The following is a 288,358-nucleotide window of genomic DNA, read 5'->3' on the forward strand; positions in this document are numbered from 1 at the left end:
GGAGAGTGGATGAGATGGGAGAGTGTGGAACAACGAAAAATGGGCTGGCAAGACCTTTGGTCAATGGAAGAGAGTAGGATCAGTTTCCTTATTAGGTCAACATATGATGTTCTCCCATCACCGCAGAACCTAAACCTCTGGGTAGGAGAGGATCCCTCTTGTCCTTTGTGTTCATCACCTGCCACATTAAGGCACATTTTGACAGGATGTAAGGTGGCTCTTAGCCAGGGTCGGTTTACTTGGCGCCATGACCAAGTATTGCGATGTTTGGCTTTAGCATTGGAAGGCAAGCGTAGTATGACCAATAAGTTGCCGCCTGTTCTAGCAAAACATTACACGCAGAAGACAATATTCCTCCGCCCAGGCGAGCAACCACCAAGAAAAGGTGCTAACACCAATTCTCGCCCAGGACAACTGGAAGCTGCTAGGGACTGGAAGATGCTGGCTGATCTTGATCAACGGCTTATTTTTCCACCTGAGATTGCCACCACTAACCTACGACCAGATATTGTTTTGTGGTCTGGATCAGCATGCATTGTTCAACTGATAGAGTTAACAGTGCCATGGGAGGATGCGGTAGATGAGGCATATGAGAGGAAGAAATTGCGGTATGCTCATCTGGCCACTGAAGCAGAACAGCGAGGATGGAGAGTCCAGGTTTATCCAGTGGAAATGGGTTGTCGAGGTTTTGTGGCGCACTCTACAACCCGGTTCCTCAGAGACGTCGGATTCAGTGGTCAAGAGTTGCGTCGCACAGTAAAGAACTTATCTGAAGCAGCAGAAAGGAGCAGCAACTGGCTGTGGTTGAGACGGAAAGATTCTAACTGGCTCAGTACAGGCCGCCATGCTACGGTTTCATAGAATTCTTGAAAACTTGAAGGGTGTTGGTTTATTTGTATAGGTTGTATAGTATTTACAGTCATTACGTTCCTGTGTATATTGCGTGAATGACGGGAAGTTGGGTAGATATTGTGTTTTGCGGTAGGTGGTATGCCATACGGAACCGTTGCCACTGAAACTGCATATTAACGCACCAGTGGGGCTCGACAGCCTTAGTCAAACGGGTTGGCGCGTATGGTTGGGTTGCGGAGAGATTGTGAGATTGTGGTTAGGTCTCAGCAGCACTGTTGGTTTATTTGTAGAGGTTGTATAGTATTTACAGTCATTACGTTCCTCTGTATATTGCGTGAATGACGGGTGGTTGGGCAGATATTGTGATTTGCGGTAGGTGGTATGTCATACGGAACCGTTGCCACTGAAACTGCATATTAACGCACCAGTGGGGCTCGACAGCCTTAGTCAAACGGGTTGGCGCGTATGGTTGGGTTGCGGAGAGATTGTGAGATTGTGGTTAGGTCTCAGCAGCACTGTTGGTTTATTTGTAGAGGTTGTATAGTATTTACAGTCATTACGTTGCTGTGTATATTGCGTGAATGACGGGTGGTTGGGCAGATATTGTGTTTTGCGGTAGGTGGTATGCCATATGGAACCGTTGCCACTGAAACTGCATATTAACGCACCAGTGGGGCTCGACAGCCTTAGTCAAACGGGTTGGCGCGTATGGTTGGGTTGCGGAGAGATTGTGAGATTGTGGTTAGGTCTCAGCAGCAAGAGGGAAGTAGAGGTCAGTAAGCTGGGCTGAGTTGAGTGGTGGACGGAGGGGGGTGACTCTGGGACGCCAGAGTCACTGTCGAGCCCTCTTGAGGTGTCGTTGGCTAGTCGACGAAACACTGAGGACGGAAGGTGCCCACTTGAAGACCCTAGAGATGTTCCCTACTCCGCTCAATCCAGAGGGTTGTTATGGGGGGACCGCACTGTGGTTGCAGCCGTTGTGTGTGCTGACGCGCAAATACACTATTAACACCAGACAGAAGGAGATTCACGTCACCAGATGGAAAGAAGCGTAAATGGATGGAGAAGCATAGGTTACTGTAAAGCTACGTCTTAGTTGGTGCTTATCTTGGCGAAAGCCGAGTACAAATAAGCATGAAATTTTAACATCTACTCTCGTGTAATGGAAATCATTATTTTTTATAGATTATTTATTATTGTTGTTTTTTTAGCCCTGTATCTGCCTGGTCTTATATCTTGTTGCCTCTATTTGGGTTTTACATTTAAAAAAAACAGCATGTTGTGTCAATTAGGTACTTTTATTTTTTATTGACATGGCAGATTGTAGCAAAAATGACAGTGCTCTAACAACAGAGGTTAGTTGAATACATTTATAAATGACAATTGGCATTGAACACGATATAGATGTAATGAAGACCAAGTTCCAGTCTAATATCTTCACAGTCATCTATGATGTCTTTACGTCCTTCATTAGCCTATATGTGTATTCTGAGGGGAAGTTTCTCTCTGCAGATGATGAGGTTATGGTATGAAACACATTGTGTCCCTTACATTTGATTATGTAAAAACTGGTACGACACACATTGTGTCTCTTCCATTTGATTATGTAAAAACAATTATGTTCATGAAGGCCAAAATTAGGAAAAATTGATAGTATGAGCCCTTTACCCTGTTAAAAGGGAAAAGTGATACAAATTCATGGTATAGCTTAAATGTTTTTTTTGTGACTGGGTATTTTTAGGCATAAAGCAAAAAAAATAAAAAATATGAATCATAAATTCCACATCTCTGTTACTTACTTTGAGGTGAAGAGAAGATGAGTATCCTTAACTGAACAGAGCTGCTCAGACTTACATGTTCTGTTAAACTAAAAAGAGAAAAAGACATGATTGGTAGGAAATGATTGTTACAATTTTTAAAGGTATAATTTATAGACATTTTAAGAAAGAAATAATTTACATGTTGAGAGTATGTTGACAGTGTGTGTAGTAACTGTAGTTAGCTGAGCTCCAGACAATCAGTAATGAGGACGCTTTAACAGTTACAGTTTTGAAAAACAAAAAGGCGGGAATAAAGACCCCTAAACTCTAACACAAAGAACCATTTCAGCATATAAAGGGTTCTTCAGGATGATACAGTACTAAATAGTTACTGTCATGTGTAAAGAACCTTTAAAGAACCAGAGTGTTGTGACCTACATCATCAGTTACGTCTCTTCACCTCCATTCACAACCCCTCTTGCAGAGCCTCATGGGATAACGTACTCGGTTACTAACGTAACCTCGGTTCTCTCTAGAGAGGGAACGAGTACTGCGTAATATCTTACGCTATGGGGAAAACCTCTTTTCCACGAGATATTGAAGCTAAAAATTATCCTTAATTTTGAATTAATGTAAAACGCTGTGCAGCAGTATGCAGATGTAGGCAGGTTATAGGCAGAGAGTATCTCTCGTACTGCGTAATATCTTACGCTATGGGGAACACAATGCAAAACGCCGTGCGTACTGGGATCCGACACCAAGGTCCCAAGGGCAGTAGCCCGGGGCTCATGTAGTGCATAATCACCATAGACTCACAGAGAGTCGGAGAAGAGAGGCTGCAAGCATCATTCCCCATGAAATAGCATCCTATAGGAGCTAGTTATGTTAAAGGGTCACTCCACCCATTTCAACATTAATCTTTATTGAAAGTGGGTTATATATGTAGTCGAAATGTAAAAGAAATTTTGAATTTGGTGCCCTCTTGACCGAGAAAAGACAGAAAATAACTTTGGGGCGCATTTGTATGTAAGACAACAACTCCCACAATGCAGCTCCGCAAGCCACAGCTCCGCAAGCCACTCCCACTAATCCAGAACAGCGCAAACATCAGAGAAATCACTCTTCCGTCTACAAGAAGGCTAGCTGCCAAATGAGTTTGAAAATCATTTCACAAAAAATGTCTAGTTAGTTGGCTGTGCCGAGCAGGACGAGGGCGAGGGACGTGAGAGGACGACGCGAGTGATAATGAATGACACCTGTGCAGCGGTCTCATATCTCTCACTGAGGAGCGGAAGCACAAAAGGAACAGGCCTGATTTTATGTTTTGTTTCTGTTGTGTGTGGCCAGCTGGCTTATACTTTTGTTTTGTATTTGTTTATTTTACTATTAAAACGTTCAAATGTTCGCCGGTTCCAGCCTCCTTCTTCCCACAACAACGAACCCTGTTACATTGGCAAACTCATTAGTGAATTACTCGTTTGTATTTCTTTCTATATGGTGAATTATTGCATGATACCTGGATGTTCAGTCAGGCGAAACTAGGATGGTTCACATTACAACACAAACGTCCGTGTGGTCGTCTGATTCAGAGATTTCGTCCAGGAGAAATTGCGATCGTTGAAATTCTCTGCAGCAGACGGACTCTATCTGTGTCCGTAGCGCACAGCGAGAGCACACGCACCAGCAGCCCGCCTCAGCTCGACCCAGTCCGGGCTCCTCGTCCGCGACAGGCAGCCGCCTCCTGATCCTCCATCAGCCTCAGCTGCTCTTCACTATATTGCGGCTCGTAAAGATAGCCACGAACAGCGGATTCGAGCAGCAGAATTTCAAAATCCTCTATTCCATATCATGTTTAGTTTCTTCCGTCATTGTCGTAACTTCCTATATCCACAGCGCTTGTTAGCTTAGCTTATAAACAAGATGGCTGATATTGCTTTCAGTATCTGCAAGTGAAGTCCCACCCACTGATCTGTGATAGCTCTGTTAGCGCATTAGGCACAACCCCCTATGGGCGGGTTTGAAAGGGTGGGAATTTGTGCTTGTAGTCTATACGGAAATCGCCCCTTTTTACACTTCCTCCTACAATGACGTCAAATGACGATTTTTGCGTCATTGTAGGAGGAAGTGAAAAAGGTAAATAGTAGATTTCTCTCGTCTCAGGGGAAAATGAATGAATGTTGCACGACCATTCAATAGTATGACTGGTTGTCTAACAATGGACCTCTTAATGCAAATGGGTGGAGTGACCCTTTAATAGTGTTTGACACAGGCAGGGTGAATGTGTTCAGCCTGAACTGGGTAATAGTACGGGTTATTCAACACCCATAGAGCCGTTTTATCGCTCAGTGAGCGATACATAAGCAAAACTCAGCATCTGGGCCGGCACAGCGGGGCAGATAGCACTGAATTCTATACCGACAGAAGCTTGGCTTGTAAGGCGGGAACCTCTAGGTTATAAAACCTTATAAATGTAGACGGCGAGGCCCAGCCCGCAGCCGTACAGATATCCTGCAAGGTAACCCCACTATACCATGCCCACGACGAGGCAACGCCTCTCGTGGAGTGCGCTCTGACACCCAAAGGACACTGCAGGCCCTTAGAAGTGTAAGCCAGTGCTATGGCGTCGACTATCCATCTGGATAGGCTCTGTTTCGATGCGGCCAGTCCCTTGGAGCGTCCGCCGAACAAAACGAAGAGCTGCTCGGTCTGTCTGAAGGCAGACGAGCGGGACACATAAGCTCTCAGTGCCCTGACAGGGCAAAGGAGACTCGCATCCTCCTCCTCATCATGAGGCGAGAGAGAGCACAGGGAAATAACCTGGGCCCTGAACGGTGTGTTGAGGGATTTGGGCACGTACCCGTGCCTTGATTTGAGTATGACTTTTGAGTCATTAGGCCCAAACTCTATACATGACGCGCTTACAGAAAGCGCTTGTAAGTCCCCTATGCGCTTCACTGAAGCGAGAGCCAAAAGAAACACCGTTTTGAAAGACAGATGCTTCATGTCTGACAAATGGATTGGCTTGAACGGGGCACCTTTCATGGCTTCCAAACCCGTAGAAAGGTCCCACACCGGGACTGAAGGAGGTCTAGGAGGGTTCAGCCTCCGAGCTCCCTTGAGGAATCGCACGACTAGGTCGTTCTTCCCCAGTGACTGGCCAGACACAGGTTTTGGGAACGCTGCTATGGCCGCCACATACACTTTGAGCGTGGATGGGGTCCTGCCCTTATCCAGTAGCTCTTGCAGGAAGGAGAGTACTTCCGTGACTACTGGTCTACTGGTGAAAAGCCCTGAGCTTGACACCAGGAAGAGAACACAGACCATTTCGAGGAGTAGAGCCGTCTAGTAGACGGGGCCCTCGCCTGCGTGATCGTGTTTAACACTACCTCCGGGAGGTTAGCGGGTACCCGTTGATGGCCCATGCGTGCAGGGACCATAGTTGCGGGCGAGGATGTCAAATCGAGCCCTTGGCCTGAGAGAGGAGGTCTTTCCTCAGCGGTATTGGCCACGGGGCAGTGCTGGTCAGCCGCATCAGGACCGGAAACCACGTCTGGTTTGTCCAGAGCGGAGCCACAAGCAGCACTGGGCATCCGTTTTCCCTGATTCGCTCCAGCACTTGAGGCAGGAGTGAGACGGCGGGAAAAGCATAGAGGGGACAGCGGGGCCAAGCGTGGGCCAGCGCGTCCTTGCTCTTGGAGAAATATTTCGGACAGTGAGCGTTCTCGTGAGACGCGAACAGGTCCACCTGCGCTCTGCCGAATGTCTCCCACAGCAGTTGGATCGTCTGCGGGTGCAGCGACCATTCCCCTGCTGGGACATTGTTTCTGGACAGTCTGTCTGGTCCCAGATTCAGGCGACCAGGCACATGCGCCGCTTTCAGCGAAAGCAGGTTGTGCTGAGCCCAGACCAGGAGGCGTTCCGTTAGCCTGTAAAGGTTTCGGGACTTGATGCCGCCCTGGCGATTTATGTATGCCACCACTGACATGTTGTCCGACCGGACCAAGACGTGGTGGCCCTTTATCTGGGAACAGAAGCGCCGTAGCGCGTTGTCGACTGCCATCATTTCCAGACAGTTTATGTGTAGGAGCTTTTCCCGTTCTGACCACTGGCCAAAGAACGGTCTGCCCTCGAGCAGCGCTCCCCATCCCGAGGTGGAGGCGTCCGTGGACACCACCGTCACACTCAAGGGAGTCCCCAGACTCACACCTGACTGATACCAGTCGGTTTTCTGCCAAGGTTTCAAAGCTTAGACGCATTTCAGATCGACCCGGAGGCGAAACCGACCAGCGGTCCATGCCCCGGGCGGAACTCGCGCTTTCAGCCACAGCTGCAGTGGGCGCATTCGAAGCAGACCCAGCTGGAGCACTGAAGCTGCTGAGGCCATGAGGCCCAGCATTTTCTGGAACCTTTTGAGCTGGACAATCGAGCCGCGGTGAAAGGATTTCACGGCGTGCTGAATGTCCCGTTCGCGCTCTGGCGACAGACGCGCTGCCATGGATAGCGAGTCCATCACTGTTCCCAGAAAAGAAATTTTCTGGCTGGGAGACAGCGAGCTCTTCGCCCAATTGACTGAGAGACCCAGATTCTCGAGATGTTCGAGTAATGTGGCCCTGTGTTCTATGAGCTCTCATCGTGATCGAGCGAGAATCAGCCAATCGTCCAAGTTGTTCAAAATTCGCATGCCCTGAAGTCTCAGGGGTGCGAGAGCCGCGTCCATGCACTTCGTAAATGTACGGGGTGCCAGGGACAGGCCAAACGGCAGGACTTTGTATTTGTATGCCTGGCCCTCGAAGGGGAATCTCAAGAATTGCCTGTGATGTGACGCTATTTGTATTTGAAAATAGGCGTCTTTCAGATCTATTGACATGAACCAGTCCTCCTGGCGAACTTGCGCGTGGATTTTCCTGGTTGTAATCATTCTGAACTGGCCCTTCATGAACGTTTTGTTCAGCCGTCGCAGATCTAGAATGGGTCTGAGACCCCCGTCTTTTTTCGGTACCAGAAAATACCTGCTGTATAGACCCCCGTCGCTCTGAGCCTGAGATAAAGGTTCTATAGCCCCTTTGCTCAGTAGTTTCGCTATCTCGGTTCGAAGTAGATGAGATACTTCGTTTTTTACCGTCGTTTCGACTCGCGCCGCGCAAAGGCGGGGCGTCGAGTGAACTGCAGCGAATAGCCTCTTTTTATAGTGTTCAGCACCCATTTTGATACCCCGGGAAGCTTTACCCACGCATCTGCGCGAATAGCTAGAGGTAGAATGAAATCTGGGCTCTGGCCACGGCATAGCGGCGGCCGGAGAGCTCCGGTGTGCTGAGAAATAGACACTGTGTTTGCAGTGTGCGAGGCGGGGGGTGCGCTGATCACAGCGGGCAACCCGACCGCGCTCGGCTTCTCTCTGACAGGTTGTGGAGAGAAGGTGAGCGGGACGAGCCCCGTGGTGTTCGGCATGTCTGTGCAGGAATGTGGGCGCGGGATAGCGGGCACACTCACTGCAGTGAGAACACTGTCGGCTCGCGCCGATTGAATATTCAATTCAATTCAATTCAAATTTATTTGTATAGCGCTTTCACAATATACATTGTCTCAAAGCAGCTTTACAGAAATTGCATTTCGGAAATGTACATAGAAAAATACAGTTAGTTAATCAAGTATTCATTTATGGCATAACATATCGCCGGCTTTGAGTCGTCTCTTCACAGGCGTCGAGTAGTCTCTTCACAGGCGTTGGGGAATATGTGTTGGTTTCGTTTTTACAGAAACCGTGGGACATGTTTCGTGTAGTGTTTGTGGGCACTGTATTGTGGGCACGTACACTACATTTATTGCACAATCGAGATGAGTCGATTTTATTTGTGCTAGCCCTGTATTGTGATGGGCTGTGCCTGGTTGTGGGAATGGGCACTGAGACGTGGGCATTCTTACAACACTCATAACACCATCGGCCGTGGCCGGAACACCAGAAAATACACTCTTTATTGGATTTATCTGGGTAGCCGTAAAAACGGCTTTTGTGTGCAGGCAAGCGGGTAAATGGACCGGCTTGTTGACTGCTAAATAAGCTGGAACAGTCACATTGCATGGAACTGGACGAGCGAAAAGTTTCGGTGAAAATCCAGCCGCAGCGGGATTTGAACACCGTCGCTTTCCCAGAGAGGCTAGGAAGGCTTTGAGACCTCGGGCTTGATTTCAATCCTCGGCCGGGGCCCGCGCTGAGGGGGGCGGAGTCCAGCAGAGAGAGAGCGCGGTCTCTGTTCTCGGGCCTGGCGGCGTTGAGAAGCAGCGGCGGCGGGTTGTGTGGGTTGAGGCTCGGAGCTCCGGGCAGGCGGCTGTTTAGAGCGACCTGCTGCGGAACTAGAGCGCTTCGGGAGGAAGTGCTTCATCGCTTGTGATGTCTTTTGAACCTCCTGGAATCTGTCCGCGAAATCTTTGACGGCAGATCCGAAGAGGCCAGCTGACGAAATGGGCGCGTCGAGGAATACAGAGCGCTCCGCTTCAGTCATTTCAGACAGCGTCAACCACAGATGTCTCTCAGCCATGGTGAGAGAGGCCATATTCCGCCCAATGGCCTGTGCAGCTGATTTTGTGGTGCGTAGAGCCAGGTCTGTAGCGCTCCGCAAATCTGCAACGCTGATCGATTCACCGCCTTCCTCGTCCATTTTTCGGAGAAGGTCGGCCTGGAAGATCTCCAAGATGGCCATTGTGTGTAAAGCTGACGCGGCTTGCCCGGCGGCGGTGTAAGCGCAACCGTGCATGGTTCACGTCACTCGGCAGGCTTTAGATGGTAGCGTCGTCTGCGCTCGCTGTCCAGCAGAGGGCGGGCAGAGATGGGAAGCTACCGCTGCTTCCACTGGGGCAAGAGTAAGGTATCCTCTGTCTTTCGCACCGTCCACAGTGGAGAATGCAGCCGAGACAGAGGTACGCACCCTGGCCAAGAGGGGGGCGCCCCAGGACCTCGCGACTTCTTCGTGAAGCTCAGGAAGAAAAGGCGCGGGCCTGGATTGTGACGGCGAGTGGTCCTTTTTGAGGAAGCATCCGTCCAGTCGGTTGCGCGCAAGCTGCGCAGGCGCCTCCCAGTCGATGCCGAGGTTGTTGACGGCTTGACAGAGCAGACGCATCAGCTCTGATTCAATGCCGGCTCGTTTTCCAGAAGGCTCGCGGCTAGCAGGGGGGAGGTCCACAGAGCTCGCCCATTCCTCACTATCTGATGCCAGGAGAGAACAGACCTCGGTTGTTTCGTCGACCTAAATGGCGGAAGCGGCGGCGGACGGCGGCCGCTGTCCGTCGGGGAGGGACTCGAGCGATGCCGGCGAAGCTGGCGGGCGACCCGGCGAGCTTTGGCGGGCAGGAGAAGGCTCGGGGCCGCGCTGGGCACGGCGCTTTTTACGGCGCGGCGCTACGGCGGGCTGAAGTGCAGGCTCTGAGAAGGATGCCAGGCGAGTCCTCAGAGTCACCATAGGCAGTAGCTCACAGTGAGGGCATCCGCCGTCGACGAGAGCGAGAGCCGCATGATCCTCACCCAGGCAGGAAACGCAGATGACATGACGGTCCCCGTCGCTGAGTGTGGCTCGGCACGAGCCGCAGGATCTTTGCATCTTGAAAAAGACGCAGCTCTTTTAGCAGAGAGAGAGACAGTGAAAAAATGTGTGTCGCAGCGGCGAACACACACACACAGTAATGAAAGGATATAAAGCCGGAAAGCGTAGCAGGTACGGCGGCTAAAGGCGGCGGTGCCAGCGACTTCAGACACAAAGGCTCGTCCCTCCGGATCCAGCGATGCGTGATGCTTCGCTGAAGAGATGAAAATCAGTGTACCAGCCTTATCGAGCTATATTTATAGGGCGAGATTGCGCCTTTTCTGGCGGGACGTGACGAAATGGGCGCGAAATGCCCCCATAGGATGGTGTCACGCAGCGCCTCTCTCGAAAGGCTGCTGCTGTTGCCGCAGGGCAGCCAATAGGCACGCGAGCCGTCCTGCCTATATCTTCATACTGCTGCACAGCGTTTTACATTAATTCAAAATTAAGGATAATTTTTAGCTTCAATATCTCGTGGAAAAGAGGTTTTCCCCATAGCGTAAGATATTACGCAGTACGAGAGATACTCTCGTAAGAGAACCAAACATAAACAGTTTTTAGCACTAAGTAGATTTTCATTCACATTTAAGTTTTGTTACTTATGTTTTTATTGTTTAAGTCAGGTATGAGTTGTAGCTGTCCAGAATATTTAATGTGAAAGAATACACAATTCATGCTAAAGAGACCAATTTAAAATGCTTGATTTGTCTTTTAGGTATTATTATTTTATAACTTTTATTTCATTCTGTGAGTTGATTAACAAGAAGATTGTTGGAGTGGTCCTCATTGACTGATGTTTATATGTTTACCTGTCCAAGACCATATAGCATCTCACTAGCACAACTTAACATCCTACCAAAGCTTCAGATAAATACTTACTACACTCTTAAAAATAATGTTTCTTTATCGATGGTTCCATGAAGAACCTTTAAAATTCACAGAACCTTTTTACATTGCACCAAGGTTCTTTGGACTATTAAAATGTTCTTCACACTAAGAAAAAACAGTACTTTTCAGAACTGATCACTGAAAGGATCTTTGGAGAACGTGAAATGGTTTTTAAATGGCGACGCTGAGAAAATCCTTTTTTTTTAAGTGTGTACTTCCTTCACTTTGCTTGTGACATCTGCTCAAGGCTTAGTACTGGTGAGATCAGGTGAGGTATGCAACTACACTAAACGATAAGAATAAAATAAACATTCACCAAGGACTTAATAAACCTTAAGAATATACACTGACAAGTCTTTAATATGATGATCAAAGCAGTGATTGGTTTTATCATGAGGGTGTGCAGGTCAAATATGAGTTTTGCTGCCACCGATGCATGAGTGACCTCCTCTGTAACACCTTCGTCTGTCTCTCGTATGTTCTATCTTCATCATCTCAATATCATTATACTTGCTTCACTTTCTTTCCATAAAGAGATACCTCTCCCCTGCCTCAGCTGGGGTCATGTGGGGTTGTGAGGAGATTAAAACAAACAGGGTTTAATCAGCGGATCCTGCCACAGCACAGGAGCAGTAGATAGAAGGAGCCCTCTCCAGGAGAGCAGCCTGCAATCAAAGACTGCTGCACCCCTCTTCCAGATCCCTATCACAACAACACAAGCAGCAGAAACAATTATTTATTCCTTTTGATGTGGGGTTTTGAAGTTATCCCTCCATCCTCTTTCAGCACCCCCCATCAAACCTCTCACTCGCTCGCTCTTTCTCTATTTCTCTCATCTTCCCCTCCCTTTCCCTCTGTCTGTATTTTTTTTAAACTGGAAACAGGGTCATGCTAGCTTATTTTGAAGAGGGGATTTGTGTTTGAGTGAGCCGAAATCGAGGCGTTGTGTCCCGCCCTGTTGGATCTGTTAGGAAAGATAGACTCTCCTATTCATTCAGCACCAATTAGAGAGAACATGCCTCACTATCAGCTCCTCCGTGCAGTGATCCCGTGCACCTTGTAGTGTGCAGCGTGTCGGATCGGTTTCCTCAAAGAAAGTGGAAAGAAAACCTCTGGAAGTGTATGGCTTTGAAATACGACTGTTTAGACAAATAATAAATGGTTTAGTAGAACCAGACTCATTCATTCTCTACATTATTCACTTCTATAGAATATTCAACCTGTAGCTCCAGTAGATCGGTTCAGTTGCCAGAAGGTCTCTTGGCCTTGACTGTGACCTTTTGATAAAGGAATGTTCCAGGTAAAATTTAAGTTATTGATAGAATTTGTAGTCCCCCAGAAAAAAAAAAACTTTGTGAGTGTAGGGTCTGGACCAATCAGACACACACTAATTATTCATATTCACTATATTTAATGAATATAAAGGTCTATGAAACTCTCCCCCAAAACTAACCTCACAAATGAAGTTACTTTGTCAGCCGGGTGTCCGGTTACAGAACACTTTAAGACTGATAACAGACTTTACGACCTCAAAGGAATGTGGCCACATGCGCCACATGCTTAAGAGAGAGAGACCATCTTTAATTAAATAAACTTTGCGGTGTTACTCTGATCTATGAAGGAACATGCCTCACAGAAACTGTGATGATTTACTGTCTCGTGTACTATTAGGTATAACAACATGGTATGTTTGATTGGGGTGTATGTGGTTGAACAACCACCCAACGGTCAATATAACCTCACCTGTATCATGCTTCCTAGCAAATTAATCCTCATTTAATGACACACACTTTGATGTACATCACCTTCTCTTAGAATGCAATGTGAATTTGTTATGTCTATTTGAGCTGGAATGAACAGTCTAAGCATGCTGGAGACAAAGACCATAAATCAACTAAGAGCCGCTTCCCCTCTCGGACATGTCACCTTACTCATAGGTCCATTCAAACCTTAGGGGTTGGTTCTTTTCTCAGGGTATATCAGAGGAAGGCAACAGTGACCGCCCTCTCTTAGTTTTTTCATCCAGCCGCAACACTGTTCTGGTGAGACTGGGGAGCCCCCTTCCCCTCCACGGGGGCCCCAAGGGCCCAGCAGGCCTCGATTCCAACCAGAGGTGGGCTCAGGCAGGAGAGAGAAGACTCTCTCACAAAGAACCAAGGACAATCTCAGGAGTTTTGGAACAAAGACTCCAACCAACAACGACTCCAATCACCCATCCTTTTGACTTCCTCACTTCCAATCATGCGTTCCTGGAGAAAGAGAACGCTCAACCAACTTCCACTTGACGCTGCCGGAACCATCAACGACTTCAATTTTCAACAACTTCAAGAATTGTTCCCATTACAAATGCAAGTATTCAATTCAATGAAATGTGAAAATGAAATTCTGATGGTTCTTCTCATAGACCCTCTTCCGGTTTCCAATTTCATCCTATCACTAACCTATTTATGTATTCATGTGTGTATGTTGTTTAGTTTATTTATATTCATATAAATATCTATATTTAGTTAATAAAACTTGTACATAATATGTATTTGGTTCTGTTTTGTTTGCAATACAAGTCACTTTACGATCACGGTTTTTGCTACTGGCTCAAAGTACTGTACAGGCGAAGAAATAATTATTCTTCGGTGGCCATGGAAGATACCCTTTATTAGAATAAATTAATAATCAAAATAGTTCGTTGGAAGAACTGATTAATTGATTGTAATATTAATTCAGCCACATCAAGTTAATCCAATTAACTGACCCAAATATTTATAATTAATAATAACAAGATATTATTGATTATTAATATTTCCAAAAAGCTGAGTTCCTTACATAATGGTGGAGAATGCAGGCATCGTATTAAACATTGTATGCAAGCAGACAGTAATCAATCATATGTTGTCCCATAAGTTTTATTAACATCTCATACATGCACGTACAAGTTTCTGAGTAAATCAGCAAAACTATAGCTTGAATATGCCTTCCTACGAATGGCAGAAAGTTCACAAATGCTATAATGCATATTTAAATCGTACGATAAGAAACTCCTGATATTAGCGAAGAAAGCCTAATTTCAGATATAAATCGAGCATAAGCCTTCTCTGACGAAGAAATCTCAGATTAGCCGCGCGCATAAATGGTACCAGAACCAATTAACCTGATATGGACGAAGAAATCTCCATTTTCAGCATTTTTGAATGTGATCTGAGCGATGTTCCTCAATCACCGATTAAGGCCTTATTATGCGTTACGTCATTGTATTCATATTAAACCGCTGAAGCGCTCATATGAAACAATCGCGTCGAATTAGTGGTATAAATTCTAGCTTAGCTAACTAGTAATTTGCCATTGTCTGTGAAAGAACGGTGCTGTTTTGATTTGTTAAAAAGAGTCACTCACACGCAACGTCGTGTCTAAGCGAGAGACTCAGTGCAAACTGTCAGCACAGCTCGATCGCTGCTCCGAACGATCTGTGTTGTTGGTTGGCATTGCGTCCGGAACGCGAGCAGGCGTTCCTATCTAGTTTTTCTGACAACAGCACCAATCTCACAGACCCTCGTGTAAACAAGCGACGGTTGTAGCCAATAGCTCCCTCAATCCTAACTTACACGCATGACTTACAAGTAAAACCCTCTACCTCGAGTGATAGTTTTAGCACCGCCTAAAAACTTAGACACGTTAGAGCGTAAAGTGTAACCTTAAACCAAAGACTATAGATTTTGCGTGATTTGAACTGAGTGATTTGAACACGAGTAATGAGAGTCAAAGCTCTTCGAGGCTTTGAATCAAAGGAGTCAACTGAGTCACAAATGACTCTTTGTTTGAAGCGCCCTCGCTGGCGACCCCTGCTGGTCAAAACAGTGGAAGTGTAGCGGAAACTCAAATCAACGGAACACCTTTTACAAACCAATCGCAAAGGTTTTATCAAAAGGTGTAATCAGGTAATGGCAATCCGCGAGCTACCTAATATCGTTTAATATGAGGTGTCTTTCAAGGCATAATATCTTAGTAAACCGTAGGGCTCGTTTTATGAAAGCTTGACTTGAAAGTCAATCAGACCCTTTATCAAATGCGTCATTAAATGTGTACGAATCTATAAAGTGATACGAGATCACATAGAGACCAGATACACAATGGTTCACGAACCGTTGAAATTTAAAACAATTTCGAAACAGCTATGACGCGTAACGAAGCCCAGTTTAATAAAATCACGTGACCTTAGCAGTGATACACTCCGAATGATTTGAGACGAATGATTCACCCTGGTGTCAGAGCTTCACGAAGCACGTCTCATAAGAGGGTTAAACCACCCTCTTCTCTCTCTCTTTCTCTCTCTCTCTCTCTCGACCCCTTCCTCTTGGTTTCACTTTCAGATTGAAACCCAGATACTTTGGGTTTTGATTTGTGTTTCTGTTATTTTTACTTAAATCTACCCCTATTTTATTTTGTGTATTTACACCTGTTGAGCCTGAATAGTCCTATTCAGTTAAATTGAATTTAATTAAATTGGGAATTTAATTAAATCAATTTGCTTAGTCAAGTTCCCCTCTAGTTACCAGAGCTATGAGAACACACAATGTTTACATACATTTTTTTATTTTATTTTATTTTATTTCAATTTAGTTATTTACGTTTGTTTCAGCCTGAATTCTTATATTCAGCTAAAGAAAAAAGAAGGGCTTAACTAAATTTGAAATTTAATTAAATTACTTGATACGCTTCCCTTTCCTTTTAGTTTTCTTAGAGCTATAAGGACGTTCTAACTTTACCTTTACCTTATTTTAGATCACTAGTCACTATCCTCATCTTCTCTCTCTCTATAGGATTACAATATCTAGCGACTGTTGTTTCCATAGCGAGTTACACAGGTCATTAATATCCTACTTCCTGTCTGTGTTTTACCCATCCTCACTCCTTAGCACCAAGCTAAGTACATGAAGTACGGCTAAACACAAACGCACAGTAGGCCCCAGACAGAACTGGAAACACTTCCCATTGTTTCTTCTTCTTCTTTTGGACCTTGAGATGTCTGATGTGTCCCTGGTAGCTTAGTCTAACAGCAGCATAACCCATAAGTGACTCCTGTTTACCTATGTCTCCTAGCTAAACCTAAATAGGTAAAACACTCCTTTCTTCCTCTTCTTTTCTGGTTTCATCCCATTGTTTTATTTTGGTTTTGCTCTATCTGTTACTCTCGTAGCACAACATGTGAGAAGAACCATCAGCATTTTTGAGTAATAGGTTATGACATGTAAGAGCCCAGTCATCAGTCGATGCTGCTTAAAGCACGTCAACTAAGATACTCAAAACTTTTTTTTTTTTGTTGTGTGCTCACCAACACTAAATTTTAGCTGCTCCACATAACCATTCTCCCACACAGATAGCTCACCACCTCTGTAGAAACTTGCATTTGCCTTTGCCATTTCTCTCTCGTGTTCCCACAAGTGTTCCAGTAGGCCTCAGACACCCAGCCCTGCCACCAGGACCACCTGAAGACCCGGCAGAGCAGTGTCATGGACATCCTTCAGCCTGAAGCAGGCAACGACCTGCCACGGCAGAGGAAGGAACAGTTAGGCAACAATGAAAGCAGACGTCTGACACCCAGCCTGAGCCACCAAGAGCTGACCAGCATTATCTTCTCCTTGGCCATGCTCCCGCAGGCCTCAAACAGGAGGTAAATGAACTAACGCTGCCAGCCACAGGACTCCACAGAGAACGAACCCTGCTCAACGGGAGAAGGCACAGGACAGATGCAAGGACCCTGACAGAGCAGAGCAACTGAAAGAGATCATCAGTTTCCAGGCGGACGACAGCTCTGAGCACCTGCAAACCGACGGGTAAAGAACTGTTTCACTCAAAGAACTTAAAGAAATGGTTGAACTCAAAGAGAGCTAAAGCCATCAATGTGCAGCGGAAGTCCGAACACCGACTTAGCGATGCTGTAACATTATTGACGCACTCAATGTGGTCCAAAGAGAGCTGCAACAGTCCAACCCACTGCAATTGGACCACACAAGAAAGATGGACCCTGCTGACCTTCACATTAGCAGCGTAAGCTTCCCCAGCCCTGCACAAAGGGGGGAGGAGCCAAAGCCCTCGGCTTAACACTTCACCAGACAGTGCCCTGAGAGCCCCTGCAGCTGCAGGAGGAAAAGGTAAATCAGAAAAACCCTGAAATGGCACATGAAGTGACACTCAACAATCTCAAGTGAAAGGTCAGAAACATCCCTGCCAATCTACGAGACATTGATTTTCACCTGCAGTCTCCAACCGGTATGGCACACCGAGACAGACTCCATCTGATCTGGACACATCCAGCCCAGCTGGGCCCTGCCCAAACACCAAGCAGGACAGACCTAGAAGGCCCTGTGCTACCACCACCAACTCCGAACGAGTTGTCTGTGGAACTTACAACGAACCTGTGACGGAGGAGGACACCAGCTTCAAGAAACTTTTCCTCCAAAACCAGTTAGTCACCATATTTTCACCTGCCCCCACGCAATGCCCACTCAACGATGTGTGACCTGATGCGGAAGGCCTCTAACACAGAAGGCCTCCCCAGAAAGAGTTCCTAAGACCCCATTGATCCTGAACTGCAAAACCAGAAGCCACACAGCATGAACACAATGCAAGACTCTGCTAAGAAGTCCCTGGTCAGCATAGGACATAAAACTTTTAAAGTAGATGAAAATGGGTGCTCAAAGAGCAGCAAGACTCTGCATTAGTAAAAATAGAATTTTACTGATATAAAGAAAATCTTGAATGGACGTGTAAGCCTCACCTGCCAACAGACTATGCACAACTCTTTTGAAACAAACATTTGCTACATGCTGGTTGAATTGGCACTGCTACATTAGTTTCCATGACAATGAAGGGTTACAGGAAACACTAGCTCCAAATAGGGCATACCTTGACGCCATTGTGTAGGAAAACCACCTGAGTTTTAAACTACTGTTAACCTACAGGCGTGCATTTGACCATTGCGGTCCAACTGGAACACAACATGCGATACGCATTTTGATCACTGGTTGCTGGCTTGTCTAAATGCAGATAAAACGATAGCGGGAATTGACATCTCTACTGTAAGTGAAAGAGTCTTAGATTTCCAACTGGTATCAGTAAGTTCAGCATTAAAGCGTAAGTCTGTTTGACAAAGGAATCTCATCTCAGCAGCTTGTAAACTGTACCGATATCTATCCTGCTTTGGTTAAAGAAATCCAAATTGCAGTATTGCTAAACCTGTTTCTGAAAAAGAAAGCTCAGGACAGTGTTATATATACGTAGACCTGGGTGATGCTCCCCTTTCTACAATGTAAAGGCCTTACAAATTATTGTTAGATTGATGTAATTCACCTAAATTTTTAGCTGCATCCACAAGCAGAGAGCTACCTGGCGATCAAAACTGTTCACTCGCTGAAAAGTCAGCATTTATGCATGAGAGGGACGTAACCATATAGGCTTTGACAAGCTTTGACTTACAGCAAATCTATTTCCTTACTTTGTAAACGAATAGAATAAGTTGTGTAAAGTAAAGAGAAGAGTTCCATGAGTAAAATTAGCAAATGCCAAAACACATTAGCATTTTACTGAATGTAACATCAAGTTCTTGAAAGACTTAAAGTATAGGCGCCCCCTTTTAACCCGTTTAAACATGCATAACTCAGTAAAATGTGTAGACATTCTTCAGGTACTGTTGAATTGTTCTGACATGCACTGGTTCCCATGACAACGACTTGTCACAGGAAGTGCTAACTCGTGACGTCATTTTGTATTCAAACCAGCCTTGGTGGCTAAGCTAACTTAACCTAGCGTCCATCCAGCTTAGGCTAAGCTAAGCTAACCTAGCATCCATCCAGCTTAGGCTAAGCTACATAGTAACTTCTACAGTTAGCGGATAGCATCATTTACTTGAAGCCTTAATTACAGCTTTTATGTATACAGCGCAAAGTATTCTAAAATACTTTCTTTAACCCCATTTAGGGTTTCTAATTTTTCTCTTTCCTTACTTTCAATTCTTCTCAGCTGAATTTCACCCTCACTAGTTTAGGCATAGTCCTTGCTGAGCGCTGTAGGCTAAATTTGCAGATGCCCTGGCAATTAAACCCAAGTTTAATTACATGTAAACTGTGTAGCTAGAGAAGAATTATTATAGTTATGAGAATTTTCATCAGCATATTGACTAAACCTTTGGAGGGACACACACGGTGTGGTCTTAAACACGCAACAGCTGTGACCCACTAGGGAGTGTTGGTCCAGGCAAATCTAAAGGTAAGTCACTAGTGCTATTGATTATTCTCAATTTCAGATCATTACCGCTGTTTTGATTACTTACTTTATTTTTTTTATTTTATTCTTTTATTTCCACTTTGATAATAATAGCAGTCAGCTATTCCCTTGTCTATTCGGTCATCTATATGATTTAATTCCATTTCCTCTCTTGTTCGAATGTGGTTCTATTTCCCATTGGGCCCAGAAAGGAAACAGAGACACCTTTATTTGTGATTGTGTTTATTTTCAACAAGTGCACTCATATTTATTGACCCTGCGACACAAGTAATTTCACCAATTACTAGGGCATAACTATAGTCCTGAGGATTGATAATAAGCATAATTTGAATTGGAAAGCTGTCCCTTTTCCTCCTATCCTTCACTTCGTCAAGCCGCAGTGAACCACCATTTAAGTCCAGAGAAATAATTTAGTCATAAGAACCATCTTAAGTCATTTATTTCATCTCGGCTATGCCCTTTCCAGGAAATACTCTAGGAACCACACAAGTCTTAGCCTCCTAACATCCACAGCTAAGATGATAAAGATACAAGAGACACATCACTAGCTAGATACACATGAAACACCTAACTTTATGCTACATATCTAGCGAACCCATTAAACAGTGGTTCTGAACTTTTAGGGTCATGAATTTGTCTCTCACCACAAGTGTGCCAAAATGTCACAGAGCCTCTGCTTAACCTGACCCCAACCTTCCAGCTTACCAAAGACTATGACAAACCAATGGACACTATGAGAAACCACCTCTAACCCCTCCAACCACCCACGAACGCCGTCTGCACCCACCGACAACCGGTGCCCCAGACAACTGAAATCAACAAGCACACGCTGCGTGCACAGGACAACACTCTGTGTTATGCACCTGATGACATCGCTGCGCCAAAGCTTGTGGTGCCACAGTGCAAAAGGGGGGTTCATGTCAGTGTATGCCCATGACGCAGCATGTGCTGCACACCGCAGCACCAGAACACCGAAGCAATTGGCATACCGGCGTCCTCGAAGCGGAAAGACTGTCCTAGCCAACAAAGGACGACAGTCGCTGAGATCTTTCCTCCCTTTCTCTCTCCCTCTCCCCTTTGTCTGTTCCAGGATGCTGCTGTGGTTAGTCTTCCTGTGCCTCCAGCCAACCAGAGGACAGCCGCAGTCGGTCATCTCACCAGGTCCGGTATCAGGCAGCGTCCCGAAGGAACAACCGTGACTCCTTATCACCAACTGCAGGACCCACACCCAGAGAGTGTATGTTCGACTCCACTCCCTCGCCCACGCTGAGGCCAATGTCGAACACATGCTCAACCAACTTGAAAAAAAAAATGTCACACAAGCAGAGCCAGATGGACACAACCGCCACTGCCCTCGGAACTCTGTTAACATTGGCATGTCCAGTGTCAACGCACTGAACCTAGCCACCGTGAGACAACGTGTGGCTGAAATTCAAACTGAAATCCCACAGCTAAAAGGGCAACTCACAACACAGAGTGCCTCCCTGCCGTCCATCGGCAAGACATCGAAGGGAACTGTGGTAATTCTCAACACCCACAGCGTTCGGCTGAACCAGACAGTGAACTCCATGAAACAGCTGTTTACTGTCTTCCAGAATGACTTTACTCAAACTCAGCTGGTCTGCAGTCTCTGATCCAAGACACACGCTGCCCTGCTGAGGCCAAACCTGAATCAAAGCTGGAAACCTCATCCTTCTTCAAGAACCACAATTTCACCCTAACTCCAGAATGACAGGTGATACCCAGTCAAGGCACCTTCTGCCCCAACACCTGCTGCAGAGACCTGTACTGGGCTACTGTCCACATCAACCGCCGTGGAACGACCACCACTCCAGAAGACGCGAGCAACCAGAGGCCACCATGGCCTTCCAGCCTTCTATGACAAAGGTGTGTCTGATCTGTCGGCACTTTCAACTTCGATCATGGTTGTCCTTGAGGGGGACAACAACGGTCGAAAGGGGGGGATGTAGGGTCTGGACCAATCAGACACACACTAATTATTCATATTCACTATATTTAATGAATATAAAGGTCTATGAAACTCTCCCCCAAAACTAACCTCACAAATGAAGTTACTTTGTCAGCCGGGTGTCCGGTTACAGAACACTTTAAGACTGATAACAGACTTTACGACCTCAAAGGAATGTGGCCACATGCGCCACATGCTTAAGAGAGAGAGACCATCTTTAATTAAATAAACTTTGCGGTGTTACTCTGATCTATGAAGGAACATGCCTCACAGAAACTGTGATGATTTACTGTCTCGTGTACTATTAGGTATAACAACATGGTATGTTTGATTGGGGTGTATGTGGTTGAACAACCACCCAACGGTCAATATAACCTCACCTGTATCATGCTTCCTAGCAAATTAATCCTCATTTAATGACACACACTTTGATGTACATCACCTTCTCTTAGAATGCAATGTGAATTTGTTATGTCTATTTGAGCTGGAATGAACAGTCTAAGCATGCTGGGGACAAAGACCATAAATCAACTAAGAGCCGCTTCCCCTCTCGGACATGTCACCTTACTCATAGGTCCATTCAAACCTTAGGGGTTGGTTTTTTTCTCAGGGTATATCAGAGGCAGGCAACAGTGACCGCCCTCTCTTAGTATTTTCATCCAGCCGCAACACTGTTCTGGTGAGACTGAGGAGCCCCCTCCCCCTCCACGGGGGCCCCAAGGGCCCAGCAGGCCTCGATTCCAACCAGAGGTGGGCTCAGGCAGGAGAGAGAAGACTCTCTCACAAAGAACCAAGGACAATCTCAGGAGTTATGGAACAAAGACTCCAACCAACAACGACTCCAATCACCCATCCTTTTGACTTCCTCACTTCCAATCATGCGTTCCTGGAGAAAGAGAACGCTCAACCAACTTCCACTTGACGCTGCCGGAACCATCAACGACTTCAATTTTCAACAACTTCAAGAATTGTTCCCATTACAAATGCAAGTATTCAATTCAATGAAATGTGAAAATGAAATTCTGATGGTTCTTCTCATAGACCCTCTTCCGGTTTCCAATTTCATCCTATCACTAACCTATTTATGTATTCATGTGTGTATGTTGTTTAGTTTATTTATATTCATATAAATATCTATATTTAGTTAATAAAACTTGTACATAATATGTATTTGGTTCTGTTTTGTTTGCAATACAAGTCACTTTACGATCACGGTTTTTGCTACTGGCTCAAAGTACTGTACAGGCGAAGAAATAATTATTCTTCGGTGGCCATGGAAGATACCCTTTATTAGAATAAATTAATAATCAAAATAGTTCGTTGGAAGAACTGATTAATTGATTGTAATATTAATTCAGCCACATCAAGTTAATCCAATTAACTGACCCAAATATTTATAATTAATAATAACAAGATATTATTGATTATTAATATTTCCAAAAAGCTGAGTTCCTTACATGAGTTACAATAAGGCACCTAATGGAACCAAATGGGGCCTATGCTAAAATACAAAGAATAATAAACTTAAATGTTATGCCCGTTAACATGAGATTAGTAAGATAGATTCACTCACTGACCTTCTCTGTGTGAAGTTATATCTAATCTCTCAACTTCACTGCCATGAGGACAACTTGTCTTGCTCCAATGATCTCTAAAATGCCTATACTGTTCTCATCTGACATAAAACAGCAAGCTAAACTCTTTCCTTCAAAAGGTTTTCCTCCAATGAACAGGCAATGTGTTGTACTTGGCAGGTAATTTTAATGAACAAAAGGTAAAACTGAAATAACAAACACATAACCAAATGCAGGTAAGTAAACAAAATAAATTCAGCACAACAGAATATTGCTCCTAAATTGGGTCTTAAGTTATTAAATTAAATATACGCACTGACAATGCCCCATGACCGAACAAAGATGGATGGATGGATATTGTTTTTACTACAACATGTGCTTCTTCAACATGACCGCAACTGCAGCACAACAGGAAATGATCCCACCCACAAGAAGTCTAAATTACAAAATAAAACACACACCTTCAAAATCAAGGCATTCTACATTAAACAGTGTCTTGTAACTTTCTTAATTACATCACACTCCCCGCCTGGCACCTGTAGGATGCCATAATCACTTTAACCTAAACAACCTCTGACACCAAGAGTAGAACGACCTCAGAGACCGGTCTCAAGTAAGTCCTGGGGGGTTGGTGGGAGGCCACCTTCACATCCACTATCATAACTAGCCCATCATTACTCTGAAAGGCCTTTGCTATTACTCCAATTGACTACTCATGCCATCTTGCTTGTTTGTCCATTAGCAGCACTATGTCTCTATCCTTGAGATTTTGCCTCTTGGTATGCCACATTTGTCTGCTCTGAAGTGTATTCAAGTACTCTAGCCTCCATCTTGCCCAGAACGTGTCTGCTAACGCCTGAACTTTCCTCCATTCATGTTTCAATAGATTGGCATCCGAGAAGTTCCCAGGAGGAATTGGTGGAGTCCCAATCTTCTGCGTAAGCAACATTGCTGGAGTAAGTATCAGAGGTGCTTCCGGATCTGAGGAGACTGGTATCAACGGCCTAGAATTAATTATGGCCATGACCTAAGCCATCAATGTGCACAGGACTTCATGGGTAATCTTCAACCTCCCTTCTTGGAGCAACATTGAATCCAGGATACGCCGTGGCATTCCTATCATGTGCTCCCAACTGCCTCCCATGTTAGATCCATGCGGGGGGTTAAAGACCCATGTACACTTTTGACTGAGTAGGTATGCATTGACACTGTCCTCTTGAGTGTCTGTGGCAAGCTTTAACTCGTTGGTAGCCCCAACAAAATTTGTCCCGCGATCTGACCTAATCTGCTTTGCTGGTCCCCTAATCGAGAAAAACCTGCAGAGGGCATTTATACAGCTTGAAGCAGTCATAGACTCAATCACCTCTAAATGGACAGCTCTTGTGGACATACAGGTGAACAATATCGCCCACCTCTTGCTGTTGGCACTTCCACCTCTGGTCCGGCAGGTCACGACTTCCCAAGGCCCAAATACGTCCAGCCCTACATAGGTAAATGCAGGCTCTTGCTGCAGGCACTCTGGGGGGAGGTCCGCCATCTGCTGCTGTTCAAACCTGCCACGCAATTTTCTGCACGTCACACATTTCTAGATAAGGCTGCTGATGGCTCGTTTTGCTCCCACTATCCATAGGCCACTTCCAAGCACAGCACCTTCTGTGAAATGCCTTCCCTGGTGTTTAACCTGTTCGTGGTGATGGTGAATAAGTAACACAGCAAGATGATGCTTGCCAGGGATAAGAATGGGATGGGTCTCATCTGCATGTAGGTTTGAATGGATAATGTGTCCGCCTACACATAGGATGCAACTTCTTTAGAGAACTACTCCCAGGTAAGTCTTGTTTCCTTTCAAAGCATGTCATCTCTTCTGCGTAAACCTAGCGTTGCACACTCTTTATGATGACGTGTTCTGCCTTGGTTAACTCTGGCCCTGTTACGCCTTTCTTGCAGTAATGCCATGCAACACATTCTGCGTCATGTTCTGGTTTGTGGAAGCTTTGTGCCACATGTAATAGTAAAGCTACAGCTCTTCTCAGTCGACTGACGAAAAGTGTCCAGTTGTTCTCCTAAGACCTTTGTCGAAATTGCTGTGACCTTTGGACGAAGGTCCACGTCTGAGTCTGGATTAACCAGTTCAAAGGCTATAATGTCCTATGATGACTTCTCAGGTTCCAACAAAAATCTTGGTCCCATCAACCAACTGGTTCCTTGCAACTGACTTGCAGGCACGGATCTTGAGCCGAGAACCGCTGCACGCGGTTACTCACATATACGAGGTGGTGGATTGTGTTTCTACATTAACGAAAATTGGTGTTCAGATATAACAACACTGAACAAGATATGCTCTCCTAACTTAGAGACCCATTTCATTAATTGCAAACCTTTCTACTCGCCACGGGAGTTTTCCTCTTTCATTCTCGTGAATGTTTACATCCCTCCAGACGTGTACGTGAGCGCAGCGCTACAACAGCTGGCTGAACAAATATCTGAAACGGAACAAAGGCACCCGGACTCTCTTCTAATAATTATTGGGGATTTTAACAAAGCAAATCTTTCCCGTGAACTACCAAAATACAGACAGCACGTTACATGTCTCACCAGAGACAGTAATATACTGGACCACTGTTACACCACAATAAGGAATCCGTATCACTCAGTCTCACGGGCAGCTTTTGGGCTCTCTGATCATTGTTTGGTTCATCTTATTCTGACCTACAGGCAGAAACTGAAATCAGCTAAACCTGTGTTAAGGACTGCTAAAAGATTGACCGATGAAGCAGAGCAGGATCCACAGGCCTGCTTTGATTGCACTGATTGGAGTGTTTTTGAAGCTGCTACCACTGATCTGGATGAGCTCACAGATACTGTAACATCATCTATAAGTTTCTGTGAGGATACATGCATTCCTACCTTCTTATCATTGGACATATGGACATTCTTATCATTCACTAATGATAAACCATGGTTTACTGGGAAACTCAAACACCTTCGTCATGCCAAAGAGGATGCTTACAGAAGTGGGGATAAAATCTTGTATAACCAGGCCAGAAACAGACTGACAAAGGAGATCAGAGTTGCTAAAAGAAGCTACTCTGAAAAACTGAAAAACCAGTTTTCATCCAACGACCCATTATCAGTCTGGAATAGCCTGAGGAACATCACCAACTACAAGTCACCATCCCCCCGATCTGTGGACAATCAACACCTGGCTGACGATTTAAATTCATTTTATTGCAGGTTTGAAAAGCCCTCATTCACACCACACACCGGCTCTAACCTGCACTTCACACATTCACCATCACCTCCTGCACCTCCTGTCATCCAACCTGAGCTTAAGGTCTGTGTGGAGGACGTGAGCCGAGTCTTCAAAAAACAGAAGACTAGGAAAGCCTCAGGCCCAGACGGCATCTCATCTGCTTGTTTAAAAGCCTGTGCTGACCAACTGGCCCCGGTCTTCACACAGATCTTCAATAGATCATTGGAGCAGTGTGAAGTTCCCTGCTGCTTCAAACTCTCCACTATCATTCTGGTCCCCAAAAAACCCAAAATCACTGGACTTAATGACTACATACCTGTCGCTCTCACGTCTGTGGTCATGAAGTCGTTTGAAAGACTGGTGTTGGCCCACCTGAAGGACATCACTGGACCCCTGCTGGATCCCTTTCAGTTTGCTTACAGAGCAAACAGGTCTGTGGATGATGCAGTCAACATGGGACTGCATTATATCCTGCAACATCTCGACAGACCTGGGACTTATGCAAGGATCCTCTTTGTGGACTTCAGTTCAGCCTTCAATACCATCATGCCTGATCTTCTCACAGCCAAACTGACCCAGCTCTCCATGCCATCCTCGATCTGTCAGTGGATCTCCAGCTTCCTGACGGACCGGCAGCAGCGAGTGAGACTGGGGAAACACACATCCAGGACTCTCACCACCAGCACTGGCGCCCCTCAAGGGTGCGTTCTCTCCCCACTGCTCTTCTCCCTGTACACTAATGACTTCACTTCTAAAGACCCCTCTGTCAAGCTCCTGAAATTTGCCGACGACACCACTGTCATCGGTCTCATCCGGAACGGTGACGAGTCTGCTTACAGACTGGAGGTTGAACAGCTGGCTGTCTGGTGCAGTTACAACAACCTTGAGCTGAACAAGCTCAAAACAGTGGAGATGATCGTGGACTTCAGGAGGAACAGCTCAGCACTCCCCCCACTCACCATCATGAACAGCACTGTGGAAGCAGTGGAGTCATTCAGGTTCCTGGGCACTACCATCTCTCAGGATCTGAAGTGGGACAATCACATTGACTCCATTGTAAAAAAAGCCCAGCAGAGACTGTACTTCCTTCGCCAGCTGAGGAAGTTCAATTTGCCACAGGAGCTGCTGATTCAGTTCTACTCAGCCGTCATTGAGTCGGTCTTATACACATCCATCACTGTCTGGTTTGGTTCAGCTACCAAATCCGACATCAGGAGACTACAACGGACAGTCCAGACTGCGGAGAGGATCATTGGTGCCCCCCTGCCATCCCTCCAGGACCTGTACTCTTCCAGAGTGAGGAAGAGAGTAGGTAAAATCATCACAGACTCCACTCACCTTGGTCACCACCTGTTTGAACGGTTACCGTCAAGACGGAGACTTAGATCACTGGCCAAAAGAACATCTCGGCACAGGAACAGTTTCTTCCCACAGGCCATTTCCCTTCTGAACAGTTAATACACCTCCCAAGGCATATGCCTTTAAGTGCAATACTCCCATTGTTTAGTGCAATATCCTACAACTCAGGTGATACTTATACTTATATTTAGATTTATTTATTATAATATTCAAAACACTGTAAATATGTTCATAATCTGTAAATCTGTAAATGTCTATTCTGACTAAACCTAACTGTGATACTTTTTATTCTCATATATTTATATTTGTATTCTTTATTCTTATAATTTGTAGTATTATGTTTCATGTTTCTTGTTGTATTTGTATAGTCCACTGGAAGCCTCAGCACCAAAACAAATTCCTTGTGTGTGCAAGCACACTTGGCAATAAAGCTCTTTCTGATTCTGATATACGTAGAACCTTCGAGATTCATTACTTATATGACCCAACACAACCTTACTGTCCGTGAAGAACGTGATCCTGTCCAGCTTAAGCCCTATTTCCTCTCTGATCTGGTCAGCAATTTCTGTGGCCAACACTGCAGCACAGAGTTCTAGTCTCGGGATGGTAAGCTCTGCCAGAGATGCCAGTTTGGCTTTGCCAAGTACGAAACTGACTTCTGTGTGACCTTCGTCAGTTTTAACCTTTAAGTAGGCAACTGCTGCAATTGCCTTCACCGAGGCGTCAGAAAAGACGCATAGCTCTGTACCTTTGGCCCTAATCAGTGAACATGTGGCATAGGTGCGGCAGATATTCAGATAATATAGCTCTTGCAGTGAGTCTTGCCACCGTTGTGACTTCTCAAATTTTCCAGAGGCAGAGGTGTGTACCTTGAGGCAGAGGTGTGTACCCCAATTTGTACCTTGAGAGACTAGTTCTCGTAGAAGGAGCCTGCCCTAAACTGTCAGAGGCGCCAGGAAGCCCAAAGGATCAAACAAGCTATTGATTGTCGAGAGCACCCCTCTGCGCATGAAGGGTTTCTGGGGCTTGGGAATGTTAAAAGTGAATGTATCCCTTGTCATATCCCAAGTTACTCCCAGACTGCGCTGGATGGGTAAGTCGTCAACTGCAAGGTCCAGAGACTTCATACCCTTGGCTCGATCTTCCTTGGGAAAGGCATTTATAACATCGACCTTGTTTGATGTGATCTTGTGGAGCTTTATGTTGTAACCTGCCAACAGATTTTGGGCTCTCTTTAGAACATCAACCGCTTCAACCTCAGTCGGAAAGGAACGCAAGGTGTCATCCACATAGAAGTCTTTCTGAATGAATTCACAGACATCCCTCCCGAAATCCTTCTCTCCTTCCTGTGCTGCTCTCCTCAATCTGTAGGTTGCCACAGCAGGTGATGGGGAATTTCCAAACACGTGGACATCGTCCCAAACATCCGGTAATCCACTACTTCACCTTCAGGGTTGTTATCCTTGAACCACAAAAAGCGCAAAACATCTCGATGCTCTTCCAGGACCAAAAAGCAATAAAACATTTGCCTAACGTCCGCGGTTATAGCAACCAGTTCCTTCCGGAACCTAAGAAGAACACCCAGAAGACTGTTGTTGAGATTGGGCCCCTGAAGCAAGACCTCATTCAGTGAGACACATCCAAAGTGAGCATTTGAGTCGAAAACAACCCTGATTTTACGGGGCTTGTACGGGTGGTAGACTCCAAAAATGGGAAGGTACCACACCTCCCTTCCCTCTAATGGTGGTGCCAACTCTGCATGATTGTTATCCAAAATCCCTTGCATGAACTCCAGGAAGTCTTCCTTCATGCTGGGTCTCTTCTAGAAAGCTTGCTGCAATGACATAAGCCGTTGGTGTGCCTGCTGCCTGTTGTTACCCTGTGTCCTTGGGTTTCAAAAGGGCAAGGGTGCCACCCAGCTGCCACTTTCATCCTTAACAAACTCCTTGTCCATTAACTGTAGGAAGGTCAAATCATCGATTGAGGGTGCTAACTGATTGTCTTTTTCAGTCCTTTGGAAGACTGTTGCACCAAGGAGATCCTCTTGCTGCTCCAGAGAACGAGGCCAAGGTAGAGAGCGGTTCGAGTGAACGGTCTGACTGAAATCCTCCTTAATTTTGACAAGGTTCTAACTTGGACAGCCATTGTCCATAATACATGTTTTAAATGCGTTTACCTCTGTAGAGGTGTGGGCTCCACCCAGGAAGACGTCACCGACAATGACCCACCCAAGATCATGCTTCTGGGCATATGGAGCGTTGACAGGGCCATTATACTGCCGACGCACCTTATGGACCTGGAGAATGTCCCTCCCAAGCAGGAGCAATATGTCAGCAGCGTCATCGAGAGCAGGTATTTGGTCAGCCATAGCTTGCATGTGGCTGTGGTGGTACGCTGCTTCTGGTGTTGGGATTTCTGCTTGGCTGTTTGGCACATTATTACACTCTATTAGAGTTGGAAGGGCGATGCTTAGCTCTCCCGTGAGTGGCTCAACCATGTAGCCATGAGCTCTTCTACAGGTCACCTTGACAACTCCAGCACATGTAGTCAGGATGTATGGTATTCGTGGTCCTTGTATTTGAAAGGCATCAAAGAATTCTGTCCTGGCCAATGAGATGTTACTCTGATCATCTAAGATCACGTACATCATTTTACCCTCCGCTGGACGACCTTCAGGATAAACATTAACCAGACATATTTTCGAGTACGATTTCCCCCTGAAGCCTTTACCACAAACCTGTGTACACAGTGTTTTAGCCGCTAAGATTTGTTCATCATTGTGTGTGGTAACTGGCTCCCCGCCATGAACCTCGGAAGGGCTCTGCTCTTTGGAGCCCTTTTTATCCTGGTAAGAGAACAGCTCCTTTGATTTGGCGTAGGACCAAAGTGCGGCCAATGCCAGTGCAGCCACATGACGTTCACTTCTGCACTCTGTGCATTTGATAGAAGCGCCACAGTCCTTGGCCTGATGGGAGACTGATGCACAGCAGCGAAAACACAATCCCTTATCCCTGCGGAATTTCTTCCTGTCATCCAAGAGCATAGCTCGAAAGCTCTTGCACTTCTTAAGTGCATGTGTTTTTTAATGTATGGGACATAGACTGTTCATGTCTTCTGTTTGGTTCCCCTCTCTATCTGTTGTCATTTCCTTGTTGCTCACACTTGTCTTGTGCACAGACACAGGATTCCTGTAATTAAGATTTCCCATTCTCTCCTTTTTCAGAGTGGGTGTAACTGTTTTGGCCACATAAAAACTTGGATTGTTTCTTGCCCTGGCTTGTCTTCTTACAAATTCAGAGAAGACTGAAAAATGTGGGAAATGTACCCTGTGATCTTCCTAATATTTTAATCCAAATGTCATCCATTTATCCTGTAACTGGAAGGGCAATTTTTCTACAATAGGACTTACGGCCCTTGCCGTGTCCAGATAGGCTAATCCTTGGAGATAACCATCTTCCTTAGCAGCTTCAAGTTCACACAGTAAATCCCCAAGTTCTCGAAGTCTGTGGTTATCGCGGTTGCCTATTCTTGGGAAGTTGTCCAGTTTTGCAAATAAAGCCTTCTCTATGACTTCTGGAGCACCATAAAGTTCATCCAGTCTTTCCCAAATGAGGTTGAGACCCACCAATGGTTGGCGGACGTTGGCAGCTTTCATCCTGCGAGCTTGATGACTCGATTCGGGACATAGCCATTTTTTGATCAAGTCAATGTGTTCGTGGGCAGAGAGATCAAGGCCCTTCATGACGCTTGTAAATGTTGATTTCCAGCCGAGGTTTTCTGGCTGATCATCAAATTTGGTCAAACCACCTGAAACCAGCTGACTTCTTATTAAGAACTTAGCTCATTCTGATGTATTGCTATTTAAATCCTGACCAGGAGATGGATTAGAAGCATAGTAGCTGAACACTTGCTGCTTTTTATGATCTGAAGAATCAACTTGTTGCCTTTCTTCAACCTTGATTTTTTGATTTAGGGTTTGAAATTGCTTACTGGAAAGCTGCTGGCTATCTAGTTTAGCGGTATGATGGTAGCCGTCTGGCTGATATAACTCAGAGTAATGAAGATGTGCCTGACGTGGGCTTGAGTGTTTTGGCATCTCACATTTCTCCATAAGAGTGCTGTGGTTTCGGACTGAGAGACTCAAATTTGTGACAAATAGAGCCGTGCTCTTCATCCACCGTTAGCAGGGCAGATAGCCTCTGTTGACTTATTTTAAGCTGCTCGTCCGGGTGAGAATCATCCCTTTGTGAGTGCCTCTCCACATATTCACTCACTTTGTCTTGTGGGCTTTGTTTTGGTAAAGACTCAAAGTCTCGCTGGCTCTCGTCTGAGCTTAATTCGATAACCGCATTTTCCATGGCGATGGCCTTCGCAATAGCTGCCTCAGCTTCTGCTTCTTGCTTGAGCGCATCTAATTCTTCCTCTAGACGAGCTCTTTCGATTTTAATGTTCATTTCCTTTCTGATGAAGGAGGCTCTGGCTTTCGCAGCTTCCACCTCTACCCGTGCCGTAGCAGCTGCCATGTTGACCATGGATCATTGAGAGCGTGTAGTTCGACGTGCATTAGATGACGTGTGTGATTTTGCATCAGTGGTCTTCATATTGTCTTGTACAACCCCAAATCAGAAAAAGTTGGGACATTTTGTAAAATGCAATAAAATCAAGAATCTGTTATTTGTTTATTCTTTTTAACCTTTTTTTAACTGACAAAAGTACAAAGAAAAGTTTTCCAATGTTTTCACTGACCAACATAATTGTATTTTTTAAATATGAATAAATTTTAATTTTGATGGCTGCAACACACCCCAAAAAAGTTTGGACAGAGGCATGTTTACCACTGTGTCACTTCACCTTTCCTTTTAATTACACTTTTTAATCATTTGGGAGTTGAGGATACTAATTGTTATAGTTTTGCTAGTGGAATATTTGCCTTGGAATATCTTGTCTGATACAAGAGAGCCGCTCAGCAGTCTGTGGTCATCGTTGCCTGATTCTCCTTTTCATGATGGGTCATACATTTCCCATAAGAAACATATCTGGACTGCAGTAAGCAGGCAAGCAAATCCCTTCTATGGTGTAGAGTGTCTAGAAACCACTCAGTTGTAGCATGTGCAGAATGAGTTGTATCATGTGCAGAATGCTTCCTGGCAAGCAAGCATTGGCTTGCTTGCCAGGAAATATGTCATCTTGATGGCAGTTTTTGTCTCTGTACAATCCAAATATATAACTCCATGTCAATGGTACCTTCACAATAATGCAAGTTACCCATACCGTTTGCAATGATGCACCTCAATACCAGGACAGATGTTTGCTTTTGCACCTGTCGCTGGTGAAAGTCTGGTTGGTCCCTTTCTGATTGAGAACTCGGTGTCCATTTTCTCCCAAAAAAAAAGCTGAAACATGGACTCATCTGACCACAGCACACATTTCCACTGTCTTCTAGACCATCTGAGATGAGCTCAGGCCCAGAGAACTCGCCGGCTTCTTCACATAGAACTGATGTAAAGCTTTCTCCTTGCGTAACAGAGATTCAAGGGCCATTTCTTAATTCAGAGTCAGACTGTGTTCAGTGAAAACGGTTTTCCAAATTACTCCTGAGCACATGTGGCTGTATTTAACGGATTGGCATGATGGTATATTGTGCAATGCCATCTGAGGGCTCAAAGGTCACGCACATTCAACAGAGGTCTACTGCCTTACCCAACACAGACTGAGATTTCTCTGGATTCCCTGAATGTTGTGACAATATTATGTATGGAAGATGATAAAAGACATAAATTCTTTGCAATCTTGCATTGAGAAATGTGATTTTTTGAATTGTTTTACAATTCTCTCATGATATTTGGCACAAAGTGATGAGCCATGACCCATCTTGGCTTAAAAAGACAGAGAAGCACTTTTACACCCAAACAGGATACCCTCAACTATTACCAATTCACCTACTCATTGTGGACTGTTTCAAAAGAGTTGGATAATCTAATTTGGATAATCTTTTAACTTTTATTTTGTCTCTGTCCCAACTTTTTTGGGGTGTGTTGCAGCTATCAAAATCAAAATGTGTTCATATTTACAAAATACAATTATGTTGGTCAGTGAAAACATTGGAAAACGTTTCTTTGTGCTTTTGTCAGCTAATAAAAGGTTAAATAGAATGAACAAACCACAGATTCTTGATTCTATTGCATTTTACAAAACGTCCCAACTTTTTCTGATTTGGGGTTGTATTTTGGGGTCTCAGTCATTGCCACTTGAGACTGAGGTTCTTTTTCCGAAACCATCTTCTTCTCAGAGGACGTCATTTTACCATACTGTTCTCATCTGACATGAAACAGGAAGCTAAACTTGTTCCTTCAAAAGGTTTTCCTCCAATGAACAGGCAATGTGTTGTATGTGGCAGGTAATTTGAATGAAGAAAAGGTAAAACTGAAATAACAAACACAAAACCAAATGCATTTAAGTAAACAAAATAAATTCAGCACAACAGATAATATATTGCTCCTAAACTGGGTCTTAAGTTATTAAATTAAATATACTCACTGAAAATAAATGCACTGACCGAACAAAGATGGATGGATATATATCGTTTTTACTACAACATGTGCTTCTTCAACATGACCGCAACTGCAGCACAACAGGAAATGATCCCACCAACAAGAAGTTCAAATTACAAAATAAAACACACACCTTCAAAATAAAGGCATTCTACATTAAACAGTCTCTTGTAACTTTCTTAATTACACCACAATGCCTGATGATGAAAACAGCTCTAAACAAAAGCCGCCTGCTTCGTCATTACTGGAATCCAGGTGTAGCCTATTATTCTCTGCTAATGTATGTCACCCACAGATACTGGAATAACAGTACTAACAAAAATATGAACTTAATATTTTGACCTTTAAACAAAGACACTGGGACCATTTTCTCCATTGTAGGTATAGTACATTAACTAACCATGATTTTTCTTTGCAAAAAAAAAAGAAAAGTGGTAAAAAAACATTCATTATGCTACCAATATTGTCGTTGGGTTTAACTTTACAGCAGTTTACAGTTTTAAACTTTACAGTTTAACCTTTTATAGAAGGTTAATGGGACTATAATGCATTTCCATAGCTTTCCAAAAGAAGAGAGATAGGTATATATTGATTATGGTTATTATTACTTACAGCCAGGTTTATTAGCATGCATTGTTTTCGGATGGATGTATTACTACAGGTTCGTTCTGCTGTCTCTGGCCATTTTGTTTACCTGTTGACACGTTTAAGCCAGAACAATTGGGAAATGGGGAGAGTGAAAGAAAGTAAAAGTTTCTGTCATAATTTTTTTTTAAAGTCGGCATGAAAAAAAAGTATAATTTCCTTGCCTGTTGTTATGTATATCTGAAGAAAACAACAGCTTACACTATAAAAATATATAGGGAGGGAGGACTTGATTTTGTCAATCGGGAAATGATTGGATCATTGGTGTTTGATATTGCTGTGACAGTCTGTGAACACATAAATAAAAAAAATATATATATTATGTGCACGGATAAATCATGTGTAATAAATACTGTAATATGTCATAAAAAATAATAAATACCAAATTTTGAAGTCATGGTGATTTAAGATGATGTGATAAAAAAAAAATCTAACAAAAATAAAATCAATGAAAGAGTCTGTTTTTTATTCTTTCAACACACAAGTGGCCTTGTCTTTCACAGGAAGGTGAAGTAATGTTGAAGTACTAAACAGTACGAATTACTGTATTTGTTACTATGTAGGCAGGAATGAAGCAGAGAGTGAATCCAAATGCAAGCACTTTAATCAAACTAACAGGTAATCCAATGGAACTCAGGACAGGGACAGGAACAAGGAACTGGGAATAACACACCATCAAACAACGACCGACAAACACCAACTGAAGAACAAGGGTAAAAATACACAGGCAAACAAGCTAAACAAGATAACAAGGGGGCGTGGCTAATCAGAAACACATGGGGAGACTAATCAACAGAACGGGGAACAGCTGAACATGTAAAGACAGGGAAACACATGACAGACACGAACAAGGAACAAAACACAACGCCCACACCGTGACAGTATTGAAGTAACAGTCCATTTACTGAACTTATCACTTCTTAAATCATTTTTAAATCTGCATTGACAATAAAAGTAGTGACATATTTCATAGCAACAAAAAATAGCCTTTCAAGCTCCTTTTACAACTCTCAGCCCAAAACATCTGCTGAAGCCATCAAAGCTCTCAGCCCTTCTTCAACAAAAGGCTTAAAGGCAAATCCCTTGAGACAGATGACATTAATCATGTTTTAATCGCTTTTTGTTGGGCTTTGATAATTTCTAGTCATTTAATTAGTCTTGACCAAATTCTACATTAACACTCGTGCCCAGCAGACTCGCCGACTAGTGAATATTACTTGCCCTGGTAAACATAAGGCAGACCGTGATCTTGGCTCATTCATGGACAAAAAAAGTGATTATCTTTCACTAGGGGTCTGCTTCACAAAATTTACCCTTTTACAAACTGACATTATAGAATAACCTAACGGCAACACATACCCTGTTCAACCGGTAACTGAATATAGTGTACCCTTGATCACTTGTGTCCAACAGTAGCTCTTTATAGTGCAATAAAACACATTAAAAGAGCTGTTTCGCATCAAGCCTTCCATTCTCTACTTTTGGCAAGTCACTGAGCAGAGAACACATTTGATCATGCAGTATAATAGGGTTACGTACCAGAAACTGATCTTTTGGCAATAGCCTTTGTAGGTTTAACCACTACCCACGTCTGTAAGTCTGAAATAAATCATACAATATGAGGCTATCCATCATGAAATTATATTTCAGCTGGCACCAGTGTTAACCGCACTCCATATGCAGCGATCCATTCCAAAATAAGTAAACTTGTTGGCACTGGAGTGAGACGGTCCTTAAAATACAGCCTAACCCTAGTCTTTCTGCTAGTTGTGTGATGTGCTGTGGACGCAGCAATGACATCTCACAGGAAACACACAGACTGCAGCCAACTGTTTGAACTCAAGGCTGTAGAAAATATTTCAGAGAAATATTTGACTCACTGTATGCTAAAACTCCCACTTGCCTCGATTTTAGAACGTTTTTAGTCACTTTTTCAATGTAAGCATCATGGGAAATACAGGTTTGTGTAACAATGTTCTAAAAATTCTGAGAAATATAGCCTTTAGATTATGATGGATTAATGCAATTGTCTTACACACATGATAATGTCCCGCTGTTCCTGAGTCTGTTATGATTCCTGAAGCCATGGAGTCAAACTCCACAGACAGAGAGAGAGAGAGAGAGAGAGAGAGAGAGAGAGAGAGAGAGAGAGAGAGAGAGAGAGAGAGAGAGAGAGAGAGAGAGAGCGAGAGAGAGAGAGAGAGAGAGAGAGAGAGAAACCACAGCACCCTTTTTTCAATAAATAAATAATTGCAAAGCTCTTGTGCAAGTGAATTCAAAAGCTACTGTGCTTAATAAGATATTAATTGCCTTACTCAAATTGTCTTAATATAATGACAAACATTTTAAACGATTAAATCACTTGTTTAATTAGCAGTAGCGAGTCTTGGTTAATTGTTTACTTAACTCAAAATCAAATTTAGTGGCAACATTCCGTAATATATTTCATATGTTGTGTGTTTTTTTATAAACGCCTATTTTCTTTTTAATAGAAAACATCGGAGAGACGTTAAGGCCGCAAAGCATAAAACATGAAACCTTTGTGTAAAGTTTCTGCAATTTCAATACAGCCTTGAAGGACAACACACAGCTTGTAAAGCATTTAATTTCTGTTTTATAAGCAGCTTTATTGTTCCTCTCAGCTTCCCTGCTTCAAATCGCTCTTTAATTAAACTCCAGCTAATTACACAACTCTGGAATGGCTGTTTCTGCTCCCCAGGAATGAGGGGAGTTTCAAGAGCGGCTGTTTATAACTGAATGTCAGCTGACACCCAGAGATTCATTGCTTTCTCTGCATTACAGCCAGTGACTGGCTAGTGGCCAGTAAAACACAGATTTAGATCAACAGGAGTCGAGTGAATTCACCCGACTGTAATTATGTTAGATGAGTTTGCTGTAAGGAGTCGATTACTTTGTAATTAACATAAACACACACGCACAGTCTGCAAACTAGATAGGGAAAACTTTTGGACACCTTCAACTTTGATTCATATTTAAAACTGAGGTAAAGTCAGATGAGGTTAAAGTCTGTCTTACAGTTTCAAGATTCGGTTTAAGACCACTATTCAGAAGATCAGCACAAGAAAACAAGTACAGTAGCATAAAATAGCAAAAAGAAAGAAAGAAAGAAATACTGGAATATTGTTTATTACCACAGAAAATTGTTCTGCCTCACAAAGGAAAATGTGCAAAGTATTATACAATTGAAGTCTGGGATGAATATCAGCACAACAAATACCCTCCCCCCAATCATAAATTATAACACTGTTCCAAAGAACATCAATTTTAGTCCAATCCAAAGAACAATCAGATTTAGTTATTTTGCATAATTGTAAGAGAATATGTAGTTAGTAAGATGGCATAAATAAATAGGTAAACAAAGTCTACTTAGCAAAAAGAGAAACTAAACTAATCTAACACTTAACTGGTGTGTTACAATCACTTGTCAATCACTTGACTGCACATAATCCCCTGGGTTTCACAAACAAGGTTTAAGACTAGTCCCAGACTAAAATGGATGTTTGAGCTGTCTTTACTGAAAGCAACTTGCACTGACGTATCTTAAAATATGTCACTGCCATTATTTTGTCTCAAGATGCACACCAGTAATGATTTGTTCTAAGGCATGTTACATATATAAAAGCTACTTAAATGTCCTAATTGAAACAAGGCCTAATCCTGTCTTAATCAATGCCCTGTGAAACCAGGCCAATAAATATCATTATTATTTTAATAAATATTTGTATCGAGATTTAACAAAAATACAAATAAAAAAAAACAGTTTTGTTCAATAGGCTACATAGACTATAAAGTTTTTCATTTGATTACCCAAATTATATCAAAATTATTTTCAGTGGTAATCCAGAGCATGCCAGAAACACTGTCAATAGGGCCTACAGTTTAAATTTAATTTCATTTATTCTACTCTTGGTTTAAATACAAATAGCATTTGTGGAGTCCTAATCTGTTAAATATTTCAAATATCCATAAGCTTAAAAAAAGAGATATTAGTATCTAGTCTTAATTGATCAAGTTCCATATACAAGTTCAAATATGTATTTAAGTATTAAGTTCTATCATAATTTAAAGCCTGTTGGATGAGAGTTTGTTTGTTGCCCGATACTCTCTAAAGCTACATGTCATTGTGGTCTACTGGTTTGTCTCTTCAATATTGTAGTCTTGGTCATAGAGGAAATCTGTACTGAAGAGTCTGGAAAGTCTTTTTACTGTACTTGATGTAGTCCTCTCATGCTATGTCAACAAGAAGAAATGTTCAGTTTAGTGATACCTACATTTTTTATTCTGATATGCAGCAACAATTTTAGAGCTTCTCCAGACATCTTGTGTGGTGTTAACTTATTTAAAGAAGTAGGACTACATGTTCCCTTGTAAGATACTAAAAATCCCAAACCAGAAAGCAGAAGAAATGAAGGTGTTTGACAGGCTGCTGTGGGTCCATTCATCTGTCAGATGCTCAGGGGAAATCAACCCCCCTGTATGCTTCCTGTAGAACGTGGTCCACATGCCGTTAACAAGTCCCCTGACTCCCGTTGACAGACAGCCAGAAGGGAAGGTTTAGTAAAGACTATGCTCAACTGAGTATTCCTCACTAATGCTCTATCTGAAGTTATCAGAGACAATGGATGTCTTTAAATGTGATGAATGATGAACCACAAAGTAGGGTTTAATCTTATATTTAAATTTAAGATCAAATGTCTAGATACACTTCAAATTGCATATAAATGGATAAATAGAACATAAGCAGCATAATCTTAAGGCTAATTCACACTGAACCGACAAATGCTGACCAACACTGACAATCAACAGAGACGTCACTTCTCAGACATCCCATGACCGGACAAATGCAGATCGAACATGAAAACAAGTGCTGACCAATGGCAACAGACGCTGACAGGGGTAACACACTGATCCCATTCTCAAAACCTGACGTGTTTGTTGCCGTCGGTCGCTGTCTGTCAGTGCAGTGTGAATTAGTGGTGCAGTGAGAACCATTCTCAAAACCAATTAAGACACACACGTCTTTTCGCCTTTGTCGCTTGGCGGCGGTTGGCTGCATGGATGAGAAAGTAATGTCTTCTGTCTCGTATGAAACAGGTTAGCTCCTGACAGACCAGTCCGTCCATGTCGTGATATTATCCAACCAGCATATTCTTGGTCTTCCATGACTTCTAAAACCTTCCACTACCCCTGTCATGATGCTGCATTCAATGGTGCCGCCTACTATTCTCATTACATGACAAAAATAACTTGGTCATGTCACACACACACACACACACACTTACACACACACACACACACACACACACACACACACACACACACACACACACACACACACACACACACACACACACACACACACACACACACACACACACAAACACACAAATCTATTTTATAGTACAAATATTATTTTTTTTCTTAGCATGGATGCATTCAATTGATCAAAAGTTTTCAATATTGATAATAAGAAATGTTTCTTACTGCTATTCATCAGCATATTAGAATGATTTCTGAAGGATCAAGTGAAGACTGCCATTATGACTGCTGAAAATTTTGCTATCATAGGAATAAATTACATATATAGCCTAATATATTACAAAATATATGAACATAGAAAACAGTTATTTTAAATTGTAATAATATTTAATATATTATTACGGTTTCATAATTTTTTTTATCAAATTAAAGAGGACCTATTGTGCCCTTTTACATATTCTTGACTTTGTTTTTGGGGTCTACTATATAGGTTTTCATGCTTGAATGTTCAAAAACAAATTATTTTCATATATTTTACATTTTTGCAGCACCTCTCTTCCCAGTCTGTCAGGCTCTTTTTAGTTCCAGTCTCTATGATGCCCCTCCTTCTCAAAAAAAGCAATGTGTTCTGATTGGTTGGCTGGACCAGTGTGTTGTGATTTGTCAAATGGTTCAATCATTTTTCAGAAAGGTGGGCCCTTACCAGACTCCCCTCCCCCCATTATAGTCATAAATGTAAAACAAATATAAAAACCCATTATAGTTCCTTTTTTAATGTAAAATTAAAATAAATGCAACTTTGATGAGCATAAGACACTTCTTGCAAAAATAATAATAATAATGTAACTGTAGTCTAAGCGACCTGTCATAATGAATTTTAGCCCAAAGTGAATCATTATTTTTGTATAAAAACATTGTAATGCAGATTTTATTCACAAATGTGCATACACATTCTTAGCAAATGAGACCCATGTCATCTCTGAATGATCATGTTCATGTCTGTTTAAGAATTAAACATAGTCTTTCACCATAGACATATACAACACACACAAATCAAATCCTGGATACTCAGTTTATCTGCTTGCGAATTCTTCAAGAAATATCATATAATGATAGAAAAGCACAACTCCACTGATTTTCCATTTTCTCTCTGTTTTTATCAGAACAGCCAGTGCTTGCTGTGTGAATGATCCCTTTATCTCAGTTTCATTAGTGTGTATGTGTGCCTGCGCTGCTCTTGGCGGGGACAGAGCGTCGGTTAGACAGTCACTTCCTGGTGTCTGTGATGTTCAGGCAGATTACAGAGATGCTTTGAAGCTTTGGCTCCTCATGTCTCTGGTGACAGAATGAACAGACCCCTGCCTTCTGCTGCCGTACACAGAACTGAGCGGCACACTGACGAAAGGCCCCACGCTGAACCTAAGCCTCTCATCTGCTTTATACGTTTCCTTTCCTTTCGTCTTGTGAACAATAAAGCCACACCTATTCAATCTCAATCCAGGGGGTTCAGAGTGAGGGAAATTACATGCATAATGTGGGATGTCCGACAGAGCTTAAGAGGAAATAATGGCTGGTCAGTAATCTACCTTAACTGCAGCCCTCCAAACTTTGGTGTAGACATTTATCAGAATCTTCCACCTTGTTGTATTGTGTAGGGCTCACCAAGAAACTTAAAAGAAAGAAACAATGACAAAGAGACTCAATAGACCAACTCTGACCTGGACTATAAGATGATATTTGATAATCAAGTATTTGATCATCTGCCTCCTAGGAATTAAAGCAGAGCTTTGAGCTTTGAGCTATAAGAGCAGTAAAATGTCAGTCTGAAAGGTGATGATAACAGCTGAGGGACAAACAGATCTGTCTCCTATTGTAAAAATTCATGAAGCAAGCCGTGTCTTATTTCACACAAAGGAATTTACTCCACACTGGGGTAAGATGACCTGGAGCAAGAAGTCCCACCTGGGGTAAACTGCTATCGGTTTTTGTTGAATATATAAAATGTATCAGACATCATGTTCAATTTTCTTTTGAAGTGTCATATTGTAAAATACTAAAGGGTTCCCACTTTTTTCAGTGATAATTTTCCAGGACATCTAAACTAAAATACTAATACAGGACACTAAAGTGAAAATAAAAGACAAAGGTCAAGTAATATATTCCTCTAGCCGTAAGTCTTTAAAATTCATACAGTTTATAGTCATGACTCTGCCAATAAAGGAGCATTGCCGAGACCACATACTACCCACATACTATGGGGAGGTTGATATGTGAAGAGTATGTCCTATGGACTCACCTAATGGGAGTACTGCACAGGGAAGAAGTCCCTGTGGTGGGCTCCACCTGATATGGGAAAGACTACAGGCCACAGCAACTGGCGACAAAGAATAAAAGTACAACATACTTTGACAATTTTCTATCTGGTTTCCGACCGCATCACAGCACGGAGACAGCACTCATAAAGATAATAAACAATATTCACTTAAATACTGATACAAGCAAATTATCAGTGCTGGTACTACTCAACCTCAGTGCTGCATTTGACACTGTCGATCACAACACACTTCTTGACAAGCTGGAAAACTGGGTGGGGCTTTCTGGGATAGTCCTAAAATGGTTCGGGTCATTGGTATGGAGAGGTTATTATGTGAGTATAGGAGATCATAAGTCTGAGTGGACACCCATGACATGCAGAGTCCCTTAAGGCTCAATTCTTGCGCCACTCCTATTCAATGCTTCCAGTGAGCCAAACAATGAGAAAGAACCAATTCACTTACCACAGCTATGCAGACAATACACAGCTCTACTTAGCCCTATTGCCTAACGACTACAGCCCCATTGACTCCCTTTGCCAATGCATTGAAGAAGTAAACAATTGGATGTGCCAAAACTTTCTTCAGTTAAACAAAGACAAAACTGAAGTCATTGGGTTTGGAAAAAAAGATGAAGTTCTCAAGGTGAACGCATACCTTCACTCTAGAGGTCAAACAACTAAAAATCAAGTCAGGAATCTCGGTGTGTCTCTGGAGTCAGACCTCAGTTTCAGTAGTCATGTCAAAGCAATAACTAAATCAGCATACTATCACCTGAAAAATATTGCAAGAATTAGATGCTTTGTTTCCAGTCAAGACTTAGAGAAACTTGTGCATGCTTTCATCACCAGCAGGGCGGATTATTGTAATGGACTTCTCACTGGCCTTCCCGAAAAGACCATAAGACAGTTGCAGTTCATACAGAACGCTGCTGCTAGGATTCTGACTAGAACCAGAAAATATGAACACATCACACCAGTCCTCAGGTCTTTACACTGGCTGCCAGTTACATACAGGATTGATTTTAAAGTATTATTACTGGTATATAAATCATTCAATGGCCTTGGACCTCAATACATTGCAGATATGCTCACTGAATATAAACCCAACATATCACTCAGATCATTAGCATCACATCAGCTAGAAATACCAAGGGTTCACTCTAAGCATGGCGAGTCCGCTTTTAGCTACTATGCCAGCCACAGCTGGAACCAGCTACCAGAAGAGATCAGATGTACTCCTACAGTAGTCACATTCAAATCCAGACTCAGAACACATCTGTTTAGCTAGCAGCAGTGTGCCACTGTTCGTCCAACTGTTTGTACTGCATTTTATTTTATGTTTTAATTATTCTGATTTCTTTCGATTATTTTAATTTATTCTATGGACAGCACTTTGAATTACCATTGTGACTGTTTGTACTGTATTTTAACTTTTATTCTAAACTGTTTTAATTATTCTGATTTCTTTTGATTATTTTAATTTATTCTATGTAAAGCACTTTGAATTACCATTGTGTATGAAATGTGCTATATAAATAAACTTGCCTTGCCTACAAACGCAAATGGTGCAAAAAAAAAAAAAAAAAAAAATTAAGTTTAAAAAACATTTTGAGTCCTCCCTCCCCTGCCTCACATTGCCTTGGTCACTGCCTGCTTTCAAATGTTGCCAAGCCTGAGGTTTTGCCGTGAGTTTTTTGAAGTTGAAGCGACACCAATAACGTGATATTTACCCATTACCCATAGCACACCCCCCACCTCCACCACAAATACTTGGATTTCACCCCCCAGAAGGTGATTGGGCTACTTTTGAGTAGCAGTTGGGAGGGTTTTGTTGTGAAAACCTGGCAACCCTTACCTCACCTGCACACATAAGTTCGGATCTCTCTGTAGGGTCCGTGAGACCAAGGAGAGATCCCAAGTGGGGATGAGGTGCGTTCTTGGGGGATTTAACCTCTGTGCACCTCTCAGGAGCCTATAATTAGGTTGTGCTTTTCCACAGACCTGCCACTCACAGTTTGGTGGTTTACTGCTATTGCAGCCATGTAAACCTTAAGGGTGGTAGCGGACAAGTGCTTCTCTAGGCCCTCTTGGAAGAAGGAAAGCACTGACCCAACGCCACATCTCCATGGGTCTTCACCAAGAACACCATGTAGCGAAAAGGCAATATCCAAGGCTTATAGCCGTGTAGTAGAGGGGGCTCTTGCCTGAGTTATTGTGTCTAGCCCTCTGAATTCCTCCTTGTCCTATCCAAGGAACAGGTCTCGGTTGCATGTAAGCCCTTAAGTTAAGAAAACCCTTAGTTATAAGGTTCAGGGTACTCTAAGTGAAACAAGTCCTGACATTTATGAAAGAACACATATTACACAGACACTTGATATTTATTCTTATATGATTAGTTAATTGCATTTCATAGATTTTACTTTCAATAAAACATTTGCAATCTATTTGAAAAAGGTGTTTTGATGCATGTGCGGCCTGAATTTTTTGTTGTTTTTGTTGCATTTCCACTGTTCTGACCAGCGTGTGGTGTTTCGAACGCTTTGAAACAGGGAATCATTTTGTGAAGTTGTTTCAATTGATTCAAAGCTTTGAAAGATTTGTTTATCCCATCACTAGCCTACAGCAAGGCAGTAGGAACTGGCAATATGGCAAAGTATTCAGGAAGGAACATAGCTATTTATATATATGTGGCAAACAGGAAATAACCAACAAAGAAGCAGTCCATAATCAAAACTCAGGAGAGGGCTCCCTCTAGTGACTGGCTAAATGAGAATCAATTGTTACAGCTGTGATGTAAAATATGTTTGTAATGCATATCTACTTTGTGGAACTATTAAATAACTCCCTGAATTGTAATAATTAATTTAAATAATAAAGACACTAGCAACCTTCTGCCCTAATTCTGAGGGGGCATCTTACCACAGGGTTCTCAAATAAACCTTCAATATTTAACTCTACAAATTGAAATGTTCTACAAAGTCCAAAAATCCCCTATTATCAAACAGACATACCAACTTAATTCACAAATCATTATCATTCAATCTAATAAAAAAAGCTTCAAAATGAAAAAAAAAATCAACCTATAAACTTATTAGATGGAATAAATCTCACAATTATTCAGCACATTAACAGCATAATTCAATAAATGACAAGAGATTAAATGACATGGTGAAAAGGAAATGTAAGGGTGAGGTATCTAAGCCTATCTGTTTTATTCCTAATCACATTAAAAATGGATTTTGTTGCATACTTTGTTACCTTTGAGGACATTTGTCTAAGCAGAGACTTGCACGTTAAAGGGAATCAGGTGATATGCAACTTTTCCCTTTAAGGGTTCTGATTATTTAAGTCAAAAGAGATTTCAAACAGAATGACAGCAAATGGTCTTTATAGTAAGTGCTGCTGGGGTCACAGTTTGCCTTTTCTTCTAATCTGTCTTTTTCTTCTTTTTCCATTCTCTTTCTTACTCTTCTCTTTCTTGTCCGTCTTACTCCTCCCGCACCTCTTTGCCTCTTTTTCTTCCTCTCCTGCCCTCCTCTTCACGATAAGCACAGCAAGTCACAGTCTGAAGCACACCAGAGTGTTGTGCGTGTTAAAAACGTTTCCCAAAGGCAGCATCACAGTTTGTGTGAACTTTTCAAACGTCTCTGAATCGGGTGGAAGACCATCATGGCGCTCCTTGGCTTTGAACGGTTATTCTCCTGTGAATTCTCCTCTCCAAAGGGCCTCTGCCTTCAGAGGCTCACAGAGAAGAAAGGCCTCGAGCGACAGCTATCAGTACCCCCCACCCTCCTTTTCTTCATCTCTCTCACACACACACACACATACACACACACACACACACACACAAACACAAACACACACACACAGTGCCCCCCCCTCCCCCTCCCCCCCCTGTGTCTCTCAGGCTGTTAAAAAGAAAACTACTTTCATTATAAAAGGACCTTAAAAAACAGAATAATACATTAAAGAAGTTTAAACATCAGATATAGCCTGCTACAAAAACAATAAGTAAGCTAAATAAAATATTCATTCCAGTAATTGGATCAGAGAACAGCAACATGTGAGAGAGTTACTGGAAATGGATGTTGCTGACGATGACAGTGTATCAGATCCATGTGGCAAGGCAAACCTAGAAGTCTATTTGATTTTAGCTTTCATCCTCAATTTCTCCTTCATGTCTAGACTGCTGAAGCCTGTTTACCTCTCATGGAGGAAAAACTTCACCAGAATTTTAGAGGACATGGGATGATGCTTCTAGTTACAGGCATTTATGGTCTGTAAAGATCCAAACTGTAAATTTGAGATTGAAGAAAGCTTTCAGGACAGTTATCATCTTTCTTTGTGGATATTTTTTCTAGAATAATAAAACTCCAAAAGAGATAATTAAAGTAAATAATCTGAAATAAAATTAAAATTGAAACTACTGACTAATTTTTATCTGAAATCTTTCAGGGATAGTTCTGTCATCATTTATTCACCTTCATTTTGTATGAAATGTTTCTGTGGAATGATATTTTAAAGAATGTTGTTAACCAAAGAGTTGTAGTTACTATTGACCTGCATAGACCAAAAAGAGAGAAAGAGAGATAGAGAGAAATTTCTCTAAATATCTTTTGTGTTCCACAGAAAAAAATAGTCGTGTCTCATGTGAAAATAACATTGGTCAGGGTGAGGGGGTCCCCAAATATTACAGCAGGTGGCCTCCATTCATCCCTAATGATTTTGCATTATATATATATATATATATATATATATATATATATATATATATATATATATATATATATATATATATATATATTATGCGGATTGTACAGTTCTACATTAAAATTCCTTACAATTTTCACACTTGGATGCTGAAATATGGAAATAGCAGAAAAAGTCATACAGTATTTTATTGTTGCAATGTTATTGTTGCAAACTGTCCTTCACAATGATAAAAACGAGTCTGTCTTTGAACCCATCCTTGGTGCTCTGGTTTGGTTCACTGTGTGCTGGCCAGATAAAAAGATAATAATTTCCTTTGAGGAGGGCAGAGGATGAGACCAAATATTTCAAACGAACCCAGACTGCAGCAAGAGGAAGCAGTTGCCCACCATTGGAATGGGACTGTCACATAGTGTTTCCGATGTGGATGTCTCAATCTCTTTATCATGGCTGAATTAGGTGAAATCTGACACGAGTTTACAAGAAACTCAGAGGGATAGTTCACCAAAAAATAAAAATTCAGTCATCATTTACTCAGGCTCATGTTGTTTCAAATCCGTATGACTTTCTTTCTTCCTTTGAAACGTGAAGTTTATGAAAGTGAATGTGGGCTGTCTCGCTCCAAAAATATCAAAAAAGCACAATTAAAGTGGTCCATATGACTTGTGTGCTATATTTAATCTCTTCTGAAGTCAAATGATAGTTTCGTGTGAAAAACAGATTAATGTTTAAGTCAATTTTCCAATGGTATCATACACTAGTTCTCAAATAAATTATGTAGATCCACAGAATAAAACATTGGATCAGTGTAGGGGTGACCCCGAACAGTCGAAGATTCGATGCATCGATAGGAGGAGCCTGATTCGACTACCAATCTCACAGTCGAATCTTCGCATAAGGGTGCTGAATGTCTGATTTCACATAGAACTACTGGTTTTCTGTCAATACGTTAATATGGGAGCCTATTATGATAATGCTGTAAATACAAATGTGCAAAGGAAGAAGCTTTAAATAAATATATTTAACGTGCATGAATACATCCAAACACCCCGTGACAGATTTAAGTTTCACTTTCGATACCTGACCGATGAGGAGCGTTTTGGCGGCAGGGATTTAAATCTTTAAAAATGTCTGGGATAAGAAAATCTAAAGAGTGGATGCACACAGGGGCGGATCTACTGGGGTGGCAAGGGGTGGCAGCTGCCACCCCTAGTAAAGGTCTTGCCACCCCAGCTGCCACCCCATTGATGTCAGCCAGGCCGGCTGAAAATAAGAGACATTTACGGTAAAAATCTTTGTTTCCTGGGCGCCCCTAAACGCATCATGTGTAGAGCCTCTCCCGCCGGCGCCTCCCTCTCTCCCTCTCCCTCTCCCTCTCCCTCTGACATGCGCAGTCCAGCCAAGCAGCGACAAGTTTCAAGTGAGGCTCACGTGGGCACACACGACGAAACACGGTAAGAAGAGAACACGCTTTTATACATCATATTTTCAAAAATGTCTTACATGCAACTCTATCAGAAGGGTCGATAATGTTACAATGGGACAGCCCGCCTCGCTAATATTGAACCAAAAAAAGTATTCTTGTTTTTAATGCGAACGCGGTGAATCCAAATGGCGGAGTCATTTGACCCTGCTTGCCTGCAAAGTAATGAGAATATCATAACGGCGTCATCATTTTATTTTCCTTTTAATTGCAAAGGTGGACAGATCAACACAGTACACAGAACATGTAGGATGTTGGAAAATAAAAATGTATTTTCTGTTAACCAAATGCTTTTTATTATTCGCTAGTGCTTCAATGCAAGTGAACAAGCGCGCCGTTATTTGTTGCGCAGTGACGTGTGTGTTCAAGTAAGCCAGAAATGCGCAGATTCCGCGCAATACGCTGTATTTAATATATCATGATGACTCACGAGTTGCGTATTTGCGCTAAATCTGTGCAGATTTGGCTACACGAACTTCCCCAGCAAAGTGAGTAAACATAGAAACACGCCAAATTGGCTCGTGATTTGACAGCGCGATTGGCGGGTGTTAATTTCAATCCCTGAATGTTGCTCTCCTGTTTGTCATTGTGCACGAAACAGAAATATTGCTGACTTGTGTGCGTCTCAAGCGCCCTCTACGCTCGTCCTAATGCATGTTAGTTGTTCGTGGATTTGCCTATATTTGGAGTTGAAAATGGAAACGTCTTCTTTAGACATGGAAAATCGATTTTACAATCGATTCATTGAACACTTATGTCTCACAAATCGAACAGGATTTTTTCACAAAAGTGACAGCCCTATTTGCAGTACGTTTAGTAAGCCATTATTTCAATCTCAGTGTGGTACTTTACTGTCATATAAATAACATGTATATCGTTCAATCATTAAAAAAAAGGAAAACTGAATTATTGACACTTAAGATGTGTTCATGTATCAAAACGAAACAGATCTTAAATCAAATGGATGCATAAAAAATGTCCAGTATGTCAAACATTGTTTACTTGACCCCACAATACTGTTTAATGGCAAAGACTAAGTGTTTCTCTTTCTTTTTTCTTTTTCTATAGATGATGATGACCTAATGAATGGGAGAGGAGAGGGTTGGTCCTGATCTCCCATTGTGGCAGTAAGTAAAGTATTTTTGAGACATTGGATAATATGAAATATTTATTTTAATTGAGTATTATATTACATGAATCCCTTGTAGCCTAAAAATGAAGCGGAAAAGCATAGACCAGTTTTTTCAACCAAAGAAGACGCTTAAAGAACAGGAGAGTGAACATGTGAAGGAACAGACAGACAGACTGAGTGAGGAAGACGTAGAAGTTGACAAAGGGACAGATGAGGACTGTGAAGTTGCAGTGGAAGAAGAGATGAGTGACAGCAACAATAAAGAAACTGAAAGGGAGCTGGGTGATGTTAGGCTATCGTCTCAAGAACAACTTGGTATGATTTATGAATTTCTGTGTCAAATAAGGAATAGCTGCAGTATCAATGCTGAAATATTAGTTGTAACTGATGCCTACGGTATTAATAAGGAATTTATATTTTCTGTCCTTTTAGATACATCAAAATCCTGGCAAGAAGGACCAAAGCAAGAGAAGTTAAATAATTTCCCCAAGACTACACACGGAGGAGCAAAAAGAAGCTTTCACGGTGAATGGTACAAGACTTTCACATGGCTTGAGTACTCTGCAAGAAAAGATGCAGCTTACTGCTTTGCTTGTAGACATTTTTCTTTACCAGATGCTGCTAAAAGTGTGTTCACGTCCACGGAGGGTTACAGAAGGGTTACCTCTCCCTCTTGGCTCTCAACGAAGGCGGTCGCATTTTCTCTCCCTCTCCCTCCCCTCGCCTCTCCTGCTTTGCTTCTCTCGTCACGTCTACTGTCTTGTACTTTGAGAGACCCTCGCTACACTGCTCTCCAAAACCAAGAAATTATGGATTTGATCAACTGGTCTCTCAACGCAATTGACACCATCTTCTCGACGAGAAGCTTGGGTTCGGGGGAACCTGACTGCCCTGCCGGGACGTTCGCAGCTGGCTACACGATGGACGCGTGGGAGAGGTGGCGGGTCGTGTGTCTGGCGGCTCTTTCCGTGGAGGACGTTGAAGATATCTACCTATTCGGCACCATGATAACAGGTCTTCTGCTGATTGGATTAGGCATTGCCCTGGTTTACCGAGGAACTAAGGAGACGGTGACAGCTGTCAAAAGCCCCGCAAGGCTGCCCGTGATGATTGAAGCGGTGGGCAGAGCTGTCTGCACTCAGACTGGGTCTATGAACCACAATATGGATAACATCATGGAGAAGCTCACAGCTTTGCAAAGGCAAATGGATCGTTTCAGAGACCAAAACGGACCAGGAGAATAGCCTGCATAAATTGAATGCGGCTACTCGCCCGAAGACCAAACAATCCCAATCTTATCTGTTTCGGCACCCCCCTACCAGCACTGGCCTTGGCCAAGGCCGCTGTTGGAACAACAACTCTCCCGGAAGAGCACTGCAGTGAGCCGCTCTTGCATTCCTTCCCCGACTCCTCAGACACCTGCTGATTGTTGACTCTGCCTGGGACATGATCAAGGTTGTCTCCATGGCAACTTGCTGTGTATCGCTATGACAATCCTGCGGACTGAGGCTCCTAGATTATGGTGCTGGCTTAGCGACTCTCTCCAGGCCTACACACACATGAACTTACACATACACAGATATGCACCTAACCCACACCCCATCCCACGCCTTCGCCGCTTCGTACCCCCAGTCTGACAGGCGGGTCTGTGACCAGCGCCATAATGGCTGCAGGACCGGATGCTGCTTGCCTGGGCTGGACTACCTCCATCCCCCACTCCCCACCATGTTGCAATGTCTTGTTTGTAGAGTGTACTGTTTATTTGCTAATGTTGCTGAGGTGTTTTTTCCTGTTCCCAGACTGTTCTCCTTACAGGAGCATAGTCTGGGGGTCGCCTTTTTTTTCTCCTCACCTCTCCTCATGTCATGCTGTTTTTTTGTTTTTCTCAAGTTGGCGCTGAATATAGCAGCCTCGGTAACACCTTATTACCAAAGCAAATTCCTTGTATGTGCACAACACTACTTGGCAATAAAAATTCTTGATATATTCTTGATATATACTCTTGAGAAACTGGAAAAAGGCGAGCTTTAAAGACAGTGGCTTTAGCTCACATGCCAAATCTGAGAACCACCAAAATGCAATATTTGCAAGGGCAGAGAACAAAAAAAGACAAGACAGTAACACTTCACTTGTTGCAATAATGGACGAAAAAAATAAGAAACAACTGACTGAAAACCAAAACTTTGTGAAAGCATTAGCTGAAATTTTAATCGTGACTGCAACTGAAAACACTGCTCAGCGTGGTCATAGGGAAACTACAGACTCTGAGAGAAAAGGGATGTTCCTGTCAATGTTGGAATTACTTGCCAAACATGACCCAATGATCAGAAAGAGATTACAAAACCAGCCAAAAAATGCAATGTACACAAGTAAAACGATACAAAATGAAATGCTTCAATGCTTAGCAGGAATGGTAAAAGACAATATTATCAAAGAGGTTAAAGAAAGTCAACAATTCTCCATAATTGTTGATGAGACAAAAGATATTCAGAAAAAGGAACAGATTTCATTTGTTCTGAGATACTTTTATGAGGGTGCTGTTCACGAAAGCTTTATTGAATTTTCTGAGGCAGATCAACTAGATGCAGGTGCTCTCTCTGAAAAGATCATTTGTTTTTTTGAAAAACATGGGTTGGAGTACAAAAAAAATCTGGTTGGTCAGGGTTACGATGGTGCCGCTGTCATGAGTGGAGTACGTGCAGGGGTACAGGCCAAAGTGAGAGAGGTTGCAAAGCATGCATTTTATGTTCACTGCAGTGCTCACTGCTTAAACTTGGTCATTGTGGACAGTGTCAAAAATGTCTCAGATGCAGGAACTTTCTTTTCATTATTAGAGCACTTGTATGTATTTCTTTCAGGATCATATGTACACAACAAATGGCTGAAAGTGCAGCAGGAAATGTTTGATGGTGCCCCTAGAGAGCTCCAGCGTCTTAGTGACACCCGGTGGGCTTGTCGGCAGGTAGCGTGTCGCAATGTTTTAGACCGGTTGCCTGCTATTATACGCGTCTTGGAGGAGATAGCTTCTGAAATGCACCCACAAAGAGCTGTTGAAGCTAGAGGGATACTTGGACAACTTGATCTGAATTTTGTTGGGTGCCTTGTGGTTTTTAAAACGATCTTAAGTGAGTCAAAAAATCTCTCAGATCATCTTCAATCAAAAAACATTGACTTAAGCAAGGCAGTTAATCTGATCAAAGCTTTTAAAGATACTCTGGATGGTTATCGCAGTGAGGACACTTTTGGTGAACTGTGGAATAACATTGTTGACACATGTCACCAGAGCAATATCTCCACAACACAGAACAAATCCAAAAGGGTCAGACAAACAACAAAAGCGCTTCAGGACTCCATCATCGCCTCAACATTGGGACAACACATTTCACCAGACGGAAAGACAAGTTTTCGGGACAAAGTGTTCTATCCCGTCATAGATCACATGAAGGGAGAAGTGGAGCGGCGTTTTTCAAAAACAAATTGTGACATAATGAATGGACTCCAGGCTCTGAATCCTTCCAGTCGTTCCTTCTTGGGTGATGATGTTATGCTGTTGGCAAAGGCATATGGATCAAACGCTGATGACCTAAAACATGAAATTCATCAGTGCAAAAGAGTACTTGAAAGACTTAAAAATGAAGAAAAAGACTCACCAGCTACCTTAATGGATTTACACACAATTTATGGAACAATACAAGGATGTGTTCTATGAGTTGTACAGATTATGCAAAATAGCTGTTGTGATCCCTGTAAGTAGTGCAAGTTGCGAGCGGAGTTTTTCAACTCTGAGAATAATAAAGAACTATTTACGCTCCACTATGACCGAGAGTAGGTTGTCAAACTTAGCATTACTAAGCATTGAAAATAAACGTACTAAAGCTTTAGATCTTGATAGATTTGTAAGGCGATTTGCTGAACAACATGGCAACAGACGCCTTCAGCTCCTGTGAGCTGTTTAATTCATCTGCTTTGTTTGATAAAACTGAGTAGCAGAGTCAAGTTTCAGTTAGTTAGTCTTCTGCGTTTATTTGTAAAAGGTTATCAAAATGTTATTCTAAGACATTTGCTCTTTGCTCCTAACTTGAATATTTTACAAGAGGCAATATAAAATTAAAGTCAGACTTTTGTTTTGTTGGTGGGTGGTGCCATTTATGATCAGACAACCAGATATTTGTTTCTTGCACTTAAATGCACTTCCACTTGCAAATGAAATTATTTGCAAGATATTATTTTGTACTGGAGTGATGGCATTACCTGCTGTATTGTTTTTTATTGTGACTATACTGTATACATACATTTTTGCACTGCTGTTGTTCAGTATGTTCAACAAACATTATTTTACAGATGTAAAATATAGTCTGAAAACCAGATTTGCACTAATTGCACAATGATTTTTTTGTATCTACTTTTTGAAGGATATTGTGCTTGTTCACACTGGATAAAATAAAACAAAGGATAAAAGAAATTTTTTTTGTTGTTGTTTTTTTAAGGAAAAACATGTGAAACAATGTTAAACACATAAATACAGTGCACCAGCAGCATATAACCTTACATTGTCAAAGTGGTTTAACAGTTACAATACACAGGAAAAAGGCAAACCGTGTGGTTATAGACCTATTCACAGGGGATTAGAATTACCTAGGGACCTCAAGTTAAAAGGTGCTTCTAGTCATGTGTGAATCTACATGTCGGAGTTTGGAAAGTGTTTAAACAGCGTAATGAAATGTATTTTTACCGGTATATTTATGTCCGCAATTAAGCTAAATGTCATGCTATCAAAGCATTACTCTGACCAAAATTGTGTTTTTTTTATCCATTTAAAAAGTATAAAAGAGAAAATTACAGCGTTGCAGACATGAACAGATGTACAATCTCGTGCATTCCATTTTTAGTCCTGGTTTGGAAAAGTCTTCCAGGTTTTGTCCTTGTCTGGAACTGTCTAAATTCTAGTGTAGTCATCAACCTGGCACTTTATAAATGCATTGTTTCAAGGACTAGTTGCAATCCAGATCTTCAAAGCCTGATTCATTTAATCTTTTTTTGGTCTGTATAACAAATGTGATGTCTCACATCTGCTCTAGAAGCTAATTGGGTGCTTACAGAGGCTCACTCTCAGTTAGCACTTTTTACAGGACAAAGAATTATAATAACTTTATAGCTAAATAAGGAGCCAGGTACCAACTCCTGTGGCTCCCAAGATGATGATTTAAAAAAAAAATATTATTATTTTTAACAAAAGTTTACATTTTATCTGAGTTAGAAACCCCCTACTTATAATATTGACAATGCTACTATTTCTATATAATTTTGGGAGGCTCAGCCTGCATCTAAACGGAAAAATTGCCTTGCGATCAAGCAAAACTTGCGTACCCCTGCTATAAACATTCGCCACCCCAGAAATTATCCCTGACCCTGCTTGCCACCCCGTGATTTTTTTTCTAGATCCGCCCCTGGATGCACACCATCAGAAAGGATATTTTCCCAGACTGAATTTAGCATCAGGAAAACCATGATCGCACTTCTGCAGGCCAACGTTAACAAGTTGGTTTTCTTTATAATAACGGTTTTCAATGGGAGGAAAATTAGCGTTTAATTAAACGAGTTGCGTTCATATAGGCTACTGGGCTCATCTGCTTTTCTGTAGGCTATACAGTATGCTTTATTAATAAGGTGTGTATAGAATTTGATCTTTTAATATAACTGTCTTAGGACATTAAGCCGTTAAACGTTTTTCCATGTTAAGCGTTTTAGAATGTATTTTATCCGCGCACACAATTTGAAAAGACTCAAATGGACACAGAGACACAGACAGAGTGAAAGACTACATTTTTTTCTCTCTCGATGAGGTAGGGTACAAGTGATTTCAAAACATTTCAGCCGGTTCTAATTTGATTTTTGGATGCTGTGAACATGTTTAGATAAACTGTCACTCGAGTTCAGCGTTTATTGTTGTTTATGCAGTTAAAAAGACAAAGTTGACCATTCTGGCTATACTTTCGATATTTTAATAATATCTTTATTTTTTATTTTATTTATTGACCACTCAGGGTAATCTAATTTGACTATCTGTGGCTTGTGTTTTGAATATATGTTCCCCTGCAATTTAGGCACTTTGCACACATTTGTTCTGCATCTTGTGACTTGATTCAGACTTGTTTCGTTTTTTTTTTTTTTTAGAAAGGTATATTCTGTTCTAATTTAATCCTGTAAATTAATTGTTGATTATTTTTCGGTGCATAGATATTGCGCCCTGTAGGCAATTTAGTCGATTTAATTTGATTTGCATGTGAAATGCAAATCCTGTCTGCAGTGTGGCCTTTCTGCAGTTATTTATGTTATTTCTTAGTTGTATTGATCCGAAATGTTTTTCTACATTTTTTCTATATCTTTGTTTGATGTTCTGTACATCCAGGCTTTAAAATGTTAAAGCCCTGCCCCCTCCCTAACCCCACACACGATTCGACTATTAGTCGACTATAGGGAAGACTTGACGATTCTGATTCGACTATGAAAATCCTTAGTCGGGGACACCCCTAGATCAGTGGTTCTCTCAACCTTTTTGATTTCAAGGGCCCCCATTGTCCACGACATTCAAAAGTTGTTTGTGATTTACTCTAAGAATTAAGGATTTTTTAAATCACAATTTACAAAAAAAGTTTGTAAGAGTTTGCCAAAACTACAAAATGTATAAAAACTAGCCATGAAGTTGCTAATGTTAATGTAAATGTTATTTATTTACTTTTCCAGTTTTAGAAATCAGAATTTTAAAATTAGGCTACCTCATATATTTAACAAGACCATGGGAACATTGGTGTCACGGACCGGTTCATGGATTCACTGCCTCACCCTCGCTCTGTGTGAGTATGTGGTATGTTGTGTTGGTAGGCGTGGCTCGTTATTGCGGCTGATGAGCGGATCAGCACCAGCTGTACATCATTACGGCACCCATTTATTGTGTGTGATTCTGTCCTGTCTTTGTCAGATCGTTTGTTGAGGCTCTCTGGATTAACTCCTTGTCTCCGTTCATCCAGTTCCTGTTTCCCCATTTTCCGGATCTCCTGTTCCTTCCTGGACCTGCCTGGATATTTCTGCCCATTGCGTCCCTGCGTTGCCAGTGTCCCACCTGCAGCTGATCTTCGAGTCTGAACTTTGTTACTTCTCTCATTGTTAATAAACAGCTGTTCTTGCGATTAGATTCTACTCGTTCTTTCTGTGCCTGACTGACAGAACGATCTGACCATTATGGATTCAGCAAGAGCAGCAGAACTTCAGGACTTTCTATCCAGCAGTGCCGCGCGCATAGATCGTCAAGAGGAAAAGATGGCGGCTACTGGTCGAGCCGTGCAGGCACTGCTAACGCAGGTGTCCGAGCTCACCACTCAGTTTCCGGAGTTGGCCAACTCCAGAGGAGGGAACACGGTCAGCCCTTCATTCGATCAAGAACCCATGCAGGTTGGTCGAGCTCGGCTTTCCCGGGAGGAGAAGGAACGTCGGAAAGCTAGAGGACTTTGCATCTACTGTGGCACAGCTGGCCACTTTCTCGTCAACTGCCCAGTAAAAGACCCAGCCCGACAGTAGAACGGAGGTTACTGTCGGGTGGACTCTCGGTAACGAAATCCTCATCAGCGACTCTCCTCCTGGTAAGACTGCAATGGGCTGATCATGCTCACACCTGTCAGGCCTTGGTGGACTCGGGGGGCGGAGGGCAACCTCATGGACTTTTCACTGGCCAGACATCTCCAGATCCCCACCACCACACTCCAGCACCGTATTACTGTCAACGCCCTTAACGGACAGGTACTCCCAGACATCACCGAGTCTGGCGCAGGGTTTTTTTTTGTGGGAAAGAAGGATGGTTCTCTGCAACCATGTATTGATTATCGAGGGTTGAATAACATCACGGTAAAGAATACTTATCCTTTGCCGTTGATGTCTTCAGCTTTTAAGCGGTTGCGGGGAGCGTCTCTTTTCAGAAATTAGACCTGCGTAATGGTTACCATTTGGTCTGGATAAGAAGGGGGATGAGTTGAAGACGGCATTTAATACCCCCAGGGGCCATTTTGAATATTTGGTTATGCCTTTCGGCCTGTCCAACTCCCCCGCCGTCTTCCAAGCACTCGTCAATGACATGTTGAGAGACATGGTTGATCAGTCCAATCGCCCCCCGGATGGGTTGCTCCAACCACTGCCTGTCCCTTCGAGACCCTGGTCCCACATTGCACTTGATTTTGTTACGGGTCTTCCACCTTCCCAGGGTAATATGGTCATTTTGACGGTAGTGGACCGGTTCTCGAAGGCAGCACATTTCGTTCCCTTACCCAAATTACCCTCAGCTAAGGAGACAGCGGTTACCGTGGTTGATCACGTCTTTCGCATTCATCGCCTCCCGACAGACGTGGTTTCCGACAGAGGGCCCCAATTTATATCCAAATTTTGGAGAGACTTTTGTAGATTGCTAGGGGCGAGTGTTAGTTTGTCATCTGGGTTTCATCCCCAGACTAACGGTCAAGCGGAGCGAGCCAACCAAGATCTTGAAAGAGTATTACGATGTTTAGTGTCTCAGAATCCTTCCTCCTGGAGCCAACAGATTTCTTGGGTTGAGTACGCTCACAACTCGTTACCAGTTTCATCCACGGGCCTCTCTCCGTTTAAGTGTAGTATAGGTTACCAGCCACCCATTTTTCCTAGTCTGGAATCCGAAGTCGCGGTCCCCTCTGCTCACGCCTTCGTCCAGAGGTGTCGCCGCACTTGGAGAAGAGCCCGTGAGACTCTCCTCCAGGTGGAAGAGCGCACTAAGGCTCAGGCCGATCGCCACCGGATGAAGCCTCCCGTATACGTCGTTGGTCAAAAAGTGTGGCTTTCTTCTAAGAACATTCCTCTCCGCTCCGTTAGTAATAAACTGGCTCCAAAATTTATTGGCCCGTTCCCTGTCACAAAGATTCTTAGCCCTGTGGCAGTCCGCCTCAAACTCCCTCCGGCGTACAGGACGGTTCATTCCGTTTTCCACGTGTCCAAATTTAAACCCGTATTTCATTCTCGTATTAAAGGGTTAGTTCGCCCATTTAAGACATGACGTTGTATGCAATCCTTACAACCACTATAGTGCATACACACTGACCCACTCTGTTGTCACCTCCCTGGTCAGAGTTCTGGCCACTGGAACTTTTTCAATAAAGTACTCCCGGTTATTTTCCGGGGCCATAAAATTGTGCGTTTTTATGTGAAAAAATGATTTGCGTTACAAAGCTTGATTAATTTACCACACAAAAAACATGCCGGTCAAAATTCATACCCCAGTTTTAATCGGCACTATTTTCTATCCATTTCTATCAATCCGCGCTGCTGTCAATGTCAACAGTGCGCACGTTCCGATCAGCTGTTGATAGCGCAACTCGCTAACAACATGTCTGACTGCGAAACTTCTGATGATGAAACCAATTTTAGCACAATGTCAGACGGATCAGATGATGAAAGTAATTTTAGCACAACGACAAAGGGATACCTTTATGAATCGGAGTATAGAAGATCAAATCAAATGTTACTGATTGCAACACAAAACCTCAATTGTGTGTGTGTTCAATCAAATAGTTTTCTCAGCAAATTGTACCAATATCCCTATATACTGTTTTTATATTAGAGATCTTTTCACATGTTTTATAATGGAATCTAAACATCAGCTTGTTTACTGTACAGTTTAGACATGGGATCATAAAGTTAGTAAATAGAGCTTACCCGTGGTACTGGTACAGCAAAACTCTTTAATTTTCCTTTTCCTCCTTGGTTGGGGATCTAATCGTCTTCGCTGAAGTGAGCACTACACACACGAAAATCCTTTATTCTGGATATTTTAGCTCCCGCAGAGTAGCCGATGGCAACCAGCCAAAGCTGTCTCATGGTTATATTCGAAACAGGAAAACGATGGAATCTGAACTTTGATCCCGGCACATCCTTGTGGTCACAGCCTGGGAATTTACAAGTTCGCACCAATCTTAATTTAATACTTTTTATGTCGTTGTCAATCGATTGTGTAAACACTATGGAACAGCTGATCGGAACGTGCGCACTGTTGACATTGACAGCAGTGCGGATTAATAGAAATGGATAGAAAATAGTGCCGATTAAAACTGAGGTATGAATTTTGACCGGCATGTTTTTTGTGTGGTAGATTAATCAAGCTTTGAAACGCAAATAATTTTTTCACGTAAAAACACACAGTTTTGTGGCCCCCAGAAAATCACTGGGAGTACTTTATTGAAAAACTTCCAGAACTCTGACCAGGGAAGTGACAACAGAGTGGGTCAGTGTGTATGCACTATAGTGCTGGTAAGGATTGCATACAACTTCATGTCTTAAATGGGCGAACTAACCCTTTAATCCGCCTGCCCCGGTGGGAAGGTTACGGTCCGGAGGAGAGAAGTTGGGTTCCAGCTAGGTACATCCTGGATCATTCCCTTATTGATGATTACAATCAACGGGTAGGTTCTCATGGGAGCGCCAGGAGGCGCTCCTAGGAGGAGGGGTACTGCCACGGTTCATGGATTCACTGCCTCGCCCTCGCTCTGTGTGAGTATGTGGTATGTTGTGTTGGTAGGCGTGGCTCGTTATTGCGGCTGATTAGCGGATCAGCGCCAGCTGTACATCATTACGGCACCCTATTTATTGTGTGTGATTCTGTCCTGTCTTTGTCAGATCGTTTGTTGAGGCTCTCTGGATTAACTCCTTGTCTCCGTTCGTCCAGTTCCTGTTTCCCCGTTTTCCGGATCTCCTGTTCCTGCCTGGACCTGCCTGGATATTTCTGCCCATTGCGTCCCTGCATTGCCAGTGTCCCACCTGCAGCTGATCTTCGAGTCTGAACTTTGTTACTTCTCTCATTGTTAATAAACAGCTGTTCTTGCGATTGGATTCTACTCGTTCTTTCTGTGCCTGACTGACAATTGGTACTTAAAAAAATAAGATAATAACAACAACAACAAAAAAAACATAATACAACTGTTTAGGGGTGAATGAAATTAAGAAATAGTTTTGGTTGTTTTAACTTATTTTAATGCCTGTTTTGTCTTATTTTAAATAATTTTAAATCATCTTGAGGGCTTCTCGGAAGTTTGCTGAGGCCCATAGTGGGTATTGCAACACTGCAACAGATGCATTGCATTAGGTCTGATGCCGATGACAACCAATGGCATTTGCCAATAAATGCCATAAGTGCACCATTTATCTTGTCCATAAAACTTCTGTAGTCCATTTTATAATTCTGGTGGAGGGGAAGTTCAGTCAATAGTAATTTAAATTTCCAGTGACTCCTGTGAAAGGGCAGGTGACAGCCAGCAAAACCTGGCGGACAGCTGGGAAAGATCAGTTGACAGCGGGAAAGACTGCAACAGGAGTTGGCGGCTAGTCACCTTACCCACTAGCGACCTGGAAGATTTAGGACGCAACCTCTGTGACTACGAAGCAGCAAAAGAGTATGGACCAAGAGGTAACGACAGGAATGAATAACGACAATGAGAAAAGACTCCGGAAGTGTAGTTGTGGATGGGAGAAGGTGACATCACGCAGGGGCCTACACATCCATCAGGGGAAGATAAAGTGCAGAAGGCTGACAGAGCCGTGACCTTACGCTGCGCAAGCAGGTCAAACAATTGGGACCCAAAGCCGGGATTGCAACCAAAGTGCCACAGGACCGAGTGGCGCTGAGACATCTGAAGTAGTTGAAGGAAACCCCATAAAAGGCAAAGCCATGATCGAGAAGGTACTCAGCGAAAATAAGGATACCAGTCCACCAGAGGTACACCCCACAAAGCCAATGACAAAGCTGCCAGGTCGGCGCAACAAGATCAAGTGGCCTTAGGCAAATGAGCGGGCAGTGTGGGAGAATTTCGAATCTGACCTGAGCCAACTGTTGGAGCTGGTGTTGCGAGGCGGTGTCGAGAACAAGCTTAACACCCTTGGGGAGATAATCTCTTGAAGAATGCAAGGAGAGGTTTGGCGAGGTCAGTAGGAAGGAACCTACAGCCCCAAGGAAAGGAAGGAGAGAAAGGGAGATTGAGCAGCTAGTCAGAGCCAGGCGCCAGCTCCGCCCGAACTGGAGGAAAGCTGCACCTGAGGAGAAAGTTGACCTGAAGGAGTTGTGGGACGAACGTAAATAAAGCCTTGCCAAGCTGTGAAGAGTGGAGAGGATCAGGACGAGAAGGAAGAAAAGAGAGAAAGAAAGAACCAGCTTCTTCAGAGATCCCTACAGGTTCGCCAGAGAGTTGCTAGATGAAAAGAGGAGTGGGACGTTGGACATCAGTAAGGACGAGATGGAAAAATACATCAAGAGTCAGTACAGTGACAACAGACAAGCTACACCGCTCGGCTCCCCAGGGCTTGTACCACGGCCAGCCCTACCAACAGTGCCATTCGATACATCCCCATCTAAGTTGCGAGAAGTGGAGGAGGTCATCAAGAAGGCAAGGTCAGCGTCAGCCCCTGGGCCTAATGGGTTTCCCTACAAGCTGTACAAGAACTGCCCCCAGGTGGTAAAAGTACTCTGGAAGCTCATGAAAACAGCTTGGAAGAAGGAGCAAGTTCCAGCAGAGTGGCAGCAAGCTGTTGGTGTGTTCATTCCCAAAGAGCAGAACTCCCACACAATCAACCAGTTCAGAAATATTGCCTTGTTGAATGTGGAGGGCAAGATTTTCTTCTCGATTCTGGCAAGGATATAATGAGCAATTTCCTTATTGCGAATGGATACATTGATACAAGCTGTCAGAAGCCCGGAAACTCAGGCTTCCCTGGATGCATTGAGCACTTTTCTGTGATTTGGGATCAAATTCAGTGTCCGAAGAGAGAGAAGAGCGACCTGCATTTGGTGTGGCTAGATCTGGCCAACGCATACGGCTCAGTGCCGCACAAGCTGATAGAATTTGCCATGAAATTCTTCTATGTCCCAAGTGGTGTAAAGAACATCATCACAAGATACTTCAGCAACCTGCACATGTGCTTCACTCTGGAGGGCTACATGACAGGATGGCAACAGCTGGAATGTGGGATTGCCATGGGGTGTGCCATCTCCCCCATCCTATTTGTTTTAGCATTCGAGGTAATCTTTAGAGGGGCCAGGCAGGTAGTAAGGGGCATCAAGCTACCACCAGGTGAGAGGCTTCCACCATTGAGGAGCTACATGGATGACGTAACAAGCATCCTTCAGACGGCTCCATGCACGACCAGGCTCCTCTAAGTGCTTTGACGAGCTGCTCAAATGGGCAAGAATGAAGAGCAAGGCTGAAAAATCAAGAAGTCTCTCAATAAGAAAAGGCGTGCTACATGCCAGGACCATCCGGGAGTCCATCCCATGGCTGGATGAGAAACCATTGAGAAGCGTAGGGAGCAGTGGTGGAAAGAGTACTGAAAAAACATACTCAAGTAAAAGTACCATTACATTCCAAAAAATGTAGTGCGAGTAGAGTAAAAAGTACTTGTCCAAAAAACTACTTGAGTAAGAGTAAAAAAGTAGCTTATTTAAAAGTAGCCTACTCATGATTAGTGAGTAGTGAGTACTGAGCTGCGGATTCTACCCCTTATAATAAACACTGTGCACTACAATTTATAAATAAAAAGAATTGCACATACTGTAATTCACATTATATTTTGTTCTTTGTCAGAAAGATTGAAGAATATCAATCATCCATCTTTTTAAAATGCATCAAATCATCACCATTTAAATCATATTATTTGGGGGGGGGAGGCATTTAAAATTAGGCGAAAGCTAGGCCACTGGGCCTGAGCATGCTATTGTTGCACATAAAATATCAATATTCATAACTGTGCAAAGAATTAAAAAAACTTTAGAAACTCATATGATAGTTCAGCATCACACACCATAAGATAGGTTAAATAAAGAGATTAAAAAATACCCAATCTCTCTCCAAAACGGTACCAATGTTAGTGTTTTGATAAATGAGAATCACTAATATTATCAGATTACCTCACCTAATGCACTGAAAAACGCTAAGATAGTGAGCTAACACTTATTACACACTTTAATTCCATGCTATTAAATATGTTACAATTTAAACTTAAATGTATTGTTCTAGAAGGGTGGCATCATCCCTTACATTTTACATGGCTACATTTACTCACATTGTAATGCTGATAATATAATTTGTAAGGAAAATTGTGCATTAAATAGGGAAGTTATATCCAGGTAACTTTTACAAAACAAACAAACAAACACACACACACACACAAATGCATGTCTCTTTGTAGTCTCGGCGAAGCTGTTTTATCAGCAGCATCCACACACACAAAAACAAAAGTTGAACATGAAAAATGTTTTTGCGCAAGTGCACTTGTCAAATGAAGACGGATTGTATAATGGATCAATCAAAAAACGTTGTTTATTAACGAGCTGTAGTCACGCACTGACAGAAATGCAGTTCAAGTTAACGCCATGGTTCATAGAGTGCACTGATTCTGAATCTGTCGGCATGGCGAGCGCGAGATGTGGCAGTACACAGATCGTGACGCAAGTCTCTCTATAATGTGATTGTGAAGTAAATGGGAGCAGGAATTCACCGCATTATGAACTCGTCACGCAATACCCCCAACCTCAGACCAAATGTTAGGCCCTGTAGACAGGCCAGCCTATATATCATATTAAGCAGAAATGTGAAATGTACCTTGCATATTAGAGGAAGACGCTGATATCTGGATTGAATTGATGCGTGAAAGAATGCACTTCCACAGCAGTCACGAGTAACATCCGGAATAGGTGGTTAAAGTTTTCTATGCTTAATTTGATTTGATGACAGTCACGAGACCGATTACTCGATCCAATCACGTTGATGGATAAAAATAAAATAAAATTAAAAATATAGCTTATTTAAAATACAGCGATTACGTGCCCAAGCCAGTGGCACCGCAATCCCGTTACCTTTAGTTACCTAAAGGCACCGGGATGGCGGTGCCGCCGCTTTGGCCCTTCATCGCTGCTCGCAGCTATATATATATATATATATATATATATGTATATATATAGCCGCCACCCCGTCGCCTTTAGGGTTATTGTGCACGACGTGCAAAAACATAACCCCGCTTTGACTGTTGTGTGCTGTAGAGCTTGCATCAGTGTGGGCTCTGCAAAAGTGCGCATCGAGGGCATATATCAACCACAAAGTATGCATGACAAACCTTCTAAAACCTAAAATGAAAAATGAGACACCCTACAGTCTCATGGATTTAACGGACACATGAAATAACTACACAAGACCGAAAATTCATATGAAGTGTGCCATTTGGGACTAGGCCTATGATGGTGAACCACAATAGCAACATATAGGCTATGAGATAATTTAAATATAGAATAATTTTTAATGTCTTAGGATGTCATAGCTCAATATGTTTTGCAGCACTTAAATGTGTAAATATAGAAGCCCAGTATTTATCCGGAGGTCTTTGTACAGGTTTATTAATGTAATTTTATTTTACGATTATGTGTTCTATGATATGCAATGGAAGTAAATTTTAATGTTTAACATGGGTGTATTCACAACACATAGCATACGATATTATATTTTAAGATTATTGTTTTGAAATGGGGTTGGATAAATATGTTTTGCTTATAAAACAGTGTGCGTGTGTGTGGTTTTGGTTGGGTGACAGTTGTAGGTTACAGTTTGACAAGAGTTTAGAGTGTGACAAAAGCACAATGTTGTGTTTTATTGCGAGTGTACACAAATTTAAGTAAAGAATTTGCAGTTGGAATGATGTCCTGTATGAACCAAATGACGGAGTATGTATTTGTTTCCACTGTTCGATCGCGCCCGCGTCCCTCTCTCTCTCTCTCTCACTCACACACCGTTCGATCGCGCCCGTGCCTCTCTCTCTCTCTCTCTCTCTCTCTCTCTCTCACACACACACACACACACAGTTCGATCGCGCCCGCGCCTCTCTCTCTCTCACACACACACACTCAGTTCGATCTCGCCCACGTCTCTCTCTCTCTCTCTCTCTCTCTCTCTCTCTCTCTCTCTCTCTCTCTCTCTCTCACTCTCACACACACACACACACACACACACACACACACACACACAAGGCTGATTTATACTTCTGCGTCGAGCCTACGCCGGAGCCTCTACGCTATACACTAGGCGTTGGTTTTCATTTATACTTCTGCGTCGTTGTCCGCATTGACGCGCAATTACACATGCGGAAGGAGCATGTGAAACCCGAGGGAGGGTTTCTAGCAGACCAATCACAGCGCTTGCGTCCGCGTAGAATTGACGCGTTGTTACATTTTTGGAGAGGTGCACGTCAGGGTACGCCAAAAGTGCCCAAAAGGTAGTAAAATAATAATAATAAAAAGAAGAAGAAGAATCCTTAGGAAAACAATAGGGCTCTGCGCCCTTTCAGGGCTTGGGCCCTAATAAAAAGAAGAAGAAGAAGAAGAATCATTAGGAAAACAATAGGGCCTACAAGCATGTAACAGCAGGTTACAACTTTCCCAGGGCATGGCAAGAATTGAGCGAAGCCACCTGCCTGGGAAACATAAAGTGTGGCTGGTGCCATCAGCACACGCTATACCAATGCGTGCTGTGGCTGCTAAAGGTCTGTGACAAGCATGCCGCACAAGCCCTGAAAAGGGAAGCCAAAGCATCTCGATCACCCCCCAGTGACTGGACCTAGTATAGGTCATAAACCCCGCCTCCCCATGTTATTCAAAGGGACGTGAGACCAACTAAACAATTAAATTACACTTCACATATCTTTTTTCCAAATAGTTTTGTCAGTTACTGTAGTTTTTATAACTCTGATGTAATTTCAAGTTTTTGTTTTTAAAATAAGTTTGTTTTTATTTGATGCTATAAAAACGGTGCTGTGACGTCATGATTGACAGGTTCTCTGAGCGAAGTAACGTTAGTCACTGAAGCACCAACGGACTTCGGGATCTTCGGAGGACTGAGGAGATTGTATTCACTTTATTTTAACAAGCCTCTTGTCATACAGCAATCAACAGACACCAAAATTGGAGCAGAACGGAGCAGACATAGCCCACTTAGAAAAAAGTGCAATGACTGGGAGAGTGCATTTGCGAGAGTGAGGGCGGGGCGTTGACCCACTTATAAGAAGTGCAAAAGTCTCCATCCACACAGGTGGCAAATAGAAGGGGCAAGCATCTCCAGTCTGCAACATCGAGAGGTGATGGGGTTAGTTCAAACCAGTCGGGCTGGCTTAGGCTGGGGAGTACCTCAGCAGCTCTGGTCTAAAGCCACCCAGAGGCAGCAGAAGACCATGGTGGTGGATGAAGTTACTAGGTTGGAGCAGGAGCACTTTCACGTAAAGGCAATATCCCAGGGCAGTCAAGGAGCCTGGATGCGATGGGACATAACTGTGAATAGACGCATCTTCTGGGCAGACATCTGGAGGACGCCACAATCCAGGCTCAGCTTCCTGTTAAGGACAACCTATGACACCCTCCCATGCCCCCGGAACCTCACCCTGTCGGCTGGAGATGAGGTAGGCTGTCCCCTGTGTGGTAACAGCAAAGTAAGCTTCCACCATATTTTATGAGGGTGCAAAGTGGCGGTGGCGCAGGGGCGCTTCCATCAGGTCCTGGCCAAGCTGGCAGAGGTCATGGAGAGCTGTAGGGTAGCAGCAAATCACACAACAGCAGCAGCAAAGCCCTTCCAGTCAGGGTTTGACAAGTCTGGCAGCATGTTCCAACTTCCTGCTCAAAAAAGGTACACCATGCTCACACCCGGCAAAGAGTGGCAGATGTTGGTAGCCCTCAGGAAGCAGTGGGTTTTTCCAAGAGAGATTACGACATCTGCCCTCCGGCCTGACATTATTATGTGGTCCACGGTGGAGAAAATGGTCCTTCTCATTCAACTTACTGTACTATCCCCTGGGAAGAGGGCATGACAGCAGCCCATGAAAGGAAGCATCTCTAGTATTCAGAGTTGGAAGCAGAGTGCCAAGAGTGGCAGGGTCAAACCTGCGGAAAGCTATAAAGGAGTTGGGAGAGGAGGCTGCTACTGGCTGTGGCTCCAGAGGAAACACAACGGTTGGGGGTCAACACCCCAGTAAAGGCAGCTGCAGTGGGTGGTGGGTAGATGTCCCCTATATGCCACTGCCACTGCCTAACGGCTCACCTCTCAGTTTGTCACAACGGTCTGGTAAAGTGAGTGCAATACCGCCCCCCCTGCTCCGATTCTCCAGCCAAACTCCTGCTCCAATCTCCCCTCACTTGTAAACAAGACCCCGAGGTATTTGAACTCCTTCACTTGGGGTAAGGACTCATTCACTACCTGGAGTTGGCACTCCACCGGTCTCCTGCTGAGAACCATGGCCTCAGATTTAGAGGTGCTAATCCTCATCCCAACCGCTTCACACTCTGCTGTGAACCAATCCAGTGAGAGTTGAAGGTCACGGACCGATGATGCCATCAGGACCACATCATCCACAAAAAGCAGTGACGAGATCCCAAGCCCACCCAACCACAACCCCTCCCCACCACGACTACGCCTCGATATCCTGTCCATGAATATCACAAACAGGATTGGTGACAAAGCGCATCCCTGGCGAAGGCCAACCCTCACCGAGAAAGATTCCGACTTACTGTTGAGTTGGGTCACCCCCCTGACCCAACTCACCACCAGATGGTGAACAGTTGACAGCTCCACCCTTCTCTTCACCCGAGTGTCCGAAACATGCGGCCTCAAATCAGATGAAACGATTACAAAATCGATCATCGATCTTCGGCCTAGGGTACTCTGGTACCACATACACTTATGAGCATCCTTATGTTCGAAAATGGTGTTCGTTATAGACAATCAATGACTAGCACAGAAGTCTAACAACAAACACCCACTCGGGTTAAGATCAGGGGGGCCGTTCCTCCCAATCACGCCTCTCCCGAAGGCGTAGGGAGGCGACCCTCTCGTTCACCAGATTAAACTCCAACTTAGCGGCGCTCAGCCGGGGGCTTGTGAGTTGTGAGTATCCCCACACCCGCCCGGCGCCTCACACTATGGGCAACTCCAGAGAAGAATAGAGTCCATCCCCTATCCAGGAGTACGGTTCCAGAACTGAGACTGTGCGTGGAGGTCAGCCCCACCAGAAGCCCCACCATCTCCCGCACAAGTTCCGGCTCCTTACCCAACGGAGAGGTGACGTTCCACGTCCCCAGAGCCAGCCTCTGCTTACCGGGTCTGGTCCGTCTGGTCCCATAGATGGTGGGTCCAAAGGATGGAGAGGGGGGTGCCACGGTGCTGTTTCGGGCTGTGCCCGGCCGGGCTCCGTGGCAAACCCGGCGCTCGTCGGCGAGCCCTCCCTCTGGGCCTGGCTCCAGATGGGGACCCAGGGCTTCCGCCGGGCAGGGTCTCTCCTCCTCTTCCTCGCTACTAAGGGTCTTTATGAACCATTTTTAGTCTGGCCCCACATCCGGAACCCCTTTGACTTGGGAGACCCTACCAGGAGCACTAGGCTGCAGACAACAACAGTCTCTAGGCTCACAGGGGCACACAAACCTCTCCAACACGGTAAGCTGATGGTTCCCGGAGAGGTGTGTTATTTATATATAAAATATTTATATTATATAATATAAATTAGGCCTATGTATAAATATATATACAATTCATACATGCAAATATTTCTTAAATATATACATGCATATGTGTGTATTTATATATATATAAATAATTAATCTTTGCCCATCACTAATTATAATATAATAGAATTAGCCGATCACAGTTTGCTATGGGGGAATACAACACCGGAAGCCTGCATAGCACTGATCAGTGTTATTTTAGCGGCACTGAGATACTACTATATTCTTTATTTTTCTTGATTGATAACACACTATAACTGATTTAGTTGGCCCAATTTTCCAAATCATTAATTCAGTTCTAGAAACAAAGACAGGTTTCTCAAAAAGTTTAACACATTTCACCTGTTTTCATATATGTTCCAAAATTTTTGTGTTTTCTGCAAAACTCTACGCAGAAATGTCCTAATTTAGCACATGAAACCATGCTCTCATTCAGAAAACACAAACACATAATATAATTAACTGACGCATCAATCAGAATCTTAGGATAATATAAATAGGGCCATGGGGGATGAATCCTAGTGGTAGGAGACAAAGAGGAAGAGGAAGAGGAGAGGTAAAGAAAAATTAAGGAGACAGGGTAAAAAGGCATTTGTTCCGGGTGAAATACAAAGCACTACAGTTGACCATGTTCTTGTGCATGGAATGACCATGAGGGAAGGTCTTCACAGGGTCATCTATAGGGTTTTTATACTATTTATACATACATGATACACAGTAGAAATACTTTAGATGAGATAACTTTCACTATTCTATGTACAGTTAATACCGTAGCACATGTTGTGCATCCTCAAACTCATAATTGTCAAACTGACCAAGTACTTCTTACATTTCGTGTTTTTGCAGAACTAAGACACAACTGCTAGGGGAGGGAGAGAAATTATTTTGTCAGAAGACTAAGAAACAGCTCTAGTATGGCAAATGTCATTGCTATCAATGTCATTGATTCAGCTCACTCAACAAACTCTCTCTCTGCTTTTACTCTTGACTACTCCTGTTGGCATACGTGATCTAATTGTGAAGTCTAATTCCACATCCTGCCGGCTTGATCCTACACTTACTGTTTTGGTTAAGATGTGTGTCCTCGAGGTTGCACCCTTCATAACACATATGATAAACTGTAGTTTGGCTTCCGCCATTGTCCCAGCAGAATTAAAAATGTCTGCGGTGACCCCCATTCTTAAAAAAACAGGCCTTGACAATCTAAACATGGACAATTACAGGCCAATATCTAATTTAACATTCTTATTCAAAATCCTTGAAAAGGCTGTGGCTTCGCAATTGCGATCATATTTAGATGTTGATGGTCTTTTTGAATCTTTTCAGTCAGGATTTGGCCCATCTCATAGCACTGAAACTGATCTTCTTCGGGAGGTTAACGACATTCTTTTGTCTGTGGATTCAGGGTTAATAAACATCTTGATGCTTCTTGATCTAAGCACTGCATTTGACACAGTCTGCCATGAAATACTGATCTCTTGGCATTCTGATATCGGCATCACTGGTTCCGCTCTTTCCTGGCTCATTTCTTACATCAGCGACAGAAAGTACTACATCACCATACAAGGGTATAGATCTGCCACTGCTTCGCTTACACAGGGTGTCCCTTAAGGTTCAGTTCTTGGCCCACTATTGTTCATCATCTAGCCTATATATATCCACTTGATGATATCATACGCAGGCATGGACTTCAATTTCATTGCTATGCTGATGACATTCAAATTTATCTTACCACCAACTCCGATAGACCATCCCTGCCTGACTCACTCACTGAATGTATCAGGGACATCAAGAATTTGTTGTCCCTGAATTTCTTCAAATTAAAATTAAGATATTGGTGAATGGCTCTGCTGCCTCAGTAAAAAGGATGGACCTGTCCTTTGATATTGATGGAATTTATGTTAAGCCTTCGTCATCTATTCGTAACCTTGGTGTCTTAATCGACTCAACTCTATATTTTGGATATCATATTTCTTCTCTTGTTAGATTTTTTTTTTTCCATCTTCGTAATATTGCACGTTTTCGATGTTCTCTCATTTTAGCTGATGCATTAATCACACCATGTCTTAGATTACAGTAAGTTCAAAACTCAGCAGCAAGAGTTCTCACCTCCACTAGGCATTCTGCTCACATTACTCCTCTGCTTCATGACCTTCACTGGCTACCCGTGGCGTCACATATTTTCTTACTCCATGTATTACTTCTAGGCTAACGTTTAAGGCATTAAATGGTCTTGCACCTCCATATCTGTCTGATCTACTTTACTCTTACCGCCCTGCCCGGTCCCTTAGATCAGCTGAACTTGGTTTATTTTCCATCGCTCGTTTCCAGTTGTCTACTGTAGGTGGAAGGTCATTTAGTGTTAATGCTCCTAAATTATGGAATTCACTACTCCTTTCACTTCGTAATATCTCATCTATGGCTACATTCAAGACTCAGCTAAAACACATCTATTTAACATGTGTTTTGGATAATGTGACTATATGTGTCCTTATGTGATTGTAATGTTTGTGCGGGGGTGTAAATGTATTGTAATGTACAATGTAAAGCGACCTTTAGCTAATGAAAGGTGCTATATAAATAAAACTTCTTCTTCTACTAGTACTGTAATGCAATTTGGCAGAGGATGCAGAATTTTTTTTTTTACTTAACTGTAATTGACATTATACTCTATTGTATTGCATAACAAGTGTAATAAACCCTTGTGTTATTGCAAAATAATACGATGTCCAGTCTTGATTCTGTTCTTTGAACTTTTACTGAATCTCCTCGTGAACTCGTTAACAACAACTCAGCAGTCCCCCCATACACACACGTCATCAGTCATGTCATACCCCCAGACAACTAATCATCATTCTCCCCCTTTTACAAATCTATTGTTTGCTTCATACAAATGCTTCATTTTTATTTCAAGCATAAGTAACATTTAAGCATAACATTTCCTTCAATGTGTAGAACATACACAGTCTCAAATGAACCAGTATTAACTTGGGTTTACCTTTTTCAGGACAGTAGTGTGAACTGCACTAGTGTGAACTGCATTTAACATCTCCTAACCCCTCAAAGTAACCATACTATGCGTTTCTGTCTCTTGTCTTTCTTTCCTCATTTATAAGTCCAGGACTTGTGGTGGTCTGCTAATCCTGTCAGACCTGGTTCGTATCAGTCCGTCAGGAGACTTTGGATTTGTTCCATATTATTCTGGAGCCTCTGGTGTTTGGACAGCACTCGGTGTTGTAGGTAGTGCGGTCTCATGCTGTGGGGTGTTTACAGATGTTGTCATTGGTGCTTTCCCCACTGGCACTTCCTGTAGGTGGCGTCTGTTTCGGCGTAACATACCCCCTTGCTCTGTCTCCACCAAATAAGATTGTGGTGTGACACTCCCCTTCACTACGGTTGCCTTTGTCAGCCAGGATTTTTGAGTGTCCACTTTGGTGAGGACCTGATTCCCTGGGTATAGGAGGGGTAGGGGTTTCACACCATGACACTGGTTGTAGTAATAAGCTTGTTCCTTATTCTTGGCTGCATAATTTCTCTCAATGACTTTGGTGTTTGGCCATTTAGGTAACAGATTGCTGTCAAGAGTGGGTAAGGTCGTCCGAATTTTCCGACCCATCAGGAGTTCTGCTGGACTGGCACCTGTACTACTGCATGGAGTGGATCTGTAACACATAAGCCCCAGAAGGGAATCTTTTTGCTTTAGAATTCTTTTGGCTATTTGTAATGCTCTTTCAGCATGCCCGTTCCCTTGTGGGTGATCTGGGCTGGAGGTTATGTGTTTGAAATCTAGTTCACAAGGCAATTCTTTGAACTCCGCACTGGTGAACTGTGGCCCATTGTCGCTGACCACATCCTCAGCTATACCATAGCAGGCAAAGGTGGCTTTCACTTTTTTCACTACCTGTGTACTGGTAGTTTTGGGCATGTGTACCTCTAGGAAACTTGAGTAGTAGTCTGAAATGACTAGGTAGGTCTGTTTGTTATGTTATGGCGTGGAGATTAGTGGTTCTCTGGACTGAGCTCTTCTCATTTCTTGGCAGGACTGGCACGACGAGATTTTGAGTTTAATTTGGGATGATATACCGGGCCACCACACCGATGTGTTTGCTCTTTCCCGGCATTTGCTCAGACCCTGGTGTCCTTCGTGTATGCGATCTATGATCTCAGCCCTCAGTTTCCCAGGTATGATCAATCTGTTGCCCCTGGTGACAATTCCATCTAGAGTTGAAAGTTAATTTCTCACAGGGAAAAAGTCTCTGGCCATCAGGTGCACCCTGGCTATGTGTTCATGCCAACCTAACTGAATATATGTGATTACCTTTTGCAGGCTTTCATCTTCGACAGTGCTAGACCTGATGGCGTCCATCTTTTGCTTTGAAGCTGGCATGCTGTCAATAATGGACGCCACATAGCTCTCCACATCTGAGTGGGTGTCACTACAGACCTGTAAATCATCTGAGGGGCTCCTGGACAGAGCGTCGGCCACTACGAGAGTTTTCCCCGGTGCATATTCTGCAGTAGGGTTGAATCTCATCAATCGCATCAGCAGCCTCTGGCAACGAAGTGGAACCACGTCGAGGTCTTTGGCATTTATTAGTGGCACCAATGGCTTGTGGTCACTGATCAGCTTGAACTCATTTAGACCATACAAGTACTTTTCAAATCTTTCATACGATCAGACAGCGGCCAGGCACTCTTTTTCTATTGAAGCAAATCTGGTTTCAGCTTCGCTCAGTCGTCTGGAGCAATAAGCCACAGGTCTCCAGTCCTTGTCATGTTGCTGCATCAGTACGCAACCAATTCCATAGCTGCTTGCATCAGCTGACACCATGGTTGGTTTCTTTACATCATAGAATGCTAATGTAGGTGAGGACATGAGGAGTCCTTTTATCTCTTGCAAAGCTGCTTGTTGGGCTTGACCCCATGTCCATGTTGATTTGACTTTCAGCAGATCGTAGAGCGGCTGCCCCACGTCTGCTAAATTGGGGATGTATTTTCCCAGGTAACTGACCATTCCGAGAACTCTTTTGTAAATGTCCACTCCCTACAGGCCTTCCAGAGTTTCCATAGTTTTCCTTTGGAAATTTTCGGGCGCGCTGGGAATTCGAAAGGGAAGGCGTTTGAAACAGTACCGGGCGAAAGGAGTAATGAAGGTTGTCAGTCTTTGACTGTCTTTATCCAGCGGTTTTTGCCAGAACCCTGCAGCTGCATCCAGTGTAGAGAATACTCTTGCCCCGTTCAGTTTTGCTGTGATCTCCTCTGCAGTAGATAAAACAAACCTTTCCCTCTTGACAGTTTTATTTAACTTCCTGAGGTCAACACATATACGTACCTGTCCGGACTTTTTAGGAGCTGGCACTATCGCTGCACTCCACTCCGTGGGCTCTGTTACTTTCTCTATGATGCCTTCAGCTTCCATCCTGTTCAGTTCCTCCTCCACAGGTTTCATGAGGGGGATTGGGAAACTGGGCTGTGTATTTTCATGTAATGTGATTTTCACTGGCTTTGTTTTTAGTAAGCCAACCTCCATTACAGCACTGTACACTTCCAGAATTCTCTTCACCAGTCCCATCTACTCCACTACTGTTCGGCTAAGTAGGTTGCTAGGAGTCTCTCCTCTGATAACAAATACTTTGAATGAGTACAGGTTATTTTTAAACTCTGTGTGTGCTGTAAACTGACCGATACAGTTCAGACGGCCGCCTGGGCTATTCAGTACAGTCTTAGTAGTGAGCAGTGTTTTCTCAGACTTGAGCATTCTAAATGCTTCTTCAGTCATTATGCACACATCAGCACCAGTGTCTATTTTAAAGCTAACCGGTGTACCCTCAATCTCTAATTTCTTTTCCACAACTGCCGCATTTTTCCCTTTTCTATTGTCTCTGTAATTTTGTTTGAACTTTGGCCCTTTAGCGTGTTGCTTCCGATGTGTGTATTGTTTATGTGCTACCTCCTTGCGCGCTAACTTGTGCTTTCACTTCCTCCAATTGTTGAGTTTCTTGCACCGTCATTTCGAGTGTGAGATTTGAAATTAGCTGCAACTTGCGTGACAGCTCTTTTGTCCTGGATTCCTCCCACGATTCGGTCTCTAATGTGTTCCTCACGAGCGGACCCAAACTCGCAATGCTCTGACAGTTCGTAAAGGGAGCGGATAAAATATTCCGCTCTCTCTCCTGGACGTTGAACGCGCTGATAGAAGCATGCTCTTTCGTGAATTACGTTGCGCTTTGGAATAAAATGTGAATCAAACTTGTCGAGAACCAGTTCGTATTTCATCATCTCCCTCCTCGTTGAAAGTGAATGAGCTGAAAATATTCTTTGCTTCGCCCCCCCCAGGGCATAGATAAGGATGCTTACTTGTACACTGCTGCCCTCTTTATCCAGTTTTTTCGCCGTTCTGTAACCCGTAAACCGCTTTTTCCAGTTATTCCGCTTGTCTCTCGAAGCAAAAGCTTTCAGGTGGGTTAATCTTCGCCATTCCGACGATCGGCACTCTGACACCATGTAATAAACCCTTGTATTATTGCAAAAGAATACGATGTCCAGTCTTGATTCTGTTCTTTGAACTTTTACTGAATCTCCTTGTGAACTCGTTAAAAACAACTCAGTAGTCCCCCCATACACACACGTCATCAGTCACGTCCTACCCCCAGACATAACTAATCATCATTCTATTACACCAAGTTCATATTCAATTCTTTTTCTAGTGCTTTTTATCTACTGTAAGATCTCTTTATAGTACTGTAATGCAAATAAACTTTTCTTAAAGCTTATTGTTAAATTTCACTCTCTTGCATCCCTCTCTTTATGTTGTCTGTAATATACATTAAAGGGCATCTTGCAGGTTAAACACCACTGTCGATTAATGGGTATATAAAGCAGTCAAGATATGTATATAAAGTTAGAAATGTCTCCAAAATGGTGTTAAAGTAATAGTTTTTGGTAAGTGACGGTTATTTTTTACACAACTCGGCGATGACGTCACATGAGGTAGACGTGGTGGATAGCCTCAGACTTTCTCAGCTACTAGAACTAGTTCTACCACTGACTATGGCGTCTAACTGGGATGAGGAAGAGGTGGCAAGACCCACAGTTAACATTTATGATGGCCCACAGCCATATAATTAATAAATAAATGTATGGTCAGAGGAGAATGACTGGAGAACTGGTGGAGTGTCCTGGTGAGTTGCTACCATTTAGAAACACAGCAATGACCGCTGGAGCTAGTAGTCTATGAACAGCAGTGCATACAATAACTTTTTTTTTTACTGTCAGTGAATAGCATCGAGTGAAAGTCAACGTTTTCTTTATATCTAGTGACAGTGATTATGTCGTTGTGCTAGCTATGGGCTAGCTTGACAGTCCCACCTGTGATCCCCTAGTGTTAATTTCTAAGCTTTTACCTTTTTCTCCGGTGAAAATGTTGTTTGCAAATGTAGCCGACGCCGAGTAGGCTGGTCATGTCTTCAGTGTGATTATTGTTGATTGTGCCAACTAGTTTTCCTCGTGATTGATTGTCATTGACACCATCAGGCTTACCGGGAGAGGGAGTGAGTAGTAAGCGTCTGTGTCGCTGTGTTTGGCAGGTGTCTGTGTGGGCGGTGTCGTCCGTGTTGTGTTGTAGGGAGGTGAGAGCGTTTTTTTTTGTCGCTGGTCGAGGACCTCGCCCCGCGGCCAGCAGATGTAACGTGCCTAACGCAGCATCCTGGATTTGAGGCATGCTGCCTGAATCCGTTTGTGCTACACATAGCATACTCACACTTCAGGCAGGAATTTACCATGACGATGATAAATTAAAATACAAAAACTACCGAAAACACTAACTCACGACCGCTCTTACTGAATACCAACCTACTCAGCACTGAGCTGACACAGAGCACACATACAACTCCCTCGTGTGACGTAAAATGCCGCGATGCTGAAAAAAGGCGTTTTTTACGAGCAGTCAAAGAAACGCTCACTTTATCTACTAAATTGGTGCCATTATATTGTTTTAAAACATTTTAAATTCTGCATTAACTTTTCATATGGTATTTTCATACAAGGTTATGTATTAATTTAGATTTTTTTTTTACCTGCAAGATGCCCTTTAAGTATTGTCATAGACATCTGTAATTGATTCATGACTGCTAAAAGGAGGTTTTTGTAACAGCGTTGTGAATTGATCTCACTAGTGTTCTCTGGGCAATGGAGTAGCTAGTCTGTGTATTTGTTGTGTGCCAATGTTTGATTTTGATAAAAGAGAATATGTTTTTGACTAAAATATTTAAATTTGACGTGGAAGTTTGAGGTTTACAAGGTAGTTTTGAGATTGTGTTTATAGTTGTGAGAAATGGTGAATTGTTTCATGAACTGTGTTTTAGCAATCGAGAAATATTTTTTAAAATATTTTTTTTTCATTTCATTTTTATTTAAAGTTTTAGTTTAAGTTTGATTAAATTTTTATTCGTTTTTTAAATCTCTATATAAGTTTAGTTCAGTTCAAGTTTATTTAACAAAATGTTTTTTTTTTTTTGGTTTTAGTTTTAGTTAACTATAATAACACTGGCGGGCACTGAGCTTTTAGCGGAAATAGGAAGATAGCCACTCCATGACAATTCGTTATCACTGTATTAACATTCGACACTATGACGGCCTGATGTAAGGGAGGAAAGCTCATTTTGTTATGTAGTGTTGCTAAAATGAATCAGTTTGAGTGTTTAATCCACTATTATTTGATTGGGAACGAGTTAAAGATAGCTTCTTCTGCTGGAGCAGAAGTCCCATGTTTGGGAGCCAAGGTAAACTAAAACTTTGCAGAGCTCTAAGATTTCAGGTCAGCAGAGACGGATAATGCACCTTGTGTGCACCTGATGCAGGAGTCTGTCTCTGTGCAGGCTTAAGAGTACCAGACACAGACAGTTACCGTCCTAAGCAGAACCAGGACCCTAGCTTTAACCTGCCATGCGAATACAAATCGCTATAAATCTAAAGCTAAGCTAAGCAGAGCAGACCCACAGTCACCTCAGGCTGGACTTCAAGACTTCAAAGAACATCTGGCCAAGAAACCTAGAAATCCATTTGAGGCAAATCCAGATTTTATTTCGTTCACTTATGGAACATGTCCAACATGCAAAATTAGGACTAGTGTCATTCCAAATCACAGAAACGCTATCAGCCGTGTTTACATACATATGTAGAAAATAGAAAGCAAATGCCACACATAGCCTAAAGATACATTCAAGCAATTCAAATTAGTCACATCACCAGATCTTAAGAAACCAGCTGAGTAAACAGTGCAAATGGGATTCACAGTTTAGGGAGTTTTGAGAAATTGCATATATTCTGGTGCGTCAGTGTAACTGATACATAATTGTGGCATCCTTTTGAGTCCCTTTAATGTTCAGAGTTAAGGGAAAAACAAGATCAGCCCTGTGTTAGATATTAACGGTGAAATGAATCACCACAACAAATGTGATGATTGTTCCCAAGGGCGTGTGGCTGCTTTGATGAGAAATCCATCCAAGGCACTGTTTTCAAAAGACACTGAAAGTCATTGACTTGGAGAAAATGAAACTGACCCAACTGAGATGTATATATATATATATATATATATATATATATATATATATATATAGTTTTATTTTTAATTTGGTTTTTCTTTCTAGATATTTCTGTTTTTTGTACTTTAACATTTTATTACTTTTAGTAGCCTACATTTTAGTACTTGTATTTAGTACGTATTTCAGTTAGTTGGCAAGGCTGCGTTCCTAAATTTTTTAAGTTTAAGTTTTTCATCTAATATTTATATTTTATTCCAGCTTTATTTCAATCAGATTTTTTTTTTTTACAGTAATAGATTGGAGAGAGTGATAATGTCTTCACACACATATTTAACAGCCTTTGCCCTTTGGTTTTAAGTTACGCGATGCACATTTTATAGGATGAGTAAAGAGAACATCAATGCCATGTTTTTTAAAATAAGATTTATTAGAATGACGGGATTCATTCATTTCTAATGGTGATTGCTTTAATATTACTAATAATTACTCAAGGGATTCAAAGCAAACCAGAGCCAGTGTGAAATGGCATTACAAAATAATGGATTAAGTCCAACATGTCTATTCAAACAGGGATAGCTTCCCTCAGATTTAAGGCATGTTGCAAATAGATACAGCATAGCTTATATAGCCATTAAATCAGTGTGTGTGTGTGTGTGTGTGTGTGTGTGTGTGTGTGTGTGTGTGTGTGTGTGTGTGTGTGTGTGTGTGTGTGTGTGTGTGTCTTTATATGAGAGATAAGAGCAACGGCTACAGTATCAGACAGGTTGAAATGAGTTAAATCACATCACAGACTGCCTGGAGAAAAGCCTGAGGGAATGGCAGCTTTTGGAAAGCCTAAACCATACCAGAGAAGGACAGATTGAGGGTCATGGGTCATTCTATACACAAAATGCCAATTTAAATGAAGTTAGAGCTTAAATGTTTCAGCTAAATGTGAAAAGAAATGATTCATTATGTAAACAAATTTTTAAAAAAGCATTATTTTTTAAATCATATGACTTTATTGTAATCCCGAAGTTCTGTAGGCCTATGTATTTATGTTTCTTTACTTAGCTACAACCTTATTCAAACGTCAACACAACGTAGCCTACTGGCTTTGGAAATGGAAACTATGAACTATGAAAACATGAGCTCATACAAATATGTTCTAATTGGTAGGATAGGGAAAAGCACAGTATGGTTTATGTGCATTTATTTACATTCCTTGTATGGAAAACTTGAGAGTAACGTTAATAACTTTTAGTTATTTGTGGGCCATACTTTGTTAGTATGGGGACTTTCCCGAAATACATGCATAATCTGCCATATCAAACAAGACAGAGAGATGCAAACAGTGACTTCAGAGTATCCTGGTTTTGGTTGTTGCTTAGCAACGAATAATTAATATATTTTGGAACAATACTATGAAGTATTTATTTTTTTATTTTTATTTTTTTGCTCTTTCGATGTCAAACACAACATTAATAGCTCTTACCTGTTAGGGTTTTGCATTGGAGACGCTGTTTTGAATGTTTAACAATGGCGCCTCTTAGCGGTTGTATTCAGTTGCATATTTACCTCGGGCTGATTTTTTCCTCGTGTTTTACCAATTTTTTATTTTATTTTTTATGTAAACCCATTTTACGCTTTTTATTTATTTATTTGTAACTACTTGTGTATGGAGCTGCACTCAGTTTTGTCAAATTAGGACGCAAACAGGATTTCGTGGCGTTAAGTGTAGATTACACCCCCGAACACTAGACGCCGCTGTTTGAATCCTGTAGCTCCGTGAGAGGCGCTCTGAAGTCTTTTCCGAGTCCGACTACTGACACAAAACAAAGAGCAGACTGGTCAAGCACTGACCTGACTGAACCACCGGCTTTACTTTAAATAATGGGCAAAAAGCATAAGAAACACAAATCAGAGAAGCACACACACGACGGTAGGTCACTTACGATTCATTAAGCAGGCTGGAGAATATTTTTTTTTCCTGTAGGCTGAAAGCTTGTTTTAAGAACATTATAAACTAACAGCATGCACTATGATTAGTATGAAGCATCATACAGACTCTTGATTCTGTCAGTGGATGAGTAGCAGCCTGATATCTGATGTCCACAACGAATATAGAGTAATGTGTGTTTTCTCAGTAGCTTAATTCAAAGGCTACCAGCTGATTGTTTGGTTGTTTTGCTCCGGAATAACGTTACTAGCAGCTGCTGCTTAAAACATCAGATTAACCAAGGAAGTATCAGAATAACAATTTTAGGTTGTTTTCTCCATAAATCTATTAAAGCTAATTCCTCCTAGAACCAGATGAAAGTGCATTGGGCTTCAGTAATTATTGTTTTATGTAGGTTTAAAAGAGATAAAATGTCAGATTTTTTAACAAAAAATAAATAAATAATTGTGTGTTGTTATCACTAATAAATAACTGTCTCTTTTGAGAAGACTTATACTTCTCATAGACATAGTTTGGTATATGAGAAGTATAATTCTTCTTAAAGACACAGCACTTACATATTGTTGTCCTATTTTTAATTGTTTCTATTGCTCTCCTCATTTGAAAGTCACTTTGGATACAAGCGTCTGCTAAATGATTAAATGTAAAAGAGGCAGCTATTTATTAGTGATAACTACAGTGCTTAGTATAAGTGAACACACCCATGCTAAAGTTGACTAAAAAGAGGAACAAAAAAATCATCTTTTGGAAATTGATCTTAATGCCTTAATTAATAAAATGAGGAGAAATCCAACCTTTAAGTACACCAATTTTCTTTGTGAATGAATAATGTATCGTGAATAAATGTAGTATACCTATAATACCTAGAGATTGCCATGGGGTACTTTCCATAAGATCATCTCTCAATGCAAATCAAACCAGCTATTAGGCTAGCTGAAATAAAACCATGCCAATCTCTAGGTATGGTGAAGGGTTTGTGATGATGTGGGGATATTTTAATTCCAAAGGCCAATGGAACTTAAGTAGGATGCATAGTATCCTGGATCCATGAAAAAAACTTCCTTTTAAAAATAAAAATCTGCCTGCCTCTATGGGAATTTAACAGAGGGGTGTCCTGACTTATGCGGTCTGTATTTTAAGGAAGAACATTTATTTATTTACGATACATTATTCATTCACAGTGAAAACTGGTGTCATTAAAGGTTGGATTTTTCCTCTTTTTTTAAATTAAGGCATTAAGATCAATTTCCAACAGATGATTTTTTTTAATCTTTTTAGTCAACTTTAGCATGGGTCTGTTCACTTATACTAAGCACTGTAGTTATCACTAATAAATAGCTGCCTCTTTTACATTTAATCATTTAGCAGACGCCGGTATCCAAAGTGACTTACAAATGAGGAGAGCAATAGAAGCAATTAAAATAACAATAGGACAACAATATGCAAGTGCTGTGTCTTTTAAGAACAATTATACTTCTCATATACCAAACTTTAGTCAACTTTAGCATGGGTGTGTTCACTTATGCTAAGCACTGTGTGACACTAAATAATATATTAAGGTTTTCTGTATTAATTAGGTTAGGTTATTAGTATAGCACTTAAAGAGAGACATTGGATAAATCAGTTGTTCAAAGTCGTTTGTGTTTCTGGCATTGAAGAGTTCACCGAGCGTCCTCTGAAGCTGGTGTTAAAAGTGGCTGGGAATGAAGTCACCACAGGCAGCCCTAGCCTTGAGAGTGTTTATGACGACCAGGTAGATTACGACAAACACAACAAGAAAAAGAAGAAGAAAAAGAAGGACGAGAAGGACAGAGCCAGTCCTCCAGTGTCGCCGGCTGACAAAAAGAAAAAGGTGAGATATGAAAGCTGTTTTTGGCTTGTGATTTTCTTGTGTTGTTTACGTGCTTAATACATGCTAAGCAATGAATGCGTCTCATAGATGACCAAAAAAAGGAAGGGCCCAGACTCTGTGGATCCAGACTGGGATGAACAGAGCAGAACTCCTGCTCGCTCCGATGTTTCCCAAGACAAGCCCCTCACCCTCTCACTTGCCAGAATGGAAGGTAAAGCAGTGCACCCTCTCAGGGTTTAGGATTCATCTATTTTTGATGCTATTGTTTTGAAGGATTGTGTGCTTGTGCTGATTATATGTTGATTTATGGATTTTGTAATTCCTCAGAAAAAGAGCAGACGCCTCTACAGGAGGCCCTGAGTCAGCTCATCCGACAACTCCAGAGGTAGGACTAACATGGTAGTACATGGCTAACTTGAGGACAAGTTGTGGAGTCATATATAACTAATGTACAGTACTGTTGAAAGATTTGGGGGTCGGTAAGATTTTTTTTTTTTTTTTTTGAGTTTTCAAAATAACTTTTTTAAACTGCTCATTTTATCAAAAAATGCAGTAAAAACAGAAATATTGTGAAATAATATTACAAATGAAAATAACTCTTTTCTTTTTTTAAATACTTCTTCCTGTGACAGCACAGCTGAATTGTCAGTATCATTACTCCAGTCTTCAGTGTCACATGATCCTTCAGAAATCTTTCTAATATGCTAATTTGCTGCTCAAAAAACATTAATTATTATTATCAATGTTCAAAACACTTCTGCTTTTTTTTGTTGAAACCGTGATACATTTTGTTAGGATTCTTTGATGAATAGAAAGTTCAAAACAACAGTATTTATTTGATATGGAAGTCTTCTGTAACATTATTTACATTACATTTCTTTACTGTCACTTTTGATTAGTTTAATATGTTCTTGCTGAATAAATGTATTACTATCTTTAAAAGAAAAACTTCAAACTTACCAACTCCAAACTTTTGAACTGTAGTGTATAACTTTATATATAACTACAGTGCTGATCTTAAAAAAAAAAAAACTTACACAAATGACCTCTGATTCTGCATCAATGTTCTCAGTCTGAGTATCCTATTAGATCTGTGTTTTGGGTCTTATTTTCCTGTTGTGAATGGTCAAAATCCTGTCTATAATTACTGTGAATGAGAGCTGAACGCTGCTGTTTACTGCAGGAAGGACCCTAGTGCATTCTTCTCATTCCCTGTGACGGACCTGATCGCCCCAGGATACTCTCTCATTATAAAGAGACCCATGGACTTCAGCACTATGAAGGAGAAAGTGAAGAGGGAACAATACCAGTCACTTGAGGAGCTCAAGGTAATGTGATCATCACAGCCATTACAAGGACACAGACTGGCACCAATGATCCCTCTAATTTTTTTTCTTGCTGAGCAAAACTTTTTTCTATTTGGCTGACATATTTCGCCACCTGAGCAAAAATATTCTTTATACCTGACCTGTACAGCATACGTAGAAACACCATGGTTTCTACATTCAGTTGTAACTTTTAACTTGAATGTGGCATTTCTATTTTATTTGACCCTTTATGTAACTTATTGGTATTAAATCATATTTTTGAAAAAAACAAGCAGTTAATTAAGAAGTCACTAAATGAAGCACATTTTAGGTTACCTGATATTTTTTCACAGTGCTGTTAACTGTACAGTCTTTACCAAGAAATCCTATGAAAAATAATTTACAAAATCTTCTGCAGGACAGTTCAATTCTTTACAATAATAGAATATAGTATGAAAGAAAATTAAGCTGTTACACTGAGATGGTTTGGGAAAAACATAAAGTGTTTTTGTACAGTCAATTAATTGTGTACAGGAAGCATTAAACCATCAAAGTTAAATGATTGTTTATTTCTTATGAATTTCCAATATTTTCGTTAGCAGGGGGTTTCAAAGTTTTTAATGGCAATGAGCCCGTGAGATTCTTTATTTAGGCTTATAATATAATAAAATATAGGCCTAATATAATATCATATTAAAAAAACGAATTGAAGTATTTGAAGTGATATAATATATCAGTTTAAATGCTTCAATTTGTTTACATATTATTATTATAATATATAACAAACTGAAGCATTTAAATAGATCGAATAGCTAAATATGTTCAAGAAAAGTGAATATGTGAACTCTTTTATAGTAATCTAACCATGCCTGAAAAAACCCCACACACACAATAACATGTATAAAAAAAAAACACACACAATAATAACATCATAACTAATGATAGCCTATTTTGAATTTGCACGCAGATGGGTGTGTAATTTTTACCGTTCTGTGTCCATCAACAGTTATTTCTACCACTTTAATCAAACCACTCTTCTTTAAAACATTATGATGTGATTTTATTTCACATGTCTGTGTTTCTCGTTGCCTCTCGTATTGAGCTATTTGGTCCGCACGCAAGACTCACTGCCAATCACACGTGCTCACATCATTCTCTTTCTATGAAACCTGTAAACTGCATTCACCAGTTTTCACTCTATAGCGGTTGACCAGAGCACTGAAATTATTTCTCACTTAAACTACAATCAAATGGATTTCCCCACACATTTCGCGTCAGTCCTCTGCGTGGCATTTTAATCTTTTCTGCGCGGCCGCGGCGTCAGAAGTGCGCGGCCTCAGCATCAGAAGTGCGTGGCCGCGCACGCGCGCAGCTTAGAGGGAACATTGACTGGCACTAAAGCCCAATTTATGCGTGGAACTCACGCCGTAGCTACGTTGTAGGCTGTGTGTAGCTCACATACCCTGATGTGCACCTCTCCAAAAATGTAACAACGCGTCAATTCAATGCGGACTGCAAGCGCTGTGATTGGTCTGCTAGAACCCCTCTCTTGGGTTTCACATGCTCCCTCTGCGCATGTGTAATTGCACGTCAACGCGGACAAGGATGCAGAAGAATAAATGAAAAGCGACGTGTAGCCTACAGCGTAGGTCCGACGCAGAAGTATAAATCAGCCTTTAGGTATGGTAAGCAATTTCTGAGAAACGCACCCAAACAAATTGGTGAAAAATTGCTAGATGTTGGTTCTGTGTAAGTGCTGAAAAAACAAAACATGGGTTTACATAAGCCACTTTTCCACCGTCGTACCGAACAGTTCTTAGAATGGTAAGGAACGGTTTCAGTTGTGTTTCCACTTGAGCCTTCTCGGCCCGGAATTCTCAGCGCGAATGGCTACCCGCGCCGAACCAGCTTGAATCCGTGAAATGATGTCGCCACTCAGGATTGGTCACTACCAGTTTCTCTGTTGCTGGTTAAAGGATTAGTTCACCTCAAAATGAAAATTTCCTAATAATTTACTCACCCCAATGCCATCCAAGATATCCATGTATTTCTTTCCTCAGTCAGTGGAAGAGAAATGAAGTTTTTTGAGGAAAACATTTCTGGATTTTTCTTCGAATAATGGACTTCAATGACAACCACTGTTTTGAAGTCCAAATCAATGCAGTTTCAAAGGTCTTTGAAGTTCTTTAACGGACTGTGCACGATCGCAGCTGAGGAGGGTCTTATCTAGTGAAATGATGGGTCATTTAAAAAAAAAACAAAAAAAACCTTTTAACTACAATTGTTCAGATTGAGCTGATCTGCAACGCGCCGGGAACTACGTAATCACGTTGAAAGGTCAGGCTCGATATCGCCAGTGTCGGCGGAAGTACAATGGGGCGGTACTTCCACTGGCGCTGGCGACATCGAGCCTGACCTTTCAACGTGATGACGTTGTTCCCGGCGCGTTGCAGATCAGCTCAATCCGAACAATTGTAGTTAAAAAGTATACATATATATATATATATATATATATATATATATATATATATATATATATATATATATATATATTTTTTTTTTTTAATAACCCATAGTTTTGCGAGATAAGACCCCCTCCTCAGCTGCGATCGTGCACAGTCCGTTAAAGCACTTCAAAGACCTTTGAAACTGCATTGATTTGGACTTCAAAATCTTGGTTGTCATTGAAGTCCATTATTCGAAGAAAAATCCAAAAATATTTTCCTCAAAAAACTTAATTTCTCTTCCACTTAGGAAAGAAAGTCATGGATATCTTAAATTATTAGTTATTAGGAAATTTTAGTTTAGAGATGAACTAATCCTTTAAGCACGCTATTTGAGGGAAGTAAACAAAGTTAAAATTAAAAGCAATAGCTGACTATTCTCCATAACACGGTCGCTATTTACATCTCATATCATCAGTAAACCATAGTGTTACCAAGGCAACGACTGACGTGTTGGTATTAAATTCCAAAGAGCGGCCGCTATCAGCCCCACAGTGGAAAATGAAGCCATAACCGTATCAGCTGGCCCGGAGCGGCACGGAATGGAACGGTTACGGTAGAAAAGCGGCTATAGTCCCTGCTGTGTAAATAGGAGAAAAACAAAGTAGATCAGACCAGTCAACTGAGCACCAAAGCAATTTATTAGTAGCCATGGTGGGGGAGGAGAGAAAGTGAGCAAATGGGACATTTGTAGAAAGAAAGATAGCTGAGATATTACCAAAAAGGAAAAGGTCAGAGAAATATACTTGGAAAAAGAAGGGTTACTATCAGGAAAGAGCTCGGAGTGGACCCGTGTTAATATTGGATAATGTTTCTAGATGTTAGAGAGCTGGAAGGCCTCACATGGATGCCGAAGTTGCTTTGTTTCTACTGAGTAACATTAGTTTTGCCATGGTTCTGTGAACCAAGATATGCTGCTGTCTTTGTTGAATCAAAGCTGATTAACCCATACTCTCGCAAGCTGTTAGTAGTTGCATAGCATGGTGGAGCAATGAAGAGAGGGGTGTGTTTATTTGGGTTGATTTCAAATATGCACCTTTAAGTAGTCATATATTAATGATTATTCCAGCTGCCTTTATTTGACAAGTGACAGGCAATGATCTCCACAGTCATGTATTGAATATTGATAATGGCCATTTAGACGTGGACAGCTGATGAGGTGATGCTGTGCTGTTGTCCCCACAGCTGGATTTCAGAGTGATGTGTGAGAACGCTATGATTTATAACAAACCAGAGACGATTTACTACAAAGCAGCAAAGAAACTCCTTCACTCTGGCATGAAGATCCTGAGCACAGTGAGTAGAGGAAAAACTGGAAAATTGTGTTGGGGCTTGTATTAGATATAGTTAAATTTTAGAGTTATAGTTGTTGAAACTAAATTTAGCCATTTTAAAAATTTTCTGTTAAAAATCTGTTTTCGCACCAGAGGGCGCTGATGTGCAGTCCACAATATGATCCATTATTAGTGTTGTTGTAGTAGAATGTTTTTCAGTTATACCCATTCAAATCTAACAAACTGGAAAAGTTGAACATGACTTTTTGTGCTTTTAGGAGAGACTGGACAGTTTAAAGCAGAGCATAGAGTTCATGGCTGGCCTGCAGACGTCCAGCAGTCGTTCAGCAGAGGATGGAGACGAGGATGGTGTGACGTCTGACCCTGCCAAAGAGAACTCGTCGGTCATGGACACAAGTGACAACTCACAATCACCCCGTGTAGGCAATAAAGATACTCCAAGGTATGAATCACATATTTCAGTTTTTTTAACTTCTTATCTATTACTAGTTTTTATTTAGATTAAAGGCCGGTTCACACCAAGAATGAAAACTTAAACTATATTAGCCTCTGCACCAGTTGTAATTGCTCACTGCAGGTATGTTAAAGTCAATGGATTGTAATTGCCTGTCAAAAAACCAACAACTGTTGTTCCACTGTGTTGTAATAGTTGTTTGTGGTGTGAACTCCATTATTCTCTTATTAGTATTACAGTTTTTTTTAAATGTATGGGTTTAGTTATTGTTCATAATGTGAATGGGCCTTAATCCTCCATGGTAATCAAATGTCAGTTCAGTTGAGAGTTGGGTGAAACTTCCTTTCAGTTAGTCTGATCCAGATGTTGCTTTGAAAGTGGACAATTCTGTTTCCTCTTTTTTAATTTTTTTTTTTTAATAATTCTTAAAATAATGGTTCATATTAATCACAGGCAGGATATGAAACACTGCCAAATGTGAGTGAAAATACTTGCAGGTTTTCTCGTCAGTTGGCTGGCTACTTCGGCATAACGCATGGTTTAAGACCGAAAGTCTGACCGCTGCTGTGACGTGGCTGATGTGACGTGTAAAAAAATCTGTCTCAACTTGTGCATCTTACGACAGTCTTTACCTCAGTGGAAATAGGCTTTGTAGATAAACCTCTTAGTGTACATTTTCTTCTTCTCCACATTGAGATGTCACATCTAAAATATAAAATTTTAGAAAGTTATGCAAAATACACCTTTATCCATAAAATATTTATGGCTGGAAATAGTTTTCAATTGAGAAAGTTAATACCAGATCTTAATCACGGTGATGAATTGGCTGCCATTAAATTAAAAAAAGATATTTTGTCTGCATGGGAAAAAGAGTGCGTGACTTTACTTAAATGGTGATGTGGTCAGTAAAAAAGCTTCTTTTCTCCAGTTTTCCTAACTGTGCAGCTATTCACATTGGCTTTGTAGCTGGATTCAAGGCTTCTGCTGCTGTACTGAAGCCAGTGAGACATTCCAAGGTGTTGCCGGGGTGTTCACTGTCTTTCTCTATTTACTCTTTCTTTTTGTTGCTTGCCTACGTAAATCGGCTTGGCTGTTACAGTGGGTCGGAGTCTTGGAATGCTTAAACATGTCGTGACTTGTAGGCCATCTGTAGCCAACGAGATACGCACAGACACACACTTTGTATCTTTTCAGGGAGGATGAATCATCTTCCTGCACACTACTCCGCAGGGTCCGGTAGAGGCTTGAGAACAGGCCCACAAAAAACACACACTGATCTATGACATTATTCATAATTTATCCAATCACTGCTCTGACATCAGAGTTCATTAGGAGTTTCAGGAATGATATGCCTCATATGTGGGGATTTATTTACTCTAAAGCGAGAGAATTACTGATAACACAAATACATTCAGAATTGCATCAATGTGTGTGTAACAGGGACAGTAAGGATGATGCTCAGAAGAGCCAAGCAGAGAAAGACCTGGAGGAGATCAAGAAGATCATTGAGGAGTCTGGAGGGAAACTCTCAAACAGACGTCTGCAGTGTGAGGTAGGAGTGTACAACACCAGGGAACATTAACCATGTATTATTGTACAGCATTCACATGTGAGATCATTCACTGAGCATGTCAGATAACAGTTGATGAACGGTTGCTTTTCTTATGAGCAGCTGGAGTTGGAGAGAAGGACGTCTGATGGCTCAACCACTCTGGGAATCCTGAACCCCGCTGACCTGAGCGCTGGAGGTTTGTGACTATGAATGTTAAAGAAAAAGAGCAAATGTTAGACGAGTGTACAAAACGTGTATCTTATGCTTCCATGCCAGATCCAGGATACTGCCCAGTCAAATTGGGAATGATGGGAGGTAGATTGCAGTCTGGAATAAACACCCTTCAGGGATTCAAAGAGGACAAGAGAAACATGGTCACTCCAGGTATTATACATTCACTCTTCACTCTGTCACTAACTTGAATCTCACTTTGTATCAGTCTCAACCACTCTGTTAATACCAGTACTACTCTTATTCGTTTTCCTGGAGAAATGACTTGATGAATAAAATGTCTCAATTAGCAATGGGCTTCGGTCTGTGGCCTTGCCTTCAGTCATGCGGAGAAGATCATGGGAAGGGTGTGTTATAATCTCTGTTCGAATACCTAGTGTTCAACTGCCAGAGGAATGTAATATTATGTACCAGAACAATCTAATTGTTCCTGCTGTCAATTACAAAGAAATCAGTGGGCTGTAGTTTCTACTCATTTGGGTTTTTTGTTTTTTTTTATCTGTCAGTTATCTGTGGTGCTTGCTATATACATTTTTTGCTATTGTTCATATTTGAATCCCTAAATATAAAAATTTAGGACTTCTTGTCCCACACTGTGACATGAATGATACCGCAAATTGTGAGGGTTAGGCAGAAAAATACCATAGCCTTCCATTTTAAGAAGCCAGGGATTTGGTAAGCAGCCACACAGCACTGTTAACCACTCGCAGCATCCAAGTGAGCTTTTTCATGGACATTTCTCACTTGGGGACATGGGGAAAAGGTAAAACGCTATAGTTGTTTGATCGAAATTTGAAGGTTTAGAGTCAAGTTAAAGATGTGTACCATGTAGTTTCAAAACTGACTGTTTTGGAGTAAGCAGTGCATTAGGTTTAGACCGTCTTTTATAAATCTCTCATTGTCTTCTATAGATTTTGTCTGGGGCGCACTTTGGAGCCTCAAGGTGATCTAAAATTATTTAAAGTAAGACAAAACAAGCATTAAAATAACCTGAAACAACTAAAAATCAAGATGTTTATTATATTATTTCACCCCCTCAACAACTGTTTCATTTAAGGGACCAGGCTTTTCAGTGTTGGAAAACCTTGATATATGAGGTAGCCTAATTTTAAAAGACCTGGACATTTCTAGACCAGGAAAACTCATGTAAATCAAGAAAACTTTAAAACAGCATGACCATTTTCTTTTTCTGTAAATGCACTTTTTTTAATGCTAAAATAGATTCCATATCCAGTACCATTCAGCTACTAAAACTTTGGATATTTTAATTGTACTTATTTTAGTTACTTTTAATTTACAGAAATTTAGAGTACCCATAGATTAAAATAAGTTTAGGAAACCAATTCCGGAGAAAGGGGAACTTACAATGGAGTCTAAAAGGTTGAGACTCCGAGTTTTAGACTGCCTGTCCTTCCTCTCAGTCTAACTGCTGGCTTTGGCGGTTACCTATTGAAACATTGTAAAAAATATACCTACTTTTATTGGAATCAGTCTGTGTTCCATAAATTATGCGTAAAAGTCCCCACGCCTCTCTCTTTTTTGCAGTTGCCTATATGAATTACCTATATGGCCCATTCAGCTCATATGCTCCTACATATGACTCCAGTTTTGCCAATATCAGCAAAGAGGACTCCGATCTCATTTACTCCTTCTATGGAGAGGACAACAGTCAGCCAGAATCTGAAAGGTGTGTGTGTGTGTATGCTTGGAATCAGCCATATAAAGAAATATTTCCATGAATTTAGATGACTAAGAAGCAGTCACCTACTCTTTAAAACTGAACCTACATGCATTTGTGTTGTTGTGTGAAGCTGCTCTTCTGCAGGACAAAAGGCCTGATTCACACCCTTCCACCACTCCCCTGCCATTCCACAATTATAATTTGGATGTGTGTGTATGTGTAGCGTTGCAGATTTCCTTGCTAAATCCGAGGAGCATATGAGCAGGTTAGCAGATAATATCTTGGATGCTTTGACCAGTGGGGAGCACTCGAAACAACTGAAAGAGACAGGAACTGTAAGAAATCTCACCACACGCTCATTACTGCAAGTCTTGGGTCAAAATTTACCAGCACATTTAGTCCATAATATATGTATACTGTGTTATATCCATTTAAATTATTTTCAATGGGACAGCTTACTTAAATCTGCTCTTGATGATCAATTCTGGTTTTGATAGGATGATTTTTGTTTTCCTCAGGATAATCTGCCCATGGAAGAACCTGCAGAGAAAGTAGACACAACAGATGATGCTGAGGTAAAACACTATCATATCCTCAGAATGAGATTAAAATGTCTCCTACTAGTGCATACTAGAGTACAGCTCACTTGAGTTGAAGTGAAAACACAAACCAGGTATTTAAAGGCAGCGTCAGGACCGCACACTCTCTGCTCTGCAGCAGCTGTGTCAACAACGCTGACCAACTTTCACACACTAATGGAAAGAATATTTGCCCAGATACACACCAACACACTCGCCCCCCTGTCATTTTTTGACTTCCTCCTTCACTCACACTGATGAATGTGTGTGAGGAAGCTGTGGACGTAGAAGGAAAGGTAAGCATGGGTCCGTCTATGAACATACTGCAGCATTAATCCGTGTGTGACTGCGGTTCTGCTAGCATACCTTAGCAGGGTGGTGCTACTGTTCAACACTGTTTTTAGCAGTCTAAGTATCACACATTATAGCTAGTGGATAATTCATAGTTTTATCCCAAGACCCAACAAGCATTTTACATAGTGATTCCCAACACTGTGTACTTAACCCTGACGGGATATCTAGGCTGGTTCCATGGGGTACATGGAAGGAATTTGATTGTGCTTTGTACCGACAGCCATATTATTTGGCTGTTCATTCCTGTTTTGTCTAATTTACATTCAAATAACAAACTGTATTCAATGCTATTATTTGTTTGTTTTTTTGTCACACTTTTCAAAAATTTGGGTTTGCCGTTATTTTATTTGAAAGAAATGACAGTAAAAATAATGTTCCAAAATCCTGAGAAGAATTCTGAAAAATAATAATAGTTTCATTGTTTCCAAAACAATATTAAGCTGCACAACCATTTTAATAAGAAATGTTTTTGAATTATTTATGAAGGATTGTGTGATTTCTGGAGTAATGATGCTGAAAATTCAAGTATATTAAAAATAGTAAACAGTTATTTTAAATTAGAATAATATTTTACAGTATTACTTTTTTAACTTAATTCTTTATCAAATAAATGCAGCCTTGCTGTGTATAAGAGACTTTTTTCAAAAACATTTGAAAAAATCGTAAACCTTTGAGTGGTAGTGAATACACACAGGCACGCATAGTCCAATAAAAAAGTGACATGATTTGACTTGAGATTTGCACTTGTCTCCAAATTTTGAGCATATTTCTGGCCTGGTGTCAGTCCATGCCCCCCTTTTCACGTCTTTTCGCGCATGTCTCTGTAGGTTGTTGCGTCAGATCCCAGCAGTGGTGATAGTGTGACGGCCCTCAGTTCTGTGCATTTGAATCCTGACCTGCTTCCTGAAAGCTTCAACACAGAAGGTGAGAATCTCCTGTTTCTGAAAGTGTAGTTTGAAATATGGATAAATCCTGTTTAGTCATTTTAGATGTGATCCGACCCCATGAAAATACAGGCCCCATGTTTTTCCAGTTTATAAATGAACCGTGTTTTCATGTCTATTATGCTTGATGAAGTGATTATGATCCTCCTCCCTCAGCAGTGGAATCAGTAACACGCGTGAGCTCATTTTCCATCTATTTAACCGCAAATGGATTTATCTCGGTAAAAAATTCTCTTCCTCCCTTAGAAGCAGAGCATTTCCAACAGAAGCTGGATGAGACGACGGTGTTGCTGAGGGAGCTGCAGAAGGTTCAGAAAGAGAGACTGAGTGCCAAACAGCCGCCAAACATCATCTGCCTACTGGTTCCTACTGCTAAAGAGCTGCAGCTTGGTACGCACAAACACTATACATGACCTTTGATGACTGGTTCACTGCACTCACTCTATCAGATAATACTAGACAAACACTAACGTTTTTCCTGTCCCATGTGTTTTTAGTTTTCCTCACTCAAGGAGTTTTAGTGAGTCAGTGTTGTTGCACATTAACAGACCTGTGGGTTTCAGCAGCTGTTTAAAAGCAGAGATACTTTGCAGTTTTGATCACTTTTAACCCCCACCATTCTTATTGCAGCGGAGAAAGTTACTGGTAACCTGGCCCATTTGACCAGTCAGGTGACCCCTGGTGACGTGTGCAGTGTTTATGGTATCAGAAAGGCCATGGGTGTCTCGCTACCCAACGATACCGCACAGGATACATTCACACACCTGACCACAGGTAACATAAAAACTCAGCACAAACAAGAAATATCCAGCAAGTTAGACTTTGTCTTGTTTGTGAAATGACAATTTCGGTAAATGTGTTTTCTGTTTCAGTGGGAGATATAATTGAACCCATGGAGGGAGTGTGTTGAGATCCTCCATCATTGCAGTCTATCAGTCTGCTTATTCCAGCTCACCCCGCAATGGTGCTGTTTCTGGTTTACTCTCATTCTTCATTAAATAAACATCCTTTTTTTAAGCATTTTGTGTTTCCATTCTTAAGTTGCAAAAATTAAACATTAGCAAGTGACTTGATATAGAAATTGCTCGTTTTTATTTACCAAAAAATGTTCATAATTTACTAAGACCTTTTTTCATCTTCAGAATACAGATGAAGATATTTTTGTCCATCCATTTGAACGTCTGTGCATCAAAAAGATATTGTTAAAGTAATCAAAATGAATCGAGTTGTGTACTCCAAATTTTCTGAAGAGATTTAATTTATTCACATATTAAAGGGATAGTTCACCTAAAAATTTAAATTCTGCCATTTACTCCAATGTTACATCAAATGATGACAATGTCAGTGGATAGCATTTGTAAATGTCTGAATATAATATTAAACAGTTTGAAACTTCTAGCTATAAGCTGAGAGTGGTTCATAGCTCTCTGCTAGATCACAAATCCTATCATGCTTTGGGAGAATTAAGAGTCATCCTTAAAGGAAATGAGTCCAAGACCTATGAATGTTATTACTTGTGTCGTCACTAATGCTTTGATTTGAAGCCAAAATAAAGTTTTTTTTTTACATAGAATCATGGGTAATTCCAATCAGCCTTCATATCATGCAATGCCAGATACAACTTCAATGACAAACATTTGCAAATGAACATTTTAAAATAAGATCTGTCTGAGTTCATCCATTGGGAAATAATGTTGGTTCATGTTTCTAAATGCTCTCTTGAGATTTGCTACTGTGTTAAGGCAACACACATCATGTATCTGTTATAAATGTATTTGCTATTAGAACTATACAGTCTTACTCTGCAGAATGGAGCCCCATGTCCTGTGTGACCTATGACCTACGCGTTCAGGAGTTTTCTCTCAGCAATTTAGCAAAATGCTACACAGGAAGCATATTAAGTGTAAAATTATTATTTATTCTCACAAACACTGGTACAGAAAGGCAGCACATAATCTCAAACCATGTAAATTCAGTCACACGGTAACACTCAATGAGTGCTGAAAACCCAGAGAGGCGCATAGGAATTGCAATCTAAGTTGAATGTTTATGCCTATGGCTTCATTAGACACAAATACTTCCCACTTTCACTAAGCATTCTCATGGAACAGAAACAGACTTTTAGAGCAAATCAATTTACTGCGATGTGAGCTAAGATGCATGAGTACATCCATTTGTGAATATACAACTTCAGATGAGAGAAGCCACAGAGCTTATTTGGTCAGGATCTGAGAAAGACAATGGGAAATCGATGAAAGTACACTTACACTTTAAGATCTTTAATTTTCATTCATTTACATTTATTCCCCTGTTATATGTAAACATTCCTTAATCGTTGAATCTGTAGGATATTATGAAGCTAAGGAAGGCCCATCTCCAAAATCCACAATCTCAACTCAAAGGCAACAGCAAATCAACACTGAATGTCAAAATTTGGCATTCAAAACACTTGGCAGTTTTTAAAAAAAAGAAAACACAAAAAACGCATCCACAGTATGTAGATTCAAGCAAGAATAGGCATCCACTATTGTGTTGGTTCAAAAGTTGACAGAAAAGTTGATAATAAAGGGCACATTATTTCAAATGACTGAAGAAATTCTAGATATTTTCACATCTGTTCATCTGTGATAATGAGTTTGTGTGAGTCAGGTGTTCCCTCTGCCGACAAGATCAGTCATCCCAAATCAGTCTAAATCCAACAAGATCAAGGCCACTATGACAGCAGTACCCAGAAAGTCGGAGAGCAATACTGAGAACTAATATTTTCCTTCAGCAGACTCAGTTACCCACTGTCTGTGGTCTGTGTCCCATAAGAGGATCGCACAGTTCAGCTTGTGTTTGTGTGAGATGTGTGTATGTATACGTTGCTGCATATCTGAGAGTTTCAGGTCTCCAAATGCTGCCAAAACAAACTGTAACATTTCAAATTCAGAAAAATGTGCAGTTCTTTAGACATGCTCTAAATAAACAAATCCAGTAGCAATAAAACATTCTTGAAACCCCCCCCAGAGAGATCACATATAGGTCCGGAGTCTGTGTGTGTGTGTGTGTGTGTGTGTGTGTGTGTCTGTGTCTGTGTGTCTGTGTGTGTGTGTGAAGCTATCAGTCTCAGCTCAGACCGATGCCCTGCTGTTTGCTGGAATCTGTGCACACAAAGAAGGTTTTGAGCTCTCCTTTGCCCTTCACATTGATCAGGCCACGACACTCACATAAGTAGCCCAGCTTCTGCAGGACATCTGACGTCTCCTCAGTCACCTACAACACAAACAGATGTCACAGAAAAACTGATCTTCATTTAATGTTTTAATGAGGGCAAATCACTATCACAGCTATTTTGAAAATCTAGACATGAGAAGAGAATTATCATCCTAGCGGATCTGGAGACGTGAAGTACTGTAAGAGTAATTCAATTCCTACCTGTATTTTTCCCAGCTCTCCAGTGCTTTCCATCCGACTGGCCACATTCACAGTGTTTCCCCAGATATCATACTGTGGCTTCCTGGCTCCAATCACCCCAGCAATCACTGGGCCGTGGTTTATACCTGCACAAACACACGCAATCAATGAAGAAAAGCTCTCGAAATATGACATCTGCATTTGAATTCATGCTAAACCAGCAGTCATTTACTGTGACTGTACTAATGGTGCATGATTTTGGGGTTTGGGGAGAATCTAAATGTGATTTAAAAAAAAGTTTGCTGTGCTTGGTTACAAAATTTGTCCAGAGTTTGAGAGTATACAACAATATGATTATAAAATAATAATAATTATTATTTTGATCACTATTATTACTACATAAAAAATATCCAACAAAATAAGAAATAGTATTATTGTAACATTTCACTGTAAAATAAAAGAGTTTAAGAAAAATATGATATAAACTGTGCAATAATATTAGTACAACTGTTAAATTACAATTTACTTGATTGCACTTGAAGCATAAAACAGATCCAGCGATACAGTGAGTTTCACCCTAAAGTGACAGCTGGAATGTTGTTTTCCTTTTTATAATAAAGTCTTTCAGAAGGGATTTGTGTCTGTTGTTATAGTTTGATCAGATCTCAGACACAGATGGGTGATATGTTCTCATACTCTTAAATGGAGCGTTTATGAAGAATTTCATTGCCAGTTCCCTGAGCGCATCTGTTATCCCTGAGCTGCTGAAGATGCCTGAATTCTCTCTTATGAGCTGCCTTTGTTTTTCAATGAGATTTTCAGCTACATCCTGTATATATTGGTTTCATTTTTAACCCTTACTTCAAAAGTCAGAGTTGTAAAGGCTAAAATGAAATATCTCTTGAAAAACCTGGAGATAAAGTGTCCTCCAAGCAATGACTGAGTAATTAACAGTGATGTAGAATTGAGGGTTTTGTAGCCAGACTTACCGACGCGAAGCCTGAATGTGTTGAAGGAGTGTCTGTTGATGCCGTCCAGCTTGCCGATCAGAGCGATTGCGAACTCCACCATGTTTCCTATCTGTACATTCTGCCTCTCACGGTCCTGAGAGCACACACAACAGAGCTCAGAGATACATAAATGATGCAGCTTGAAGGACACTTTTATCAATGCAGGGTGAGCAGGGGTCAGAGAATAAAATGACTTGCATAGCTGAAAGAAACTTCTTTTATTTGGTTTAAAAATGTGCAGCCTCCAATTTTTATCACCTTATTCATCAAGCGCACCTCAGTCACAAATGCTTAAAAAGACTCTTTCGATATTCCATAACAAAATAGTCAAGGTGAATTGAAATCTTAAATCTCATGTATTATTGAAATTCATAAATACTTTTAGCATGTTAACTTTTCAACTATGTTCACTTGTTCAACAGCGTTCAAGTGCACGAAAAGTGGTTGGTTTTCTGCCTTTATAAAGCGGTACTGAACGCCAATTCCACTGAATCTTTCTTCTTCAGAACCAGACCATTGAGTTCGCACCGTCTGAGCAAACCCGACATAGAAGTTCCTCGCCATAAAAAGCTGTGCCAGTGGACAGCATCACTGCTATTGTGAATGCACCACTACACTGCCATCTTCCAGCGAGAAGATGCAAGAAGCTGGTCCAGATAAGGAGAAAGAAACAACCACGAAGCACACATCCAAGTGGCACTCAAAAAAGAAAGAAAACAAAAGAGAATAAATCCAATACAGAAAGTTTGCCAAAGCTTAAAAAAAATCGAATTCCAATTCTGGAGTCAGATACTTACGTTCAGGAATCGGATATTTGTTGTAAAATGTACATTTTTATTCCACTTATCAATTCCTGTGTGCACATTTTATTGTGATTTTAAATTATTTAAGCACAAGAAGATGCACTCGCCTCTCATATAGTCAAGTCACCTTCATTTATAAAGCGCTTTAAACAATATTGATCGTTTCGGTAACACTTTATATTACGACCCGCAAACAACTGCGTAAGTAAACCGAAATGACGGTGTACGTTTCTGTAATTATAGTGTACTTCCGTGTAGGTATAAGGGAACAATATGTTAAGTTTTGGGTAATAAAGGGGTAACAAGCAGATACACAACCTGCAAAGAACTTCGTAAGTAAACCGAAATTACGGTGTACGTTTCTGTAATTATAGTGTACTTCCGTGTAGGTATAAGGGAACAATATGTTAAGTTTTGGGTAATAAAGGGGTACAGCCAGATATACAAGCAAATTATTTATAATGTAATTATTTTAAAACTAACTGGTACCTATTCTGTTAATATAATCCATGCAAAAATTGTACGTCTGTTGTATATAAAAGTTTTTATCACATTTCTGGCAAAATATGTTCTTGTGCAATGTAGTTACAGGGTAATTTTCACATCTGTGGGTTGTAAATTAAACGTATATATATATATATATATATGTGTATTTTATATATATATATATATATATATATATGTATATATATATATATATATATATGTATATATGTTATATATGTATATATATATATATATATGTACGCAAATAGTGTTTTTGTTTTGTATATATATATATATATATATATATATATATATATATATATGGCTGTATGTAGGCTGATTTTAATTTAGAACGTACCATGTAGTACTTAGTACTTACCTTGTATTGCAATGACACTTAAATGTCAGGGCAAATATACTGTGTAATTAAAACATTTTTTTGTTTTGTTTTCTTAATAAGAGTACCTTTCTCTGTAATTACTGTGCAAATAGTGTTGTTTCGTATTGTTACATAGTAAGTAGTGTTTGTTACCCGTTTCAACTGTGTATTTACAGGGTAAGTGTAACTCCTGCGGGCTGTAAATTAAAGTGGCGCTTGTTATCCCCTTGTTCTGTGTAGTTACAGGGAAAATACAACATTAAACCAGTATGCTGAAACAGACAAACCTAGCTTCACTATAAGCATTATCAACAAATTTCTAAATTAGTACTTGTAAAAGAACAGTAGCACAATTAAACCAAAAACATTTATTAAAACAAGTTTAACAATAAACAATCACAATGTTGAAATGACATTGACACTGTACAAACTGTAAACAAAACAGAAATAATCTTGAAATCACACTGTATATATATATACGTTTAATTTACAACCCACAGATGTGAAAATTACCCTGTAACTACATTGCACAAGAACATATTTTGCCAGAAATGTGATAAAAACTTTTATATACAACAGACGTACAATTTTTGCCTGGAATATACCAACAGAATAGGTACCTGTTAGTTTTAAAATAATTACATTATAAATAATTTGCTTATATATCTGGCTGTACCCCTTTATTACCCAAAACTTAACATATTGTTCCCTTATACCTACACGGAAGTACACTATAATTACAGAAACGTACACCGTAATTTCGGTTTACTTACGAAGTTCTTTGCAGGTTGTGTATCTGCTTGTTACCCCTTTATTACCCAAAACTTAACATATTGTTCCCTTATACCTACACGGAAGTACACTATAATTACAGAAACGTACACCGTAATTTCGGTTTACTTACGCAGTTGTTTGCGGGTCGTAATATAAAGTGTTACCATTGTTTCAAAGCAGCTTTACAGTGATAATAGGAAATTAAAGTAGCAGAGATTGTTTCGGCTTTACAGCAGCTCTAGAATAAAGTTGTCGTCCAGCTAAAGTTAGTTTTGATTGATTGATTCACTTCCGTTGTTAAGATCATTAGTCATTAACTTATGGGCCGCTAACACGACACTGTTCTAACAGAAAACACACAGCGGCGCTCCGGCCGCTCATCCGCACAAAACAGTGCCGGGTGGCTCGAGAACGCAAACCCTGAAATAGATTCCAAGGTGCAAGCCTTGAAAAATGTTGAAAAAAAGGCTATCTCTGCGCAAACCTCAAAAACGCAAACCTGCGAAAACGCAGACGGCATGCACATGCGTCTTCCTTAACTAATTTACCTCAACAAATTACTTGTCTGGCCTTAAATTATTTATCGTTTCCGCGTAGCCAAGTGAACTGGAATTACTTTGACAACATAGTGCGTAATTATGAATTCAATTGAGTTCTCTTTCGCATCTTTTTGCTCTTAAATGGACAAATGCACACAAAATGATGTCAAAATATCTTAGGAAAGTCACTGATCTTGACTAAATAACTTTAATAATCTTTATTTTAGTTATTAAAAGAGCTGTGTTATTTTACATTTGATTATATTTGATTTCTTGGTTCAGTTGTATTCGTTTTGGTGCAATTGATACTTTTTTTATTTGTTCTTATTTTATTACTGACCATTTAATTTGTCTTTAATAATGTTTAAAACATATATGAGTAATTCTAGTTGTTTATACTGCAGTATTTTTGTTAAAACCATAGGCAAAAGTTCCTCATGTAAGTGTTCTTTAGCCTGCTGATTTATGTTCATGGTATTCAGCGGTAACAAAATGTTTTGCAAAGGTATATCTGTCTTTCCTTATTGCAAAAATTCAAACAATAACCAAACCCTAACGGCAGTGGTGATTATAAGGTGTGTATGCAACATGTAACGTGTCTGCTTCTTTTGAAAGCTCTTTGAAAGGGGAAACATATTTTCATTGGTATTTCACTCAAAGCTGTATTATGCATGTCAGACAAGTAATTGTGTATGCCTGTACGCATGTGTATGCCAGCACAGTTTTCAGAGATTCACGTTTTTTAAGTTTTCAGGGAGATGTTAATGGTATCACTTTCAAAACTCGTTTTCAAAAACGTGAATTTTCAAACCTACTTCAAAGTTTGCTTTCTCAAGCTACCAAAATGCCGTTGTCATGTAAATGAACAGCTAGAACACATTACAATGTTTCTGTAAGCGGCACCTAAGTTAATAACTAATGATTTTTTTTACAACGGAAATAAATCAATTAAAAACTTCTTCTAGAGCTGCTGTAAAGCCAAAACAATCTTGTTGCAAACCACTAAACTAAAATACAGTTGTAAAAATACAACTAAACAAACCTTTTATTATTAATAATGAATCATAATAATCCACCAGTTAACTGTAATTAAAAAAAATTGTTTAACACCCTGTCTACATTCCAAACAAGAGGCGTGTAAAACACTAATTTCAATTCGCAATATCACAAAAGTACAGACAGATCTTTTATTCCATATTGTGATCTACACACTACCCTTGCAACTAAAATTTCACATTTGGGTGAAACAGATTATCGGAAAGAAAAAATGCAGGACGGGGACTTGTTTTTATCCATTAGTTGTTGAGTACAGACTAAATTAAGTTCCAAATGTAGGTTTGGGAACTTGAGCTGAGCTTCGGAATCGAGCCCCCTTTATGGACAGACCTCAAATTACATTAGTGGCTTAATCAGAGTTATATAAATTGAATTCACAATGTTTTGCAATTCATTTTTATAAAATGTATATGAGCAAAGCCTCAGGATATGCCAACACAACCACCACCGATTGGTGCATAGAGACATATGGCACATTTAATTGTTACCATATAAACAGGTAACAGTGGGCTCCAATTAGTATGAGAGAGAGAGCATCCATCTCTCTCTCTCTCTCTCTTTTTTTAATTACATGAGAGGTAAAGGCAGTTGAGAATTGAACACACTGACATTTATTAATTTTATGAATGCATTTGTGAGAGTTGTGGTTTAAATGTGCTTTGACTACATGTTTCTAGATTACTGAACGTCGTGCAGTAAGTACCTGGCTGCTCTGCTCTGGAGGTCCACTCAGTCCTGCAGCAGCCATGTACGTGCTGCCGATGGTTTTAATCTTCTCCACACCACTGAACTTGGGCTTAGACAGCAACTGCAGGTAAGGAGAAGAGGGAAGGGAAGAGTGGATGTCAATGTTTCTGAGCAGTAAAAATTCAGAGAGAGAGAAGGGGAGGATAATAAGAACTGAAAGAAGCGGGACAGCAGCCATACCACGCTGAAAATTAACACTAGTGATAAGTGAAGTAAGCCAAGCATGGACCTGTATTTAGATTCTAAACATGAAGTCAGTCAAGCCAGGGATTTGTTTGCAGCTCACAGGAATAAGCAGCTGAAGTGATATGAGTGTACAACAATGGTTGCCTCATTTCATTAAACTACTCGAATGATAGCTTGGGTGACGCCCTTAGAAGCAAAAGCACTTCAGATGTTGGGAGAAAACACTACTCATATACAATGATTCATCCATTCATTCAGGGAATGAGAAGAGGACCATCACATATACTGCGAGACATGAGACGTGACATCACTCTGACCTCGTCAAAGTCGGCGATGATCTCATTGAGGAGCCTCAAACACTCCAGTCCTTCTTTATTGATGTCACACTCAGTGTAGAACTCTTTGAAGTCTGGCACCGAGGCAAACATCACACATACACAGTCATACGACTTATAGTACAGGTCCTGGAGAAGAGGATTGGAAAGACACAGGCAGCAAGAGTTCAATGATTCAGTTTAATAATTATTCACATGGCACAACAGAAACAACAACATGTTTTATGAGAAACTATTCACAGACTCACAGAGGACATGAGGTACGACTGATACAACGCATGACATGAGCGTTTTGAGTAACATGAAGAAAATGTCCACCAAATAAACTCAGGGGATAAATAAAATCAAGGGAGGAACAAGACTAAATGTAACAAAGACATTTGATGAATTGTTTCACGAATGAAAAATCTCCATATTAAAAACTAAGAAAACAATAAAAGTTATACATAAGAAAGTTATATATATATACTTTTAAATTAATGTTTATTTAGCACGGACACATGGTCAAAGGTGACAAGACTTTTCACTGTTACAAAAAAATGCTATTTCAAATAAATGCTGTTTGTTTTATGGCTCGTTTCCACTGAGCGGTACGGTACAGTACAGTACAGGTCGGGTTGGTAAACCATGATCCGGCTAGCATTTCCACCGCCAACAGTAGTTGATCATTTTCGCGCGAAAAAGAAAGCAACATACAGTAGTAAACAACAAGGGATGGCATACAGCAGATCTTGTCCTTGCTTCTCGGCATTTTTATCAAAAGAAGACAAGCGCCAACATTAGGCGTTTCGCAATTCTCCAAATGGAACAGTGCGTTCTTGAAAGCGTCACTCAGCTCGCTCTGCTACTCCAGTTATCTCTGTATGTACATTTTAAGCAACAATAAAACAAAATATGTTATAAAACACCACTCTACCTCTTTTCGTTTTCATTTAAATACATTTTAAACATTATAGGCACACAAATGTGGTTCAGGCAATGCGTAGGCCGTTGTCATTCCCCTTGTAGCACGCGCAAGTGTCGATACTCTGTCAACCAATCAATGTTCTGTAGTGAGTCTAGCTCCACCCTTTAGTACCGTACCACTGTGCAAGGTACCCCAACAAAGGGTACCCAAAAAGTGGTACGGTACGGTTAGGCATTTTGGTACCATTCACAACTTTTGACAGTGGAAACGCAAATAATTGCGTACCATACTGTACTGTAATTTACCGTACCGTACCGCTCAGTGGAAACGAGCCATTAGAATTGTATCACGGTTTTGTATCACAACTTGTTTCAACATTGATAGTGACAAGAAACTTTTCCAGAGCAGCAAATCAGCATATTAGAATGATTTCTGAAGGATCATGTGGCACTGAAGACTGGAGTAATGATACTGAAAATTCAGCTTTTGGCATCACAGGAATAAATTACTTTTTTAAAATATATTAAAATAGAAAACAGTTAATTTAATTTGTAATAATATTTCACAATATAACTGTTTTACCATATTTCAAATAAATTCAGCCTTGGTTAGCAGTAGAGACTTTTTTAAAAAAACATTAAATATTTCTGGCCTTTTTTCCGACCTAAAGTTTTGAATCTTTCTTAAATATGAAAAGGTAAATTATGGACTGTGGTAGAAAATGGTAGAGAGGTTACTATAAAATACAGTGTAGGGTGACCTAATATTCTTTGTATAGTCTACATTGTAATCATACAGTAATGATATTGGAACGGTATGGTGGGGTATTTTATGATATGATCTTGTGTGGTAAATGGCAGTGTTTCCCAACCTTTTTAATCTTATGTACTGCCACAGTCCAATCTGTATAAATGGCTCTTACAAATGTTAATTTTACACACATTATTTTGTTTTCTTTCCTTAAAAAGACCTGCAAAGCCATAACATTATTCATAGATAGTTATTTTAATGTACTGACATCCATTTTCTTTTTGTTTTTAAATATTCAACGAAGCAAAATCGAAATCTTTCCAAGTGCCCTCTGGAACCGGCTCAGGTACCCCTGGTTGGGAATCACTGTTATATGTCTGGTCATGTATGGGAGTCAGAAGCGGATGATATACAGGTTCACCCCACTCACTCGAAGCCGGTTCCTACCTTGTATTTCCGGTTTAGTAAAGAGATAGTGGACAGCAGCCCCACCTCATTCTTTTTGTTCTCGCCCACGAAGAGAGCAGCCACGTGCGCAGGGAGAACATTTTCCAAAAGGAGACGGTTCAGGTTTTCGCACAGCTCGACTTCTTCCTTATCGGCCAGGTTCTTGTTCTTCAACAGGAAGTCTTGACGACAACAGTACTCATTCTGAAGGGAAGAGAGAGGACAGAGCACGGATGGGTGTGACTTTCTCTGCTCTGTATTACTGTATGTGGTATGTGGTGTGTGTGTGTGTGTGTGTGTGTGTGTGTGTGTGTGTGTGTGTGTGTGTGTGTGTGTGTGTGTGTGTGTGTGTGTGTGTGTGTGTGTGTGTGTGTGTGTGTGTGTGTGTGTGTACCTGGCGGGAAATGAGCAGCATGGTAAAGAGGAAGAGTGTGATGTAGATGCAGCTCATGAGTTGTGGGAGCTTCATAATTCCTGCTTTGCACTGCATCAGATTGCCTAGATGCACACTACAACAGACAAACAATGGACATGATTTTAACAGAGATACACATATATTAAAATCTTTGTCAATATAGATTATTATTAGCATGTTATGGCTGATAAATGGCAAATATTAAAATTCTATATTATTTTGTCTAAACAAATGTAAAATAAAAAACTAAAAATCTATTGTTTTAAATGTCCAGTATGAAATAAGTGGATATTTATTTTGAGATTTGCTAATGATAACATGTAACTGTGCTCAAATATTAATAGAATGTAATCTAAATGTAAATACAGGGGTAATATAAGCATCTACAATTAAATATAGATTTATGAAAACGATATGAAAATCAACTGAGTAGAAGTATAAGACACATGCATGTGTTTTTTTGAGAGTGTACCAGCTTTGGTTGGTGTAGAGCAGGCAGCTGTAGCTGTGAAAGAGACTCTCCTGGGAGTAGAAGATGATGATGTAGGAAATAATTGAGACGATGAAGAGAAAGGCCACCTTCACCTCAAAACTCACCCTCAAAAACACGCCACAGGCAATCAACGCCAATATACAATTATATACTGAGTACTGGAAAGACAAACCAAACAGAAACTCAATAAATCATTTTTCTATTGTTTCTTTGGCAACAAGACAGCAGTTATAATACTCTCATAATTTAACATCAAGGCTATGACACATACTAATTTATAAAGATGTTAAATGAGTAAATTAAATAATAAACAATAATGTAAATCATTTTTAGGGTTATGATGTGGGTTTGGGTTAGTTTGTTGTATTTATAATTAGCTGTATACAAAAATAACGGAAGTTTAGGCCATGTCTCCATTTAGATATTTAAATAATCGTGCTTGATACTCACAGGCAAATACGAAAGGTAATCTTTGACAGAATCAGGAATGCTGCTGCTATTTACTAGCCCACATAAATCCTTCGGTTTTTTAAAATACTGTGGAGTGAAAGACATTTTGATAGGGAAAAATGTTAACAGATGGAACTCTTTTTGTAATGCTTCAGTGAACACATATACCAACAATATTGTCTGATGACCTAAGCATAAAAAAGTATATTTTCTGTTGTGTGTTTTTTTAGTGTTACACAGCATGAGACACTAATCTAAATAATGTGTGAGTGACCTTTATTGCAGTGACAGAAAGGCTGAGCATTACCAGGTTGAACATGGCGATGATGACTATGACTGCGGTGGCCACAGTTGCCAATGGTAGGCGCAGAAAAGGTTTCTTAACCACTGCTTCTGAAAGAGCCAAGAGCCACGTGCATGACTTCAACTTCTCTGGAAACATCCTCTGAGCAAAAAAAAGAAAGTAAAAACAGCTGTTAAAAGAGAAAGAAAGCTGGATTTGACCTGCTCAGGGTTACTGAAGCCAGAGTGTGTTGGTAAAAGCAACAGTGTATTTGAATGGGGCAGAGAGGACACTGGGAGTATTTCAGTTTGCAACATTGTAGCAACTGTTTTTAGTCAGTGTCAACAATGGACACAGCATATGACATTCTCCACATTACAGCATTGTATATAGCAAGGAAGGCACTGCATGCTCCAGCATCTACAAAACCACAAAAATACCCCAGAAACCATCAGGCCAACTGAATGTGTGTGCTGAGGCAAAAGAAGGCATTGGTGGTCTAACCTGTATACGACCCGCAAAACAGATGCACAAAATCAAAAGCAGAAAACACCCCAATACTGCAAACGTCAGCCCCAGCTCTTTACGCCTAACAGAGAGAGAGAGAGAGAGAGAGAGACAAAGAAAGATAGTTATATTTACTATCAGGGCAAATGATTGTAGCAAAAGACGACACACGTTCAGCACCAAAGTATTAAATTGAGTCTGCATATGGGGTTTGCTTGTGTTCATGCCACTTACTGTTTGGTAACAAACATCTGGATGATGAAGATGCAGATAAAGATGAACGTGGCACAACCAATGTAATATTTAAAGCTTGGCATCTCTATGGTCCTGTACTGAGAGAACCACATACATGCAATTTAATATTAGTTTATTTAATTTCTTCATTTTTTTTTTTACATGTAGACAACACCAGTGTGCGTAGCGCAAATTCAGTTTAGTTTTAAACAAGTTGTTTTTGAAATGAGGAGTAAGCTAATCTAACTAATCTTTTATTTTCCTTTGCAGTTTGTCGGTGTCAAGATTCCTGTCTGGTGTTCTCCTTGTCTCATGTTGACTTTTGTTATTTCCTGTTCTGTGCCATGTTTTGTAGTCCTTTGTAGTTCTTCTTGTTTATTAGTCTCTCCAGGTGTTTCTAATTAGCCCCGCCCCCTTGTTATCTTGTTTAGCTTGTTTGCCTGTGTATTTAAACCCCTGTGCTTCAGTTGTTGGTCATTGTTTTGATCTTGTTATGTTGCCTATAGCCATCTCCTTGTTCCTGTTCTGAGTTTCTGTCGACTACCCTGGATTACCTGTTTGTTTAATTAAATTTGTGCTTGCATTTGGATTCGCTCTCCGCTTCATTCCTGCTCCCACGTTACAGTCGGTATAGGGTGATGCGCCATAAAATCATTGTGGGGAAATTGAATTGTAGCTAATAGTCTATTAATTTAAACGCTTTGCCACTGGACAACACATGGTGTATGAAACAAGAAAAATTCCACAGTCTAAATAAATAAATAACTGTTTGTCTGTCTGTCTAACACATGCAGAAGTTACAGCCCTCAGGAAAACACTAACCTGCTTTTCAAGGTCTCGTTTGGTAAACCACAGCGTGAGGCCAGAGATCTCTTCAGACTTCACCCACTGCCTGCATACAAACAAAAATTTTCTTCACTCGTTCACTGGACTTAATTCCATTCAAAATTATTTAATGTGCTTGTTTATGTAAGACTAACTTGCTGGAGCTCAGATCATTGATGGTGGTGGTCATCTTGTCGTGAAGCTCTTCATCAAACTTAGTCTTCTGTGATTTATTCCTACAAGGACAGTAGACATAGATCACAGAGACAAAAACTCACTTTGACCCATGAAGTAACACACACACAATGCACATGTCTAAATTTGCATGGGCACTGTGGGATAGAAAAGATGTTTATAGCTGTTGTAAAGCTGTTATTGAGTTATATTTGACTGCAGCCAGTACAAGGGAAGCGTGGGTGAATATGTGTGAAGTTCATAGTTCTAAATGACTTGACTAGTTTTGTAGTTAATACTTTTTTTAGTTAAGGGATCTAAATAGATAATAAGAGAGAGTTTTAATGTAATTTTGTTGAGAATTGAGTAATTTTGTTGAGAATTGAGTGTGTGTGTGTGTGTGCCTGGCATTCCATATACATTATGATGTATAATAATGCATGTGTAATAATGCAGAAAGTTTTCTGTGATGGGTATGTTTAGGGGTAGGTTTAGTAGGTTATTGTAGGTGGATAGAATATACAGTTTATACAGTATAAAAATCATTACGTCGATGGGAAGTCCCAATAAAAGATGGAAACCAGTGTGTGTGTGTTGGGCATGGCAGACAGAATGCCTTGTGTTGGTTTAAACTCTGACAGAGAGTCCCCTTGCAATGTGCCTCAGCACGGCTCAGAAAGGAAAATGCTGTTTCCTTTCTCACTCTTTGCAAGCAGAAACGCACGCTTGTCTAAACCAAAAGTGCACTGTAGGCTGGAAACACACAACTGAGGGAGTGCAGCTATGGTCATGCTAACCATATGACCAGTTAACAGCAGCTCACTGAGCATTTGCATTGTTAGTGTTGAAACTAGGGGCCCTATAGAGCTGGCTGAGTCAGTATGGCTCCACTCACTTATATGTGCACAAGGGAGGGGCAGGTAAAGAGAAGGACTCCTCAAGAGACTCAAAGCTGTCAGAGAGCAACAGTGAGAAAGACAACTTCAACATCGCTGCTTCAGTCAGCAAGACAAAACCAGACTCAAGACATACTAAAGTGGACATTTATGAATAACGTTTGAATGGCCCTTAGGCCATAGACCTTGTTTTTTCCAACTGAGATACACACAAGACAGACCAATATATGACACAAACAACACTCACCTCTCTGTAATTTTGGTTGTTACTGATCTAAGAGGGATGTCCTAAAGAGAGAGACAAACGTGAACATCTGCTTTGCACCTCTCTGTGTGTAAATAATGTTGGAATTGACCTCACGACACCGATTACTTAACCATGGCCACTGCTTTTAAAGGATTAAAGTATGTTTTGAAGCACGTGATTTGAGGATTAATTGCAAAGTTTAACCATCATAGAGTGAAATTTTGTCATTTGCAAGTTTTTTTTTCTTGCCAATTTACACATTCAAGCGATTTTAAACCATTCCAGCACAAAAAGAGACAAAAGAGAGCCGCACACACCCAACGCACGCACACACAGAGGTGTGTTTCAGATAGCTTCCGAACAACAAATTGATTCCTATTTCACATCTCCTTGCGCTTGAACGGATGCATACACAAAAAATTATGTCAAAATGCCCGTCTTGGCTAGTATTCACATAAACACATTTAGTTAAACACATTCGGCACAGTTTTAAGTGTACATTAACAGTTGAGAAAGAAATGGGACGTGTATCATTATATTGGATCTATGCATTCGGTCTTAAAGTGACAGCAGGTTATAAATACCTGCTGCTGTTTGTCATTAATGTTAATCAAACAACAAAAGACAGCTTTAACAAAGATGAATCTATATTTAATAGATTAAATCAGTGACTATGCAGTGTACTTACTTTATTGTAACTTTGTTATATTGTATTCATCTATGCTTGTAATTAGTGTATTTGTTCTTGTTTTTTTTTTAACTGATAACTAACTTTTTGCTGATCCAAAAAATGATCCGATCCGTGAATCAAAAACCATAATATGATCCGAACTGTGAGTTTTGTGATCTGTTGCGCCACAAATAAGTACACTTTCTCTGTCTGTTAAACAAAATTATGTTGAAATTATGTCATTTATGTACCTGATGATTCTGGAATAAATTACTAATTACAATACAGTTTATAACCGTGATAAAAACAATGAAACAAAACAGAAAACAAGTTTTTGTATCAGGTTATGTTGCACTAAATATAATGGTACAAGATGAGAAAATGACGAGGGGAAATCTATCCAAAAGGTAAGATATTTGATCAGTGGGGTTACATTGCTTTAAAAAGTGGGTGGGACAGGTGTGTGTGTGTGTGTGTGTGTTGGGGTGTGTGTGTGGGGGGGGGGGGAGGGGTTGCTAATACAATGCTAAATCATAACTCAGATGTACCTATGGACATTACGATGTCCAGCAATCGAATTAAATAGTACATTGGGTTTAATTTGTCTTTTAATGAGATCTAATATATGTTGTTAGTACCGAATAAATATATAGATCCGACTACAATAAATATGTACATTAATGGTCCAGTGGCATAAATTTTGCCATGCGTGTCAGAGGTTCTGGGTTCTAACTCGCACTCGTATTGTTTTTATTTTTTTCTCATTAAAACCGATTATGTTTATCAGTGGTTGTTTATCAAGCAGGGACACATTTGAGAGCATTTATATTGTGATTTCATCGGAACGAATAGAGAGTCTCTGAAACGGATTCAAGAGCGCGTCCGTGTGAAGACTGTGCGAGTCACGAGAGAACACTGTATCTGCACCACTGATCACAGCGGCAAAGAGCACTTTGATCATTTGATTTCAAAAACAAATTTCAGCGTGCTAGATCACCTCTTATTTAACAAACGAACGAAATACATACTCTGCAAGTTAACTGGAGATATTTTATTTATTTGTATCGGTACATCCGTGCCGCGAGATGTTTCAAAAGTGATGGGGACAATATCGACCCTAGCAAAAAGTGGTGGGGACATGTCCCACCCCTAAATTACGCCCCTGCATTTGATGTCATAAATATTGACATTAACGCACAAGAGTAGTGAGACGCTTTTTGCAGATGCAAACCGGGGTACAGGTTTTTTTTTTCTTTTCCTTGCTGTTGGATGATCATTTAATATAGGCAAGTTTAGTTCTCATTTAGCAATCTACAGCAGAATCTGATACAACACGTATTTTTCAAAATTACTGTATTGTATTGAGAATGGAATGAACAAAACTCTATTCACTAGCCTCTGTGGATAAACTGGCGGATAACAAGGCTTAGCAGCGCAGCGATTTGTTTGGTATTTAGGCTGTCAGTAATTTATCTGTTGTGAGGTCAATTCTCATTTTTGAGTGATCTATTCCTTTAACGTCTATATCTCTGACCTTGGAGCGACCCTTTCCATTGACCATAGCATCTGTGCAGAATTCCTCTCGACTCTGCAGATGGGCAAATGGTTTGACGGCCCCCCATGACTCCAGGAAGCGTGTCATACGCACAGATGCTCTCATCTTCAAACCGTCACTCACACGAGGCTTAGAGACACTGGGGGCCATCAGTGATAGATCTTTTGACTAAACACACAAACATCAACAACAAACCAACATATTCAAATTCATATACAGTGACATATACTGTATGGAAGACATACACTTCTAATGTTTGAGTTAAAGTCTCTACCCGAGGGTCTATGACCAAATAAGTTTTGATGTTGAGCTCTTTAAGGTAGGGGTCTCTCAGGTGACCATTCCCCTCCTCCACCTCATACGCTTTGTTCAAGTGCTTCAGAGTCGCCTCTGTGATGTGAACTCGTCTGATGGAGAAAAAATAAGTAGCATCTTATGAAGAAGGCATGAGGTATGACATTATGATACAGACAGTATTCTGTGTGCACAATACATTTTTAGCAAATATAATTTGATAAGTGATTTTATTTTTCATACCCTGGTAATCCACCTGACTCCATATGATTTGCTAAGGTGACATCGTGTGACCACACATCAAACTGCCATTTTCGTAAGCCAATCACACCACAGAGGACGTTTCCAGAGTGCACACCTACTCGCATGTTTATATCCACACCTGTTGCCTCACGCACCTGCCTGCAAGTGATGATTAGAAAAATAATCAGCCGTTCACACGCCTAATATCTTGGCCAGTGCTAGAAAGAAACACTATAAGGAGAAATGCTGTGTTAATGATGACGTGAATGTATATTTTACATGTTGTGTAAACATATAGACTTACTTGATGGCTTCGCACATGTCCAGGCCCATTTTAACACAGTTTTTGGCATGATTTGGCAGGGAAACGGGGAGGCCAGACACACAGTAATAACAGTCACCAAGAATTTTTATTCGCATGCACTCATTCTCCTAAAGGGGAAAAACACAAGCACACACAAGGGCAACTACTGTAATATGTACAATTCAGAGCACAAGTATCTAAATTTACCAATTGATCAATGAAATTTTGTTTGTTTAGGAACCAAACTGATTGATAATCAGATTGAATTAGATTAAATGATATTATATTATGTTTTATACAGTATATATTAAGTAGTACCATTCTAAAATTTGAGGTCAGTTAAAAAAATTAATACTTTTATTAGTTGCAATTTATTTTACAGTAAGTGCACTTTCAATGTACTTACAGTGTACTTACCAAGAAAGTACTGAATAATATAAGGTAAATGTATGGGTTAAGATTAGGTTTAGGGGTTGATTCAGGACTAGTACCAAGTTATTACCCAGTTTTTGTAATTACTACAATAAGTATACATTATGTACATGCGAAACAGTACAGTAAAATAAAGTGCTACCTTTTTATTTAGCAAGGATGCATAAAATTGATCAAAAGTGACAGTAAAGATATTTATAATGTTACAAAGGATTTCTATTTAAAAAATGCTGTTCTTTTGCACTTAAAGGTGCATTGTGTAATATTTAGGAGGATCTATTGACAGAAATGCAATATCATATACATAACTATGTTTTCAGTGGTGTTAAATTGAAGACCTTACTTAATGGACCGTTATGTTTTTATTACCTTAGAATGAGCCATTTATATCAACATACACCGCGGATCCCCCTACATTGAAATGCGCCGACATGTTTCTACAGTAGCCCTAAACGGACAAACGTGTTTCGTTACTATGTTGTTCTTCGTGCAAAGAAGCTAGCTAAAGTCAGCGAATAAAACACTGACACAATGATGAGCAAGTAACAATAATATTCACAATAACATATCGTTTTACTGAATAATCCAGTAAACCTCATTTCTTAATTTATCTTTGTAAGGAAACTTCATTGCTTAACGGGCTATGCCAGTCTCTGCTGTCTCAGACGACAATATCTTTTCCTGTCGGGCACCGTAACTTCTGTTGGTTGCAATTCGCAACCTCACCACTAGATGCCGCTAAAAATTACACAGTGCACCTTTAAAGAATACTGAAAAAATTTACCATAGTTTTTACAAAAATATTAAGCAGCACAACTGTTTTCAACATTGATAATAATAATAAAAAAAATATGCACCAAATCAGTAGAATAAATTCTGAAGGGTCATGTGACACTGAAGACTATCGACTAAGAGTAATGATGCTGAAAATTCAGCTTTGCCATCACAGGAATAAATTATATTTTAAAATATATTCAAATATAAAACATATTTTAAAACAAATAATATTTCACAGTATTACAGTTGTACTGTATTTTGATCAAATAAATGCAGCATTGGTGAGCATAAGAGCATAATTATATTATATTATACACATATTTAATCATACTTACTTTTGCAATTTGGTCAAATTTCCCAAAAAGTTCATTCAGCATGATCACAAGCTCCTTAGGAGAACAGTCACTGGCCAGACGTGTGAAACCCACAATGTCAGCATATAGGATGCTAACAGAAAATAAAAAAAGACAATCTTATTGTAAGTTTAGATTAAGTTTCATTTTCATGGACTCTTATTATGTTTCTCTGTTGCTGTCTGCCTTTGTTCCTGTTTACATGTCATTCAACAGTTGTCATGGTTATTCTTTATGTTCCTAATTAGAGCACACATGTTTGTATTTGAGTTTGTCACCTTGTGTATTTACGTTTTTCTGTTTGTGCTTGTACGCTGTGTCGCATCTATGTGTATTATCTTAGTTAATGTTGGTTTAATTAAAAAACGCTTCTATTTTAAACTTCTTTGTCGTGTTTTAGTATTTAATTTTGGAAATAAAACAAAGGGAGAAACAAATGTGCTTGCTAGTTTGAATCTCAGGTCATGTCAAATAGGAAGAGAAGACATTTAGAAGTTGATATGACTTGTGCCGAGTCCTTTTTAATGAAGAGAAAAGCAGCAGCTCAGTGTCAGCTGTCTGAACGCCCTGGAAAGAATATAAACTTCATAAACACGGCTCATGGAAATTAATCTTTAAGACCCAGCTGTTCTCAATGCTGAATACAAGACCAAACTGTCACGGAACACACACTGGAGGCAGAAAATCCAAAAGCAGTAGTTTAATAAAAAAGGGCAATCCAAACTCTTAGTCATCCAGGCAGGGGTCAAAAGTCCAATAAGGCAATCCAAAACATAAAATACAAACGAGAACCAGTATGATACAAATAACGGAAGTGTGGGGACATAATACAAGGACTCCGTGACACATACTGAAACAGACAGGGTTATATACACAGGGAATCGACAATGATAATGGGGAATTGGCTGAGTGCAATGATCAGTGATAAGAAACAGCTGAGTGCAATGATGAGACAAAGGATCGTGGGAAATGTAGTTCATAAGTGAAGGACACCGTGGGAAAGGAGGACATCTAGTGGACATCAGGGGAACACAAACCCAACACTGTGACATAACCCCCCCTCTACGGAGCGGCTACCAGACGCTCCATGACAACAACAAGAAACACAGAAAACACAACACAATATAATACAAGAGGTTCAGGAGGGAGGTGGAACGGTGGAGGATCAGGGGGAGGGAAGGTGGGCCAGGTCCATGAAGGGAGACAGGAACAAGGAGTGAGGGTTTAACCGGGGACCGGGGCAAAACAAAAAATCTATCGGGCATCCAGGGGTAAACACAAAGTCTATCGGGAGGCCAGGGCGAGACGCAAAGTCCATCGGGCGGCCAGGGCGGCGAAGACCCCTCGGGCGGCCAGGGCGGCGAAGGCCCCTCGGGCGGCCAGGGCGGCGAAGACCCCTCGGGCGGCCAGGGCGGCGAAGACCCCTCGGGCGGCCAGGGCGGCGAAGACCCCTCGGGCGGCCAGGGCGGCGAAGACCCCTCGGGCGGCCAGGGCGGCGAAGACCCCTCGGGCGGCCAGGGCGGCGAAGACCCCTCGGGCGGCCAGGGCGGAGCAGACACCGGCTCAGGAACAGCAGACACCGGCTCAGGAACAGCAGACACCGGCTCAGGAACAGCAGACACCGGCTCAGGAACAGCAGACACCGGCTCAGGAACAGCAGACACCGGCTCAGGAACAGCAGACACCGGCTCAGGAACAGCAGACACCGGCTCAGGAACAGCAGACACCGGCTCAGGAACAGCAGACACCGGCTCAGGAACAGCAGACACCGGCTCAGGAACAGCAGACACCGGCTCAGGAACAGCAGACACCGGCTCAGGAACAGCAGACACCGGCTCAGGAACAGCAGACACCGGCTCAGGAACAGCAGACACCGGCTCAGGAACAGCAGACACCGGCTCAGGAACAGCAGACACCGGCTCAGGAACAGCAGACACCGGCTCAGGAACAGCAGACACCGGCTCAGGAACAGCAGACACCGGCTCAGGAACAGCAGACACCGGCTCAGGAACAGCAGACACCGGCTCAGGAACAGCAGACACCGGCTCAGGAACAGCAGACACCGGCTCAGGAACAGCAGACACCGGCTCAGGAACAGCAGACACCGGCTCAGGAACAGCAGACACCGGCTCAGGAACAGCAGACACCGGCTCAGGAACAGCAGACACCGGCTCAGGAACAGCAGACACCGGCTCAGGAACAGCAGACACCGGCTCAGGAACAGCCACAAGAACTGTAATAGTCACAAAAACAGACACAAACACAGAAACAGGCACTGGCTCTGGAACAGGCACTGGCTCTGGAACAGGCACTGGCTCTGGAACAGGCACTGGCTCTGGAACAGGCACTGGCTCTGGAACAGGCACTGGCTCTGGAACAGGCACTGGCTCTGGAACAGGCACTGGCTCTGGAACAGGCACTGGCTCTGGAACAGACACTGGCTCTGGAACAGACACTGGCTCTGGAACAGACACTGGCTCTGGAACAGACACTGGCTCTGGAACAGACACTGGCTCTGGAACAGACACTGGCTCTGGAACAGACACTGGCTCTGGAACAGACACTGGCTCTGGAACAGACACTGGCTCTGGAACAGACACTGGCTCTGGAACAGGCATTGGCTCAGCCTCCGGCTCTGGAACAGGCATTGGCTCAGCCTCCGGCTCTGGAACAGGCATTGGCTCAGCCTTCGGCTCTGGAACAGGCATTGGCTCAGTCTCCGGCTCTGGAACAGGCATAGGCTCTGGAACAGGCATTGGCTCTGCCTCCGGCTCTGGAACAGGCATAGGCTCTGGAACAAGCATTGGCTCTGCCTCCGGATCTGGAACGGGCAATGGCTCTGCCTCCAGCTCTGGAACAGCAGACACTAGCTCCGGCTCTGGAACAGCAGACATGGGCATGTCCAGGATCCGAACCAGACGCTCCAGATAGTCCAGATCCAAGAAGGCAGACGGCACTGGCTCTGCCTCCGGCGCTGGAACGGATACTGGCTCTGCCTCCGGCTCTGGAAAAGGCATTGGCTCTGCCTCCGGCTCTGGAACCGGCAATGGCTCTGCCTCCGGCTCTGGAACCGGCAATGGCTCTGCCTCCGGCTCTGGAATGGGCACTGGCTCTGCCTCCGGCTCTGGAACGGCCATTGGCTCTGCCTCCGGCTCCGGCTCTGGAACAGCAGACACTGGTTCCGGCTCTGGAACAGCAGACACGGGCATGTCCAGGATCCGAGCCAGACGCTCCAGATAGTCCCGGCCCAGGAAGGCGGACGGAACGTGAACAGTCTCTCGCTGGGCAGACGTGACGTGAACAGTCTCTCGCTGGGCAGACGTGACGTGAACAGTCTCTCGCTGGGCAGACGTGACGTGAACAGTCTCTCGCTGGGCAGACGTGACGTGAACAGTCTCTCGCTGGGCAGACGTGACGTGAACAGTCTCTCGCTGGGCAGACGTGACGTGAACAGTCTCTCGCTGGGCAGACGTGACGTGAACAGTCTCTCGCTGGGCAGACGTGACGTGAACAGTCTCTCGCTGGGCAGACGTGACGTGAACAGTCTCTCGCTGGGCAGACGTGACGTGAACAGTCTCTCGCTGGGCAGACGTGACGTGAACAGTCTCTCGCTGGGCAGACGTGACGTGAACAGTCTCTCGCTGGGCAGACGGAACGTGAACAGTCTCTCGCTGGGCAGACGGAACGTGAAGATTCTCTGACTGGGCAGACGGGACGTGAACAGTCTCTGACTGGGTAGACGGGACGTGAACAGTCTCTGACTGGGCAGACGGGACGTGAACAGGCTCTCGACCACCTCCTCCACTGCGACCTCCACGGGTTCCACGAAACTTAACTAATCGGGTCCCCTTAAAAAACTCCCTTCTCTCCCGCTCGGTGGCTGGGGAAGAGATATTGAGAAACATACCGCTGGATCTTGTGTGACGGAGTCCTTCTGTCACGGAACACACACTGGAGGCAGAAAATCCAAAAGCAGTAGTTTAATAAAAAAGGGCAATCCAAACTCTTAGTCATCCAGGCAGGGGTCAAAAGTCCAATAAGGCAATCCAAAACATAAAATACAAACGAGAACCAGTATGATACAAATAACGGAAGTGTGGGGACATAATACAAGGACTCCGTGACACATACTGAAACAGACAGGGTTATATACACAGGGAATCGACAATGATAATGGGGAATTGGCTGAGTGCAATGATCAGTGATAAGAAACAGCTGAGTGCAATGATGAGACAAAGGATCGTGGGAAATGTAGTTCATAAGTGAAGGACACCGTGGGAAAGGAGGACATCTAGTGGACATCAGGGGAACACAAACCCAACACTGTGACACAAACACACACACACACACACACACACACACGATCCATGTCATCACACTCCTAATGAACAAGTTCAAAAAGAGAGCGGACCCCATAAATCTCGGCAGGTGAACAGCTCTCTATTGTTTGCTCACACACACAGGTGAGTCAATCTGTGTTTTATCTGAGCAGATGTAAGCTGTCCGTCTATCTAAATATAAACGGCTGCCTGAGAACCAAGCATTGTGAGCTTGGACAAAAACATATTAATAGATGCACCCCACCCCCCTGTCCACTCTTGGGGTTGATGGGAAATAAAACTAATTAAATGAGTGGCCTCATGATGAGCACTCTGAGAGTTAGGTCTAACAGACTGACCATTCATTCACTATCAGGACTTGATTAATGAGGAATTGCAAAATTAGAGAATGGAAAACAAAACAACACACAAATGCCTCTTGTATGAATTGTATGACAGCATTATTGAGTAAAAGCACATGATGTGTTACCTGACATTCTCATGTCTCTTCACATAGAGACTGTGGAAGTTGTTGTCCCGGACCATACGCTGCTGTTCCTCTTTATCTTTACACTTGCAGCGCTCCATTATGGCCAACTTCATCTTCATGGAGATGTACACAGGAAGGACTGACTGTAAAAGGTTTTCCTACAGCACAAACACACACACAAACACACACATTTAAAGATAACACCTGTAATATAACATACATTGAGTTTACTGTTAAAGTCGGTTTAATTTCTATTTTTAATCTCAAGCGTCCTAATCTTTTTCAGCGGTTTGACTGTAACGGATTAAGTGTCACCAGGCTGAGATCTGGACTATGGGAAGGTAATGGGAAACTGTATCATTCAGAAGAAGAAAGCATTGTCTTCATTGTGTATTGTAAGGTCACTATTACCCGTGTTCTATGTTGTCTTTAGGGTTCACCATTAGGACATTGTTTCTGAGCTTTACTATAATGTCCATGTACTGACCAGGGAGGTTAACAGCCTGCCATTAAACTCTACCCTATTTTTCAGTGTTCTCTTTATGTGATGTCACTTCCTCAACAACAGTCATAACAAACTGAGAAACAACAATTCCTTGGATTGTAAAAGGACACAAGAAGTTTAATTAAGAACAGGATAAACTTATTCCAGGATAAACTTATACCTCATTGATTACATTTTTAATGATGAACAGATTGAATTTAGGCCTTTATTCACATATAAACATTCATCAGTGAGAACCTGCTAGACGCACGAGAACAAACCTCATTGGTTTTACGGAATCTCAAAAGTGCTGTGTAACACACGAGAATGAACATTGATTCTCGCACGTCAAGCGAACATGCTTGAGCTTCTGTTTATAACAACTGATGTGTCAAATGATGAATGTTTGTGAATAGAATGTGAATAAAAGCCTAAATTAAATATGTATATATATATATATATATATTAGTGCAGTCAAACGATTAAAATATTTAATCGCGATTAATCGCATTAATGTCATAGTTAACTCGCGATTAATCGCATTTAATCGCACATTTTTATCTATTTTAAATGTCTCTTGATTTCTTTTTGTCCCATTATTTTTTCTCATTTTAATGCTCTTATCAACATGGAAAAGTGGATCGGCTTGCTTTGTGCAAATGTTTTTTATTGAAAACAACATTGGCATATATTGTGTTCAATTTCACACTAAAACATTCTTACTTGGAGCAAATAATCTCTCACACAATTTAACACTGTCCATCAATAAAAGGGTGAAAGAAATACTGACGAGGTCCTGATATTGACGAGGGGGCGGAGAATTCGCATCAGCTGTGTGTGTGTGTGTGTGTGTGTGTGTGTGTGTGTGTGTGTGTGTGTGTGTGTGTGTGTGTGTGTGTTTGGCCATCATCAAGTGGTATTTCAGACTGGACGTGCTGCGATGATGATAGCTCAGTTCACAACGACAAAACACACAGATCACTTTGGTCTCGTCAATGGAACCATTTGGCAACTTTTTAAAAGTAAACGTTCCATTCAGAATCTTATTGGCATCCATTTCGGTGTCTCGCGCTCGTCATCCACTCAAAACTGGACGTTTTGAACGTTCCTATAACATTCAGAAATAACGTTTTTATAACTTAATGGGAACGTTATGAAAACGTTCTTATAACCTAAAATTGTTAGCTGGGGAAGAGGAGAGATTCGCGATTGCACTGAACACGTTTTAAGTGCAGGCACATATTGTCTGAGCGAGCCCAGAGAAAATTCTAACAAGAGCAGCGTGTATCTGAGAGCGCGCGACTCGAGCAGAGAGATTCGTGCTCGGCACATTATATTCCACGCGCGAGCAGAGAGATTCGCGCTCGCGCATCCGGCTCGCAAGCCCAAACAAGTGTGTGCGGCGTGCCTGTTGTTTTGTTTCCGGTCTAGCTAGATCCGCTTGCGCTTTCAAAACGTCCAAGCCGCGTCCTATTGCAAAAGCATGTGAAAAAAAACTACAAAGTTTGCTAGGCCAAAAAGACCATTAATCGCGCGATAAAAAAATTAACGCCGTTAAAATGGGTTTGCGTTAACGCCGTTAATAACGCGTTTAACTGACAGCCCTAATATATATATAACCATCATATAAAGCGAGTGAGTCTCTTCAGAAAATTTGGACTAAACCGCTCGATTCATATGGATTAGTTTTACGATCTATTTATTAACTTTTTGAAGGGTCAAAGTGGTAGTTGTGTATCTGTCAATGGAGGCACAGAAAGCTCTCAGATTTAATTAAAAATATCTTCTTTTGTGTTCTGAAGATGAACGAATGTCTTATGGGTTTGGAACGACATGAGGGTGATTAAATAATGACAGAATTTTCCTTTTTGGGTGAACGAACCCTGTAAGTTTAAAGGGCATTCGTACAGTGTGTGTGACGTAAGCATAGTTCGTACATACTTTACATGTGCAGCCATTTTTATAACCACGCATACTTTGTGCGCTCAGCTCACACAAAGGCCTCGATTTTTTTTTTTTGCACTTATTATTTGGTCTACAAGCTGGCAACACTGGCTGGCCCGTTGTTTCACAGATAAACAGCTGAGATGGAACAACATATGGACAAGTCAATAACAACAGACACCAATGTTGATGACCGTTTGGCTGAGGGGGTTAATAAGAGATACCAGCAACTCTATTGTAAATAAGTACAAAAACATTTTTATCGCCCATAACTTCTGGAGAAAAATAACGCTAACACTGGGCAAAGATTAAACTTTCTCGCAAGCATATGTAGACCGCCTGTAAAAACGAGGTATACATTGTATCAAGATATCATGGTACAACATAATTTGTATTTGCTTCTTCTATGTATTTGCTCTGGCTGTGATGATGAAGTAAAGTTATATAAGCACCTGCTGTCTCTTCTCAATCTCCAGTTTCATGCGAATGCCGAGGCAGCGAAGAGTGTCCAGAAATGTCTGCCTGAGAGCTTTCTCCATCAGAAACTTATGAAAAGCCCCAACCATACTTCCACAAACAAACAACACAGAATTTGACAGCAACTAGAGAGAGAGAGAGAGAGAGAGAGAGAGAGAGAGAGAGAGAGAGAGAGAGAGAGAGAGAGAGAGGCTGACTTTGAGGTGTTACATCCTTTTCAGCTTCTTTACATTCAGATTTGCTGAAGGTTTCCTTTCAACCAATTCTAATGTGGATTTCCTTTTACCTGATTAGTGATGAGGTGTTTGGGATGGGAACTGGACACAGAGAGGTGCACCGAAAGAACAATAATGTGAGACAGAGAGGAGATGATACTCAGGGTTACAGCATAGCTCATCTGAAATGTCAGCATGGTGTAGACTGTAATGATGATGAAGAGGAAGAAGGGGACCTGGAGAGAACAAGATGAAGAGTGCAACATCAACATTTATTTAAGACTGACCAGTATTAAATTATTGATTTAATACATGACAGTGAACACATAAGAAAGTTCTTGCTGTGAAAAGTACTCTTGTCATGTAAAGTCTCTGTAAAATATTAAAAAGTGTGTTACCTGGTCCCATGGTTGTATTTTCCCTATGTTTTCTGTGCTGAAAATAAAGGTGAAGCCCATTGTGAGGTGTGTGGCCCACACAGCGAGACCAAGCAAAGTTCTCCATCTTTGAGAGAGGGTGTCTGTACACACTAATGTAAACACAGCCAAGAACAAACACAATGCTCCTCCCACAACTCCCACAAATACACCATGGTCCTGTGCATCCTGAAACACATACACATATGGAGAGAGCAAGGTGTTAAGGGCAAACACACATATCACATAAGACAGCTCATTCAAAGGGTTAGGAAAAAGCAGTGTGTTTGTGGGAGTGGGTGTATGAGCTGCTGTGCATAAGCTTCCAAAGAAATAAAGAAATCTGTTCAAAATACATTTGTAATGCTCTCTAGAAAAAAATAAAACTTTGTGAATGTGTGTATGTATGCAGTTTTTCTTAGAAACATTAGTTTTGCAAATGGAAAATCATGGAGTCATTAAGGGACTATTGCTTCCCCCTCTATTCCTTCTTTCTTATCCACTAAAGGCAGAAAAACACAAACATAAATACACAGGAGCCAAAAATCACTTAAATCCATCTATCACAGAGCTAACACCAGTTCAAAACCAGACACCATCTGAGTGAGCAATAATAGCTGCTCCACAATTATGACGAAAAATTAAAGTTAATTCCAGTCCTCAAATTTGATATTTGCATATTCCAGACAGGCTGTGCATTTGTGGTGGGGATGTTTTAGTTAGTCTTTCGGCAGATTACATGATTACTTCAGTAGATAGCGGCAAGTGACTGTCTAAATCATTTGAATCCTGCAATCAACCAATTCATTCAAACACATTGATTCATTCAGGAATGAAACAAGTGACTTATGAGTATGACTGAGGCATTTAATCATTCACTTAGCAAAATCATTCTAAAACACTTAGGCCCTGTTTACACGAGTGTGTTTTCGTTTTAAAATGCATAACTTTTGCTACTATTTTTTTTTTTTTTTTTTACTAAAGTTCTTACTGAATTTTTGATTAAATAAATGCAGCCTTTGAGAGAATTTTTAAAAACTCTTACAAACTCCAAACAGTGGTATAATCAATGAACACATAATTACATATATAGAGTTGGATTATTAAAATGATTAAATGACACTATCAGACTACAAGTCACTACCTGTGTGGGCAAATCACAGTGCTAGGTCGACCCATCCACTTACCCGCCCACCAATACACACACTCACTGCAGTGAGTCCTCCACTCATGTTCACCCATTTAATTCAACCACTCTGAATTACCACTGAGATACTTAACTTTCAAACAGAGCAGAAATACATACCTCAGTCCACAAGCATTCAGAAACTTACACACCCACACATACTGCCATCTTCCTATGGGCTTTGTGAAGGTTTAAATAAATAGTAAAAGAAAATACACACACATGCCCACACACACAGAGAGCAACACTGGTTGTAATTCTGTTCCTCCCACGGCCGGTTGGTTTAGAGGGATGAGGTAACAGAAGTTCGCACAGATGGTATAGTACTAATCTGCTAAAGATGAACAGCAGCAGTGCAAAAGGAGCGTTCACGGCCCCTCTTCACATCCAGCTGACTCCAGAGAAAGTATATGTGATAATGTGCCAAAAGAACCATAGAGAGAGAGACCATCATACAATGTGCTACATATTCCCCAAATAAAAGCAATTCTAAAGGACTTGGCATAAACTGGCAATTATTACAATTAAAACACTCAATTTCCTGTCACGGATAATGCCAGTTCACATCTTCATTGTGATAATCAGGCCTCAAATTACGCAACTAATGAGAATCAGCACCTCAGTCGCCGCAGGATTATATAAGCGAGGCTGCTTCAATCATCAGATACCGTCTGAACAACAAGGACAAACCTGATCGAGAAAGAAGAGCAATGTATGTTGAATACTGACTTAGCTGTGTCTTTCCTAAATGTAAGCGAGTGGGCATTTGACTTTAGAGAAGGGATCGAGGGCTACCATCCTGAAGAGTTTAGCTCCAACCCTAATTAAACACGCCTGATCCAGCTAATCAAGGTGTTCATGGTATAACAAGGTAAGTGTGTTGGAGCAGGGTTGGAACTTAAGTCTGCAGGAAGATAGCCCTCCAGGAGCAGGGTTGGCTACTCCTACTTAAGAGCGTGGAAGCATGTACCCCAGGGGTAGGCAAGTTCGGTCCTAGAGAGCCGCTGTCCTACAGAGTTTAGCTCTAACCCTGTTCAAACGCACTAAACAAGCTAATCAATGTCTTCAGGATTACAAAGGCCTTTTCCACACTTACACGTTTTCTTTGAAAACGGATCTTTTTCTCTCCGGTTCCACATTCACATTCAGTTTTATTAATGAAAACAAAACTTTTTGAAAACGCTCTCCAAAGTGGATAAATTAGTGTGGACTGTCAAAACGGAATTTTAAAAATGATGACGTAAGTTTAGTCATGTCACGCATGTAGTATTGTTACTTTGCACACTCTTCATATCACAGTCCAGCAAAGATGACAGAAAATGTACTCACATTTGCTGTCCAGTGGCAAGACATGAGAGAAGTTGCGTTTTAGATCAAACATATGGTGACTGATTGCGACCTGGTCGTATCAGTGAATAGTGAGAAATTTTGTTAAATAAAATGATCTTGTCAGAAGAATTGTGCGATAACTTTATTATTTATTTTTCCATCTGTATCATAGCAGGTTTTACGAATGCACAGTAAGGTAAATAAAAATGTTCAGGTGTTTTCCAAAATTAACGCCTGAAAACGCTAGTGTGGACAGAGAGTGTATTTAAACGAAAACGGCATTTTCAAATGTATCCGGATTAAAGTAGACATAGCCTAAGCCTATACACATGTTTCTTGTATGCAAACAATACCGGATGCGCGCGCATCCAAGAGGCAAGACCGCTATATGTTAGGCCGAGTTCTGTGAAAGAACATTGCAATCAACGAAGATTTTGCATTGTTGGTAAATTCTTGTTGACTCAATAATAAACTGCAATTTCAGAGTTGGATCTGTTTGTTTGATTCATTTGCATATTAATATAACATCATGTAAAATGTTAGTTAGTTGACTAGTAAGCTAAGTTATAATGTTAGTCACCATGTCTTTAAATGAAATTTTCCAACTACGTTTGCGAATCATAAAAACCTGACATATTCTATGCATTTAGGTTAGTTTACAGCACAACTGCTCCGTGCCATCTCTGCTTCTGCTAGAATAGACGTAAAGAGTGTTGTTTTCTGCCTCTTAGATGTGCGCACATCTATGTGATGACGTTGCACAGAAACCCGTGTATAGGCAGGTGAGGTTTTTTTCAGGGTTGGAGCCAAACTCTGCAGGACAATGCCTACCTCTGGTATATACTGTATGAGTGCATTTGCATGAATGTGGCATCTCACCAGTTTCAGGCTGAAGAACAGCACTAGCAGTGTGGCACAAGTGAGCATGCTCAGTCCCAGCAACAGAACGAATGGCTGGTATTGGCTAATGCCAGAAAATTTCCTGTACAGTGCTTCCTGTTTCAACTTCTGCTCATTCAGCAAGTACTTCCCTTTTGCTGGCATACTGACCAATGGCAGTGCAGAGGCTGAATAATACTGGCCAATCAGAGCAGAGCGATGAGATGCCACAGAAATACACCTCCTCCCATCCAGCAGAGTGCGGCTATGCTGAAATTCCCATAGAAACCACGTGAGAGTGTGTGGGAGGTCATTCCAGTGCAGAACACTTCAGCTCTACCCTCCACAGCACCATTCTGTGCATGTCCTTTATGATCCTTCTTTTTGTACTTTTCCCGTCACTCTGGTGCCTCCTGGTCCTGTTGGAGAGGCCTTCAGGGGACCACTGTGTGTGTAAGTTGGATGATAGGCGATGCAATGCAATTACGGATACTTCCAGAGTCCAAAAATTCCTGTCACACACAGAAAATAGAGAGAGTAATTTGTTAGATATACTACAATGATTACACTAATATGACACCTAATATAGTCATTCTGACTAACCTGAAAGCAAAGAAACATTGAAATGAAGGAGCTTTTCATTTGAAAACTAATTAGGGTTTGTTTCAAAAGCTGTCAAATCATGCATCAAGTTTAGAGAGCACACTTTCAGGTCAACACCTTTGATCTCTGTAAATACTGCTCTGTTCAGTCATTCCCACACTGGCGACTCTCGGCGCCTGTGAAAAGGCTTTTGGGTAGAGTTCAACATTTGTGTGGATTCAGTGTGTGTGGATTCTCTCTTCATTACTGAGCCTAATGCAGATGGCTGCTGTCCATGGCATCCTCTGCCAAACCTCAGCTACACTTATACTGAGACGAGCCGAGCTTTACAAAGAAAAACACTGGACACAGATTATGTGAACTCTGTCCTCAGTGCAGGCAGTTGTTTAATGCTTTTAAATGGTACACTATTTTATGCTGACAATAAAAAAATTATATCTTAACATAAAAATAATAAAGCAACAAGACGCTGTCAGCACAGCACAACAATTAGTTAAAATACATACTGTACATACACTACATTTGTTTTAAAGTAAATAATACTTTTATTTAGCAAGTGTGAATTAAATTAATAAAAAGTGACAGCAAAGAAACGTGTAATGTTACAAAAGATTTCCATTTCAAATAATTGCTATTTTTTGTTAACTTTATATTAATAAAAGAATCCTAACAAAAATCATTCCAGTTTCCATAAAAATATAGCAACTGTTTTCAACAAAATAAGAAATAATAAGAAATGTACCTTGAGCAGCAAATTATCATATTAGAATGATTTCTGAAGGAACATGTGACACTGAAAACTGGAGTAATGATGCTGAAAATTCAGCTTTCATCACAGGAATAGATTACATTTTAGAATATATATAAATATAAAACAGTTATTTTAAATTGTATTTATATTTCACAATATTACAGTTTATACTGTAATTATTATCAAATAAGCCTTGGTGAGCATAAGAGACTAGTGAAAAATAGATACAGTTGACTCCTTTATCGACTATTTGGTTGTTGGACATATAGTTGATCAGTTTATCGCCGTCATCGTGACCCATCCCTGATCTGAATGTGCCGGAAAACAATCTGCATCACTACATCCTCATTCAGGTGGAGGAAACAGTCCGTAGAGGAAGAAGAGCAGAAGAGTCTCTGTAAATAAGCTGCATCCAAAGGTCATGATTTCTCATTGCAGGTTATTATTGTTTGAGGAGGGCAACCAAACGATCATGGAAGCGTAAGCAACAGCTTCACATCTGAATGCACACACAAAATGAAACACACTAAGCCATCAAGAGTGTTTCAAATGATGCTAAACCCAGCGGTGCTGACGTATTGCTGACAACATTGATCATTGATAATAGCACTGAAAAATAAATACATTCTCATTTCCTGTAAATTCATTGGATTACCAAAGAAGTATTAGAAATATCCTCTAACACTATTAAAAACAAGAGAGAGAGAGAGAGAGAGAGAGAGAGAGAGAGAGAGAGAGAGAGAGAGAGAGAGAGAAGAGTGAGAGAGAGAGAGAGAAAGAGTGAGAGAGAGAGAGAGAGAGAGAGAGAGAGAGAGAGAGAGAGAGAGAAAGAGTGAGAGAGAGAGAGAGAGAGAGAGAGAGAGAGAGAGAGAGAGAGAGAGAGAGAGAGAGAGAACTGGGATGCTCCATGATTTTCTCTTTGCTGAGGGTCATTAAAGACCTGAATGACAGCACCGTGTCACTCTCTCACTTTCCCAGACAAATGCACCCAAGCCAACAAGTGGCCTTTATATTCCCAAACTAAAGTTACCATGGCAAAGGAACAATCCAACTGGGCAATAACCGAAAGAAAGACAGAGAGAGGGTGGGAGAGACAGAAGGAATGAGAGTGAATAGTCTCTCCATGTGGAAACAGGGAGGGTCAAATCCTCCTGGCTGCTGCTGTAGATCCTGCAGAGCACAGCGAAGAGTGGTGAAGCTCTGAACCTACACAATGATCTGACGCTTAACATGACGCAAGACCAGCGCAGGGTTCATACAGATACTGTCAAATTAAATTCCAGGACTTTCAAGTACTTTTCAAGCACTACTTGTTTGGTTTTCAAGGACTAAAATCAGAGATCGCACTTATCAAACAATATCTTAATCTTACAAATTAAAATAAAAAAGGTAAATAGATAAATAAGGGTATACTAATAAAACACAATGGAACAAAAAAGTGCAGCACATGCAAACTATGCAATGACTGTGTCACGTTTCAGTGTTTGTTTGTATTATCATTAGTCACATGTCTTCATTTGTCCTGTTTTCCCGCCACTCAGTTGTTTCCATGGTAACCCTCGTTAATTCATCTGTCTCACCTGTTACCTCATCTAAGTCACCTGTGTTCTGTTACTCAGTGTTCATCAGTGTTTGTATTAGTTTCATTATATTCAGTAATGCTTTCTGTACACCTAAAGACTTTGAAAAGATTTAGAAAAGACTTTATAAGATTATCAGCTCACATCTAAAGACTTGGGTTCACAGTTTTTAGTCTCAGACTAAAGACTTGCGATAATATCAAACATGTTTGATATGAAAGACTAGAGAAAATCTGGCATAAATCGTGTCGCCGACTGCAGATTATCACCTCACATTTAACGATCGAGACGACGGGAGGGCGCCGAGACTCCAGTAAGATTCCTAAAGACTGCCGGTCTTTAGTCTGGGACTGTGAAAATCCTTTGGTGTACGCCCGGCATAAGTCTTTGTCCGATCGTTGTATTAAGTGTGTGTGTACCTTCTTCCATGTACCTGTTTGAGTTATATTGTTAGTAAAAGTTTGCATTGGAACTTTTGATTCTTGCTCGTCTTATTCTGCCTGCACCACACCGTGACAGACTGTGGGAATATTAACAAATCCTTGAAATTTCATTGCATAGAAGAGCAAATAGAAATTGGGCATAAACTCATTGTATGATTCTTATTAAAAAATTAAATAACAGAAGAAAACTAACTATTTCATTTGTAAAAATGTAAAGCATTTCATTGTAAATAATTACAAAATAGTTGCATTGCAATCTAATCTAACTGCAATCCAATCTTTTAAAGAATAGTTTGTTGTTGTTGTTTTACTCAAATTGCAGATATATGGTATACAAAAACTTACGGACATTCATTAAAAACGCTGATTCGTTCTGGAACAAAGCAAAGTTATAAAAAAAGTAAATTATTTGAACACCGTAGAAGGCGCAACCGACGAGCAAAGCGGCCCCTGGTTAAAGCCGAATCTGACGCTTGACTTCATCGAGATCAATCCATTGTCCAGCACTAAATCACCTTAACCATTGAAAGGATACTATGACAGAGATATTTCCTTCATTCAAACTGACCCCTTATGAATTTGATTGACCTGAAGAATAAAAGCTGTATTATATACTTGGACATATATGAGCAATATCACACGCATAGCCATGTAAATGGCTCTATATCTATATTGAAAATACTGTATTGTGTTTTATCAAAAAAATTAAACACTAATTTCATATATATTGTCTTTCAATAATTCAAACACTTTCCATAAATTTAGCTGTTTTCAAGGGTTTTCCATGACTCAAATTCAAGTAATTCATAGATTACGCACTTTGTATGAGCCCTGACAGCACTATAATCAGCCTGTCTCCTCGGGGTCGGGGGTCACACTTTATGTAGCTGCATATGAACAGCACAGATCAGTGACACAGTAAGATTTCACGACACTAATGCATGCTACTCAACACTATTAACAATACAGAAATTAATTTCATCAAGGAAGCAATTACATTCACCTCACCTAAACGTGATTGGTTGATAAACTTTTTTTTTTTACTTGTCCATTATGTGATACATAGATTGCACGTGGGAAAAAATATTTACAAACTCTTATTGTTAATAGACTGATGCATATTGCATTATTAGAGAATACTGAGATTTCAATCACTTCTCATACTTTCCAATCAAATATCATTGCAATGATGAATTATCTCGCCCGTCACTCACTCCCGTGTCTTTCCAAACCTCGACAAAACATATGACAAAACATATTTTGAATAATGTTAACAGATACTGTTTTGCTGGTGGACTGGAGATCGTGACACTCTCACACTCATCTTTCATTTGCGCTTCTGTGGAAAAACATGTGATGGAGCAAAGAGAAGACGGTAAGGGGGAAGTGCATGCGTGACCAAATCTGAGCAATCTAAATGTGAATTTTCAAGAGCTCCATGTGATGTGAGAGATGGTGTTGTCCAGTGTTGTGCCTGAACGCGTTCATTGAACGATAGTTCATGAACTCGTTCATATTTTGGGCGAAAGTGAACTGAACGTACTGTATTACTGCCTGGTGGACGTTACTGTGAACTCGTTCATTCTGGTGTCTATGAACGGCAGCACTCTCAGTCTAACTTTGTTCAATAGGGTGCCAGATTTCTATAGAGCCTTCCAGGCGAAAACCCGGATAAAACACACCGTAAACAGGCCTTAATATGTAGCGGAAAAAACACCCAATCTGGCAACACCTGCCAGCAGTGTCGCAACCCCGCATGCGTCATCAAAACAACAAGCAGCAAGTTAGGCGTCATATGATTATTTAAACGGCTTTTATGACAAGGTCGGTGAGGATGGGAAAAATCTTACATTTCTGTGCAAACTTTGCCCGCCAATAAAATAATTGCTGTCTGTGGTTCTATATGGGCTGTGGCAATAATTTTGAAAAATAATAGCTCGCAGCAACATGACTATGACAGAACTATGAACTAGTTCAAAATTGTAAAGAATGAACTATGAACTGAACTAGTTCATGTAGAAAGTGAACTTTCCCACCACTGGTGTTGTCCATGGTCAAACTTAGGACAGTGGCCTTCCAACAAATAAAAGCCCTGTTCTCTGCCTTAATTCAGCAAAGCCAGTTAGAAAATGTACTATTTACTCTAGTCATTCTCTATTTTTCATTTCCTTTTTTGTTGTCCATTCCATCACCGACTGTAGGGCTGCACCATCCACTGATATTTTTTTTTAATAATGCTGAAATTATGAGAATATGCTAATTATTAGGGTTACAATGACTGTGATATGATTTTAATGCATTCATCTGTAATGTTTATGGAAATGCAAAGAGCAAACGCTAGGCCCATGATTATCTTCTGGTAGGTGCATGCACCAATGACATCATATGCATAGGATGAGCAAAGCAAACAAGACTTTTAAGGTTTCCATTTGATTTCCATTAATTCTGGAAAATACTTTTTAAACAAAGTCACTTAGTGTGTTCACACAAACGAAGATCTGTTGCAAGGAGATGACATTTCTGATGCCGGTACCGAACTGTAATAGGCAATGTAGCTCCTATGACAAGATAAACAGGTATGATTCAGCATTCTTACCTTTTTAGGGTCAATTCAAGTAGATCAGTCATTTAAGCGGACCGAGACCCATCTTTTCAGCGGTCTTGGTCTGCTTGTTTGTTGCGCACCAGGGTTCAGATGGCAGCATTCACATTTAAAACCAACCGCACTAACGCACCAGAGTTTGTTTTAATTGAACCAGACCTGCCAAGTGTGAACACACCCCTAGTAAAAGAAATGCTGTTCACTTTGAATACTTTTTTCTTTACCTAGAAAGAGCAGAAGACATGCATATTGCCATTTTTTATGGCTTGAAATTCACTTGAAAAGAACTAAAATTGAAATAATACATAAATCCTAGGTTTATCACACCACATATTGTCATTATTATAGTAATGATTATTTAAAATAAATGTTTTCTACTCTATTCTAAAAAAAAAAAATATCTATTTCAAATGTAATTTCTATCTGTGCTACCAAAGATAAATATTGTATATGTATGCATATAAACATTGTGTAAGCATTGAGCACAGAGTAGATCACTGTCTACACACAGCACAAAACCATCTGAACCGGCTAGTTTTGTTGTGAGGAATCATACACTGTGGCTATTGCAATAGACTAATTAAATAGATTTCATAGATTCTTATCTGCTTCTTCACACATGATAACTGATTTTACAGCAAGGTACCTCCATAAGGATTTCATCTGTTTACCTTTGCAATCTGTCATTTATTGTCATAGCTGTGCAACTATTTACTTTTATCTTATACTACCTGCTTAAGTAATTATTTAATCAATTTTGTAAGTACATATCTGTCAAGAACAACAATATAAATGTAGGTCAGACCATGAGTTCATCACACTGACAAACGAGTGACTAAAATTGAGGGCAACAATGTATGTAATAATAACAACAACAACAATATTAATAATAATGAGTGTTGTATTGAGAAAAGCAAGTCCACCTAAACAATTGTGTCTTGGTGCCACAGGTACTAGTCGCCCTCAAAGTGAATATATCCCCACATATGAAGCATATTGAATTAGCACTGATGAGGAAGACTTAGATGACATTGGGTTGGGGGTGATTTGATTAGTCAGATGCTATCCGAGACTGGTTTGGCTAATCACTGCTGCTGTTTGTAGTGTACACAGGAAGTGGAGACAGTTAAAGGTACATCCTCAAATCGGGCACTGTAAATGAATTCTGTCTCACGCTGTTGTTGAAATTCCTCTCTGTTCTTCTCCATCAGATCCATCTTAACAGTATGACAATCCAGTGTTCCGCTACAAAGTGGAGCTGGGCAGTACAGTATATTAAGAGCCTCAACTAACACAAGCATGCCGTTTAAAGCGGCTTGCCCTCCTATCAGATGTGTGGGGTTTAATGCATTTGAGACCTGTTTTCCTCAGCACATAGCTTACATCACAGGGGTATATCTTTATATGTAAATGTTTGAAATTCACACATTTCCATTTTGCATAAAGGCCTGTCTTGCCAACAAGCGCATGTCCATTAAATATTAATAATAAAGTATTTGCCTTAAATTAGAAAAGTATCTAAAAATACTGAGGTATGATTTTAGTTTCAGATCACACAGGACTACTACAATGTCATGGGGACAATATGGTCAATAGAGCAGAAACTATATTAAGCAACATCTATCCGACATCAGTCTTAACTCGTGTTCCTGACTCTTAGTGAAAGGTCAACAAATCTGTTGTGCACCTGACAGTAAATACACATGCATAATAATAGTTCATTTTCATTTGTACTAAAGCAATAATTTGACTCATTAAAAATCTCATGTAAACACTTCTGAATTCTGAACTCATTTACACTTCTCATGTAAACACGGTCTGACTGAAACCGTAAATCTTACGCTCGGATACTGCAATAATATAAAAACGTCAAACAGTAGAGATTTGTTTATCCAGCTTATTTTCAACCTAAGAGCAGACACGGCCATGTATAACTTGAATGTGCAAAACTTCCAGTGTCATCTGCTTCCAGCTACTTTAGCTGTGCAAAGACAGTTGTTCATTTGTGCTCTCAGACAGCCATCAGACCCACCTGGTGCTACAGCGGCGTTTGCCAAAAGCCCTTTTTCTTCCTCGTTTCTCTACCCATGATGCACTGAGGTCTGAGACGCCTGTTAATGCAAGCGTGCTCAGCAGGTGATGATCCATGTTAGTCAATGTCGTTCCAAGCAGGAAAATTACAGTACTCAAATGCTGCCTGATATCACAGACTGCTTATCATATTATTTTAATTCAATCATTAACACATTGGTTTGTAACACAAATAGTTTTAACGTAAACAGCACTTTGTTATTCTTATTACTTGCCTAGTGGCTATTGAATCGGAAGTCTCGCACAGTCACAGAAAATAGCTTACTTCCACGTTGCTAAATAAGGTGGATACTGCGACTTGCAAAACTACAAGCAAAATCCTTCCTGATCTGCAAATAAAGTGAATGTCTGGTGTGGGTTATATAACTGGACTGCAGGGTCAGCTAGTTAATAAATCTAAGGATTCAAACTCTTTTTTCACCCTGCACTGTGAATGTTTACACAGTGTGTTCAATAAAAACATGGAAATCTATTATTGTTTATGTGCTATTTGTTTCAACAGACTGTGTCTATAACATCACAAATGCCAAGCAATATTCAGCTTATTACACTCATAACTTACATAAATGCACTAGTCTGACAAATCTGACTGAAATATGTAGAGTGTGTTCTGGAAAGTAACAGTATACTTGCAGGTCCCTTTATTACTGTTTACACAATAATAAAGTGCGTCACACAAACCACACAAGGGGCAGTAGGGTCTACATAATTTTATGATGACTTTGCAGAATGTACTGTATACTAATTTTTATGAAGAGATCAACTCTGCCTCATCTCTCTTTGTGTTCTCTCTCTCTCTGGACCCACAGATTAGGTGTGGTAAATGGCTCCCTGCAGAGTGAAATGGTCTTTTTGAAGAAAAGATATTCCATCATCACTCTCATAAAGAGACATCACTGTTATCTTTCGGAAACACAGACAATAGTAACCCTGCCGTGAGACGACAAGGTCAAGCTACAAAGGAATCCTGGTAGTGTTGCTGTGGGTGGAAACGTAGTGTGTGTGAGTGTGAGTTTTTATAATGAACCCACCTTTTCTTTCACCTACAGCAGTGGTTCCCAAACTGGGGTACGTAAGGTGACAGAAGGGGTACACAAACAAAATGTTTTGCCACTCATTTGATTCCATCCCACCTTAAAATAACATTTCGAGCACGTATTTCTGACTGCATCCACAAGCAGCGTGAATGATAGGTTGTGTACAGACTATGCTGCCTTAGCAAATTGCGCTATGTTACTGCACACACTTTGTTCTAATTCGCCAAATGGCAACAAAAAAAACCCCTTTCTGCCCCTTTCCGCTAACTGGTCAACCAAACATAAAACCGTGCCTGGATCAGTTGAGCCTCAGTTCCGCGCAACAAAATAATAGTCATCCACTGCTCCAGTTGCACGGATTATTAAAGCATTTATTGCAACTACATTTAATCCCTTTCTCATCAAACAACCAGACTAACTAATGGCTTGACACAAACCGTACCGGGGTATACATAGGTTAATTAATATTAATTTACTTCACATCTACAACTACCCCTAGCCTATATATTTGGAACTCTGCCTGTTTTATTTAACTAACCGTTAAATAAACAGTTTGATAAGACAGTTTGTCTGTGTGGCAAAGCTGCGTGATGGACTATGAATATTAACCATGATTTACTACAAATAAAACCAAAAAACATGGTTAATATAGTTAAACCATGGTAAGCACAAATTAACCATGGTTCTGCTACACTACCTATAGTTTAACCATGGTATCTGTAGTAAAACTGGTTATACAAATGGTAATCAATCCGCCCCCCAAAAAATGGTTAGGCTACTACACTTTCACTATAATAAAACTATAGCCTACATGGTTAATTTTCGTAAAGGCTACATTGATGTGAAGTGCAGACTAGTATTGATTAAAGTGTATATAACACCGTGAACAATGAAGCCAGAGATGAAGAGTATTTTTTCTATCTATCTATACCTGAAATTAAATTTCTCATAAGAAGTTGCCCCCTTAAATTGATTTTCAGGGGTATTATTTCCTATGTTTTTTTTCTAACCTTATTGTGTCTATATGTCATCTTTAATGTTAAGTTCTTAAATTTAGTCAAATTAGAATTAAATCAGTATGAACCCATCTTTGCACTGAGGTGGCAAAGAAGCTGCAACTGAAGTTGCTTTTAGATGTAGGCCTATTTACATAGTTTAATGTTGCTCAAAGGGCAGTAAATGCATACACAGGAATTCCATAATGTAATGAGATTAATGTCTTAAACAACATATTGAATGCAGAAATATGAAATGAATGACAAAATGAAACAATACTAATGAAATATCGCCAGCAAGTCACTGTGTTAATGAACGAGTCATTTATTCAACCAATTCCCTCAAACCACTGATTCATTCAGGAATAAAAATCAAGGCTAAATCCGAAATCACCCCCTATACCCTCAAATAGGTCTGTTATTCTATTGCGCCAAACTGAGGATCAACTGATGACGGCACTGTGAATATTCAAGCTGTTTATCTATTTTGGTTTTATTGTGTTTCCAATTGGTTAATTAGAACAAAGTACAATGAAATCGAAAATAAAAATAAGAAAAAACCCAAATGAGATTATTTTTTATGTTCATGAGAAGGGTCGAATATGTGATAAATAAGCGGTTTCTTCGTTTTTACGTTTTGAAGACAAAATGAGAAAACCAGGTATCCAAAGGTACAAGGACCTTTTAAACATGGTATTGCCTGTATTGTCTGCTCAAAATACTGCTGAAAAAGTTAACAAGAGGTTTATTTAAATGCACTCTGGGACAGATACGGCAGGTGAGTAGCAGGTTTGAAGTCAGATGATTATATGGATGGTAGTGTTATGGTTGATTAAGTCTCTTATCTGATGCAGGGTGTAGAAGATGTGGTCGAAGGCTGATGGAGGACTGGCTGAAGACGGACCGGACTGGAGAGGAAGGCGGGATCGAGGTAGCAGACGGGTAAGTAGCACAGCAGGTAGGTAAACCACAGGTTGGTAGAGTTTCTTGGTGAGAGTCAGGTTGTCGTGTGGAATGACGAGATCAGACAACTGTGAATGTGAACTGATGTGGCTTTTAAGCTGTGGGTGAAGTGAATGGGGATTGCAGACAGGTGGTGATGACAGGTGCAGGTGATTAGAATTCGGGTGAGGCTGAACGAGTGGGCGGAGTGAAGATGTCTGGCGCAGAAACTGGTGTATCTGTGACAGTACCCCCCCCCCCCTCCACGGCCAGCTCCTGATGGCGAAATGGTCCGACGACGGGGACGACCACGACCTCTTGGCGCTGGATGATTGGGATGTTCAGAGTGGAACTCCTGTAGGAGAGCGGGGTCCAGAATATCCTCTCGGTGAACCCAGCACCTTTCTTCAAGACCGAATCCCTCCCAATCAACGAGGTATTCCAGGTGGCCGCCCCGTCGTCGGGAGTCTAGGATGTCGTGGACCCGGTAGATGTTTTCGTCCTTGGAGTCCACGGGAGGAGGAGGAGGCACGTTCTCAGCACCAGACCCTGGGGAGTGAGAGGATTAGTGTAGGGTTCAGCGGTTTCGAAGGCAGTGGGTAGACCAGGTAGAGGGATGAGTTTACAGGCTTTAGAGAATCGATCAATTACAACCAGGATGCATGTATGGGAATCTGAAAAAGGTAAGTCGGTTATGAAGTCCACGCCGAGATGAGACCAAGGCCTTGTGGGCACTGGAAGTGGTACTAGTTTTCCCTCTGGTAGGTGACGAGGAATCTTGGCCATGGCACAGACTGAGCAGCCCCTCACGTACCGGGAGACATCCTGGGTCATATCAGGCCACCAGTAGCGTTGTGGGATGAGCGAGAGGGTTTGTTGGCTGCCTGGGTGTCCAGAGCCCAGAGATGTGAGGACTGAGTCCATGAGGGACAGACGCAGATGAGTGGGAAAGTAGGTTCGTCCCTCAGGACCTCCCAGCGGAGCAGGTTCTGATCGTGTGGCATCGGCGATGTGGTCATCTAGGCTCCACTGTATGGGCTGACAACCAAGGCTGGAGGGAGTATGGGTTCCGGGTTGGAGGTGATGGTATCAGGTTGGTATAGACGGGAAAGAGAGTCGGCCTTGATGTTCTTGTCTCCTGGGCGGTAGGTCTCCTGTCTCCTTATAGTTTATGAAGTTATAAATATGAATATTTTTCTAACAAAAACGAATCGCTTCGCTTCAGAAGGCCTTTATTAACCCCCCTGGAGCCATAAGGATTACTTTTATGATGGATGGATGCGCTTTTTTGGGCTTCAAAATCTCAGGCGCTATTCACTCCCATTATAAATCTTGGAAGAGCCAGGATATTTTTTAATATAACTCAGATTTTGTTTGGCTGAAAGAAGAAAGTCATATACACCTAGGATGGCTTTAGGGTGAGTAAATTGTCGGTGAACTAACCCTTTAAGAGCTGCACAGATGCAATATACTGTTACTAGAGCCTACTAGAGTAATCTTACACTGTGTCTGAAGAGACCTCATTACTGAAGTGTTGGCTGGTGTCACCACAATGACCTGGGTCGCCAGTAGCAAACAATGGAGCGTACTCTGCTGGACAAACTACGTAGTTACACAATTTACAAGCATTTTATCACAAGCATTTTATCTAAAAAAAAAGAAGTTCATAACGGCGGCATATCTGCAACAGGCTCATATCGGCCGATAATATTGGCAGACCGATATATCGGTCAGGCTCTAACTATTACACATGCATTTTCTTTCTCAACTATTTATGTTCACTTAAGACAAAACTGACAGTTTAGAAAGATATTTTTTAATAATTTTGTGTATATTTGTCCATTCAGGTGCAAGATGACAAGAAAGAGAACTCAATTTATTATTCGCACACTATATGGGTTTGTTTACACCTGGTCACTTCATGCGTTTTCTCTGATCGGATAGCTATTCGATCGTGAAAAGACTAGGTGCAAATGCTCTACGAAACACATTCGAGACATATTTAATTCCGATCGCTCAAACCCCATCAGGAGGTGGTCTGGGCCGCATTCCAGACGAAACTGAACAACTCTAAATGCATCTGGTTGTTGAAACCACATATGTATATTTTACTCCTCCCAAAATGTTAGAAAATAAACATGTGAGATCGTGTTATAGGCCATATGACATATTATAGTCAGATATTATGGCGCTACCGCAAAACGCATGCGGTATGAATCTGTGTATCTCTTCAGCAAGCCAACGTGCAAACTGCCGCAAATAAAACAGACAGTAAGTCGCAGACACTCAAAACACAATCACCTACATTAAAAGTAGGGTGACTAAATTGTCTTACAGGTGATGCTGCTGCTCTCTCTCAATCTTGCGGTCTTCGATCTTGAAATTACCTGATGATAGATAAAATGCAGCTCATATCTGTTGCTTTCGCTGAGAGAGCTCGTGAAACTTGCATATAGCGCAGGAACTGAAGATCGAATTTATATCCCTTTTGCGGAGACACATTTATGTGGGCAAGTGTAAATGGAACCGTTTTAACAAATCAGATAGCTATCCGATCAGTTAAAACGCATGAAATGACCAGGTGTAAATGAGAGGCGGCTCTCCATACTCAAACACCCAAACAGCACGTGAGTGTAATTGTGTTCTCTTTCGACTCCTCTTGCACTTGATTGGAATAAATTTTTGATTCCCAACCCTCCATTCAATGCATAATTTTTAAAGATCAAGGCCCATTAATAGAAGCTGTCTTAGTGGATAGAAAAGCAAATTAGCCTCAGCTTGAATTTGTACCTAAATCCATTTCCTGTAGCTGTGGATGAGTCTACAAAACAGACCTAGGCTAAATGAAACTATTATATTCAATGACAACGCCTGATGTCAAAGAAAGATAAGACTGTATTTCCTGGGAGCACACATGAGTGAAATGTTTGATGTTGCAGTAGCTGGCAAAATAGTCGATTTCAGCATATTGCCTTATCAGGATGGAGTGTTGTAACTCTCACATTAAGTGTTGCCAATCTTTTCACAGCATCACATTTCTTCCCACGAGTTAAATTAGTTTAGCAATACAGAAACACTAGAGCAGCCATAAATGCTATAAACATAGAAACATATGATACTAACTGAACATAAATGGGAAACAACAGACTATAACGTTTAAAATTACTTCATGTGGCTTAACCTCAAGCAAATCTGTTTATTCTGCTGTAAGATTTACACAAATCTGCTCAGTATCAAGCAATCATCTAATGCAGTGGTTCTCAACCCTGGTCCTGGGGACCCACAGCTCTGCACAGTTTGTATGTCTCCCTCATTTAACACACCTGATTCGGATAATCAGCTCGTTAGGAAAGAGCTCTATGAACTGAACTGGCTGTGTCAGATAAAGGAGACATATAAAATGTGCAGAGCAGTGGGTCCCCAGGACCAGGATTGAGAACCACTGATCTAATGTTCACTTAAATTTAATCTTTACAAACAGTAATAATTTAACAACACTGTTAAATGTAATACTTGGCATACCTCAAAATGAATAAAACTATTTCTATTTATTCATTTATTTAACAATTATCAAAAATACAAGTTTCCTAGTTGGAAATTTTTACATGTATCCAAAACCGCCTCTCAAGTCATATTTACGAGTAAAAAACTCTGAATTTTAGGTGATGCACAACACACGTTATCGAGTTGTGACATTGGAATGGGTGTGTCGATGCGATAAATGTTGGAAACACTGATCTATTATATTGATAATATAATATATCTATGATCTATAAATAAAAATCAGTGAGAAAAAAACAAGTCTGTAGCTACTGGTGTTAATCGCACAACTTTCACGATTTGTTTTACATTTAGTTGTGTGATAGGCTACCATTTATAAGTTGTAGAAATAAATACTTTTTCAATTTTAATTGAGCTGTAGTTATCTGGGTTTATTGTTCATATTCAGAACATAATTCTTTTTTTTTGTTTAGACTACCTCCATGACATGTTATGTTTCCGACTTGAATGCGTGATGAGAGACTGCTGAAAGTATCTGCACACCCAACCAGGTCAGACTAGTGAATTACAAATAAACATTCACTCTCTGCAGAATATCATTAGCTGGGGCGATGTGATGTTTAGTTCAGGTAAATGTTGCACAGGAGGGCATTATTATCCTCCATCTGAGGTTAGAGTCAGTGCACCCAACCATTCCACACCTCCAATATCTGATTACTGCGCATGTAATTACATGTGATGTAACTACCGGCGATCTGGTCTTTCTCTTTCATTAGTAGCCGCCATCAGGACTAAATGGCTGACTCATCTCACTGTCTGTCTTTCTACATGTTGATTCTCATTTCTGCTTCCTAAATATCCTCAGATAGATTCTCAAGGTCTGAGCCTAATGATTTTTTTTATGTTCGATTAACAGGGCTCATAATACTAGGGATGAGCAAAATAAATGAAAAATAAATGTTTTCAAAATAGACTACTCTGTGGGTTGCCTGCATACTTGTCAACTATTATAAGTTAGCTGGTTTAAGATACATGGTAACAGTTAATTTTAAGGTGACATAGTAACTCATTACTTCATGTACAACTATAGTAATAACAGTAAATTATGCATAGTTACAAGTAACTAAACCTACCCCTAACTGTAAACTAACTATCGTAAGTACATGTAGTTAATTGATATTACTTTGTACTTATTTGAGTAAGTACAATGTAACTACGTCACCAAAAAATGTATCATTATCAATGTTGAAAACAGTTGTCCTGCTCAATATTTTTTGGGAAACTTAAATTATTTTTTTCAGGATTCTTTAAGGAATAGAATAGCATTTATTTTAAAATGTAAAATGTAATGTATCCTTGCTAAATAAAATCAAAAACATACTGATCCCAACCGGTACTCTAAGGAAAAATTGATAAACATCACTAATCAAATAGTTGGCTAGTAGTTTTCCATCTAGACATATCCATACCGACTGTTTGGTAGAAAAAAACAACAACAGGATATTCTGTTTCAGCATGAACTCAGTGCTGTTGAGAATAAAGCTCATTCTCTGTCTCACTACATGCATCATTCGTTTTCATTCACTCCTTTTTCTCTTTCACAACAATGAAAGCCGTTGTATCAGAAACTGGTGCCCTGGTGTTTTATTACACTGTTTCAACTAAACGTGTGTGTGTGTTTTTTCAGGTGTGTGCATCTGTTCGGAGCTATGCAGGAACATTTGCGCAGAGTGCGTATGTCTGTGTAGCTCCCTGCACGATATTGTGATTCACTCCCCTTTTCCATGGTGGAAGGACACTGGAACACACACAGAAATCAGATTGTAACCAGGAATATGCTGCTCAATAATTCATCTAAACACGTCACACACAGACATTCTGCACTTCTCAAGTAGTTCATTCACAAACATACTGTATCAGCTCAGCCTTTAGGAAAAAAAATCTTTGATTGTTATGAATGTATGACTGGGAAGGAAGTTGAAAGGTTGATTATTAGCTAAGTGAAAATAGCTATCTTGTACATTAATCACCTCCCTTTAACACCCTTTTTCTGGTCACTCTCTCTCATTCCCACACACACACACATACACATACATACATGACCTCTACCAGTAAGATCTCAATTTAAAATGTTAATTAAAACGTCTATTCCATTAAGAGCAACGGGTCTTTAACGACAGCTGCTGTAAAACCACTGGAGAAACATCACCATGACACAATCTCCAAACTCACGTTATGAAAAACATGTTCAGACCATACTCTTTTACAAAGAAAATACACTTGTTACACACCTGCATGTTTAGTCATAATGATGATGACGTGACAGATGTTGCATAAAGACAGAGCTGATTTTGTGCTGATAAATACAGAGTGAGTGGGCAGTAGATTAATAAGTCAAAGAAACACACAGCACACACAAAAGCAGAAGACAGAATCCACCATTTTCTGAGCAGAGAAACTCTCATCAAAGACAACCTTAGATGTCTACGCAATCTAACCACACACCAACCCATTTCCTTAGCAACCGTGACTCATTTCCCTAACTACAGGGCTGAAGGCAGAGCAGTACAGGCTGCAGAGCAGTGAGGTACATCGCTTCAAACATCAATTAACCTTTTCTGAGAGATTTCAATGAAGAAGGACTGTCGTTTTCTCGAGCTCCGCAATTCACTTGTCACAGTACAAAGATAAGTGTGTCTCAGACGTGTCATGTGACATTAGACATGAAGACCTGGACTCTTACAGAGCACAAACACACAGACTCTATCACTCTTTCTGGCCTTCAGGTGCTTTCAAACTTGCATAGGCTGCCCCACCAAGGAGCGTAATTCTTCGTTTCTGTTCTCCATCTCTATACTTGATGTCTCCAGTCGCCTATATCGGTGATTTAAAGGGATAGTTCACACAAAATTTTAATTATGTCATCATTTAATCCTTTTTTCTTCTTCTGTGGAGCACAAGAGAAGAAATTCTAAATATGTTTCAACCGTTTTTGTCCATACTATGGAAGTCAATGGGGTCCAAAACAAGTGAGTAAATGATGACATAATTTTCATTTTGGGTGAACTATCCCTTTAACAAAGACAGGATGAGTTTAGCACAAAAAAAGGATGATTTAAAGGGATAATTCACCCAACAACAGACATTAGTCTGGGCAGACACCATATTGAATTTTATGCAGATGAAAACAACTCTCTGAGGGATAGACAATAGTCTTACCTATATGAAGGTATAAAGGACCTGATCACAAAATTTTCAACACTAACAACTTTCAAAACAGTTTTATTGAGGTTTTTTTGTTGTTGACATTTTGTCATCTGAACAACTGAAATGCTATGAAACTACATAACGATCTATTGAACAAACTGTACTTCTACCCCTCTCAGCCTCGATTTCATACCTGTCAAACTTTAAACATGGCGCTATACCCTGACTAAGGACTATTGTTATCATTTACTCACTCTAATGTCATTCACAAATGTATGTTTTTCTTTCTTCTGCGGAGCACAAGAGAAGATGTTTGAAGACCATTTCAACCGTTTTTTCCCCTTACAATGGAAGTCAATGGGCATACAAAACAGTGAATAAAAGATGGCAGATTTTTCCTTTTTAGAGTTAACCATCCCTTTAAAAAAAGAAAGGAAAAATATGCATTGTGGACAACAGGTTTAGTTTGTCTCTTCACAACACACCATTTAGGAAAGAGGATCCCATCTCAAAACCCATTCACAAACACTGTCACTAATACACCCAAATCTGGCATGCTCAATCCTATATATACATAATAACAAATGCAAAATATAGCAAAATCATACAATAATCGGTGTTTAATAAGGGATTAAGATGAACGGAATCCATACAAAAAACACAGCGGCGACACACACTATACAATGCTTCACATAAGCACCTGAAATACCTTTCAACGGCAAATGATCTTCAGAAAGAGCTTCGAGTGTCACATCTTTTAGGACAAAGACACAAGAGTGTCAAAAGGGTCAAGAGCGGGAGAACTTCCACACAGTCCACACTGCACAGGGATAATGTCCACACCTCTGCATCTCAGGATGAGAGCGCGTGTGAAGGAGAGACGGTGGAAAAAAACGAGAAGACAAGGCTAGACACAATATTACATCAGTGCTACGAGCAATCACACACTGCGAAAGAATGTTCAGAATGCATGTGACACACGGATGCCGCTCCTCCGCTTTATATTATAATCATAATATTTTTGCTGTTATCAACTACTGTTTGCTTAAATACAAGCTTTTGTGCCTGTGGGAGAAAAGGTTTTTTGAGGGGTTGAGGATATATGGAACAATTAATCAGACTGGTGCGGTCCAGCAGATGAGGGTAAAGAGGGAGGGAGGAAAAACAAAATGAGAGAATAAGAAAGGGATTACAGGAAAGACACCATAACAAAGACGACAGATATGCTTTTTTTTATCAGCTCAAGTATGCTTTATATGAGAGGATCAGACGGTAAGATGTGGCAAATGAAATAACCTTTTCATCTCTCACAGGCCAAAGAAGATCTGCCATGACCTTGTGTAATCTCAAAACCTGATGAACTCTTTGAAGTATTCGGCTTCATATTAAAATCTCTTACGTAGTGTATTTTTAAGAGGATAGCATTACATAAACGCCATAAACCTTTTACGTAGTAAACCGTTACTGAGAATTTCAGGCATTTAAAATAAAACTGCAGTAGCATGTGGTCATCACATCAGAGAAAATACGGTAGAATCCTTGAGAAGGTTTACCAAAACATGGATTCCACAATAAAACTTCAATGTTTTGCTAAATCTAGTGCAGCATCCTTGTTTGTAGTACAGCTGAACAAATGGGCGATCAGTACACGATCTAACCCTTGGTGCTGAACTCCTATCCAATCTTACTGAAATACAGTTCTCTTTCTTTGTCAGACATTACTGAAGAAGGATATCCCAAAAGAGCCACAGAAGACTTCAAACCAATTATTGAACTTCTTTTGTTTCAAAAACATGTTAAGCAGCACAACTGTTTTCAACATTGATAAAATATAAGAATGGTTTTTGAGCAGCAAATCATCATATTAGAATGATTTCTGAAGGATCATGAGGAAAAACTAAGACTATTCAGCTTTGCCATCACAGGAATAAATTAAATTTCAAAATATATTAAAATTGTAAACAGTTTATTTAAATTGTAATAATATTGCACAAAATTAATCTTCTATATCAAATTTTATTTTATGTACCTTTACTTTACCAGGAAGTCTCATTGAGATTAAAATCTATTTTACAAGAGAGAAATAGATGCAGCTTTGGAAAAAAGAAAAATAGACTTCTTTCAAAAACATTAAAAATCTTACAGACTGCAAATGTTTGAAGGCTAGTGTATACCATGACTTCTACTGTAAATAATGCCAATAATAATTACTACAGACTAAACATAATCTAAAACAAATACTTAAAATTACTTAAAAATGTAATATATTTTAAATAAATAAAAGTATATTTATATATACTATTTATAACATAATTAATAATTTATAACATAATATGCTTTTTAATAATTTATTTTTAAAGTTATTATAGTGTTATAGCATTATAGTACAAAATATGATATACATTTGATATTTGACTATCTTGGAAAGTTTAAGTAAAACACATGCATGCACGCACGCACGCACGCACGCACGCACGCACGCACGCACACACACACACACACACACACACACACACACACACACACACACACACACACACAGGAGACCCTATTAATTACCTGATGACACTGAAGTGTTTAGAATTGGACTCCAGCTTAGCTGACCGCCTTTTCAAGAGATGGCTGCTAACTCTACAACTCCTCCACACAGCTTGCACACAGAAGTGTGAGATCTTGTCTTAACACAGAACTGTTAAGCAACTCAAATAGACAAAATCTAAAATAGATCAAACCGCACATGCTTCACTGCCCACAAAGCCAGAACAGCAGCAGACTGCACTAAGGGGAAGCAGTTTTGACCTTCCGAGTGACAGTCAGTAACCTTTTGTGGTAGCTGTGATCACACTACACGGACTGTTTGCTTAACATTTAATACAACAGATGTCTGTGATGCTGTCACTGTACTACAATCGCCAGATCTCTCTCTCTCTCTCTCTCTCTCCCTCTATAAAGAGTGTGTGTTTGTCATATGTGTGGTATGGTCAGATTTCTGCAGATGGACCCAGGCTATCTGTCAAGGCCACAGCACTCAAAAATGAAAGGCAATAATGATCTACCATACCATATTAAATATCCCACTAAGGCCTTTAAAGAGCAGCGTGGCACCACTTCGTCTGTTATTGGTTTGGTGATTACATTACTGGACAGATTGATTTTGTGTAATTGCCAATAAAAACATCAATGTGATGAAGGGATTCAGTGGTCATCAATCATTAAAGGTAGGGTAGGCAATTAAAAAAAACAGTTTTTGTTATACTGGTTGAAACTCTCTTCACATCCTGATAGCAATCTATAATAGAAGTGGTCTAAATATTTAAAAAAACATGTTACATATATCTTCTGTGGAAGTCTCAGGACCAAAACATGTTTGTCTAACGATGTCCTACCTCCTTGTCAGCAATGTATTTCCATGTCTCCGCGCACCCAGTTCGCACAGATATGTCTCGTCATCAGCTTGGACTAGGATTTATGTGTTTCATTCTATATCGACACTATCAACACCGAAATGAATCTGCAGCAGTCGGGTGGTACAAATAAGAGCTCTGTAAGTTGTTTACGTTCATTATTATTGTAATGCTATGTGCTTTGAGACATGAGGTCATTTAACATCATCTCTTTTCTTTGCTCTGGGTGTGTGTGTGTGCAAGGGGTGGCACGGTACATGAAAAAACATCCGAACCGTTTGGTTCGCTTGTCTCGGTTCGGTGCGTGCGTGCGTCGCACGGTTCGACGCGTGCGCAATGTAACCTCGTGCCTGTGACCTCAGACAGTGTGTTTACTTTTCGCGCGAAATAAGAGATGTGTGGACAATGGACATACATATTAGGCTTGTTCGACTTGAACCGGTGCTGCACAGACCGATCGATGAATAACATCAAAGTACCACGAGAGCAACGGCTCCGTATGCTTTTCAATCACTCTTGCGGTACTTTGATGTCATAAACCGATCGGTCTGTGCAGCGCCGGTTCAAGTCGAACAAGCCTATATACAGTCAAAGTGGAGTATGGAGTGCTGCAGGTCTCGTCACGTATAGAAATGGCAAGTGGGAGAGATAAGGAAGGCTAACCGGAGTTGGAGGATGCGCCAGCGTCGTATAGCTAAGTCCGGTGTGTGGGAACATTTTGGATTTCATGTTACCTATGATATTTAAATATATACAGTGACACTAAGTTTAGATACAAACTCCAGTCATATGTTTCCAAATACTGCACTTTAATTTCAAGTGAAAAAAATGTATCCTCACTCTCAGGGAATAGAAGCATTGTTGATACTGTTTTTGTGTTGAGGTTGAACTTACGTTATGTTTCACTTTATGGTTATGGCCTTAGCTATTGTTACAGCCTCATTATAGGCAATTATGTGTAACATATTTTGACTTATTTAAAAGATAGTGCTTTAAGAGTTCTTCTCTTTTTCTTTTAAAAGATAAACATTTTGTAAGAGCTACACTGAAGTTAACAGTTTGATAAATGCAAGTTAATTTTAATCTCTGTGTGCTAAAAATGCACATAAGTCCCTGTAGAGATAGCAATACACATTCTCCTTTTTTGCCAAATAAACAAAAGCATTTCATCAATGTTTTCTCTCTTGCTGTATCAAAATGTCACCTAGCTTTCCTCAGAGATGATCTCAATAATGTGCTTAAAGTCAAGTCAAATTCAAGTCAAGTTTGTGCATGATTTCATGATATAATTTTTTTTAATATTGTATCCTAAATTTTGGATAATTAAGCTACAGTATAGCCTATATCATATGGTGAAGTACATTTCTGGAGTGTTAAAGATTAAAAGAAAAAATAACAACAAGAACCGTACAGAACCGAAAACCGTGACCCTAAAACCGTGATACGAACCGAACCGTGGGTTTTGTGAACCGTGCCACTCCTAGTGTGTGCCCATGTGTTTTGGAGGAGGCGTGGCTTTGGAGATGTTCTGAAGGGAGAGTGGGATCTCATGCTTTCAAAGCTAGCTCGCTATTGCTAGCTTCTCCAAAATGGCCTACCCTACCTTTAGAGTACAGGGGGCATATTACAGAAACTTTCTATCTTAAGGCTTAAGTTAAGATCTGGCACGTTCATTTTTCACAAATTCGTTTTACAGAAGCAAATCTTAAGTTGATTTAGGATTCTTATCTTATCTTATAAAATCTCATCTTATCTGTAGTTAGGAAATCTTAAACCCCTCCATCGAGTTCAGGAATCAACTCTCAGGTCTGTTACCAAGCAACCAACAACACGCAAACAGCTGCTGTGAAGTAAAATGGAAAAACTGGAGAATGGAGAAACTTTTCTTTAAAGTACCTGTAAAGTCAAAATGAAGTATGTGTTCTGAGTTTGTCATATCACAGAAAAATGTGTTATAGACACCCAGCCAAATTTGAATGATAAAAAAAGCCGGCAAGTACATAAAATAAGCTATCAATATCTTGAAAAAATGAACAGTAATCTCTGCTTTCAAACGCTGGGGGCGTGTCCGCTGGCTGCGCTGAAACCACGCCCACTCGTGGTAAAGCTGCCGTCGCCACAATCAACTGTCACCCGCTACAGCCGGAATGGATGCTCCTAGCAGCTTATTAGGTTAATTATAACATAAGCGCACAAGGCAACTTACACTCATTGGTGGGCACACACTGCCGATGATGTCACCAGTTGTCGGCGCGACGGGAGGATGAAGGCCGAGGCGGGAGATGGTCGTTCGGCCCCATTCACCAGTAGCAGCGGATTATCAATGAATCCCAGTTGTCTCCGACGATAGTTTATAAAACTATCCCGTGTAAAATGATCACTACAGAGGCGGGTTTTGGTGGTGATCCTCAGCTCTCCATCAAGGTGGCTCTTCACAAAATGAATCCACCTCATCTTGATGTGATCGTTTTTAGGACATTTAAATAAGGACACCGATCTGTTTTGTATGTGATCGCATCCAGGTAGTATGCAATTCCGTGACGAAGACATAGCTAACTAGCAAACTGTAAGCTGTAGTAACTAATAACACTGACAGTAACTCGCGATTGAGCGGCAAACTGATGCGAATGTGCTCTATTTGTTAGTGGAGCGGCCAGCCTCAGGGGCTCCAGTGCGTCATCGGGTAGGGGCGGGGCCAGGAGCTCAGGGGCTCCAGTGCGTCATCGGGTAGGGGCGGGGCCAGGAGCTCAGGGGCTCCAGTGCGTCATCGGGTAGGGGCGGGGCCAGGAGCTCAGGGGCTCCAGTGCGTCATCGGGTAGGGGCGGGGCAAGGAGCTCAGGGGCTCCAGTGCGTCATCGAGTACCCTTTTAACCCCGCCCAAAAAATCCGTAAAATATCAATGGTGAAAAACTGTTTAACGGTCTAACTCCACAATTCAGTAATTCACAGTTCACAGTCTTTGTAATGTGTTTTAGCAATACATTTCTAACATTTATAATGTGTTTAGAAATTTTTTTTTTAAATTGCCTTTACAGGGACTTTAAGTGAACTTTTGATAAGCTTGGTAGAAAAGGCAAAGCCTAATGCTTTTATTTCATAGAAGTCTGTAATTATTTGTCGGTTTTGTCGTCAAAGTGCAGCACATCATTTGGGTGCTCACAAAGTCTTTCCACCATCAAACATAGCTGTTCTTGATCTTGTATTATTAATAATTGTCACATCATTCTTAGATAGGGCTATTATTATGTGATTTTTACAGTAATAATTAATGTCAAGTTAGGACACCAGTGGGGTTGTCCTAAAGTTAAGTTTTTAGGATTTTTTGTGGAGTTAAGGTGCTTCTGTAATACCCTTTTCCAATCCGTAGTTAAGATAAGATTATTTACTTAAGAAATGTCATTTTATTTTTTATTTTGTCATAATAGTTTTTGTCCTAAATGAGGTCCTAACTGAAATTGCTACGGTTACCAAACAGATAAGATAGGATTCTAAAGTTAGGATCTTTCTGTAATGCGCCCCCAGAGCATCTTCATAGTAGAGGTCGGTCTGTCCAGCACTAAACGTCACAGAACACATTATGAAAGGAAAACTGTGAAATGCCCTTGTTATGACACTGGAACTTTAAGTAAAAAATGAAATAGTTTGATAAAGTAAAAATTGTATTCTTTTTAGCAATCGAGTAACTTCACAATTTGCAGACAACTGTGTGTAAGACAAAAAACAAAAGTAAGCTCAGGAAGTCACTCCCTGAAAGTGCACCAAATTCCATTCAGTGGAAAAGACATCGCCTGTGCTGTGTGGATATTAGGATGGTACACTCCAGAAAATCTCCACAGGAGGAAGGGAGTGTGCAACACAAGGGTCCGGCGTGGGAAAAACTCAGGGAATATCAGAGAAGAACATCCTAGACACACACACACACACGTTGAACGTTTAACCTCTCTAGCCTCTACCTTATATAGATATCCGGCATTAGCGAGAGAGAAGGGTGGGGAACAAGTCAAGGGTCAGAGAGGGTCCACGTGCTTCTCAAATTACTCAAATTAAGCATAAGTGATCTAGCAGTTCTCCATTGTCTTATGGAGCGATTGTGCATTTCTTTGAAAGTAGGAGAGAAGAAAATATTGGCTGTCACAATAATAGGAACATTGATGATGTCATTACTTAAATTACACAGACACACAGTATGCATACACTTATCCATACATGTTCAGTAAAACAATCAGATTTACATTTAGCCTCTGTGGCCAATGCAACTTACAAAATGTAATATTGAGTCTATTATTGAGATTTTAATCATATAATAATAATAGGCCTATTTAATAACATTAAAAGTGTCAGAGTTGTAGATCAAAGAGGCAAACTACAAAATGATCTTGACAAGACAAATAAAGTTATATTTGATAAACATTCAATAATCATTGAAATTGAATGGCAACCTTCTCAGGAATCAACAAGCAGAGCTTTAGCTTTGAAATATATTTTAAGACACTGTAAAGTCTAAAATGGAAATGCACACTAATCCTTGCACATACGCTTTTACTCATGCATGTACACATTACCAGTAGTCTGACCACAATGCTTTAGCACATTTAATGTGAGGTTATAATTAACCTCATGTCTGTAAGTAAGGCTGTCTCCTTGACACTTGCTTTCAGGCACGGTCAGGCTCTCAGTGAACTCAATCAACACTCTGTTCAACACATAGCCAACACAAACTCGTACAGAAAACACAACAATGCACTTTCACCTTCAGTTTGGGAGTTGTATTAATCCACTTGTATGTATGTGCATAATATAATATGTTTAAGGCTCAAAACAGGGACATTTCTCAACTAGAAAGCAAGACTAGACTAGCTTGACTAGCTTGACAACGTGTCCTGCATCAGGCATCTCATGTCATAATGAAACCCATACATCACACTCTCATAGATTTTTATAGATTGTTCCCTCTCAACATGAAAGCACAATCCAATCTGCCATTGAGTAAGAATGAATGTCCCATTAGCCCATAAAGGGAGACATAAAGTGGCTAATTTATTACTTCCTTGCATATTATATGAGTCGGCTTTCAAGAAGTCTAAAACTCCATTCAATGGACATTAGAAGTGGTGACAGAACATTAGATAGTATGTATTACATAATAATAATAACAACAATTGTAAGATTTACAATTTGAATTAGGGTTAGGTTTTAAAATGTACTTTTACTCAAATTTACCAAAAACAAACAAAATCCCTTTCAGTTGAGTAAAAATCTTTTTTTTTTAATACCGGGAAAAGGTTAATAACTTAAAAGTTATGCTCCAGTAGCTGACTGTTAAGAACACCAAAAAGCAAAGATTTTTATTTCAGTAAACTTCAGAATCGCTTCCTGTCTCCTAAATTCTTTCATCAGCCATGAACTTTTATGAGTGGAAGAGTTTATCTGTACAGTACTGATTCTGAATGCGGCTGTCATGCCAGATTCTGTACCACAATGACTCTGCTGTGGTAAGATGTGTAATCCATCAAATGTCAGTCATCATTATTCTTGACATTTCGTCATAAATACTCAAAATGTTTAGTTTACAAGACCTGTTTCTGAACGAATCAAGCAGTGATTGATTTAATGTCAATGTTATTTAGTCTCTACTTGCAATAATGCGGACAGCTTTTTAACAATAGCAATTGCACCAATGACAAATTAGAAAATGCACATATTTGCATACAATTAAACTTTGATATTTCAAAACTATTAATTTCTGTCAAACACTTGCAGCAGTTTACAAAAGATTAGATTGGACACTAAGCTTCCTCTGTGAGGTTTCCTCTTCAGTCATGGCTTTTTTAAGGGTTTCCACCCTTTATTACCAGTGATTTTCCATTACTTTTCCAGTCGTGCACCCATGCATGATTACTAGACTTTTTTTTTATTCTTAATAAAGACATAAAGATTGTTGGAGAGGATATTCCAAAACAATAAATATATAATATAGAAACTTTGATTTCTAAGTCTAAGTGAAAAGCAATTTATGTAGAAGACAGAAATGCCCATTGTTTTTCCAGGACTAGAGAATTCAACTCTAAACTTTTAAAAATCCAAAGAATTGAGTTTAATCAATTGCCTTTTGTTTTATCTCTGTCTTTCTCCTCTGTTCTCTTTCAGATGGTAAGTTCAGTGGCTTTGTTTGCTCATAGTACACTGCATACGATAAGCCTCCACTGCACTTAGATTCATGCACACTAACATATTCATTTCCTGTACAGAGACCATTTATGTCGAGTTACTTCCACTATCTAGCAGATATTGCCCAAGGATTGCAGCTTCAGCTGTGTCGAGTGTATTTGGAATTTACTTTTATAAGGAAACAGCATATTATCTGTATTCAGAAAGATTCGGGACATCAACACTAGTCCCAACATACACTCGGTGACGCTATAGGCTACACATGTCCCCTGTTTCACGGGACAAGAAGATGTGTTTGGGCTCTACACTGATACTTCAAACAAATGAGACAAAGACATTAGTCCCAACTATTTCAGGGTATTTTAACTCTTTCTGTAAGGCTGGACAACATTCCTTTCACGTGTATCAATAATACGTGAATAATATAGATGTTCCGTCAGGAATGTTTACGCTTTCTCTCTGAGCCGAACTGACGATGCACTGCAGACACGAAAAGAGACCTGTGATGATGATCTCAGGCAGAAGAAGCACTCGTTTAACCGAAAACGTAAATTAACCGCCTAAAATTACATTTAAAAAAAACTAAAAAAACAAAGAACATCTTTGTTCCCGTATTTCCCTTAGGGAGTCCATGGGTAACTGTCTCTACAGGTATCTAATTCACTTTAATTCAGAAACTTCACTCACCTGGCCTCTACTGTCGAGTGTTAAACTCAGTTTTTCTGTTGCCGAATCCCACAGCGATTAGATAAATTAGATTATGTCCTTCGGTTCCGTGTTTGACAGTGTAAAATCTTGTCTGTCTCTCTCGCAGATGCTCGAGCTCCAGAGGCTCGATTACAGACTGTGCACGCGCTACCGAAACTACCTAGTATCATGTCTGCTTTGCGCGCGCCTCCCCGCGTGCAGCAAAAACACGACTGTTTCTGTGGAGTCTGAACTGTGTGAGACTTTGTGATTGCATTCTGAAACGAATCTAATCAACAAAGAAAAAAGGGGAAAAAGAGAAGAAATTGTTTCTCTTCTGCACATCCACACTGGTGTCCAGTACATTTTGTATGTTTAATGAATAACTGTGATCACACATGTCTTCTTTGAATTTTGTTGTTGCGTTGGATTGTAACTTGTAATCCACATAAAACACAGCTAACACTGCTGATTTTAAAGTGCATTTTTATTGTAGAATACAGATCTTTTGATCGAGTTAAAAAATTGAGCTTTATTGCCTTTTCGTTCTCACAAAAATGTACAAAACATATTGGTCTTAATAGTAGTTATAAGAGCTAATAATATGAATGACAGCCTCCAAACAATGACTTAAAACAATTTCATTTAAAAATAAAGATCAATCATGAAATATATATAAAAATAATAAAAAGAACTGTTTATGCATATTCAATATTCGTTCCTTTTTGGGATTACCAGTTTTTAACATAGACGTGACTATTGAGAAGTCAATAGAAACAATGCAAAAGCTGCAGTTCGTCTGTGCTTTGTACATATCAGTGAACCAGCTGGAATAGCCTACACTTCACAGAGAGGCACTACAAGTAGGAAATATACAAAAAGTATAATTAAACAGTATATCTGCCTTTTTTAAAATTATTATTATTTGGTGACTCTGCTTTTGGAAAGTGATATGACTCAAGCAGCAACAATTGTCCCCAAAATACTGCCATATTATCTAATATATATATACACACAAATTGCAAAATATGAATGTATTGGCATGTCAAAGACAATTAAGATGAGGATGAAGTAAATATCCGAGTCTGTCTAGGGCAAAGCGTCCCACCTGGACAAATGATGTAGCTCAATTCTTCTGCAATTGTGAGGAGTCTCCAACATTCAAAAAACACACTTAAGAGTTGGGATTTTAACTATTTTAAGATTATAAGTGCTTTCAGTGTCATGTTAAACCTTGTGCACTTCAAAATTTGTTACACACAAGATGTTCTGTAATACATAAAATGGAGCTGCTTGAGCTCAACCTGATGGTACACTTTTAAAAATAATTCCTCTGAAATCAAGATAAAAGTATTTTCTATTGGAAAAAGAGTTTGTATGTCCAGTAAATGTGCTAGCAGCAAATTTTAAATCTCCTCAACCAATACAGAAACAAGCAAAAATCGGTGAATATATATATCAAAGCATACCTGAATCTTGGAGACCGCACATAATGTCAGGTTTGCATTTTGTCAAGTTACGTTTTGCTGCTCCCAGTGACTATAGAACAACATACATTATCAGGCATTTAGCTAAACAGCCTATACCAAGCCAAAGAACAAGATAAAAAAAAATCAAAAAATTCCAGACAACAATTGGTACACTTAACATTAGGACAGGAACACAATCTACTGCAACTTTAAAACAAAAAAAGTGTTTAGCAGAAATAGTAAATGTACCACTTTGATGTTTGATAGTTGTGCTGTAATTTTTTTTTATTGCATGGATGTTCATAGATACATGTGTAGTAAACCTGTCTGGAGCACTGGCTGTGGCACTAATGATCCTCTAATTGCTGTCTCTGCATCTCTCAATCTATTACAGTGGCATCCATCTGGTTTTAAGACATACTAATGGCTTGGATACTCCATATTAGCATCAAATACACTCACTACAGTATCACCTTATCAAAAGCCATCATCTCTTTAACTTACACCAGAGATCTGTATTTCACCAAGTAAAAAAATCAAGTCACAGGGTAATTACAGTGTATGAAATAACCTTAGGTTACACCACCACCTACTGTTTTTCTGAAGAACTGCAATAATATTAATTTTGAGAGAACAGTCATTCTTACACAATACATCAAGATCCAGTGGAATGGAGAAAAAAATAAAATAAACAAAACAAAATAAAAATCACAAATTGTTTTACCTTATCTCCCTTTAAGTAGACCAGCCACAAATAAAAATGTTTAAACCACCTTTTCTATACCTCTGTTAAAAAGTACTTTCAGAAATATACTTGGTCACTCAATTGTTATCGGAAAATTGGTACTTGACAAAAAATATATAGCACACTACATTACAAGCAACAATCATGTTTTGCCACAAGACAGAACACAAAACATATCTGGACACTATGGTCAGCATATAGAAAACTGCTGTCACTGATAAAAATAAATACATGAACAAATACGACTTATGTTGTGATGGGTAGATCATTCAGAGAAGCAGATTGAAAACCACAGCTGTAGTGTTCGTCAAATTTCCAGATCATCAAACTTTTCATTCTCTAGCAGACAGACAGCAAGGATCCTGTTAGCGCAATCTCTCCCTCAGACAGATCGCTCGCTCGCTCGCTCGCTCGCTCACTCACTCACTCACTCGCTCACTCACTCACTCGCTCACTCACTCACTCACTCGCTCACTCACTCACCTCACTCACTCACTCACTCGCTCGCTCACTCACTCGCTCACTCGCTCACTCACTCACCTCACTCACTCGCTCGCTCACTCACTCACTCGCTCGCTCACTCACTCACTCGCTCGCTCGCTCGCTCACTCACTCGCTCACTCGCTCACTCACTCGCTCACTCACTCACTCACTCGCCCACTCACTCACTCACTCACTCACTCACTCGCTCGCTCACTCACTCACTCACTCGCTCACTCGCTCACTCACTCACTCGCTCACTCACTCACCTCACTTAACTCACTCACTCACTCAACTCACTCAACTCACTCACTCACTCAACTCACTCAACTGCTAAACAACATTACACAAACAATATAACAGCAAAAGAGGCTGATGATAGGGATTGGCAATTGAACCCAAACCCATACATAGCTGTGAGGAGCTGTTTTTCTATTAATGTGTGTACATCTATAGCATGGCCAAATTTGAACAATACTATAAAAGTATTATGAAACCATTTTCATGTTTGATAATATTTTTGGGGTAATTTTATGTTTTTTGTCTTTTTTTTCCCTTTTTGTATCATTTTCGGTTTTCTTGTACAAATATTTGTATAATCTGTGTACATGACAAAAAAGAACCACTCTTCAAAAAAGAACACATGCATAATTCCTCTTGTACTAATTACATTTTCATGTTTTTTTTTTTAGACATTTAAAAATCTTTGCACTTTCAATATAACATTTTTATGTAATTTGAGTCTGTTTTTTTGTTTATTTCAGTTTTCCTCAGCGAGGCAAAAGTCCAGGGCTTCAGGTATTGCTCAAGTTGAATTCTCTCTCTCCTACATTCTCTGGTCCTCCACTTCTCCAGTAGAGCAGTGAGCTCCCCTATGGGCAGTGAGCAGAAGCTGTGCAGAAGCCAGTGGAGTTCAGGCTTAAACTCTCCCACATGATTTCAGTCCCATGGCATATGCCCCACTTGACTTATTCTTTTTTGTGTGTGTTTTGTTCTTTTCCTTTTGACACGCATCCCTTGAACAGTGGGACAGGAGAGAAAAATGATACCACCAGCACCCTTCAGTGGTCAGAAAATTTAAGAGCAGGTGTGAGTCTGCAGTAACAGCTCCCCCTATCTACACAGGTCCCCATGCGCTACCTCACGCTGAGGTTTCCTCTTCTTTGTGAGGAGTTTTTGAGACTTGTTGTTTTGTTGCATCTTGTTGGGGTTGCTGTGTGACCCATGAGCACTTTTGTTAGCAAGCTGTCGGCTCTGAATAAAACAGGAAAAAAAGAAACACATGTGACATTAATTTCAAAGTAATTAAAGAGTAATGTACGGATGTAATGTCAGTTAATGCATTAGGTATCATTAAATAAGTGAAAATTTTAAAGCATTTATTAATGTGTTAATTTTTTGTCAAGGTTTATTCATAATATATTAGTTAATTTACATATTCATAGTATACAATGCCAGGTTTATTAGACAGCTGGATTAGGAAACAAGCTAAAACAGGAGGAAGAGGAAGAAGAAGAAGAGGAATAAGAAGAGGAATAATAAAAAGAAGGTGAAAAAGAAGGTCTCAATTATATATATATATATATATATATATATATATATATATATATATATATATATATATATAGGAATGTAGGAAGCATATATATATATATATATATATATATATATATATAGGAATGTAGGAAGCATATATATATATATATATATATATATGAAGCATATATATATATATATATAGAGAGAGAGATATATATATATATATAGAGAGAGAGAGAGATATATATATATATAGAGAGAGATATATATATAGATATATAGTCACTTCAAACAAGTTCTTACCTTATTTCCCTTATTAGTGGGGGTGGACATTGTTGCTGAATGATTTTGAGATCTGTGATTGGACAGATTCCTTTCTGTATTCTCACTATAAGAGCCTCGCCCACCCAAAGCTTTCGCTGTCTTATAGGGTGTTCCATCAGAATCCTGCAGAAAAAAAAAATCATGTTTTTTTTCCTTCTTTTTTTCTTTGTATTTCACCAATACAGACAAAGTAAAATCATTTATTTGGTTGTTTTATGCCAAAAGTATTAAGTACTTACCGCATCACTTGAACTAGAGGCCGTTGAAGATGGCGATGACGATGATGATGGTGATGAAGGAGAAGAGGGGGAAGGAGAGGAGGAGTTGGATGACACTTTGCTCCGGGGGGCAGGAGGAAGCCCAACACCATCCTCTGAAAGGTTATTATTACACTCATCAAGTTCCTCAGGCTTAACTAGCAGTGTGACATCATTTGCTAAAGAGAAACAAAAAATTTATATTCAGCTTTCTAGAGTGAGAGATGGATCAAAATAAGCTCGGAAATAATGTCTTACCATTACAGTTGAGGACCGGCTCTTTGTTGCTCTTCTGACCCCACTGCGCACTGATCCAGTTACGGTACTCTGCTACTTCCTGTGTGACACGGATTATTCTACCTAGAATACTGTGGGGGAAAGATAAAACCAATCAAGAGTCAGATCCTGATTTTATCACAGAATATTTTTTTCCACCTCCTTTCCACGTCTTTTTCTCCACATATCATTGTATGGCATGAGCTGATATATTAGAAGTATCTAGCTTTTTGCGGGAATCATTTGGTGTCATTCATCTTACGTACACATTTGTGCACAAAATCTGCATTTAAACGTTTTCACAAAAAAATCATGATTTTTCAAGGACTTTCGTATTAAAGTTTATGAAAAAATGTAGGAACAACTGAAACCACACTTACACAAAAAAAAAAAAGCTTCGTTTACAGTCTGAGGGAGACAAAACAACCTTTGCAAACATGTCTAAGGATTTCGACACAGGGGAAGACTTGCTTTTTTTTTTTTTTTACCAGACATATTTATTTGAACCCGAATACACGGACGCACCAGATAACACGTCACCAGTGTCTTACGTCAGCAGCGTGACTGGCCTCGTGAACGCGGATTGACAACAGAACCGGAAGAGAATACAATGCTGAATAAAGTCATCGTTTTTGTTATTTTTGGAACAAAATGTATTTTCGATGCTTCAAAAAATTCTAACTAACCCACTGAGGTCACGTGGACTACTTTGATGATGTCTTTATTGCCTTTCTGGACAAGGACAGTATACCGTACATAGATTTTCATTGGAGGGACAGAAAACTCTCGGACTGAATCTAAAATATATTAAACTGTGTACCGAAGATGAACGGAGGTCTTACGGGCTTGGAACGACATGAGGGTGAGTCATTAATGACATAATTTTCATTTTTGGGTGAACTAACCCTTTAATACCAAATATATTTGACATATTGTCCAGCCCTAACAGCTGAGAAAATGAAACGCACACATCTCTTACAGTTATCTTTGTCTCACCTCTCTGACTTGTTGTTGGGGTAGTACTTGGCAATTGGGGATACAGCGTGACTTAAGACAACATAAGCGTAATCAAAAGCCTCTTTCACCTGCATCGCCCCATATGAACTTCGTCCTACATCATTTCCTGTGGCACACAAACACACAGAAACAAATTATAAGAAATAGAACATCTTCCAAACAATCTATGATGCTATTTTCATATCAGTTGAACGATTTAAAATGCTAAGCCATTGACCCTTCAGTGTGTGCATAAGGGTTTGTATGTGTACCTGGCTGCAATGGATCTTCAATGTAAAGCATAGAGGGTCTGTACCCATCTAGCATGCCTTTCTGCACTTCATCTTTGGCCACGTATGAGCCACCGTCTTTGATCCTGATCCCCGTCTTCAGGTAGTTAAAATGTCGTCCGTACAGCTCAAAAAACTCAATCAGCAGCACACCCAGGTTTGCGTTTGAACTACACACGTCCTCCCTATAGTGCAGCTGGAAAATAAAACCGCAATTAGAATTGTGAAATCGCTATTTTAGCGATAAGCCTATAAACAATTTCCATTAAACGGGTGATTTTCACTTCAAAGGTAAATCTGCCTAGGCATATACCTCTGATAACAAAAGCAAGCTTTAGCAAGCTGATATGCACAAAGAGAAGCATTACATCATTTTCAGGTGTTGAGATGCATTAAGTTGTATTCTAATGTACACTGCTGTTCAAAAGTTTGGGTCAATAAGATTTAAGTATCTTAAGCTCATCAAGGAATAAGTATCAAAAATACAGTAAAAATAGTAATAGTGTGAAATATTATTAAAATTTTCTATTTTCAAAGGTTTTCCAGCATTTAAAATATTTTTGCAGCTAAAATGAATCTTTGTCCCGCCAAAGGTTTATTTGGTTTATTTAATGTGATGATACCCGCTGCTAGCCGGCTGCTTTAATACGCTCCTGTGAGTGTTTGTCTAAGCGCTCTGTGAAGAGCGTCAAAGCTTTCCATTTACAATGTGTTTTCCAGCATTGAGCAAAGTAGCCAATCACAGACATATCTGTTGAGCGCGTGAACGCAATTGCCAATCAGACGTGTTTAAGTTAGTCAGAATCCTTCAACACCACTCAAAAAGGCTGAGTTTTTGTTCAGCGAGAGTTCTGCATGCTGGCGAATCCTTTCATTATAACCGACAATGTGTAAGCATGATGTAAATAAAAGATTCATTGCGCAGTGTAGACAGTTTAAATGATAATATCAGCAAAGATCTTCGCTTGCTTTCTGTACATAATATCTATATTTTCATGCTGCTAACTACACAATGCAATGCAAAGTTTCTGGATAGCAATGACAGAACAAAATCCCAAACTGTATGTCAAATGATTTTTATTTAATGTCATTGAGTATAAATGCAAAACAATAAACCTGACACTTTTTCTATGTAATGTGTTACTTTGCTGTTAATTGTATTACAAACTTTTCAAATCAGTCATTGACTTTGTCTGTACAAATCTGCAGATTTTTTCATCTAAAATAATCTAAGCACCGTTTTATGATCCGTCCTGAAAGTGATTTTTTATTTAATGAATAAATAGGGCAAGTTAATATTACAAACTGTTTCTTAGCATTTATTTTGGATTTATTGCCAGTACTTATTCATTTATATATATACACTCTCAATAGTACCCTAAAATAAGTATGTAGAAGAATGTTACCTGTAAGAAGCTGACAGCCATGAGGAACAGACTGTATGATCCGATTCCTCCTGTGAAAACTTCATTCAACTCTCTTTGCAGTAAAAACTGCTTCAAAACCAGCACCAGGTACGGTAACACAGGGTATTGCTGAAACACACACACACACACTCAAGTCAGAACATGAATCTGTTTAAAGTCAAGAATAGGGGAGAGCCAATAGAGTGGTGGAGGATATGACATCACTTTGTAGGCCTGGTTCCATTGTCCCAAAGTCAATGGGTTTTTGGGTAAATGGCTGAAATAAGGTCTGCAGTGAACACAAGCTCAAGACACTTTCACGTTTTATTCAACGATATAAAATACATCAATATTACCCCACTTAAGGCGGGCGTACACGCAGGGCTTGACATTAACTTTTTGAGGCACTTGTCCTTCGGACAAGTAAATTTATGTTTCACTTGTCCATGCACAAAAGTCACTTGTCCGGGTAAAGATTTATAATTTTATCTAGGGCTGCACGATTTGGGGAAAATGTCATATTCCTATTATTGAGATCAATATTGCGGTTGTGATATGCGATTGCGATATAATAAACAAATGGTTTCATGAGTCAACTTGTTTGGTTCTAAACCAAATGCACACACAGATTAGTGATAATTCTGAAATTAGCAATAACAACTAAATGATTGATAACACCTATAATGATCAATAAGCCATTGATGTTTGGATAAAAATGAACTGTCTAACAGGTAGGACATATACAGAAATTGAATAAAGTTATCAAACAGTCTGCGCAGCATAAATTATAAAATATATATAGACTACTCCTTATTAAAGCTACACAAGTTCTTTAGTCAAGAGCAGTGAGTAATTTTCTCTGTTCCCTTTGTTCTTTCATTAACTTTACTGACAGAACACTTTATTGGTAGCTGGCCCTTTAAGAGCAGCCGCTGTGGACAGAGACGCGGATCTCACACGCGCCTCATTCTCTCATGAGTCACAACTCTTTATGTCCATCATAAGACTGCTCTTGTGTTATGAAGATACTCAACAAATGACATTTTGGCTTAATTGTGTGTGTTGATGTTCGTTCAAGCGCGAAAGAGAACTGTATTCTGGCGCGCGGTCTGTGCATGCGCATCATACTGGTGCGCGTCTTTCTGCGAGTCACATTCAGGACATTCACAGGCCATTCACATTCAGGACATGTCTTCGTTTCAAATCTGTAAAATTAAATCTGTAAAATAGACGTAACGAGTGGCACATAACGTGAAGTAACATGGCATTTTATTTTGTTTGAAATTTAACTTGTCCGGTCGGACAACTAATTTTCTCTTCTACTTGTCCTACAAAAAATCCACTTGTCCCGGACAAGCGGACAAGCCTTAATGTCGAGCACTGACGGTGCGATTTTTGCTGTTTTACAAGCTCGCAGATGATCGCGTGGACATCGGTGATGCTCGCATGGTCGCGGCTCGCAGCGTGTGAGAGGAATTACAAGGCGAGCTGAGCACGTTACGAGCACCTCCCGACCTCCCGATAATTTTTAAAAATGTTTAAAAAATTCGGGGAGTCGGCCCGATTTTCACCAGCGTATAGGCTGTCCCCTATTGCCAAATCATGCACAACCACGTCACAGGCTAGATCAGGGGTCTCCAACACGTCGCTCGCGAGCTACCAGTAGCTCGTAGCCTGTTTGGAGGTAGCTCGCCAAGGGGCCGTTCATATATCGCGTCTTTTGCACGCTCAAGTTCGTTATTTCAAATGTAGGAAGCTGATAATTGAAGTGACGCGCTTATCTTTTCCAGGTGCAGCAAGGTTAAAAAAATCTCAACTTTTCAGAATGCCGCCAACGCACCGCAGGTCATGTGACCAACCAATCAGCTTAACCATTTCCGTAACAACATTGAAAGCTCAGTCAACATGAAGGATGGGGGTGCAGCCAAACACTTTGTGTGTTTTTCTCTTCTCCGTGAATAAATCTTGTAGCAGAGCTACAGCAAGCGTTTTACAGTGGTGGAAATCCATTAGAGCCACTAAAACTTCTCTGTCATTGTGGAGAGCGCAGTGCATGGTTGCATAGCAACGACAGACGCCGCGGGAAAATCGGACCGAATTTTACTATTAATAATAAAAGATAAGCTAATGTGCATTGTAAACGTCAGTAATGTATCTTTTTTGACTCATTCTTTTTATAAAAATGATTTAAAGGCTGAAATGTGCGAGGTTTCTTTTAATAAAACCTTTTTTGTCAAATCTTTATTTTAACTTGTACATGTTAATTTTGCTACTAATTAGTAGATGACGTTGCAAGACATTCCTTTAAAATCTGGCAATCATTTTTAATGTTATTATTTTAATGTTTATGTAAACAAAAAGTGCATATTAATGCTAATTATATTTGTTATTTGCTGGTTTTCGACATAAAACTTGGTGAATTGTTTTTAATGTGTAGTATTAGTACTCTTTGAAGAGGATTCTGTGATAACCGTGATCATTTTGGTCACTATAATCATGAAATTAAATTTTCATGCCATTTCATCTCTAGTTAAGATGCACTATAAAATCAACAATAATTATGTGTTTTTACAGTATAATATGCAAAGTACAATTTTCTATAAAAAAAATCTCTAATTCTGTTCTTTTCTCTGTCATTTAAGGGTGACATATTTTGTACATACATGTAAAGCGACCTTGAGCTTTGGAAAGGCGCTATATAAATAAAACTTCTTCTTCTTCTTCTTCTTCTACATATTTAGGCCTTCAAAAACCCTTTTAGGTCTAAAACAGTTTAGATAGTTGTTAATATGAGAGTTATGAGACATTACTTAAGAGATGTAAGTGTTGTATTACATGAGTAGCTTTCGGCCACTATTTTTTTTTAAAAAGTAGCTCTCAAATGAAAAAAGGTTGGAGACCCCTGGGCTAGATCGATGGGGCTATCTCTCTCTCTCTCTCTCTCTCTCTGCTTTTCAACAAATCATTTGCACACACATTTCTGTCATTTTTCTGAAGCTACAGTTGCTTGCAACATTGAAAGCTCCGGTCTCAGTGTTTAGCGCGAAAGCTCACGTGATTGCCGCCGGCTCGGGATAAAATTCGTGCAGGACAGTCGTGCCGTGTACCAGCTGCTTTGAAGCGATTATCAAGTTAACTGACTCGTAACGTGTGCAATATCTCACAACCTCCCGAGTGTCCGAACTCGCACCGTGTACACCCGCCTTTAGTGGTGGTGATGTTAAATTTGTGGGACCATGGTGTAAAAAAAAAACAACAACACACGCACGCACGAGATGTGACCTCTGGTGACAATACAGTGTAGTTGGCTCAAATTAGTTTCTAAAACCTAAACAGCTCCATTCAAAATCAGCATTCCCTATTAATTAATCACTTGAGTGGAAAGAAGTTAGAAAACCTCCACACTCACCCGTTTGAAGTCCTTAATGAGGTTTGCAGCTTTCACACCACTCTGCACATTAAAGCTGATGTCCACTTTTACCTCTGTGTGTGCATCTGTCAGTTTAATGATGGGGACCTACAGAGACAGAGCATTAAAGACAAGCAGGGACGTCTGACAGATGCCAAAAAACACCCAACACACATGTACGACACACAGCAGTGCTCGTACCGTTGCTTTATCCAAGACTTTGACAGAGTTTTCATCTGCCACTTGTCTCTTGCGTAGCGCCTCTTCCAGAGTCCAAAGAGGTAAAGTCTCCCAATGACCAAAAACCACCAAGTCTATATCACTGATATAAAGAGAGAGGACGCAGAGGAGAGAAAGTTTTAAATAAAGCAAACAGAAATCATTATCCTCTTAAGAAATAAATAATCCAGTAAATGATGAGTCTGTGTATTGATGTTCTGGGAAAAGTTTGATGGCTTTTAATAAATTAAAAAAAATGATCCTAAAAGTGCTTCTAAGTATGTTAAGAATTTACTGACGTCACATAACTGAGTGCTAAATTCAACTGCTACTGCAACTAGAACACGTGTGTGTTGGCACAGACAGATTTATTCTACTAAGCCACAGTTCAGTAATCCAGGTGTCGTATAAATGCAGTACTGGTGTGACGAGATTGGCTCTCACAAAAAATGCACACAAATACAGGATAAGCAGAGCTAAAATTACAAATCTTAATCCCTCCATGCAAACACAAAAAGTTCAAATACACGTCATAATACTTGTATAATACACAATTACAAAAATTCACAAAAAATCACAAAACAGTTCTACGTACAAAACCATGTAAGATACCATAAGAATATTGTGTTCAGTTAAAAAATGTAGCAAGAGAAAAAAAAATTATCATAACATTACCTTGTAGGTAAATACAAGCCTGTGCTGAAGCTGCCAAACACTTCAACCTGCAATCAGAAAATAGGAGAAGAGGTTCAACTCAGTCTTCCCCTACAAGAACCCAACAAACATCCTGTGTTCATTTTTAAAACTAAAAAAAAAGAAAAAAAGAAAATCTAAACATGCAAATCAGAGTTTCTGTCTGAGTGCACAAATGTAATTATTTGCAAAGAACACACAAGGACTGAAATGGGTGAGAAATATGTGAACTCAAATGCATGAATATAGGTTGACAGTTACATGCTATGCAAGCCTATGGTACAATGTACTCCACACCTTAAAAGGTGCAGTATGTAATATTGACAGCTGGCGGTTGAAATGGGTACTGCAGTCCAAATTCAAAATATTGGAGAGTTGTTTCCCCCACCCCCTCCTCCTCAGACTCGATGCTCACGCTGGGTTGTCAGATTGAGGACGCAACAGGAACGAGCGCAATTAAAAATGGAAAGCAAAAAGCCTTACACTAAGTTGAAGAGTTGATTTATCAGCGTTTTAATAAGCCTCTGCTCATAGAGTTTTTTTAGATTGATGCAGAGGCTGTTTAGGTCGGGTGGAATCTGCGATCAGTGACCCAGTTTGTTCGCTGGCTTCCATGGCTGCAATATGCTGCGTTTTCCACCAACTGGCCACTTGGGGTATCGAAATACTATTAGGTAAATAGGCAGTGGGCGGGATCACACAGACCAAAACAAAAACAGATATTCCGACACAGAATGCACATTTCAAAGTGGAATAACTTGCTGTAGAACTGTATTTTGGAATGTTTCCTAAATATCAGGAAACATATGGTATTTTTCTGCTTTAGGTCAGTCAAAAAAAAAATTATATACATCACCATTAATAAGTGCAAAATGAATACAAAAATACAAACAAACAAAGAAAAAAACCCATTTGAGCTAAGCATAAATAATTAACCCTAAACCAGGCAAGTGTGGAAAATGCTCATCAAAAAAAATAATTTCATGTCACTTTTTATATTATCTGGACTAAATAAAGCATATCCAAAATAAATATTTGCTGTAGTTTGGATTTTACGAGTTGTATTTCCCAGGATATGTTGCCTTATTAGGGTATACAAAAAGGCCAAAGTCATCAATTCTCCTATGACTTATTTTACACAAAAAAAAAAAAAAAAAAAAAATTATATATATATATATATATATATATATAAATGTGCAAAATACACTGCATGTATGACAGTACAGTGTCCTAAAATTGAGTCATACACATTACTTGTACTTTTTCACTGCTGAACTGTTTAGTTTTCAACCTCAAGAGTGGGCAACTCTAGCCCATGAGGTCCACTGTCTTGCAGGGTTTAGCTCCATCCCTAATCAGTCATATAATGTAGTTGATGATACAACATATCATTTTCACCCCTGTTCTACCCTAAAATGAGCTGCGTGAAACCCTGCAAGAAAATATCTAGTTAAAAATGCAAAGATGTAGTCAACTAAATGCAATAATATCAGTTTTACATGTGAATATTAACATTTTCACAATTTTTTAACATAACATGGACCTAGATTGAGAAGGGGGACTGTGTACAGGGGGCCCAGAGGCCAGAAGGACGAGTTTTCTACTAGACCCCATTACCCACCCCTCACCCCGGAATGCACAAAACAGAAGAGAATTACACTCCTACAAGAGAATTAAGAGTATGTATCATGTTGTGCACGATGCCTGTTTATACGAACAGAAATTCAACAACCTGTTTCATACACACAGGGACCTAATGACATGTATGTGGTTCAAAAATAGCCGGGTTAAGCCTCTCCTTGCACAGTTAAATACTCAATCTTCTTACACAGACTTTTCACATCCTTTATGTAATATTGAGAGGGTGATTGAGAATAATTGATCTTTAGTACTAACCATTAGCAGCTGTTAACCTGTGCACTTATTTAGCTCATAGGAGAAATTCACTTTTTATAAGATAGGATGTCTAACAATAAATATGCATTCCCAAATTACACAAGCAACAAAACACTGGCACTGAGGAAGAGATGGTAAGAGATGTTTCCTTAATCCAGTGGTTCTCAAAGTGTGGGCCGCGCCACCCAGGGAAACTGCAGGGGGGGCGCGGGAGATCAGCAGGAAAAAAAAAACAGCCGTACACAGAATCGTTCTTCTTCAGACTGCTGACTTGTCACCGCTGGAACAAGCCCAACATAGAAGTTGCTCGCTGTAGAAAAGCACCTCTTCAGCGGACCGAAACTCAAGCTGCTATTGTGAACTCACAAATCCGCTGCTTTGCGTGTTCCAGTGAAAAGACAAACAAGAAGCTGAGCTCGTGACGTGAGGCGCTGTCAAAAGCACTCATATATTTGCACTTTTATATATTGCTCATCCAGAGCATCACTGAAAATATTATTATTATATTATTATAAGACTGTATTATTATTCTCTCTTACTGTTATATGAAATAATGACATTACAAAGTGAAACAATCGCAGGTTTTTCATTGCACGTTTTTTTTTATTTTATTTAAAAGATCTTTCCGTTTTTATTTATAAAATTTTGGGGGTGGGGGTGGTAAAAAAAATATAAGGGGGGCGCGACAAAAAACGTTGAGAACCACTGCCTTAATCTGTGCATGAAAACAACACCACTGTGAAATCCAATATAAACATGCCCCTGAAGAACTCAGTCATACTTTGATCAAATGCATGTAGCTACAAGTGCTTTGATTACTTTTCTACCAATTTGCCCTCATACGGCTAAAAAAAACATGCAATCATATGTTATTATACAGATTATGTTGCCATGAAATATTCCTCTACACTCTAAGCTAAATATATAAAAACAGTTACAACCAGAAACAAAACTGGGTTTTTGTTCACAACACAAAGGTCAAATCAGACCGTTGAAAAGCTATGGATTATTTTTGAGCGAGCAAAAAACTTCTTCATATAGATACATTAATTTTTCAGTCCATTATTCATGCATTTTAGCAACAGAGGCTCCTGCCACTTCTGGAATGTGCTAAAGGCTCACTGTTGGCCCTTGTATAATGTATATAAAAATGTATATAAAGCAAAAATCACTATATATATATATATATATATATATATCAGAGATGGGGGGCTCGAGTCACATGACTTGACTCGAGTCTGACTCGAGTCGCAAATTTAAGGACTTGAGACTTGCTTGACTAAATTAAGAAAATGACTTGACTTTAACTTGAGATCCAATTACTCGAGACTTGACTTGACTTGAACTGTATGACTCGAAAATGACTTCATATACATTTTTATATAAATCATCGCAACATAGCCTATATTGATGAACAAAATGAAAGCAACGGAACCATTGACGCCAGTCATCAGAATCTGTGCGATTACGTGACGCACAGAGCACAGAAAAAACAGACCCCTCAGTGAGTGCGCTAAATACAAAAACATCTCCCAGCATCGTTTCTTTTTGGATATAAACACTAGAAATTGACCATATTCATACAAGACGATTTGCTCTACGCATAATAACTGGCAAGGGATATCAGACACGACCATCACAACCTCGAACTTCATTCACCACGTCTAAAAGTAAGCTATATGGCTTGTTTAACCTGTTTGTTATAGTTAATTTGACTAACGTTAAATCTAGAGAGAATAGTAGTTAAAACAGCATGCCTCTTTATACAATATTATGTTTTCAAATATAGCTTAAGGCTGTCAAAATGATAATTAATGGTGGCATATGTTTTGTATAATGTGCATAAATTCCCGCAGACATTTGCCACAGTTTCTTTCAAATCATGCTTTAAAGCCAAATATGTCGCTCTTTCCAATGACGGAAAACAGCATAGAAAACTGTTAAAGGGTAATTAAACACTAAAACATTTTTTTTGTAGTTAATTATCTGTAAGAATGGAGCTTCCTAAATGCTGTTAATTGATTCGAGTACATTTTTTGACATTTGGGTATAAAGTGTAGGGCTGCAACTAACGATTATTTTGATAATCGATTAATCGGACGATTATTTTTTCGATTAATCGATTAATCGGATAGAAATTAAATTACATTTTTTTTTATTATAACTAAATAAAACCGTAAATCAGGGTATTTATGTGTAAAAGTGTACTTTAAAAAGTGCAAAAGCCACACATTGAGTTTTACTAATATCAATATTTGCATTGTTTTTAATGATAATTGCTGATGGCAAGTTGACAAACATGATTATTGTTAAAAAAATGATATCCAACATATTATGTTTTAACACAATTTTTGTTAAAACAAATTTACACAGACATGTTGTTCAGATGTGAATATCTGAACTAAAAACAAACTAAAAACATCTAAAATATATAATTCATTTAATTTTTATTTAAAATTAATTATAAGGAATATAAGGATAAAGAATATAATATATATTATATATAATATATAAAAGAATAATATAAGGATAAATTGATTAAATAAATATAGAAAGACTGAAAACAATTGTGTGAATGTAGAGCCGCAGTAGATCGCGTTTGAAAAACAATTAAAACTTAGTAGACAAATGCTATAAAAAGAGAACGGAATGGAGGTAACGTTACCCAGCAAGCTAACAGGCTTGAGTAAAGGACAGGAGAAATTATGCATTAGTGCACAAGCATTCGCTGAAAACCACTGAGTACAGTGACTAAAAAACAATATTTTACTGCTGCTGTTATTAACTGCCTTTGTATTTAATGCTTCACTTTGTAAAGACCGTTTTAATTTAACCTATTTCTGCGGTAGCGCTATTTTAATCCATCACTTACGTTGCGAGCGAACTGATTGCGCAACCTGATGCTCGAGACAAAATACAGACATCCCGGAAGTCCCGGGAGTCTCCCGCATATTGATTGCGGCTCCCTGATGCCCGCGAATTAGTTCAAACTCCCGAAATCTAGAGCGCGCAAGCAAGAGCGCGCATGCGAGACAGAAGAGACTGCTCCAAACCGTGTAGCGCGCGTGCTCGGCAGAGCGCCTGAGGGAGAGAGACCTTGCGTGTGTGTGCGTACCAGTAAACGCTCCCCGTGACGTAAGCAGACCAACTAATCGATAATGACATTCGTTGACAACGATTTTCATAATCGATTATAATCGATTTTATCGATTAGTTGTTGCAGCCCTAATAAAGTGTTTTAATTTTCAAATATATCCTCTTCAGGTTAAACGGAAAGCTCCTGCAGTAGGGATACTCTCTGACGTCACTCGGTCACGCCCTTGGTGCGAGCTCACCACGCCCTTGGCAGCCCCTGGTATAAAAGCATTTGGTTCCGTCAAAACTACTGTAGCGAGTCAGGAGTTGGAATTACAAGTATTGAAAACGATCAGGATAGATATATATTAGCATCTAGTTAGCATAGCATTTATATAGTTATTTAGATTATTTCGTGTAGCCTAGGTAGTTAATCTCGCCTATTGCTCCAGTGTGCAACCTGCATTTTACGTGGGATTGCTTCTCCAACGAAATGGAGGTGGAAATGGGCTTCTCCACACAGCTCGCGCCGCCAAACGCTGCTCTTCCTGCTTGAACTCCACCACCGCAGTGGCGTCATGATGTGAGTGAGCATATATTTTTAATCACAATTTATGTTCCTTCTTATTAGGCTAAAGTTAATCCTCTGGTGTCGACAAACGCGCCGGCGCGATTTGCTGATTATTTTTTCACATAGCAGCAAAATATAATTAACGTAATAGTAATAATAGTCCTGGAAAAAATTACCTCAAAATGACTGAATATAGCAGTAATCGGATGCCGAACGCTACGCGGGAGTTAAGACCGCAGTTTGAGCTGGTGTCCACAGACAATTCACCCTCCTCCACTTAAGGTGAAGGTGGGGGAGAAAAGTTCTCGACTTCAAATGACCGCTCTGTTGCAAAGCTACTTGCGTCACTCCAATTTAGCTAGTTTGACAGCAGCTGTCACTGCGGGTCTCAGGTGCACGTCTCCCCGCTCAGCCCTGCCCTCGGTTCATCCCCTCTATATCCGCTGGGATCTGCCCACTTTTCCAGCATTTTTCAAATATTGCCAGTGGGTGGAGTCAGGCTTTGACCGGGGGTTTAGTTACCCTTTAATGATGTTTTGTCGTGTTTTATGTTTCCCTTGAAGCAGGGTCAGATCTTATAAGGGGGTTGGGGGGCAATGTGAGCAGAATTAATATGCACCCAAAATTCAAGATGTGGAAAAAAAATGTCCCTATATGAGTTATTTTTATATTTATAACATATGATTTAGAACATATGATCAGTTGAATGAATGCTTCTATGACTCGTACAGTAAGACGTCAATTTGGCGCCACCTATTGGCGGTTTTAATTTAATAATTTCCCAATATTTTTTAGCATCTAATTTTTTCTATATTAAAATTATTATATTTAAATGATTAATCTCATAACATTATTTATGGGATTGTAATTGCAGTGTAATGCATGGATAGAAAAAAAATGGTTAGAACATAGTTGGAAAAAAATGCCCCTGGAAATCAATTTAAGGGGTCAAATATGGGCTATTAATGGGAAAGTTAATGTCTGGGTGATATTGCATAAAAAAATATATAAGCAAAGTTAAACATATGACATTTACTATAAAACCAATATAATTAATGCATCACACTTGTGAATTTGCCTTCAAATGTTTTATCTTCAACATTTTTCATATAATTGTTATTATAATCATAATAATTCCAAATTTTGATAATCATAAATACATGCTGTAATAAATTATAAAAATATTATTAATATTACGATATAAATGTATAAGAAAGGTAATCAAGGTAATCAAAAATAAATAAGGTTGAGGCCAATATAAACTTTTTTCTGTTTGGTATTGTAACTTGACTTGGACTTGACTTGACCCTTAGCAGGACTTGACTTGCATGAAGTGAACCATTGACTTGACTTGACTTGGTTGCGTGTACATGCGACTTAGACTTACTTGAGACTTGATGGTATGGGACTTGAGACTTACTTGTGACTTGAAAATGTGTGACTTACTCCCACTTCTGTTCTGATATATATATATATATATATATATATATATATATATATATATATATATATACATATATATATACACACAGACACAGACAGACACAGACACACACAGACACACACACAGACACACACACACACACACAGACACACACACAGACACACACACACACAGACACACACACAGACACACACACAGACACACACACAGACACACACAGACACAGACACACACAGACACACACACAGACACACAGACAGACACACACACAGACAGACACACGTGAACTGAGAAGAGTATTTCTTATATATCTGATGGGTTCCAGTCACAACTTAGAAATGGAGTCCCCCAGGGATATATATTAAGACCTCTGCATGTCCATGACAGCGGTGTAACGGTGAACTATCGCAAGAATAAATCCACACATGGTGTTTGATAAGTAAAAAGTAAACTGGAAACTTGAAAGTAGGCAAGTGTTTAATATTTATGTTCGTATTAATGCATCCATGGCAGATACCATATTGATTGTGCCTCATTGTCCAAATATCCATTACATAAACCTCAAGAAAACAATCAGTTTAACTAAAAGGTGTGTGTGAGTAACACAAACCTCTGCATTTGGCCACAAGTCCTTGATGACCCTCTGGATCCTGGCCACCACCTCCAGCCTCATGTGCTCCTCCTCTGGACGAGGAGAAATGTAATCATAAAAGTCCTTTATCTCTTCATGCAGGCTGGAGAGAAAGAGAAATAAAGTATTACATAAACTAGTTCCTCAAAGACTGATTGCATTATTAGCAATAAAGTTATTTAATGTGTAACACAAATACTATATTAAAGTGATTTAGCAGCACAGTACCAGGAGATGATAAATTATAAACCTGTTGTTTAATAATAAACCTGGTTTCTGATGACCTGAGCTGTTGTTTGTCATTCAATAACAATAAAGAAAGAATATTACATTACACAACCAATAGTATGCATACAAAGGTGTTTTGTTTCACTAGGTTAAATACAACTAGGCTAAACTACTTAGGTGCCTTATGCTCATCGTGAAGTAAATTTACAATTTAAATTATAAATTTTCAATTTTCATATATTTTAAAATGTAATTTATTCATGTGATGGCAAAGCTGAATTTTCAGTAGCTATGTCACATGACCCTACAGATATCATTCTAAGGGTATGACCAGACTGCCAGCAAAAATCAGATTGTTTGCATATCCAGATTTTATCCAGATTGGGGTTTTAAAAAGTCTGGACAGCAAAAAAAAAAAAAAAACATTAAAAACATGAAATCAGATTTTTAAAAATCGAATTCAAAACACATTTAAAGGTAGTTTGAAATACAATTCCAATCGGATTTTTAAAGGTGTCTCAGTGTGGATGCTCTGGCTGCTCAAATCATATTTTAAATTGCCTTTTGCTTCACTCTTAACTTGACACATAACGGCATTGTCAAAACTGGACGGAAATATTACTACGATGTTCAAACGGCATGTCCAAAATTGTTGGCCTTTTCTTGTGCGACAGAGGAGTTCTGCACCAAGTCTCAACAGGGTGCTTATTTGAAGAGCGAAATGATGTGCCTACATTTTTCCTGCATCCATTTTAAAAGCCTCATCATATATGTGGGTACACCTGCATCATTACCAAAGAAACCCATGCAGATAAGACTGGACACACAAATCTAATTTGATCACTTGTAGAGCTGCACGATTATGACAAAAATCATAATTGCCGATTATTCCCTTGAAATTGTAATTGTGATTATTAATTACGATTATCACAATTTACATTGAATATATATACACCGGTAGGCATATTATAATACGTTTACACAAAAATTGTTAACCCACACAAGTACTGTCCCCCTTTACTTAACATACACATAAATTGTATGACTCATAGTAAAGACTAGAAAAACAGTAGTACTATGCTAAAGCAATTAAATAGCAGTCCCAAACTAGTTTTTGTTAATACAATGTTGATATGAGCCACCACAGTCATTTAATAATATAAAAAATAACACAAAGTGAAATTAAAGTTGCATTTTTGGGTTATGGAAATGACAGTTACCATGGTGAATACACAATACTAACAAGAACTGTTAATGAAACAGCTCCTGGTGAATAGAATGAAAATCATACCTGCAAGCAAATCATTCTCAGCTAACACGTGATTTATTGGTATTTTACTTTTATTTCATGACTTAATAATTTACATTGTAACGACATTGTTCGTAGTTTCTTTTGCACTTTATACAGTGAAGCGATACACAGCGCGCGCCGCCGCATTTGCGCGTGCAATTGAAGAGTGCGCGCTACGAGCACAGTATAATGGGACAGGACAGTAAAGTCCGTTTTTCTGAGGTGAAAGACTATTTCAGCGTACACTTACGTCACTGCCTGGTATGTCATATTGTGCTGGGTTTTCTGAAGTAATCGTGATTCGCCTCTCATAACATAATTATGCTCTAAACACACACACGCAGAGTGGATTTTCTTTGTAATCGCGGTTTTGAACGATTACGTAATCGTGGCATCCGTAATCGTAATCGCAATTAGAAATTCGATTAATTGTGTAGCCCTAATCACTTGCCATTAATAGTGCGGACAATCTGCCTGAAAAATCTGATTTGAGAAAAAAGAAATTGCCTGCAGTCTGAACACAGCCTAACATGATGTGGCGCTCAAGAAACATTTCTAATTGTTATCAATGTTGAGAAAATTTGTGCCGTTTAATCTTTTACTGTTATTATTTTATCCATTTAATGCATCCTTTCTGAATAAAATAATCAATTACTTAAAAAAAAAATCTTATAAACAGAGTACTGTATGCTGTCAGGTAAGTGATGAGAATATTGGTTGACATAACTCAGGGTGACAGAAGAACAAAGAAACAAATTCACACCCTAGTTTCAGGTAAGTAAATATTCAAAGGCAGGTTATTACAGCAGGGAGAGCTAGTGAGGCTTCTAAGTCAGGAAGAGGGAGAGTATAGCTACTATCTAGGTGACGCCTCTTTATTACACATCTCTAAAAATCTGATCCAAGTTCATTTCAAACTGAATGCTTAAATTTAGTATTCTGACACAGAAACTACCCTGGAACGTTACCAAGATGACAGTGTGAATTGACTTTCATTAAGTGACTTGCTCTATGTGCGGCTTCTCCTAAGAACTGAAGTCTTTCCTCCTGAGGTTGAACACAGAATCTGTGTGGTCACTGCAATTACACCTACACTAAATTAACGTTCTTCATTGGTTGTTTCTATATTTGCTAACTGCTAGAGTGGCCTAACATTAAATATACTGTTCTTTCACAATCCAGTGGGGCTGGGCGATATGACAAAAAACAACAACTATTTTTCAGAACGATTGACCGATTCACGATTTTAGTATTTTTTATGTTTAACTAACTCAAAAACTTAACTACAATATTCAAGTAACATTCTTTATTAACAATCTGGTTACAAACAAGTTAAAAGAAAGAAAAAGAAAAAAAACGACCAGCCCTACAATCCAGTCCCTCTTCCACATTTGACACCAAGGGAATGTTAGTGGGCCACATTTAGTTTGTTACATCTTTAGTGCAGAACAAGGTGTTCAGATAACCTTTTAATCCCAGCATCCCTTACGTTTGACTAGAGCTGCAAAACACAAGTTTACCCAAGTCATCTGCCCAGACATTTTAGAAATGGACAGGACAGGTGAGAAACCATCATGCCCTGAAGAACAATTTGCACTCTGGGAATCCTAGGCATCTTATTACTTAAGAATGAGACTCACTCAGTAAAAATGCTGGGAATTGTTCAAAAACTATGCACTGATTTCCATTTCAAAAGAAAAAATCTGTTACATGTAAGTAAAGGTGCACTCAACTGGCATTTGCTTATCTGAGTGGAAACACTGAATGAAAGCTTTCAGTTTTTATGTCAAGGAAGGTCTCAGTACCACCGGTCACCCAAGTTGCACAACCAAACAAGTCATGCAAAGCTTTGAGCATAAACACCAACACAGACACACACAAGTCTCTCGGGGTCCGATCGGTGTCTAAACGCATTTGTCTGACCATGATGGTGAAACAAAACTGCATGAGAAAGTTCTGCCCTTGGCATGACGCTCTGCAGAGGCAGTCTGACAGCATTCATCAGAACTGGCCACCACTGCAACACGAACACACCCAATGCAGACACACGCTGATGACTCCACAGACACAGCTGCCTCTCATACAGTACGTAAAAACTGAATCGAGTTCTCTTTCGCGTCTTCTTGCACTTGAACGGACAAATTGTAATAAATTGTAAAAAAATTGGGGGGTGGGTCGGGGTTGTTAATGTAACTTTGCTTTTTATTTATTATAGGAGGGGGTTTACTAAACCATAATGAGCCTTTAATATAGGCGCAATATAAGTAGCCTTTTCCGCGCCAAGACATTTTAATAATTTATTAAAGGATTAGTTCACTTTTTAAAAAACTTTTGCTGATAATTTACTCACCCCCATGTCATCCAAGATGTCCATGTCTTTCTTTCTTCAGTCGAAAAGAAATTAAGGTTTTTGATGAAAACATTCTAGGATTTTTTTCCATATAATGGACTTCATTGGGTACCAAACGGTCCAAGGTCCAAATGACAGTTTCAGTGCAGCTTAAAATGGCTTTAAACGACACCAGACGTCGCATAAGGGTCTTATCTTGCGAAACGATCGGTCATTTCAAAAATAAATAAAAGTTTAAGTTTTATAAGCACAAATGCTCGCCTTGCTCTGTTGTGTGATGCACGTTCGTGACTCTCCTGTTCGAACTCGTTCATCAAAATGAACGAATCTTTTTCCGAGTCATTTCGTTCATTGAATGAACGAAATGACTCGAAAAAAGATTTGTTAATTTTGAACGAGTCTTTTTTCGAGTCATTTCGTTCATTCAAGGCATTCAACGAACGGAATGACTCAAAAAAAGATTTGTTCATTTTCACCTCCATGTACTTATTATATTGTCTGCTTTGCTTCTTATTCAGTCCCTCCAGAAAAACGTGATTATGCGATCGCATGATTTAGTGCATAATCAGCCAAAGACCGCATATTCATGCGGGGGCCGCATTTTTTCAAATAAACCGCACTTTCGCCGCATAAATTGCCGATTTCCGCGCAAAATATGCGGGGCTTGCATGATTTCATAATCCCCGCATTTTCGTTGCAAAAAAGACACATATCTTAGCAGAAAGTTGAAAGATGTTGCGTTTACTTCACACAATAGCAGCTATTTCCCCCTGTTGCCATGGGAACGTTATGAAGTGACGTAATAACGCGACGTGAACATCATCGAAAAGCTGCAAACCCCGCGACGATGCAATGATGAAGCCCGCAAATCATTTTTGTAAGTTTTGTAAGTTTTGTAAGTTTGTGTTTAACACCATGTGTTTATTAAGGTCTGAAATAAAAAAAGATGAGAACTTAAATATTCCCAGCACTTTCTGTGATGTAGTATTAGGGGTGGGAATTGGCAAAAATGTGACGATTCGATAGTATTGCGATATTTGGGCCATGATTCAATATTATTGTGATTCTCAATATATTGCGATACAGCAAGTATTGCGATTCGATTCTGCGATATTGCGATTCACGTCCCCCATATTAATCAAAGGCATTAGAAAAAAATTAGGAAAATAAGACCGCTCACCTCACTTTAAATGTCACATTTAATTATGTAAACATTATCTTCTACACATTAACTGAAGTGCAAAAACTGAAAAACTTGTTCTTGAACATTCGGGACACATTGCAACACTGGTTTCATCACTTGCCCACGGTGGCACCGCAACAAAAACAAAAAAAAAGTTTAAAGCGTTAAAAATGTTTAACGCAATTACGCAGTATCCGTTAAATCCTGCCTGTATTACACACACACACACACACACACACACACACACACACACACACACACACACACACACACACGACCCACAGAAAAGACGCGCGTCAGTATCAAGTTCTCTTTCGGGCTTGAACAAACCATAACACACACAAATTATGCCAAAATGTCAGTTTTGTCGAGTGTTCTCATAAGAGCAATCTTGAATTATTTAAATAAACGTAGAGATTTGTGAGAAAATGGGACGCGTATCAGATCGACGTCTCTGTCCCACATTGCACTGCATTAACGAATGTACAGCCTATGTACGCTCAACGCCTGTCACTCACTCGTTTTCATTCACTCCTTCAAGTGAACAGTATTAGTGGACTAACGTTAACTTAGGGAATAGGCCTAACTTAGTGAATGAGGGTTTAGAGGGCGATTTCAACCCATGTTCTCAAGCAGTGAAAAATAGAGGACAATGACAACGCGCTGACAGACAAGACCGAGCAGGTAATATTTAATATGAAACAAACAAAACTCACTGAGCTCTCAGCACATAACTTAAAATTATTTAAATACAATAGAGTAACATAAACCTGAGAATAATCATAAAACCGAAATGTACCCACACTTTCGATTTGAAAGATGCGGAGCGTCGTGTACAACCGTAATACTGAAGCCATTTTCATTTGAATTTGCTGTCGAATGTACGACAACAAAGCACCGCAACAAGCGCCACCTTGTGGATGTAATACGCAAATGTAAATGATCAGAGTAAACTCTGAGAAAACCGGAAAGTAAAACAGATAATTTTATAATTAAATATCGCAATACTTTGCGCTACTGTATCGATATAATTGCGTGCGCAAAATATCGCGATACTGAACAGAATCGATTTTTTCCCCCACCACTATGTAGTATGCTTGCTTATCATAGGAAGTAATAAGAAATGACCCTTATAATTAAGGTAGTAGCCTAGTGAGAACAGGGTGTTGTGGAATCACTTTTTTTTTTTCTCCATCAAACAGTTTTTGCAAGTTCCCGCAGTTTCATCGCATAATATTGCATAAATACCCCACGTATTCCATCTCATTTTTTAAGAAAACGTGCCGCATAATCAAGGATTTTTGCCCGCAACAATCACAAAAAAACTCTGCGTTTTTCTGGAGGGACTGCTTATTGCTTAAATCCAGGCAATTGGTTGATGAAACTGATTAAAATTAAGATACAATTTATAAAAAACGAAATTCACTTTAAAGAAAGGCTTTATACAAAACAAAACTTAATGAAGTGGTCAAAATGATGTCTCTCGACATATTGCGTATCTTATAATTACTCATGCTGTCCACTTTTCATATAATCAACATAGATGAAATGAAAAAATAACATTTAAACATAAATAAGAAACTAACTTAGAAATTTAACGTCGTTTTACCGGTGAGCATGTTTTTTTGAATAATAATCAATTAATTTCCAGTGATCGTCGAATATTATTTTTGCTTGAAATGCCCATCTCTACAAAATGTCTTAATCAGACAAAATACAAGCAGCATAGCATAAGAAAGAAATATAAATAGTAGTAAAGTAGTAAAATAAATAGATAAAATAAAAATACATTCAAGTAGGCCTAAATAATAAATAAAGAAATAAAAGAGGCTCAGTAGCTTCTGAAGCACGAACACAAGCATGTAGTCGGCAGTTGTTGTTGCTGTTAAGTCACTTTGTGGTGTCTGACTAGTTGACACGTGGGTTGATGACATCGTTTCACAAAATATATGGTACACACGAAAACGCAAAGTTGTCGTTTTCAGATTTATCCACTCTCGCACCCGGTTTCAAAAGATAGCGGTTTCAGTCGTCCAAAGTGCCGGATACGACTGGACGAAACGATGATACCATACAAAAATGTTACGTATACAGCTAAACGAGTCTCCGTGTGGTCAGGGCCTAAGCCTCTTCTCATCGACTATTAGGGGGCAGACCTACAGGTTACCAAGACAAAAAGGTTCATACATGCAAACAAACACACACAGACAAAATAAATCACATTGTTTTTATGCAACAAACTAGGGGTGGGAGATATTGACAAAAATGAATATCTCGATATTTTTTTTCAATATCGATATTCAGATGGGTTTTTTTTCTAATCCTTCAAAGAAATGTGTGCAAACTGGAAGAAGGTCCAGTTGGTCTTTTGACTTGCTGGATTTGACCCATTATTGTATAGAATTACTAGTACATAAAAGATATGAGACATTATTGATTTAAAGACTCCTAAACTTTTTAAAATAATAAAATATTATTCAATAGTCATTTATTATTCAAAGTCTTTATTGTTCTTTTATATTTTTAATAGGGGTGTAACGGTTCACAAAATTCACGGTTTGTTTTGATACGATACAGTGGTGTCACGGTTCGGTACGTTTTCGATACAGCAAAAATAAAGAAATGCCATAGAAATTTCCTATTTATTAAAAGAAAAATTATTTTTAAATAATTGTGAGTTTTCAGGGCTCGAATTTCGGTGCGGGATTGCGGGTATTGCCCATCATTTTAATCATTCCCGCAGGTCTTGTGTTTATAATGCGGGAAATTCCCGCAAACATTCATTCAATCTAGCATGTAGGCCTATGAGTGAATTTAACCTAACAGATTATAAGATCAAATCAGTCATTTTAAAACATTCTGCGAGACGCAATTTCACAAACCGCGTGAGTGATTCTGCCAATGCCACGTCTTCTCTGTCTCTCAAAATGTGTTGCATTTTGCACAAGGCAAGTCAATCGCGCTGCAGCTGCAGGCGGTGACTCTAGACTCTCGCGTTTCAGGAGTCGGGACATATGATGGAAATGTCACTTGCACAACGGGCCATTGCATCGTCACTAATGTTTATAATTTGTGCGTCTTTTTAAGTCTTACCTATTTAAACATTCAAGCGATTTTAAACCGCATAACTAACAGCTCGTGAGTAACAAAACTGAGTTATTTTTTGCGAATTATAGCGCTTTAACGGTCAAAAGAATACAACATTGTCTTAATTTGGGTCTTTGGGAGTATCCTCTCAATCACAATCGGTTATGTCTTAAAAAAATAATACAAAAAGAAAATGCATGTGACACTATAATGAAAACAGTATGGGCCGTTCACATTAGGTCTTTTGCGCGCTCATCCTTTACTGAAACGTCTTCGTCTTCATGGAGAACATGGCTCATGATTGCTAAGCAACAGGGAGCCCTTTTTAAAATAAGAGAAAGTGGCGCGGACTGCGCTTTACACGCAACATGTGAACGTGGATCCGTGCACTAGCTCTTAAAGTTAGAGTAGCCTAAAATGTGTCTGTCATTATTGTATATAAAACAACAAAAGATAGCATTAATTGTAAGGAATCAGGATTAATAGCCTATGTATTCAAATTATACAGGACTAAAAGACTATTCCGTGTTATTTTACATTTGATTACTTTTTTCCCTTTCTGTAGTATTTCTGAATACTAGTGTTATTAGACCTAAACTTTTCTCTTTATTTCATGTATTTATTTGTGCTACTTTTTTCAATTTAATTCAAAGATTGAAATCAAGCTTTCTTTTGTTGTGTAAACTAAAAAAAAATGACCCCATTGTAAAAACACAAATACAATGAGTGAGCAAGCATTTAGCTGAACGCATTTTTAAAAATTGTCTAATTTTTTCAGAAAACTAAAATCTAAAAACCAAATTTGAAAGGTGAGACTTTGTTTAATAGGTTTAATATCAAAAGTAACCGAAAAGTAACCTGGTCTGTCCTGTCGGTCAACGTATTATCAGTCTCCTCTCTGATCCGCGATGTATTTTTCACTGCGTGAGAACATGGTGTGTGTGTGAGAGCGGTGTAGCCTTGTCGGACATAGCGACAGTAACTAAGGGGGGCGGGTCTTTGCGAAGGGTCAATTGCACAGCTGAACATAAAATATTGCAATCCTCAAAACATATAGGAAATATATGAGAGTTCAAAAGATGACAAATTGTAGATGGGTGTCTCGCTGGCTCATCTGTGACCAGGACAGCAAGTCTTTGTGGTCTATCGAAAGCTATGGTATCCAGAGTAATGTTGGCATACCACCACCACGTAGGACGAACCACATACAACAGGAGTAACTGTCGACGCAAGAGGGTCTGAAAGTGATGTCCAGGTATTCAAACTACAATTGACAGCATATACAACAAAACTCTACTTTTCTTCAATGCTACATTTTATTTTCCATTTAAAAAAAAAAAAAAAAAACATGAAAAGTAGTAAAAAAGAAAGTAGTAAAATAAGAACAAAAATTTCAAACAGCAGCACAATAAAAGAGAGACAAAAAACCACAGCTTTAAGTTTTTCAGGTGGGTAAATTCAGGTAAGAAATACTACAGAAATTAAAGTAATCAAATGTAAAATAACACTGGATAGTCTTCATTGTAATAATTAAATACAGATTCATACTTACAATTAGTTACTAATGTTATTCAGTAAAGAGCAGAGAGTGATTTTCTTTGTCATTTGTTCTTTGATTAACATGACAGACAGCAGCAGGATTATTAAGACTGCTTACACTTTAAGAGTGTATGCACAGATCCAATATAATTTTACACAACTTGCGTTATCTTTCTCAACTTATTAGGTTTCAAACTGACTGTGTTTAACTGAAGCCACTCATTTTGGTACTTGCGACTCACAAGCTGCTTGAGACTGAGAGGTGGCTTGTGCGCTCCACTTATATAGATAAGTGGTGTGCAAGCTTTTGGTGTGAGCGCGAAACCAGTGGGAATTACTAAAATAATGCGCAATACAAGCACTATTTAATCCAGGGCTCCAGACTAACTTTTCCACTGGTTGCACTGGTGCTACCAACTTTATTATCATTGCCAAATTTCAGGATTTTCGTGGATTTTGGACAGTAATTTTAATCTGTAATTTTAAGCATTTTACATTTGAATTATATACAATCTATCTATTTACATTTGAATCATATTCTATCTATCTATCTGTCTATTATCATCTTTCTATCTTTTAAAAATCATTAAACATTCAAATGTATGCATTACATTTTAAAAGATTAGAGTATTATAATAAACTGATACAGATTTTTCGTTATCAAAGTTTATACTGTAGTTGTAACAAAAAGCTGAAATCTCATACTCCTTACCTTCTGCATTTTATAATAATTTCCTTTTCCTCTGTCGAGCGATCATGAGAGTAATCGCTCGACAGAGGAAAATATAACCGCTGAAAAGACGTAGGAGGAAGGGTCTCTGTGTTTCGTGAGACCATTTTTATCAAATTAATCTGCCTTAATTCGTGAATTCGTAATTGCCGCGTTTCACCATCAGTGTGCAATGCGCGTGACGTCTACGTTCGTCAATAAATAAACTGCATGTGTCTTGCGGAATAACATTGTAGACGAAACTTCTCTCCGTTAATGTCTATGGCGAGTCACGCAGGCACTGGGCTACTCCGCAGCCGAGACGACCCTGGGATAAAATAGTCCGAATATAAACACTTATTATAGGCGTACCGTAGTGATTCAGAATAAGTCAAAAACACGGTTTGGAAAATGGATTCATGATGTAGCTTACTCGTTCATTTTTAACATAAGTTACGGACTGGAGCAGCTGATACTACGGCGTTCTGTTGCTCAAGCGTCCACTCGCACAAATGCGACCACATAAAATTTTAACTCGCACATTCACAAAAAATGGTCGGAAATGCCACCAATTTGGTCGCAGTCTGGAACCCTGATTTAATCTGAGCGAATGAGATGAGTGAGTGAGAGGAGGCGGGGGGGGGGGGGGGGGTCACTGGAGCCTTTTCACATTTCCAGGTTTCTCGGAAGCAGAAGTCATAGTTGGATAAACATTTATAGTGGTGAATGAGAGACTAGGCTACATTAAATATTTTTTGTGTTCACAAAGCAAAAAAGACAAACTCCATTATAGTGTTTTAACAAATTTCAACAAAAATAAAAAATAGAGGGATTGATTGACAGAACAGAAGAGAGAACTTTTTTGTCACTCCCACAGCCGCTGTGTTAAATACACCCTCACAACAGCGTTTACAATTTTTTTGTAATTTGATGCAATGGTAATATATTACAAAATATAGTGTTATAAATGTACATACATTTTTTTAATTAAAATATAAAAAAGAATTTATGATTCTGATGACCGTTAAAATGTGTCTGTCAAAAAGGTCCCTTTGATTTGTCAGGCATAATTGCACACTTTTTAGTTTTGGATTGTTGATATTAAAATATGAGCTTATGCGGTAGTCAAAAATAGCAATAATTACACATTATTTGACTGTTTATTTTGTTAAATATCAACAATCTAAAAGGTGTGCATTATGCCTGACACCTGAAAACTTTACAGTTGGTTTTATGATTAAGGGCGTTTTCACACCTGAAAGTCCACACCAAGGTGCGAACCAAAGTTCACATTTTGATACATTTTATACTTTCAGAAAGTTTTGGTTTCACACTGCAATTATGCGAGCGCAATAAAGAACTTTACGTGACATACTTGCGTCCTGTCGTCATCTATGTGGGCTGCATCTTGACATTGATTGGTTTGTAAATGGACGTGCGTCTGACGTCAGCGTGTTGTCAATTCGGCGGGTAACTTTGACAACATGAATGAACAGACGCATATCATTGCAACTATATTTGGAAAGTGTCTGCATTTTTGTGCGTTTTTTCCAGTTAACTTATTATGTCATCAGACCATTCTTCAATTAAAAACCTCGTCTTCTCCTCTCCACATGTGCTACTGGTCATTTTTCCTGCCACCTTCTGTTTTTTCGGCTATGCGGGAACCACCGGAACTTCCTGTAAAAGGTCTGAAAGTCCGAACCATAGAGAAATGCTTTCACACTAGAAACGAGCCAAACCTTTGTTCAGTTTGATCCGCACCGAGACTACCTCTTTTCGGCGGACCAAATTTCATCCGTTTGGTCTGGACCGTGGTCCGGGGGAGGTTTCACACCTGTAATTTTGATTCGGACCAAAACTGAAAAGTCCGAAAGTCCGGACCAAAAAAGGTAGGTGTGAAAGGGCCCCAAGTCATTCTCTTCAAATGCTATTGAAATTAGAAACCTGTATACCAATGTGGTATGTAACTTCAGAGACGGTCCCTTAAAGGTGGGGTATGTGATTTGGAAAACGAATTGCAGATTTTGAAAATACACAATTCAAATGGTCCTACCTTCTTTCCTCCAACGCTGGCCCTGACTCCTCCCATTCGAAGAACATGGACGCGCAATCATGCACGAGCTAAAACTCAGATGAGCGAGAGATTGTAATGGCGATTTACTACTAATCATGGAACCAGCTTTCCTGACGAGATGCGCATGCGTCACAAGCTTTGAGTATGCACACGAAGGGGGTCACGCACACTGGGGGGAGGGGGGTGTGGTACGACCGTTTGATTGACGAACTTGCTGTCCAATGATTCTAGGTGGTCTTGGAAATGATTGGCTGGAGTTTTTCGAGTCCTGCCCGTTCCACAGATGACTAAATTGCATAATTTTCATTTCAGTGCTTCTAACTCAGTGGCTGTAAGTGGATTAGGAATAGGATTTCAAGTTATTTTGAAAAAATGGACAAAAAAGAGAATCACATACCCCACCTTTAACTTGCAAATATCAAACGTTCAATGTCAAGCCTGCCAGTATTTCACTGGGAAACACTCAGCGTGAAACTTTGCGCATTACGTTCATATTCTGAGTCTGCTTGCCTGTAGCCTATAGGTGCGTTTGGTCTGTAGCCTATTGGTGCCTATAGTTTGGTCTTTTATATCACCGTAGGCTATTTTACTTTACGCATCCTGATGGCAGTGGAATCCTGGAGAATGACATATTGAGGGAACCCCCAGTTCTGAAGTACAGCTCTGCCATATAAAGTTAAGGAAACTAAACAACCAAGAAAAATATATGTTTAATACCTCAGATTTAACGTTTGATCTGTACGTCAGCATCGTTATAATCTTGTTCATGGTAGAGAAAGCTGCTAACATGTGCAAAACTAACTGTGAAGACTTAAATGTAAACACAGCTTTTATGTCTTTATCAGCTTTTCCATAAATAGCTACTATTGGCTTTGAAAAACATCACACACTGACCACTTGCTCCATTTCAGTAAATCCATTTTTATGAATGAATGACTCTCACCCGTTGCTCTGGTCTTCATCAACACCACTTCAGCAACCCCTGCTGGTGAGGTTGACTAACAGCTATGGAGATTATTAATCTGTAATCTACTGCTATTCCTGCCAGTCCCAGATGTCAAATGTCGAATTTGAACCACTCAATTTGTGGAAGCAAATTTGTAAGGCAAAATAAAATCGACTAAAAATTGTCTGTCGAATATTATAGGTTGTATTTTAAACAGAATTAACATTTTGGAAGTGAAATCTGAAAGGTGAATATGAATTATTGAATTTTTAATAATAAAAGCATGTGTGAAATGTTTTGAATTGAAATATTCACAGCTTAAATATTCAACCATGTTGAATTTCAGCCCATACGAATGCAAGCCCTAAAAATACAATCCATTAAAATGCAAGCACGGTTAATGCAATGCCTATTATTTTCAAATTAGTGAAATTCAACAAGCTTTTGTCATTATTTTACTTCCATAGGTGGGTCAGCCATAGCTTGGGCTGCAATATCATGGCATTCCCTACTATGCTACACTGCCAAGGACCACCAAACCATTCTGGAGGACCATGTGCACCTAATGGTTCAAACATTGTACTCTGAAGGGGTTGTCGTGTATCAGCATGATAACGCACCAATACACAGAGCTAGACTTGTGACAGAATGGTTTGATGAACATGAAAGTGAAGTTGAACATGTTCCATGGCCTGCACAGTCACCAGATCTAAATATTTTTTAGACACTGTGGGGTATTTTGGTAGAGCAATTCAAAAAAATGTTTTCCTTCACCAGCATCACATAGTGACCTGTCCACTGTTCTGGAAGAGGAATGGCTCAAAATCCCTCCGGCCAAAAGCCCTTCTCTGGCCATTCCCAAGAAGATTTTTTTGATTGCATTCACACGAGAGCAGGAGTGTCGTGTGGACAGCAGTGAAGCAGGGTCCAGTGAAGCGCCAAGTCTAATGTTGCTGCGCTGCTCAAGCTCAATTAAAGTGAAAGCAGACTTTTGTTTGACAAAATAAATATGATTTCCCACAAAAAGTGTTCAAAATGCACAGAAAAAGCATGTCTAGAGTGTTTTAACAAGAACTGGAGTATGTCAGAAAAGAAAATTAAAATTAAAAAAGAAAAGAAAAGAATTAAAAATATTCATAGAAGATTTTCCCATTCAAACTTGTTTTTAAATGTTCAGTTTGGGTGAAAATGATGGTGTATTATAAAAAAAACTAAAGTAAACTAGCCAGAAAATATGATATATAACCTTTCTTTTAGTAATTATGTAATACACAGACAGGTAGCCTATCTTGCTGCTGCCACAGGACGCTGTACAAAACGCTTCCAGTGCGAATATTTGCTCTGAGACTACAGCTTCATTGACGATGTAGTGGTGAAAAGAAAAAAATCAGACAATATTACAAAGTTATCCCAATAAACACATACAAACTTTCATAGAATCATTAAAATATAACACACATTTCCATTTATAACAAATTAGTAGCCTAGATTTAGAATTCAAGTAGTGTGTGTGTGTGTGTGTGCGTGTGTGTGCGTGTGTGTGCGCGTGTGTGCGCGTGTGTGCGCGTGTGTGCGCGTGTGTGCGCGTGTGTGTGTGTGCGTGTGTGTGTGTGCGTGTGTGTGTGTGCGTGTGTGTGTGCGTGTGTGTGTGTGTGTGCGTGTGTGTTCACATGCATTTCAGGCTTAGGCCTATTTCAAAGTTAATTTAAGTATATATTTGCATATGGGGGTGTGCTTGCAAAGCATGTGTTGTTTCATCGTGGCTAGATAGAAGTGTGAGTTTCACTTCTGTGAAACAAAAAAACACTAGTACAGTCTAACAACAGAACTGAGAGCAAGATTGGAAACACAGGGCCTGAATGACCTCTTCATCTCACCATATCAGCTTTAAAAACAGTTACAAAACACAAATGGACAAGAGTTAGCAGAAGCTGACAAACCAAGACTGATCAAATGTAAAAAAAGGAAGAGTTGAACATTTTTAAAACACTCAATGCAACTGCAGTAAAATCATTTTCAGCAGGCTGTTTCACAGTTCGAAAAGCACATTTGACCACAGAGTCGTCCACCCTGGTTGTGGGAAGCAGATTACAGTCTGAGTTTCGTTTCACAGAATAAGCTGTTCAGATCAGTTTCAATTCTCCAGTGTAGCCTGTTGTGTCCTCCAATAGAGCACAAGCAGCGTGTAGTTTACTCTTGGTACTGTCAGCCAATCAGAGAGCAGACTCTGTCGCTATAGGAAACCCATCAACATGAGCCCATGCAACACAAAGCACAATTTTCACTGCTGCTGTTGTGGGCTGACTGACTCGCACGACACATATACTGAGATCACACAATCATACTCATTTACTTTTAAGAGGAAATATATTTAAAAAGTCCAAATAAAATCTCTTTGCTGACAGCAAAAACCTTAAACAGGTTCATTTAAAAATTAACGGATCCAAATGTTTGCATAGTTGGCATGGCATAATTTTCTAAATGCATGTTTATTGACCTAAATGTGAACAATTCTGTGCAGAGGTTTCGTTTCTTTAAAATAAAAAAACTGTTTGTGTGTACCCCATAACTGGACCTTCCAATGAAAACGACAGACTTCTGTCCACTAACGTATGCCAGAATTCAATTATTTAGTCTGCTTTAACTCCACCCCTTTAAGCTCACATTCATCTCCTTCAATTTTAAGTCCAAAGCCCACATCTCAACATTCAATCAACAACCTGTGCTAAGAACCAAATGGCTGGACTACATTGTTTTCCATTAATCCATTACACTATGGTGTAGGTTTCAATTTGGAACAAAAGATCCGTCTCTACTTCTGTTTTATTGCGATTTCAATAAACAATGAAAAGTGTTAATTTATACATATTTCACCATGAAAGGAAGTTGTATCCATATGTTTTTGGAGTGACAATAACTCTCTGTGGTAAAATAAGACTTGTCAGTGTCATGTTGGTGATGATTGAAATCACTTTTTTTGTCATCTGTGGGCTTAGATCAAGCCTGCTGTTATTAGTCTTTCCTTTCTGGACGTCACCTCCAGAAGCTCTCAGGGCCTGAAATTCATGTCTAAAAATGGGGGAATTCCCCGGTTAGGATGGGGGTAGCACACGTGGCAAAAACGCATGACAAAATCAGATGCAATACTATTGGCAAATGATTTATTACAAAACTGACCTTTGAAAATTACTTAAACAGGTAGTTAAGGGCACAGATAATCATAGTTACAAATACTGTTCAAAAGTTTGTGGGAAGCAATTAGGCCTAGGGATGTGCAATATAGCTAAAAAAAATTATCACAATAATGTTTCATATCGTTCGGTATCGATAATTATTTACTTTTTTATAATCTTTTATTTTAAAGACAAGTAGAAAAGTTTGAATTTAAACCACAGTTTTTTTATTTATCCACATTATTAAGGTAAACAACAAATGATGTTAGTTTTAGCAGTGAAAAACTAAAAATGTAAAAAAAATTATATTAAGATAAAAACGTAAGTGTTAAAGAAACTCTTGAACTTAAATAAAATGTTACAAAATGCGTGGAAAATAAAATGTTACAAAATGTGTGGAATGTAAAAGTGTAAAAGTAGAACAATCAAGGCCAACTTTGAGGTAGATCAACATCTGTAATAAATTTTTTTATTATTATTATTTATTGAAAGAAACACTTATTTAGAATATGTTGAGTTTTCCTACATCTTGAAACTTTTAGTTTTATAAATGGGTTTCAATTCGAACCCAACACGACAGCAAGGTGAAGAAGATTGCTCACCGTAGTAGCATAGGAGATATTGCTTTATTAAAGCTAATAAGCTCAGCAGCTTCTGCAGCACGATCACAAGCATATAGTCCGCCATTGTGGTTGCTGTTACGTGTGACGTAGCGGTGTGAGACTAATGCTGACACGTGGTGTGATGACATCATCGTTTCACAAAATGTACGGATTGGCCGTACACATGAAACGCAGGGGTGTCGGTTTCAGTTTTATCCACTCTGGGACCCAGTTTAAAAAAAAATAAAAAATAGCGGTTTCAGTGTCCCTAAACACCGGATCCGTCTGGACGAAACGCCAATACGATACAAAATTTGTACGTATACAGTTAAACGCGTCCCCGTGTGGACAGGGCCTTATTTTTACTACATTAAATCCATGGTGAATGTTGCTGGTCTGTGGAGTGGACTATAACTAGTTCATTCATGGCACAATGTTTATCCTGGTTTCCACGTCAGCGCCGTTTGATCTAATAGAGATCTACCGTTAATAACAGAGAAATTTGAATACTTCTCACTATATCTCAAACTGATAAACGGTCCGTGAAGCACAAAATAATGAGTAGCGCAGTTTCGTTCCGCTTTCATTACGTTTTCCATTTGATGCAGCGTTGTGGTGGTCGAGCCATCTTTAACTTCGTAGTCCACTTATGGTCGAATGGAACGCACCTTCAGTCAACATGATGTGTAGAGCGCAGACGCCACAGGAGCGCAAGTGCTTTGGAAAGGAGGAGACAGCGGCACAGCCGCGATCAGAGGTCGCACACCTCTGGAGCAACTAGGGGTTGAGTGTCTTGCTCAGGGACACATTGGTGTCTCACAGTGGATTCGAACCCGGGTCTCTCACACCAAAGGCATGCGTCTTATCCACTGTGCCATCACCACCCCCCACAATATGTGAACCTTAAATCTTAATCGCGTATAATCAGGGTTCGTAAAGATTCTGTAAAATGAAATTTCAGGATTTTCAAGGACTTTTCAAGCACCACTTTTTTAGATTTCAAGGACTTCAATAACCGATCCCTGAATTGTCACTGCATTTGTAGTTTTTAAATGTATTAGTAGATGAACCAAAAGAATATAAATCATATTAGTTGGCTTAATTTGTTCATCTAATATATATTTCCTTCAGATATTTTCATGCTTAATTAATCCTGCTAAAAAGCATGCTTCTGTTTCGGTTACTGTCACTGTTCATTCTATTACTCTATCATATTTTATCTTTCATTGAATAGCACAGCACATATTTAGAGCAGCTCCAGCAGGGCTCAGTGCTGTGGATTGGGTCAGTGGTACAAATGTTTAGACACCAGGGAAATACCAGTTATTTAATCCAATTTTGATACTACAACATAAACTGCCAGCCTAATTAATGTGAATTTAAAACATTATTAAAGAAAAGGAACCAGTCAGTAACAAAATAAGAACAAATAATCAAATTACAAATAGGACAAATAAATACAAAAATAGAACAAAGAAAAGCTACAAATGAAATAAACAGTGTTTTTAGAGTAGATTGGTATACATTTGAATAAAGTAATCAAATGTGAAAAAATTGCATATTCATTACTGTATAAATTAAATATAGATGGATATTTTTGTAAAGTTGAAAAGGGTAGACTATTTAGTCTAGAGCAGTGAGTAATTTCTTTGTCCTTTGATTAATATGAAAACAGTAGCAGGTTTGTAAACTCCTGCCTGTTTAAGACCGAACGCACGGGCCCCATTTGAACATGGCTAACTTAGGTTCACTTGAGATATAACCGACTTTGTTTACTAGTAAACTTTGTTTGCTATAACCGACTTTATTTGTACATAATTTTGTGTAAATTCGTCCATACAAGCGCAAGACGTGAAAGACAATTTAATTCAGTATTCGCGCACTGAGACGCTGGTTTGCGGTGCGCGCGCTTTGGATGTTTGCGTTCATTGAACTTCTTGACCTGCAAACATCCAGTAATAATGTAGGGAATCACTCGTTATACATAAATCAGGTAACAGGTCATGTTTTACTTTACTTATACAATTTAGTTTTCATCCAAATAACACGTGAACTATCAGGAGCGTTCAAAAGAAGTGCGCTTTCTCTCTCGTCTGTGCCGCTGCGCGCTCAATCCACTGCGCGTTTCTAGTGACCGTGCACCACAGTGTTACTATATTGCGTTTAATTTTCCACTAATAAGACACATTTACTTCATAGACAGCCTTCTTTTTTATCCCCATTCTACTTTCTGTTATGAGTGTTTCTTTGTTTGGACACACACACTGTGTAGGCTATACACCCTTCAAAATAAAGGCCGATTTTTTTTTTTTTTTTATCGAAGTCATTTAAAAATTTAATCGTGAACAGGGTGAATCGAGATCGCGATTTTATAACGATTTATCGTTCAGGCCTAGCCCAGGGACAACTTTTGAACACTAGTGTCTAAAAATGAGTAGCTTAAAATTGCCTGAATGCATTGTGAGGTATAATGAGGGTAGATTAAAATCCATACAATATGCTCATGACCATGTAACAGAACTAGAGATCGACCAATGCTAATTATATTTAAATGCAGAAAAAAATAAGCAAAATATTTTTTCTCCTTTTTAACACAAACTAAAAATTATACAACAATAAAAAAAGACCACAGGCATTTTTGTAGTCTTATCAACACTGTACACTGCGAACAAGGCACATCCCATGTTTTGGACTGTAATGTAAGCATTCTAGTTGTGAAGCTCATTTGATGTAAACATGTTTTGAACAAAGGCCTAAAATGAACAAATGCGAGTCATAGGCTAATACTAATTAAGTGCATGAATAATAAGCTGACTTCTCTTTCACGTCTTCTTGCACCTGAACAGACAAATTTACACAAAATGTCAAAAAATAGTGAGTATCCTAGTAAACAGTCATGTCTTAAGTCAGGGTTCTACGCTAAGGTTTTTCCCAAGCAGCACATGTGCTCCTAAATGAAAAAATCTAGGAGCACACAAAGACATTTTGGAAGGCAGTGAAAAATGTTCAAGTAACAGAGTTTAACAGACTGTTTATTATATATATATAAACAAAACGTGTGTGCTCCTTCTCTTTCTGTTCAACTATGGTGTGAAACCGTCGTTTTGATGCAGAACTATAAATCACACTTTACAATCACTTTAGTCAAACACAACAAGGGGAACGTGTTGCTCTCAGGAGGAGGAGCACATCGGCACACCTGTGAATCTGCATCTTTGACTGCAGAGGCTTTTTCCACAACATGGAGGAGAAACTAGTTTAAATGAGTGTATTAGTATTTACTAGTATAAGTCGACTAAAACTAGACTAAAAATAAAACAATTCAGATGACTAAAATATAATGGGTTTAGTTCAATTGTAATGCATTCATTTAGAATTTCTCTAAAATGTCCAAACCCATATACTCCCGGAGAAAACATCTATTAACCTGTTAATATGAATAATTTTAAAGTTTGAACATGCAATACATATACAGACTTAACTACTGTGACTTAACAAATATCTTAAAATTAAATAAACCCCTTTTCCTAAAGTAGAATAGTCTTCTTTCAATGAATGATATATGCATTCTTTATAACTACTTGTATACATCATTCTTTATTATTTCAAGCAGCAGACATATTTATTTGTATGAATTAAATATAATGAATCCTTATTTAAGCTATTAACGAGCAGTGAATGCTTTTCTCTTTTTCTTTTGTTGCTTGATCAAGAACACAAGGTTTATTACTCACTGTCACTTTAAGACATCGTATCATGTCCGATGACATGCGGATCCAATTGCACTGATGCACATCCGATACACTCAAAACTGTTTAAGACTTAACCGACACAGTTTACGTGAATACTCTCCAAAACGGACATTGACATAATGTTGTGTATTTGTCCATTCAGACACGAAAGAAAGCTAAATTCATTCCTCGCGTGCTGTGTGTGTGTGTGTGTGTGTGTGTGTGTGTGTGTGTGTGTGTGTGTGTTTGTGTTTGTGTGTGGCTGCACACTTCGAGTCGGGTGAGTGCGCACAGAAAACTATGCGTCGTCGTCACTCTTATTCAGATCTATATGACTGCTCTACTCATACTCCCAGACGTTTACATTTTTTAATATTTTATGAGACATGCAGCGCATGTGAACCAGTGTACCGCTGGTAGATCAGCACGTCCCTACTACAGGACAAATATGCGCATCTACAAACGCACATAAGTTCTGACTGGATCGCTTCACAAATCGTAACTATCTAACATTTTATCTAGTTTTTTATTCGTTGACGAAAATGAAAAAATAGATATTCGTCATAGTTTTTGTCATTCAAAACTAGTTTTTATTTAGTTATCGTCTCGTTTTCGATTATGGTAGTTACTCGCACATTGTGCTCGAAAATCATTTTTCCGGTTCGCACGGATCGATTTTTAGGGGCATATGCGAGCAAAATGGTCGCACTGTAGAGCCCTGTAAGTGTTTGTAAAAAGTTGAGAAAGTAAATGCATACAGTATTAGTATATTAGTGCACTCGCTCTTAAAGTGATAGCAGCCTAATAATCCTGCTAGGGTTTGTGTTTTTAATGTTAATCAAACAACAAAATACAGAGAAAAAAAATCACTGCTCTTGACTGAATAACTTTTGTAACTTTAATAAGGATTAAATTAATAAGCAGGTTTAATTCATGCAGTGAAGAGTAAGACTATGCAGTGTTATTTTACATTTGCTTGTTTTCATACATTTCTGTACCTGACAACTATTGTAAACCTACCCTGAAAAACCTAAAAAGCATCTTGTATCTTTGTTCTATTGTGTTTATTTGTGCTTTTGCTTGGAATTTGATTATTTTGTTCTTATTTTATTACTGACTGTTTACTTGTCTTTGATAATGTTTTAAATTTATATTAGGCTGGTAGTTTTAGCTGTGGTATCAAAATTGGAATAGAGAATTGTTAATTTTCACTTTGCAAAAAATTAGTTTTAGACCCTGTTTTGAACCCTTAATAGTTAAATACACAGTGCTGTACATATGCTGTACAAACCAGACCAAAAGACCCACTCATTATTTCGAGCCAAGGAGATATTTTTAACCAACAAGTTTATTTTTAATTCAGCAGTCTACCTTTAACAGAAGTTCAACAAACGTGGAAGGAGAGCACACATCTTGCGACCAACCTGACCCACTTTTAGAAATGACTAAATTCACCCACCCTTAACAAACCTTTGAAGAGTTTTATTTTGCTGCTGCATTGCATTATGAAGGAAAACAATTTACTTGGTCATGTAATAGCGCGCAGAATCCTCTGGCAAATAAATGTTAAAGCAGTAAGCGGTAATCCCACTTATGACTAGTGTTCACTAGGGGTAGGTGATATACAGGTATATATATCGGGCACCATATCCGTATCTGGTATTTTTAATTTATCGTTATTGGCCCAGTAAGAACATTTGGCCGATATATTACAGCCGATAAATAATGGATTATTTTCTCCAGTTGAGACACTTCAGATGGGCACTGTTCGCCATGATGGGTTTGAATTAGTGATCGACCGATGTATCGGTTTTCCGATATTTTCCCGATATTTAAGCATTTTCCCATAATCGGGAATCGGTTTTGTAATATCGGATTTTCCGATAAACGGCGCCATCTTGTGGCCGTTTTGAGAATTCCGCCATTGCAGCCCGCGTCTGAGGAGATCAGTCAATAACAACTCTGTGCACAGGTAAAGTATATGTTGTACTTGCTTTGCTTTAATTATTCAACTTTATTTAACATAACAGACATGCATGCAGAAATGAGATTTGTGACATAAATGCCTGATATAGTTTATTTATGCAGCTTGGTTCTAAAAAATTGAGACGAACTCATTGAGCCATGTAGCGTAATCCGTCATGTCCTTCCCCAATAAAGACATAACTTTACATGAATTAAATAAAACAGACATGAATGAGTGCATGTTGAAAATAAAAGCGCTGAATTTAATTCTCTATCTGTTGTATTTGCTCACCATTAGTCTCGAAAAAAAAGTTCGTTCATATTGCTGAGCACTCACTGGGTTGATGATCAGGAATGCTCAAGCACGGCCACTGAATGAAACTTTTGACAAGATTATCTAGTTTAAACACCCTAGATTATATTATCATTTACTACATAGCAATGATTTCGCTAATACACATCTAAATATACCGCTTTGTGGAAATTAATTATTTATTATCTGCACGCGCGGTCGCGGTTGAGTAACGTATAGCCTAATGTTATAGTTATGTGTAAATGCATAGATAAACAGCACTTTGTCATAAAGCATTTCATGATCTAGACCGACAAAAATATTAATAATAATTAATAGCATAGTTGGAAAATGCAATGATGTATATGCTGTTTTGTTTGTTACTTTCCTGATGTTATAGGCTATTCCAGCTAATATTATGCAGTGAATTAATATTACCCAGTGAATTATTCCTCACTCTTAGTTTAAACCTATTAAACCGCACATAAACCCTCTTAAACTGTTTAAAATGAATTACATTTCTGCAAAGGTGATATGACTCCCCTGTCAATTATTTTCTCCATATGAAAACATTAGACTTTTAACATTTATTTTGCCTATTGTTAACATTGTTGCTGCTGATGCTTATAAATGATATGTATAATTTAGATATAAATTAGATAATGTAATAATATAAATGTTTTTATTGTAATTTGATTAGTTTACCATTTATGAAAACAAATAAACATATCCAAATATGTTAGAATAGTTTTTGTGCTTTATTTTTTACCTCATCAAAGCTTTTATTTTTAAACAAAGACACTTAGTAACAGTGCACTTTATTTTTTGGACTCAGACCCCTCTATTTATTTGTGTATAAATATAAAGGTTTTTTTTTTTTGTATGCAAGGAGGGAGTGATTGTTATAAATAAAATGGTTTGTTCAGTTAATTTGTGTTGTAATAATTGTGCCAAAAACAGAAGTATAACAGTAAATAAATATCGGTTCTGCATATCGGTTATCGGGCACATACACATGCAAATAATCTGTATCGGTATCGGTTATAAAAAATCAATATCGGTCGATCACTAGTTTGAATTGCTTGAAATATGATTGGAATTACTTTAAAAAAGGAAAATACAGTTAAGTGCAACTTGCTGTCATATAGGCGATATAATATAATGAGATAACATATAACTGTGTGCTTGTTTTTGTAATCAGGGGCTCAATTTATATAAAAATTTGGATTGAGATTTATCTGCCAATATATCGGTTATCAGCTTTCAAATTTTACGAATTATCGCATCAGCCAAGATTTTCATAACGGTGCATCCCTACGGGTCAAACTAAGAGCGGTTAATAAACCCTTTATGCTAGAATTAAGTAACAGCATCCAATGCTGTCATTATTAATGTTCATCAGTAGGGAAGGCGAAAACTAAAAATGTTCTTGACCGACCACCGAGCCTCATTAGCCAGTTGAAACTGGTTAACCGAATAGTTTAAAATATGCTACGCTATTTGAAATAACAGCTATTTCGAGCCGCACCTGCAATTTTGCAACTCTGCCGCTCACACACACACACTGCCCCGGTGCCGCCCTTCCACTCACGTCACTTTTTTAAAATCCCCTACAGCGCAAAACATGAGTCCAGCAAACGTGGCGCAGAAGAGCTTGTATGTAATCGGAGGACAAATGGCTCCTTGGTTTCGAAATGGTTTGGGTACAAGGTGATCGCGTTGCAAATAAAGGCATTAGTCTAGCATTAGAAGCTCATTTGAAACATTGCCACGGCTCATTTAAGAAAATGACAGCTCCGAAGAGACGCTGCTTTAGTTTGAGGTAGTGCTAACAATAATAAAGAGAGATGATGATCATCATCACCTTATCTGTTACCACTGAAATGTAGATGTAATGTATTTCCAAATCTAAGCCCAGCAACTTACATCTGTGTAATTATTTTCGGTGAAATGGTCCCACACACTACTTTTCTTTGCATGCTTCATCCTGTCGTCTGCCCTGTCTCTAACCTCGAGTGTTTTAGCCTGTAGCCTTTGCTTTTCGCAAACCCTGTGAGCGCGCAAACCCAAACGCTGTGACCTCGCACCAAAAGTTCTTATTGGTTTATTAAGTACAAACAGGCGAGTTATGAAAAATTGAGTGAGAGGGATTTGTTCACTTCACATAAAAATATCTTGGAATGAGATGGCTAACAGTAGTAGCGTTTAGTCGACTAATTTAGAGATCACTTTTTTTTAACCGACTACCGACAACTTTGATCGGTTGACGTTGATACGGACAACCATCGGTCAAACGGTCATCGGTTAACATCCCTATTCATCAGACAACGAAAAAGAGAAAATCTCTCACTGCTCTTGACTGAATCACTTTTGTAGCTTTAATAAGAAAAAATTATAATTTACACAGTGAAAACTCACCTTCTTGAACTGACACCTTACCGTGGTGGAGGGGTTTGAGTACCCAAACGATCCTAGGAGCTATGTTGTCCGGGCCTATATGCCGGTATAAGAGCGGTTAATAAACCCTTTATGCTAGAATTAAAAAACGAGAACTGTGAGATTGTGCGTGAGGTTGAGAGGTACCGACTAGAGATAGTCGGGATCACCACCACGCACGGCTTGGGCTCTGGAACCACACTCCTTGAGAGAGGCCCATGGTGAGAGGCGGCGGGCTGGTGTGGATTTGCTTTATAGCCCCCCAGCTCAGCAGTCATGTGTTGGAGTTCACCCCGGGTAACGAGAGGGTCGCTTCCCTGCGCCATAGGTCTCTCAATGTCATTTGTGCCTACGTGGCCGAACGGCAGTGCAGTGTACCTGGCCTGCATGGAGTCTCTGGGAGGGATGCTGGAAAGTTCTCCGACTGGGGACTCCGTCGTTCTACTGGGGGACTTCAACATCCCACGTGGGCAGCAACAGTAACACCTGGGGTGGGGGCGTGAATGGGAGGAACGGCCCACCTGATCTGAACCTGAGTGGTGTTCTGTTATTGGACTTCTGTGCTAGTTACAGCTTGTCAATAACAAACCCCATGCTCAAGCATAAGGGTGTTCATCAGTGTACGTGGAACCAGGACACCCTAGCCCGGAGGTCGATGATCGACTTATGTATGTCCGTATGTCTTGGAAACTCGGGTGAAGAGCGGGGCGGAGCTGTCAACTGATCACCGCCTGGTGGTGAGTTGGATCCAATGGAGGGGGACGAACCTGGACAGACTCTGCAGACCCAAACATACTGTGAGGGTCTGTTGGGAACGTTTGGCCGAGTCCCCTGTCAGAGAGATCTTTAACTTCCATCTCCGACGGAGCTTAAACCAGATCCCGAGGGAGTCTGGAGATATTGAGTCAGAATAGGCCATGTTCTCCACCTCCATTGTCGACACGGCCGCTCGGAGCTGTGGCTGTACGGTCTCCGGTGCCTGTCGAGGCGGCAATCCCCGAACCCCGTGGTGGACACCGAAAGTAAGGGATGCCGTCAAGCTGAAGGAGGAGTCCTATCGGGCCTGGCTGGCTTGTTGGACTACTGAGGCAGCTGACGGGTACCGCAGGCCAAGTGGACTACAGCCCGGGTGTTTGTGGAGGCAAAAAAAAAAATCGGGCCTGGGAGGAGTTCGGTGAGGCCATGGAGATTCTGGCAAACTGTCCGGCGCAGGAGAGGGAAGCAGTGCCCTACCAACACGGTTTACAGTGGATGTGTAACTCAACACAGGCCCGAGCAGCCTGTTGAACTCAACTGGAGATGTTGTCGGACGGTGGAAGGAATACTTCAAGGATCTCATCAATCCCACCAATGAGGAAGCAGAGGCTGAGGGCTTGGACTCGTCCATCACCTAAGCTGAAGTCAACAAGGTAGTCAAGAAGCTCCTCGGTGGCAAGGCACTGGGGGTGGATGAGATGCGTCCTGAGTACCACAAGTCTCTGGATGTTGTGGGGCTGTCTTGGCTTACATGTCTCTGCAACATTGCGTGGCGGTCGGGGACAGTACCTTTGAGCTGGCAGATTGGGGTGGTGGTCCCTCTTTTTAAGAATGGGGACTGGAGGGTGTGTTCCAACTACAGGGGGTAATCACACTTCTCAGCCTTCCCGGGGAAGTCAATGCCAGGGAAGGCATTGACTTCCCCGGATAGGAGAATTCGGCCGATAGTAGAACCTCTGAATCAGGAGGAACGGTGCGGTTTTCTTCCTGGTCGGGGAACATTGGACCAGCTCTATACCCTCTCCAGGGTGCTGGAGGTTTCATGGGAGTTTGCCCAACCAATCCACGTGTGCTTTGTGGATTTGGAGAAGACATTCGACTGTGTCCCTCACGGTGTCCTGTTGAGGGTGCTCTGGGAGTATGGGGTCCGGGGCCCTTTGCAAAGGGCTGTCCGGTCCTTGTACGACCGGAGCAGGAGCTTGGTTTGCATTGCCGGCAGTAAGTAAGACTTGTTCCCGGTGCATGTTGGACTCCAGCAGTGCTGCCCTTTGTCACTGGTTCTGTTAATCATTTTATAGACAGAATTTTTTAGACGCAGCCAGGGGCCGGAGGGTGTCTGGTTGGGAACCACAGGATTTCATCCCTGCTTTTTGCGATGATGTTGTCGTGCTGGCCCCATTAGACCAGAACCTTCAGCATGCACTGGGACAGCTTGCAGCCGAGTGTGAAGTGGCTGGGATGGAGATCAGCACCTCCAAATTCGAGGCCATGGTTCTCAATCGGAAAAGGGTGGCTTGCCCACTTCAGGTTGGTGGAGAGTTCCTGCCTCAAGTGGAGGAGTTCAAGTATCTTGGGGTCTTGTTCACGAGTGAGTGAGGGAAGGATGGAATGGGAGATTGACAGACAGATCGGTGCAGCTTCTGCAGTAATGCGGTCGATGTACCGGTCTGTCGTGGTAAAGAAGGAGCTGAGCTGCAAGCCGAAGCTCTCGATTTACCGGTCAATCTACGTTCCTACTCTCACCTATGGTCATGAGCTGTGGGTCATGACCGAAAGGACAAGATCCCGGATACAGGCAGCCGAAATGAGCTTTCTCCGCAGGGTGACTGAGCGATCCCTTAGAGATTGAGGAGCTCGGTCACTCGGGAGGAGCTCAGAGTTTCTCAGAGGTTCTCTGTTCCGGATGCCTCCTGGACGCCTTCCCGGGAAGGTATTCCGGGTGTGTCCCAACGGGAGGAGAACCCGGGGAAGACCTAGGACACGCTGGAGGGATTATGTCTCCCGGCTGGCCTGGGACCGTCTCGGTAGGCTTGGGTATCGAGAATCGAGTATCGATTGGAACCGGGACTAGCTTTGCGATTTTCCCGGTATCGTTCAAAAGTTCGAATTCCTAGTTTCGATTCACAGTCCGCCGACCGGAAGAAGAAACGCTGAACACCAACAAAGAAGCATCCACTGGAAGTGTTGGCATAACCGAGCGAAGCAACTCGAGAGTCGTCCTAATGCTGCTAATAGCGCGTCAAATTTGCGCCTACCGCGCACCTACCGCGTCTAGTTATACGCTTGAACACTTTGAATCCATTTGCACGTCAAGAGCGAAATTGACGCACGTAAAAAAGGAATATTCGCGTCAATATAAACATAGACATTATAAACTTAAAAGCGGCCTGTCCCCATTCGCGCCGCAGGAATTTTTTACGCGCGTAATGCGCCTTTGCATGGAAATCACTAGTGCCAGACGCTCTATTCGCGTCTGGTGTGAACGCAGCATCAAACCAAGGCATTGATATGTTCCAAAAGTGCTCTCGACGCCGTTCGGAGCACAGGTTATTTCGCTGGTTGCTCTCTCCTCGCCAGATGACAAAGGTTTTACAAGTTGTTTCTTATTGTTTATTTGCTATTCTGCACTAGCCCATCAGTGGGAGCACGGTAACATGTTTAAGTACCTGCAGCATCATACACTCATGTGTAAATGTGTTTTCATGAGGTTTTCAAAAATAAAGCTCTCTTGAGGAAAGTGTACCCCTGTGAAAATATATTCATAATTTATAATATTTATATTCAAGTTCATAGATTTGATATTTATATTGTAGTTGAAAACAACCCTGTGAGAAATTCATAAAAAGTTCATAGAATTAAAATTGATGGAGAAGGTTAGACTATTTCCTTCAGAAAGATCGTTGGTTAGCTAGCTCATTTAAAATATCCTAAACTTTTTTGACCCTGTCTCTTAAAAGAATCGGAATCGAGAATCTTTAGGAACCGGAATCGAAACAAGGAATTGAAATCGAAATTCAAACGATACCCAACCCTACGCCTCGGTGTCCCCCCCGGAAGAGCTGGAGGAAGTGTCTGGGGAGAGGGAAGTCTGGGCATCTCTGCTTAGACTGCTGCCCCCGCGACCCGGCCCCGGATAAGCGGAAGATGATGATGATGATGATGATGATGATGATGACAGACTCCGCTGTGTTTTTTTATACATTTTTATACATTCAGTGGTCTTTTTTACATTTTGTAAATTGATATCATAAAAACCTAATTTAGAGTATATAGGCTATAGTTATAATTAAATAAAATAACTTGTATCGATATTGTGATTTCGGTCATATCACCCACCCCTAGAGCTCACCTTACAACAAATGTCAATCAGTCAGGGCCAAAATTACATTGTAATTAATATTCATGACACAGTTAGTGAACTGGAGAAAAACTTTCTTTGGTCATGTAGTGCATATCGTGAGTGTTTCAGTGGGAGCGAGGCATTACAAACAGTGTCATACTAGTAAAGAGAGGCTGATAAGATTTACAATCTGCCCTCTTCAACCCAGATTGTTTGTATGGCCCTGCAAAAACTCTACAAGTTATACTGGATAAGTACCTCACCAAAATGTGCTACCTTTCACATTTCTATTTTAAGGTCATGTCAACTTGACCAATTTGAGACTGAGAACCAAACAAACAGCGCTTACTTCTGTGTGAAACGTACAGATGGTCAATGGGTTCATTGAGCTTGCAGTTCTTTAGCTTGCAGATGGCCAAACATTGCCTTATTTTGACTGAACCTCCATGTTGAACTCTCATCTAGATGTGTATTTGACACTGTTCTGTGATAAATCAGTAACATTCAAGCTATTACATAAATTCAAAGTGTACCCACCCAACTATGACTCAAGACTGACCAAAACCTCCCTGGTACATTCAATGGGGCAAAGCATAAACAAGTTTCCATTTCATGTTGCTAGGCAGAGCATGGCCCGCTGTCAGTTGAGCAAGTAAAGTCAGTCTGTTGCTTTGCAGCCTCAATGCTCAGCAGACCATGACAAACCACATTCAACTAAACCTGATCACACACACTAAACGTAATCAGTCATTTGATATGTGCTAACAGCTCAGTTCCTCGCTCATTTCAAACCTCTACATCTGGTGTAAAAAGACCACTGACTTCCATTGTATGGACAAAAAAAAACACTGATGCATTTCTTAAAATATCTTCTACAGAAGAAAAAGTCATAGCCTACAGGTTTGAAATGACCCGATTTGAAAGGGTGCGTAAATGACGATAGAATTTAAATTTTTGAGTGAACTACCCCTTTAAGCGGACTGCAGTAGGTAGCATTTGATCTGGCATGATTAAAACCAATAAAAGTTTACCAACAGCCAATCATTTAAGTTTCAAATTCAATCAATTGCAGATTCCAAACATTCTGCCACTCGTCTAAAAACAAGAGCAACACATTCTGGCATCATCCCGTTCATTTCGACCACCCTGTGAAAGTGCCCTTGTGATGAGGGTAAATTCTTGCTGACTGGTCTAATCGTGTGTGAGGGTGTCTGGGACAGTCATTCCTCGTCTAGCACATGACACTATAAAAAGATGGTGCATTCTTATTACTTTTGAATGGGACAAACTGCAACGCGCAAAATGGCGGAATACGGTCTTCTAAATAAAAGAGCCAATCGCTGATTGGTAAAGTCATTGCGTCAATGCAGTTGCTTAAGACTGCACATGTGCATTGGTTTGTCTGGCCTGAAAAATAAGCTTTGTAAAGCTATTTGAGCATCAGAAACAACATTTATGGGCCAGTTTGTGTCAGATTTTGTTGTGGATTTAAAATTGTATTTAATCGTGATTTCGGTAAGCAGTTTTGAGATCTCAGGATAACCCCATTCAAAAAGATGAGACTGAAAATAGATGACAGGAGGCGTTGTAAATAAGGCAGCCGAGTGAACAGACTTTCCTTGAAAGGGACTTTGATGACTCTCTCACAACTCCAAATCCTCCTGCTAGTGACAGAATCAGTAAAAGGCTGAAAGCCTCTCAGGGAAACCCCATGTTCTGGCATCAGTGCACTGAATTCATCCTTCACTTATAAAAAAAAACATTCAGAAGACCCAACATAAGTTCAGCTGCAGCACAACTGAGCTTGGAGAGAGGATTTCCCCTCTCCTCTCACTGCAGCATAGCTGTCAGGCAGATGAAGGGATTGCAGCTCACTCTGATTGGCCAGAAGCACTGTGACATCACAACGACGGGGATCATGTGTCAGCTGGGAGGGGGAGCATTTGTTTTGGGTAGAGGAGGGAAGGAACTTACTCAACACACAGAGAATATAAACACAGAAAAATCTCTCCACACACAGATTCAGACACCCATAAACCATCTGTCTCTCTTTTCACACCTCCGAAAAGAACAGCGAATAGGATTATAGTGGGACAATAGCCTCCAACTAAGACATACACAAAATATTTCTATGATGTAGGTTAGAAATAACCTAGGAAGGAAGGACATTTCACATTCTGATTCTCTAAAAACCACAACAAATGATCCCTCTACAGAACAAAATTAAAATCTTTAAGGCATCTCAGGCCACGTTTACACTGTCAGTGACATTTGACCCAATTCCAATTTTTTGTTAATGTGACACAGATAAGATGTGTTCGATGACAGTGTAAACAGGAAAAAAAACGTATGCATTCGGATATTTCGAGATCTAAACATGGAGGAGCTCTAAACATGTTGATATGACGCATGCCGTCTGTCGACATTGCCACACTAAACTGAAGTACTGCGGCAATACGAGCAACTTGAGGGCCCACATTTCCCGCTTTCATCCAGAAGAGGCAGGGTGGGTTAAAGACGACCGCCTGAAGCCTGTCATCCCACCGAATCAACGCACTCTCCACGATATGACAAAATTGGCCCCGGGCTCAGAGAGAGCAAAGAAAATCACAACGTCGATATCTTATTTTATAGCTAAAGATATGAGGCCATACAGTGTGGTTGAAAATCAAGGCTTCCGCTACATGGTCCACAGTATGGAGCCAAGTAGGCTTGGGCGGTATCCAAATTTTTATACCGTCAAACCTCCTCTCTATTTTACCGGGGTATACGGTATTACCGTGACTAATTAAAAATTATGACATAAGGCTCAGACAGCGTCACCAAACTGTTGGCTTGTGTCTACACCGTTCAGAAACTGAATACCAGATCGGGCATAAAAAAACACACAAAAAAAAAATCAAGGCCAACCCATGCACGTTGTGTCTGATCCCTGTTGACGGCATTAAATGTAATATGAGCCGTAGCCCTATTTAGACTCGACTATTTTTAATACGTGGGCCGTTATAATATGGTGGCGCCAAATAATTGTTTAACCCAGGTGCTGAGGGGGTGGTAGATATAAATACTATTTATAAATGAGCAAAAATGGGAAAATTAATAATATATAATTATTTTAATTATGACAATTGTATTCATTTTATTAATTCATTTAAATTAAATTAACAAGCAACAAGCAAGAAGTGCATTTGTAAATCCGGTGACACACGTCCATTGATTTTTATTAATACAACTTTTCTGTCAGTGCTGCAAAGATTAAGTTGACGATCGCCATCTCCGTAGTGAACGCGCATATATAGAGAGAAATGCACATCATGGATTACATAATCAGAAGGTATAGGCTGGCCTTTTTCTTTTCGTTTTGAATTGTTTCGTTTAAAGAAATTGACGATTGATATCTCCGTAGTGAACGCGCCTATAGAGAGAAATGCACATCCTGGATTAATCAGAGAGTATGCTGCCTATATTTCTTTTCCTTTTGAATTGTTTCGTTTAAAGAAATTGACGAATCGCCATCTCCATAGTGAACGATAGAGAGAAATTCACATCATGGATTAAATAATCAGAGAGTAGGCTAGCCGATTTCTTTTCGTTTGGAATAGTTTCGTTTAATTTGATGATCGCCATTTCCGTATAGAACGCGCATAGAGAGAAATGCACATCATGGATTAAATAATCAGCGAGTGGCCTATTTCTTTTCATTTTGAATTGTTTCGTTTAATGAAATTTCAAGCTTTATTTAGATATCTGTCATGTCTGTGAGACATACATGTGAGTTTCGGTTAATTTATGATGAGATTTCAATACAAGTGACCGCGGCGCGCCAGCGAACGATCATGTCATGATTATGTTGTCTGCTATATTTGATTCTTATTTATTATTGGTTGGTAAAAAAAAAAAAAATTAGGATACAATTTATACAAAACGAAATTCACTTTAAAGAAAGGCCTTTTACAAAATGAAACTTAATTAAGTGGTCAATGTCTGACTCCCGATGCATCCCATCTTACTCGTGCTGTTCAGTTTTCATTATCAACGTAAAAAAAAATAACATTATAATATTTTAACAAATATAAACGAATGCGCTTATTTAATGAACTCGGGGCAAAATGCATCCTCGCAGCACTGAGTGGGTGGTTGTTTCGGAGATGCGACATTAGGTTAGAGGTGTTTCCATCTCTCGCGGTCACCTTTTTTATTGCAACATTTACAAATTGCCTAGTCAGTATTTACCGCCTCTCCCTTCTCTCTCTCTCTCCTCCACACCGTCACTTGATGACAACTACATAAGCATTTTTAGGCATTGAATAAATTATATTTATTTATTATATATATGTGCCGGTAATGCCGGTATTGAAACTGATACCGTTGCTATTTTAAGACCCCGCGGTATACGATATTACCGAAATACCGCCCAACCCTAGAGCCAAGGTATGTGATACCATCCCGTAGCTTTTTATTTTTGTCTTTTTTGTCTTTTTGAAATTGTCCAATTTCTACAGTATGTTGGTTCTGATCTACTTCATAAAGGAAATAAGCCTTTCATTTATTTGTTATCGTTTAGTTCAACTTGACGAGTCACAACACAATGTGATGTTTTCATTTCGTTGTTCTACAGAACATAAGCTACATACAAATAATTCTGAAGTATACGAATAAAAGAGTTAAGTAATTCAGCTGCTGACTTTTTTTAATACTGCAATCACTTTGTAGTGTATTTTCGTTTACTGTTGTGAAATGGAAAAATCAATAATCGCTAATCGAGAATCGTTAATAATCGAAAATCGACTGTAATCGAATCGGGACTTCAATAATCGTAATCGAATCGAACCGGGAAATCAGACAGATTAACCACCCCTAGTATCTATAGCACAAATTTTATTTCTCGTGCCATTTACGCCAAAAATTGTTTTTGCGTGCATATGATATGCCGTTTTCACGTGCATATGATACGCTTTATGGCGTGTAATACGCACGCACTCCTCACCCCTAATCCTACCCAAGGGGTTTACAGAGCGTATCATGCACGCAAAAACTATTTTTGGCATATAAATGGCACGAGAAATCATAAGACTCATCATCCGTCCGCCATCCATCCGCACCAACGTTTTTGACCAATTTTCCAACCGCCATCCACTGATACAAGGCACTGCTGATGACAGCCGCGAGACTAGAAACCGCCCACCACCCGCCGGAATTTAATTAAAATATTTTTTTCCCTCCCGTCATCCACCCGATCCGCGGTTTATCCGCTGAGTCCACGGCTATAACCGCCAACCGTGCATCTCTACTGTAAATCTGTACGACACACGTCTATAAGACGGAGCTGACAGGAGTTCATTCATCTGAGAAATGGAAAAACAGTGAAGAAGGAATCAGGTGAGAAGGTCTAGAAGTTGAACTCTAATATTAATCACAAAGGAATGCACATGCGAACACCATATAAATGTGGATAAGGCTTGTCAGCTGCACTTTGCTCTGGGCTCCACAAGCTGCTGCACATATCACAAAGCAGGGCCATCAGCACTTTAAAAAAACCAACCAAACCACCACCACACCTAGCTAATTCTAACACCACACCACTACACAAATCAGAAAACACAATCCAGCACTACTTCCACATGCTTCGTTCATACAGTTTGACAATTGACCTCTCTGGCACTCTGGAAAATTTGCTTATGGACATTTAATGCCCTTAATAAAGTACTGCCATTAAAACCTAATTTAATGTTTTTTTGGTTCAGGGAAAATGTGGTTTGAGAGCATGATGCTGATTTTCTTTTAATCAGTGCAGGGATAGTTCACCAAAATAGTTCTATCATCATTGACTTTCATTCATCTATAGAGCACAAAAGATGATATTTTACATTCTCACATCATTATTGCCCATCCATTCAAAGTACAAAATTTGAAAAGTAAATCCATATGTTAAGCAATCCACCATGCTTGCCTGATACACGAGAACAACCTCATTAGTGTTCTATGTAGTGTGCTGATCAATGTTTATATATGAATAAAGCCTAAATGAAATGTTCATCAAAGTGATCGTGTTGTGTTCAATTCATATAGATTACTTTTATGATGCCTTTTCCCACTTTTTGAAGAGTGAAAAATGTGGTAGCATGAATTATTGTGGATGGACAAAAACAATGAGAGAATATAAAAAATGTGTTAATTTGTGTTCCAGCGATGAACACATGACTAACAGGTTTGAAACGAAAATATGAACATGGTTAAAAACATGGAAAGAAGTCTGTCATCATAATGATCGTTGAGTAACCAGAGTGTGAAGTGCAGGCAAGGTGTAGATTATTGACCGACTGAGTGACTGGGAGGAAGATAACAATTAATAGAGGCGGTACATACAGCAACTCTATCTAATTCATTACACATACAGTAATTCACAGTACAGTACTGGAGTTTTCCATCTGGGATTGGTCTCATTGAATAAAGTCCTGCAAAGCAAGGGAAAAGATCCACCGAGATATAACAGTCCATATATAATTCTTCAACTTCTAGTTTAGACATTTTAGTTCTATTCTTCTAGAATCATTCAATTATCATTTATTCCCACAAAAATTTACCATGGCAACAATTGTTTCCAAAACACCAAATGTTACAGCTGAAAAACGTATCTAATCATGGGATCTCCTTCAAACTGTGTACGATGTAAAACTGACACAAAGCAACCCGATTTATATTTTAGCAACAACTGTAGTAACGATGGCATTATGACAGAAACCATGCATTTGTGTAGGCTTGTGACAAACCGTCGAGCAGCATATTAAGGGGATAGTTCATCCAAAAATGAAAATTCTGGGATCATTTAATCATCCTCATGTATGTCACTTTTCAGCGGAACATAAGAGAAGATATTTTGAGAACTGCCTCAGTGTTTGTTACACAGAAGAAATAACCTACAGATGTTTAAAACGACCCAAAAATGTAATTAAATAATGACAGAAGTTTCGTTTTTGGGTGAACTCTCTCTTTAAGACTAAGTTGACTTTGAGAGAGTTTGTGCTTCTCGTAATTTTACAAGTATTCGGGCACCAGAGGACCGTCAAGGGAGCAGCTGACAAGCCAGCGCAGGTCATTTAAATGGAAGGGTTGCAAGGATACTCTAGACATGCCAAATATGGAGAAGAAACGGCTCGGATGTCAAACCACTGGTAAACCTGCGAGAACCTGACAGTTATTTTTGTAAATGAGCGGTCGCAGGTCCATCATCGAGCTGTTATAGCCTTTTAAATTAGGCCATGACATGTTTAACGTGTACTGAACACCCCTGAGTTTACTGTCAAACGTGTAGGCCAGCTCCTGAATCCGAGCAAACAAACGGGCCCTGCACCGAGGTTATCCTACAACACCCACACATATAAAGTTCATGTCTGCACTCACCCCACGATGCCGTCCGAGTAGTTTCTGCTCTTCCACGGTGTGCCCGTGTAGATGTCCTGCGCCCCATCCGTCAGCAGCAGACTCTTGTTAAAGCCAAAGGTGCTCGCCTTGTTGTCTCTCTTCCTTTTGCTTGGCAACTCGGTTCCCACTCCTGCGACCCCACTGCCACCCACTTGCCCCCCTCCGCCGACACCCCTGCCCGCCCTACTGCTGCTGTTATTATTGTTATTGGTTTCCAGCGGGATAAAGTCTCGTTGTTGGGACACCTCACTGTCGGGTTTGGATCCAGACATCCCCTGATGATCCTTGGTCTTTCCGCTGCTGTCCACCGCGTTGCTCGACGCCCCGTCCCCGCCGCTGCTCGTCAGTTTGGCGCTGGCTGTGTTGCAGTTGTTGTTAAAGTAAAGGTTTCCCAGCGTCTGTGTCGTTTCCCAGATGTGCATCCACAGGTTGTTGGCTGGTCCGCGCTGTTCTGGCTGAAACCAGGCGATTCTAGGATCCATCAAACGCTGAGCTGCTGCAAGCACACTTGCCCCCAGAGCAGAGCCAGGCTCGGTTCGCTTCACCCACTGACGGGAACACACTCGCCCTGGACAGCAACTAAAATATCATGTGCGGATCCATCAACGTCTCTCGGGAAAGGAAAACACCAGTGTAAACGAACTGTAAAATACGTTCTGCTTTGAAAAAAAGCCAACCGTCAAACTTCAGGGCACGAGGAATGGAAAAACGTGAGTGTCGTCTGTGTCACTGCCTCTGACCCGTTTCTATCTGAGATCGTGTGTCTCAATGGCGGACAGACCAAGTCGCGACTGCGCATGCTCAGCCAGGCGTGAGCGAGCGCGCAGCGGGGACGCGCTGACTCTGAGTGTTACGCAAGAGCGCAGTTTCTGTTACGTAACAGCAGTAGGTTTGATACATTGTAGTAACACGAACCTCTCACTTGTGTCATGTTTCAAACGAACCTCGTCAAGGGTGGCGCTAATCCAATGAGCCCTATATCTAGTGCATGGGGTCTCACTGATGTCTTATAAATTGGGTTATTTTGAAATGCATTAACAGAAATTAGATTACTAGGAACAGAATCCGCAAATAGAATATCAACAACAGGATTATTACTGTGGAACAGGTCCAAACAGTTTATTTTTTACCACAAAAAAATACAATTTCCGTTGTTCCAAATATATATGACCTTTCGTTCGTTCTTCTTCAGTGAAACACAAAAGATGTTAGGCAAAATATTATGAGACCGCCTTATTCACTATTCACTTTCATTCCATCATTTTCAATAAAATGAAAGTGAATGGTATACAGTATCCTAATTCTTTTTTCACATCCACCTGAACTGCTACATTTTAAATGTATGCAAAACTATAACTAAGCATGCTAATAATATGAAGTTATCAAAATAACCAAACATCTAAGACAATGTTTCTTTTTATGTAGACAGGTTTATGAGGGATCCAATGCAACTCATAAACATCAGATAATCTACTGTTGCTGTGGGCCATAAAAAAATACAAAGGGTTGTTGTTCTCACATGACGACGGACTAGGTGAGAGGGAAAGCTGAGCAACATAGTGTTTATAAAGTAACCCCAGGGCACTGATCCGTTATCATTTACAGATGCTCTCGCTGTGGACAGGTCTTATCAGAAGCCAGAAAATAAACACGGGGTATAATGGGGCATCTGATATAAAACAGGATGACATTGCTTCACTCACACTTTTCAGTTTAGTATAAATGCAGAGATTTGATGGTCAAGGGAGTGTACATTATAAGTCAAAAAAACAGACATCACTGATTCATAATTCCTCTTCTTAATTGTCAACAACACAACAAGAGACCATTGTGATATGTGATTATTTAATTAAAGCACTTATATTTTTGGTTTTACAAATATCATTTTGTATTTTAATTTCCTCACATAAACACTCACAAAAAAATAAAACCAAAATAAAGCCATAGAGTACAGACAGGAAATGCTAAATAAAATTAGGCGAACAGTTTACAGAGAATTTGTATTCCTGGTCTCTGAAACCTCATTTTCTCTGCAGGTTCTCCAAGTAGCCGATGAATCTCTTAAGGTTGGTCCTTATGTTGTCCAGAACACAAAGCTGATCAGGGCTATATTGTCCTCTGCCTTCTTTTCGCAGCTGTGAGGGAACAAAAAGCCAAACTTTGAAAAGCCTGCCATCTAAAGGCCTAAGAACATACTAGAATACAGAGATCCAGCAATGGCCATGTTGCGAATGGTCAGACTGTGAATTGATAAAAGCAGCTGAAAAAAAGTACTTTACAGTTTTAAAGTGGAACTTTTAGGATCTGCCAACCAAGACAGATCCTTTCAGTTGGATTTCAGTGCTCCTTTCTGTGGACAGTCTTATGACAGTGCTTATGCAACAGATCTCAATCTCAGAGAACAGACAAAATGTTGCTCTTGAAACTTAAGCTCAAGCCTGTATTTAGAGGTGTCACAGCTCAAGTGTGCGAACATGAATGCATTTGTATCTTTGTGCTAATATTTCTTGTTGGCTTTAAACAAACCTTGGCCCTAAACCCTGGCTGAAGAGCTTTGAGCGATGAAAGCAGGTTAATATTTTTTCCAGCAGTCTCTGCTTCATCGCCATCAGCAAACACATCGAAGAGGGCATCCAGCGCTTCTCCGCTCACCACCAGGTTTGTGTCCTTCGTTGCAACATTCAGTAATGCATTTCCAATCAGCTGCAAAAAAGAAAAGAAAAGGCTGGCTGTACAACTGGCCAAAGCTAATGCAGAATAAACTGCAAAAACTTAGCTCAGTGATTAACTTATGAAAGGGCAGGCAAACAGGTATATTTTATCATGCAATTAATTTGTAAATCAAAATATATTTATGTCCTAAGATACTGTAGAATGTGGTAAATGTAGCCATCTGTAATTTAGTAAAATGAGACTGCATTCCATGTTATTTACTCTATGAATAATCTATTATTCATCTATAGTATTTTATTATCCAAAATCAATATTTTTAATCATAAATATGTCCTCAATAGTGTACAAATACCTATGCCAATGAGCTGACTTATCCTCGTAATCGAAGAATTTATTATTTACATCTTACAATTATTCATTTAGCTGACGCTTTTATCCAAAGCGACTTACAATTGCTATATTGTCAGAGGTCGCACGCCTCTGGAGCAACTAGGGGTTAAGTGTCTTGCTCAGGGACACATTGGTGTCTCACAGTGGATTCGAACCCGGGTCTCTCACACCAAAGGCATGTGTCTTATCCACTGCGCCCTCACCACCCCTTATGTATATTATCTTTATATACTTGTGACGGGTAGGTCCACGGAGGCTTCCATGTCGTTCCGCCACATTGAAAAACTATAATAGCAGAGAGGGTCAAAAAGTACTAGGCCAACGCGTTTCCACAACGCGTTTCGTTCAGAGTCAGCTGAAGACAGCTAGTAACTGAAAGCAGCAGAAACGGAGGAGCAGAGCAAAGCAGTGAGAGGCGCTTGTCACTGCCCCGGCAAGTCAGTCAGTAATTCATACTGTAACATTCGTTTATTCGTTGTCAAGTTGCAGTTTGTTTGAAATAACAAACCTGTTCACCCGAAGGAAAACTCAACGAAGTGCTATTAGAAGACACCCTGTCATAGCTTTTTGTACATAACAGCTACCGTAGATGCATCACGCATTTGAAAATGCAAAATACAAGTTGACCGCTAGATGGGAGAATTTCCTACACAAATATATTTTAATTAAAATTTTATAAAATGAACATTTGACCAATATTTATAACCGAAAATAAGGTAATAATTTCTGAATGTTATATTTATTGTGGGCATAATAAAGGCAATATAAACAAGACTAATGTTATTCTAATAATTCTACCAGTATCAGAATTACCCGTAGAGTGTCTTCTGTGTTTTTCTCTTTGGCAAGAGAACTTCCTGTGATACCGAGAATGGCCAGAGCGTTAACTCTCACACTGACCAGCTCACAGCTGGTGGCAGCCTCACAAAAACTCATTAGCTGGTGTGGAGTCATACACTGCAGGATACAGCACATAAAACACACACAGTTACATACAAATACAGGGTAAAGCTTGAAATTATGTTCCACTAAAGCATAAAAATGATGAATGTGGTTTTGACCTGAGGGATGTTTTTGGTAGCCATGATCTGTAGAAGAGAGCGAAGAGCACTGGTCACAGCCTCCAGGAACTCCTCATCCTTTAATACCTCTAGAAATTAATTCAGAATTGAAGAAATCATGATTCAACGATCACAATCATTTTGGTCAATACTGAAATCACAATTATTTAATACCGAAAATCTGACTTTATCTGTGTTTAAGTGCTATAATCGGGTCCCCGGTGCATCTATCAACCCCTTTTCACTGTTGCACTGTGGTGATGCACAGCTGTATGGGTTACTAAGCGTGATGGTGAAAACGGCTAAACTAAAATTGATAGCTGTCAAATTATATTACAGTTTCCCATACATTGGTTCACAATATCAACACTGTCCGCCACAAATAGATATTCCAAAAGGCTTTGACATCGTTGAATGAAAAGATCCGATGTTACAGCGCCTCCTGCTGGCACCTCTTTATAAACAGCATCATTTTGTGAGGCCCTGCAAACCTGTATTACTACTAGTGTGGAATTTTTCTAAAATATTCATTCATTACAGCAAAATAAGGCATTCTAAGTCAATTCGAAGCAGTATTTCCTCTCTCAATCGGGAGAAAATGTGGTTAACACCCAGTCATGCTAAAAAAAAACGTCATATACCGTGAAACCGGTATAATTTTGAAAAATACTGTGATATAAATTTTTGGTCATACTGCAAAGCACTACATATATATATATATATATATATATATATATACACACACACACATATATTATGTAAACAAAAACGTATGTTAGATTTTTGACAGTACTAATTAATATATATACACATTAAAGGGATAGTTTGCCCAAAAATGAAAATACTGTCATCATTTACTTACTCTCAACTTTACGAATTTCTTTCTTCTTCTGAACACAAAAGTATATATTTCAAAGAATATGTGTAACTTAACAGTTGATGTCGACATTTTTCGAGAATAAAGTTTCAACTTTGTTCTCGAAATATTTCAATTTTTTTTATTTTACGGATTTTTTTTTAACGTTGCGGTTCAGGGCTTCCATACTTGGGTGAACAAACCCTTTATATAAATATAAAAATAAAAAATGGTAATGAATAAGATCAACTATATTGCTCTTTCACAGTGCACTACAAAATATTTATTCTAATTTATTTTTACTTATTAATTTAATATATTGATGTAATGTGTGACAAAAAAGTTACAGTTCTGCTGTTAAGGAAAAATATGAGCTGGATTTATAATAAGACAAATTGGAAGAATCACTGCAAAAAGGATTGTGGCACAAATAAGCGTTATAACTTATTTTAGATTATCCAAAATTGTAATTGAAAAAAAAATTGAATTAATCTCCCAGCAATTAATCACCTGCTGAGCTGAAGACCAATGTGGAGAGTTGCAGAGCCACTGCCTGTAGCCCTGAAACACCACCAAGAGACTCTGTATCCATAGAGGAAAGGATATTATGGAGACACGTCAGTGCCCGACACTGCACCCGGTGCATCCTAGAAGAAACAAAGCTCGAGAGAATAAGATTAGGGTTCTCATAGCTTTGCATGATACTGAAACCATCATGCATACGTTTTTTACTTTTTCAAGAGGCATTTCCAGGCAGGATATTTGTTACAGAGCTCAAGGACCGCAGCACTGGGGAACTCTGCCTTCTTTAAGACCTGAAAACAATCAGACAGTGAATTGAATACAGAACACACAGCTATGACACATGAACAGTATGTTATACAAATAATACCCAAGAATGTATTAAGTATATTATACAAATGTATTACAAATACAAACAGTTGCCTTTTGAGTGTTCTTTGAGTATTTCTTAAATGTTTTATGAATTTCCCCCAAGTCCACTTTTAACATTAAGTGACATTAAGTGGATTCTTGTCCGTGCAATGCGACACTTTCAGTATTTTGCCGGTTACTCAACATGGGTAAATTTCAATCAAGGAATTTTTAAAATGGAGTACTCAAATTTTATCGAGGAATCGTGACAGCCCTAATTATAAATGCCTTTCCTGTCAAGTTTGATACATTTAATCTGTCCTCGCTCATTAAAAGTAATCTTTCATAAGGACTAAACGATATCCTCATTTCACTATTAAGCCAAAATATGCCCATAGTGCTCCCAATTTGGCTTGTTTTACAAATATCCCAAAGCAGCCTGGAGTAAAGCATGTGAGGTTTGTTTTCCCAACTGGATCATAAGAGTCTGTAACACCAGAGTTACACAAAAACACCATGTCATTGTATGTGTTACCTGTTGAGGTATGCTGTGGTTGAGCAGGATTGTGTGAAGTTCAGCAGACAGACAGAGAGGAGAGAACAGGCTGGAATTAGTGTCCGGCATCCCATCAGCACACACCTCACTCTCATCACTGCTGGACATCTCCTCCCACTCATCATCTGAGGGCTCTACAAACAAACACTCACACAGATAGATAGACAGACAGACAGACAGATAGAGAGAGAGAGACAGATAGAGACAGACAGACAGATAGAGAGAGACAGATAGAGAGAGAGAGACAGACAGAGAGAGAGAGACAGACAGAGAGAGAGAGACAGACAGAGAGAGAGACAGATAGAGAGAGAGAGACAGACAGAGAGAGAGACAGATAGAGAGAGAGAGACAGACAGAGAGAGAGACAGACAGAGAGACAGACAGAGAGAGAGACAGACAGAGAGAGAGACAGACAGAGAGAGAGTGTTAATGTCCCATCACATAATTCTCTGCCTCGTCTTCTATGATACAAACACAGAAATCATTACTCTAATCCAGTACAGGGTTTAGAACATTCAACTGCTCGCCTATAAACAACACAAACTCACCATCAGAGCAGCACATGTTGACGATGATTTCCAGGGACGTCTGCTGTGCTGACAACAGTGCTTTGGCCTCTCGCAACTCCAGTCTGTCTCTCTTAAAACCACAACATACACACACAACAAAACTGGGTCATCTGTACACGTATAATGATGGTTACTATAAGATAGTTTAACTGATTACTAATAACAGGGTTCGTACAGACTCTGTCAAATGAAAATGAAAATCCAGGACTTTCAAGGACTTTTCAAGCACTACTTTGTTGGATTTCAAGGACTTCAATCAGCACTTATCAAACAATATCTTTAATATTATTTTTATTTATTTCATTTTATTTTTTTACTCAAATTAAATATATATGGTATCTTATGTTTCACTTCATAGAGGTCAAATCCATTGACCAGCGCTGTCAGGCATGGGATATCCCCTTAACCATTGAAAGCATATTGAAACTGATTTTTTTCCCATTATGATTGACCTGAAGAATGAAATTGTATTATATGCTTATATACTTAATATCATCCTCATAGCCATGAGAAAAAAACTCTATATCTCAGATGGGCTGCAGTGTTGATTTAGCGTGAAACAATTGTATTTTTTCAATAACAAAAAAAATCACAATATTTTGAATTAGCGTTGCACGATACCACTTTTTGCAGAACAAGATACCGACACCGTAACCGATCCCTGAATTTTCACTGCATTTGTAATTTTTACATGTATTAGTAGATAAACCAAAAGAATATAAATCATATTAGTTGGCTTAATTTGTTCATCAAATATATATTTCTTTCAATTATTTTCATGGTTAATTTAGCCTGCTAAAATGCATTGTATGAGCTTCTGTTACTGTACATTCTATTGCTCTATCATATTTTATCTTTTATTGAATAGCACAGCACATATTTAGAGCAGCTCCAGCAGGGCTCAGTGCTGTGGATTGGGTCAGTGCTACAAATGTTTAGACACCAGTGAAATACCAGTTATTTAATCCAATTTTGATACTATAACAAAAACTGCCAGCCTAATTAATATGAATTTTAAACATTATTAAAGGTAAGCAGTCAGCAACAAGATAAGAACGAATAATCAACTTACAAATGAAATAAACAGTGTTTTTAGAGTTTTTCGGGTAGATCTAACAGGAACAGAAATTTACAGAAACAGAAACATCAGAAGTCATCAAATGTGAAAAAATTGCATATTCATAACAGGATAAATTAAATATAGATGGATATTTTTGTAAAGTTGATAAGGGTAGCCTATTTAGTCAAGAGCAGCGAGTAATTTATTTGTCCATTGTTTGATTAACATTAAAACAGCAGTGGGTTTGTTAAACTGCTGCCCCTTTAAGACTGAACGCACGGACCCCATTTGAACACTGTCTACATTCACTTGAGATATAACTGGCTTTGTTTACTATAGGATACTCGCCAAGATGGGCGTTTTTAAAAAATTTTGTAAAATTTTTATTTTTAAATCGCGGTTATAAATATATTTATATGAAAAAAAATGATATCGCGGTTTTCTCTGATCAGCTCGCGCACCACAGCTGTTACTATACACACGCTGCCTGGTAGGCCTATCGGTTGTTGGTATCGGAGCATTTTTACGAGTACATGAGCTCGGTATCGGTGCATCCCTATTTTTAATAATTCAAGCACTTTTCAAGTACCTCTTCAAAAATATGGCTGTTTTCAAGGGTTATAATTATTTTAAAAAATAAGGGTAATAATTGACTCGATGAAGCTGAAATAGAAAATGAAAGAATTAAGGCCATTCATGGCAACACGGAAAGGACAGATACAGTAAAAATGCTTTGCTTTGGTTCAAGATGAAAACTAGGCCACAAATGAGGATCTGGATCAAATCTCACCATGAACTTTCAAAGAGGACAATGTTCAGGACACCCTATGGGCAGGTTACACTTGCCAACAGGAGTTCAGAGAGGTTACTGTAGCCCTGCACACTCATATGTAAATAAGGACAGTCACTCTGTGTTTAGAGAGAGCGAGAACCATCTTGCTCTGAGGGACAGATATGCCATCACTTGCGTTTACATGGCTTGAAGGGGAAAGAGAGAGCGCAGAAGGTATTCCGTTCTCACAATGGCCTTATTTGAGTCATGTTACACATTCAGCCAGTCAATAAGACATAGTCCTCATGTTGAGGAAAATAGTGAAGATGTTCTTAAAGAGTGTGCCTGTGACCTCCATCTGCACTCTAACCGATCATAATAAAAGGCTAATTTTTGTAGTCAATTTTTTTTTTTTTTTTTTTAAACAAGACAGAGCAGCTTCAAACTTACAGGCAACAGATCTGAAATGTCACTTTTTGTTTTTGACATTTGTCCCTTGGGCTTTCTTCCATTTATCTTCTCATCTCTCACATCCACCTCCATCTCTTCAGCTTTGTGCCCTGCAGGCCGTTCGTCTGTATGATCTGACTCAGTGGCAGATGTTGTCTCTTTAGACAAGCGGGCAGATTCAGCTTGCCACAGCTCTGGGATGAGCACTCCAGCATCCAAAATGAGACAGTGTGAGAGAGTGGCGGCCAGCGCTGTCAGTGTCTGAGACTGCTGAGCAGAAGACAGACTGCTTTTTAGATTCCATAAAGAGCCTGAAGAACAGATGAAAGACAAACAACTATTAAACATAAAACTAGCTTTATAAAAATTAGCTTTATTTCAACTATACATTCAGTCTCCACTACCCATTCAGAAAGCAGCATTTCAGTCTTAAATTTCCTCACCAATTATTAGCACTATCAACTCTTTGGAAGACAAGGATCAATTAGTTAACATTAGTTAATACTAGGGCTGGGCAAGTTAACGCGTTATTATTGCGTTAACCCATTTATTAAATAATGCCGGCAATTTTTTTATCGCACGTTAACGCAGTTTTTTTTTATTATTATTTTGAAAGTCCGTTGCTCACTGGCTCTGAATACACATAGGCCTACAGTCAAACCATGATCACAGGAGGGGTGGGATGTTGGTCAGCCAGCAAATAACCCACCCAAACAAGCAGTGGAGAGAGGCAGGTTCTCTCTGGTGAACAGTTAAAGGTTTGCGCTCCGCGAGTGAATAACAGGCGCTCTATGGATAGTACTATAACACCTATAGATAATAACTATTTAGATTCTGGAAACTCACTAACAGCGAGCCGACGATCAGTCTCTCTTCTAATGATTTGTGCTGCGCGCCCTTTATAAAAAGTTATAGACAATTCAACTTCGGCACGAACGGGCGCGGGCGCGTGCGTGAGACGAGCATGACCGCAACAGTTTCACAGGAACGCACCCGCTTGTCGCTGCACCTTGTGCTCGACCACTTCACCTCACTCTTGGCTGATTTATACTTCTGCGTTGGACTTACGCCGAAGACTATATGCTATAGACTACGCGTTGGTTTGCATTTATATCTCTGCGTCGTTGTCCGCGTTGACGCGCAATTACACATGCAGAGGGAGCATGTGAAACCCAGGGAGCGGTTCTAGCAATCACAGCGCTTGCGGTACGCGTAGAATTGACGTTACATTTTTGGAGAGGTGCACGTCAGGGTACGCCGAAGTGTACGCGCGCTACACAGCTACGGCGTGAGTACACGCGCTACACAGCTACGGACATTGCTCAGAGTTGCATAAGCTAGAATAGATAGGGATTAAAGGAAAAGTGAAAGCATAGATTATTAATATTTTACATCATAAGAATGAGGTTAAGTGCTAAAAACAAACTAAAAAGCAATACTATTTTGTTAGTTTTTTTTTGTTGTAACTTTAGTCAACAAAAATGTTTAGTCTTTTTAAAGCTATAATAAACATATTCAGCTGGTTTGTTTAATGAACAGATCTGTTTTGAAATTTGTTGTTTTTCTTCCGTCGCTTTGGTTATCAGTATCACTGTCAGTCATCTCAATTTCATCTCACTTTTTCAAGTGATTCACAAAAACAAATGCTGGACCATAATAATCTGCTGTTTCTTATTTCTAAACCTCACGGTAAAACAAACGCTGTCAGCCAATATAGTTTAAGAGAAAATATTTAAGAGAGAATAGCCTGAAGCGCAGTTGCAGCATGTTGTAGCCTACAACACACAAGGCTATTGTCTTATCATTCTTAATACTCCCTTGCAAATGTGTAGCCTAATTAGGGCTGGGTATCGAGTTCGTACCCGAATTGTCTCGGTACTACCGAGTATCGAAACATGTCTTGTTTTTCGGTACCAAAATGGTTAATCTCGTCAACATCAGTGAAACAATAAGCATGCAGCATGATTGGCTATAGCGGAAAAACACTAGTTTACGTGGTTGCCCAGAGACGTGGCTCGTCGCACGTGATGCTGTAGTGTGTGTGTGTGTGTGTGTGTATGCCCCAAAGGCTGTAGTGTGTGTGTGCCCCAAACCAGATTGATAGAAAATATGTGGAAATTATCAAAAGTGTACCTACCTATATACCAGACTCTATGCCAGAAGCACGCGATGCAATATTTTCGACAAAATAATTGCTGCCAAGACCGGCAACACGGTAAATCTGATAAGGCACTTAAAAGCGCACAGAATAAACTTGAGAGTAGAAAGTTTATCCGTCTTCGACTGCAAGAACTGGAGTACGTCACAAATGAACCGAAACTCAACGTATAGGATACTTGCCTCACAGACATGAGAAATAAGACTATAGACAGTCAAAATATGTCTACTATTAAATGAAACAATTAGAAATAAATAGTTTATGTAATCCATATAGGCGCGCCCGCGTTCACTATTGCAGGAATGACGAGTCAGCATCGCCATATTCAAATTTGCAGCCAACACACTCAGTAAACACTTGTTTATTAATAAACAATTAAAATATGTCTTTGCTATCGTTTCCCGACACATCCATAATCATTAGGGTACTTTTGCCAGTGCTTTGCGGCATGCTTTGTGTGTGCTGAGCGAGAGGCATATATCCTGCACCCCAGTAGCCTATATTTAATTCAATTCACATTTATTTGTGTAGCATTTTACTAGGGCTGCAACAACTAATCGATAAAATCGATTATAATCGATTATGAAAATCGTTGTCAACGAATGTCATTATCGATTAGTTGGTCTGCTTACGTCACGGGGAGCGTTTACTGGTACGCACACACACGCAAGGTCTCTCTCCCTCAGGCGCTCTGCCGAGCGCGCGCGCTACACGGTTTGGAGCAGTCTCTGTCTCGCATGCGCGCTCTTGCTTGCGCGCTCTAGATTTCGGGAGTTTGAACTAATTCGCGGGCATCAGGGAGCCGCAATCAATATGCGGTAGACTCCCGGGACTTCCGGGATCTTGGGATGTCTGTATTTTTGTCTCGAGCATCAGGTTGCGCAATCAGTTCGCTCGCAACGTAAGTGATGGATTAAAATAGCGCTACCGCAGAAATAGGTTAAATTAAAACGGTCTTTACAAAGCGAAGCACTAAATATAAAGGCAGTTAATAACAGCAGCAGTAAAATATTGTTTTTTAGTCACTGTACTCAGTGGTTTTCAGCGAATGCTTGTGCACTAATGCATAATTTCTCCTGTCCTTTACTCAAGCCTGTTAGCTTGCTGGGTAACGTTACCTCCATTCCGTTCTCTTTTTATAGCATTTGTCTACTAAGTTTTAATTGTTTTTCAAACGCGATCTACTGCGGCTCTACATTCACACAATTGTTTTCAGTCTTTCTATATTTATTTAATCAATTTATCCTTATATTATTCTTTTATATATTATATATAATATACATTATATTCTTTATCCTTATATTCCTTATATATAATTAATTTTAAATAAAAATTAAATGAATTATATATTTTAGATGTTTTTAGTTTGTTTTTAGTTCAGATATTCACATCTGAACAACATGTCTGTGTAAATTTGTTTTAACAAAAATTGTGTTAAAACATAATATGTTGGATATCATTTTTTTAACAATAATCATGTTTGTCAACTTGCCATCAGCAATTATCATTAAAAACAATGCAAATATTGATATTAGTAAAACTCAATGTGTGGCTTTTGCACTTTTTAAAGTACACTTTTACACATAAATACCCTGATTTACGGTTTTATTTAGTTATTATTAAAAAAAAATCTAATTTAATTTCTATCCGATTAATCGATTAATTGAAAAAATAATCGTCCGATTAATCGATTATCAAAATAATCGTTAGTTGCAGCCCTACATTTTACACAAAACATATCGTTTCAAAGCAGCTTTACAGAAAATGCATGTGTCTAAATTACAATTTAGAGTGATCTGTTATCAGAGGTGACTGTGTGTAATGCATTTCAATTAATTTTCATTCAGTTTCATTGTTAAATGATAATAATAAACGGAGCAATTCCAATAGGGTGTTCTCACCATCGGTGCTCAGGCCCTAACAATGCATTAAGTTAAGGCAGAAACAATGAGCTCACTGAAGTAAAGAATACATGTTGTTACATAGAAAACTTTAGCATTGGTGCTTTTTACAGACTCAAAATATGAGTGTAAAAAAGTCAAACTGAAAAAATAAAAGTGTTTTTTTAGGTAGTGCTATATTGTTAAAACTGGTTTCATAAAATTGGTATCGAAAAAAGTATTGTGCAGAAACCGGTATCGAAGTCAAGGTATCGGTATCGATATAGAAAATTGTATTGCGATACCCAGCCCTAAGCCTAATAGTACACATTTCTATAGTTTTTTTTTTAATATCATTAGAAGGAGATTATATCATAATACTTAAGCTTATTAAGATTTGTTTAATGGAACAAATTAAACACACTACCGGTGTTGGTAGAGCATTATAAAGTGCACTCCATGAAAAAGTAGACCAATTTGGACATGTCCTGCTCTGTTTGAATTCATTAACAGCAAATGCTTACATTGGCTTTAGATTACTACAATTGGTATTCACACATTGTGAATGTGATTTTAAAAAATCTTATTGATAGTATTTTTTGTAATCTCCACATGGCGCGAAAATGAGCTGTGATAAATCAACTCCATAATAACGGACATAATTAACATTTATAACATCTATGGTTATATGCGCCACTTAGTGGTCAAGAGAAGAAATGCTTTTCCTGCCACAAAAAAAAAAAAAAAGCATGATGGTTGAGTACCATCTGTGTGTTGTAAAAAAGGTTGGATGTAGTAAATGTATTTAGTACAAATATTTATTAAACGTCCAGTGTCGTGTTATTTTACCTGCAGCCAGTGTGCGCAGGAGAGTGTATTCCATACTGGTGTGTGTGGTGGACAGAATGTTGTCCAAGATGCCAAATACCCCTGCATTCACACTGCGCACCAATTCGGAGTTCTCTTCTGTTACTGTGTGCAAGCAGTGAGCTACACAGAAAAAAAAAAAAAACATACACAAACAACAGCAATTACCTCTAAATAGTCACAAATAAATGTATTTAACTGTCTTCAGTGGCACATGATCCTTCAAAATGACTTCTAACATGCTGATTTGATGCTCAAGAATCTTTTATAATTATTATCAATGTTAAAATCAGCTGTGCTGCTTAATATTTTTGTGTAGACCATGATACAAATATTTCAGGATTCTTTGAAGAATAAAAAGTTTAAAAGAACAGCATTTATTTGAAACAAATCTTTTGTATCATTACAAATGTCTACTGTCAATTTAAGACATCCATGTTGAATAAAAGTATTAATTTCTTTAAAAAAAAAACTTTTGAAGAGTGATATATAGGGATGGGAATTGATAAGATTTTATCAATATCAATGCCACTAACGATTCTGCTTATCGATCCGATTCTTTAACGATTCTCTTATCGATTCCTGATAGCAGTGTGTGGGAAAAAGTAGTCTTTTTCGGGGGGAAAAACAAGTCGTTTTAATGCTTACACTTGACTAAGCAAACTGTACTTTTTATGTAATTTCTGTAATAAATGGAACCTTATTGTAAAGTGTTACCGATTAGTTATACACCGATTAAACGTCCCGTGAGTTCAGTGTTGGAAAGATCAGTTGTTTTAACCATTCATTAAAACGAATCGGTTCAAATGAGTCATTAGTTCGCGAATTGGACGTGTCATTATCGGACGTGTGCGCGTTGTGTGATTATCCCGTCAGTTGGGACATCCCACAAGATGTGTGTCATCACAGAAAACATTTCATCACTGGATCGTTTTTTTTCGTTTATTTGAAGTGTGATTATGTCAGCTGAATGTGCGGAAGACTTTTCAGAGAAGATAAGACAACGTATTTTAGCACAATTCACACCCAGCGGCAATTCAGGAAAAACAAATCTCCGAATGCTCCACATAAAACTTTAGTCTCCCTACCTTACCATCGTGTCGTTTATTTTGATTAATATGTGCGAGGGAGAGAGGAAGACAGCGCTTAGTTTTGAGACGGTGAAGCCTACTTTCGCCTTGCTCCGAAGAGAGAGAGTGCGTGCGCGCGACCGGGGCTCTCTCTCTCTCTCTCTCTCTCTCTCTCTCTCTCTCTCTCTCTCTCTCTCTCTCTCTCTCTCTCTCTCTGCTCGATCAGTTTAACATGCGCCCTGTCACAAGCGCAGCGGTTCATCTACATTACCAGAGAGAGACAATTTTACTCACTGATCAAATAAGACTTTGCAGGACAAAGATTATCTTTGGACGCGGTGCTATGGTGCTTGATAAAGGACAAAAGGGACAGTTGTGAGTTCACGGTCTGTACATACTATGGCTGACTCAGAGCAGGAGCATCGATAAGAGGACTCGTTAACGTCGAGGGCATACAATATCGATGGATCGTAAAATTTAGAACCGGTTCTCGAGTGGAACCGGTTTTCGATTCCCATCCCTAGTGATATATGTGTGTGTGTGTGTGTGTGTGTGTGTGTGTGTGTGTGTGTGTGTGTGTGTGTGTGTGTGTGTGTGTGTGTGTGTGTGTGTGTGTACCTGCTGATATTGCCAGCTCCATATTCTGAGGGTGCCTCTGTAGACAGCGTAGAAGAATATCTAGAAGTCCAGACTTGTTGAACACTGACACTGCTGTGCTACTGCTCTCACTACACAGCAGAAGCAGTTACAGCACAACTCTTCATGCTTTGTTTTAATTTAAGTAAATGCTAAGTAATACTCTAAATGCCATCACTTAATGTTTTGCTAAATTACTTTTCTTTTTAATATAACTGATTAATCTAGGCCCTGTTTACACCTGGTATTAGGATGTGTTTTGGTTGATCGGATCACATGCAGACGATGGGAAACACAGGTGTAAACAGGGTCTAAAACATTTTGAGCTTGTCCATTTTCAACCACTTCCAGAGGTAGTCAAAAACGAATGCATTCGAACAGCCACAAAAGACCGCCTATTCTTCACCTACTGACCTAATGCGTAAACATTATGTGAAGAGCGCTAGCTGCTGCTCTCTGTACGTTTTTCCATCATCTCCGTCGCATTCATGTGTAAATTGTGCAAGCAAAATTATTTTGTCTATTAAATCGAAAGATCTGAAAAAGCCCATACATTTAACCGCACAAAGACCCTCCCCTCAAAGAAATCAAGACGGAAGTGGTAGAAAAAGGACAAAAAAGAATCATCAGGAGTAACCGGGAATGTGTCTCCCTTGTCTATATATACCAGATGTAAACAGTGCCCTAAGGACAATATAAATCATGCTGATGCACTGTCAAGCGGTCACATGAAACACTCAAGGGCATTTCTAAGACATTTGTTAAAGGGGTGGTTGATTTCGATTTCACTTTTTTCATTTTAAATAGTGTGTAATGTTGCATGAACAGTATCTGCAAAGTTGCTGCACTGAAAGTTCAACGTAAACAGAGATATCGTCTTTTAAAAATCAGGAAGTTTAATGCCTACAAAAACGACTCGAATGGGACTACAACGAGATACTTCCCGGGTTTTATACGTAACTAACCCATAATCAACCCTCCCTCCGTAATATGCAAAAAATTGGGCATGGCCATATTTCTGCGGCTTTGTCGAAGAGGAAGAGTTATAGTGGAGAGCAGTAGCCATGCCGTCGAAAGTGTGCTATTTTCAACCAGCTGTCAGGTCTTCTGTGTTCGGGCTTCCTACGGACGCTGTAGTTCGTCAACAATGGCTACAATTTATGTTTGATTATGTTCCAGAAAATTACAATCATAATTTAGCTCTCTGTGCTGCACATTTTATGGAAGACAGTTTCCAGAATCTCCACAAATTAAATGCCGGATTCAACAACAAACTGTTGCTAAAGCATGAAGCAGTTCCAACTTTAAAACCAGAGGCAGCAGTTGTTGGGCCACAACCTGTAAGTAAGACTTAATCATTTTAAATGTATTTGCATGTATACTTTTAGACGTAGCTAATGTTTTAGTTTTTATCAAGGACGTAAACAAATGCCAGTGCTGGCTTTAGTAGCCACTTAGTTATGCTATTTCGTGTGTCTATGACAAACGCGTACAAACATTTTGGACATGAATTTGTAATTATGTACTAATTTTTGTAAATGTATTTTCCATGTATACTTTGACGTAATTTTTCGGTTTGATCAAGAACGTAAACCAACGCCAATGCTGTTTGTTTATAGTAGCCAGTTAGTTTGATGCTATTTTGTGTGTATAAGACAAACGCGTATAAAGTTAAAAAAATTATATGTAATTGCAACAGCAAACTTCAGCTGCTGTTATCAGATGTTTTCACGTTCTGTTGGCACTTTAACAGTTGCCACATGTACACCTAAAGAAAAAGATTCACAGAGTAAACTAAGTTTTGCGAATAGATAAACGGTTGTTCATTATATCGATACAAAAATTACTTTAATAAACGGTATTACTCAGTCATTTATTCAGTTATATTAAATATTTAATCAGGAGAGAACCGTATCTCAAAAGCTAACAAGCAGCAGTAGCATTTTCAAGTAACAGCATATCGATATTCTTATCTAATAATAGTAGAATAGAATAATGATAATACAAAAATGTACCATTCAGAAACGTTTTGTAAGAGCTTTGTTTGGGGAGGTTCTGCTTGACTCTCTTCATTGCTGCATTTTGGGTCTGATTCTGGCTCAAACTGATATTGACACCATTATTTACATTTGACCGGAGCACATGCAACTTTCGCATGTAAAGGTAATGGGCGTTAAGTTTCCAGACAACGTGCGCTACGCAGTTTAGCCAATTGCAACACACCGGCCCAACTAACCAATCTGAGCCCATTGCCTGTTTCTGAGGGAGTGATTTCATAGAATCAGGAAGTCAACCGGTCGTTCAAATGACAGAGGAGAAAGCGGCTTACAATAAAGGTGAAATTAATGAAAAATTAGGCTATAAAAAAAAAAAAACACGAAGACATGTTATATTGCACCCCATAAACACAATCATGCAAAGAAAAAAAGCAGTAAAGCACCCCTTTAATACTCTTGTTAGGTATAAACGTCAATCTGTCATGACCACAAAAAAGACCTTGGCGTTAGTCTTACCAGAGGTTCCAAAGTAAATTTACTGCCTCATTGGTGATGTCTTCCACCGTGTGTTTCTGTCCTTTCATAACAGGAGAGGTCATCACGTCAAAGCCAGCACAGCACTGTTCTCCACAAACACACACAACAGTCATGAATAAAAAAATGTTCTCCTCACTAGGGGTGGGCGAACAAATATCACAATTTTTCAGGCAGGATAATTATCCACAATCTTATCAATTCTTTTTTATGTTGGTTTAAGCATATTTTGAAGGTTACTGGCCAGTACAGTACACCTAACTCATTTCCCATTTAAAGGTACACTATGCAACTTTTTTTGTTCAATATTAACAAAATTTGACAATAGTCAATACATCATCAATCCTTCTTCCAAAATGTTTTTTGTCTTACCCTCATTCAGGATGGTAAGCCTAAGCGTTTATATTTTAGATCTGTGGTTTTCGAAGGAATTTGCAAACATGCGTCACTAGCCCGTGCGTGTTTCATCAAAAACGTAAATAGAGAAAAGTTTAAAGTGAATTGATCCAGGATTCATACCTCCCTCAGGACAGCAGACAGAGATGTCAACACATCCTGTCTCACCATGTCCTCACATACTTCAGGGCCTCCACAGGCACTAAGATTCCTGTAAAACAGAAGGTCATTTTTACAATTTATACACCAAATATTCCAGAGAGAAATAATGACATTAAAACATACATATTTACCATTTTTCTTTTCTACACAATAAATGCTGAAGCAGTGTTTTTAGACGACTTCACGCAGTCTGTGTGACAGTTTCTATAGGGCTTTTCACACTACGCTTGTCCTCAGGTTATTGCTATTCTAAAACCCTTCTGACCCCGGGTAGAAGAGCATTTCACATTTGTAATTTAAAAGCAGGGTTTGCATCACTTTTTATAGCACCGCTTTTACGGATTTAACCCTACATTGCAGTGGTAAATTTGTACAGTGTGAATGAATGCAGTACAGCTAGATGCAGGGGTGATAGTAGAAAAAAATCCTGAGCCTGAACTTTTTTCCCTGGGACAGATGCGTAATGGCGAGTTTATCCTCCGCTAATTTCTGGCACAAAGTGGTGAGCGATTGTTTTTCTAGTCTTCTTATATTGTTGTCATATATTTTTTCATTATTTTTTGAGAATGCAAGACACACACAAACACATGCCTATCTTCATAATTCTTGACTTCTAAAGTTTTTTGAATTTGACCCAAATCCTAAATGTCACTTGCACTGCACTGCAATGTATTTTTTTTCATGATTAATATTGCATTGCAAAATAATGTGTGCTGGTCAACTAGTCTAAAATTAAGAAACCCCTAGAAAACAGTAAAAAAAACATTTGTACATTTAAGATAGTTCTACTTAATTTGTTATTCCAATATCCAAATATGATAGCCTACTTGATAAAAAAAAGGGCTTTTATTTGAGCCGTGCTGTCTTTGCATTTGAACATTGCACGTTTTAAACAGGACACGCATTAGCTGAATAAAAGCCAATACAAACATACTTATAGAAAATAGTTGACAATGAATAGACAGGAGTCCTGTCACATGACCAATAATAGCAAAACGAATCACTTATTCTAAAAAGAATATCAAGTAGCCTATATGTTAGAAGAATCTGACATAGGGCTGTGTTAATAGTAAAACGTCCGTCATTTAACGAATTTTAAAAACACAGGATGGATAATAAAAAATGCTTTCTGGCATTTTGACAGGAAAAAAAACACAACCAAGAACAAAACAGTTCGTCAATTTTCATTTTACAATTATCATCTCTCTCTGTGCGTCCGGTCTGTGTTTGTGTGTGTGTGTGTGTGTGTGTGTGTGTGTGTGTGTGTGTGTGTGTGTGTGTGTGTGTGTGTGTGTGTGTGTGTGTGTGTGTGTGTGTGTGTGTGTGTGTGTGTGTGTGTGTGTGTGTGTGTGTGTGTGAGAGAGAGAGAGAGAGAGAGAGAGAGAGAGAGAGAGAGCAGCACTGATACAACGGTTTCTTATCCACAAGTAACGCGCTAGTTTTCATACAAAATTATTATGTAACATAATTAGGTACTTTAGTTATTATAACACAATAACGTAACACATGCAGGCTACGTTTCTCAACACTGAGAATGAATAAATATTTTTATAATTTGCATGGCTGTATGATGTCTTCATCTTATCTGAGTGACATGCATGACGGAGTATTTTAAGACAACTCATGCGATTGCGATCAGTCCGTGTGATGATAGAATCCAGATTAAGTTAACTCAATAAAATATTTAAACTTTCCACATCCACCTCAGCCCGTTTACCTCCAGGAGTCAGAAGTACTGTGACTACTGTAGCCTACTGTCCTCGCTCATGAACTCAGTCAGAGGCGGCCGCGGGAGTGGAAGAGGATCGAGCGGGATTCTTTATTGCTGTCGATTTTCAGTCTCTGTTTAATGATAGACCTTACGCATCTGTCAATCATACCCGCTTGCTATTTGGGGAATGAACCCAGCGCTATGATTGGTCGAACTCTGCTTCTTTTGCTGTTTTTTTTTTTTTTTCAGACACGTCTGTACGCCGGAAATCCGGCGTGGCGCCGGAGCGCTATCAGGCCTGTAGATGCTTAGCAAGAGACAGCAAATTGCTTGCCTTATATTCATGTGTTTTGTTTAGTCAAAGAAACACAGTTTGTCATATAGACAGTAGTTTCAGCATTTGAGAGGAAAAAGGTGTCAAATGGTCATGTCCTCACATATTAGACAATTTGAGTGAAGATGCATATCTTATAGTCCAAAAAAGTCCATTCAGGAAAAAGTACAGTCAGCAATATAATATGAGGATGTTCAAAGCTAGACCCTTTATGTACAGGTCACACATGCAAACCTATGTTAGTCCAATCAGTGACACGGACACCACAATCAGGGGTGGACTGGCCATCTTGCAGACTGGGTACTTTCCCGGTGGGCATTCGTGCTTTTTGGGCCTATACATCTCATACTTAAAAAAAAATATATATATATATATATATATTAACCAAGCATTCACTTAATGCTTAACCTTTAATACTACTGCTGAATCAGTTCGAATGCATTAACATTATGAACATCAGCTATGCTAATTATTTCCCATCTGCATTTCTGCTGTTATCTCGGGACGCTAGTCCCGAGGTAAATAGCGTTCGTCAGCTCCAGTTTGTATCCAGCCTCTCACGGAGACTTCAGATGCCCCAACGCCTGTGAAGAGACGACTCGACGCCTGTGAAGAGACGACTCAAAGCCGGCGATATGTTATGCCATAAATTAATACATGATTAACTACCTGTATTTTTCTATGTACATTTCCGAAATGCACTTTCTGTAAAGCTGCTTTGAGACAATGTGTATTGTGAAAAGCGCTATACAAATAAATTTGAATTGAATTGAATATACACATTTAATTCTTTTGTCTTAACAGCCCATAAAACTCGTACATCGGCGGCCCATTCGATTTGTTTTGCCTAATTGGCGGCGCTGGGTTTGTGCCGGTGTAATGCATTGGTCAAAAAAAAGTCAGAGTTCGTTATTTTTTTTCTGACAGGCCCATGAAACGCGTAGATCAGCGGCCCATTGGTTCTTTTCTTGATTGATGTTGGGCTGGCCCAATCACATCTTTCAACCCCTCCCCCTTTGGGCTCTGAGCGAGGGTGCATGTCAGTGTGTATATGTCAAAATAGTCAGAGAGATGGAGAAGAAACGCAAGGAATGTGCAGAGAAATAGCGTGAAAAATAGAAACAGGCCCTTCAAGCAGACACTGTAAAATGTGTCTAAATATATGTTTTCTGCAGCAGCAGAAATAGTGAGGAGGATGAGGAGAGAGATGAAAAAGTGTAGAGCTTGCGTTAAGCAGAACTACTTTAAAACCACTTAGGCTGTCTCATGAATGTAGGAAACCATTGCCCAGTTATGCATCATTTCCACATCTGCATAGTTGACGATTACGGCAATTTACTAGAAATTTAATAAGACGCGTTTGTAAACCATGTTTTCCGCCAAAATAAAAGCTTGATGCAGTTTCCGTCATAATAAAAGATCATGTGCTTATCTCTTTCAAGTATAGAAATTAGTACAAAACTAATTATGAAAGTTTCCTTTATTTTTCAGTGCATTTGTTTTACAATATATGGCTATTACAGTCATGGGATTAATATTATAACTTATTATGTAGTAGTGTAATGTAGACAGGCACTTTAACTAAAAGAGATTTGAATTTTTCTTTGTTTCATTTGCACACTGAATATGGTTTGGAGCTTTTAATTTTGAACTCTCAAAGTGCACCAGTTTGATGAATTTAACATTAAAATGCACAAAATGTTCATGTCCCCGAACCCCCCAAGACGGCCCGAGGTCAACCCACCAGTTTTACCAAAAGTCCTGCGAGAAACACTGGTATTGCTATGCCAATGCAGTTAATAGATTGTTTTAGGATTCATCACTGTCTGGATTAGAGTTCAATTGTATTAATAAATGACAATTTTGTACTTATTTCATCTGTTAACTCTCACTCGTTCCTACTCACTCATTACAAGGCATTAGTGGTTTTAAGGAATAGGAGTTGGTATACATATTCAAGGACGTGCAAACATTGTCAGAATTACGGGGGGTATTGGGGGGGTCCGACCCCCCCTAGATGAGACTTGGACCCTCCCAAAAGGGATGAAAAAAATAATATGGGGGGTGCTGATTTTTTTTTTTTTTTTTAAATATAATGTTAGCCTATCCAAAATTGTTTGTATTTAAATGCAGTATTACCATCACATACCAACAATTCAGGAAATAATCTAATGAAATACGATTTTCAAATCCTCACTCCCCATTGGGCTGTACCAATTCTCTGGTACGTTCAGACTGTGTCCTTTGCTATGGTTCTTTGATATCACTACACTAGCTGTCAACACATACGTACCTGATGTGTCAGCAAAAAATTAAAAGTAAGTGGCTGAATCAACTTTAATCTCTGCCTATAGATATATACTGCCAGACTGCCATATATATCATCATGCGTTGTGCTTTGTGGTAAATGTTATGAGCAGCTTGTCATCTAAACAGGTTTTCAGAACTGTCTTAATTTGGTTGTTCATAGCGTTTCTCTCATCTATAATGAAGTCATAGTCTAGCTAGCTAAAAGTTCACGCAGCTCCTGAAGCTCTCTGTACCAAGCAAATATTGTCCGTATCTTGGTGAAACTGCATTAATGCAAGCAGTTGTTTATCATCTCACGGATAAGGTTGTCGGATGGAAAAGTGTTCAAATGTGTGTGTTTGAACTGTTGTAGAAGCTTTCGCAGAATTTCGCATATAGATTAATGGTTCTCATGTATAAGCCTATAAAAAATGGAGAGTGACGTCACCAGTCGAAATAGCTGTACCCCCCCGAAGGTCACGGTATAATTTGAACACGGCGTGCAAAGATGGGTGGTGTTTATGATCATATGTAATAATAAATAATACATTTTATTTCTAAATGCGCTTTTCTTAAACCCAAAGTGCTACAGTAAAAGACACAAAAACAGCAAAGCAATACAACAATTAAAAAACAGTCTAAAATAAATGTGTCAATCAACTTTTTAAAATGTTCCAACGTTGGTGCATTTCTGAGGCTAAGAGGAAGCACATTCCATATCTTCGGGGCTTTATATGAAAAGGCTCGTTCCCCCATAGTCTTGAGTTTACATGAAGGCTGATGTAGCAAAAGAGAATTGGCAGAACGGAGAGAACGTGATGGAGTATAAGGGCTAATGAGTTCACAAAGATACTCTGGAGCAGTCCCATGTAGTGCCTTGTAAGTTAAAATAAGAATTTTAAAATCAATTCTCATGTTTATAGGAAGCCAGTGCAACTGTGTAATGTGTTCACGAGGAGAAGTAAGAGTGAGCACGCGGGCGGCAGAATTTTGAATATACTGTAGCCTTCTGAGAGATTTAGCTGGAAGGCCAGAGAACAAGGCATTTCAATAATCTAACCTGGTTGTAATAAAGGCATGTATAAGCTTTTCTGTGTCTGCAAAAGAGAGAAAAGGTCTAAGTCGAGCAACATTTCTCAGACGGTAAAAAGCAGTTTTTGAGATGCTTTTTATATGTGCTTCAAAAGTTAGCTCTGAATCAAAAAGTACTCCAAGATTCCGCACCTGTGAAGTGGGAATTACCATGATAGAATCAACAATTAAACTAATCTGCTCTGCCTTACGAGTAGCCGCCACTGTACCAATCTGCATCAATTCAGTTTTTGAGCCATTCAGCTTCAGGAGGTTATTCTGCATCCATACACTGATCTCTGCTAGACAACTATGTAAGGCTATTAATTTGCAGTGAACATCAGGACTAGTGGTAATGTAAATCTGTGTATCATCAGCGTAGCAATGATATCCAAGATCGTATTTCTTGATGATCTGCCCAAGTGGAAGCATGTAGATGTTAAATAAAATTGGACCCAACACTGAGCCCTGGGGAACTCCATGTCGAACAGGCATGGTATCAGATTTGTAATTCCCCAATCTTCAAATCAAAAAAAGCACGGTTTGTTAAATAAGACCTAAACCAACTGAATACTGCACCAGAAAGACCCAGCCAATTTTCCAGACGATCTAGCAAAATAAAAATGTAGAGGACCAGCCTGGGCCAAAATTTCATTTTTGTCCCAGGCCAGCCCTGACCGCAATTATGCAAATAAGAACACTTACCTGGGTAATGTGAAATGTGAAGCAAGATAACCCAGGCTTCCATTTAACCAGGGTTTAGAATGAAACAATTAATATTTCACGTGAAAAAAGCCCTTATGTGTTTTTCACTGTACACATGTGAAAATGTGTAGTTCAGCACCATAGCGGGTGAATGGTTCACGTTTAAAGTCTGTTTAGAGAGAACGGTGTCGTCTTAGCGGCCCCTAATTTAATAACAAATGATCATTTAGACGGAAGTGAATCAATCAAAACTACCTTTAGCTGGAAAAAACATTTTTCAAGAGCCACTATAAAACCAAACCAATCTCTGTTACCTTAAATTATATGTTTATCTCTGTAAAGCTGCTTTGAAACAATCTACATTGTTAAAAGCGCTATATAAATGAGGATGACTTGACTTGGTACTACAGCTCAGGTGTAGAATGTCAGTCTCACCTGCTAGAGAGTGTGTGTGTGTGTGTGTGTGTGTGTGTGTGTGTGTATGTGTGTGTGTGTGTGTGTGTGTGTGTGTGTGTGTGTGTGTGTGTGTGTGTACCTGAGAGCTCCAGCAGCAGTCTCTCTGACCACCAGGCTGCGATCCAGCAGTAATGGTCCGATTTTCCTGACTGCATCTCTCTGGAGGAACCCTGGGATCGCCTGACTCTGCTGTACAACACGAGATATACTGGCACAGGCGTACTCCCGCACATCTGCTGATGGACTCTGTAACTGTGCATACATAGATACAGAGCGAGAGGGTTACAAACAGAGATATATTTGAACCCACCTATGTAAGTTAAGAAAGACTAGCTGGTTCAGAGTTGAAGAGCTGAATTTCACTTGCTTGACAGCTGCATCAGTCAGTTCAGCAAAGAAGGTTTGCTGACTCGCTTTATCTATTCAATGTCAACATGCCATCAGAGAAAGAGCTGACACAGTCGTTAACGTACAATCCATATTAACCTGATACACTAATACTGTTTTTATCTCAGTGTTTTGGGGTATTCTGATTCCTAGACATAATTTACTGCAACTCTGTAGAGTTGTCAGAGTACTGGAAGCTTACTTTATCGAGTAGCTCCACTGCCGTAGAGTCTTCATCTTCTGATTCTTCAACACCCTGTTTAACAGGAGTCGCTGCAAGACCATCAGGAGAAAACGGTGGTCGTTTGAATTTGGTGTTCTTAGTCTTCCCCATGCTTTTAATGTGTTTGGAATACACTTGAAATGTAAAATCAATTCCAAACTGTTTTAAAACTCGGGAAAGCTCACAACACGAGCGACCATGTGGACATTAGCAGCTGTCGTAAAGCGCACGAGATAGTCGTAAAGTAAAGTGTCGTCGAAAAGACTGGCGCCTGGCGCGACACCCCTTGAGTCAAAACCACACTGCAGTTGAAAGTGGGTCTGAAAGAAATCTTATTACTCGGCAAGGGAGATATTGAATGTCAAATGGTCAGCATCCAGTCATCTGTTTTCTCTATCTGAAGCTCCACCACAGAATAATACATAAATTTAAAATAAAAAAGCGCATTTGATCTTCTTACAGATAAGCTCCTCCAGGAGAGCCCATGTCTAATCTTTAACAGTTAGTGAATATTCATATGTCTGTACTGTAGCCTACGACCTCTGCATGCTCTCTCAGGAACCTGGGAATCTAACCTTGGGTGGGGGGTGGGGGGGGTCTATTTCGCTATAATTCACTCTCATTTACTGCCTAAACAGGATCTTAAATAATATGGATTCAATCAGTCATTCAAAAATTTTGACGTTTTCTTTTTTTTAATTATTTTTTATAATTGGAATAGGCCTATGTTTATTTTTATTTTTTTGTGCTTGTTAAAAAATTAAGAATGCAAATGTACATCTAGGCCTATATCATTTTAATCGGCACGATCTCTTATGCTCACCAAGGCAGAATTTATTTAAATGCATTTAAAAAATACAGTATATAGGCTAATATTATTACAATTTAAAATGACTGTTTCCTATTTTAATATGTTCAAAAATGTAATTTAATCCTGTGATGGCAAAGCAGAATCAGCAGTCTTCAGTGTCACATGATCATTCAGAAATCATCAATAATTTGCTACTCAAGAAACATTTCTTATTATTATGTTGAAAAAAATTGTGCTGCTGAATATTTCTGTGGAAACTGCAATACAGTTTTCACAGGATTCTTTAATGAATAGAAAGTTGAAAATTTGCATTTATTTGAAATGTCTTTAATTTGATGCATTTTTGCTGAATACATTTACCAAAATGATAATACCAAACATTTGAACAACAGTGTATAAAAAAAACAACCAAGAATCAGCAATTTAGCTTGGATAAAGAAAATAGCAATTCCACCACATACATAAAATAACTTTATAAGTTCTCAGTTTTAACATTTTAATTCCACTTTTTTTCTTTCTTTCTTTCTTTCTTTCTTTCTTTCTTTCTTTCTTTCTTTCTTAAGTAAGTTTTGGCTGTAGCACAGGTTTGACCTCTCCTAACCCTGTGCAGTGTGTCGAATGAGAGCTAGAGACCCTGGGTCTTCCTTTCCAAATCCCCTACTGCAAGTCAGCACGTGGCAAACCTCCCCAACAACTGTCCTGAGAGGACCCATAATTCATCCCAAATCAGGATGTTTCAAAATCACATACAGCTGATCAGAGAGGATTTCAACATTATGGGTCTGAAACACTTTATGAAAAAAAACCCTGTCAGCGCACACACATTTCTCCCTCTCTCTGTCCGCAATATATTGAATAAACTGAATAATTAGAGTGTGTAAAGGTTGATTCCTGATCCAGCAGGTTTCCTCTAGCACGTCCTTGTATCATTTCACTGATAACGGCTCCCAATGATAACGACTGAGGAACTCATGAACTCATTTATCTATCATTCATACACATCCTGCTTTATATGTTCTAAATTGCAAGAAAGTCAAAGTTTTTGCACAGTACGAACATAAAAGCACCATCAATCGATTCATCATACACAGGTCTTGAAGGTATTGACTTTCACAAATCCCCTCAAAGTACACAAGGGTGAACACAAACTCCATCTCACCACTAGATGGAAGTATTGTTCTATGTTACTACGCCAGCAACGTCTTAAATCTCTCCACAGCAATTTCACACTTTTTCAGATCATGTTTGTGTGTATAAACAGTGCAGCATGATGACGAAATACATCTGTTTGGTGAAATATCCATCAGTGCCTGGGCCAGAGGAGAGCTGAACCGCACTGAGAGGCTGTCGGATGAGCATTTGTAAGGTGAATGATCTACGAGCTTTTCTTTTGAGTAAAGAAAATAGGCCAAACTTTCCTCCAGCAAGCACGCTCAGTTATATGGTTTACCATTGTTCAGTCACCTTTAAAACATTAGCCATTTGGACATGAAGTAAAACTCACTCTTCAATGTAGATTTACATGTTGCAGAATGTTCCGAGACTTATCAAATCTCTTTTAATTTCAGAATATCAATGCCAGAAGACATAACACATTGCAGATGTTTGTTTGTTGCGTGTTAGATGATATCTACAAGTCCCCACCATGTGAGTAACCCAAGCACAAGACAGCAGAAGATTATTTCTGCTTTTTCTAACGGATGTTCAGAATCCCACAGAGCAAAATTAAGAGAAGAATCCTGCAAAAAAAAAAAAAAAAAAACTCTTGACTTCATGTGATTGTTTGTCTAGTTCTGGTCCCGGAGTCCTTTCAACTGGTTTCAGACTTCTAAATGTAGTCCAAACCAAAAAGAAAAAATAATTTTCTTTACACCAATGTTTTGTTTTTTTATTATTATTTAGGCCTATTAATGTTTTATCGAAATATTAATTTATACTCAATGTTTCTGTTCTGAGATTTGGGGCAAGAGACAAGTCGCTGTGAATTTTTATAGAGAGAACGGCGAGTTTGTACCTCATGACAAGCTCAGCTTTCTGCCTTATGAGACGGTGACCTCTAGACTAGCCATCTTCACCCACACAAGCACTATAACAGAGTCAGAAATACAGAATCGGCCCCATGTTGCCTTAAAATGCTGCAATAGAGCATTTCCATCCGAGAGAGAGAATGAGAGAGGCAGAAGGAAGGCTGGTGTTTTGTAAAATGGGGAAAGACGGCTCTTTAGGTCAAAATAAATGGGTGATGTTTGTCGCTGATGTCAGGAAAACCACATAATGAAATTCAATTACAGTATATAGACATAATCTGCCCCCCGTAGTCCTCCTCCACTGGGTGACACTGAGGAACAACATGCAGGAACACTAACCATTTTCCTCATATTACAGACAAACTTATTTACTAAATGCATAAAAGAGAATCAGTATATTCATTTTCCATGGAATAAAGAGGAGAAAAAGAGGCCATAAGAGCAGATGAGGTATAATTGTTATGATTTTTCGTGTGATCTTTATCCATCAGCTGTTGCCCTGAAGGCTTCAATCTGACCTCTTAAGCAAAGCAACAAAACTCACACAATCCAGCTGCAGAAACAATGAGAGAAGAATAACTTCAGTACAGATCTTGACGTAGAGAGTGGGTCCAAATACTTTTCTTCACCTCTCTTCGCTCTGAATTGGGACCACAGTGTAGGAGGGAACTGTGATGTCATGCTACAAATGTAGATCACTCATGCAAGAACAACCTGATCAGACAGGTTTAACTCTTGGTTTACGGAAAATGACTGCATTGATTCATATGACTGGCTTTCCAGTGAAAAAAATTGTTAGTTCCCTCAATTGTCAGGCATTTTGCTTTGACATAGAAAACTCTTCACAGTTATTCGCATAAATTAAGTGCATGGGGGTAAATGCGTTATTATACAACTAGATTCCAGCCATTAGCAAAACATCTACTGCTGTCATCAAACTTTGATGATGCCACAACACTTACATTTTTTAAAGTAGTACCTTGTAGCACCATGTAAGTACCATAATATATCAAAATACCATAGTAGCATTACTGTTGTAACAGTAAAGAACAGTTTTGTTCAGGATGGCGTTGTCTCCTTGTCTAATAGTGAGCATTTCCCATTCAGTGCATGATTGAGGGGATTTCTGACTCTGGCCACATGATAGCACACCTTTAACCAGATTAGCATTAACTGCGTTTTTCATGGAAAGTCGATTTTAAAAGCCTAAAGTCCTAAATGTGCTAAAAGTGTTGGCATTAGCACTGAGATCAGTTTCTTTCATGTTTTATTTAAGAATAACATGATAATAACATAACACTTGGTATTTTAACGTGACATGTTATAACAAGAATATCTATGGCAAGAGCTCTTTTCAGTTACTGCATTCTTTTCCCTATTGATTCTTTAATTTTTTCCTTTTGCATTTTGCTATAATAGTATGAAAACGGTCAACATATACTGCACATTTGTGGTCTGTTCTCCCGATTTAATTAAAGATATATGCCATTAATAATTCACTGGAATGCACGAATAATTTTTCTTTTTTTTCTCCCCAAATCCTCACGTCTCTTTCCAGGTCCAACGTATGTTACATAATACAAATTACCAGTGATATTTAACCGTCCGATTTTGCTGTGGAAAGATTCACACTTTTGGGGTTATTCGTGGTCTGTTGAAAGTAGCCTATCTTGTTGATGCTTTTACACTTTTACATGTCATTTTAATGTTCAATGGTTGAAGAGTGAGTAATATTTTATGAATAATGTAATGTTATTGTACACCGTTAAAAAAAAAATTGCGTCCATAGAGCTAGTCTTTCACTGATTGTTTACAGCTTAACGTAAGTTACACCCATAATTCGCGCAAAAGCGTCATGGGGCATAGGAATAATATTTTATAGTCAGCTAACGTTACATGTAGAGTAATTCTACAAGTGGAGAGCATGATAAGCCCCCAAGGAATGGTTTTATGTTTCACAGTGAATTTGTATTTGTAAGTGTAGTAGGCCTATGTCTTAGCGTTTTGAAATCTGTAAAAAAAAAATATATATATTGACCCTCTCTGAAGTCATTTAGAGGGTGAATAATCAATAATTAATGACATAAACGTATAAAAGTGCATGCAATGCAGTGTGTGTCTGTTTAAAAAAGAGAAAAGGAAGTTTGGTGGCTGTAATTTTATGTTTGTATGCGTCACTGAATAGCTTGAGAAAGTCACTGAATCAAGTGAACATGGAACTCCATTTCTGGTTTGCTAATCCTGACGTCTCTTCTGAGTCCAGTTTACATATGTTAGCCAGTTAAAACTATTTTAACTGATTTTATGGACCCGTATTTTTTCTTTATATCTGAACATCCAAAACTTTGAACAGAAGGTTCTGAACATCTTTACTACTGTGCCCACACTAACAAATTCAAAGCAAATTCAAAACTCATTAATATTCATAGATATTAAAATATACATATTTTCTAATAATATTGGATACTCGTTTTTACCTGTTTGGATATTACTGGATAGCTGGAATAAACAATATGGAGTTTTATAGTGCATCTAATTATATATACAGTATATAGTTTCATTTTACTATCAGTTTTTCTCAGTCGCTTTGGCTAAGTTCTTGAATGAGATACAATCTGAACAATTAGTTTCTTGCACACACATTTTAATTTCTTTTTACATTTAAGTGTATGCATGCAATTATTGTCTACAATTTGCACATTAGCTAAATGCACATAGAATGAAATTGTCATACTCTTCGCAACTTGTAAATAAATTCAACGTGTGGGCCATCACATGGAAAATGAGCCATTTAATTATCAAAATCTGTCAGACACATGTATGCATAAATAGCTAGGACATGGAGTGTCATAGAAATGTGACTCTTTTTTGTGTACAGTACCTATTGACTTTCCCCAGTAAACTTTTACTGTTGAAATCTTTTTTTTAAAAAGCGTCTAAACAGTTTGACCAGTAGGGCTCATATGATGATAGAAACCTTTTTAATTTTGGTGGCATTTATGAAAACAACAACTAGGTTTTGAAGCATGAATTTAATGTTTTGGTTGAGTTACTACATTTTACAGACATGCAATAGAGTTGTAATGTCCCATAAAACAGTTGACAATTCCCCTTATAGTTTAAAGAAGACTTTCTAAAAATGAGCCAAAGAGAAAACTGTAAGCCCCTAACCCCACCTCTAAACATTTGTCAACGATAGATAGATAGTTAGATAGATAGGTAGATAGGTAGATAGATAGATAGATAGATAGATAGATAGATAGATAGATAGATAGATAGATAGATAGATAGATAGATAGATAGATAGATAGATAGATAGATAGATCGATAGATTTAGAAGGGCTGTCACATAACAATATGCATTACAGTAATGCATAAAATATAAATGGAAAGGGTTTTTTTTTTTAATCAATAGTAAATGCCACATGATGAACCTGATGAACCTACACCTTAGAATGACAGCATATTTCATGCAATGAGTTCACTCAGCATATGATTATCCATGCTGTTCAAGGTTGATCCCTGATCACTTCACAGAAATCAGCATTAGACTTTAAACACACAAAATTTCTTCAGACACATCGGTCATGATGTGACATCACGCAATGCTGTATCTTTTTTAAAACATGAAATAAAAATATAACAAATAATTCATTAGTAAAATAATTGTACAATATACTCCACTTTAATGCAACGCTACAAACCTGCAGCTTAAAGTTTTAAGTCAGCTGAGAGCTCGTGCCGGGACGTATTGGTCTTCTATTGGTCACACGTCATCACGTAATATAAATTTACAACACAAGAGTATGCAGAACTGGAACTTTGGAACGGAGCAAAATGTGAAAGTTCGTATTCCGTTTTCAGTCTTTGGTATTCGTATGAGTATGAATGGAAGTCAAAGGATCTAAAGTGTAGTGTAGGAAAGTGACCACCCCTTTACATCAGAATGATGTGTTTTTGTATTCACTGCCAATACTTCACCCCAATGATGGTCATAAATATGGTGGATGAGCGAAAAAGTCAAAATGTACTGCATTTCAGACACTGATTTACTGCAGTAAATCTCTGGCCTTTGCCATTGACGCCGCATGCAAGATACTATATTTGCACACAAGTTCATGAAATAACACTGTTTTGGTCTCTGTACTCTTTAGGGCTAAGGAAACTATTCCTCAAATCTTGTCACACCTAGTTAAGAAATTCTTGCACGGTGTGACGCGTAAAGGTATTGACCGTAGTAGCAGTACCAGCTTATGTTACTGGGATGATACTTTAATAGATATGAAGGGGTCAGTGATAGGGGACAGAGCCATCTCTTTATCTAAACGAATAAAGAAAACTGTGCATAGAGAACATAAGTTGAAACTAATTGGGTGAAAGGCTGAAATATGATGGATGAATTCCACCAGGGCAAAAAGCGTGGCCTGATATTTAACTCCCAGAAGATGAGTCTCTGACAATGTGAAGGGGTATAAATTATAGATCAGAGTGTGCGTCAATGCCACAGCAAAAGACTATGTTAGACCTTGCAACCCAGAGACCTCCTGATCTCTTCCCGGGTGCCCAGTGAGTGGGGGGTTAAGGGAGGGTGGGGTGTTAGCCACACAAGTGTAATCATTGGCTGAAATGGCTGCAGTCAGCTGGCCTATCGTGTGAGCTCTCTGGGCGGTTTTCCAGTGTTTGGCTCGGAGGGCGTGGGCTTGACATTCTCTGGCAGAAACTCAGCTGGACTTTAAACACTCAGAATTGGTGCACAAAGCTTATTTAGACATGAGCGCACAGCATTGTATCTGTTTGTCCTCATAATGTAAATTTTAGGTGGGCACACTATAACCAGTTTTTAGCTTTAGACACTAATGGTCGGATTTACTAAACCGCAAATTAGCGTGAAAGCGTAATCCCAAAAAGCGCAGATGGTAGTGCAAAGTTCTGTGCGTGATCTATTGACGACTTGCAAATTAAAGAACACAGATGCAGCCGGATCATTTCTGTAATGATCAGCGCAATCTACCAAGAGCAGCGCAAATTAGCATCTGGTTTAAGAATTTTTGGGGGGGGCGTTAAATAATGGTGCGAATACCAGTCAATTGACTAGCGCAAACCTAAGTAAATAACCTTGCATGATTAATTTAAATACTCTCCTGTATTTGCGTCTGAAAGGGAAACTCCTTCAAATGCATTTGCAGTAAGATCAGCCACAAAAATAACTGTCCATGCCTTTTCAGCACTCATTTTTCACTGCGTCACTTTAGTAAATCCTGATAATAGTTTTTTTAACGCCAAAAGTGGGTTTGTGCTGGCCCTTATTCTACCTGTTCTGACCCTTAAATTTGTAACATAATGAATTTACATTGATTCAGTGATGTCAATAGGATATATTTTGATTTGAATAAAATCAATTCATTTAAATGTTTCCACATGAAGCACATTTTTCCTCAATTTTGCCTCCACAAAACAGTACTTTGGACCATATGTATCTGAGCTGTTATCGGAGCCAGATCTGATCTGAAAAAAAACTCTCTCAGACCCCATCTAGTTTTTTACAGCTTAAGAGATTCAAGGCATCATTCTGTAAATATTATCACTTATAAAAGTCTGCATATATACGCATTATGGTCTCAATGATTTTTATTAGGATTCCTTATTCCTCAATGCTTCATTCTCTACAACAACTAAATCATGCAGTAATTCAGAGGGAGACATTTTTACAGGGTCCTTTGTTTTCTGAAAGCTAGTTTGGGTTGTTAGAGGAATATTCCAAATGCTGCTTTCCAAAATCACTCTGCAGATGACACTGATTTATATCCCTTTACTGCAGCGAAGACCTCTGCTGAATTAAGGCAAAAACCTAAAGGGCAAAATCAGGTCACTGACATTAGTGCTCTTTTAACATTTAAAGGAAAATTCACAATGTTATTGAACATATTAGTCAAAATTTCTTATTTTGAAGAATTAATAAAAAAAATTTTATGATTCGTTTTTACTCTATTGCATACAGATTTTTTCCATTTGTCTTTTTGTTTTTTTAAAGTTTGTATGTTGGGAATTTATCACAATTACTAATGTTCTCTGGATTGGTCCTTCAATGAACTTCAAAGGATTAACATGAGCAAACAAAGCCAGATGACCTGTGCTGGCCCTGATGGCTATTTTGGATATGTGGTGAGGAGATAAACCAGCACGATGATCAGAGAATGTTGAAGTATTTTCCTCATTCATTATTTTCTTTTTCAAGTTGACAAAAAAAAAAAAAAACTTAACACTGAACAGATACAAAACATTATCAGTCTTTTTTTAACAACTTCACAGAGCTGAGCATCAAATATACTCAAAGAAATCATATAGAACAGGACTTCCTGTAGATCAGTAAAGATCCTCTCCAGAATGTACTTACTATTAATGAATGAGTGCATCTATATATAAAGAGCTTGAGTGTATGGCATGTTTGCTGAATCAGCTCTGTGTGTTAATGTCCTATGCCAAAAGTAGAGCCTGGTTCTCACATGCTCTGGTTCATAAGGCCATTCCGCACATCCCACACTGAGCTCGCTATTGTAGGAGGATCCCATCATAAGTTCCTAATGGATGTTATCTCTTCTCCGATGTGGGACGGGAAAGGGGATTAGGGATATGGAATCCTCCCTTCATTGCTGTCATAGTAACAGATATTACAGCTGCTTGTTGTGGTTATTTGAGGAATGGATACAGTGGATGTGGGATGAATGAATAAACTCTACATTTACACCTGATACACATTGTCGTGATCACCTGTCACCTCAGAACTTCACTTCCCATAATCCTTCCTGGCTCCCACCTGCACATACTCCACCATCATCTACACCTGCAGTCATTCACCCCCATCAACTCCACACCCTAAAAGCCAGCACAATACTCTTCATGGATGTCTGGTTGTGTTTTGAGTGAATACTCTTACCTGCCTTTCAAGTACTTGTATGTTTATCTCCAGCTATGTCCCTGTGTTTATCTACTGCCATATTTCTGCATTACTTACCTGTTTGTCATCTGGTGTAATAAAACTCTCTCAATATTTTTCATATCAATCTTTCTTGAGTCTACTACTCCGTAACAGAAGACCCTAAACAGAAAGCAACATGAGCATTCTCATCAGCCCTATTGATTCCACTGATCTGCTTCTCTCCCATCTCAAAATGGCTGCCCGTTCGAGGAATATGTTGGATATGTTGAGCTCTCATGTCAGGTACCCTGGAACAAAATACCTTTTTTTTTTGGAGTGGATTGGACAATTGTCTTTTCCAGCAAATTCCAGCGGTTGGAACATGTTCCTTAAAAAAAGTATATTGATTATGTTCTGTGGCAGAGTGGATCCTCCTTTACAGTAGAAGAGGTCTGTGAGGTGAAGAACAACCGCTAAGCAGCTATTCCCTGGAAGTATCAATTCTCATCATCCAGCATCAACTCAGTCACCACAATCAGAACCAAACTACCATCTTATCTGGACAGTCCAGCAAAGCACAGTTTTGAGAAATCATTTCCGGTGAGTGAAATCCCAGAGTCCATTCCTGAGTGTAAAATTCCTGAGTCCGTTCCAGTGAAGGAAATTCCATAGCTCAACCCAGAGGATGCACTATCCATAATGGTCTGGGACAGTGGTTCTCAACTCCAGTCCTCGGGACCCACTGCTCTGCACATTTCACATCTTATCTGACACACTCTGTTCAGATCAAGAAGTCTCTCCTAACGAGCTGGTGATCTGAATCAGGTGTGTTAAATAAGGAGACATAAAAAATGTGCAGAGCAGTGGGTCGCGAGGACTGGAGTTAAGGACTGGTCTGGGACACACACAGGTTGAGTCCAGCCCCTGAGTCAGCTCCCGTGTTGCCTCCAGCACATGAGCCCGCTCAAGCCCCAGAGTCATAGCCTGGTGTTAATTAAAATTCAATGCTAGCAGCATCAAATAGCTATGTTTATATCCAAGTTGTTTTGTTTTTTGGTGTATAATACAATTTTTGTTTTATATATATATATATATATATATATATATATATATATATATATTTATATATTAATAGATGGTAAAATTTGAAATTACAAACAAAAAACAATTTGAAAAAAAAAGCGAGTTTCCATTCAACATGTGTAACTGTTGAATTCTGTTTTGGTTTTGTTTTCCTTCTGTTCCCTGTGCTGCTTTTCTTGAGTAAAAGCAAAAGCGTTTCTGTTTGCTAGTTGTTGTTTAAAAAAAAAAAAAAATTCTAGTTTCTGATTTGATTACATTCCCATGTTCATTTACTTACCTTGTTATGTCTGTGTATTTCAGCCCTTAATTTCCTCATTGTTCCGTCTCGATTATGTTGGAAGTGATTTTGTTTGATTCTTGTATTCTCCAGCATATTTTCCAAGTAAAGACTTTGTTATTGTTTCTCCTGTGCCGTGCGATTTTTATTATAGTAACAAGACTGAACCCAGAAAGTTTTATTAGACTGATTAAATATGGATTTAGCTGCCATCTAGTTGCTCTGTCTACCAGAGCAAGAAGATCTTAGCCTCAAGGACCACACAAGGATACTTTTAGACCTGGTGTGCCTTACCAACTTCCCCGACTGCTTGCCTTTTTTTTTTTTTTTTTCAAGGCACACAGCATGGATGATCCTCAGGAGAATGATGTCACTAGCCCAATTCTGGACCCAGAGCCCAGCCAGCCGCCTCCCACACCCTGCACAGAGCATATGCCAAAGCCCACCTCAGACACGAGCCCAAGCCTGCTGCATGTCAGCACCAGAAAGAATGACTTAGCCCACCATCGTCCCGAAGCTCAAGCCCGACGAGAGGTCTGACAAGGTGCACAAGCCAGCAATATCATCTGTGCCAGTGAGAGTCCTCATGGAGTTCGAGGGAATGGAAATGGAGCCTCCATTGCTACAGCTGGTCTCTACATACTTTTGGGAGGATTTGGAGCAGCCTACTTTCGATGATTCTTCTGTCCCTGCTGGTTCTGCCCAGTTCCAAGTCTCCCGTGTCTTCAAAGATCTTTCACCCACCTCCTCTGCCTATAACACATCTGCTGTTTCCTTCTGTCCCTCGGCTCTTCTGTTGCTGCGTGAATCTGCCCCGTGTATTCTGGTCTTCAACTCCACCTTGGCAAGAGGATCCCCTGGCTCTGCCTCCAGCCGTCAAGCCCATCACTCCACCTCGGCTCACCGATCAGTTGGCTCCACCGGGCTCCCTTGTCCTTCCAGCTCCACCTTGATTAGATATCACTCTGCCTGTGCCACGAACTTCTGGGCTTTCAGCTGTGCTTTCTCCCTCCACCTCTTCGGCTCCTCCTTGGTCCTCGGTCTCCATCTCCATTTGTCGTCCACCGGCCAAGTCGCCACCATGTCTCCTCTCTCCTTCGACTATGCCAGGGGCATTTGTCCTGGCTGTACCCTTGGTTCCCACCTGGAACCTCCTGCTCTCCTCCCTGGCTCTTCCCACTGTCATCGCTGCCCTGGTTTCTCAAGCCATCATCTCCTCTTGTTTCCTGCCTTTCATTAGCCCCTTGTTCTCCTCCAAATCCTCCGCCCTTCCTCCTCAGTTGTACTCATTTTGGGAGGGGGTGCTATTGTAAAGATCTCATGCTTTTGTTTTGTTTTCCTTCTGTTCCCTTTGGTGCTTTTCTGGAGTTCTGTTTGTTTCTATGGTTACTGATTGGATTGTGTTCACCTGTTGTTCATTTAGTTACCTTGTTATCACTGTTCATTTAAGCCCTTAGTTTCCTCTGATCATTGTTCAGTCGCGTTCATGTTGGAAAATACAGGAATAAAACCACATTCCAAGTAACAACTTTGTTATTGAATTTTATTTTGTCATGCGGTTTACAGCAGCCACCATCAACTCAGAACAACATGTAGGTTTTTATGTGTATTTTGGGCAATTTATTTGCGTCTTCCATAGAACTTTTTTTTGTGCAAAATTCACATAAAATATACATCAATGTAAACCAGGCTTATGAAGATATTCTTTGCACATTTAAATACTAGAACGCATGAACTGTTTAAATGTTTCAATCAACATGTACCAGCTGTAAAAATAAGGATTTTTTCTCTCTAGGAGGAATGAAAGACATTCAAAGCAGTTAAAAAAGGCTAGTTATAAGTACAAGTAAGCTAACCTTTGCACAGCATTCTTAATGTTTCTCATGTCACCTTTCACCCTGATGAGCAGCTGCCCCATGTGGGCCAGACAGAAACAGCAGAAATGCCACACTGAGACTGAAGGAGTGATTATATGGAGCTGTTCTCTGAAGGTTTATATAACTGTGACTGTAATAAGATCGGCACCAAATGGTACACATAACGGTGTAATGATGCAGGAGCACATGCTTCGTAAGAGGATCTACTTCCTGTAACGACAAATAAATGCATGCACACAATGTCCAGCAACGTGTGTGGAAAAAGTCTTTTGTTATGTGTGTGTCTGTGCAAGAAAGGAGTAGTCCCCCCTACAAACAATTACTCCACCCCTGAATCATGAGACTAGCCATACTGTCTGTCTCTTTTTCTCCTGTCTTTCTCTGACTGAAAGAGGAAGTGCGGACCACTTCCCAGTGTAGCAGGCAGGGTTGTGCTGATTCACGAGTCCACTGAACGACCAAAAAAACTTTCCATCACCAGACTCTGATGGCATATCCAAAATATGCAAATAAAAAATTAGAAATAATTTATTACAAATCACTACTGTTACCATACGTTTTAATGTAGTACAGTGGTTCTTAAAATGTTTTGGGCCAGAAGCCCCTATCCATTTCCCAGTTCCCTTACCGCTCCCATTAAATAAAATAAAAGATAATTGTCTTCCCTGAATAATAATGATGATTGGATTTGACTGGACAGTATCATTGTCATTATTTTCCCAGAAAGCCAAAAAAAAAAAAGCCATGTGAAATATATACTATTGTAACGGATTATCAAAAAAAAAGAATATAGGATGGGGACCTGGTTTTATTTGGCTGTTGAGATTCAGGTGAACGTGAGCTTGCAGGGGAGAAGTTTAAGCTAAATTGACTAAATGATTAGAGAAATCCTGCATATTTCACCAGAAAAGTTTATTTTCAGTGGAAGATACAGTAAGGACAGTTTGATAAAAAAATTTGGTCAATTAAAAAAACAGACTAATTTACAATAATATCTATAACATGCATTTACAAAATAAATAACGTGAATTTTCATTTAATGCTGACTTTAAGTTAAGAGTCATTGCTATGGAAATTGTACACTATCTTATCTAGCATTCTGACTTTTGACAACTGGGAAGTCATTTGTTTTACTGATCATTCTGACCAGCAGCATTGGCTCAACCAATGGTTTGAGTTTGGGGGTGGGACTATCAGTTAGACAAAGATAATCTTCTGGAAACTTATTTGAAAACTATTGTTGATGCAAATAACTATGTTTTACACAGTGCAGATCATGCTTCAAGTGTTTGTATTTATGTATTTGTGTATTTATACATCTAAAACAAATAATTTTATTACTTTTCATCAATGGCAGGAAAGAGCTAAAGACGATATTTACAACGTTGCAAAACCAGTGTGAAATCGTATAGTGTAAGCCATCATGACTAGTCTTTGGTTTTCAACCTCTGATAAGAAGTTTAATGGATGGCCGTGTGGGTTTTTTTGTATTCCCACAAGTTTAAAAGCTGATAGCACCATTTCACCAACTTGGCCCTGATGGAGTCCAGAGTTTTACTTCTCTTCATTGCTGCTAAGAGACTGACATAAAATACAGTAAAATTCCCAAAGCGCTCACAACCTGAAGCATGTATGTGTCCAGAGCTGTTGCTGCAACTCTTTGACAAAAATTACAGCTACCGACATATTATAAAGTTTTAGCTTTGAAATGTATATGAAGTTTGAAGGCTGTCACTAAACCACTACTGTTCATTTAATGTCAAACATGTTTTCCTACTGCTACGTGTTGTAGTTAATAAACCATCACATCACAGATCTGTGGTTTGGTTTGTAATATTGTCTTGGTTTACATGATGTGCATAACAAAAATACTTTGGTTCAACCATAATTATCCATTTGAGTCTGTTTGAAAACAAATAACTCCAGAGCATGCCTCACTGCTCAAATCAAAATGTTTAATATCTTCTGGAGTGACATAATTAATAAAAACAGAGCATACTGTATGTTCCACCACACTTATAAAGAAACCAGAAGCACATTGATGTTAGACACCAATACTCTTATTATGCTGTCAAGATATAAAGATGAATGGTAGTTAATGGGTGATGCTTTGCTATATTAATTAAAAGCTTGGTCTGAGCACTCAAACTAAGGTATCAAAGTTTATGCACCATTCACACGAAAGCAGAACCTGCTTACAGAACTTGTGGCGTCACTACAGGCATATTCTTTCTTTCTTTACTTTATCTCATCTTCATGTTGTCTTGAAGATGCTTCTGTTTTTATGGACAGGCGGCCTCACAGTCAAATGAACAAAACACAGGCACATAACATGCATTCCAATTAAAAGTAATTATTGGTAGCTAATTTTAATACAATATGAGTTCTGATGGTTATATAATATAATAGAAATGTTCCTTTATTTTTAACTGCAGTTTAGAGTTTTCCCTAGATGTAACATACTGTACATTTATTTGGCCTCACGTTAAACTATAATCCACTCTCTGATTCAGTTAAACTATTAATGATAAATGGAAATGTAATATATGTTAGTGATTGTCTTGGTTAACTGCCAAACCTGAGCAATAATGCATTGCAACATTCAGCCCAGGAACATATACAACTGTCTTGGGTTTTGAAACATTGGCATGTTGTCACTGAGCCTGTGTAAGGTGATTTTGAAAGCTTTTCAGTGTAGTAACTGTCCCTCAATTATCAATACTTAGGCAACTTATAATTTACAGGAATCATAAACAGACAGGAATATTAGACTACACCTGGCTCTTATTTTTCTAAAGCATTCCTTTGAAATCCCTGAATTTTTTCTTCCATGTTGTAATTGTTCAGCAAAAATATTGAATAAAAATATACGTCTCTGCTAACACCAGCACTCTAAAAGTCCTAAACAAATGGGAGATTGTGATGCATTAGAGTTAGACAGTCTGGTAAACTAGGGCTTGTTACGTCACTGTGTTATAGTGGACTGAGATGCCCTTCAAATCTTCATCAAAGTATCACCAAGTCCATAAGACTCTTAGCATCTGTGCGTACCTACTGTACAACCCCTACTTTGTGCCATGTGCAAGCTCAAGAATGCCTGGCACCGGATCGGGTCAGCACATACTGTAAGCGGGCCGAGGCGCTGTCGAGGAAAGAACTTTGCCCTTTCCCTCCCCTTCTCGTCAACTGATGGAAAAATCCAGTCCAATCCAAATCCGATTGTTTGCAGTGATCAAAAGCCTCTGTCATGGAATAAAATTCACAAGCTTTCCTTGAGGACAAATGACATGAGAGAGAATGTGTTCTGACAGGCTGATACAATGTCAAACTTGGCAGCGAGAGGTTGCCATTCATTTTATAGTGGTCATATATCAAAAGTGTGTGTGTGTGTGTGTGTGTGTGTGTGTGTAGTAATGCAGACGTGATTAAGGCAGATTGTTAACATGCCTTTGCCTCACTTAAATTAACTCTTCAATTCAAATCAAGTGAATCACATATAATGAGCACTAAGAAAGATATTAAACCAGCGTATCTAGAGGAAATACTTCGGCTTTGAATTTTTGTTATTAGAAAGCAGCTGCATCTGTACAGACAAGCTCTTGATTATAGAGGAGTGCACCAGAAATGCTGACACACAAAAACACAGACACATTAATACTCACAGTCACACACTGGATACCTTGCAGTGCAGATCCCAGTGGGGTCAATAAACATGTTCACATGCCTTAAAGTTATTGTTCACCAAAAAATGTATATTCTGTTATCATTGTCACTCATGTTGTTCCAAACCGGTATAGGCCTATGACTTTTTTTCTTCTGTGGAACACAAAAGAAGATATTTTAACATTGTACATTTATATAGAATAATACACTAGTATATTACAAGTAAATATAAATATTTTAGCGTTCCTCTCTACCTTATCTAATAGTAATTCTAAATATCTCTCTTTTTGTATTTATGTTTTCGTCGAAGATGAAGTCCAGAACCATTAGGGAGGAGTTCTATATCTTAACCATCAACATTCATCAGGGAAAGATAAGATGTATAAGTTAGAAAACAGAAGGATGGGGATTAGGTTTGTTCCAGGGACGTGGCCAGAAATGTTCAAGTGGGTGGGCCTCCATAAAACAGGATGGGCGGATGAGTATGAAAACTGCACGCCAAATTACCAATAAAAAAACTAACACAGCTTCAAAGTAGCCGACTGCGTGGTCAGAGTGCTGCTATTGGAAATCCCTCTGCATCTTCAGCAGGTTTCTCAGGGTCATGAGCGTTTCCACCCTAAACCTGTAGCTATGCTTCACCTGAGCGGGGCAGCGAAGACCAAGTCAGCCTTCACCTGCAGAAGGATTCAAGCTGCGATCTCTCTTTAACCAAAACCACCTTGAGCTAGTCTTTGCTGCTGCTGCCATCACCCTAATAGCCTTCCTCAGTAATTTAGGTTCCAGCCCAAGCTTCAGTAAGAACTAGTGCACAGATGTAGCTGGGAAGTTGCGGCAGCCAACTTCGATAGGAAACAAGGCTGCATTCCATCCTTTAATAGAAGCCTCATCAATCAGATATTTATCTTCAACTCATGAGAGATGGCTAGCCTGTCCTCTCAGAGTACAGTCAGCTCAACCAAGATGGGTTTTGTCTCCAACCAAGATGGTTCTTCCTGGACAGAAGAACCATGTCTGGTTGAAGTGTAATCACCACCACCTCTTCTGGGAAGACAAGCTTCTTTTTAAGGTCAACTTGAATCATGCATCATAAAAAACTATGCACATGTCAAGTCAAGTCACCTTCATTTATATACCGCTTTTAACAATATAGATTGTTTCAAAGCAGCTTTACAGTGATAAATTACAGTAGCAGAGATTGTTTTGGCTTTACAGCAGCTCTAGAATAAAGTTGTTGTCCAGCTTAAGTTAGTTTTGATTGATTCACTTCCGTTGCTAAGATCAGTAGTTCTTTTTCATTAGTTAACTTATGGGCCGCTAACACGACACCGTTCTAACAGAAAACACTCAATGCGCTCCGGCCACTCATCCGCACAAAACAGTGCCGGGTGGCTCGAGAACGCAAACCCTGAAATAGATTCCAAGGTGCAAGCCTTGAAAAATTTTGGAAAAAAAGGCTATCTCTGCGCAAACCTCAAAAACGCAAACCCGTGAAGCAGACGGTGTGCACATGTGCATCACGTGTTTAGTCTATAGGAATGCACGTTTGAATATATATGTACGCAGGCGTGTAGTCCTTCTTTACAAATGTCCACTTATTTCAACTTGCTATGACTTATTGATCATATAATTTTTTAGTAATTGCATGAAAAACACAATAAAATGGCTCTTCCTTTTTATAAACATATTCCTTAGGATATATGAATTAATGTTTAGATTTTTTTAACTATAAACATTAAGAAAATGTTTGTACTTACCTTTACATGTCCTCCTTAAATATTAGTATGAGACGACAGGACTTCTGGTTAAAAACAGAGTTATAGGAATTGCCTGAATTCATATAGCCAATTGGGATAACCAATTTAGGCTTTTTTATCAACTGACTGATATTTGCGTTGCCATTTTCAAATTCAATCCCACAAAAGCAGAAATCACTATTACAACTTTTACAACCTTGTATCATAAAGAGAAGATTGTGGATGGGACTAAAAAAATCCAACGAATCACATTTAGTTTTATTTTGACAAGTGTATATATATGCACCTATAGGGAGAGGGAGAACTAGGAAATCGCCTGCAATTAACTATGGAAACTTGCATTTAATCATTATTTTAGCTTTAAAAAAGTTATAGTGTGATAAGACGTGCATTATAGTTATTATTGTTTATTAAATGTCATATACTGTATCTGGTTTGTTTGAATGTAATAAGTGATTATTAGGAAGAGGTACAGTTATTTTGTAGAACAAGCAACAGCTGAGGTTCTTCACATGGCTGTTGACGACAGCCTCATGATCATGACACATTCTGTCCTGATGACATCAGCAGGTCACCCCCTCCACAATTCTGCTGTTTATTTACTGAAGCTCAGTGTCTGATGTTATTACTGCGGGGCCATCATATCAGTTATGAGCTTATCCGCTATTCTTAATTTTAAAGCTACAAGAATTCAAAAACAAATAAAACACTTACCTGAAGCCCTACGGCTGGGTGCTGGTTATAGGACGAAGGAAGGAAGGAAAGAAAGAAAGAAAGAAAGAAAGAAAGAAAGAAAGAAAGAAAGAAAGAAAGAAAGAAAGAAAGAAAGAAAGAAAGAAAGAAAGAAAGAAAGAAAGAAAGAAAGAAAGAAAGAAAGAAAGAAAGAAAGAAAGAAAGAAAGAAAGAAAGAAAGAAAGAAAGAAAGAAAGAAAGAAAGAAAGAAAGAAAGAAAGAAAGAAAGAAAGAAAGAAAGAAAGAAAGAACGAAAACTGTGGAGAAGGAGGGAAATTGGTTGATTAGTTTTGTCACGTTTGCTGATAAGAACCCAAGTGCAGACAGTACTTTCAAAAAACACGTTTTTTTTTTACAAACGGAAAACAAGGACCCACGATGGGGCGAACCAAAATAAATAAACGAAACTAGAAACTTGATGATGACAAACAGTAACTCAGACAATAACTAGACTTGACAATAAATAGGAACTGGAAATCACAGACATTACAAAGCTCACAGAACCGGATGATAACAAAACGAACAAGCACTGAGAAACAACCACAGGGATCTTACATTCTCACATAATCACAAGGGTACAGTTGACACTGATGAACAGCAATACTAACGAGGGAACAAGGGGTGTGGTAAGGACACATAATCACAAGTCACAGGTGACACTGATAAAACATTAACTGACAAGGAAACGAGGAAAAGACACAAGACAATGCAAACACATAGCCCAAAACAACCGGCCATATGCTTGCACACAAAACAAGAGACAAGTACATGACAAGTTTGATAAGATAATTCAGGGTGTACTTCTTTTTAACTTTGCACACTTTTATGTCCCAGGGTGATTTTATAGTATTTTTTTTTTTTTTAAAGAGTGAGAACGTTTTTTTTTCAGAACTATAATTATCTAAAAGTTCTAACACAATGCATTCTGCAATTGGTGGTGTGGTGAAAATGACAAACATTCAGCAGTGGTGGATGTACTGTTGGACATTGTTAGTGGAGGAACTGATATAGTGAGAGTGTGAAAAGTGATACTTTCTAAAAGTCAACAGGGCCAAAAGTGCTTGTTTCTGTATATTTGAAACGTTAATGAAATCATACAGATGCTATAAAATTGTTCCAGCTGTCAATCATTATGAATCTGCATATTTACTGACATCTCTACTCCTGGCAAACACTGTAAAGAAGACGGGGTGTGATGACCACATGAGTATCTGTGTCAGAGGATATTTTGGTATCAGATGACTTCATCTCACACGTATGGTGTTTGGTCATACCCACACGCCATGAAGCCTGAGTGTGTTTGTTTCCATTGTGACACAGCATGTTCTCACTTGGGTATCAGGAGACTCTAGAGTGGAAGCTCCTCTACTCCATAGCATGACTGCACTCGATGAGCCGTGACTGGACTGTAAATGGTCTCCATGAGATGTTGGAAGGGTTGTTCTTCAGCCATTTGGTTTTCAGTCTGCAGATGAAACAGTGGTGTGTAAGTGTTCTGAAATGAGGAAGCATAGTCCCCTCTCTGTTTAATTTTTAGTCCTGTGTAAATTCATGTTAACAGTTTCTATCTTCTTACAATATCAATTAGAATAGTTTTGTCTATAATATAATTTAAGACATGTTTTATGTGTATATATATATATATATATATATATATCAATTCAGGTGTGATGTCTGAGTTGGTGAGATTTGACTCTGTAATTAATTTCCACGGCATCATCAGCCAATCAAAGTGCTCAAAGTTCAGTTTTTCCTTATATTTTCTCTAAACTTTACGAGCTCAAAACATAAGATATACTGTGTCCTTCTGAACCTCTGTCCACTGCTGGACAGTTTAACTTCACAATTTTTTTTATAATGTTATAAAAAATTTATGTTATAATGTTTTATAATGTTTTTTCATCCTAATTGTTTAATAAGGCACTGCTTCCTTAAAGAAAATGGCCTTGATTGAATTGCTGCTTTTGTGTGAATAAATAACAAGAGAAGTGTGTTTTAGTTTTGGTGTCCCCACAAAGATGGCAATATTTGAAATCCATGTCCTATTGGGGATTTTTTTTGGGTTTGTTTTCCATAAGGAAAACACCTTATAAATAATTCAGAATGAGGTTTTTCTTTTTTCTTTTAAAAATGTAAAAATGCAGAAAGTTTTTGTGATGGGTAGGTTTGGGGGGTTAAGGGTAGGGCACATAGACTATATCTACAGTTTTTACAGTATAAAAGATACAAATAATTGTCTAATGTCTATGGAATCAGCACCCACCACGCCTATATCATACTCACACCAGGCATCAAAACGCACAGACAGGCATGTCTCAAACACAAAGAAGAACACACTGCTTACTCTCATACATCCCCACACACTGTTCAGATTATAAGGCAATATGTTTATAAAATTACAAAACATAAAACAAATCAGCTGGACGTGTGCACTATGATGCACTAATAGCATTATAAAGCAATGATGTCAGAACAAAGTAACTATTATAAAACTTGAATGTGCCTCTGTTATGCTTTTTCAGATACAGTATTACCTTTCATGCATGCTGTTTGTGAATGCAAATGTCTGCAAAGTTTTAAAGATCAAAGCGCATGACAAATAAATGATTTAATTAATCCATTATTCAATAAAGTTATTGTCTCCAAAAAGAAAAAACTGATTCTGAACTGCCTAAAATAGTCATCAGTAATTCCATTCTTACTTCCATAACATTCATATGTAACAATGTGACACATTTGCATTGTCAGCTGGGTCTTCATTGGCTGCCCGCGCCGACCAGCCCTCAAACACTGTAGCTGGACCAACTTGCTCCTCTGAATCACAATCTGTAAGTATATTGTGTATAAACACTTATTCAATATTCGCACAGATGCAGGTACAAGGGAATTCTTGTCAGCATATCTGTTTAATTTGTACATTGGGACTCTGTATCTTCTCTACCAGAGGGAAGCAGTTCATAAACTGTGGATACAAGAAGTGAGTTTGATTACCTAAATTCTTCTTTACCTTATTGAGAATGCATTTCTCATATAAATCTCGAAGATTAAGATGTTCTTAATGCATTTTTAATGCTGTCAGTACCAGGTGCACAAATTTAGATTTAAGCTGTACAGTTAGGTTACCATACCATAATACCATGCCTAACAATACTTTCATTGTAAGCTTGGCATTGATAAAGGTCACATGTGACCGAAACGTTTGCCCTTTCTTCAGTAAAGCATTGATTTTATCTCGCTTTTTTGATGACTCCTGTCTTTGACGGAGTGTGCAGACTCTCTTGAAGTTTTTGTCTACGCACCTCATATGGACTAATTTTAAGGCACAGTGAGTTCCTAGCTATTCTAACAATACTTTCTAAAAACATAATCGTCTTGTTAACCCCATAAAGATGTAATCTGCGTAAGATATACAATCCCATTACCATACGTCTTTACAGTGTTTACAATCGCTGAGCTTTAGGAAGCCTCCGGAGCTGAAATTCATGGTAATGGACGTTTCGTTTCCGACAAGCTCTGTAAGCAGTCAACCAATCACAACAGTTTGGACCATCTGACCAATTAGAGCGGAGTAGCTCTCGGAAAGGCGGGTCTTATAGAGAATGAATCGTCGGACGAGTCGTTTTCAGACTCTTTGAGAAATTATGTGATTTGCGATTTATATTATGAGAAAATTAACGTTTTTTGACCTTTGATGCATGTAAACCTGTTGGAGACTAAACAAAATTAGGAACCTTCAAAATAGCATAATAGGGGCACTTTAAATGATGTAAAATCATTCACTTTGATAAAGAAATGTGCTAAAGTTTCATTATAGATGAATTAATGCTTTAATAGAGGAATTAATACTTAATTGATTATTTAGTTTTCCTCAAATTAGAGTAAACATTGCCTACATTGTCCACTGTGTTAAAATTATAGCAGGCCAATGTATCACAAAGACCAACAGGCCATCTCAGGATGAGATATCTGTCAGGTTTCATGGTAGTAGGAATCACGATGAGATGAGGATATCCAGGCAACAGGAGCTCTAATGAACAAAACACAGGAATCAAAGAAACCACGCAAACATTAACGAGAACCGACAAACACTCACTGGACAGCAGGAAACTAAATACAGATATCAATGAACACTGACGAGGTGAAAACAGGTGACAGATGATCATAACGAGAAACAGGTGGCTAATGAGGAAGTGAGTTCAGGTGAGGAGACAAGCGGGATCCTGGGAAGTGTAGTGATGACAGAGACAGACTGGTGCAGACTAACATCGTGACAATATCAGTTTGTTAATGATAAAAAAGATTAAAGATAAATAACAATGATCGGAACGAAAGCATTTATGCAAAACAGGAAATTATTTCTTACACCTTTTAGAGAAAGTATAACAATGACAAATACACATTTTCAAAACTTTAAATTATCACTAGTATGTTTAAAAAGTCATATAATATACATAATATATCTAAACATGCAGGAAATGTTTTTTTTTTTTAAAGAAATGAAGACATCTTTTCAGCAAGGACACATCAAATTTACCAAAAGTGCCACTAAAGACATTTCCAATGTCACGAAATAAATACACTTATTTCAAACATTATGTTTATCAAAGAATACAGAAAAAAGCATCATGGTTTACACAAAAATATTAAGAAGAAGAAGTGTTTTTTGAGCACCAAATCAGCATATTAGAATGATTTCTGCAGGATCATGTGACACAGAAGACTGGAGTAATGATTCAGAAAAATTCAGTGTTGCTATTACAGGATTAAATTTCATCTTAAAATATAGCAAACCAGAAAACTTATTTTAAATTGTAATAATATTGCATAATACTATTACTGTTTTTACTGTGTTTTTGGTCAAAGTATTTTAGCCTTGGTAAGCAGAAGAGACTTTTTTTCAAAAAAATTAAAACATCTTACCAACCCCAAACATTTGTATATGAAATTGTATAAGACAAAGAAACAAATAATAATCAATTTTATAAAATCAGTTTATAGATTAGATCATATAATGAGGAATCAAATTTCCTAGTTTTTAAAATTGACACAACCTTACATGCTGAGAACTTTTTAAAAAAGGAAAAAGATTTAAACTGAGCTGTAAAAACTGCTCATTTAGTGCTCTTTCTGTTCTAAGATGATAACTGGATTAAACATGCAATATGATGAGGTCATGTGACAAATGTTATGATGTCAAAATCATTACTGTAATCGTTTGCTAATGTTATCACTGAATCCTGGGAGGAAGACAATGTGATATTACCCTCGTCCAGTTTGATCAAATGTGTTAAATAAATAACGAATCCTTAAAACTCTCCAGCGCTACTTGCAAACATCACTTCTTCTCTAAGAACATTTGCTTGAATCATACTGTTCTGCACCATGACATATATTGTGTTGTTAAAGTTCTCCTTTTGAGAGACCATCATAAAATGAAATTAGGACACAGGTCTGATGTATGGTCTGAAATCTATAAATCTTTAAACTCAGTTTGGCAATTCTGTGACTAGAAACCATGAGGGATTCACAGGTGCCAAACCCCCTGTTTCTCAATAAAACAAAGATTGAAATTGTGTTGCAAGTACAGTTTCATGAAATGAAACTCTTTGTTTCAGTGCAAATAATAACAGTTTAGCCTATTCAAATAAACATATTGGAACACCGGATGAAAACTGAATCCCCCAAGTCAAATGTGCTAACTTTGTGCCTTACCGAATCATTTGGATGATTAAATTATGTTGTCGTTCCAAAAACATTATTCATGTAGCAATACACTGAACCTGCAGCCATAGTGTTGATTGCTGAATGCCAATTCACAGGTGCTGCTATTGACAAACTGTTTGTGACAGAAGAAAATAAAAGTGCATAAAGACTACTACTACTCTACTTCTACTTTTGCAATAAAAATCACAAGCACAAATAATCAATTCTGATTGAAATCCCTCCATGATAGCATACATACTAAAGATTGTGAAATTGCACTGAAAACGTCCATTCTATTTCATCAAGCTCTGCATTAATTCTACATTAACTGTTTAAAACAATGATCAAATTAAGTCTTCACATCGAAAATGACAACATGGCAAATCAACATGACAAAGTGGCTTCAACCAAATAATTATATAACCATTATACAAATACTATACATTTTTAAAACTCTTGGAAGTCAGTTTAAAAAAGTTTACAGTTTTTTTTTTGATTGCTAAACGACAGTGAGCACAACTGGAGCTACGTGTGCATAACTCTTAACTACAGTCTGCACAGCAGCAGTTCATGTGGACCAAACTCTAGTTCGTTTTTCATTGCTTGAACACAGTTTTCAAAACTCTACACACTTATCCCATGACTTTAACCACAACCTACACAACACTGTGGATTTACAGCACTTTGTTCAAATGCTAACACACTGCTGTCAAAACTGTGAACCACACATTCAAAACAGAATAGATTTCAGCCTTGTGCCTTTCAAACACTGCTGATTGCAGTTTCAGCTGAAAGGCTTAGCATGTGTCTTGTTTGTTATTTGTTCGAATTACAGTATGCACTTTTAGTTTCTACCATTTTTTTCTCATTACTGTAATTCCGTAAATTACTACAGACTATTGAAGCAAACTGCTATTTTTCATTTACCTTAAAGAATTGTTATGTTCTAAAAATGTAAATAAATCATGTGAAAGAATGTCAATCTTTTCTTTAAAGAAAATATTACTTTGTATGAAGTCACTGAAATTGTTCAAACTGTAAAGATGAAAAGTTTGCATTTTCTGTATTGTTGTTTGATGCTAGTGTTTTTACTCTCAGTGTGTTCTGAGGGACAGTGTGTGTTATCTCAGTGAGGGTTGTGTAGTGTTTGGCTCACTGGGCCTGTTTTGAGCCGTGTGTTACTGTAAGAGTTGTGTTGCTTGGAATCAGTTTTGCAGTTGATGTGAACTGTTTAGCTCAGGTGACTGTTGGTAGTGCAGACTGTAGTTAGAGTTTTGCACATGTAGCTCCAATTGTGCTCACTGTCGTTTAGCAATCGAAAAAAACTGTAATAGAGTTTAATAGAGTAATTTGTATAACAAGTGAGAAAATATTGTTAAAGGATTAGATTGATGGCTACCTTTGTGACAATGATCATGTCTGAGATGCAGTATCCGCCTTGCTAATTCAAACAGTGTATAGCAGTTGTCTTAAACTCAATTCCTGGAGGGCCAGAGCTCTGCACAGTTTTGCTCCAACCCTAATCAAACACACTTGATCCAGCTAATCAAGGTTCTGTTTCATTCCTACTGACCGCCAGAGGCAGTGCAAGGCACTAGTGGATAATCGCTGCGCCAGCTAGATAGATCGAGAATAATATAACAACAAAGTCACGTCATGACGCAGACCGAGATGCGAGGATATAACCACAGCGACTCGGTGCCCAGCCTCTTTCGCTTTCTCGCTTTTGATAAGTCGTTTGTTTTTCACGCTGTCCCGTGCAGCTTACCTGAGTTGCGAGAATTCGCCCTCCCAAGCTGTGACAGCGCACTCTACACTATCATCAGGACGGATATCTTGGATTATTTTTCTTCACTACGTGAGTACATACGATTGTGTTGTTGTTTCGGTGATACTCTTTGCTTCACGGTACTATCCGGTGGCTGGTTTCAACCGCGCTTAGGTTGCGTTCACCGCAAACCTATTACGTTATATCTGTTTATATAATATATATATATATATATATATATATATATATATATATATATATATATATATCTTAGATTGATTGCATAACGTTACTCGCCTTTGTGCTAGTCAATGAATGCCTCGCGGGTCTATCCGAAGGCACACTTGACTTAAGTTACTTGTGAGCGTTTCATGTTTTAAAATTTTCAGTTCTATCCGAAGATTTTTTTCGAACTGCTCAGTGGGTGTTATTACAGTTTTAAGTGCCTGCGGTGCTAACCGAGGACGTGTTATTGACGGAGTCACGGATCATAGCTCTCTCATCTCCGTTTCAAGTTGCAAGTTGTGTCCGAATTCGCTTCTTCCCGAAGACTGACACGATCGATGCCCTTCATGTTTAGGCGCTCAACATCTGAAGGAGGCCCTGACTGCTCCGTGTTTGCATTGTAGTATGCTACCGATGTCAGAGAGACAGCTTGCCTCACTGAGTTAGACATTAACTCGCCTGTTAGCCTCACAACAGCCGCGACGCGCTCAAAAGCGTTGCGCGTCAGCAGCTGCTGGCGCTCCGCCGAGCAAGAAGAAATGTGAACTACAGAAAGACACTTCAGAACACTTGTTATCGAAGACTGTAGCTTCTCTCTCTTCAGAAATGATGGAGATGAAACGTCTTCTTCAGTCTTTTCAACCTCCAGTGTCGGCCCCACATACTGAGAACACACCAGTGGATGAGAGTGATTTCCAACCCCCACATGCTATAGATTTTGACGCTCTCTCCATGAGAGCGTCTAATTCACATTTTCTTGATGGAGAATCGGTGGAACCTGCCGTACAACCCACCCTCCCAAACGATGTTTTTTCTAGCCTATATGCTACAGGTGGTTCGAGCGGTGGGGCTGTATTCATCGGGCTGTATTCACGATGTATTATCTGTTCTGCAGATGGCGGTGGCTCGTTTGGGTCTTGACAAATCACCTGTCCAACCCATTCAAACCAATGTGTTCTTCAGACAAGCTGCTGATAGTAATGTGTTCACGATGCCGCCATGTTAGGATTTTGTGACAGAATTCTCTAGTGCACTTACCAGTGCCAATGTGCCTAGGAGGAGGTCAAAGACAGCCCGCACTCTTGCCGCAATGGCTGAGGCTGACTCCATTGAGGTAGGACGGGCACCTGAAATTGAACAGCCGGTTGCAGCTTTGTTTGTATCACCAGATCAGGCTCTAAGAGGCAATGTACGCTGCCGGAGTGCACAATGTGGACATACTGACACTTTATTGAAGAAGGCATACGAGCCGGTAGCCTATATAACTCGAGCTGAGAATACTATCTGCCAGCTGCTTCTTGCCTGCATTAACACATTAGAGTCAGCGAGCATTGACGCTTCTACATTTCAGTTCTTACAGACGGCTCTGTTGACTATGGGTCATGTGACTCGGGAACTTGGGACACTTTCAGCGACCCATCTAACAGCCCGGCGTCAGGTATGGTTTGCTCATGCAACGTTACCTGAAGATTGTAAGAAGACACTGAGAGAACTGCCAATTGTACCAGGACATCTTTTTGGCCCCAATGTTTCTGAGGTATTGGAGAAGAGAATGAAGTTGTCAGAAGCCACACGACAACTGACTCAGGTTTCACGAGCACCACCTTTTAGAATGCCTCTGACTCCGGCTCACTCACGCTATCCGGGCTCAGAGCATCGAGTGCACATTTCTCAGCTTCAAGCTCCACAGCGACATAGAGGGGCCGAGGAGGCCCAGGGACGCCGCCCTTTTCACCGTCACCAGCAGGGGAGACCACGTCAGCGTCTGACCCCCCCCCCCCCCCACGGGTTCTAAAGGCCGAGGCCAAAAACCCTGAAGCTATGGGGCCGGCGGTCGGTCGTTTCACTGTGCAGCATCTCCATTACTGGGAAAATTCAGTGTCCAACCCCTGGGTTCTGGCGACTTTGAGCAGGGGATACACTCTGCAGTTCCGACGCCGGCCTCCCAAGTTTTCAGGAATCTTTCCGACAGTCGTCAAAGATGTAACCAGTTCAATGGCCCTTTCCTTAGAAATTCATTCACTGTTACTGAAAGGAGCCATAGAAAAAGTTCTTCCCCTCAGTCAGAGGGACGGGTTTTACTCCACATACTTCCTTGTTCCAAAGAAAGATAGCGGTTTTCGTCCAGTTCTGGACCTGAGATGCCTAAACATGTTCTTGAAGTCTCTTCTTTTCCGAATGTTACGCACAGTCGACGTTCTTCGATCTGTGACGAAAGGAGACTGGTTCGTGAGTGTGGACTTGAAGAATGCTTACATCCATGTTCCTGTTGCTCCTCACCACAGGAAGTTCCTAAGATTCAGCTTTCAGAATCAAGCCTATCAGTTCAGAGTTCTACCATTCGGTCTATCTCTGGCTCCTCGTGTTTTCACAAGATGCATGAGTGCGGCCCTGTCTCCTCTTTGGTCCAAGGGCATGAGGATTCTGTCCTATTTAGACGATTGGCTGCTCTGTGCCCCAACAAGACGACATGCGTTACACAACATCAGGATTGTGCTGGAACATATCCAGAGGTTGGGCCTTACTGTGAACGACACAAAGAGTCATCTGGTCCCAGAACAGACCATAACCTTCATAGGAATAACACTCAATTCAATCACAATATCTGCCACATTGTCTCACGCACGGACAGACAATATTTGTCAGTTACTGCCTCTTTTCGGTCAAGGGGAAAAAAATTCCTTATGGCATCCTTCTGCAACTAATGAGGATGTTAGCCGCCGCCACATCCGTGATCCCCTTGGGCTTGCTTCACCTCAGGCCTCTTCAGAGGTGGAGCAACATCTTAGGGCTAGATTCAGCGAGACATTGCCATTGCATGATTGTCGTTTCGCCTGCCTGTGTCCGTGCATTGAAACCTTGGAAAAAGGTAACATTTCTGAAAGCCGGTGTGCCTTTAGGGGTGGTGCCCTCCCGTCGGGAAGTGATCACGACAGATGCTTCACTAACAGGATGGGGGGGGGGAACGTGGAACCAGAGGGGAATTGGTGGTCACTGGTCAACCAGGGAGGCCTTAGAACATATCAACGTCCTGGAGTTGAAGGCAGTGTACTTAGCTCTACAACACTTCTTACCAAACCTGATGGGTCGTCATGTGCTTGGCCGGTCCGACAACACGTCGACGGTCTTTCATTTGAATCATCAGGGCGGCACCAGGTCTCTTGCGTCTTTACTGCTAACTCGCAAGATCCTCACATGGTCTCAGGGCCGGCTGGCCTCATTAAGGGCAGTTCATCTTCCGGGATTGGACAATCAAGTGGCGGATACTCTGTCCAGGGATCTGCTGCTTCCGGGGGAATGGAGACTTCACCCGGATGTAGTACAGTTGATTTGGCGACGGTTTGGCAAGGCAGAGGTCGACCTGTTTGCATCGGAAATGACCACTTATTGCCGCTGGTGGTTCGCGAGAACCGAGACGTCCAGCCCATTGGGACAGGATGTATTAGCCCACAAGTGGCCAAGTTGCTTGTTGTATGCGTTCCCTCCATTTCCACTTCTGTGGGAAACGTTACATCGTATTATCCTATACAAGCACAGGGTGCTTTTAGTGGCACCTCGATGGCCATCCAGGCTATGGTTTCCTCTCCTTCTGAGTCTGTTACAAGGCGAACCATGGCAGCTTCCCACCAGACGGGACCTTCTTTCTCAGATGCACGGCCGTGTTTGGCACCCAGATCCAACTCGTCTTGAGCTCTGGGTTTGGCCCTTGGGTCCAGATCACAGTTTATGGATTGTGAACCAGCAGTAGTGAACACTATCGGCAACGCTAGGGCTCCTTCGACCCGACAACTTCATGCTGCTCATTGGGGGATATTTTCTTCTTGGTGTGGGGATCAAGGAATTGACCCAGTTCACTGTACTCTGCCGACAGTTTTGAGTTTCTTGCAGCATCTATTAGATGACAACAGGGCGGCCTCCACTTTAAAAGTTTATGTTGCTGCCATATCTGCTTATCATGACACGGTTGCTGGTGCTTCCCTTGGGTCTCATAACCTTGTTTGTAGTTTTCTGAAGGGAGCGAGTCCCTTTGTGCACCACCATATGAGCCGGTAGCTGTTGCAGATATTAAGTGGTTGTCCTTAAAAGTGTCTTTTTTGTTGACCGTTGCTTCCACTAAACGCGTTGGTGAACTTCATGCCTTGTCAGTGAGTGAATTGTGTTTACGCTGGTTACCAGAGGAGTCTGGGGTCATTCTTCGGCCTAATCCAGCCTTTCTTCCTAAAGTTTTGTTACCACAATTTGTGAATCAGTCTATTCATCTGGCTGCTTTTCAGCCACCTTTCAATCACTCAGATACAGATGGGGGGAGGTCTCATCTTCTGTGTCCTGTACGAGCAAGTGCTATGTTAAGTCTACCGCTTCTTTTAGACAGACGGATCAGTTATTTGTCTGTTATGGTGAAGTACGCAACGGTGCACCTTTGTCCAAACAGAGATTATCACGCTGGATTGTTGAGACGATAAAGTTGGCGTATAATAAATCTCATCAGCCCTTACCAGGGGGTGTTACTTGTCACTCCACTAGGGCCGTGTCTTCGTCTTTGGACACTTTACGGGGAGTTTCCTTGGCGGATGTCTGCGAAGCTGCTACCTGGTCTTCTCCATGTACCTTCGCGCGGTTCTACAAGGTTAACGTGGCTGCTTCCCATGATGTGAGCTCTGCAGTCCTACTGGAACAACCCTGATGTTTGCAGGTGGGTGGCATTCCTCATGACCGTGTTGATATGCGTCATCCACTAGTGCTTTGCACTGCCTCTGGCGGTCAGTAGGAATGAAACAGAACGCTAGTTACGTATGTAACTGTGGTTCCAGAGTCCCTCGTCACTCGGAATGCGCGAGAAAGCATTCTGAGGCTGGGCACAGAGTCGCTGCAGGTTATATCCTCGCGTCTCGGTCTGCGTCATGACGTGACTTTGTTGTTATATTCTTCTCGATCTATCTAGCTGGCGCAGCGATTATCCACTAGTGCTTTGCACTGCCTCTGGCGGTCATCAGGAATTCACAGAACCACAGTTAAATATATAACTAGCGTTTTCAGGATGCGATTTTTTTTTTTTTGCAGGGTGGTAGGGGAAGACTCATTAATATTCATTGGGGAACTCGCCCCTGATTGGCTCGCTGTGACGCATCTCTAATAAGATGTGATAGAGAAAACAGACATAGTCTCCTTCGTGACAACAGACACTTTCACGAAGGTAAGGCATACCTACCAACATTTGGTTATCCAAATCCGGGAGATTTTTGCGGAGACCGCTCACGATCTTCGCGAACTTCTGTATCTTTGCGGGGACACCGTCTTGACCTGCTATGTTAATCTGAGTGACGTGTGACAGTGAACCAATTGCGGAGGAGTTCCCAATGAATACTAATGATTCTTCCCCTACCAACCTGCAAAAAAAAAAATTCGCTTTCAGGATTGCTAGAAACTTCCTTGCAGGTGTAAGTTTGAGCTGGTTGGAGCTAAACTGTGCAGAGCTGTGGCCCTCCAGGAATTGAGTTCGAGACCACTGGTGTATAGACTGTACCTTTTTACCTCCTAATTATGATTAATTAATTTGTACCGCTTTCAAGGAGACAATAGGACAGGAAAAGAAAAAAGTGTTGATAGACTGGGGGGCTGAATGAGCTTTATTGTTGATTCTCTCAAGGCTCAAAACTCAACATTAAGAAACTGTGTTGAAAGAAAACTCCCTTTGGCTAACATACTCCTCCACTTCCCCACTTCCGCTTCTCTCTATGTACATATTTTTCACTGTTTCTATCTTTTTTCCTCCGTCTTTTTCTTTACCTCTTTCTGTCCCCATGCACCCCACTTATAGTTTGAGTTATGTTTTTTGGACAGAATTATTATCTGAGCTCCAGAATGCAGAAAAGCAACAAATCACTCAGGGACTATTCTGTTCCCTCTGCATCTCTGGGGAATGTGCTGGTAGCAATCAAATTAGTGCAATCCATTAAGAGATTTCACAGCTGTCAATGATGTATAGTGCAAAAAGTTCATTCTTTTCTCTCTGGACTCTTTCAGAAGAGTTATTGAGTGAGTTCAGTGTTATATTGGACTCAATGAGTGTGTGTGTGTGTGTGTGTGTGTGTGTGTGTGTGTGTGTGTGTGTGTGTGTGTGTGTGTGTGTGTGTGTGTGTGTGTGTGTGTGTGTGTGTGTGTGTGTGTGTGTGTGTGTGTGTGTGTGTGTGTGTTAGAGTGTGTGTTAGAGTGTATATGTTTAGCTGTCTTTGGAGACGGTGTATCTTTATTTAGGGCTTACAAATCAAATATGTCAAATGTCCGCACCACGTAGAATACTGTATACTAAATACTATATGAAAAACAGGCTAGTCTCATCAAAACTGAGGTGCACATTTGGACGAAGTATATAAGCTACAGTATGGCTGGAACAAGAAGGTAGATGGAATGATAAAAACGATGGGTTTGCTAGAGGGCTTAAAGGCAGCTCTCCTTGAGGAATTTGAGGTTTACAATTTATTTTTTTCCCCTAAGCTCCACTATTTAATTTTTTTTTTTTGCCATTAGTTGTTTTGGTTTTTTTACAACTGTTTATCATACTATTTCTGATCCTTAGATTTAAACAGGCTGCTTTTGTCTTCTTTACTTTAAATACTCGCACACCCAAGTTACAAATCTTTGCTAATAATTGGTAATAGTCTAAAAAGTCACTGCCACATGTGCTACTAAATACTGGCTTCTAGAAAATATTTCTCATCCATTGTTAAGAGCCATTTCAGTTTCAAATATAATCAAGCTCTGTTCATCTGTTAAACCTAGCCATCATTCACTGACATGAAAAATAAATAAACTACTTAGAATTATTTAATATGAAAAGCAGTAAATAAATTAGTTTAAAATGTACAGTGTTTGTGTGGTGGGAGGAGTGCCTGTCTGCATGCATGGGTGCACTTTAACTTCGACCTGTTAGACTGGTTAAGAATGGAAAGAGCATGAATTGATGTAGAAGGTTGGCAGATATTTGGGGTGTTTGAGGGTGTTCTGTTTTCATGTCATCACTTCAGAGGGAGAATAACAGAAAGGAGAATAACGGCTCCTATTTCATCATTCCGAATTCAAGAAAAGAAAAAAATATTTCTCTGTTACTCTGCTCTGACTTGTTTCTCTATTGTTTCTGTTACATCACTAGCCTTTCTACGGTTTAGTGTTCCACTGAACCCATTCTACTCATAGTTGATAAACACTTCCCAAGACCACACACTCATCCACACCAGTTTACATCACTGATCACTGAACTTAATCCATCATCTGACTGTTCAGTTCAACATTTGTGACTCAACAGTATTTTCATATAAAGGTAAAAAAAAAAAAAAGGTTTGTAGCTTGTGCAACATCATCCATTAAGTTCTTCAAGGAACATTTGTCTTGGAATCACCAGCTGTAGCCCTTTTTTACCACCAGAATAAACAGAGGAAAGTGCTTTTTTTAAAACACAAAAACGCATAAAGAAGAGAAATTATTACAATTGAAATTTGCTGTTTTGCTAGGCTGGAAATGACTGTTCATAGAGCAAAACCACCAAAATAAGTACGCATAGACAAAATCTATGTTCACACCACACGTATACACAAAACGTTTACAGTATACAAACATTTTCTAATAATTTTAATATGTTTTGAAATGCAAATTATTCCTGTGATGGCAAAGCTGAATTACTCCAATCTTCAGTGTCAATATGCTGATTTGCTGCTCAAGAAACATGTCCTATTATTATCCGTGCTAAATATTTTTTGTGGAACCCATGATAAAAATAAAAATAAATCCAGGATTCTTTGATGAAAATGAAATTTAAAAGAACTATTAAAATAAAGAAGCATTTATATTTGAAATATAAATCTTTTGTAACATAATAAATGTCTTTTGAACAATTTAATGCATCCTTGATAAATAAATTTATTATTTTTTTAAAAGTATGTAAATATGCTTTTTTTACACAGGGAAAAGAAGACTGATAAAACGATCATTTTGAAGTGTCATGCTTATCCGTCCAATATTTCATTATTTGTAATCAACTTCTGACAAACAGTTCTGTGCTGCAACCGAATGATAAAGAAATCTAGTCCTAAATTCTGAGCATGTCTCCACAGGGGGAAACAGAATAAAACCTGGAGAAGGTTGTTGGCTCAGCTGGCTATTCTACACGTAAATTAGACATTTAACTGATAGAATTCAGTGTGTGTGTAAAATTAAAGATACATCTGAAAGATTTGTGCTGACAGGTACATAGAGAGGAGTGATAGATGAAATATTAGTGTTGGCAGGTTAGAGCATGGGTGCTGTGTACTGAACATCTCTCTTTCTATCTTTCTTAAAGAAAATAACAATGCATAGTTCTCTTACGAGAGTATCTCTCGTACTGCGTAATATCTTACGCTATGGGGAAAACCTCTTTTCCACGAGATATTGAAGCCAAAAATTATCCTTAATTTTGAATTAATGTAAAACGCTGTGCGGCAGCATGCAGGCATAGGCAAGACGGCTCGCGTGCCTATTGGCTGCCCTCTGCCTCTATCGAGAGAGGCCCTGGGTGACGTGATATCCAATGGGGTCGCGTTGCACCCATTTCGTCACGTCCCGCCAGAATAGGCGTGGCCTTGGCCTATAAATACGCTCGACAGGCTGATACAAACTGATTTTCATCTCTTCAGCGAAGCACTACTGCATCGCTGGATCCGGAGTGAGAAGCCGTGCCGTTGACAGAAAGCCTTCTGCGGGACGAGCCTTCGAGCCTGAAGCCGCTGACCTTCACCTCGCCGCCTTCAGCCGCTGTACCTGCTACGCTTTCCGGCGTCTATATCCTTTCACTGCTAAGAGTGTGTGTTCGCCGCTGCGACTCACACTCTCACTGTATCTCTCTCTCTCTCCTAAAAGAGCTGCGTCTTTTTAAAGATGCAAAGATCCTGCGGTTCGTGCCGAGCCACACTCAGCGATGGGGACCGTCATCTGCGCTTCCTGCCTGGGTGAGGATAACGCGGCTCTCGCGCTTGCTGACGGCGAATGCCCTCATGACGAGCTGATGCCCATGGTGACTCTGAGGACTCGCCTGGCATCCTTCTCAGAGCCTGCTCTTCCGCCCGCTGTAGTGCCGCGCCGTAAAAGCGCCGTACTAAGTGGGTCCCCGAGCCTTCTCCAGCCCGTGAAAGCTCGCCGTTTCGCCCGCCAGCTTCACCAGCTTCACTCGAGTCGCTCGCTGACGGACAACGGCCGCCGCTTCCGCCGTTAATGACGACGAGATAGCTGCATCTGTAGAGAAGGCCAGCTGCTCTATCCTGGCGCCGGACAGTGAGGATTGGGCGAGCTCTGTGGACCTCCCCCCCTCTGCCTGCGAGTCGTCAGGGAAACGGGCCAGGATCAAAACCGCGGCGCGGCTAGCTTTCTTTACGTTACAAGAAAGCTACCCCGCCCCCCGTGGACATGCGTCACCGGCGAAATGAGGAAAGAGTGTGTTTTGGTCCCGCCGAGGCCGGATCAATCTCCATTTCTCAAACATTTCTCAGCTCCTCATAGTCTGAGCGGCTGAAAATGTCAATATTGCGGCAATGAGCTTGTTGTATAACACGCACGCCTGCAAACAAACTGCAACACACACACAAAACTGTGATGACGCTCTCAACTCGGGGGCACGCGTCACCGGCGAAATGAGGAAAGAGTGTGTTTTTGTCCCGCCGAGGCCGGACCAATCTCCATTTCTCAAACATTTCTCAGCTCCTCGTAGTCTGAGCGGCTGAAAATGTCAATATTGCAGTAATGAGCCTGTTGTATAACACGCACGCCTGCAAACAAACGGCAACACACACACAAAACTGTGATGACTCTCTCTTATCTGCACGAGAGACCCGTATTCAATCCCAGCTCTCGCAGCAGATAAAACAATTTTTTTTTAAAAGTCTCGCCGCGGCCAGACTTCCACCGAACTTTCGCTCGTTCGGTTCCAGAAAATGCGACTGTTCCAGTGTATTTTGCAGTAAACATGCCGGTACCATGGCCCGCTTGCCTGCACACAAATCATATAAGCAGTGTATTTTCTGGTATTCCGGCCACAGCCGATGGTGTTATAAGTGTAATAAAAATGCCCACAGCCCAGTGTTCATTTCTACACACAAACACAGCCCGCCATAGTGCAGGGCTTGTACAAATGAGGTCGACTCATGTCAATTGTGCATTAAATGTAGTGAATGTGCCCACAACCCAGTGCCCACAAACACTACACACTGCATGTACCACGGTTTCTGTAAAACGAAACCAACACACATACAGTCAGCTAAGACCCACAGTGTTTAAGTCTCGCCACGGCCAGACTCCACCGAAACTTCTCGCTCGTTCAGTTCCAAACAATGTGACTGTTCCAGTGTATTTCGCAGTAAACAAGCCGGTACCACAGCCCGCTTGCCTGCACAAAAACGCCATTTTTACGGCGACCCAGATAAATCCCCAAAAAGAGTTTATTTTCTGGTATTCCGGCCATGGCCGATGGTGTTATGAGTGTTGTAAGAATGCCCACGCCTCAGTACCCATTCCCACACACAGACCCCTCCCGCCACAGTTCAGGGCTAGCACAAATAAAATCGACTCAAGTCGATTGTCAAAAACACAGTGCCCACAAACACTACACGATACGTGTCCCTCGGTTTCTGTAAAAACGAAACCGACACACATTCAGTCAGTACAAGCCGACGGTGTTTTCAGTGCAGTGAGTGTGCCCGCTGTCCCGCGCCCACATTCCCTCACAGACACGCTCAACCCCATGGGGTTGTTCCCGCTCGCTCTCTCTCCAAAATCTGTCATAGAGAATTCTGTCAGTCAGGCGTGAGTCTGGGGACTCCCTTGAGTGTGACGGTGGTGTCCACGGACGCCTCCACCTCGGGATGGGGAGCGCTGCTCGAGGGCAGACTGTTCTTTGGCCAGTGGTCAGAACGGGAAAAGCTCCTACACATAAACTGTCTGGAAATGCAGTGGTGGCATACATAAATCGCCAGGGTGGCGTCAGGTCCCGAAACGTTTACAGGCTGACGGAACGCCTCCTGGTCTGGGCTCAGCACAACCTGCTTTCACTGAAAGCAGCGCATGTGCCTGGTCGCCTGAATCTGGGACCAGACTGTCTGTCCAGAAACAATGTCCCAGCAGGGGAATGGTCGCTGCACCCGCAGACGATCCAACTGCTGTGGGAGACATTCGGCAGAGCGCAGGTGGACTTGTTCGCGTCCCAAGAAAACTTTTTCTCCAAGAGCAGGGATGCCCTGGCCCACGTATGGCCCCGCTGCCCCCTCTATGCTTTTCCCCCGTCTCGCTCTTGCCTCAAGTGCTGGAACGAATCAGGGAAAACGGATGCCCAGTGCTGCTCGTGGCTCCGCTCTGGACGAACCAGAATTGGTTCCCAGTCCTGATGCGGCTGACTAGCACTGCCCCGTGGCCGATACAGGTGAGGAGAGAAATCCTCTCTCAGGCAAAGGCCTCGATTTGGCATCCTTGACATGCATGTGCCATCAACGGGTACCCGCTAACCTCCCAGAGGGAGTGTTAAACACAATCACGCAGGCTAGAGCCCCGTCTACTAGACGGCTCTATTCCTCAAAGTGGTCGGTGTTCTCTGCCTAGTGTCAAGCTCAGGGCTTTTAACCCGCAGACTGCGGGGTTACGGAAGTGCTCTCCTTCCTTCAGGAGCTGCTGGATAAGGGCAGAACCCCATCCACGCTCAAAGTATACGTGGCGGCCATAGCGGCGTTTGCAAAACCGACGTCTGGCCAGTCACTGGGGAAAAACGACCTGGTCGTGCGATTCCTCAGGGGAACTCGGAGACTGAATCCTCCCAGACCCCCCCTCAGTCCCTGTGTGGGACCTTTCTACGTTTTTTGAAGCCATGAAAGGTGCCCCATTCGAGCCAATCCATTTGTCAGACATGAAACATCTGTCTCTGAAAACGGTATTCCTCATGGCTCTCGCTTCAGTGAAGCGCGTAGGGGACTTGCAAGCGTTTTCAGTAAACGCATCATGCATGGAGTTTGGGCCTAATGACTCAAAAGTCATACTCAAACCAAGGCATGGGTACGTGCCGAAATCCCTCAACACACCTTTTAGGGCCCAGGTTATTTCCCTGTGCGCCCTCCCGGTTCATGATGAGGAGGAGGATGCGAGTCTCCTCTGCCCTGTCAGGGCACTGAGAGCTTATGTGTCCCGCTCGTCTGTCTTCAGACAGACTGAGCAGCTCTTCGTTTTGTTTGGCGGACGCTCCAAGGGACTGGCTGCATCAAAACAGAGGCTATCCAGATGGATAGTCGATACCATAGCGCTGGCTTACACTTCTAAGGGCCTGCAGTGTCCTTTGGGTGTCAGAGCGCTCTCCACGAGGGGCGTGGCCTCGTCGTGGCCGTGGTCTAGCGGGATTTCCTTGCAAGATATCTGTATGGCGGCAGGCTGGGCATTAGGTTTATAAAGCAATACATTTAATAACCAAATAACCATGTTTTTACAGTGTAAACAGATTTGTGCAATAACCTGTTTAGAACTTTTAGATTTTTTTACTTGAACTAAATATGCGCCACATTTAAACTAGTCCTGAGCAATTCAAATCAGTTTTACTCAGTTTTATTCTTATTTTCATAGCACTTAAATTCATATTGCTTTACAAGAATAGAGCTTTACAACCCTCCTGTTTTCTTTCATGTGACAGTAGCAAGGAAAAAGTCCTTAAGATGTTTAAGTAGATGAGGAAGAGGAACCGAGACTGCTGGAAAAGCCCACCTAAACTGTCACATATTTACAAGCATAGGCCTACACAAATGTTCATTTTGAACTGATGTGATCCAGCTATAGTCCTGATTATTTGTTGTTCAATTAAATGACTGAATAGAAAAAAATAAAAATCTTTTTGCATATTTTTCTGCTAAAACTCTTTCCTGAGGCCCTTGACCTTATTCTTACAGCTTCAAAATATATGTTCACACTACACGTATACATTAAAAGTGTACAGTATACAGTATCAATATCCAAATTACTATTTTTGGGGTGTGAAATGCAAATTATTTCTGTGATGGCAAAGCTGAATTACTCCAGTCTTCAGTGTCAATATGCTGATTTGATGTTCAAGAAACATTTCTTGTTATTGTCAGTTCTCAATGTTTTTATGGAATCCATGATTGAACTTTTTTTTACCAGGATTCTTTCTGTTGTTAGGTTTTGTAAACTTAATAAATGTAAATAAATGCAATATTTATAAATGCAATGAATATTTATTTATTTATAAATAAATGCAAAATAAATGTATTACTTTCTTTCATAAAAATCTTAAAACAGTATGTGAATTTACTTTTTTTTACAGTGAAAAGAAGACAGATAAAACAAATATCATTTTGAAGTGTCATGCTTATTCGTCCAATATTTGTAATCAACTTCTGCCAAAGCATACAATGACTAAAATCAAACAGTTCATTCTGTGCTGCAACCGAATGATAAGGAAATATAGTCCTAAATCCTGAGCATGTCTAAAAATAAATATTTTCCCAGAGAGCAGCGTTTATGTCATACCTATTAACACCAAAAAAGTAGAAAAGAGCACCCAGATTTCCACACGTTGACATTTTTCTCCCCCTAAAGCACAATGCTTAATGGCTCTTTACATTTGTGCATTTAACGTCTACATTGTTAAAGAGATTGATGTGAAATAATAATGACATTGAATAAATTTACAGTAGTAAGCAGCATACAGTGCAACAAGGTGGCCATTCCTACATCTGTGATCCTTTTCAAATAACATACGAGGTATAAACACGTCAGTCTATAGCAGACGATTCAAACGTCTTCTTTTTTGACATGCATGTGGAATGACCAATTCTCAGACCACGCAGTCAATCAAAAAACAAGCTCTTGATCAATAGCAAGCCGGTAGTATCACTTCAATCCAGAATAGAGAGAGGCAGAGAGAGATACTAAATGAGTGTGTGTGTGTGTGTGTGTGTGTGTGTGTGTGTGTGTGTGTGTGTGTGTGTGTGTGTGTGTGTGTGTGTGTGTGTGTGTGTGTGTGTGTGTGTGTGTGTGTGTGTGTGTGTGTGTGTGTGTGTGTGTGTGTGTGTGTGGAGAGAGAAAGATGACTGTGAATGCAGATATGGGCTTCAACAAACAGGACGCAGTGACACTAGGTGCAAAGGTAGAGCTGAGTAAGATAAGGCCTGCTCTTAACATGCTGTTGAGATACTTTTTGTCAGACAGAGGGCATTTTGATAAGCCCAGAGCACACACACACTTTGATAAGTCGGGTCATACACATAAAGACCCATATTGATTGGTAAGGTCACACACACATACACAGACAGCATTCAATAATTAACATCCCTGATAGGTGAGGTTGGCTTGTGAACTATTTAACTTATACTGAAATAATACCATAACTACTCACAGGTGACTCATTTAATTATTGAGTTTTGACTTAAGAACTACATATTTTCAATGTTAGAAAGTTATACACATTATACATTCTGGCCCAGCAAATTGAAACGATAGTAAACGACATAATGTAAAGTCTTATCATTAAAAGTTTAAAAACAAACTAAAACTCTACTTATACAGCTCCTGTACTTTGTTTCTTCTCTGGAACACAAAAGAAAATGTTTTTGTCCATACAAGTCATTTTCAATATATGGATCTTATTTTGTGTTCCATAAAGATTTTGAACAACATGAGGGTGAGTAAATGATGACCCCTTTAAGGAATGGAAATAAATACTGTACCAAGAACACAGAACAATGCATTTGAATCTGAAAGTTACAGTATTGCATCATTCCTATTTTCAATCAAGCCAAAAGGAGAATTTATGATACATTGATAAAAAAAAAATTCTGTGCCTGTGGTGAACTACAGTTAATTCAGACAAGAATTTAATAAACAAAGTATTAGTACTCTATTAAGCTTGTAGAAATTAAAGCGTAAATATCAAAGTTATAAAATTAAGTAAAACCTACTCAACTTTGTTGGCATGAATAATTAATAAAGGTTGCATTATTCACCATTTTACAGCTGTATTTACACTGTTTTATCATTGTTTCTGTTGTTAGGTGTAGTAACTTGCTGTTTTGTGACAACTGGAGTACATTTTCTACTCAAAATGACACATTCATACTCAAAAAATAATCCAACGAAGACGGATAAAAATTATCCTGTGGTGAAGTAATTACTACAGAAAAAATCAATGTAATTGCTACACAAATAAGTTAGTTTCTGGCAAGAATTCAAAAAACATAGTAAATTATATATTAGTACTCAGTTCAAATTTGTAAAAATTAAATGTAAATATCAACGTTATAAAATTAAGTTAAACTACTCAATTTTTCCGATACCGGTGTTCCCATCATGCACTGTGGCTTGAATATTTAATAAGGTTGATTTTTTAAAATGTTTTCCAGCTTTACTTACACTGTTTTATCATTGCTTTTCTTGTTAGGTTTAGTAACTTGACAATTGTGACATTTGTAGTTTATTTTCTACTCAAAATGCCACATTCATGCTCAAAAATCATCCATCGAATGTTACTATCATTGTATGTTGAGTATTCAGGTATCTGTGTTCAGGTGCCGCTATACTCAAAAAAATGGTTTTGTGGCACTGTCCTTTTTACCCAAATATGTTTCGTTAAAGTAACACACATATAGGCCTATTTATTTTACCATTCACGAAAACACTATTGTATCGCATTTACTTAACCTGTATATCTTTGCACTATACTTAATTATCAATCGTTAAAATAATGTAAAGGGTTTAATTTCGCGATAAAAAAAAAATGGATGTGACGATTTCCAACGTATTGGATGAAGACGGCGAGCGAAGAAGGTGGTAAGGTGCATGGTGTCAGAGCTAGAATATCAGCCAGGTAAGAAAATATAAAGTTAATCTAAAGGCAAAGTCTTTCATTTCTGTGAGTATTTTGGAAAGTCTGTTCTGGGATGCTTTTAATATATTGTACTGACACATTTTTATTTTGGCTGCTTGTTCAAATTGCTTCATTAAAATGAGCTTAAGCAACACAATTGCTATACATTTTGTCCAGACTTAATTTGATTGTGTTCAACCTGCTTAAATATATGTACAATTTAAGTTTACGTAATCCGTTTGTGTTGGATTACATGAATGATTTGTGTTGCATTAACTGAAACTGGGCGGTGCTTGTTAGTTCCCAGCATGCTTTGCATATAGCTGAATTAAACCTCCAGTAGGTAATTTTTGTAAACAAATATTTGTTAAAACTGTCATTATGTCCTGACAGTAGAATATGAGACAGATAATCTGTGAAAAAATCAAGCTCCTCTGGCTCCTCCCTGTGGTCCTATTGCCATTTGCAGAAATACACCGCTCCCGGTCAGAAACAACCAATCAGAGCCAGGAGGAATGTCTTAGCAGTGTCAATCACGCTCGTGTACGCGCTGATCACCCCTCTCTTGCACAGCGCGAGCGCGTACCGTCGTTCGTGACTCTCCTGTTCGAACTCGTTCATCCAAATGAACAAATCTTTTTTCGAGTCATTTCGTTCATTCAACGAATGAAATGACTCGAAAAAAGATTTGTTCATTTTGAACGAGTCTTTTTCGGAGTCATTTCGTTCATTCAACGAACGAAATGACTCGAAAAAAGATTTGTTCATTTTGATGAACAAGTTCGAACAGGATCACGAACGTGCATCACAGAACAGAGCAAGGCGAGCATTTGTGCTTATAAAACTTAAAGTTTTTTATTTATTTTTGAAATGACCGATCGTTTCGCAATATAATACCCTTATTCATCGTCTGGTATCGTTTAAAGCCCTTTGAAGCTGCACTGAAACTGTCATTTGGTCCTTGAAACGTTTGTGTCCTATTGAAGTCCATTATATGGAGAAAAAGCCTGGAATGTTTTCATCAAAAACCTTAATTTCTTTTCGACTGAAGAAAGAAAGACATGGACATCTTGGATGACATGGGGGTGAGTAAATTATCAGCAAAAGTTTTTTTTTAAAGTGAACTAATCCTTTAACGTTATCTTACTAGCTATTTATAACTTATAGAAAGAGTGCAACGTTATAAAGTTACATGTATTGCAAAATACATAATGATTTGAGGACCAAGTTTGTAGTCAAAGTATGGGCAGGCCATAGTCAATGCAAAGCATATTGTTGATGTTTCGCCTCTATTAGTGAATGTTCCATAACATTTATAATCCGCCATCATCGGGGGTCCTGCTTACTAGCCTGCACGTTCACGGCAGGCTCCGCTGTGGAGGGAGGAGCTGTAGCGCAGTAAAGAGCAAGGGGGTTGGACCTGTAATTTGTGCTTGTTCAAATTTTCAGGCAGAGCCGGTCCGAGCCTTTTGGGGGCCCTAAGCTGAATTTGATTTGGGGGCCCCTCCCACTACGCGAAGTCACATGTGCTTGACGATTATTTACACAAATGTCACGCAATAATGATACATTATAAATGAATACAGAGAGGTTATGTATTAATACAAAATAAATAAAAAATAAAAAATAGATGCCTACTTAAATAAAAAAGTTTTAATTTTTACTTTACTCTTTTCTAACTCTTTGAAACTTCTTAAAACAAACGGCCTCAAAACGTATATAAAATAAATTATTTGCCAAAAATAATGAAAAAACTGAGAAATCAGAAACATAATAAGAACAAGGGTTCAACAATGACAATTATTGTTGAAAACTGTAAAAATATTATTATTATTTCTCAACTGTCTCAATACAGTGTAACTGTCCTCAAAATATTTTTTATTATTATTATTGTAACAGACTTTGTTGGATTGTACATGACAGAATCCAACAAAGTCTGTTACTATAATACCGGTAATGATGTACTGGAACTCGTTGTATGTGTGTATGCAATCTATTTTTCCCCTCGGGGCTTACCGTAGATTGGGTCGTGCGCACTTGGTACTGGAGTGTCGCGGGGTTTTGGAGTTAGTGATCTGATGTGTGGTATAATAAAGTGGAGAAGTTCAAACTGCTATGTTTATTATTTATTCAAAATGCTAACCTTACACCTAGAAGGTTAAGTTCCCCTGCGGCTATTTTCTCCAACTTAAACGATACCCTGACTATGCGCAGTTGCGCACGAATTGTCTATGCACTCGGGAGGTGTCTAGATTATGCGCATGACTTAAACGCTGGCAGACACAGCAGCAGTTGTTGGCAGGTATATTGATCATAAAATCAGAATTTTCTTGTCTTGAATTATTCATTCATTCATTCATTCATTCATTCATTCATATTCATTCATTCATTTATGTCACTTGTTTAAGTCATCTAAAAAAAACAAAAAAATTTAAACTCGATTGGCAGGGGGCCCCAAGCAGCCGCTTAGTTCGCTTATGCCTCGGGCCGGCCCTGTTTTCAGGCTAAGTCAACATTTTCTCAAAACTCCCTACTGCAGCTTTAAGAGAGAATGAATGTGGAAAGGTGTTATTTTATGTGTTTTTGAGAAAATGACAAAAAAAAGGGGAAGACTTGATAGTGTGTAATTGTGTTTAATGTTCAATTACATTGGAATTATTAGAACCATTTAAATTACAGTGGATTACTATTGTGGAGAAGAGTTGATCATTTGGTTAGTCTGTGGACTGATTCAAAAAAGCTTAACCCCTGTGGCTGAAGGAGCATATAAATATTAGCATTTAAGATGTTAATAAGTGCTATTATTAGCTAATAGATAGCTATAGTCCAGACATTGAATAGAGTGACCTAAAATGACCAATGTACATTACCAAATCATGTAAATCCAACACACATTTTTATCAGTGCAGTTTTAAATAGACTAAAGCATGTTCACTAAACTTAACTGGTTTAAGTTACAGGGAAGCAATTACAATGATTTGGTTGGACATTACTATTTCACATAAATTCTTTCTCATCAGTTGTGGTGTCACAACACAAGGAGCTCACACAGATTAAAAAAATCCATTCTTGTTAATAAAAAACTATTTGCTTGTGTGGAACCACTGTCCATAATTGAATTAAGTTAGTTTAAATAAAAAAATTTTTGAGTGATTTTGTTTACACAATATTTATTGTATTATTTACTTAGATGTTTATAAGTAAAGCATACACTTTAAAAGCATGGCTTAATTCAGTGTTATATTATTTGAGTAAAAAGCATTTGCAAAGGAAACGTCTCGGTTACGTATGTAACCCTAGTTCCCTGATAGGGAACGAAACGCTGCGTCAAACGCTGTGGGAACGCCCCTGAGTTGTGCGTCATGAAGCACGTATGGAATCAGCCCAATGGAGAGATGGAACGTCATAGGCGGGTGACGTCATCGATCAGGAAACTATAAAGCACCCCATAAACACAAGCGCAACAGCTTCTGATAGGCCTGAAGGAAGCGCTAGCGGGAATACCGGGAGTATGGTGGAATGACGCAGCGTCTCGTTCCCTATCAGGGAACTAGGGTTACATACGTAACCGAGACGTTCCCTTTCAAGGGAACTCGAGCTGCGTCAAACGCTGTGGGAACGCTAATACCCACGTCGCCATAGGACCAAGTGACCGCCATGTGAGAACAGAGGACGAGAGCACCTGTGCCCCAGGGGTAGAACTTAAGTCTAGGTCGTAGAACTTAATGAAAGTATGCGGTGAAGACCATCCAGCCGCATCACAAACGTCACTGAGGGAAACACCTCTTACAGTAAGGCTTTAGAAGCCGCCATACTCCTGGTAGAGTGGGCTCGTACAGCCAAAGGTGAAGGCTGACCAGCCGACTCATAGGCAAGTGAGATAGCCTCGACCACCCACTTGCTCATTCTCTGTTTAGACGCGGGACACCCCTTCTTGGGTGGCCCAAAGCACACAAATAGTTGTTCTGACTTCCTCCACAGGGCAGTCCTGTGGACATAGGCGTCTAACGCCCTAACAGGGCCTTCTAATACGATGGCCAGATCCCAGGCCGGCATCCTCGTACGAACTGCTGGCCTCAGCCTCAGTGTGCCACGAAGGAAACGAGTTATAAGCGGGTGTCTCCCAAGAGAGACTCCACTGAAAGGGACGTGGTAAGCAGCCAGTGCCGCCACATACACCTTTAGTGTGGAGGGGGATAGCCCTGTGGAGAAGCGCTCCTGCAGGAATTCCAGCACTGCACCCACTGGGCAGTTAACTGGGTCCTGCAGGTGCTCTCCACACCAAGAAGTGAAGAGTTTGGCTGGATGAGGGGCTGGATGGCTGATGGAAAACCACAGATGACCATGCGTGGTCTCCTTGGAAGCGAATAGGTCCACCTCGGCGCGACCGAAACTCAACCAAAGGAGCTCCACCACCTCGGGATGGAGTCTCCAATCCTCTGGCCTCGGCCCCTGTCTCGACAGGGAATCTGCTACCACATTCAAATACCCAGGAAGATACATTGCTCTCAGAAATAGTAACCTCCCTTGGGACCACAGGAGGATCTGACGGGCCAACTTGTAAAGCCGGCGAAAACCGCAGGCCCCCCTGATGATTTATATAAGAGACCACCGACGTGTTGTCTGACTGAACTAACACATGATGACCTCTCAGGTCTGCTAGGAAGTGTTTCAGAGCCTGGAACACCGCCAACATCTCTAGACAATTTATAAGCCGTGATAGATGATGGTCCTGCGACAGCCCTTGGGCTGGACGACCACTCGTGACCGCCCCCCACCCTGTGAGGGAAGCATCCGTCGTTAGCGTTACGCGACGACAAAGAGCCCCCAACACAGGCCCTTTGAATAGGAACCAAGTTTCTTTCCACATGACCAGAGCACGAAGGCATCGCCGCGTGACTTTGACCGTGCGGAGCGGATTTCCCCTCGGGGAGAATCCCTTGGTCCTGAGCCACCACTGTAGCGATCTCATGTAGAGGTCTGCACTCCCGCGGGAGTGAGACGCAAAACAGTGCGGCGCGGGACAAATTTTTAAAGGTCATTGCGGGAGCGGGCGGGATGATGAGGTGCACTTGCGGGTACGGGCGGGAGGGATGATACGCTGCACTCCCGCAAATTAAATATGAGTATAAAGTAAAATATATAAATGATTAAAGTAGCGTACATAATTTGTAGTTGTGAGGGAGATTCTGATTGGCAGCAATAAAAACGTTTTAAGCAGCCTAAACTTGTGAATGTTGTCGGGTAGGGCGGGGCCTAATCTCACGCACACTTGTTTAGAGACAATTCCTTTCCCGCTGCTCCGAGTTCGAATTCGAAAGCTAGTTCAAGTTCAAAATAGACAGCATGGACGAGGAACAGAGCGCCTCTAGTGCTTCAGATAAAGTACTGTTGTGAATATTATGCTGTTCGTAATATGGGACCAATAAATATGTTACCAAGTATTGGTAAGGAATTTTGTGTGCACGCATTTTTTTCCCCAAGACCTTTCGTCAGACAGAAAGTGCGGGCGGGAGCGGGACATTATATCACAGATGCGGGCGGGAGCGGTACTAAAAATGACAAATCTTTGCGGGAGCGGGCGGGAGCGGGACTGAACACTGCGGGAGCGGGCGGGAGCGGGTCTGAAAATTGTGTCCCGCGCAGACCTCTAATCTCATGTACAACAGGCCGGAAGGTATAACGTTGGACACTGCTGCCATCAGACCCGACAGTCTCTAAAACTGTTTTACAGTAAGTAGCTGGCCTAGCTTTACTTGTTTCACAGCTGAGAGAATCGAAACGATGCGGGTCGGAGCGAGTCGCGCCTGCATCGAAACCAAAACCCAAACGACACCCAGAAAAGTGGTCTTCTGAGGAGATAATACACTTTTCTTTGCGTTCAGCCTCAACCCCAACTTCCTGATATGAACGAGAACGACATCTCAATGTCGAACCGCCATCTGCTCTGTCTGAGCTAAAATCAACCAATCGTTGATGTAATTGAGGACACGAACACCCTGAAGCCTCAGGGGCACTAGTGCTGCGTCCATGCATTTCGTGAAAGTGCGGGGAGATAAAGCTAGGCCAAACGGAAGAACCCTGTGCTGGTACACCTCGCCCCCGAAGGCGAATCTCAGGAACTTCCTGTGTTGTGGAAGGATGGAAATGTGGAAGTACGCGTCCCTTAGATCTATCGTGACAGACCAGTCCTCGGATCTGATTTGTGACACGATCTGCTTGATATAGAGCATCTTGAATTTTGGCTTCCCTACCGAGCGATTCAATAGGCGCAGGTCTAAAATTGGACGCAACCCCCCATCCTATTTTGGAACGATGAAATATCGGCTGTAATAGCCTGACTCCACACTGGGAGGAGGAACCCGTTCTATAGCCTCCTTTTGAAGGAGTGCTCTCACCTCTTGTTCCATAACCAGAGCCTGCTCGGGGCCCACCACTGTAGGCAGAACCCCTCTGAATCTTGGTGGACGACACCTGAATTGGATAGCATAATCCCTTTCTATTGTCTGCAGGACCCAATGAGACATTTTTGGAAGGCTTTTCCACTCTGCCAGAAATTCTACTAAGGGTACCAGTCTCTCGAGACTGGCCTCTGGTGTAACTTGAGCAGCAAACGCAGCGCCCTGTAACGGCACACCGGCAAGGAACAACTGGTCTAACCGCTCTGAAACCCTCCTCAGAGGGAGCGAGCGTCCCTCGGGAAATCGCTCGCTGGGACCGTCTGCGCCCCGGCATGAAGGCGGGGTTGGCAGAACGGGCCCCTGAGGGCACCGAGGAAGAATGGGCACCGTAGAAAGAGGTGAACACCTTTCCACCTTGGTGGGGACCACCCTCAGTGTCCTGCGAGCCGTGGCGCCAGGACTTCTTCTTAGCCGAAGCCTTCTTAGCTAATATAACTGTCCTCAGATCAGTTCTATTACTGGGAGATTTCGGCTGAGAGTGCCGCGGCTGAGCCCACTGTCCAGCAGGGGGAGCATGAGACGCGACACTCTGCCCCTAAATGATGAGCTTGCAGACGGCCGGGGCTGCTCCCGCTCAGCAGCCCCAGGGACATAAATTTTTAAAGGGAGAAATTTCTTAAAAGCTATTGTTTGCTTTTCCTTCTCCTGGAATTTATCGATGACCGAATTTACAGCATCGCCAAATAAACCCAGGGGGGAAAGAGGAGTGTCTAAAAGGAAAGCTTTTCTTTTTCTTTTATATTTGTCTGATTTAACCACAGACGTCTTTCTGCGGCCACCAGAGCTGCCATAGATCGACCCACTAACTTTGGCGACTCTCTGGTTGCGAGCAGGGATATATCAGCAGCCTGACGCAGTTCGCGAACCACGTCAGCACTGACCTCCTCACTCTCACTCACGTCCCTCAGCAGGTCAGCCTGGTATGCCTGCATAATAGACATAGTATGCAGACATGACGCAGCCTGACCCGCCGCCGAATACGCTTTACCCACAAAAACCGAAATATTTGTAAGAGGCTTGGTGAGTAATGCCGGTGCCTTAACAGATGACGCAGCCTCGAGGGAGAGAAAACTCGCAAGCGTCTCTTCCACGCGAGGCATAGCCGAATAACCATATGATTTTGCCCCCACAATATTAGAATATGTTGAAGTCTGGGGACTAAACACTCTATATGACACCGTTTTTTTTCCACGATTTCGACACCTCAGTGTGGAGATCGGGAAAAAACGGCAAGCACCGGCGTGGAGGTTGCACTCGTGACGGCAAAAATCTCTCATCTAATTTTAATTTAGAAACAGACTCCTGTCTAGTCACTGGCCATACAATGCTGAGTTTTTCTACAGCTCTTGTTAATACCTCCACTAGCTCATCACTTTCGGGAGTGTAAGGTGGCGAATCCTCCACATCTCCCTCATTTATAACTGGTGCCTCAGCCCGAGCGGAAGAAACCGCAGCGCGTGCTTCCGAACACGGGACTGAGGCACTGGATCTCACAGGTGAAGGGAGAGATAAGGCAGAGCCCGTCTCTAACCCCGCTGAGAGATCCATCTGCGATCCCCACGATACGCGTCGTCGCTCTGCCTCGGCAAGAGCGGGACCCGAACCGCGGGGAGCGCGCACCGAACCGCTCTCCTCGAAGAGCGCCCGGCTGGAGCGGAGCGTCCTTAATGGCAGACGCTCGCAATGCTCATAATCAGCTCCCTCGAGAGCTGACTGGGCATGCTGCACTCCCATACAAACAACACAAAGAACGTGTGTATCCCCACTCGTAAAATAACGCGAGCAGGGAGGGACACACTTCCTAAACTGCTGTTCGTTCGCCATATCTCTCTTAATATATATATATATATATATATATATATATATATATATATATATATATATATATAAATTGTTTGTGTGGTGCAGAGTATGTAAAGACAGACAATATTCACACAGGGACAGATTCACATATAGAGCGACTGAAGGCACAGAACGCTGTTGCGCTTGTGTTTATGGGGTGCTTTATAGTTTCCTGGTGGATGACGTCACCCGCCTATGACGTT

At 40.1% G+C, this 288,358-nt stretch overlaps 4 protein-coding genes and 1 long non-coding RNA gene across 10 annotated transcripts; 2 read left to right on the forward strand and 3 right to left on the reverse strand.

The window, feature by feature from the left end:
* The first annotated feature begins 80,490 nt into the window (after positions 1-80,490).
* brd7 (bromodomain containing 7) lies at positions 80,491-94,456 on the forward strand. Its single transcript, XM_077228964.1, has 17 exons — positions 80,491-80,666; positions 82,343-82,536; positions 82,624-82,747; positions 82,864-82,921; positions 83,720-83,864; positions 87,533-87,643; positions 87,900-88,084; positions 89,537-89,648; positions 89,769-89,844; positions 89,925-90,032; positions 91,425-91,566; positions 91,784-91,895; positions 92,079-92,135; positions 93,320-93,416; positions 93,683-93,826; positions 94,067-94,210; positions 94,309-94,456. The coding sequence occupies exons 1-17, from the start codon at positions 80,618-80,620 to the stop codon at positions 94,344-94,346; spliced, it is 1,896 nt and encodes a 631-aa protein (XP_077085079.1). The 5' UTR covers positions 80,491-80,617; the 3' UTR covers positions 94,347-94,456.
* An 877-nt stretch (positions 94,457-95,333) lies between these two features.
* Positions 95,334-154,388, reverse strand: adcy7 (adenylate cyclase 7). 3 transcript variants are annotated; one of them, XM_077228955.1, is made up of 27 exons: positions 154,154-154,388; positions 126,143-126,654; positions 122,731-122,937; positions 122,404-122,568; positions 122,093-122,242; positions 119,213-119,370; positions 114,386-114,497; positions 112,842-112,969; positions 112,538-112,696; positions 112,275-112,407; positions 111,980-112,168; positions 109,776-109,816; positions 108,614-108,694; positions 108,456-108,525; positions 107,634-107,731; positions 107,397-107,481; positions 106,917-107,054; positions 106,610-106,696; positions 106,139-106,317; positions 105,646-105,760; positions 105,297-105,455; positions 103,130-103,276; positions 102,583-102,687; positions 97,822-97,936; positions 96,854-96,978; positions 96,536-96,691; positions 96,365-96,499 (listed from the first exon to the last, which is right to left on the reverse strand). In XM_077228955.1, exons 2-26 carry the CDS (start codon positions 126,305-126,307, stop codon positions 96,545-96,547), a joined length of 3,258 nt encoding a protein of 1,085 aa, XP_077085070.1. In that variant the 5' UTR covers positions 126,308-126,654; positions 154,154-154,388; the 3' UTR covers positions 96,365-96,499; positions 96,536-96,544. The 3 variants fall into 3 exon arrangements, with proteins under 3 accessions (XP_077085069.1, XP_077085071.1, XP_077085070.1); XM_077228954.1 differs by having other exon boundaries at positions 95,334-96,691; XM_077228956.1 differs by having other exon boundaries at positions 95,334-96,691; positions 111,980-112,139; positions 112,246-112,407.
* Positions 154,389-155,874: 1,486 nt separating this feature from the next.
* tent4b (terminal nucleotidyltransferase 4B) lies at positions 155,875-211,803 on the reverse strand. Of its 4 annotated transcripts, none has more exons than XR_013203659.1 (13): positions 210,980-211,803; positions 173,853-173,976; positions 166,239-166,285; positions 165,546-165,666; positions 165,345-165,452; positions 161,936-162,064; positions 160,512-160,725; positions 160,240-160,366; positions 159,226-159,335; positions 158,950-159,146; positions 158,690-158,833; positions 157,029-158,101; positions 155,875-156,882 (listed from the first exon to the last, which is right to left on the reverse strand). XR_013203659.1 is itself a non-coding variant. In XM_077228961.1 (12 exons), exons 1-12 carry the CDS (start codon positions 211,480-211,482, stop codon positions 157,961-157,963), a joined length of 1,965 nt encoding a protein of 654 aa, XP_077085076.1. In that variant the 5' UTR covers positions 211,483-211,803; the 3' UTR covers positions 155,875-157,960. The 4 variants fall into 4 exon arrangements, 2 of the variants coding, with proteins under 2 accessions (XP_077085076.1, XP_077085078.1); XR_013203660.1 differs by having other exon boundaries at positions 158,950-159,083; positions 210,980-211,793; XM_077228961.1 differs by having other exon boundaries at positions 155,875-158,101.
* A 1,028-nt stretch (positions 211,804-212,831) lies between these two features.
* Positions 212,832-237,377, reverse strand: heatr3 (HEAT repeat containing 3). The gene is made up of 15 exons (XM_077228945.1): positions 237,116-237,377; positions 236,606-236,778; positions 229,922-230,009; positions 229,385-229,488; positions 226,854-226,963; positions 225,148-225,288; positions 220,261-220,571; positions 217,958-218,048; positions 217,389-217,543; positions 216,713-216,795; positions 216,491-216,627; positions 215,125-215,213; positions 214,877-215,020; positions 213,527-213,703; positions 212,832-213,135 (listed from the first exon to the last, which is right to left on the reverse strand). The coding sequence occupies exons 1-15, from the start codon at positions 237,245-237,247 to the stop codon at positions 213,022-213,024; spliced, it is 2,049 nt and encodes a 682-aa protein (XP_077085060.1). The 5' UTR covers positions 237,248-237,377; the 3' UTR covers positions 212,832-213,021.
* A 1,806-nt stretch (positions 237,378-239,183) lies between these two features.
* LOC143737455 (uncharacterized) lies at positions 239,184-248,669 on the forward strand. Its single transcript, XR_013203658.1, has 3 exons — positions 239,184-239,313; positions 239,516-239,594; positions 248,587-248,669. It is a non-coding gene; the product is annotated as an uncharacterized LOC143737455 (long non-coding RNA).
* The last annotated feature ends 39,689 nt before the right edge of the window (positions 248,670-288,358 follow it).

This window comes from Siphateles boraxobius, unplaced genomic scaffold (assembly GCF_051911475.1).
Source record: "Siphateles boraxobius isolate OS27281-9 unplaced genomic scaffold, OSU_SipBor_1 130, whole genome shotgun sequence".
In the NCBI taxonomy this organism is placed as follows: Eukaryota; Metazoa; Chordata; class Actinopteri; order Cypriniformes; family Leuciscidae; genus Siphateles; species Siphateles boraxobius.

Bases quoted from the DNA above. Each gene is read 5' to 3' on its own strand.
- brd7 (XM_077228964.1), top strand. From the start codon at position 80,618: ATGGGCAAAAAGCATAAGAAACACAAATCAGAGAAGCACACACACGAC. The intron at 82,537-82,623 runs GTGAGATATGAA...TGCGTCTCATAG, and splicing joins CGGCTGACAAAAAGAAAAAG to ATGACCAAAAAAAGGAAGGG. The intron at 82,922-83,719 runs GTAGGACTAACA...TGTTTACTGCAG, and splicing joins CTCATCCGACAACTCCAGAG to GAAGGACCCTAGTGCATTCT.
- adcy7 (XM_077228954.1), bottom strand. From the start codon at position 126,307: ATGCCAGCAAAAGGGAAGTACTTGCTGAATGAGCAGAAGTTGAAACAG. The intron at 108,526-108,613 runs GTTAGTCTTACA...GTTTGTATGCAG, and splicing joins AATGATCTGAGCTCCAGCAA to GCAGTGGGTGAAGTCTGAAG. The intron at 106,318-106,609 runs GTGAGTATCAAG...TTGTCTTTCCAG, and splicing joins ATTACCTTTCGTATTTGCCT to TACTCAGTATATAATTGTAT.
- tent4b (XM_077228961.1), bottom strand. From the start codon at position 211,482: ATGGATCCTAGAATCGCCTGGTTTCAGCCAGAACAGCGCGGACCAGCC. The intron at 159,147-159,225 runs GTAAGACATTAT...GTTTCTCTTTAG, and splicing joins GCCGGTCCTCAACTGTAATG to CAAATGATGTCACACTGCTA. The intron at 158,102-158,689 runs GTAAGAACTTGT...TGTTTTATTCAG, and splicing joins CCACTAATAAGGGAAATAAG to AGCCGACAGCTTGCTAACAA.
- heatr3 (XM_077228945.1), bottom strand. From the start codon at position 237,247: ATGGGGAAGACTAAGAACACCAAATTCAAACGACCACCGTTTTCTCCT. The intron at 236,779-237,115 runs GTAAGCTTCCAG...ATGTATGCACAG, and splicing joins CAGTGGAGCTACTCGATAAA to TTACAGAGTCCATCAGCAGA. The intron at 213,704-214,876 runs GTAATTCTGATA...TCTTTTTTGCAG, and splicing joins ACACAGAAGACACTCTACGG to CTGATTGGAAATGCATTACT.